This window comes from Lampetra fluviatilis, chromosome 13 (genome assembly GCF_964198595.1).
Source record: "Lampetra fluviatilis chromosome 13, kcLamFluv1.1, whole genome shotgun sequence".
Lineage (NCBI taxonomy): Eukaryota > Metazoa > Chordata > Hyperoartia > Petromyzontiformes > Petromyzontidae > Lampetra > Lampetra fluviatilis.
The window spans coordinates 10,490,155-10,764,346 of NC_136287.1; the positions used below are offsets into that span (position 1 = coordinate 10,490,155).

The window sequence follows — 274,192 nt, forward strand, 5'->3', positions numbered from 1 at the left end:
CCGTTATGTCTTCAAAGATTGATGCTGGGAATGTGGGCAGCCTCCCCTGAAGTTGAACGATATATCTTCTCAAGAGGGGCGGCTAAGGTTAGGCCTTTATCCATTTTCCCATTTTATGTTTGTGTAGCTAATTGAAGGTAAAGGAAACATTTTTTGGAGAACTTAACAATGTTGCAACTTCTCTTTTTCAGACCGTCTGTTTAGCTTTGCTTTGACTCAATCGTAAGACGGCGTTTAGTGAAAGATGCCTTTTTCAGAGTTGGGTTTTTCAATTGTTGCTCAATAACACTCATTTAAACTAGAATAGTGCACTCTTGGCAAAAAAAAAACATTCTACGCAATTGCCTATAAGCAGGAATTCGATCAGTCATGGAAATTGCTACTCCACTGAATAATGTTGTATTAAGTGTCGAGACCAAAAACGAGGCTTGGTGTCACATGCCTTGTCAGGTATGAGATACAATGTGCGGGAAAGCATGCAGCAAGAAAATGATAAATTCTTGATTTTAATGACAGTATTTAATTTGTTAATCATCTTTATAAGAGTTATGTTTTTATTCCTATTAAGAAAACAGATCACGGTCAAGCAGTTGTCACGACAAATCCGCTGGTACCTCTCCACCTCGCCGTCACGACTCTTTCTTCTGCTCGATCCCATCGTTGTTAGAACGTCAACACCCCCATCTCCAAGATCTGCTCTCTCAGTTTCCAACCATCTGGCCTTAGATCTTTCCCTTGGTTACTGACCTCTGGTGCTACTGCGATAAACGTCTCTGTAACCTGCCCTCCACCGTCCTTTGTGCACGTCTCATCCATCACAATCTCCTCTTCCTGATTACATCACAGACTTTCCATATTGTACTAAGCTGTTTACCCTGTCGGTCCTTGAAATCCCTAACATCCTCTCCATGTGTCTGTTCCAATGATCATATACTTATTTTGCGGCTGCTTTGTGAGGACCAGCTTTCTGGTCTGCATAGTAAAAACAGGCCTTACTCCTGCCCCAAAAAAGTGAACTCTTTTTAATTCTTGTTTTATCTGGTTTATAAGAAACTTCACTTATCCACTAATGAGTCAGTCTGTCAGTGACAGCAACCACTTGAGTGGTTGTCATCGTGCACGGTTTATTCTGACCAAAAGGAACCGTACACCTGTGGTGCTATGTATGTTATGTTACCTCTGACCTCGGTACAGAACACACACTCAGAAATGCTCAACATCCGGATTCAATGAGGTTTTAAGGCTAACGAGGCATCAGATCACTCATGCAATGCATTTTTTTTTACTATAGTTTAGAAAAAGAATCAACCCATCCGTAGAACGAGCTGGCAATAAGTGTGTAATTTCGCATCGACCCATGAATTGTCTGTACAGCATTCTAGCAAGCCAGGTAGTGGTCAAATGTTTCCATATCTGGATTGGTGTTGTGGGTAAAGTGCTCCGCTCATAATGAGGTTACTGGTTCAAATTCACGTTGGAGCTTGACTTAAGCAATTGGTGGGGTATTAACGAAATAAGTAACCGCTTGTTTGATGCCAATGGTGGTTGTTCTATATAGAAATTGACCATTGGCATAGGAATGTGGAATTTTCACAACATGGGCAACTTAAAAGAGCAACACCCCGACACTCACTTGATCAAGGAAACTTCTTCATATGGATTATTATTGTTGTGGTGGTTACGTTCAATCAACACCGCACGATTTATCTATAACGATGCAACGCTAAGGGTAGTGCGTTTCTAGCTCACGATTAGGCAGTGTGTCTTGACTAACTGTGTGCGTAGTTTGTTGTCATTTCCCCGCACAGTTGGTTATGTACGGTGCGAAAGGAGTTCAACAAACATGCATACAACTTCTAGATTTGAAGCTTTCGTGACTGCAAGGATTCATACTCTTAGTTCTTTCGGTAAAGTCACGTAGGTAAACAAATGAAATAAAAATTAATAAAAATAAAACAATAAAAAATAAAAAATCACGACGTTTCGGAGGCGGTCCTACCTGATGACGGAGACTTGTATTGCCTCCGAAACGTGATTTTTTTTTTATTTTTTATTGTTTATTTTTATTAATTTTAATTTCATTTTTTTACCTACGTGACTTTACCGAAAGAACTAAGAGTATACATACAACTGTATGGTAGCACAGCGTGCTTTGGACCTTCCACCAGAGTTCTATTCCCGGTCATGGCTAACATCACTGGCGTGTTGTATCGTACCTGAGCCTGTCCTACTCCTCGGTCCTCCACCTTCACCAAACCTGCCCTGACCAACCACGGCGATGTACGGTCAAAGAAGCCCCAATGACCGATGCGGTGTGTGGGGAGGCCCTCGCCCCAGCAGTGGCTTACAATGGGCTGTATAATCGTGAACTTAACAATCATTAGGATGGTGCAGTGGCAACCCCCGTGCCTCACAGCAAGACGGGAATCTTGACATGTCTCCCAACGGAGTGGCACTGCACCGCATCTCCGGTAGGGGGAGCCCGTATCCCGCAGTTGTTTGCGGCAGTGTGGAGGATGATGATGGTTCGTTTGCCCCTCCTCCGGTGTTCCACAAACAGTGTTCGCAAAGGCGCTTAGAACTTCACCACCCCTCTGGCTTTACGCGCGTCGTGCAGCAGCCCTGCGAGACAAAACAACGAGACGTTCGCATTTTTACAGCCCACGTGTATATATAGAGCCGCTAATGGCTGGACGGGCGCGGATGAAAAACAGACTTTCTTAAACAAAGCTGCGGATTGATGGCCTCATCTAGATGGGTGTACGGACTACCCCCTGTTTTTTATCCCCCCCTCCACGATTTCTTTCAGCTGAGTTTGAGCCGAGAAAACGAGGAGGCTGTGCCATAGCTGCGATGTTGCGGCGTGTGCTGCTGCGGGTGGATGCATAGCAATGTGAATTGTCTCCGAGAATACTCCGCTGTTCGCGAGCTGTAGGTCGTGCGGGGTTGCTTGATCATACTTTACCACGCTGGTCAACGGAGAGAGGGGCGCGGGGAGGGGTGATTCGTAGGACCGGTTTAAAACATCACACTTTTGGTACCTCATTTGCCAGTAAAAAATATGATAATTGTTTTTTTTGTTTGCATTATGACTGCAGGTATTGTGGTCTATGCAAACATGACTCCTCGTAAAAAAAAGGTGTCAGTTTTGTTGCCAGATAAGAGGGTAAAAAAATCAATTATCAACATCACACTTGTCTATGTTGTGAGCCTTGGTCGGGACTCGAACCTAGAAGCAGTCCCACTCACTCACCACTGCGCCGTGTGTTGCGTGCGTAGTATATGGTGTCCCTTAAAATACCACGCGTGCCGCCCTAATGGCAGTTCGCGTGTGAACCCGGGGTCAAGTTCACTCTGTGTCTCAATGCGTGGCGTGTGAGGGCGTGATACTGCGTCTCAGCAAGCATCCCACGGCGCTAGTCGCTTCACATAAACGTGGGTGAAAGATACAGTGGCACGATATCAACGTGAAACTGGCCTTTAATATTTTTCAGAATGTGAAGTTTGTTGCAATTAAATGTCACAACCTAAAGGACTGTCCTCCTCACATCCCCCGCTCTACCAAATGTCTGCACTCTACATGATTTTCTTCTCACGTGTGCATTCGCTGTGTTCATCCTTTACGCGATGATATCGTCGGTTTCATTGGGGGGGGGGCTACGGTTCGAATTACAATAAATACTAAGACTGTCGTCGCCTCCTTGTTACTAAGCACCTTGCTTTGAACACATGTTGGCTTGCCACCTGACGATTGTGGCCAGGTAAAATGGGAGTACACTGACGCACACACACCAATAACTCTTTGCCAATAGCGTCACGGACTCCGAAAACGTAAACATGCATTCTCGAGCAAGCGGCCCTTTGAACCGAGGCTGAGACTCGAACTAGTGGCTTGGGTTCTCGGAAGAGAAGGCGTTGCCCTCTGATCTGACTCTACGGTACGTTCGAGTGGCAAGCGGTTGCAAAGAAAGGATAACCCCGTGAAAATAAACAGGCATGGTTTAAAAACAAGTATTCGTAATTTCCAGCCACAGATCAGAGTTGTGAACTCTGCAATGTGAAACAACTGCTGCTGCTGGTCCCCTGCCCGCAATCGAAGCCTTTGACAGGGAGGAGGGGTGAATATATAAATACGAAAAAGAGGTCGCAGATTATAATCGGTTTGGTAGTGTGTCAGATATAAAATGTAGAAATAATAAAAAAAACAGGCATGGTCAAGAGCGTTAACAATGACGCCGCTTGCTGTACTCCAAAACATCAGGCTAAGTGTGCAATGAGCAGCTTGCGAACGGATGGAAATGTATACAGTGCAAACCTCAGCATTGTCATCTTTGTGAAGGCAAAACACGTTATGTAGTGGGCTGACGTTTTGGGTGTTGGGCGTTATTCATTTGATCTCTGTTTACAATGTAATTCTACCCGGCTGCTACCGGATTTATTAAAGTAGAACGGGGAACAGATACCGTGGAATACATGAACAATTTATGAATGAATGTTCTTTTACCTGAGTTGGGCCTTTGGACGAAGGATGGGTAGCGAACCGATCCGTTACAAGGTTCGAGGGGCAAAGCCTCCACCGTGATCGCTGAGTGACAATGATTTTTTCTCTTTCTCCCGAGACCCCATGCACATTTAGATCGCTTTGCCAATTCCTAAGTCGTTTAGCACACACAGGGAATTACGTGAGTCGTAGTCGCAAAAAAAACTAAATCCGACAGCTTTATTCGTGAAGGACAAAACCCACCGGGTTGTTGAAAAGTAAGAGGAGAGAGCAACAACAGAAAAACAAGCAGAGAGGTAGTTTAGCTGCACGAGAAAAAGAGAGGAAAAAACACCCAAACGTTCAAATATAAACACAAATGAGAGACAATGTTAAAGAGAGAAAGAGGATGGGGTGGAATGGAGGAGTGGGGGGGGGAGCATTACACCCCCGCCTTCCTCCCCGGTTCGCTACCCAACACCAGGAACCCCCCATCCCACCACCCCCCCCAATGTCCCCTCCCCTACACACACACATATATATATTTCACTTTCCTTTCCGGCTGATGAGAGTTCGTTGCGTGCCGCGCGAGGGTGGAACTCGGCACACGCGCGCACGCAGCGCCGCTGCTGCTTTGTGGTTTAGAAGCCGGCAGCGCGCGCGCGCACACTCACACACACTCACACACGTGCGCCTGTGTGTGTGTGAGTTCTGTGTCCAGTCTATAGACACACGCTCAACCGTGCCGCGTGCACACAGACACGCACGCGCGCACACGCGGAGCGCGCCCTCTTGCTGTGCTCGCAGCGTGCGTGTGCGTCGTGTGTGGGGGGGGGGTGAGGGAGGGGGGGAGGTTTGTTGTTGCTGCTATCGTGGTTGGGTACCGAGGCTGCTGTTACCTTGCCCGATCATCTCATCACTTTGCCTGGAGGCTGGATGCTGTTTGTACCGCCGCACCGAAGAGGTCTCCTCTTATCCAGCGCTTGAGTGACAGTTTGATTACTGCCTGCGCTGTCTGGGTTATCGGTGAGTAAAACTTTTATCTCATATAATGAATTGATATGATGATGATGATTATTATTATTGAAACTGAAGTCAATGATCCTCAGCTTGGTTTTGCTATCTTAGTCAAAGACAAATGTTTGCTTTAAGATTTGACGAGCATGCAGAGCGATGGCACGCTGGTTGGCACACTTGCACTCACCCGTTCACGGATAGCATCAGTGGTAGGTCCTTTCAACTATATTCTGGGCCCCCCCCCCCTGCATCGCCCCGCCCAACCTGCAGTGACCAACGTGGTGAAGTATGGTCAAAAGAAACAGCCCAGCACCAATAACGGAGCGGGGCAGACCTCCCATCCAGCAGTAGACTTAACCAAAGCGCTGCCAATTATTGTCGCTAACGGCAGCGGCAACGCGAACGCGCTCCGAGCGTCTGAAAACGTTTAGTTATAAAAGGCTAGAGTCAATAAAGATATGTTCGTAAATGCCAAGGCAAAATACAAAGGTTCTACTGTGCCGCGGCTGCGCGTCGCAAATAGCGTGTCCGCCTGCACGGCTACACGGTGGCAACAATCGCTGCCGTTCGTATCGTGATAAGTGAACTCCGGAGGGCTTATCCTGTATGACATGCACGCCTATTCCACCCCTCCCCCCCCCTTTAAAAAAAAGTGCCGTTTACCGTAAGGTTAACCAAGAGCGCAAGCAGCAAGCGCACCGCGGAAAAAAGCCATTCAATATATACTTCACTCAATTACGTGGGGGTTAGAACTTTAAGGCTTGTGCGTGTCCATGTGTTTTGAGTTTTGAGCGAGCGCCTATGAAATGGCATGCGCCAGCTTATGAGCAGAGAGACACACACGCAGCAGCAGCAGCAGAATTACCCGTGTGTCGGATTCTTTTTTTCCCCAAGAGTTAGGGCTATTACATTATCATTTTAACAACAGTTTACAAGCGCTCGTTAATTCACAGCTGAGCGAATACATTTTCCCCATGCTGTGTCGGTCGTCGGAGGTTGTTTGACCATACTTCATCACGTTGGTCAGTTGCGGATTTAAGGGGGGCAGACCAGGACCGGTTAAGCTCTTTGAGACGACGTCAACGTGACTGTCCTGGGGAGCTACAAAGTCCTCGTTTTTTGTTACTCTCTCCTGTATAAACTCAAGAAGAAAACATCTGCATGATCCAGGCCAGTGTTGGAAAGTACTCGTCTCAGTCGGCGGCTTTGATCACGTGACGAGGGCTGAGTAACTCCATACAAAACAATCACCACGGAGTGACGCAGCGTTACTTGCGCTGCGTGGGGCCGTTATCGACAAACCCGATAGTTGTGATCAAGAAATTCCTCTTTTCAATCAATCAAACCTCGGGACCAATCCTCCCTCCGTTTAAATCGGGGGTGGCTTCAATTCACGACCCGTCCGTAAAATCGGCGCGCGCACTCATCTCTCTGCAAGCCGCCACCCTGCCAGTTCGCGAGAGATGCGCCGCTATTAACGCGTCCCTGTAATTACAGAGCTCATTAGAGCGCCGTGGGTTTGGCAACTCCCCCCCCCCCAACTCTCCAACTCCCACGCCCCGTGCACCCCAAGCGCTTGCAGATGTGCGGTGTGGCTGCCGCTGCTGCCGCTGCTGTGTTTCGGAGTGGCTCCTCCACGAGAATTGACACTCGGAGAGCTCCGCTGCAAGTCCGCATTGCCCCCGTGTCTCGGCTGTCATGTGCCGTGCGCCCGCCTGTGAGATGTGGTCCCCTCGAGGCGCTCGAGAAATCTGCGGCAGCCTTCAGAGAGGGCGAGAGAAAGGCGTTGCGCTGCTGCGAGAGAGCGCCAACGCAAACTGCACGCCCTGTGTAACTTGCATCGGCGGGGGCGTGATATCGGGAGTGGTACCGTGATGCAAGTGATGCCGTGCTGAAGCGTGGACGGTGCAATGATACGTGTTGTGTCATGTGTAACGCACTATCGTGATCCTTGGATATCCGATATTAGCCATTCTTGTTCGCTGTCAAAACTTCACGAAGCGCATTTGAAACATGTCCAGTTTTACAATATTTCAACGGTGACACGCTTTATCGATGTGTTTCACCAATCGGAGGTGCGCGGTGGAAGGACAGCAAACTCGAAAACACACGGGGGAAAAATCAGTTCTAAAGAAATTATTTGTCAGTGTAAGAGTGCAGCCTACCCCGGTTGAAGTACGGAACATTGATTCACACGTTACCCATACTTAGTTGTACGTGCAAAGTTGAACGCAACTTTTGTTTGTACGCAACTTTGCACGTAACTTAGTGTTGTCTAAAGCCCACCCATGCCGCAAAGTTGCTTGTGCGTGTTGCATGCACAGCCCGTGTGTGTCAATCCACTGCATTGCTAACCATGTCGAGACATCTGGCCATACTTCACCACGCTGGTCAGTGTGGTTTCGATTTGGTGGCGATGGGGGGGGGGGTTGCAGAACGATGTGTGTTTGCTGCACTTCGCACTACCACCCCCACACTGCACCTGCGTCCCGTGCAAAGTAATCGCCAAATTCGAGCACGATCGCGGCACAGCGCCTGCTGAGCTTGAAGACATCTGACGAGATGGGGCACAATCCGGGCGATGTGCGCTTGGGCACAGTCAGTTTAAAAGGCTGTTTACGTACGAATTGTCAAGGCCTGCTAATGTCACGTGTTGCCAATGCGACGGGGACGTCCGGAGAGCAATCAGCCTCGCTTCGCTGGCAGGAGGGATGGCAGAGTGAGGACTGCGTTTTGACTGCCACCACCAGTTTCGCGCGTCTTCATTCGTCAACACTAATCCCAGAGACATGCCGGGGGGAGGGGAGGGGGTCATGAGGGCACATTTAATGGCCCGCGAGAGGACATCGCTTCTATGGGGAGTAGTCAACTAGCTCGCCCCGTGTAGCCTTGCCCGTGTCACCTGGGGTTAATGTGAATTGAGGAAACACAAGTTCGCTCTAAGAGGCTGTGTTTTTTGTTATTTGCAGGGTCAGGTACACGGTTGTATGCAGTGAGTGCATCCGTTACTGGTAGAGCACTTATGATGCAACCGCATCACACAAGGGATGTGCCAATTGTGTCTTCATGGAGTTGTTCCTATATATGGTACTGACTGCAATCATGAAGTCTGTGTAAAGTTGGTTACAACGGTCCATCTTGCTCCTGTACAAGAGCTGATTTCGTTCCCTCATCTCCACAGTGGACCGATCAAGACTGCATCATGGTGAAAGTAGGTTTAGGGGAGGAGTGGTGTACTTATTTAATTGTTGCACTGTGCGCCACAAACTTTGGCCGCCTCAGTAAAATTCCTGGCCGCGGATAATACCCGTGGTGAGTGATATCTAAGTCTCTCCTGGAGCCCATCCATTCACCAGACCCTCACTAACCAACGTGGTGAAGCATGGTCATCCGGCCCCCCATCCCCCCCCCCCACCACTGACTTTGCGTGGTGATGCCTTCATCCAGGATAGACTGACAGAAGACGAGGTACTGTTCACATTTTCGCGTGCTTCAGTCGTTTGGATGTTCAGCCTCAGGTCCTGCTACACACGCTCCAGCCATGCATGTCATCCAGTCAACAGGCTTTGGGCATACCCCAGCACTCTGGAGGTGGGGGTCGGTGGATCAATCAGGGATCTGCACGTGCGTCAGACACTCGTGTGCAGGGCTCATAAAGTGCCCAGTAGATGGCAGTACAGCAGGTAGGCGGCTGATCTCTCAATGCAGATTCGTTGGGTTACCTCCGAACATGTCGCATTGGGTTTCTTTGGGTGCACGGATTTTTCTCCTACGTGCATAAGACGCCTATCGAACGATCGGCCAATCTTCCCATCCAGGACTCACCTGAAGAAGAGTGCTGATACCCGGTGATTGAATCAATCAATTATATATATACACACGCGTGCACGACTCTGCTTGCCATAATTATTGAAACTACCAGCTAGCTGACCCAGAGATAACCGCCTGCGTCTAGCGTCGGTGAGGTTTTGTTGTTGTTGTTGTTGCTGTTGTTATCTCTCTCCCGTTGCGAGCGTTGCAGAACCACCCCCTCCACTCCCCCTCGTGGCGCGCAGCCTCCCCTGTCCCCCGGGTGCTTGCCGCAAACGAGGCGCTGCTAATGAATGATCGGTGGTCGTGCAAATCCGCAGGGCGAGCGAGGTGCACCAGCGAGCACGTGCTCGGGACTGGAATGGCTGCCCCTGTGCGGACGACATCGGCCCCGCAGCTCCGCTGCCTCCCCTGGCTGGCGCTCCTCTGCCTGGCTCCGCTGAAGGTGATTCTCGCCGACTCCCCCCCACCTCCCCCCACTCTCACCGCCCGCAAGCTTTTTCCCTCCCCCCGCCGTGGACCCCATCCACCCATCCACCCACAACAACCACCGCCACCTTGATAATTGGTTTTTTAACCTTCTAGCTGGCAACAAAACTGACACCTTTTTTTACAAGGAGTCATGTTTGCATTGACCACAATACCTGCAGTCGTAAGGCAAACAAAAACATAACTCTGATAATATATGCACTGTCCTTGAAGTTGATTGGTCCACACCCGAGACAGCTTTCCTTAGAGCCTAGTCTCACATGGTGTTGGACCAGATGACGCCAAAAGGCGCACCTTCTCTGGCTGGAGACACGTGACTCCGGCTAGAAGACACGTGACTCCGGCTGGGAGACACGTGACTCCGGCTGGAGACACGTGCTCGCTCAGTCCGCGTGGATTAATTTAGAAGTCCGTTCAGGAGTGCATTGGGGTGTCTTTTTGAAATTGTAATATGCAACGACAGTGGAGGCTGCCAAACAGCAAATGCATTGTGTGAAACGTTAAAATTAAGCACTGCCTTGACAGCGGTATGAAGCACACATGCTGGAACAAATTCCAACCACCTTTTTCATGAGCACTGCCTTATAACAGATAAACATCGTTTAAGTCGGCTGACGTTTAAAGCATTGGCCTGATCTGAAGAGAGGCAGGCGGTGGGCTTCTCGTTGTGAAGAAGGTCCCTCGCCTGATGCATTTGCCTTCCGTGCACGTGAAGTTACAATGGCAGTGGTAATAATGAAGGTGCGTAGATTTTGTTTTTTTGGTTTCCATCGAGAGAAGTCCAAAACTTGTGCAATGCGCCCCCCAAACCCCCCCCACCCCCAGCCACCCAGCCCCACCGCGTGCACCCAGTCACCCGATTCACGCACGTGGCATTGTAAATCTGAACGACGCCAGACATCGAGAGGAGAGAGGAGAGAGCGCTTCTCGAAACTCCTCTCTCTCTCTCTGCCTCGTGTTAGGTGCGCTTTTGTTACGTTGCCAAGGGACATTCCTCCCGTTGGCAAAATGCAATTGTGCTTCTTGTGGGTTTTTTTCGTCGCAACTTTCTGTCACGCTGGGTCAGACTCCCGTTGGTTTGCCACAGTGCAGCGTACCCCGTCTCGTTCCGTGTCACGGTAAGCAGGCAAGCGTGATTAATGTTCCCTCTTCGTTTTTTTTTCTCTCTCTCTCTCTCCGCATAGAATGTCTCCTCACAAAATTTGCACAATTTGCCGTGCGTTGCTGTTGGTTTCCAGAAAACAACCGCTTTCAAACTCCCCGAGTGCTATGTTTAAAATCTTCACAACTGACCATCTATAAACACATATGCTGGAAGGAATCGACATGTATACTTCACCTCCTGGTTAAATAAATGATACCGCTGATGGTACGACTTTCTTTATTTAGATAAGGACAATTCTGATGGCGGTGCAACTATGAAGTGTACTAATATTGCTCCACATGCACGACACACACACAGACACCTTCACAACCTACTGCTCTTGTCACAAGATCTTTGCCAAGATATATTGCTACACTTTGGCTCATGCCATACACAGTTGGCTTTACAATTTATGGCTACATATTTTTTTCTTAAGTTTTTATTTTTCCACACTGTACTTTCCATTGTAACCCTCCACCCCCTCCTCTTTGCACAGGACATGAAGAAATTATATTGCTTTACAAAACACTGAATTTCTTTTTTAGTATTTCTAGATCTTGGCATCAGCATACCAACTGTGCATCACAGCAGTGAATAAATGTAGGTGATTAGGCGTATTTATTTAAGCAGTAATTTCTTCTTCATATTTTTTTACTTGGAGTGTTTTCTTATTTGAATTGGATTATCTCAGCCATCCTGGATCATGAACTCACGTTGGCAAGAGTCTGGCTTCCTTAATTTGAGTGGAGACTTGGGGAGGGGAGGGATAATTTGCTGCATGGATGTGTTGATGGAATTGTATATATTTTTTGGGGGGGAGGGGGGGTATTTTTCACATCATCTTCATACACTTCCATGTTGCCCCTTAACCCCGGTGTCCAATCGTGAAATGTCACGCACGATATGTTTCATGGTGACGGTGACACAGGACAAGAACACTTGTCAGATTCGCTCGATTCAAATTTCTGCGCATTGTTTTGTTGTTGTTGTTGTTGCTAAATCCTTTTAACCCATAATACTGGGGGTGGGTGGGGTAGAACAAAATGATGTACTCCATTCTTCCCCATCCCCGAACCCTCCCAAACTGAAACCATCAGTCATGATTGCCTTATCCATGATTGCGACAATTTCCAGGGGTTGGGGGGGGGGTGGAAATGTTACCCTACAGGGAAAATTATAATTAGAACAAACAGACATGGAATGCACGTAATCGGTACAGCAGGCAACATTGCATTCAGTGCCCGAGATGCCAAAATCTATGAATTCCACGACTGATTTAAGTGCTGCAAAGAATTATACGCGCAATCTACAGGGCAGTTGTGCACTGAGCACAAGCTCGTAGCTTTTCAGCGGCTTGATTGCTATCATTTTTTTAAATAGACGTTTTAACATTCGTTCATGGAACATTTCAGCTTTTCCGCTGACACGTCTTCTTCATGCAGATAGCCGATTAATGTGTATGCAACACGGACACGTGTGCGTGCGTTATTTGAATTTGACATGTAGAATTTCCACACTTCAGAAGCCGTTTTCCACATCCAAAATAACGACCCGGTTCTCAAAACCTCTGAAACAATGGCCGCAGAGGAAGGTATACATCCAGGAATTCTGCCACGAATGTTTTTTCTAGGAAATGCCGCAATTTAATTGCTTTCCTTCCAAGATGTACATGGCAATGTATTTTTACAATGAGGCAAAGAACAATACCGACGTTATTACCTTCAACAAACACGCCCCGCCTTTGATTCCCTGACACGCTCTCGCGTTTTCAGAGAGCTAAAGCCGTGTGCGTACCTGAGTTTGAGAAAAAAAAAATCATTTTTCCTTCCTTGTGCCCGCGTCTGGTTTTTGTGCAACGGGCGGTGTGCGGTTCCGATTTGATTCCGCTGGGAGCAGCTGTCACGTGCGCGTGCTGTTCGTACTCACTCGTGTGGGCAGGGGTGGTGGGGAGTGACAGCGCACTTGATAGTTGCTGCCCAAGTCTGCTCGGCTTGCTAAGGGAGCCCGAGAGACGTTGGCGACAATTGCAAACTCACGCGAGGCCGGCAAAACTGCTGCGCTTTTAACCGGCGGAACATTTTTGTTGGTTGAGGGTGGTGCATGATTATGCTGTTTTACCGCTCGTTCTGATCGCCACGTCAATTCCTTGTTGAGTGTCATCGCCATCTCGTTCATCTTTTTTCGATTGGCGTCACCCTTTGACGTTGTCGGTGCCACCAACTTTGGCCACCTTGAGCGATCTGCATGCGTCGTCGTGTTATTTAAAGCGCAGAAGTGAACTCAGATACACATTTCATGGAATTGCCTTTTTGGTGTCGTGCAGGGCTTTCGTGTCGATAAACTCTTTCACTCTGTGTGCACTGCCATTGTTCACACACGTATACCCAAATCTCTGCGAGTGCAGCTCATGGTGCTGCAGGAATGAGAGATAGCTAAAGCTGAGATGGCCAAAGGTGGCTGAGGTCAGAGCGTTAAGCTGGCACAGCGGAGTTTGAATCTCAGCAGCTGCCCATGATTAAACAGGGTTCTTAACCCTTTCCCATTCCGATGACGTATGTGTACGTTATCAGTTTTTCTTTCTTCTTCCGAACTGGAAGAAAAACTAAAATAAAATATCTTCATCGGTACCAAGGCTCTTGCAAAGCCATGCGAGGGGGCGTGTGGCACAGTTTGGCGCCAGCTATCACAGAATGCGGTCGTGTCACTACAGTTGTCTGCGGTGAGTGCAATATCTTTAAAACAATGACGCTATGCTTCTCTAAATAAGATGCATGATTACTGCGTCCGCGATTCAGCGGTGAACGGGAACCACCCTGCAACTTGCAGACGTCTCGTAACGGGACAGGGTTAAGTGTCGTGCGTTGATGATCTCAGCCAAGTAACCGATGATTGCAGTAAAATATTAAATCTGCATTCACACCTAAATTGGCTAAATCCCATTAAAAAATATCAGTTGGCTCTGCAGTGAACATTGCAGCAGGGCAGGTGGGAACGTTCTGCCTGCTCGTGTGAATAAGAAGTCAATTGAAGTGCTCTCAGAAGTCATTCTGTGAGATGTCCCTAACAAGGGATGATGTAGAGCACGGAGAGTTCCGAATTGATTCTTAATCTCGTTAAGGAGCATAAACCATCACTGAACTCCGGTCATCCTTGCAGAAACTTTGGCTGGCCATCGAACAAACACGGTCACCACATCGCGGAGAGTTCCGAATGGATTCTTCATCTCGTTAAGGAGCATAAACCATCACTAAACTCCGGTCATCCTTGCAGAAACTTTGGCTGGCCATCGAACAAAAACGGTCACCACATCGCGTGCTTTCAGATTCGCTTCGGCGGTCGTCTGGAACGCTCTTCCTTCCAATATTAGGAAGCCACTGGAGCTATGCACTTTTAATTCTCGATTGAAAACTCATTTCTTTGGAACTGCTGGCTATGTACGGTGCGAAATAAGTTCACCATACATACATCTCATGGCAAGACACCGATAAGATAGTTGGACTAAAATCAAGGGGGGGAAAATACACATTTTAAAAGTGTTAGCCATAGATTCACTGTTTCACAATAAAACATTGCTCCTGGACGGCCCGTGCAGGTGACCGACAGAGCCCGGCTGATCGCGTGAGGCCAGATTCCCACTGCGCTAATAATATAGTTTCCAGGTCACGACCACCACACTGAGCATACTAGTTTACTTTTACGTGAGAAAGTGTTAAGCTACGTATAATATTAATACATTCGACCGAATAATTGACAAAAGAGTTACTGGTATTTTTACTTCAAGTTGGGAATGTTTAAAATTAGGCCAAAATGCTCAGCAGATGGAGTATGCATATCACAACATCTGGATTTTAAAACGGTATGTTTTGGCCTGCATATCAAGCATCCAGTGTTTGACATGACATGGCAATAAAATATTGCATGGCACTTTAACCGAATACAGTGCATTCGAAAGACCCAGTTACACATGCATCCTGAATGGGTTAGCAGGACTTTATAGTTTTGTGTAACAGTGTTCATGCAGTTCTGCTAATCGGTATTTCATAAAGTGAGACAAATCCAACAGGAAATATTTTGGAGGTTAGAAAAACAACTACAAATAAAACACTTCCTTTATAATAGTATTTCAGGGAAATCCTTATTTAAAGAAAACATAGCATTCTTTAGTTTTATATAATCTTTTGTTAGTATACAGTGGGCGTTGTGGGCTCAAACTATTTCATGGTCTAAGTATTTTCGGGTGGAGCAAAATAAAATGTGTGAAAGCCATATTTTACAGTTGTTTACTTCCTCAGAAGGGAGTTTCTTTTCGTATCACCGCGGTTATGCACGGCCATAAAACTTGGACGTAGATCTGATGTATTGCTTTTAAATGTTGGACTGCATGATCTTGTGCATTTATCCAGAGTCACAGACATCGATAATTCACAGAGACACCGTGAAGTATAAACAGCCGCGGTTTTTGCCACATTTTTTTAAAACGGGGGTTTCAGGAAATGAAGTTCCTTGCAATCTTGGGGCATTTCTAGCCTGCAGAAATGTCAACACATTGTAATACTGCTGCGTTGCTGCATGATTAGATGTGCAATTTGTAAAGGAAAGGCTAATTGCCTCCTCAAGCTGCCACTGGTAATTGAACAAACGGCCCCTCTTTTTTAACAACAAAAAATGGTTGATAGAGTTACAAATGATATACGTGAAATAGATACAGGCTTTTTTTACAGATGTGAACAAACCGGTGTGTTTTATACGTGTGCTCACTGCTGAAAGTTTTTTTTGTTGGAAAAAAAACCCAATTGGTGGCAAAGAGTAGGCTTGAGATAAAGCATATTTCAGTTGAGTGTGCTATGCGTGCTGTGTGTTAATGGTTTTTAAAGTGGTAGATTTTATTTCCACAAAGTGCAATCTTCATAATTATACATTAAGTGTTAAAGGCTTAGGTAACTTACAAACTGGCTCACGTGTAACTAATATAGCCACTGTTTTAACTTTTGTTATCAACTTAAAAATAGCGTAGCGAGCTCACGAGAGAAGAATTATTCATTGTTAACCTACACTCGCGATAGGCAAGTGTTACGAGTTTCCTTCATCAAGTGATTTGAAAATGAAGCTTTCCGGGTCTCATTTCAAGGCTCGCACACTGACTGACCTTACATTAGCTTGGCATTCAAATGTGCATGGAGTTTTCCATTAACGAGAGTGCTAGTGGGAAATCCAAAACTACGTTTGAGCCAAGCATCGGCATAGATAGCATGGTGCGTGGTTGGCATGTGCCCCTGATACAAAAGACTGAAATAGCGCCCTCTCTTTGCGCTCCCCCTTCCCTCCTCTCATAGCCCAGGACCCTTCCAGCCCTCGGGCCCCAGCACATTTGTACCGCCTGCACAACTCGATGGATAATCCACTTTGGAGTCAAATATACAGGAATGTAATATTACAGAATAACATTTATATCGCCTGTGGATATACTCATTTAGTCAACCGAGTTGTATATATTTATTGATAATGTACGTACTATCTTCTTGGTTCTTTCGGTAAAGTCACGTAGAAGGGAAGTAATAAATTAATAAAAATAAAACATAATAAAATAATTCTCACGACGTTTCGGCCACAACGCAAGCAGCCGTCCCCTTATGTTGTATTTTTATTATTTTATTACTTCCCTTCTACGTGACTTTACCGAAATAACCAAGAAGATGAATCCCTGCAGTCACGAAAGCTTTAAATCGAATTTTTTTGTACGTACTACTTGAATATGTACTCATTGTATGCACATTCACACGTGTGATTTTTTTTTGCATAGAATCATGCTGTAGCATTGTGGCTAAAGTGCTGGTTTTGGCTCAACTCGTGCCATTACATCTCTCGGGGTTAACCAACTGAGTTACACCACGTGGGAAGTCAGCAGCGACTGTCCAATGGGAGATATTGACATCTCCCACGGGAGTGGCAATTTTCACATTTGTATCAATGCCCATCAGTGGACGTCAATGGAAGTAATTCAGATTTGAAGCTTTCGTGACTGCAACAATTCATACTGTTAGGTTTTTTCGGTAAAGTCACGTAGGTAAAAAATGAAATTAAAATTAATAAAAGTAAAATAAAAATCACGACGTTTCGGAGGCAACACAAGCTTCCGTCTTCAAGTGGAACCATCACAGCACGATAGCTGTATAAAGTAAGTGATACAGCAGCAATCGTGCTGTGACGGTTCCACCTGAAGACGGAAGCTTGTGTTGCCTCCGAAACGTCGTGATTTTTATTTTACTTTTATTAATTGTATTTTTTACCTACGTGACTTTACCGAAAAAAACGTAAGAGTATCAATGTAAGTAACTGAGTGGGCAGCACTTTTAGTTTCGTGCGCTGCATGGGAGTTTTAAAATACATTAAGCATCAGATTCGGGAAAGTTTTTTGCATGTAATCGTTCAGATGATGTAATCGCTTTCAAAATGCGATGATCAGATTACTTAGCGTTTAAGTTTATTGGGTTGTACATTTTTATTTATATATTTATGTATCAATCTTGATTTGAAGCTTTCGTGACTGCAGGAATCCATACTCTTTGGTTCTTTCGGTAAAGTCACGTGGGTAGAAAATAAAATCAATCACGACGTTTCGGGCGCAACACAAGCGTCCGTCATCAGGTGGGAAAGCGCATGGTCTGCTGCTGAGGCAGACTGTTTTAAAAGGTTTGAAATGGGTGTAGCTCAAGGGTTATATATCGGCCCATGGGATGTATGAAATGTATTGCAGAAGCAATTTTGTGTTTGTGTATTTAAAATTTGAGAGGGGGGGGGGCTATGCGTCTGAGGGAAAGTATAGATTCTGTCAACTTGAGCCAGACATGTGGAGATTGCCTAACAGTTCAACTTACCAAGCTAGATTTTTTTTAAACGTTTGTTTATCAGTAAAAACAGGAATATTATCACTGCCCACACCTTATTCTTAGGTTTTTTCGGTAAAGTTTCCGGAAGCTTGTGTTGCTTCCGAAACGTCGTGATTTTTATTTTATTTTTTATTTTACTTTTATTAATTTTCATTTTTTTACCTACGTGACTTTACCGAAAAAAAACTAAGAATATGAATCCTTGCAGTCACGAATGCTTCAAATCTAGAATGCCCAGACCTTGTTTAAGACCTTTTTCAGGTGGGTCCGTCAGTGGGATGTATAGATAGTTTCTTTTTAACTTGGTATTTAGTTGGGACCGTCACCGCTAAAATTACTGCATCAAGTGGTATTTAGCTCATGGGAAAATGGTCCGACCCAGAGACAGCCCACGCATACGAGGAGGAAACAACAAAGAAGACTCCAGATGCCTCGTGCCACAATCTTCTAGCCCAAATAAACCTCCTCCTCCTGCCCAGCGTTTGATATCACTGTACTTAACAGTGACCTAATTTCCTGCACAAATACGGAGAGTGTGGAAATATGGTAAAAAAAACAAAACCTATTAAACCTGGCACCCGTTGCGAATAAGGTCATCGACGGCAGCGCAATATAAGTCCCAGGTGAATGCGGCCTCGGAATCTGGAAGGCATCAGGATGGCCGGGCAGTGTCAGCCCCTGACAATTTGCGGGACGCCCAGTAAAGGAGGGTTGTGCGTGCACATGAAAGTGGAGCTGACCTTTTGGGAATTGGGAGTATTGGGGGGGCGGGGGAAGCATGTGGCTGGAGGGTTATAAACTGTGTCTGTGAGCAAGATGGATGCTCACTCCTGCAACTGCACTTTTACATTGTGTCACATGCTGTCGGCTTTCCAAGAATATGCGCACAAATACGCTGTTTTGTACTTCTTCACTTTGAAATGCTACAAACAAAACTCCACATTAGAACCGAGTGAATAACCAAATCCTGGAACTTCGTCATCAACAAACATTCATATTTTCCTGCTCATGTTAAAGTTAAGCTCGGGGAATCATCTCCACTTGTTCAGGAGTGGACATTCCACATTACTCTGACAGGTCCATGTTATCCTTAGTGCAACAACTGTTGATTTTCAACAAAGTGATAATATTCATTTGTAGCATCTCCATGAGACGTCACAGATGAATTCGACACCTTAATTGGATCAGAATATAATATCACATGTAGACAGGTTGATCCATTGACAGATAGCCAACGAAAATAATAGAAATAAATTAAAGTATAGAGCAAACAACATTATTGTTTAGCGTCTTTACGTCTCCCACCAATCTCAACACACCTATGCAATATTTGACCATCCTCCTCTGTAAGACGTAGAGCTATCACTTTCACAAGATTCAATCACCTGTTGAGGTGAATGCAAGAGGGTCAACAAAAAATACAATCTATATCTGGGGTGTCTGTAAATGGATCGCCCTGTAGTAGCACGTTAATGTAAAAAGAAAGTCATTCGTCTGAAGGCTGGTTAAGGTTTGTTATCACGACAAAAAAAAACCTGCGAAAATAACTCTTACGCGCAGACTTTGGGACCCATATCTGCCCCTCCCTTGGAGGCGACATCGGCGCAGACATGGACGACGGAGGCGATGCAAGACGTGCTTTGCCCCAGAACAAAATAACACCCGCCAGCCGTGATAATATTGATGGCAGTGACAGACACACGTGTCTGCAGTGAGCGTTTGCGTCAAGCGCGCACAAAGCGATGCGTGCGCATGCTCCTGCGCGTGTGCGTGTTGGGGTATTTTTTTCTGTGTCTCTCTCTCTTCGTGGCTGCAAATGAACATTTTTTTTAATGTTCTTGCAAGTCTTGAAATGTGGTGTATCGCAATTTTCAATGCAGTAGCTTCAATGAGCAGGCCAGAGGCAAAGCATTACAGCTGTTTAAACATTCTCGTTTTGGCGTTTTCATGGTGAACATTTTGCTTAAGAAGTTTCCTTTTTTGCAAAACTTGTGCTCGTTAGGTGAGCGCACGGTGAGTGAGTCAGGCTCACCAAAGCGTCGTCACATTGACCATTGCAAAGCAGCGCCTTTGCGATTTGTCGAGTCGAGTTTGCAATCTTGTATTTCCACTTCGATGACGTTCATGCATCCATCAATCAACTTGTCTCCGTCATCCATCGATTCATTGTCACGGTGATGAGCATTTTGTGATTCTTAAACGGACCGAAAGAAAGATTAAGTGTGATTGCTGATGTGCTCATTTAATTGTCTGTCAAGCCTCACTTTTAATATTCATAGCACAGAAACAGAAGGAAAATTTCATGCTGAGCATTATTACTCATTCCAATCTTATTTAACAAAGCTGCTCAACATTATTCGTATATTTTGGTTGGCTAAGTAGCTCAGCTGCAATTGTAGCATTCATAGTCATAAACAACAACAACACGCTTCACAGATATGCAAGCTTCGGTTATGATTTGTGCATAACCTGAAAATACCCAATGCATTTTAATGTAATCACAGTCGTACGCTTTACACAAAGCATTGCTTGCATTTATCCGGCGTAAAAGCTACTTCTCGTTGCGAATGTTGTGTTTGTTATCGATGTGAGCGACGCAAAAGGAGAAAATTGCGTGCCAGCCGTTAGTAGCAGGCAACCGCAAACACCGTTCGAGAGGGCGGAAAGGCGAGTGTGAGCATGCTGAGAGACGCTGTAGTCACCGGATGCTTATCGCACATCTATCAAGCCGTGGGGTCACTCGCTCGCTTGCCCGTGACCCCCCCCACCCCCCAACGTCTCCCCACCGGGACTGTCCGCTCGTCGCGTGACAGAAAATCCAGTTCGTGCGGTGACCGAGTCGCTGACAGCCCCCCACCTGCACACCCACCTCTCTCACCTTCCTCTCCTCCCTCGCACCGAGCCCCGATCTCAGATCGCAAACAAGCTTTTTACTTTTATCCCTGTCGGTATTTCGCGTTTAAATGCTCATCCGTATCACCGGCACTTTCAGTTGGGCAAACGTGTGAATATTTTACGCATTGCGGAACACACGCACGCACACGCGCGCATTAAAAAACGTTGGTTCTTTTTCAAGTTTCTCTGGTATGGGTTGTGCTTACCATTCATCCCGCAACTGTTTGAATCTGATTTAAAGCTTTCGTGACTGCAGGGATTCATCTTCTTGGTTCTTTCGGTAAAGTCACGTAGAAGGGAAGTAATAAAATAATAAAAATAAAACATAATAAAATAATTCTCACGACGTTTCGGCCACAACGCAAGCAGCCGTCCTCAGGTGAGGACGGCTGCTTGCGTTATGTTTTATTTTTATTATTTTATTACTTTCCTTCTACGTGACTTTACCGAAATAACCAAGAAGATGTTTGAATCTGACATCAGTTTTAATTTAGCATGGCTTTTTTAAAGTTAGCGAGGCTAGTAAAGAGTGGCTAATGTCAATATCATTTGCGAGCTTACTTTTTCCAGATTGACGCATGCCCACCAGTATTCCCACACGCCGCTCGGCCGTAACAATCAAATTGCATAAATCTCACCGGTTTCCCGTTCAAATGAGCGTAGGGTGGCATTCGTCTCCCGCTTACAGCCCTGCGCCAGTAGTGGAAATAACTCACTGCTATGGCGATAGTGGGGGGGGAGGTGGTGGGAGGGGGGTGGGTGGGGGGGGCGGTCTTCCCAGAGGACAATCACTGTCGACTTTCCCACAAAGTGGCACTCATTTTATCCACCCCCGGAGGGATGAAGAGTCAACCCCCAGCTGAGATTTGATCACAACCTCCCGATTGCAAGCTGTGCAACCCCGCTGTTGCTGTGCCCACCCGGCCAGTGCTGTGGCTCGGGTTTTCTCCGGCTGGCAAGTTAAATTAAGATCAAACTGAAACTTGCCCTTTTCAGTTGACGGGCGCCAAAGTTGTATTTAATAGTTTACTGATCACCAGTGGAAATACTTGATCGTATGATCGCATCCAATAAAATGTCTTTTATTTACAAATTGCTAATGTGTGCGCATGAAAAAAGGGTCACTTGGATGAGTTATCATTCCTGTGTTTGGCTTAACACCACTTAAGATTTATGCAAAAAAACCCAATGCCAAATATTTCAAGATGCTCAGATAATATTTAAATAATGTAGTTGTATTTGCCGCACGTCTTCTTATTCAACTGTTGCACTGGTTCATAATGAATAACATGGTAGTTTCCATGAATCAGGATAGTTGGAAATGTTTTTTTCAAGAACATTAATGATGTTTATGCCATAATAATAATTACAATGTGTAATGGTATATAACAAATATGTTAAATGAAGGGAGCTTTATTTACTAGTAGAGAGCCCATTAAGGTATTTAATAATCTCAATAAAAAGTGATTCATTTTCACTTTTCATATCTGACTTTTGTGCTCCAATATTAGAAAACAAAGACCTCACTGTCGTGGATGATGTCAAAGCATCCTTAGCATTACATGTGCGTTCGTAATACCACACAGAAAATACTGAACGACGAACTCCACAGAAAATGCCACATGCCTAGACGACTGGACCGGTCTACTTGTTTTTTTTTCACAATCTACCTAAATCGTGAGAATGTTAACCATCCAGCCACTTAAAATCTATATATTAGTTTTACCAAAATAAATCTAATGTAAGACTATATTACTGCCAAATCCCCCATGTGCATCCCACCAGGGTATATTTAAACATTTTCAATACCGCTGTTAAAATGGAAACTTGATGAGAATATTTTTTGCGTCCTCACTTTTTTTCTTTCCCCGCTTTCCCACATGCCTACAGATGACTGCTGTTTTACCAAGCATGCGATCCTAATATACGCCGAGCAGCCTGTACATGTGCTTAGAAAAGAGCTGTCATTGATCATACAGCATTGGCTTGGGCTTGCGCACAGGTGCGTTAGAGAAGCAACACAATAGCGAAAAGAAAGGGAATCCTAAAGTAAATCATGTGTGGAGTGAAGTGCATTGAGGCCCCATTTTGTCTAATCCTCATGCCAAACATTCTTGGCTTCTGTGATGAGGGTGGGAGGGCAGTGGGACAGTGGGAGGTGGGAGGTTACAGGATGGAGGGACTCAACCAAACTCCCCTGGCCAGATGTCGTGCCAGTAGTAAGACAAAAAGTTAATGTGAAAAGGCCAGTTGCTTTATGAACCATACATTATTAAACCTGGGGTATTATGTACAGCTGGGAAGCGCGCCTAATTTTTTATTTGACGAAGTTCCAGGACTTTTACCAGGCGTGCGTTGCTCAGCGGCTTTTGGCGGAGGGAGCCCTGTTCTTGCGATTTTGTTGGTGCCCCTGGGTGCTTTATCAGATTCATTTTTGTGTCGTGGAATAACTGTATACGGAGGTTTTATTGGTGGATATGTTCATTGATTTGATGTTTAATGGACATTTAATGCACACGTTTACAAAATTAGAAGATGAAATTGCTGCAATTGGGAAAGCAAACAGACGCACTGACAATATATATGCTGGGAGAATGTGTTACTTTTACATTATTCAGTCTATGATGTAGAATTACTAGACCCATTTCTCATAGCAACTGATAGATGCTTACAACAGTGGCTTGTTTATGTTCTATGCCATTCATTTCAAAGTTCATTTGATGTTTGTGCTGCTGGGTTAAAAAAGAGCCTTGTTTTGCTAAACCAAATTTTAGTGATACATCATGATCGTAAGGGTTTATTTTTGCTAAAATCCGTGGCATATAGATGGCTGGCTGAAGAAAAAATATATATATATTTTGAAAAACAATACTGTCCCAGGAGCTGACCAGTTTATTTCTCTAATGGCTCAGACTGGAGCTTAAAATGTGTCAAAAAAACAAACCAGGCCGGCGCACGTGACGTGACATGCACATGTATCCAACATCAAAAATGGTCGAGGGAGCTAAACAAATGAACCCTGCAGATGGAACTTGACTTTACACCGCAAATCTCCGCGGACGCGTTTTCAACGGGGGTGTTCTATCATTGCGCACGACAGATTTGATACCTCACCTTTTTTTTTCTCGAACGTTTTTCACAGTCTGCGCACGCAGGCATTCCGCCAGGGCCACGGCTGCGATAACGTTTTAGTCTCGTCTTATCCCACGTGCGCACACCATGCCGAGGTGCGGGCGGGTTTGCCGCGGCGCCACCTGTTCACGATCGGACGTCGGTCACTTTTTAATTCCCTGCCGGTGCTGTAAGGAAATGTCCCCCTTTCGATGGCACCCTGGTTGTATTCCGCCCGTTCGGCCTCCTCGGCGCAAAGTGTTGTTGCACAAGACAGGATGCCATTAATAATGGTGCTGCTCCTTGTGCAGGTGCTTCCTCAAGTGACCCCCAAAGCTGGCGATTAGACCCCATGAGCAGCACTCGCCTAGATTTGAAGCTTTCGTGACTGCAAGGATACATATTCTTAGGTTTTTTCGGTAAAGTCACGTAGGTAAAAAAATTAAAATTAATAAAAGTAAAATAAAAAATAAAATAAAAATCACGACGTTTCGGAGGCAACACAAGCTTCCGTCTTCAGGTGGAACCGTCACAGCACGATAGCTGTATCAAGTGATACAGCTATCGTGAAACGTCGTGATTTTTATTTTATTTTTATTTTACTTTTATTAATTTTAATTTTTTTACCTACGTGACTTTACCGAAAAAACCTAAGAATACAGCACTCGCCTCCCATCAGGATCCATGGGCCCCAAGCAAACCTCAGCCACTCGCAGTGGCAGTGAATGGTGCTTATAGGATTTGTACTGCCGCCATTGACCTTTCCTCCCTAATGCATTTGACCCTGCTCACTTGACCCCCCCACCCACCCATCCACCCATTTCTCGATTGTGTAGTCTGTGCTCTGGTCGTCGATACGCATACACAGTCGAGAAAGGATGTGGCCCCATGTCCCGGTGGAGAGCCAACATATTGCTATCGGTGTATGTTCGTGAAATATGAAAATGTTTTGGGGCCATTGACATGCGGGGATTGTGAGAAACTAGGGGAACGGTGGAGTGTCTGCATGGCGAACTCTACATTTTCTCAGCTGAGTTTTCATTCACAGCACACACACGTTTCCCAGTTGCATATAAATGTTTTGCAAGATGTTGTTAAATGTAGGAATTGCAATTCCATCAACAGTCACACAGTCAAAGATATCAGAGTATGTCTCTTGGATACTCCGAGATACATTTGAACCCTAAAACATGTGCTTAATGGATATACTTTTACCGTTGTCTTCCAAACTCCCATAAATACTTAAAACCATTGAAAGAATCCAATTTACAGGACAAATTAAACACAGTAGTCTATTCAAGGAAAGTATCTGAGTACCCGGAATGTTTTGCTTGACAAGCAAAGTTTCTTTGAATTGAAAATTAAATGTCCTAGCCAAACGGTCTCCAATAAAATTAGACCATTCGTGCCAGCAAGTGGTACATTTGCACATCAGCAGCTTTGTCTTAAATTATACTCAGTTTGACATTTAAGGGCCCTCGTGAAGCCCATAATTTTCCTCTATAAATGTTTTCTCAAAGCATTCCAAAGAAACACGTCAACAAATCAACATCACATGGATTACGCGTGTATAAGTTAATTCATTTTACAATTGAATCGCCTAAAAGGATAGAAATAAAATAGATTTTTATTTTCTTGGGTGCTAGCTCATATTTCGAACCTACAAATATGAGTCAGCATGCATGAGTGATTTTGCAATGACTTGGGTAAATGTATTCATTATTTTTTAAAAATCCATCATTACCAGTGTATACTAACTGACAAATGTTTGTTGGGTATAATACTATGTACGGTGCGAAAAAAGTTCAACATACATAGACGCTGTAGTTCTTATTAGCTTCATTATATTAATTAAACTCTGACATCTTGGATATGTTTCTGATCACAAGAGGTTATGTTTTTGTTTATTTGTTAACATTATATGAAGCTAATACTTAGTACAATTACAGTTTTACATAAGCGCACAGTTTCTTCCAAGATACACTGGTCAAATCCCACCCCCACTCCCACGACTGACATGGGGTGGCTTTCATCCAGCAGTGGATTGCCAATGGGCTTAACGTTATTAAAATTGTTTATACAGTTACATAATGCATACGCAGTTCATAATTCATCGTTTTTATTAAGTCGTGGTTGATCCCAGTCTGCCACATTGATTCACTCTTCAAGTCTGTGATGGTAGAAAACTGCCTCACATTAAAGGCAATAGATGTTCTGACCCAGGGCAGATATGGGGGGTGTGTTTACACAGGAACTTCCTGATATGATGGTATTGAGTTTGGTCACGTGATCAGGAAGTTACGAGTTAAGGGTCTCAAAGCCACGAGGCAAGGCAGGGGTGTCAGCCATTACAAAGAGTACAAAATGGAGGCACAATTAGTGTCTCAGTGAAGACGGGTGCGTCTGTTCATTGTGGGACTTTAAGAAGCATTGACTGTAAGTTGGCTGATATTGGTCGCGAAAGCCTATGTGTTAATACTGGGAATGCCTTTATAATGCTGTTAAATTGTTATGATAAATATGAGGCCTAGTTAACAACGAAGCCTGCCACTTGCATTATTGTAAATGTTATTTGTAATTGGATTAGTCAAGCCAGACTTGTGCCCACGTAACTTTAATGCATTCTTGAGAGCAAGGATGAAGAAGTATCTCATCCACAGTTCAGTGTTATGTGCAGCGCTGTACATTTGGACTGCAGTATGGTGATTACACAAAGTGACCTTATTTAACACAGTAGCTTATTCTCTTGTTGTATAGCTATTCAGTGCTAATGTAGGTTCCTGGTCCATCCAGGACCTATTATTGAGATTCATGTTATCTAAGACAATGTTATGATGCTGCAGTGTTCATGAATTGTATTCATATTACAAGTTTTAACAGATGCTGTATTTTGTGCTGTGTTTTTCCATCAATTTTCCATCGTACTATTCATTAAATTCGTTGGAGTCGGATGTTCACCCTGACTCTGAAAGTTTATTGAACACGAGGTTAACTACTCGTATAGTGGTGACGCAGCGCACAGCGAGGCCGAGACAAGGATGATTGCATTTACACTTGGCAACAAACAATTGCAATGCTTTAGACACGCGAACGACTTCAGTTTGAATGTTTCATTTCAAAGACACGCCACGACATTTTGCGTGCACTTATTAACCCCGCTCGGCAGCACCGTCGGTTTTCGACTGAGCGCGATTTGTCAAGCGGCACTGCCACACACACACACATATATATAAACCGGTGACGTTTGTGTTCGAGTAACGAACCCGACTCTGCTACCTTTTCCCCTCTGTCCCACCGCGCCTGCCACTGGCCCTCCCATCTGCCGACTCAGGCCCAGAGTCCCTATGAGCAAGAGCTGGAGTATGTCCCCGAATTCAGCCTGACCCGCGGGGAGAGCATGCTGGAGGAGACCCCTGAGCAGCTACTCATCTACCGACAAGATGGCCAGGTCAGTCCTTTCTAAATGCAGAGCATGCTGTTTTTGTGTGTGTGTGTGTACCACTTACACCTGGTGGGGCAACGTTGTCCAGGTGTCCGTGTGTCTTCGGCTTCGACACAATGTGGTGAAGAAAGGTGTCGAAAGCCAGATCTGACCTCAGGCACCCTGTTTCGTGCGTCGATGTGGGGCCACTGATGACATGGCCTGTATGGTAGTGGTACTTGCATGTAAATCCACAAACCATTTTTGGGTTGCTGCCCACTTTCTCCATTCGAGCTCTACACGCTGAGAGAAATATTCATGAATGTTGACAGTGTTTTGAGTGGGGATGCCATTGCTATGAATTCATCCGTATATTTGTTGGACGTGGTTTTTTTTTCTTCTGTTCGAGAGAAAATGCAAGCGATTTGAATGAAATCCATACCTAAATTACCTGCTTTGCAGCAATTACTTTAATAACAGCCTTAGTCCTTCTCAATTATTACCACTAACAAAAACTCCACCCTGCAGCCACAACCATTGACATTAACCTACTGTAAGGGGGGGGGGGGGATAACTCTGTACGTGTTGTTGGTATGCATGCAATTGTGTGTGTGGGCCTGTCGCATAGTGGGGAGCGGTAGTGTAACGGTTAGCGCTACGCTGCGCTACGAACCCAGCGAACCGAGTTCGATTCCCGCTCACGGCCAACACCAGTGACGATTATCTGAATCGGTCCTGGACCTCCCCTAGGTCGACTCAGCCTCAAATGAGTACCTGCTGCGATGTGTAGCTCGTGATGCTGACCACTCACCCTTCTCGTGTGCGGTGCCAGCCTTCGTAGGTGCTCGCTAACAGCACTTGTCCCGACTTGCCGTGAAGGCTATACGGGGGTTCTTTGTTTTCATACAACTGCGGTGCCCCCAAGAGATCCATGCTCTCATTCCGGCCCCCTTGCCAGTATTAAAACAACGTCGGCACAAAGCAAAGAAAAACATAACGCAGCATGCGAAATCCGGCAGGTGAGAAACCACCCACAGACTAATGAAAGCACTCGAGGGCAAGTGAGTTTGCGCACATCATTCTGAAGCGCAGTTTTTGCTTGTTGTTTGGAATTCCGAGCGACACATACCAAACGCATTTTTGCATTCCTCTGTAAGGCTGGAGGGATTGCCTAGCCTAGGAGGCTTTAAAAAGTGCAACTGTGACGTACTTGGAGGTCGTGGTCGAATTTTCGAATGTGCGTACATGTACATTGTTTACCTTTGCTCAGCCAAGCCGAGTTAGTTAGCTTTCACGTACTCGGCGGTGCGACTGTGGTCATCCGGAATAGACCATAACAACACGTTACGATGCAATGGCCGATCCATGGATATACAAATGAGACGTCACAGCGATGACACTCTGCTGCTCCCGGCTTGACCACCTGAATGTGAAATTGTAGTTGATGCTCTGCACCGACGACATCAGCTGCACGAAAAAAGAAGTTGACTCGAAACGGTCGATACATTTCTCTTGGTTCTTTCGGTAAAGTCACGTAGAATGGAAATAATAAAATAATAAAAATAAAACATAATAAAATAATTCTCACGACGTTTCGGCCACAACGCAAGCAGCCGTCCTGAGAATTATTTTATTATGTTTTATTTGTATTATTTTATTATTACCATTCTACATAACTTTACCGAAAGAACCAAGAAGATGAATCCCTGCAGTCACGAAAGCTTTAAATCGAAATTTAAGTCGTTACATTTCCTCGGTGGTGTACTTTGGTATTATGGAGTAAGGAGGCAGCCCTGCTTTTTCTCTCTCACGCTGCTGATGACGGAAAGCCCTATACTAGACGAGCTCTTGAAAGCCCCACTCTAGAGATTCCTTCTAGAGGGTATTTGGCCTACTCTTTCAATGCTGGCCAAATGTCTTGTAAGAGGCTACAGTACCCACGCTCTTCCCCTACGCACGAAATCTGCCGAACGACTGACTGTGTTGTATCCTCTTGAATTGTATCGTACGTTCCATATTTATATTTCATAACTTAGATTTAATATCCAAACTTTAACTTTGTTGGTGAATCAGTTTTTTTTCATATATAGATTATCCATAACAGTGTCTACAGGCTGGGGTGCAACAGCTGACTAAAATGTATTCTCTCCTCGTAAAAAATCACACGTCTATTATATCAGTGAAAACAAATTCTGCGTACAACATTTGAAGTAGCAACAGTTTATAAAATGTCAGGGATTTTGAGGGATAAATAAATCCCATTTTTATTGAGCAGCATGTGACTCTTTAAAGTGTGTGTGTGTATAACATATGTATGTGATGTTTATTTACGTGAGAGTCTATATGTCTAGGGCATTTGCTTAAAGCAAATTGGGTCATGAAGTAGTAACTATTTGGCGTTTTGTTTACGTGACAAATCTTTTACTGATTGGCCGTGTCGGGTGGTGGAGGGTTTCGACACATCTATACTTACGCGATCTAACCCAAAAAACCTTTATTATGATGAATATCGGTAGCGAAAGCATACGTGTTAAACTGGATCATGGTGATTTAAAGCTTTCGTGACTGCAGGGATTCATCTTCTTGGTTCTTTCGGTAAAGTCACGTAGAATGGAAATAATAAAATAATAAATATAAAACATAATAAGATAATTCTCACGACGTTTCGGCCACAAAGCAAGTAGCCGTCCTCAGGTGGAGAGCAGGTCTGTCAAGACAGAGTCTGACCTGTTCTCCACCTTAGGACGGCTACTTGCGTTGTGGCCGAAACGTCGTGAGAATTATCTCATTATGTTTAATATTCATTATTTTATTATTTCCATTCTACGTGACTTTACCGAAAGAACCAAGAAGATGGATCATGGTGTTGAAATGAAAATGCGTGGGTGTGGTAAATGTCCTAAAAAAAAAACTTTTAATCCATCGACTTTCTTAGTCAGGTTACACGGCACCAAATGTCACGATTTTTTTCGAAGTTCACTCACGAACACGCGGTCAGGGCCTCTGATCGGCGTCACGCCACGCACGAGTCCGCGCAGGCGACGCGCGTTAACAACATTCCGTGTCGAGCGACACAATAGCGACACGCGCGTTTATTTATTTATTTAACATCATTTCACCGCTGTCATTATTTTGTTCGCTTTACCACCGATTTCCAAGGCGTATGCACGCGCTAGGGTGGCATGTACGTGGTGCGTTATTCACGGCCTATTAACGTCCATCCGCGTTTCGTATCAGAAGTAAGCGCGATATGTTACTTGCCATCAGTTTAGCAAGCAAAGTTCCTGCATAGACAGCCAACATGTTATTCCGATGCTAAAGAATGTGCCGACCTCCAGGCGAATATGCCATTCATATCCCATGACAGGGCTTGGCTGGCTGTCTGTACATGACGTTAATGACAAGTGAAGCTGCTGTTACCACCTCGATTCAGTTTCTCCCCTTACGCAATTACTCATGGCACGAGTTCTGCAAATTCTGATGTTAAACGCCCTGATTTTTGTTGTTGTTGTTGTTTTAGCAAGTCGCTGAACAGAGGGCGAAAATGCATATAGTGCAAAGTGGACAGCACTATAGATCACCCAATAATAATAATATACGAGATGAGAACAATGATTTTTCTTGCGATTACCAAGGTTAAAGGAATTTAATGGGGGCGGGGGGGATAAATGATGGACAGACGTTTCAAAGTCGATCACTAAAAAGCAATGGCAGGCAAAGAGAAATATCTTGTTCTGCAACTAACCAAACTGTCGATGGGAATACAGTCAGTCGAGGAGGATGATACCTTGATATTGTTGAAGGGGTATCGAACAACCACGATGTCCAATACAACGAATAGAGTGGACTACGCACGAGTGATGCATGCCGCAAACCACTCTCGTTTCATGCGCAACAACAGCGTGTGCAAGTCTGGTATTCTCTTTGGTTTATTTTAATTTATTTTATTTTTTACCCACGTGACTTTACCGAAAAAAAACCAAAGAGTATGGATCCTTGCAGTCAAGAAAACTTCAAATCTAGAATTAAGTCTTGTATTATCTAAGGGGCTTCAGGAATGTTTAGCTCCGTTGGTTCTTTTTTGTTCGACCCGCATCTTTTCGTATGATTCGGATGACAGCCACACGTCATCAAGCATCAACAACAGAGCCTCGTTCTGTCGAGTCGACTGACTGACACGTGACCTCCACAGCTGTAGTGATCGTATTGAGTTGTTTTGTGTATTAAGGGAATGCTGGCTGGTATGATTTACTGGCCTTTTAACTGCAGAATGGATAATTATATATATATTCATATTTTTGGTTCTTTCGGTAAAGTCACGTAGAAGGAAAATAATAAAATAATATGAATATAAAACAATAAAAATGCTCACGACGTTTCGACTGCAATCGTCATCAGGTGTGAAATCCATTATTATTTCTCTTATACGTGACTTTACCGAAAGAACCAAGAATATGAATGCCTGCAGTCACGAAAGCTTTAAATACAAATGTATTTATATTCAGTTATAATTATATATATACATGTATATAGTCACGGTATATAAGCGTATACATTGCATGCAGCTGCAATGAATGTGGACTCTTTGTCTTGTCTGGTTGGACAAATTTAGTAATTGTGGGTAATTTTGCAGAATGGCAGTAACATTGACAAATGATGGCTCACCCTGTCTTGGATAATGTCACAGGGTCATTTTACGTCCGTAAGTTCGCTGATGGCTTGTCCCCGTCGCAACATGGGCACGTTAACTTGCAAATATTTCTAGATTATTGTCGGCTGAGAAATGGGTTCAAAATCAGGTCAGCACCCCATTTCTAATTCGCACATCCAGATATAATTTTGAACTGCAAACTGCTGTAATATTCACCATATGTTCTATGTGAGAATGTTAAATGTCAAAATTTAACAGATACTTTTTACTTCAAGTTACTTACCAAAACAGATCGTTTGTATGCCTGCATGAAACAACATTCACAGTGTCCCTCAATGCTCAGGCAAGCATTTGGCAATGCTTATCTGTGTTACGAGTGGTGGAAATTCCACATTCCTATGGTGTAGGAGGGGGGGGGGACCTCAACTGCTGACTTCTCAAAAAGAGGTACACTGTTTAATTATGCCCTTCGTTCGACCTTCAGCATGCCTATCATATAATGTATATGTAATTGTCCAATAATGTAGGGTTACATATTCTTGGTTCTTTCGGTAAAGTCACGTAGACGGGAAATAATAAAATAATAAAAAATAAAACATAACAAAATTCTCACGACGTTTCGATCGCAACACAAGCAATCGTCATCAGGTGTGAAAACCACAGCAAGAATTTTTTTAAAAAAGTGGCGATTTTCAAATGTTCTTGCTGTGGTTTCACACATGATGATGATTGCTTGTGTTGCGATCGAAACGTCGTGAGAATTGTATTGTTTTTTTAGTATTTTATTATTTCCTTTCTACGTGACTTTACCGAAAGAACCAAGAATATGAATCCCTGCAGTCACGAAAGCTTTTAAATCGAAATTTAATGTAGGGTTAATTCTGATATCGAATGCTTGGCATCCAACGTAGTCCGCCGTGGCACTTTTCGATGATTGATTAATCATGGCCACGGGCTAAGACATTGGATAGAGTGTACGGCTCAGTGTAGACAACCAGGCCACACTTAAGCAGCAGCAGCAGTAAATCACTATACTTGTTCGTGGTGAGGCTAGTATGCACCATAGCTCATCATAGTTCGTAAATCAGAAGAATTATCATTTGTGCTGTAACATTGTACCATACATATACGTCACTTTAAACCCGGTTGTACTAATACATTATTCAGATCTGTTTAAATGATTGTAGACACATACATACACAATTATCCATGTTAATTATATTTCGAATTTGTTTTCCTGCAGCATATTCCAAGACTTTTAGAAAACTTCTTTGGCCATGGCAGATGGAATTGATTGGCTGTTGTAACAAGAGCATTTGTTCATGTGTTGAGCAGCGTTGGTAGAGTACAACGGTCTAACGCACTCCTCGGAGAACACAGCAACCTGGGGTTGATTCAAAGCCAATTGCAAGCAGTACATTAAACTGTCACGGACCTCCACCTGGGTCAGTTCGGCCTAAAAATCAGTATCTAGCATTCATCAGCACTGGAAAGACAAAGACACTGAGCGTGCCTGCTGGCCACACCACTTGCTCCAAGCATGCTCTATATGGCTGTGTTTATTTTATTTTACTTTTATTAATTTTAATTTTAATTTTTTACCTACGTGACTTTACCGAAAAAACCTAAGAATATGGCTGTGTGGGTTTATTCTGAGAGGCGTTACAACCATCAACTGTAACGTGAATGTGTGTAATAATACAACCGCGAAGAATGATCATTACGGCTCATCGTGTGTGTGTTGGAGAGCTCTTCTTCACACTGTGTTGCAATCGAACATCGGGCGAGTGCTATGGCTTGGCTATGCAGGGCTGTCATGCCTCCTGAATGTTACGTCAAACCGACCGTTTCACATGAGAGAGCCCCTCTGCATAGCTCCTGAGAAAGACTCTGCGTTCCCTTCGCGGGGGGTGGGGGGTGTTAACCCACTGCTATTGATGAGTGTGCATGAAAGCACGTGGTGGCAGTGTGCTCACTGTGCGTTAGTCTGAATTCTGGTGGCTCCCTAGTGACTCCATATGCTCAGCTCAGGCCCCCAGTCTGACTCCCCCCACCCCTCCTCCTCCCGAATCCCCAGTATGATCTCACTTGTCAAATCTCGCTTCTGCCTATGTTTTATTGTACCCACTGACTGCCAGATGTGGGAAGGGCTCTATGAGACGATCGGTGTGTAACTATGTTACGTACGTTAAGCCCTTCTGTGGTGCAGTGGTTACCGCCATGCACTGTGAGCCTTGTCATCGGGGTGCTATCCACTGATCAGGATAATACCAGGGGCACGAACTAAAACACATTCCTGCGGAGGGAGCTGGTAGGAACGTTGGGTTGCTCGGTCAATGGCCAGGGTCAACGGCGGCGTGGTGTATTCCGCAAATATGCCCGACTGTGAGGGCGGGCACAAACCGGCGTGAGTAGGTTAAACGTTGAGTTTTATAAGGGCACCACGGGGTGACCAGCCTCTCCCCACCCAGCCCCACCCCTCCCACCCCCCACCCAGCCCCACCCTCCCCACCCTCCCCACCCAGCCCCTCCCTATCCTCCCCACCCAACCCCTCCCTACCCTCCCCTCCCCACCCAGCCCCTCCCCACCCTCCCCTCTCCACCCAGCCCCTCCCTCCCTCCCCACCCAGCCCCTCCCCACCCTCCCCTCTCCACCCAGCCCCACCCCTCCCATTTTTGGATGCACGACGGACGGACACAATAATCCCCTGTCGGCTGGTGTAACCAAGAGGTTCCTACCAGTATAAACCTGTCCTGGGTCTCCCTGAGTTGACTTACCCCTAACTGAGCACATGGTGTGCTGTGTAACCAACAGCACTAGAAAACAATCAGTAGCCAGATGGGTGTTGGCCCCTACGCTTTCGTGTGATGTCCTGGCCTTAATAGGTGCATGCTAACAGCACTTCTTCCAGCAGCCTATAATGATAAACAGGGCATCTTTATCTTTTATGTGTGTTTATATATATGCAAGAGAATTTAGATGCTGATATGCTGTGTGCCATATAACGCAGATAATTTTAGGTCACATTGATGGCAGGGAAGTTATATTTCTGCCAAGTAATGTGAACACATTCGGATGAATATTATGCTTTAACATTGTGTAATAAAATAAACACTGTCTGACTTTATATTACACAACAGTTTAGTGTATCCTCTTGAGGCATTCATTGATATGACCATTTTCATGTTCATAATATTTTGATAAGTGTCCAGACCCAACTGAATTTATATCAGTGCCAGAGATATTACATTTTTTTTTCATTTAGCGGATTTGTATTAAATGCATGTGTTTCAGCTGATTGCTAATTTTAAAACAACCCCCTAATTAATTTGCCGTAATATTTTTCCAAGTCCGGCTCAGGGCTTGAATTCGATCCATACCGGACATCCAATTCACCGAGGCACAGTCACGCTTCAGGTGGGTGGCTGAGGAGCTCCGGAGTGAGCGACTCTTTATCTGCGAGCCCGTTTGTGAGGATTCTATGGATTAGTCGCCAAACAATCGTCGATGTCATCTAAGCCACTGTGCCCTGACGCACAGAGTTCATCGTCTGTATGAGACACCCGAGTACAAGACAACGTGGTACCTGCTGTAGGCGAACATAGCAAGTAGGCTACTCAAGAGTTGTAAATATATTTTAATTATTATTATCGCCTTTTTTGTAAAAAAAACACTCTAACATGAATTGGCCGCATAATTCAAAGTGGGACTCACTTAAGTCTTGACACTGCTGAAGTTTCCTGGATGTGTATTAAATGATGGTAATGATGATGACGATGATCCGGCAATTATACTTGAAAGTCCTTGTGGCAGCGTGTGTAAGACATTGCCTTTCTTTGAGGAATCCATCGCAACAATGTGACATTATTGAAACGTGCATAGAAGAGTCATGCCAATCTTCATGGTTATTAAGGTCTTGTTTCCACAGGGAATGGTGAATATCAGCACAGATGTTTGGTCTCTTACGCTTCTGTTGGCTGTCACACATGTTGTCCTTTTAAATAAAGTTAATTGATTCTTGTGGTTTGTGATTCTAGTTTCCATTGGCAAATTCTCTTTCTTGTCTGTGTGTGATGTTTCAGTCAAACTCTACTCACAGGATTTCCCATGCCCTAGTTTATACACATGCCTTGAAGAACCGTGGGCTAAACCAGTGGTATCTAGGGTAAATGAAAAAAAAGTAATTTTTTCTACAAAAACAGAGCCACATTGTCAAAGAAAGAGTAAAAACAGCAAACATAATTTTTGAGCTTTGATTTTTGTATGTGTTTAAACATTACCATTAGCTTTTGTTATTTCTAACATTTTTCTTTAAAATAAATTTCAAACTGATGCAATTTGAAGGCCTGACATTCAGAGTCTCGGCCTGGTTTTTCATTTTATGTTTTTCTTATTGTGTTTAGGTTAGTCAGAAGCACTCATTTTTATACGGTTGACTGAAAACTGCCTACAGAGCAAAGGTTAATTGGGCTCTATAGCATAAAACCCTGCGTTTTCCATTTGCAAGGGAGTGTCCTCTGGTTTTTTTGGAGCAATTCAACCATGCAACGTTTTTCTACTGAACCTTGTGGTGAATGCCCACAGTTTGCGGCAACCCAGGAGACACAAAATCCAAGTGCAATGTCATTAAATGCGCCGCTGTTATCCGTGTTCTGGGTTTACATGGACCCACCAAAAAAAAAGATGTGATTTTTCCACACATTACACGATTTAGAAAAAAAATGTATGCTCGCACAAAGACCTCATTCAGACGTTAATGGTGACACTGACCTGCTGGGCACCACTTTCATAAATGTGTCGAGTTAGAGCCACAGCAAATCAGAAGTGAGCATTACTCGCGTGTAATTTAGTTAAATAAATATGAGTGTGCGTGCACGTGCTGGCCAAAGACTGAGAATTAGTATTGTTGTTCTGACAGAATTGTTCCTTCATTACAAACGCTATTATTCCGCTCACAGTTCAGCGGCACCGTGTGTGTGTGTGTGCGCCTGCCCTAGTGGGTGCTCGCTTACAGCGCTTGCGCATATTGCACAACAAGAACTACATGCTGAGTTTTTCTCTCTCTGCATATAAATCGTCAGCCAAGATGTAGCCACTGATTGATAAAGTCCAGCCCCAGCTGGCACCATCTCTTATGGCGCCGTGATGCAACAATGTAATTTCCTACTTGCGCACAACCCGTGAATGGCTTTCTTGTCTCGGGACAAAATTCACCGACGTTGAAATGGCTTTTGTGTTTGAAATTGATTGTGTTGACCTTATCTCTTGAGGTTTTGCGAATCGTAGCCAGAGTGCACTAATTCTGGGTGGCACCCAAGCCTGAACATTACCTGTGTGTAAATCGCTATTTGTTGAAATGTGCGTGTTTTTGTGATTGCATCGCAAATAAAAAAAACCAGTGAGTCCCATTGCATTCGCTTGTCCTGTCACTTACGTCTATGCTCTGTCCACTGTCGTATATGAAAAAAGTCGCTAACAAAGTTTCTGCACAACTCTAACGCATTATCCAGATGCACATAATAGCTCACATTTATCAGTCATTGTTATTTCAAGAAATTTCAGCCAAGAAAACACCCACTTATTCTCTATGCCGGGGTATCTGTCTGTTATCAATGGTCTCCTCATGTGATTAAGACAATAGCCAGGCAGGTGGTTTGCCATGTTCTATTGTTAATGATGCTAACGTCACTGATGTTAATTTCGCAGTACCGGGCATGTGGGTATAAATACAGGAGGACATTTCTGTAAGCCCAGAGGCATCATGGAGGGATGTGACAGTGTGTGTGTGTGCCTTCTCCAGTATCCACACTCGATTTGGAACAACAGCAGGGTGTGTGCAGTGCTTAAATCAGCATTTCTTTGCCTTTACTCTTCATAATATTTATCGTGGGACCCCTCAATGGTGTGAGTTTCCTCAGGCTGCCACAGATACTATCAGGCAGTTGTTGGAAGCTACTATTTGTGTTGGCTTCAACCCCACATTGTAATGACAGTTAGTGAAAAATATAGCAGCAGCTCAGAAAAAATATTCCATTTGCTGCAGCAGTGATCCACATTTTGCTTAAAACTTGGCTTAAAACTCACAGATAGCATTCACAAAGTCAAGCTATAAATAAAAGAACTAATAATTCAGTTTTTTTTTTACGCGGAAAATCCTCACTCAGTTTATAGACTGCTTTTCATTAGAGTCCTAAATTGAGATTTTAGGGATGTTTGGCCGATCCTGTTATCACCACAACTTCCACCGCCACCATCAGCGCCATTCTATTCTTTGGAGGTGTGGTGCATTTCACACGTCCTTACACTGGCGCAGGAATCACATACGACACCAGCAGTGGAGGTGAGCGAGCGATTGCAGGGCTGCTCCTTTACCATTTGCTAGGAAACATGCATACGTTAAATTAAGAGGGCCTTCCTCCAGCAGCTGATCACAAAGGCTGCAATAGGATACATTGCTTAGCTATCACACGAGATCGTAGCTTTTCCACAAACGTGAACTTCTTTCGCACCGCGCGTAGCCGACCGTGCTCATCGGTGGTGACAGCACATCGACTAAAAGCGATCAACTAAAAGCCCAAATCTTTTAAAACAATTTCCCCCGCTTCTTCAAAACGAGAGCGGCGGCCTAAACGTGCTGTGGGTGCCGCAATTCTACAAAGCCCTCCCAGGGGCGGTAGCCGAGCCGGGTACCTCCTGTCCTCCCTGCCTGCTCTGGCACGGGGCTGCTCGAGGTACGGCTCCCCCTGCACCAGTACAGCGCCGAGTTCCTGGTGGAAGCACTTGAGCCACCGTGGCAGGAGGTGGGGGGGGCAAGTGTTTGGCTTGGAGCGGTGCACTTCACTTATCGGCCAACCAGGAAGGGCGTGCAGTTCCCCAGCTGCCCTCCTTCCCGTCTCACTGCTGCCCTTTGCGGCCGCACCCTCGGGGCACACTCTTCAACCCCCTTCCCAGGATCGCGTCAGTAGGGGATCGGCTTCCAACCGCGTCCCGCTGTCGTCGGTGCCGCTCGTGTGGAAATGAACGAGAGAAAAAAAAGCCGAGAAAAAACACACACAATTGCGAACTTGCGGTGTCTTCTATAATAATATATGGGTTTTGTTTTCAATCTTTCAATAGTGTTGTGTTCAGTAGTGTTTGCGTTTATTCCTCAAAGAGGATGCAATGCAGCAAATCCCAAGAGCCATATTCTTGATTCATGAATCTTTAGAGAGGGAACTGTGAACCTTCCGCAGCAGCCAAAGCCATCATCTTAGAGAACATTCCTCCCACAATAGTGCAACCTCTTGGCCTTTCAACGTTAGCAAGTGGAGGAGAAACCCTGGAACGATAGTCTTCGGATGGTATTAAAACCAGCTGTGGCCATTTGACAGTGATGAGCACGACACAACCGGGTCATTCTATCTTCCTAACGCTGAACTCAATTTGCTCATGAAAGATTTATATAACACTCTCTCCCGCACACGCCACTTATAAAACTAGCACCATCTGTACATCTTCATTGCCCTCAAGATAGATCTCCTCATTACCCTATTTTCAGTCAAAAATAATAAACGGTCCTAATTCAAGGGCCCCTGCAACTGCTTACAGTTATGGCCAGTGTGTGTTTTTGTAGGTCTGAGGCATGAGCAGTTTGTGACTCAAGGCTGCAACTTCAAGCAACTGACTCGTGTCACACAGGCATTTGTGGTTCGTTTGAACACATGTTTTATATGTGGATATAACGCAATTAACCGAGCTATTTTCGCATACAATCCTAGCCCTTGTGATTGATTTGTCTGCTGCCAAGTCTGGACACGTGGAAATTTACGGCCTACTTGCCGCCTACGGAAGTGGCGAAATTGACCATATTTGGTCACGTCCGAGAACACCCAAGAATGCAGCGCGCAAAATAAAACAACTCGGTAATAATGACAGGCGCTGCTCTTCTCCTGTAAATCTGGCCTCCTTGAAAGGAAGGGCCTATACGTGCTGCCGTGTGGGCGTGAGAGTAACTTGACTAAACTAACCTATGAGTCGAGTGAACGGACAGCCTATATTGGGCGGCTCGTGTTGCCCCCACCCCACCGGCCCCTGCAATTGCAAACACTTTGTCCTGGGAACTGGAGCACTTTGGTTTCCCACTGAATGAGCTGCCCGTCACTTTCAAAACCGGGCATCCGCTCCACTCCTGATGGCACGCCTACCCCGTGCCGCACCTCTCCGAGCAGCAGATGGAGGTGAGACCGGGAAGGGGGCCTGCGCCCTCCGTGAACCATTCCAGGCCAGGAGCACTCCACCCATGGGACGCTAAGCCCGATGCCCCCCCCCCCCGCCGCCCCCCCCCCCCGCCGCCCCCGGACAGGATGCCACTTTAGTCACTCCCCGGGTTCATGAATGCCACCTTCTGGCTCTCTCCCTCCCATCCGCGTCGTAGCCACCGCTGCACCCCGATGATTTACCCTGGGAAATCTCTGCTCGCAAGTCGAGGGCCAAAGTGACACCCATCCTCTATTGGGCAGCGGGAGCTTTGCACAAACCCTGCTGCTTGTGGAGACGTGAGAATGAACGGTCCTGGTAAGAGACATCTGTTCGGCTGACTGTAGGGCTCGGAAAGGTAAGGTAAAAGGTAAAAACAACGAGGCTACCTTTACCCTACCTTTTACCTTACCGCAATACAATCACTGTACCCTTACCTTTTACCATTTAGCAAGGTAAGGTAAAAGGTCAAAAGCAACGAGCCTACCTTTACCCTACCTTTTACCCTGACCCCATACAAATTACCCGATTACAGGGTAATTACTGGGGTACTACACATGAACAAGGTTTATAACAGGTAAATGCTAGGTAGAGCGCTTTATTCATGTAGAATACTCTTGATGATTCCAATTTAAAAGGGAGGCGAGCGGTAAGCAAGGTATTTACCGGGTAATTCTTCCACGCTACCTTTACCCTACCCTTTACCTTATCCCTTGGCATGGTCGACACCTTTACCCTTTACCCTGACGGACGTGATGTAAGAACACGGTTGCGTTTTCTGCATCAAGAATCGTCAGGCGTATTGTCTTTCTGCTAAAACGCGTTCATTGGCATTGGCAGTTCCGAGGCAACACTTTTACGTGGCAGAAGGTCCGTTTGCTTATAATAATAATAAAACTACTAATAATTTAAATGGCAAAGCGCCCTCAAACAAACGTTGTCAGGGCGCTCCACACAACATTCTGCTTTTTTTTTATTTACCAAAGCCGTGGATGTTTTTAATTAGTGCCGTATATGACATTTTGTATTTTTTGTAGTGGGTTCCACTGAGGCGCGCACTCTAACTTGGAGGCAACACGTTTTTTCCGGACCCAATGGGGTAACTACATAACCATTCAACAGGGTAACGACATAGGGTGGTGACCACCACGGTTAACTACATAACCCCTCACGGAATACTATATAGCCGGCCAGTTTAGCAAACACGCTGCCTGGTCCCCAATGTCTTGCGCGATGCCCGAAGATCCAAGACGTGGCCAGCAGATTCCATTCCCCAGGGACAGCCCCGACCGGGACTCGGAACTCGGCCGTTATGGGCCGCGGCGTGGCCGGGCTCCGCCCTTTGCCACGCCCCCCTGGCCACGCCCCTTGGCCACGCCCCCCTTCCAGATCCTTCCCGAAGACTCTGGCCCCTACATCACGTGTCCCTCTAACGCCGTTTTGGGGGCCCCCCTTGCCACCTTGTCCGGTCACGTGCCCTCTCGGGTTCACCCAGAGTGTCCTGTCCTCACCCGACCTCTCTCTCTCTCACTGTCACCAGGACGATTCCCCCTAGGGAGCCCTTCTGTGCCGTACTCAGGTGCGAGCGAGAGGCTCCACACGTTCAGTGACTTTCTTCTGTCGGTGCTGGCGCCAAACAAATCACAGTGCCCGTTCCAGCGCATCATGAGATACGTAAGACCCGATGGTGACAATTGCGTGGGATCCATCCACTGGAGCTGTACAAACCGACAGGTGTGGGTTGAGGGGGGGGGGTAGCCTGTAGGTAAAAGGGGGGGGGGGTCGCAGTTACGTTGAGTAGGGAGCTTCGAGAAGGGGAGAAGTCGTGTATCGAGCATGGGAGGGGAGGGGGGAAAGGAGTGTGGTGGGGGGGGGGGACATTTTGTCATTTAAATGTATATTTTTTTACGTATAATGCAATTATTTTAAGTGGACGTAATATGATTAAAAACACACACACACAAATGTAACAGAAGCAAAGATTCAACTTTAGTGAGAGATATATGAATTGCCAGATTGTGTGGCAGACACAAACACGTGTGAAGTACGGTAAGTCGAATGCTCTTCCACATACAGAGGAGAATGAGATGGAGCCACTTTACAATGTACAGGTGTTGATACGAGGTTGAAAGCTTTACACTTTAGCCGTGCCCAATATTTGAATAGCATTCAACACAAGAGCGCACAGATGGAGCTGTGTTCCATAAGTAGCACTCTTTGCTTTACACACTGTCAACACCTTTCGAGTCAGTGCAAATATACACACTGGTTGCCTATAGCCTGTAGTGAATGAGCGTTGATAATGCTTTAGCAGGGAGAGTGATGCTTTAATCGGTCCATTATTCCTGTCCGGCAACTGGTGCCACTCACAGCCATAGCTCATTCACGTGGCTGATGGGTGTAAGTGGTAGAGACAGCTTAATTATTGGGTTCAATGGAGAGTGTGTATTTCATCATCACCATCACCAGCCATGATTGATGCACTGCTGGATGAAGGCCTCCCCAAGCCGTCACTATCTCTCTGTCTCATGATGCAGAAATCTATCTTTTTATCAATAATTGTTACGGGTGCATTTGTGGACAATAGCCATATCAGACATGAGCACATCTAATCGAACTAATCATTGTTGGTTCACTGCAGCTCAAAGACTCACCCCTAGCAAGGCTTGTGGTAAAGTTAGATGTCCATGTGAAGGCCTGGAGATCAGACTCGTTGATTTCGTCGACTGTGTTCAGGGAGGCAGCTCCACATCCGGACAGCAGAGTGACGTGAGCTTCTGTCCAGGGAGCATGTTCCAGCATCTGCACATGAGCTGATTTTCATGGTTCCATCTCCGCGGTTGACGCTCTCTTAGACGTGTACCTCGCAGGAATGTGAAGGTTGCGTTCCCTTGATTCGGCGTGTGTTTAAATGTTTGCAAAGTAGCTCTGTTTATGTTAAAGGGAGTCAAGAAGAATACCTATTGCTGCGCCCAGGAAATATGTCTGTTCAAGGTGTTCCACTGAGGATGCTTCGCGTGTTTTCACGGAACATTTTTTTACACAACTCTCACGATCAATCCCGATCAATCCTACCACACAGCTTACTTGCGGTGTATTTGTTGAGATTGTATCACTACCAACGATATTCACGTGACGTGGTGGACACCACGTGACACGGATAATCAGGCAGAAAAAAAACAAGCCCCTCTGATTGGGACTTAATTGGTCTGAAAGGGGATTTATTAGACGCAGGGTAATTGAAGGAATTGAAGGAGAAATATAAAATGGAAAGGGCAGGAAACGGAGGATGATTGACAGGGAGGTCGTTTGGGATGCATTAGAGATAGCGGGAAGGTGATTGGTTAGAGGGAAGGTGGGTCAAGGAGCCTTCGACAAAGGAGCTTCAGGGATTTATAAGGAGGGGGGAACGCGAGAGCTCGAGACGCTTGGAGTGAAGGGAATCCTTCAATATCGTGTCTTGTGCTGGAGAACTACTCTGTGGGGTGTCACTACATATTGATGCATCAATTAATCAATTAAAATAGGGGTTTTTGACGATCAAGATAAATCCATAAAATTGTGACTTAATAGAATTGGTTTAACACGTAGGCTTTCACGACCAATATCGTTCATAATCAACGATTTTTGGGTTTAGATCGCGTTATTTATAAATGTGTCGTAACCCTCCACCACCCGACACGGCCAATCAGTAAAAAAAGTGTCACGTTGACAAAAGACAAATAGTTCACTGCTTTAGCCCACCGGTGTGTTGAAGCGTGAAACCACAACATTTACAATTTGAGTACGACGTTTCGCTGGTAATTGCATCCAGCATCATCGGGCAATTCTGGCGAAAGTACTCAAATTGTAAATGTTGTGGTTTCACGCTTCAACACACCGGTGGGCTAAAGCAGTGAACTATTTGTCTTTTGTCAACGTGACACTTTTTTTACTGATTGGCCGTGTCGGGTGGTGGAGGGTTACGACACATTTATAAATAACGCGATCTAAACCCAAAAATCGTTGATTATGAACAATATTGGTCGCGAAAGCCTACGTGTTAAACTGACGACCAATATCATCAATAATAGAGGTTTTTTGGGGTTAGATCGCGTACATATATAAATTCCTCCAATTCCAACACACCAGTGTGCTGTACTAGTGACGAATTGGCACGTTCTGTTTACATGACAAGCCTTACTAGTTGGCTGTGTGGGTGGTGGTTTTAACGACATATTTACGTGATCTAACCCAAAAAAACTTCTACTATGGATGAATAGAATTGTTTGCCTTGTATGTAATGGGTGGACACGAATCCTTGCAGTTACAAAAAATGACTCTTGAATTAAATTTCAACCACAAATTGTAACGATTCGTTGGATCGCGAGGAAGGCATATTGTGACGAACCCACAGCTTACGAACACCACATCTGTCTAGTCTTTGGCCAAGACTGCCAATTAAATACTTTCAGGAAATATTTTTTATAAATAAATAATGCTAATAATAAGAATGTTACGCTGTATTCTAGTGTGATTATCATGCGTGGATTGGAACGTGAGTCTGTGGGTGTAAGTTCACCTTGTCTAAGAGAGGAGTCCCTTCGTATACACATTCCACCTCTTCCCTTGCCTACATTGCTCAGTGCAGTAAAACTTTCAACAAAATGTAGACTCTCCTGAAGGACTGTCTTGCCAGCTTCTTATTTATTGTGAGCTGTATGTATCTGTCTTTAATTCCAGTGTTAGCACCTTTATAACTTGTGTCGAATGTAGAAATTCGTCTCTCTAAAGGGGGATAAAAGTGTTAAATGAAATATCATCATGATTCTTGAAGGATTTGTGGCTTTCAATCGTTGGCACATGCACATTCTGAGCCATCATTGTAGAGAGATGCACACAATCCAAGCCAGTTAAATCCAGGTAATATCACCCCCCGAGAAAATAGCACACACACTGCACCAAAATAATAAAAATGCTGAATGTGTATTGAGCCAATCCTGCCTAATCCTGCACTCGTAAACGTGTATGACATTTGCTGTGGCACATACCACGTTCTGCAGGGATCCTAGTGGAATTCATAATACTGATCTTGGTCATACGCCTGATGTTCTCAGTGATGCCATTGCTTGAAGCCTTATCAAAACATTGTCTCAATGTGCGGTGTGCCGTAACCTTATCGCACTGTTTCTCCTCGAGCATTTAGCCTCGACTTGTTGTTGCGAGTGCCCCATAGTGAGCGATAGAAATGTGCCCTGTTAGTTCTGGTTGCCAGCCAGTGGTATGGGCCAGCCTACAAATGAGCAGTATGTATGTTGGGGCCAAGGCAAATGGAAATGGTTCTCAAAATTTTTGCACCTGGAGGCTGAATCCAACCCATCTACCTTGCCAGAGCTATCTCTTTGCTTTTCAGCTTAAATCACTTGATACGCATTAAATACAACAATGCTTGGTAGTCTGTGAAAGCGGAAAGCTGCACTGGATTTGATTCTCAATGCATGGGGATGTTAGGTACTGGCACAAAGTAAGCACCATCGCAAATACTGTGTTAGGCCAGTGGATCTGCCAGTGATTTTTGTTTATTAAACTCCGTAAACCAGCAATGATCTAATGCAGACAAACTTGGCATGCAACGAGTGCCCATTGCAGGAAAAACATTGGAGAAGAAATATACACTCCCAGGCGTGGTGCTGGCCGCACTTCTCCCCCTTGTGTGCCAGTCCAGGAAACAAGAATTTTTGAACGTCTCCACCTCACCTCCATGGGCTCTTTGCAGCTTAACTTACAGGACCTTTTTACCATTTTTGTTAGAATAGATTACTTAAAGGGACTTCATTCCCGACGTAAAAGTCGAAGGATGTCTCTGCACAAATAAGAATTGGGCAGTGGCTCATCTCTCTAACGCGTAGGTTTTCCCGATCAATATTGTTCATCATAGAGGTAGTTTTTTTGGGGGGTTAGATCGTGTAAATATAAATGTGTCGTTAAACCCACCACCACCAGACACAGCCAATTAGCATCATCTGGCTGTGGCCTGATGATGCTGGTCATAATTACCGGCGAAACGTCGTTCACTCGAAGTGTAAATGTTGTGGGTTTACTCTTCAACACACCGGTGTGCTGAACTAGTAACGAATTGTCGTGTTTTGTTTACGTGACAAACCCTACTGATTGTGTCGTGTGGTGGTGGGTTTAACGACACGTGTATATTTACGTGATCTAACCCCCCCAAAAAAACTATATTATGGCTCATCTCTGTTGGTGGCCCTGAATCAACGGTGGACATTCCTCATTGCTGGGGCAGTAGTCTATCCATATGCCAACCACTGTATATCTCATTCAGTTGTGCTCGTTTTTTTATGCTCGATGGATGATGGGCTTAGTCAATACCTGGCAAACGAGAGCACAGTTCTTTAACGACAGCACAATTTGGCCACATTCCAGATCATCAGTAGCCAACTGATGGGGCGGGGGGGGGAATCTGGGCATGACATGCACACCTGGGGTGCAGCCAAACAGCTTACCAAGTGTAACCACTGCACAATTCTGTCGTAGGATTTAATATCCGAGGCTTCCGAATAATGTTCAGTAGAATTGTTGTTCTTTCCGTGGAAGATCATTATCCTATCACTATGTCGTTTAGTGAATGTTTTTGGTGGCTTAAGTGAACGTTCTCAGTCGAACAATTGTATGTTTCTTTGTTCTCAGTAAAAAAAGGGGAGGGCCATTGTGATAGTTGTTCCAGAGTTCAGCTCCTTTAGAAACTCTGAGTAATACAATTCAGGAAGCTGAGCTCTCATAAAGCACAGGAATGATGAGCTTGAGTCCATGTTGTTTTTATCGTGTACTCGGCCCTCTCTGCCACCCTCCATTAAATACAGCTCCTCTGATTGAAGAAGTTTTCAAGATTAATAATTTATTTTCCACGTTGGTTGCGGCGGTACGGTTTACTGAGCGATTGGTGCGCCCAACTTTGTTTCATTCAGGCCATGAAAATATTACTTTAAAAGAGCTGGCAGCCAGAGCACAAGTTCTGACCTGTGTGCATTATCGTACAACTGCAGCTTGTTATCTTTTTATAACTCACAGTTCACAATGTAGCATGTGTTGCGTGGCATGTTGCTGTTACATAAGACGGAGCTCGCAACACTGCACTGCACGGCCGACTCTGGCAAGGGCTCAGGGCATCACGTGCAAAGCTACACGAGAATTGTTGAAATTTCACGAGCGTGGTTAGTAGCCGTTCCAAATTTAACCGTGGTTTCTGCTGCTGATCCCACACTATGCGTGGTTACATCTGATACTTCATTGACTCACTTGTCTTTCAGATCTCGTGTTCGTTAATCATGGTTTTATCAGCTTTGACTGCTGTGTTGGAAGGCCAAGTTCCTATGAGTGCTGTGCTCACGTTTTGACAGTGACAAACCATAGTGCTCACCTCGCTAGGGATAATCACGCCACATCGCATCCCATCAGCGGTGACGTGTGTGCGTGTGCAAGTGCACATATTTTTTTCCGTCATGGGATTTGTCTAGTTTGTGCAAATTAAAATCTGTAAATTTGAATCATTTTCAAAATTACACACTCCGCTTTTTGTGTCATTATTCTCAGCCTAATCACTGCTTCATGGCAAAATCGTTTATTTTGTTTGCAATATATAAGACCAATTCAATAATCAAATGCTTTCGGCTCCATGTCCAATGAACAATCTGCTCCTCGCCATAGCAAAGCGGGATTGCTACCACTGGTTCATGAGTTCCGACACAAATAAGCCCCACCCCAATGGTCATTTGGGGTGTTGGGATACACTTTTATTTGACACGATTAGCGAACATCAGTGTGCAGAGAAGACGTTGAACGTTTGTTGGCTTCTATTGTTTTCACTCAAACTCATTCATGGGTACGTGTGTGTGTTTAACTTGTCTCACCATTCCTAGCCAACCGTACTAATCAGAGGTGCTGAGTAAGGACAACAAATGGAGCACAAAACGCAGTTATAGAGAAATTCGTTTTCATTCAGGCAGACTTTACGTGCGAAACAGAAACAGCACCCTCCTTAAAGCAATGCCCTGCACGCCGCTGCTGTGAGGGTGCAATGATTGCTACCTGATGGTCGAAATTAACACACACAAAAAAACACGGTGGACGAATGCCAGACACACATCGCGACTTTAGCGCAATGTAAACATGCGCATCTTAAGGCTGCCTAAAGCCGTAAGGTCAGAACTTAAACCTCAGAGATGTGAGACAGGAAAGACAAGAAGCGCATACTTGCTTGGAGGAACTTCAAATATTCGCACGTGAAGGACTGTTGGTCCCTCACAGCCGTCACACATATCCACATTTTGTGGCTACATCAAAATAATTGCCGGTTAATCCGTGAATAAATGTGCGTCACTCAGAGACAACTTGACGAGAGGGCCTCTGGAGCAGAAGCAGCAGATTTTTCTGATGGGGGGGGGGGGGGGGTCCCACGCCCCCCGCCGCCCCCCGCCGCCCCTGCCTTTGTGTGCTCAGTTGTGGCTCCAACCTCGCAGCGCGCTTCAATCCTCCGTCGCGATCACCGGTCTCTGTGTGCCCGATAACCTGTAAATGAACCGCTTCATTGTTCACATAGCGCCATCATTCCACGTGTGCAGCTGCGGCATCACGCGATCGCATGAGCGGCTGTTAATCTTCGCAGGACACAAGCGTCTTGTGGGCGATGGCTGCTATGCGTGGTGGAGCGTTCCCATATTTCGGTGCGGGTTGTAGTAGCTACCTCCCGACAGTGGTGTCAACATATCAGAACTGCCTGCTTTTGCTCGACCAGATACAACTCTGCGGAGTTGTGTGCGCTGTTGATGGCTCTATTAGTATGCGAGGGAGTGCGTTCACGTGTATCATATTGATCAATGTGGGTGGCCCACACTTGCGGTAATGTGAGAGCAAAACACTGCTTACATAATCCATCTACCATCCTATCATTGTGGTTTTAGCATTTGCGGAGTAGCGCGAGCTTCGGCAGTGAGTTATGAACCTTTCGTTTCACCGGCAAGGATTTCATTTTTGGCTTTTATGTCTGTTAAAGAGAGATGATAATGTGACTGGTAGATGGAGGGGGTCCATGGGTCTATGTAATTCTATCTGCGCAGTGGAACATGCGTTTAATTTCGACTACAGATCATAATAAACCCAAGGGAATGTAAAGTTATCAATCAAGGAAACCAGCTTTTAAAACAATAGAAGCAATGTCTCTGAAATTATTCTCTGACCTCCAATGTTGTGACAAGTCATTCACAGCTTCAAAGAATCCTTAAAACACCAACAAGCGGCCAACATACAGGGCCAGAGTGTGGCCACGGCTATTGTTCAGTTCTTGTTGGATCGGGGGCTTAGTTTCCTCGAGGGCGTGGTTTAAGCTGACACCAATTGATCAATTCGCGGTTTTCACGGAAAACACACTCGGGCTTGCGGTACGTCCGTGCTGCTGTGGTGTACGTACATCTCGCTCCAGACTGAAGTCATTTCAAGACACCGGTGACCTGCAGTCATGCCAATTAGCAACTGATTTGAAGTTATAATTACAGGATTGGGAGAACTGTGCCGCTCTTGCTCTCACCTCCTCGTTAAATGTGTAATGCACACATTTTTGGACAATAATAGACGTGCAGCTAATTAACAGAGGAGGCACAGTGGGGGCCACTGTGCCTCCTTCCCAGCTTGCAGGCATGGACCCACCACTGTCTACTGCAACAACCAGTGAAGAATTTCCGTTCTCGAAGAAAAATCTGTATTGCGTAAGCAACTGCCGGAGTTGTGGGGCCAATTCAGTGCAATTTGGGGGAAGTCTGGCATGCATCCATGGAGGGAGGCCCCCAATAAGCTTCCTCCTGTTTCCCCTTACCTTTGTTTTTACTATCGACGCATCGTCGTTGACTTACTAGGTGGCAGTGGGCTGAACACAGTGTTCGACATTCATAATTACAAATGCAACGGCTGACGTAGAAGCTAACGTGTAAAGCTACAGCCCTGCAATTGGTGAATCACGCAACTGCTGCTGGTGGCAGGGGTGTCCATTTTATAGGGTGTTGAGTCTACTCTTCCATGCTAAAGTAAAGTCACGTAGAAGGGAAGTAATAAAATAATAAAAATAAAACATAATAAAATAATTCTCACGACGTTTCGGCCACAACGCAAGCAGCCGTCCTCAGGCCGAAACGTCGTGAGAATTATTTTATTATGTTTTATTTTTATTATTTTATTACTTCCCTTCTACGTGACTTTACCGAAAGAACCAAGAAGATGAATCCCTGCAGTCACAAAAGCTTTAAATCCAAATTTAAGTGATGAGTGGTTATGTAAGGGACTATTCAATGTGTACATAAATGTTCTTGATCAAGATAATACTGAACACCCTTTCACCTATCAACTCTTAAACCATAATTGTGGCCTATTATGGTGATGCATTGTTTTTGTTGTTATTGATAAGTTTAATACCAGGATCCTGATTTGTTTTCAAATGACCAGCGCCCAAATTATTTGAGTGGGCTGGTATTCCTGAGTGGGAAAATATTAATCAATGGTTAGGTTATCACCAATTTTAGATCAGAAAAAAATGTCTAAGTAAAAATGTGGCCATATCCCCCCCCTCCCCCCCAAATGATGGTGGACAATTTAATTCCACCTTACGTGAATTTAAATTAAAGTAGAATAACTAATTGCAACGTCGCCTTCCTATTTAAATGAGTAAAAGCGACGTTACATTCCAGCGGCATTAGAAATATATTAATAAAAGCCGCATTACATAAAGAGATCACTGCCCTTTGCGTCCGTGCACGCCCATCCAAGAGAGCTGTACCAAATTACATCTCAAATAAAATACAAGCTTGCACACTTGGTGCTGTACGACTAATGGCACTTTGTTTTGAGCCTTTTCCCTCGTGGCAACGTTTGCGCTCGAAGCTGAGGCACAGAGCGGGGGGGGGGGGGTGTGGGGTGTGTGGGGTGTTTCCAGCAAATTATTAGTTTTTTCTTTCTCCGAACTGAAATTTGGAATCTTTCCCCGGGGAGTTTTTTTCTTGTGCTTAAGACCTAAGTTGCTCCGGTTCAGTGGTAACTGAGTTAGCATCGCCAATTTATTTCTACTTGAATTCACCAACACGGCTGGAGGTCATTCAGGGAAGAAGTACATAAAGGGTGTAATTGTCAAGTTGTGCTTGATTTGTCCACGCCCGGCCCTCTTTGTCAATCCGCTGCTGCTGGATGAGGGCCTCCCGACGATGTGCAGGTTGTGAGGATTATGTGATCACATTCCACCAAGCTGCTCAGTGCGGCTTGCTAAACGCATGGAGTAGACATGTGGAAGCAGAGAAGTATGTTGCACTGCCCTTTGCTGCTAATCACACGGCCCCGCAAGGCCTATGCCACCTGTTTTATTCATGGTGGTCATCCATCTAAGCGGTATTCAAGCAGAATTATGCTCATCTTCCAAGATCTGATGAGCTTCATCACATGGGGAGGGACTGGTGCCCGAGGACGCACTTTTTGTTGCCATTATAATTTTTGATTAAACAAAAAAAAACGGTCAAGGAACATTCCCTGTGTGCTATAATCCCAGCTGTTCGGCTGAGATTAGTGGGTTTCCATGATCTGCTCTTCTGCCAGACACACCACCTCACATGCTGAAGCAATTTCCTCCAATAAGTTCTAATATTTTTAAGCATAACTGTGTCACTGAAAAAAATATAGTTTTTGACAACATTTTGATCCTGTAATTAAAATTTTGTATTTCTCTTTTGTTGGCTCTCCTGCCGCTGTGCTCAATCCATCCTGAGGAGAGAGAGAGAGTGAACAAAAAATCGTATTTTTGTACGTATGCGAGTTAATCATTTGGCACATACTTAGGAAACATAACTTGCTTGATCTGATACGAGAACATCCTGCGTTTCCTATCACAAAGTGCTCTGTTCATTGGCCTAGAACAGGGGTCGGCAACCTACGGCTCCGGAGCCGCATGCGGCTCTTTACGGGCTGCTTCTTGACGATATGTACGTATGTACAGTATGTACTCAGATGCATTGCGGCTCTTGAAATACTGAATTTTGTACCGAATTGTAAAGAAATGGCTCTTCTTGTTATTTTGGTTGCCGACCCCTGGCCTAGAACATACAAAGTGTCCTTGATTATTTACCGCAAACGGCGCATCATCTCACATTACCATTAGCCTCTGAAATATTATTGTAAGCAATAAAAGCGTCATTGAGTACTTTCCACACAATTCCGGAATTTATTTCTGGAAACAGTTCGTACTCTACAGCTAAACATAACAACATTTCAGTATGTATTTCATTCAGTTATTTTCTACACGTTGGCCTACTGTCAAAGGGAACTGAAAGAGAAACACACGGATGAGTGCGTCAACAGAGATTAGAGACATCGCGTTGACTGTTAAAGTATCTGGGCTGGGACAGGACGCATGGCTAGAAGCGGTGATGGCTAATGGACAAGAGAGGTGATGAGATTGTAGCCCAAGCAGACCGTGTCCCCGAGAGGACGACGACCCCATAGATGGAGCATGGCATTGAAGTACTTGGCGGGACAGTGATGGTATTGCGAGGCCTTCATCCAGCAGTGGGTAGACAATTATTACTGGTGATGAGGATAATCACGTCATTTGTTGTCCTTCCCCCGCACCACCGATTAGCACGGTTGACTACGTACGGCACTTACGTAGCCACCGTCTCTACCGCTATAGTTAAAGCCACGTGTGAGAGGGGGCATCTCATCCTTAGCACGGGGCGCCAGCTCCGAGCGCGGCTGGGCTGCGGTTTGGGAGACTTAACATTTTTTCCACGCTCGGCATTTAAGGTACAACAGCCGACCCAAACATGGCAAACCCCAGCGCCAAGGATGCAATGGAAACACGGCGTTAGCACCAAAAGTCTATATTTTTGGTAAAGTAAGCGGTCAAAACGACTGTCACACAATCAGACCATTGTGATGATGATGAACGTGGAGGTAGGCAGTATGTGTTCTCGCAATGAACGCTTGTGTCGCACCAGATTTACAGAGAAGACCACACGGATGCCCCTTGGCTCACCCGGCGTTCTTGCTTTGAGGGAAATGACGGGGACACCTCTGCTGTTTAAAATGTGCGGCCCCTGTGTCGATCCATTGCTGGGTGAAGGCCCTCCCCACGTGGTGCTTGACCGTACTTTCCCATGCTGGTCAGTGTTGGTTTGTGAAGGGGGTTAACGGGATCAGTTCAGATGCCACTCGCCGATGTTAGCCGTGGCCAGGAATTTAATTCACATCTCTGGTGGGTTAGGAGCGCAAAGGCACTCACTGTCACTCCAGCCCTTCTGTTTATATTTTTTCATTACACGCGGTTATCTTTACATGGAAGTCAGCCTCTATTGCACGGTGCTGTGCAGTGTTATTCTGACATCTGAGTGCTTATAAAATGAGTTTATTGCTGGTGCTCTTCTTACCATTTTGGCCCAAATTGTAAAGTGTACAGTCAAGGGGGGAGGTTGTTTTATAGCCGAGGTGACTAAATGCAAGAATTATCGGTTTATTTTTAAAACCCTAAGAGAAGAAGACATGAGCAGGAAAGCATATTTCCTACGTTTGCTCACAGTCTCCCATCCTGGGCGACGTGAATCCATGATTTGCTGCTTCTTCGATAAATTTAAAGACAAATTAAACGGGAATGTGCCAGTTTAACATGCAGGCTTTCGCGACCAATATCATCCATAAGAGTTGTTTGGGTTAGATCGCGTAAATATATAAATATATAAACGTGTCGTTAAAACCCTCCTCCACCCGACACAGCCAACTAGTAAGGGTTGTCACATAAACAGACCTTGGAAATTCGTTGCGACACATTTATATTTACACAATCTAACCCAAAAAATCCTCAATTATGGATAATGTTGGTCGCGAAAGCTTACTTGTTAAAATAAAACCTGTAATTAAAAAACACTATTTTTTTACTGAGCAGAAAGATCATTGTTGCATTTTGCAGCCAAGTAAAGCGTCAACTTTCTCTCACTGTAGATTAACAACAACAAAAAACTAGATCCTATGTACAGTAGATCCTTTTATTACATGGAACAAATTGTATTCTTAATGTGTGTCTGTCAAGATTCTTCATGAAAGAATGACCCTTATTGTTAAAACTCTTTAATATATGATCAGATTATGTGGGGCACAAATAAATAAATAAAAACCTGACCATCTTTGTATACCTCGTATGAAACCATACGTAATTATAATGAAATAAAGAAACAGATATTACATTCGTAGCGTCTAAATACAGCGGTATCTCAAGAGAAAGTAAATAGCAGCCACACACACTCATCGACTTGGTTCTTTCGGTAAAGTCACGTAGAATGGAAATAATAAAATAATAAAAATAATAAAACATTATTATTTATTATGTTTTATTTGTTTTTATTTTATTATTTCCATTCTACGTGAGATGAATCCCTGCAGTCACGAAAGTTTTAAATCGAAATTTAGCCACACACACTGTTGAGAAAAACACGGACTTAAACCAAAGTATATGCAACCAAGTAATAATAATAATGTGATGAGTTTCCATCATCAAGTTGGGTGCCATTCTTTGGTCGATCTAACCAGTCTTTAATGGGGCGCGTTCCTGCCCCACCCCCCCGTGCCCACCGCAAGTCAAATGCCATTCCAGGGTCGTTAATTAGTGTAATCCTCATGCATACTGAATCTTTATATACAGGATGCTTAAAAAAATGTTGACAATTATATGTGACCATCGTTTTTAATGGAAAAAGAACGGATAATACACTGTAACATGAAAACAAAAGTAACGTTGATAGCTTCAAAAAGTCAAAGAGTCTCCACTTGTTCGCCATCGTTGTCAACACGTTGCCTGGAATCTTCTCCAGGTGGTCTCCAGAGCCTGGAGGCACATTTCTTGTGGTTTTGATGCAAATTCTCGGAAGTGTTAACAATTTTTTGAAGCACCCTGTATTATATATGGTGATTACATTTTGAACAAAATTCCAAGGAATGGCATGACACACTCTTGAAGCTTCCCAGATGGACTTTTCAAAGTAGTTTATCTTGCACTGTAATGGCAAAGTGCTTTTAATTAGTTTTTTAAAAAGTTATACATTTCTCACGACTTGCCTTCTGAGCGTTTGATATATTCAATTGTGTTGTGAACACTGAGACCACCAAAAAACGTAACTCTATGACGCGTCACATTTGTCTGTGCACTAGAAGTGTTATTATTCATCGATTCGTCTCGATTCTTGAGCTCACTCTACACCCATCGCATCGCGTTCGTAAGAACCGATGCTTTTCGGTTTGTCAATGTTGTCGCGCAATGGCATTGTGTGACCCCTCTAGCCACTGGAGACCCTCACATTCAACGCATTGTTACAAATAAAATCAATTCTGAACTGAAATTTCGACCCATTGACTGGAAAAGGGAAGGGAGTATAGTTGCACCCCGAGTGTACGCAATGTATCATCCTCGTCAATGCAGTCGGTATTAGAACTGTGTGACAGTTTTGTCTGTTAGGGCGCCGTTTCCGTTGAGCAGAGGAGGCTTCTTACGTTGGTAAAGTTTACAAGAGAGAGAGAGAGACACGCGGGCTGTAAGCAAACACGTTTGAAATGTTAATTGTCGCGGGTGATTCTCCAATTTGGCAAGCACAGCCTGCGACTGCCAGCACAGTGCTCCTATTCTAGAGAACGTCATCGCAGGATACTTCGCCATCATCCACTTTTACGGCAGATGTCAAAGTCTGATAACGAACCACCTGTTTTGCCGAGTGAGAAGGACTGGATTTGACTCCTCAAAATTCCATCCGGAAGGAAAGGTGTGATCGTCACCAAAGAATGTTTCTCCTTGTGCAATGTTCCCACAGCTGCTACTTTGAGCCAGGCTCAGTGGCCCAATGCATGGCCCTCAGCAATTTCAGGATCAGCCGGCAGAGCTCGAGGCCATGAGTTTCCATATTGCGTGTGCTATGGCAGGTCCCATGGGTTTGGCCTCTGACACTCTGCTCCACGAACTCCCTCCCCCTCATTTCCACGCCCTCCTTACTCTCAGAAACCCATCCGCAAACAATCTTGAGAAAGGAACTTCTTTCAAATAATGTTTCACAGAGGATAGGGTTAGATTAGGAATTTCCCAAGATATCCGTGAATATTTGTTGGAATTGTGTGTCATGTTTTTTTTGTACAAAAACACATTTCGGAAGTTGATAAAAGCGAGGGATGCCATCAACCACCCACCATCTGCTCTCACCCTTTGATGTCACGACCGATTCTGATGGAGTCCTGAGCGAAAGTGTGCAGCGTGATATGAAAAGCGAGCTCGATTGGCCACTCAATGTTGGCCGTCTTGTTGGTGCTAGAATGGCCAGGGTATGGCTACCCTGGAAACTCAAACTGGGCCTGGAAGTCCGGTTCAAACACAGAACTGGCTTGCTTCCCTTTGGTCGTGGAAAAGAACGTCAAGAAACCAAGATCTTCATGCAACCCCACACACTATTGAGACCAGCGCTCTCATTTAGCGCCTTGTGAAGCAGTCACAGAACACGAGGGAATGGGAAAGCCAGCACTACAAAACAAAGACAAAGATCCCCCGTATAGCCTTAATAGACTTTTGAAGCAAGTACTGTTAGCGAGCACTATATGAAGGCCAGCACAGCACCAGCACCACGCCCGGCAAGCGTTGTCTCGCAAGTGGAGATGCTTGCACACTGCACCAGGTACTCATTTGAGGCTAAGTCATCCCAGGGGAGGCCCAGGACCGTTGTAGATAATCATTAGTGGTGTTGGCCATGAGTGGGAATCGAACTCGGGTTCCCAGGTGCGCTCGCCGCTACACCGCCGCTCCCCCTCAACTACAGCCACCCTAAATTTCGATTTAAAGCTTTCGTGACTGCAGGGATTCATCTTCTTGGTTCTATCGGTAAAGTCACGTAGAAGGGAAGTAATAAAATAATAAAAATAAAACACAATAAAATAATTCTCACGACGTTTCGGCCACAACGCAAGCAGCCGTCCTCAGGTGAAAACCAGGTCCGTCGAGGCGACAGAGTCTGAATAGACGTCGTGAGAATTTATTTTATTGTGTTTTATTTTTATTATTTTATTACTTCCCTTCTACGTGACTTTACCGAAATAACCAAGAAGATACAGCCACCCTGCCCCACACACACAGACACACGCTGCTGCCTAGTGTGGATGTTTACACACTAAAATATAAAGGGGACACTCGGGATACACTTGCATCATCGCTTACCGTTGATGCGGTGTATGGCACAGGAATTAAACTTGGGCCACTGAGTTCGTAAAGCAATATGCTAACTTATTCTTAGGTTTTTTTCGGTAAAGTCACGTAGGTAAAAAATTAAAATTAATAAAAGTAAAAATCAAATTTTAAAAATCACGACGTTTCGGAGGCAACACAAGCTTCCGTTTTGTGTTGCCTCCGAAACGTCGTGATTTTTATTTTATTTTACTTTTATTAATTTTAATTTTTTACCTACGTGACTTTACCGAAAAAACCTAAGAATATGAATCCTTGCCGTCACAAAAGCTTCAAATCTAGAAACAATATGCTAACTGCAACAGAACTCTGCAATACAGTTACGCATATGTATGCTTAGGGTGTGTATCCTACACAGCAGTGTACACCTCAACCCCAATTGCTTTAATGCCCCCCCCCCCCCAAAAAAGGGCTCTGGTTTTCACTAGTGCAGCCCGTTGCATGTATCTTAATTCCGCAGGACCCAGTGCAGGTGCTTCGTGAGAAATGCGGCCTGCCAATGTCCATCCTCCAGAGAGCTCTGGATCTTAGGAAGGACCAAGCTCCATTTCATAATCATCACAAAGCTTTCATCACAGCGCCTAATGAGGTATAACGCAGCGTGGAGTTGGTCGCTGGGATTATGTCTTGTAAAAATGCATGACAAATAAGAGGCTTTTGGGGATTAAGCGTGCCGTGCCTTGCTGCAACAGTGGGGTGAAGGGTTAATGCAACTCCTGAAAAGAGCGTCGTGCCGTACACTTTAGAGTTGCCATGTGCCCTCTGCAGCCGGCTTTACTGGGCTTTGCTGCTTATTGCGAACAAGATAACCATTGGGACATTTTAACACAAAGCAGTGATCCAAGGGAGGGTTTGGTAATGTGTATGGCTGACCTTTCACAAAACCTAGGGATCTGCCCTGTAAATCATTTCACTGTTATAATAATGATTTATATGCAGTCATTTTACCTGCTGACCCAGTGTTCAAGTCCCAACCATGGCAAGCATCAATGCCAACGATATTTGATCTGGTCCCGGGAAATTCTATCACCTGCCTGCACTTGCCAGCGTGGTTAGATACGGTTTAACAACCACTATGAACGGAGAGTGTGTTGAGGCCTTCGTCCATATATTAACTGACAAAGTACTATACATTTAAATTTATATATTTAAAAAAAAAACTCCTGCTACCATGGACTTGTTTATAGGTGTGCACCATCCTCAGATAAATGTTGTTTATGCTACAGTTTTGCAGTGCTGTTCCAAAGAGCCTACTATGTGTGATCAGCGCACGTTCCCATGTGAGTGCACGACAATAAACGTTCATAATTACTTACTTAATTAGATTTCACAAGATCTAGAGATCACCACGATCAATACTGTCAATGCTAGCGTGGGTTTCTGTCGCTTCCTGCATTCTACCCAGATTCCACAACTGTTGTGCAATCAACACCCAACACCTAACTTTAAAGCATTATTCCACCATTGAATGGATTATGGCAACACTCTATATCAGTGTTAAAATAACAATCAGTAAAATTACATGTTAAACATTCTAAGGTATGCAAATGTTAACTGCAAAAAATATGCAAATTATACTCTTGATCTATTGAAAATTGTTTGTTCATCCATCATTTTATTTATACTGCAACTACCAACTCATGTAGTACACGGATGAGCAATACAACTAAACTAAATCAAGCTAATCCCCCTTTCCAAAGTTTGTGCGTTTTTTTGCGAGAGGTTGACCTGACCTGGAGAGCAGAGAAAAAACGTGCTTAACGGAGAAAAGCAGCAGTACGGCGTACGGAAACCACTGCCATTTTTTGTTGGTTCATAAAGCAGATATTTCGAAAATGCCAGTAAGTGCGCAAACAGTGCATGTTCGGACAAGGCTAAGAGAGAGAGAGAGTGTAGATTCATAATACAGATTTTTGGGTTAGATCGCATAAATATAAAATGTGTCATTAAACCCGCCACCACGATCTAACCCAAAAGAAACAGTATTATGGATGACATTGGTCGCCTAAGCCTACGTGTTAAACAGAGTGTGGATTGCACACCATTTGCCATCCATCCACAACGAGACCAGACACTGCCACTGAAGTGGAAGTGGCCGTCAGTTCAGGGCCACAAAGTCCAACGAGGCATTGAAATATGGGTGGCTTGTGTCCTGAGTTCCTAAAGAACCTGCGACTGTTTGGGCAACATTGGCTTGCAAATCTCTTCACCTTCGTATGCACAGGAGAGGCAACATCTGAAAACAATTGAAGCTTGCCAACGTCCATTGCCATTCTGAAATATGGAAAGCGGCAAGGCTTGTCCACCAGCTACAGGCCAACTAACCCTCTTGTCCTCCACCTCCAAGCTTATGGAACGTCCCACGCTTGCCAAACTTTCCTCCATTATCGACCAACTGGCTGCCGAAAATTAGCAGAAAATTAGCAAGGCATTGGTTAAACCCTCTGCTGCCTATGGCAGTGTTTGGCATCATCGCCTGCTGCTGAAGTTGGCCAAAATCATCAGATGCCGTTCTACTGTTCGTATAATCAACGCGATGCTCAGCAAATTTATTTGCAGGGTACACCTTGCTGATGAACACAGCTGAAAACACCGCACCTCCTGGCTCTGAATTCCTCAAAGACATTGGTGTAACCATCAATCGCATCAGAGCATCGACAATACGATGCGTACATCCTCCTTCATTAGTGGAAAATTAAAGACAAGCCACAGTAGTGTGATTGTGGCCATGCTACCCGAACTAACGGACTACGTAGTAAACAACTGTAGTTTGCTCTCCTTTAATGGAGGAATAGCAAAACTACTCAAACTCTCGCCTGAAACCCTCTCATGGTTATCAAACCTCGACATTGCTATATTGCTCCTGGACATATTGCTGCCATAATGCAAGAACAGAATAGTGGTCGGATTGCAACCATGTTAACAAGGTGGTGTAGAAGGTGCCAAAGAAGCTAGTTTATTCTCTTAGGCTATTGCAACAATATAAGAAACATAATTTTTTTACATTTCGAGTTGTGGCTCGAAAATTCTGATGGATTACCTACGTAAATGCTGGCTTCCTTATTACTGTGTATGCAGCAATAAAGTAACATCATTGGAAATGTTACACTAACATTATAATGTCATAAATCTACAGTTTAGTTGAGGTCACTGCTTAGGCAATGACCACACTGTGGACGAAACAAAAATCCATCTCCAAATGTGGGCATTTGGCAGATGTAAAATTTGAATTATATGGTAGGATTTACAGTAATTTAGCCTTAATCCTAGCATCAAGGTTCAGTGCAATCTCAACAATTCACGAGAGAAAATGTGTCTTTTTTTTTACTTGTTCCAACTGGGATAGTTCCATACATTAAATCCCGTTGTTGTCTGGAAATAGGCAATGTTCATATTTCTTGTAATTTCTCGCCTTGAAGACTCGCCAAAATCTTTTTTTTTTGGCAACCATTCAGACCAGGTCAGTTCAGGCAAAATCCAAATAGGCGTTGCTCATTTTTTTGTTCCACATTTTAATGCTCAGGGATTAGCCATCGATACACGATGTCTTTACTCCTTGGTCCCTCTCCTGGTGTGAGAGAATGGTGGCTAAGGAACCTGTAGATCATCATGGGTTGTGTCTCTGCGTGTTGATGTGGGTGGGTGGCCTTGCAATGGAGTTCCCGAGTTAACAGTCACGGAGGCTGTCTGCCTCATATTAAACAGAATTCATGTTTAACAAGCTTGGTGCGTGTTAGGTTCCTCCTTAGCTCTGTGGTATTACTGGAATTCGTGGTACGTGCCGCTCGATTTTCAAGAGCCCTGCAGAACCAAGTAGGAAACAGTCACACGTCTTAATAGCAGCGTGAGGCCGGAATTTTTTAATGCTCCTTTATGTCAGGCAGGTTAAACACATCTATCGTTACCCTTGTCGTGATACCATGTAACATTGTACTATTATTAATTTATGGAAATATAAACTTCAATGATGTCAATTACAACTTTTTTTTCCGCGGAACAACATCCTTTTTAATGTATCTCATCAAATGGATTTCCTGTGTGCGATGTCTCTCTTTTAAATGTAGATTTTAATTCGCCCTTTTTATAATTAAGACCACGAGTTTTCGGAACTCTCTTGGGAATTGCACTGAGTGCGAGCTCTTTGATGATGGTGACTATAATAAATTATCCACCATATGGCGAATGTCATTTCAAGCCTGTCTGACAAAATGCAGGACGTGTGCGAGAGAGGGGAAAAAATGGAACGTGGGCACCTGTTGTGCTTTAAACCCAAACAATCAGCGTGCGCCCATGCATGTGAATGTGTACTTAAGCACGTTTTCAAGTGAGCGCTCCAGATAGTTTAAAATAATAATATTGAATGCTGCGTTACATTTTTCAGGAGTTAAATGTGTTTCTGGTTTCTCGACTAAGACATGAAACAGGAATGCCTGTGATGTCATCTCTTCGATTGTTTACAGTTCCTCCATATACCAGCGACGTTAATAAAGTCCAGTACACTGCAATCAAGAGGTGACATTTGTATTATTTGTATATTTTTTTGCATTGCACAATTTATACCCTGTGGAATTTAAGACTGGTGCTTTCCATTGTTATTGTTGTTACGTATATATGACTGGGATTTATATGCTGGAATTATCAGCGTTCGTCTGGCGATAGAGCAGGATGTGTTTGTGTTGGACCTGTTCCTGTCACTTCATAGACCACCGCCATATCTGCTTCTACTGAAGAGTAAACTTTCCAAGAATGGTTTATTTAGATTGTTCTATGTGGTGCTAGGCCGACACTAGCAGTGCCATGCTGGCCATGAGTTTGACCAGTGCCAAGGGCAGACCTATGCATTTACGAGTACATATATATACCACATTGTGCTTTGGGTGGACTGGCCCTCACCATGTGAATTAGAAATGTCCACCGCTGACTTTGGGCTACGTACAGCGATGAGCAGAGCACAGTGTTTCTGCAGAGCATACGTTGACTGGACTTGACATATGGTTCTGTCTTAACTAGCTTGACAAGCCATCATATAAACAATTGAATAGTGCACACAAACAGTAGCTGCTTTGTTTACGCAGTCACAGTCTGACCAAAACGTCTGGCCAAGCAAAGCCTCATCCTGCGTGCTCCTGGCCATCACCGGGTTAATGCATCTGTTCTGTGTGGCAAGAAGGATTCGCTTACCACCTCATCTTCGTCTACATGACATTAGCAAATTCTTTCAACAGTTTATGGGTTTCAATTAAGAAGCAAGAGAAATACGTCGGCTTATTCAAACCAAATTCCAAAACGTACCATTATCCAAAACAGAGTCGTTTCTTTTGCAAATGCCACTGGTGTTGTGTATTGTAATTTACAATTTAGCTTTTTCAGTAGCCTCCCGATTATATATGTCTGTTCTTCTATGTAATCTGTCACTTAGCATCTAATTGCTCCATCCTAAATGCATTTATTTAGCAAAATAGAAAGAGCATACAAATCATTATTCTGTTGGAGAATATAATGTTTTTTTCTTGGAAATAGTATTTACATTTTTAACCATGCTTCCATTTTCCAAAGAACTGTTATTCAAATGAATGTTGCTTATTTGAATAAATAGGTACATTGTTTACTCATAAATTGCAAGAGTTTATAAGATTATTACAATGGTGTCTGTGGGGCTTCAATGGCTCTGCGAGATGATTTCGAGGCTGGAAATAATTTAGTTCAAGGCTTCCAAAACAATGTTTTTTTACTTCTGTCAGTATATGAAAAAAAAATGGCCTTCAGCATATGCAAATTCAAGTGAGAGTATCTGCATGCTCAAATGAACATTGGACATTGTTCATCTATGGTGGTATGAAGTTCACATTCCTCTGGTAGGGCTCCACGATAGCCAAGGAACAATCTGTCGACTTCCCACTAATTGCCATTTATCTTCCACGCCCAGAGAAGTTTTGGGCTGAGTCACCCCCGACCAGGACTTTAAGTCGTCACTGAGTTGAGCAGTGTGCCACAGGGCCGCTTTTGCTGGACCACTTTTCGCAATATATTATTCCCTTCGTAACTTAATTAAAAATAGATACATTAATTGATGCCTTATTGACTTACACGATGGTGCCATTAAAAAGGATTTATCCATCTAGTATTAAAAAAAAAGTTAAACGCTACTTCGTTCTTTTATTTTTTTTGCACTGTCAGGTTTTCCTTTATACCGATGCCAACATGAATTCCTTTGCATCTGCTTTTCTCGAAGTGCCGATGTGATGACAATTATGTTGATAAAGGCATCAGACTTCTTGATGTCTACCTACAGTATCCGTTTCTGTTTGGAGTGAAGAGCTCTGGCCAGGAATGCGGCCAATAACACTGCCAGCAAAGGATATTGCCTGTTGGACCTGATTATAACTGCTACAACAAAACCAGGGATATCATTGATTTTTTTTTTCCTGTCTTCAAGCACATCACTTAGCAAGTCTACTCAAGATACCACCCAGGTGTTTTGGCATAAGCGGGCAAAGAGGAAATTGAGGAGGATGCGTATCAGAGGATAATTTGAAGAAAACTAAATGTCATCAATGCCCGCTATCTGTCATTGCCTATAAAGCCTTTTTTTTATTCCGTGAGCAGGTGTTGGACATTAGCTTGGGAACGCCAACTCCCTCTACAACATTTCTGCAGGGTAGTGGTTTTTTTTTTGCATTCATCATCAAACCCAGATTTTCTACCAATGGGCCCCATGCTCAATTTTTTTGCTACTGCTGAAAGAGAGTTGCACATTAACCCGGAAATTGTGTCGTGCAAATCAAGCAAAAGAAAATCCATCAAAACTATTGCTGCCCCTGCAGCATACTTTGCACGCTCGCCATTGGTACGCTTAAAGCAACACCACCGGCCCCGCACGTGTCACCTAAGACCATGGCAGGATTTAAGTGGGAATCCTGATTATTTGGCCACAAATCAAGAACGTATGTTTCACGTGAAAACACTCTCCTCGTAGCACAAGATAACAAGCCATTGTGTGAAACCATGCTTTGCAAAAAAAGTCTGGGCACTTCCTTCAACTTTCCACCCATCTCTTTCCCCTCTGCACCGTGACCTCTCTCTCTCTCTGCCGGTCCCCTGCAGATGCATCCCTGAGGCCATCGCAGCCTGAAAAAGCTCTTTTATCTTGATTGCACTTGAGTTTCGTGTCCCCAAGGTAATTTTGTTGATATTGCACAAGTTTCATTTGTATCGCTGTGGTATATGGGCACCATACAGGAAACAGTGTTGTGTTAGATGTCTCATGCAAGCATCTTTCCATTGCACGTGTACAGCCATTTGTTAATCCACGGCTGTGTCAGTCACGGAGGTTTATTTGACCACAATTCAAAACGATGGTCAGTGTGCGTTGATGAAGGCACGAAGGCAGGGGGCATAGACGTGGGAGCTTAGAAGTACAGTACCGTGATGGATTTTGCTGCAATGACGTCTACTGCCCGCCACATATGATTGCAATTTTACAATTTGGTATTTTTTACATCACATGCACCCCTTTTTTGTAATTTTACAATCATAACTATTCTTATGTACAGCCCTTTGTCAACCCTCTACTGGATGAAGGCCTCCCCGTGTCATGCCGGTTATGAGGTTGCTTTGGTCTTGCCTCACTGCAGTGTTCACTGTGGGGTTGATGCGCCTCTTCAGATATCACTCGCCACCGATGTTGGCCAGGAATCAATGTCACGTGATCGTGTGCAAAGCGTAGTGAGTGAACCACTATGCCCACCCTTCCACCCAAATTACATGAGTAACAGGTTGAGTATACTGGGGTCATCGTATGTGCACAAGTTTGACATTAGAAGATTATGTTTCATGTGTAGCCAACACTGCACCCTTTATAACCACTCCCTTACTCCACTGTTATAATTTTCATATTCATGAGGATCACAAAGAGGTGTAATTTTTGTCCGGCTTCGGTACATTTTTATTTAAATAAACGTGGCATTAAGTGCTTGACGTAGTTACCACTGTGGGTAGTACTGCTGTTGATTGATAGAGTAACACAAGCCTGTCTGAGGTATTAAAGTTAAACAAAAAAACAAACTCACAGCATTAAACTCTGGTCACAAGCTCACTCGGTGTAAAAAGTTAAATCATTCATGTGGCAACTGTTTATTTTCGTAGTTTAACTCGTACCATTTTAAAAACACGTTTTGTGCCAATTCCGCGCTCGGTCAAAGACCCTGCTCTACAATATTCTGCACCAAAGAAATAAAAAGTATGCACTCTTTTTATATTTAATATCATTAGCCATGGTAATATATGAATGTAACAGAAATTTGGTAATGTTTACATCACATACACCCCTTTCATGGGCATAACCATGGCACCACATGGCAACAATTTACGATTATTTTAAAAATGTTTTAGACTAATGTGCATTTAAATGGAAGCTGCTTTTCATTTCTTCGCGTGCAAACTGTACATCATTTTTCAAAGGAGGTATTTATTCTCTCTCTCTCTCTTCCTCGAATCTGGCCTGCCCACTAAGAATAATAGATTTGTGTTCATTGGCGACTGTACATAGGTAAATTCGAGATGAAAACCCAAAATAATGGGGTCATTATTTCAGATATTATATATTATTAATAAATGTTCAATGGCCCCCAACTATATGTTTGCTACAGCCATATACAGGGTGGCTGAAAAGTCAGGACACATGGGTTATTTCATTTACTTTAACACTGACATTAACATATTTATAATAGCTTCTTCTTTTAGTTAATATTTTTTATAATTATGAATGCCTATTTTGTTTTGTGCGCCGCGTTTTTTTTTTCCAATTGTTTACATCTGCACACGACATTTGGCACAGACACATACATACTATCTTCAAGGCTGCAGAGATGGTCTTAACCTTGTGCTACAAACGTGTTTGTGATGTTGGGACCTGAAATTTCAGATGTCAGGTATTTGGTTTACTGTTTAACATTAATTAATTTCAGCAACTACTGTAATTGAGTACATATACACTAAATTACTGATTTTTTAAAATAACAATCAATCAATTTGTCAATGGGTTTTGCATGGCGTTTTCAAGAGCCTTTGGTGGCTGCATGGATGAAATATATTTTTTTTATGCCCATTGTTTGGAGAGAAAAAAAAACTTTCAGATAAATGTTTGCCACTGACCGCTTAGAAGCCCCATGTATAAAAATAGCCAAAGTTGGCTGATGTTGGGCACAAACTCCCAGCAGCTGTACCCCACCACACCGTGCCAAAGCCACACGGCACTCACGCGAAATGTGCACTGCCATAACCCTGCGTGCGGAATGACTTCACCGCTTGCCAAAGTGACCAGAATATTTGGAATGTGGCATACCAGCTGGATCGCTGAGATCTGATATTATTAATTTCAGCTTGTCGGACCTTGCTATATGAAAGCGGCCATCTAACCATACGTAGGCTTTGAAACCTAGTGAAGAGTTTTGACCTTGTGTTTTTAAATTTGTATTATTTAATGGAGATTGGTTTTCACGATGGAAAAAAAAACCCTAAATAAATTGGCTCAGGGTGATTGATTCCAGCAGTTGACCTGGCTTGTAAATGACCAGGTTTGGCCATTACTGGCAAGAGACCACTTGAAACAAATTAAAGTTTAGTAATAATAACAGCGTGGCAGGGGATTCGCTGCCAGGTCAAAGCGCCAAAATGAATGTACGGACCTGCAAGTACTTCCCATCCTGCATCCAGCCCGCTTCACCGATTAGGCACTTGGGAACGCTGTAACAGGATGAGAAGGTAAAAGTACCACAGCAGCCAGAGTAAGCACAGCGCCGTGGTGAGGAACAGAAAATACCCCAGGCTGGACCTTTCAAAAGCGTTTGAACAATGGCAAGGAAGGAACAACCATCGTGCCCAGGGTGTCCGAGAAAAAAGGAAGGTCGATCTTGGGTCGTTGAGAATGGATTTGTCATGTCACAGAGACACCCGATTGCTCATTAATGTGAAACAGAGCCGTGCCTTTTGTTTTGTTTTACAAAATTTGTAGAAAGGTTTTTTGTAGCACTCGGGGAGCCGTGAAACAAAAGGATGTATTTATTTGGTAAGGTTCACCACTATTGCCAAGGAAACATATACATCTAAAATCAGATGGTTGAATGGATTAGACAAATGTTACGGTTTTATAATTTTTGCCATGCAAAAAAGTGATGTTTCAAAAATTAAATTGGGAAAATTACAAAAGGGCTTAGTTACGTTCTTATATAGCTCTTATGTGGCTTATGCCAAACATTGCCTACGAAAAAATATTTGTGATAAATAAATCAAATCAATTTCTTAACCAGCCACGGGACTGAGACATTGTATGTTTATGATACTACTGTGACCTCTCTTACACAACAATAACATAGTTAAATTATTGCAAACATGTCAGAACGTCTACAGCAAAAAGATTAAATTTCCATGTTGTACGAACTTTAATGAAAACGCTTTGTGTTATGCGTGCGCTCATTCGTGAATGTTGAACGTTTTGTAACACCTATTGGCAGGACAAAAATCTTGGCATTTTGTATTTGCACTGCCATTGTTCATTCCATCATTCACATGTAGCTCCTCGGGTTTATGCGTTGGGGTAATTCAGGCAAAATTAACCTACTCGGTTCAACACAGGGAACCCAGTAAGCAACGCTCAGAAGTCAAAGTCGAGAGTGTGTGAATGTTCACATGGGTGGTGGAGGGAGGCGCTCAACTGTTTCGGCGGCTCTGAGCTATTGATGTAAATATTTAACCTGCTCTCCACCTGAGGACGGCTGCTTGCGTTGTGGCCGAAACGTCGTGAGAATTATTTTATTACGTTTTATTTTTATTATTTTATTATTTCCCTTCTACGTGACTTTACCGAAGGAACCAAGAAGATGAATCCCTGCAGTCACGAAAGCTTTACATCGAAATATATAGCCTGCTATGGTGATAGTGACGCTATTGACCCGAGAGGGAAGATAGACACTGGCATTTAAAATCAAATATTTTTTCATTGTTTTGCGACTCATGCCGCCATTCACGTATCTCAAGGATATCACGAACAGACACTGGCATTTAAAATCAAATATTTTTTCATTGTTTTGCGACTCATGCCGCCATTCACGTATCTCAAGGATATCACGAACAGACACTGGCATTTAAAATCAAATATTTTTTCATTGTTTTGCGACTCATGCCGCCATTCACGTATCTCAAGGATATCACGAACAGACACTGGCATTTAAAATCAAATATTTTTTCATTGTTTTGCGACTCATGCCGCCATTCACGTATCTCAAGGATATCACGAACAGACACTGGCATTTAAAATCAAATATTTTTTCATTGTTTTGCGACTCATGCCGCCATTCACGTATCTCAAGGATATCACGAACAGACACTGGCATTTAAAATCAAATATTTTTTCATTGTTTTGCGACTCATGCCGCCATTCACGTATCTCAAGGATATCACGAAGGGACTACTCTGTTTCACACACGACTACACGTCTCTGGTAGTTTCACAGTAGAGGGCGATATTGTTGTTGCGGTTATACCGATTATGTAATTTGGGGTGTAATTTTAAGGAATTTGAGCCGTGACGCCGGCACGCAGGGCCTCCGCTTTTTTTTCCAGTCACGCCGCCATGCGATGTTTGACGTTGGTTAATGCGCCCGTAGCAGCAGTGAGACCGGGGAGACCACAGTCACCAAAACAATCCACAGCAACAAGCGACACAACGCGCCGAGAATAATGCATACTTCATACAGCAATCGTGCTCTGACGGTTCCACCTGAAGACGGATGCTTGTGTTGCCTCCGAAACGTCGTGATTTTTATTTTTATTTTATTTTACTTTTATTAATTAACATTTTTTTACCTACGTGACTTTACCGAAAAAACCTAAGAATATGAATCCTTGCAGTCACGAAAGCTTCAAATCTAGAATGCATACTTCGTTGTTGTCCAATGGACATCGTAAAGACCTGGCAGTTAAACGTTTTTATTATTTGAATGTCTTCCATGGGGGGGATGGTGGGAGCAAAGTTATGTTCGTGCATTTTACACCGGTGACGAAACTAGCGACAACAAAAACATGACCTGCTAATTTCTCAATTGGGATTTGTCTTGAAAAAGTATATTGGGACTCACTGAGGCTTTCCTGGGTAGAGAAACATAATAATACACGTTGGTGGAAACATTGCTAAATATTCCATAATGTATAATTTCTGTCAGGTTGTAAACATATGCCAGAATTTCCTTGAAACAACAACATTGAGTTAAATGCTTGTCCCAGTTTGAGTTTTTTGGATGATAAAGAAAAAATGTAGATTATTTTGGTTTCTACTGTTCAAGCTATATCATTAAATAAATAAGAAGCCACGCGGTCCAAAAAGTGACATCATATACTCGGTATCTGTTAGATGCCTCAGTGTGTGTGCAACTTCTACAAATTATTTATTGCGAGGTGGCTCTGTCACTCTATAGACTGAGGCCAACATCATGCTATGCTTCACATAGGTTTTTTACTTTGGATACCATAACTTAGATAATACAATGGGAGAATAATCTACAGTGTGGTGTAAATAATATTTTTTAAAAATCATATTCCTGTTCATTCTCATCAACCGCAAAAATGTTCTATCCACTGCTGAATGAAGGCTTCCAAACATCCTCTTGAGGTTTTCAGCCATGAGCATGTTCCTTTGTTTGGCTGTCAATCGTTATGACCATACGCAGTTTGTATTAAAGCCACATTTGCCACACAATCAAATCTTCACAGGGCAGTGGTCATCTTTATTGGTAGTCCTGGGCCTATGGTGTCAACTCCATATTCATTCGACATAGACCATTCTCTTAAAAAAATAAACCGCTGTCAGCTTCCGCCGGAATGATGATAGGCAGGAATTCATAGAGTCAATCAAGGGTGCATTATACCATTTCAGAAAACCAAATTTAACGTGGAAAAAAAAAAACCCAGAGAACGCAAATAAACACACGCAAGCACCAAATCAAGAACAAGACAAGGACAGTGATTTTTGTCTGCAGGGAACCAGGAAATGTAGCTTCTGAGCAGAGGCTGCCTACATTTTACAGGTTCGCGTGCTGACTGCCGGCCAGCAGAAAACGCATGCGCTCATTCAAAACAGGAAACGGGGAACAAGAGGGGCCAGAGCCGCGAGCCGGGAGGGTACGGCGGCCGTGCGCCTAGCAGATCGTGGCCAACTTTTCACCGCACGCTTACAGCTCTCGGTGAGCACGTAGGGCAGAGGTCGCAAACGGGTTTTGATTCCTTACCCGTACCCATACCCGGCCGCACCAGGGTCGTACCCGGCCGGGTACGGGTACCCGTACGCTACCCGTACCCTACCCGAAATGAGTGACAAACGGTTACTCACCAGTGACTCACGGCCTACCCGTACCCGTACCCGGCCGCACCAGGGTCACAAACGGGTACCCGTACCCGGCCGGGTACGGGTAGGGTACGGGTATCGGGTACCCGGTTGCGACCTCTGACGTAGGGACAGACGACACCGGTATCTGATGACTCCCTCCCTCCACCTCCTAAAGCTGCAAGTCCAATAATAGGCCTTGTATATATTTGAAAGCCCCCCCCTCCCCCTCCGTTCATTACTTCAGATGCTTGTAGCCGGCGCCAGTGTTAATTGCAATATTTTGGTTGTTGTCTCCAAGAGCCTATTTGCGTGATGTTTTGCACCGCAGCACAATGTTACGAGCTCTGACCCGCGTCATGAGCAAGTGCATTATTGAATGTGAGCTTGAAGGTGCTGGAGTGTGTGTGGTTTGCAATTGGAAGGTGTGGATTTGAATCTCGGTTGGGAGGTGACTCAGCCTATTATCCCACTGGGGCTGATAAAAATAGGTACCACTTTTGTGGGAAGTCAAAAGTGAAGCCACCCTTATACCCAACATCGGATTGTGGAACTTCCATCACTGGATTTCGATTTAAAGTTTTCGTGACTGCAGGGATTCATCTTCTTGGTTCTTTCGGTAAAGTCACGTAGAAGGGAAGTAATAAAATAATAAAAATAAAAATAAAACATAATAAAATATTACGTTTTATTTTTATTATTTTATTTTTTATTATTTTATTACTTCCCTTCTACGTGACTTTACCGAAAGAACCAAGAAGGTTCCACCACTGGCTCATGGCATACGAGCAACGATGAACAGCACGCATTTTGTTGAACGTTTAGTATTTATGTATAGAAAGGTTTGGGCTGCATTTGTCACGTGCCTTGAATTTGTTTTATTCACTTGTGTAAAAGTCAGGGATTGAATGAACTATGGAACTATAAAAAAGATTAGCATATAGTTAGCCTTGTGGGGGGTGGGGGGTGGGTCAGACTGTGTGTATCTTGGCATGGCAACAAGCCAAGAAGGGAGGAGTCGTGGGGCCTGGCGTAGCCCAAGCTTAGCTCAGTTAAGATTCTCAATGGAATCCCATTCTGTTGAAAACGTCTTCCGAGGCAGAATCCCTGTTTGCATCCCATTCAAATACATGGAGATGTTAGCATGGGGAATCTCCCATAGAAGAATTGTGGTTCCCACAGGAATTGTCCAGGATGGAATCGCAGGAATTAAGTACGGTTCCTATCGGAAATAGCCGCGACAATTTGCACAAGCACGTGCGTGCATGCCTGTTTGTTAAACGTGAGTCAAACCAACTATAATTGATCAACTAACAAGTATAACCCGTAAAAACAAAGTTTTTCACTATAAATCCTTTATATGCGTGGCGGCTAGAGTCCTCTCGTCCTCTGGCTTGAGATGGCTGCCACCTATGGGTCAGATGATTGCATGGCAGCATTAAGCAATTGGCAATGAAATATAATATTTTTGTCCTAAAAAGTGTAAAATTTAGGAAAAAAATTTTTCACGAACATTAATTGTTACGCACAACGAGTCTGTGTGGAAAATGTCAGCTCGATTGGATCACGGGAAGTGGGTTAAAAAACGACCGAAAGATTTGCACGGTCCTAAGCAAGCAAGCAAGTGAACTTAATATAAAGGATTTAAAAAGGCAAGACTGAAGAAGTGAGCGTTCTGGTATAACAATGGTATGACTGGCTGTGGCTCATTGTCATGATGTTTGGAAAAAAAACACAATTGCCAAGCGACTCACGACATTCCTCAATTAAAAAATAATAAATCTGTGCTTGTGATTTTCTCGAGAGTCTAGATATATAAAAGTAAGGAGGAAGTAGGTGCTCTTCGCAACATGGACAAATGGACATAGAACAAACAGGAACATTATGATAATTGGGTTTTTACCCTTCTATCTGGCAACAAAACTGACACCTTTTTACAAGGAGTCATGTTTGCATAGACCGCAATACCTGCAGTCATAATACAAACAAAAGACATAACTCTGATAATGTGCACTGCCCTTGAAGTTGGTTGGTCCACACCCGAGACAGCTTTCCACATTATCAGAGTTATGTCTTTTGTTTGTATTATGACTGCAGGTATTGCAGTCTATGCAAACATGACTCCGTGTAAAAAGGTGTCAGTTTTGTTGCCAGATAGAAGGGTAAAAAACCAATTATCATATTTTTACTGGCAAATGAGGTTCCCATAAAGCAGGAACATTCTTGCAGTTAGACTACAATTATCCATGATAGCTATTGTCCGTGGAAGATATTTGGTTTTGTTGGATGGCGATATACATTTTATGCCAAAATTGTATATTACTTAGCAGTGTGTGGCTTGTAATTATATAAAGCCTCTTGATTTCATGCTTTGGCCTTTGTGCAGTTTGTAATTTAAGCTGCTCGGTTTTTTTTCCTTCTGACAAATTAATGAAGCTTCACTCTAACTTGAGATCTGCCCATTAGTCTGACTATCCAGTCATACATCATGTAATTTAGCGTCCACAAAAAAACTATCGCCGAATGTTTTGACTTGTCAAGAGTTTTTTTGTGTGCACACATGCAATTGCATTTATAAATATTTATAAGTTATAATACCGGATCACTTTGTGAGCATTGGTTTAATTACACTTGTACAGTTTAAATTGTGCTTTGCCTCTTTGACAACGACTGATTTATGTTTAATATTTAGGTGATATCAATCTGTGTCAGCTCTCATTGTTTGAAACAATGGATAAGTTAGTTAAACTCCCACCTGTGTCCAACCAGCAATATAAATGGGGACACCACGATCAACCAGTGGTGGAGATACTCCCACATCTTACAATGTGGCTGGCCAGTGGGGAAGAGTAGGCCAAACACCCTCTAGAGGGGTTTTTCTAGAGCTCCCTCTAGTGGAGACCTTCTGCTTTCTCATCCTAGCAGTAGCTTAAAAAATTGCTGGGCCGCACCGTTGAACATTTGATTTTGTTCATTTAAAATGTCTTCGCACACTAAGCAAGCACTTGCTGGTGTCATTCTACACCAATGTACCTGGGGGCTAGTGGTGGGAATTCTACACTCTCATGTCAAGGACCGGTTCTGGCTACAGGACACTGACTATCCCAAAAGGTTCATCTTCTTGGTTCTTTCGGTAAAGTCACGTAGAATTTAAATAATAAAATAATAAAAATAAAACATAATAAAATAATTCTCACGACGTTTCGGCCACAACGCAAGTAGCCGTCCTCAGGTGGAGAACAGGTCTGTCGAGGAGACAGAGTCTGAAAGAACCAAGAAGATGAATCCCTGCAGTCACGAAAGCTTTAAATCGAAATATCCCAAAAGGTGTTTCTCAATGTTTCGCCCCTAAAGGGAAGAAGAGTTGAGTTGACCCCTGAGAATTGTGTGACGTTGAATCTAAGGCTCTGCAGAATTAAAGGAAGGACATCGAATTCTTAATTTTTCACTCAATAGTTATTATAAATAGTTTTTACGTTTCTATTAGTTTGGTCCTTCATACTTCTGCAAGCAAGCATCTTAAAATAACGTTGCTTGTTAGGTTATTTACTTATTTTTTTTTACCCTTTGCTTCCCCTGATTTTTGCCACTTTGGGTAGCTTGCTGTTATTCAAAAATTTTTATGATTTTTTCCAGGCAATAAAATACTAACTAAAAAGACATTTGTTTTCCCACTTGGGCAGGTGCCCAGCTTGAAAGTTTACGAGTCTTTGCTTTGCGGAAACACTGAAGCCCTGCGTTTATTGCTTGTAAAAAGCGGCAGCTGTAGGCATAGTTCCTACTTGATCCCTGTTCAGTTTGTCCAATTGGGTGAAAAAAATCCCGCACACACCCCTTATTAGCTTTTAATTCAATGTTTGGTTTTCCACGCTTTAAATGCAACATGAGCTAAGGCTCGCGGTGTGTGTGTGTGGTTTTTACTTCCAAAAACTTGGGGCAACCTAGACAGAGGAAGAAAACACCTGGTCGTGGTCTTGTTTCACAGAGCTCGTAATATTACTACAGCCTACACTCTGTACATCCCGATGGCGGTGCAAGTGGCCAGTCCGCTTGCTATAACTAAAATCGGAGGTTGCGGCACCAACCTTTTTACCTTCACCTTACTGAATAAATATACGTGCAAATATGTGCATGTGCAGCCTAAATAGTGCACTTACAATTCATATGTACTGCGGGCTGCAACAATAAAAAAAATTCCGATTTAAAGCTTTCGTGACTGCAGGGATTCATCTTCTTGGTTGTTTCAGAAAAGTGGCGTAGAAGGGAAATAATAAAATAATACAAATAAAACATAATAAAATACATATTATGTTTTATTTTGATTATTTTATAAAAATCAAATACATATTATGTTTTATTTTTATTATTTTATTATTTCCCTTCTACGTGACTTTACCGAAAAAACCAAGAAGAATAATAAATTCGCATTTCAAATTGATCATTCTAACGTTTCAGCCAAACCGATTAAACGGTGTGGCCTTTCACTGCTGCTATCGCTCGTTCATCAGACACATTCACACGCTTCCCGCGGTCCCAGGCAATCTCAGAGAAGAGGACCGCGCGGCAGAGTTCCATCGCGAGCGAGCCACCCCGTGCGGACGTAAGGTTTAAACGGGCACCGTGCGCTTCACTGCAGAGGCGCGGCCGCACTCGTTCCCACGCGTGGGAAGGAAGCCTGATTTGTATAAATATTTGCACCAGGTGTCGTGGCTACATGTGCCACTTGACTTGGAAATATCCGGCAAAAAGTCATCCCAAGTGGTCACACCCGTGAAAAACGCTGCCGGTGCCATGCGACCGTCATCAGATCTGGGAATTGTTCTTGCTGCGCTGGCATGTGTCAATGTTTAAATGTGCGAATGTTCACATGTGAAGAGTCTTGATTGTTTCTCTGCAAGTCTATTCCCGTTTTGAGAAAAGTTACACCTCAATAATTTTTATCTTTTTTTTCCAGAATTCTTGCAGTGAACAGCAAATCGCTTTGTGTCAGGGAATAGCCTCAGAAGATAACGCTACTGAACTACTCAGTGAAACCTATTTATCCACAACAGAGGCAACACCTCTTATATTAGGGTGGTGACATTGCCTAGCAGTAGTGCGTTCCCCACTTGTTGCAGAGGTTCAAGGTTCGTACGCAGCAGTCTGCTTGATTAATACTTACGGCGTGTTGAGCGTTAAAGGTATACACCATCTACTTGACAAGGGCACATTAAAGATGTATTATGGATTAAAGATCCTGTGATGTCATTGTCAAGAGTAGGCCATTGTGTGCTGGCATCCTTGTCCAAATTTGTCAAATTTGAAAAAATACCCAATAAATGACTCAATTGGAAATATGCACAGCGATCATTCCTCCCTACTGCAAAAACAAACTTGGCAGGACTCTCCTGAAAATTGCGTTGTGAAACTCAGTGAGGTTTTCCTGGACGAACAAGCACATTCAAACCTAAATAAGTACCAATAGATGTACCGTGCAAAGAGTGTCTGGTATAAGTCAATCAAATTACGTGTAAGTGTGAGCGTGTATGTGCGGCATTTTTGTATATTATGCCCATGTGTATATGTATTTATGCATGTGTGTATTTGGCATAGCAGTTCCCCAGTCTAAAAGCTTATCATTAATGGAAACAACTTGTTTCCTGAATAGGGGGGGGGGTGATTGAATGCAGTACCAGCCCTTGCATCATCAAGAATTTCATGTACATATGTCAGAACCAGCTGTGAAGCGGTTGAACAAGAAACCATAGCAATTCCGATTGCACATCTCTCCCTAATCCCACAAAAATGTTTCACCAAAACGTATTTACCTCTACTATACATTACTGCGTAGATGCAATGCGTGATTGTGGCCCACGTATATAGCAACGGGAAGAGTTCCCACTGCTGAAATCGTGTTTCAGTCAATCATTGTGCTCGCCAAGTCGATGATCCTCGCTGTTGTGTTATTAACTCACGAAGCTGTGCCATTCTTCACCAGCTGTGTGCGCCAGCGGCACACCTGACCGCCTTTGTCTTTCCTACTTGCGACATTGACCGGACCATAGCATGGTCGCAAGTCCTAAGATGAGTCTTAATTTTAGAACTTTCGTGACTGCAGGAATTATTATTTGGTTCTTTCGGTTAAGTCACGTCTAAAGATAAAATAATAAATTAAATTAAATAATAGAATACTAAGATGAGGCCCAGTCTAACCGGGGCTCGGGTTCAGTTCAGATAACAATCGACAGTGGTGTTGCGTGTGACCAAGTATCAAGTCTGGGTTTGTAAGGATGCCGTTGCAGTGCTCAAATCACAACGCCACACCTCCCTCCCTAATAGACATACGTACAGAGACAAAGGTCCACAGTAAATCCTTTATAGACTATCGGAACAGCGATGTTAGTAAACTCCCTGTTAAGACTTGCACGACAGCAACCCACACGTGGCTTGCATTTCTCTCTCCAGTGCTAATGTTTACACACAAAAGCGGGTACTCATTTAAGGCTGAGTCGACCTAAGGGAGTTCCAGACTGGTTCAGATATCATTCAAACACTGTTAGCCATGGCCAACAATAAAACTCAGGTCATCGGGCTTTGAGTGCATTGTGTGAAACACTCCACTACCACTCCCTCAAACGTCATAATCTACAAAGACAAATATCCCCCATATAGCGTTTACAGACTTGGGGCAAGTACCTATTAAAGCCGGCACGGCACACCAGGAGGGGGTGGGTGGCCAACACCACGCCCGATCACCTCTGGTTGCCCATAGCTGACGTTTTTACACACCAAAACAGGTACTAATTTAAGGCTAAGTTGACCTAGGCGAGGCTGAGGACCAGTTCAAATATTCGCCGCTGTTATTGGTCGTGAGCGGGAATCTAACTCGGGGTCGCCGTATTAATAGCGCAGTGCTCTAACCACTGTGCCACCGTTCCCCATATATATACACACACACACAAAGACAAAGATCCCCCGTATAGTCTTAACACACCGTTGAGGCAAGTGCTGTTTGCGAGCACCTCACCCGCATACATACGTTCACATACATTCATGTTCACTCACATTTATATAAATACGCACGCTTACGGCACACACTCGCACGTCTTGATCATTCCTCTGGACAACTAGAACATTTTTGTTCACAATAAGCAGTTTTTTTCCCATAGTTGTCCTGAGCAACTGGTCAACAAAATAGTGCTTTAGGCTTAGCTGCGTGTAAGCAATCATTCTTTTGGATTCATTGGTCAACATAGGTCATCCCTATAGGCCTACTGAACCCATACTACCTGGCACCTGTGGAATTTATTGTTATTTGGAGTGGCCAATTTTTTTTCCTTTGTGGACAATCCTGATATTGTGTACAAACTGTCCATCTGCTCTCGGCTCAGAACAAAGCAAGCAGTGTTTGTTCTGAGGGCTGCCTGGCCCACAAAGCCAGGCAATTTATCACTGGCAAAGCAGTTAAGTGTGAATGCAATGGCCACTACACTTTTGGCGGATCAAAGTAGAGATTTTGGACAAAAGGATTAGATTAAAACCAGTGTAAAATACAACTCGAGAAATAAAAAGGCGTTAAATACACAATCTTGGCTAATACGTTTGTGGGAGAGCTCGTTTTTATTGTGCTGAGCAGATGAACCAAATGAATTCGATTCATTCAAATAACACCAACATCACATATCTGTCCCTTGTTTGTGTGGGAATATTTGTTCTCTGCACACTGTGTGCAATGGCTTGTTGCTGCGAATAATAAAACACCTTCCGGCGGGACATGTTTTATAAAGCGTGATTGAGCGGTTATTCTTACCGTTTAAATAGTTGTACAGCGTAAAATACATTCGACCATGTTCTCAGGAACATTTTTATTAAATGTTAAATAAATACGTCTATTTAGAAGTATTTTCATGGGACTAGAAATACCCTATCTGCAAATAATTGGCCACAATTAAGTCTTTTCCCTTTGTATAAAACAACAAGTGATGTCACGCGGTGAGGTAATTTTGCGTAATATAAAATTAAACTTTTCACGTGTCTGACATTAGCCCACACACAGGCCACAACACTTAAAAAAGCACGAAACACGCATTGCAGCATCCCATCAACATTTCCCACCAATTATGTATTTCATTTCGAATGGTCATTACTTTCCAAAACGATGTCTAAGAGCACGCTTAGCCTCACAGTTACACGCACTGCAGATGGTGTCCACACAGGCGGATCATTGCCACCACCAATGCCTGCCCATAGGTATTGTCCATCAGCCTTGTTTGTCTGGGGCCTGCTACTGGAACCGGAATGCCTTTTGCACGTAGGCCCGCAGGCTATTTGTGCTCGCCCGGTTGACGTTCGTCCTGTGGTATGTTTGTAGATGTTAGCCTTTGTTCATTAAGTGTCTGGACGGCGCTGCTTCAAACCTTGTATTCAATGCGATGCACTAAATATTGGAATTTGGTTTTGTTGTTTAAAAAAAAAAGTAGAATTCTGACCTCTCCGTCTGTCGTATATTTGTGCTGCTGCTGCTGCTTGAGTATTGGTTACCTGTCGGTCTCACGTGAAGGAGTTGGGCGCCGTTAACGCTCCGAGCGAGGCTGTAACGCAAGCCCCGCTTTCAATCCCACGTGCGGAATTGTCAGAAGGTGGGTGGGTGGCTGGGTGACTCCGTTGCAGAAGCCTTCCGCTGCCGCTGTATCCTGTTACGTCCAAAATAGGTCATTTTCACGGCCCCACATGACGGCGTGGGATTAAGCGTCGTGGGTTTCCTCGGCTGACGCGCGCAAACGTGAATTTTTTTCGGCCACGGCGAATGGACGTTCAAATATTCGCAGATCACATCGGCAAATAACGACGAATCGGTATTTGTTATCGCGATACGTGTGGAAAGAACGCGCGGCATTAAAATCATTTCAGCTGCTCGTTCTATATTGTCAATGCATACGAAGAAATTCCATACAAATACATTGACATCCCTTTGTAAATCCGCTGCTGGATGAAGGCCTCCCCACACTGTGTGTAAGGCGTGGGGCGTTGTTGGACCACACATCACCACATACTGGTCTGTGTAGTTAGCTTGTAAAGTTATGAAAAAAATACCATTTAAATTTATTCTATTTTCAGGCAGCCGACCCCATAAAAACGTGGGAATTTTGTCTGAGAAAAAGAATACGAATTGATTAGCAAACTGAGCAAGCTAATCAATATTAGCCTCCAAGTTATACGACCACACTTTGTTAGATAAGCTCCTTTTTCCGACAACACCGATTGGGCGGATGACTTCACGTTTGCTATCGGTGGCTTTGGCCATGGCAGGTGTATTTGAGTGGGACACTGGACGTGCCACAATTGAAAGAGCGTAATCTGATGCCGCGTTCCCACGAAGACTTGAAACCAGGCTAGCCCTATCCGTGACCCAGGCAAGTGGGCCTGACCTGGGTTCCCATGACAGCCTAATCCAGCTAGCAGGCTGCAATAAGGCCCCACAGCTTGATAAGTAAACACATTGTGCATAATCAGAACTCTGTGGTGTAACCCCACGTGCAAATGCAATATTTCTTAGTCCAGCAGCTTTTCGGACAAATGTCGTCCAACAGCATTTGTTTCAGAAAGAAACTCTGGACTTTCTTTCTGGGTCTCATCAGCCAGATGTTATTTGCAAGAGCACTCCATATACACTATGAGGCCATGTTCAGCACAAATAAAAATGTTTTACACTAACTTATTCAGCGTTGCTGTGGGGCATTGCGCATAAAAGCATAAAAAGCTAAACTTCTCCATTCTGTATCTGCACATGATGAATACAAATATGTTTCAGTCCACCAGTCGATTTGCTTTCCAGACTGAATTTCACAGCTGATGATAAAACAGCACCGCTGAACAGAGGGAGCCACACACACTTACAAGAGATGCGAGCGGTCATCGGCATATCTCGCAGAGGTCAACTTCAGAGCTGTTCCTTTTAATAAATAAAGACATGGACGAAAATTATTTTTGTTATATATATATCTCAAATATTAAAGGGTGGGGGTGGGGGGAATACGGGGGGGGGGGGGGGGGGCAAGCCCAAAGAGCTGTAGTGTTGGGACGCTACCCAGAGCATTGCCCAGCCGATTGTAGAATGACCCAAATGGGGATTCGGTCAAATTTCTCATTGTTGTGGGAATGTATTATTAAGGGGACATTAATGCTGGCCCTCACTTTCATCGCATCCCAGAGTTTAATTGACTCATGGCGCTGACTGGTGAGTCATTTCCATCAGCTTAAAAGCACAGCATTCTTTCGTACCAAAAAAGGTTTGCTTTAATGAGCGTTTTTCAGTTAATAATTTTACGAAAAACATATTATTCAGTTGTTTTTCTAACTTGATTAAGATAATCAAAATATTTTGGTCTGAAAGAATGTAATGTTAAATACTTTTCTTTAAATACTTTACCACATATTAGCTGAACACATAATCGTAAAATTATTTATTTTTGTAAAGCATTAATAGTAATTGAGCAACTGCAATTACATTAATATTAAATTTGCTGCATTTTTGTATTTTAAAAAAATAACCCACAACTAAATAATGTGCCACTGAAAGTCAACAATTGTTAGAACCACATCTCCTAATCTGCTATAAATCTCAATAATTTAATATATTCCTTGAGAAACCTTGTTATGCACTCATTAGCAAAGCTGATGGTGAGCACCACTTGTTGTGATAAAGCACAGTTCACCACGTTTTGGATGCTTGTCACTGTCTTGCTTAAGATTAAGCACGTGTGGATTTTCCAAGCCAGCGTGTGTTGCCGGTAAAGCGAGTGGGAGCATGCTGACATTGGTTATTGCCACATTTTTATCTCTGGCTGATCAGCCAGGCATAATAATAGTCCTGCTAATAGCCCTGAGAAATGTAACTCCCCATTTTAAACCGGCCCTCCCAAAGGCATGGTTAGCGTCACAGTGATTAATGCCCAACATAAAGGTTTCTGAAACAGGGGCCGATAGTTTTTGGAGGGCTTTGTGCCCATGACCTTCTTACCTGGGAGATATGACATGACCGGGAAAGGCTTGTTATTATTAATGGGAGAGGTTCTTCTGCCAGTAAATAACAGCAAATAACATACTGACCTTTGCATTGACGTTGGCTGTGAACCCTCCCAAACCCCTGGCAAGGCAGTGTATTCGATGCGCACAATTAACATTCGGCGCTTGCTAAAGTGAACGTGAACACATGAGCCGTAGCTTCACATTATTCAAGGTTCTTTAAAGCGCTTGCACTCGTGTGCGTGTGTGAGGGCGCACATTCAGCCTCCGTGCTGTGAAATCATTAGTGGATAAACTTGTAAGCTTGCTCTATAATTTATCTGTAGAGTTTGGCCCTTGACCCGATGTAATTGAATCGTTCTTTATCGCGGTGTGCAGATGGTAATGTGAAGTGATTGCGATAATTTGGCGCGATTGCCAGCCTGAATTAGGTGCATCTATCATTACGCAAGTGTCGACTGATTTTAAGAAAACATCACCAACATCCGCACATGGCCTTGTCCATGAAAACTACAATATTGTTTCAGTTTATGACTTTTACTCAGAGCTGAGCTGTTCCTGAAAAAGTACCATTGCACAGGGTGATGATAATGCGAGTTATGACGCATTTTCAGTTAGCGATTATGAAAGCCGTTAACCCATTCTCATTATCGCGGCGTAATTTTTCACAAAATCTTTTTCAGATTTCCCCTACGCCCAATACCCCCAACCCACTGGACCCCTCTGGGAAAAGGGGGGGGGGGAGGCAGGAAATAGTTTCTGGGGCTCAACCCCAGACAGCTACGTTTTAAATGAAGCCATGCTCATCGTAGTCCAATGTCACACTGGAAGCGAACGTCTCAATACTGTTGCCGTTCCAGACTTTTAAACGATCCACTGCCCACCAGCACAAAAGAGAGCTCTGTTATCGACGGCACCGTCGCACACGGTGCAAAACAGCAGGTGCGGCTGGGTAACCGGCGGCGCGTCGCCCCGGCACGCAGTGCGTGGCCTGGCCTGTGAAAGGGGCCCACTCTGCCAAGAACTGCCGCGTTAGCCTGATTGAGAGGCAGCCGCGGTCCGGCGTACGAGACCGCTGATCAAAGCAACGCGCGAGCTGGCGGCGTTGTTTAGAGCGGCCGGACGGGCCCGGCTGTGAAAGAACGTTTGGGAGCGTGACTCGGATTTGGAGTCGCCAAATTCAGACATGAAAGCTTTGGCTCTTGCCACCCTGACCCTGTCCTCTACGCTCCACGCGTTTGATCACGGGCACCGCAGTTTGCAATTCATCACCCAACCAAAAAGCTGCGTACATATATATATCACTCCGCTTTATGAGCTGTGTCCATGTGCTCATGTGTGTATATTGTTACAAAAAATATCTTCATGCCATGATTGAAATGTCTCCTCTGCAATTCCCATCACATACAAAAAAACCCAGGCTGGTTCGTTTAACCATTCAGAGTGAAGTTTGTATAAATCCGAGACGACCATTAATATCTTCTTTGTAAATAAACCATAAAATCATGCAGGAAACAACATAGTTTCAGGTTTTGGCAACACTGGAAGGGTTTTCTGTTGCAATCGTTTTTGCTCACACTCTACCAGCCAATTGGAAGGAACATTTGAAAAGGGAATGACATCACCACCGAGGGCAACATTATATCCCTTACCGACGTGCAACATCGCGAATATGGATCAATATTGATCGTGCTAAATAACACCAACAACAATAATAACAACACAAACCAGCCCTTTGAATGAAGGCCTCCCTCCTCCCCATCTTTTGTCGACATGGCAAATGTTTGACACCCTGGTCAGTGTGCAAGAAGAGGTTAGGACCCAATTCAGTTATCACTCGCCACTGCACGGTGTTTTTTTCTGCAATATTTTGCCGTCTTTTCTTGGATTTTTTTTTGTTTGCACTCAGTCACATATTCACTTTAAGATGTTTTTTTGTTCATGTTTTTGTTTTTTTGTTTGTTGCGGTTGCACCCGATTCAAGAGCCGAATGGCTCACAGGGCTAAACCTAATAAATGAACTTGAATTTGAACTGACGTTAGCCATGTTGAACAGTTGAACTCACGTCAGCATGTTGTCAGGGCGTTGTGCTCATCACGAGGCCACCGCACCCCTGTGAGTATTGTCAACGCGTGTTAGTTAAACGTAATCAGGTCGACGGTGCAGTAACAATTATTTGCTGTTCCCAGTACAAAATCATAGCCGTACGTATGATCGTACTTTATTGTGATGTGTTTTCAATTGCATTGGTATTTGTTTGCACGCTTGGTTTATTGTCCGCAATGCAGCCGAAGTCCGAGGATGTCGTTGCAGTAAAAAACAAGTGGAAATAGTCGACACAAGTTGGGGCAAAGTGGTGGGAAGTCTGCAACAGCCAGCTGATAACCCCCCTGTAGCTGGTGATTGTCCGCGTGAACTGTAAATCACGCAGCAAAATGCACGTAAAAAAATAGTGCAGTTCTTGTTTTACCAACATTTCTTCCCATTAAGTTTATGGGTTTATGACAGGGTGTTAGTGTTAGCCTATAAATGCCACTGCTCACTGACTAAGAGGGGCATTTTCTGCCCTCGTACATGGGGATGGAACCAAGATCTGGCTTTACAAATCTTCTTAATGCCAGGATTTAGCAGGAGCTTAGCCAAAGAACATAATTAATGTACAACAGCAGAATTCAAAATTGTGCAGATGCACTTAACGAAACGCATCAATGCCAGAAAATAATGGCTAAAAACCAATGCGGTCATTACAAGCCTTATTATGTAATTTGGTAAACATAGGGGGCTATTGTAACATAATTTCATAACAGAAGGCTTGTCTGTCACATGCTCAATCAATTTATGTCCCGGTGTCGAATGTTTTCTTTAGTGTAAAGTGCACCGTTTAAAATTCAATCGGACATATAATTGAGCTCCTGTCTGAGAGGTTATGTTATTGTGACCGCTGAGCAGAAGCACCTGTGGTATATTAGCCCGCATTACACCTAATTAAATTCATATTACATGGCTCATGGCACGCTGGGTCTGAGAACATCATGCACTGCAAACAAAGTGCCAATAATTGATTTCCTGCCTCTTGTCTGCTTGTCTCATGCTAAATAATTGGGGGGGGGGGGGGGCGGCAAAGAGGCAGACATTGTCATCACGAATTGTGTTGACGATATTCCCGAAGAGTTGGCAGGCTGGGGACGAACAAGACTGAGTGGAGGCATGCACGTCTGTTCACGAACATGTTTTGATATAATTTTTTCCTCCACTAATAAATGGTTTCGTGCAAAGGCTTTTATTCCAGTTGAGGTGCACATTTTTGCGTGTGTTGCCTAATTTCTGCAATTACGCGTGTAGTAGTAAAAAAACGCTCGACATTTTGCAACAAAAAATTTATTCAGTCTTCTGCAGATGTTCCTTGGCTCCGGTCACCGAGGCTAACACTTGATTGAGCCGTGTTATCGTTTCGTTTAATATTGGGCCTCATAAAATGCAAAATGAAAACACGTGGCATTTAACGGACAAGGCTGAGCTGTGCGTGTCTATGGGATGGTTTTTGGTCACGGTTGTGCAACTGGGTGGTAGTTTGAGTTTGCACCTTATTTTGAGCTACGTGAAGTGTAGAGGTTTCTGTTTTGACGTGTATTGACAAACACCATTGCGCACTCTGACTGAAACATCTCTGTGGCCAATAGCAAGGTTGAGAAAACCTGCAATAAATGGTACTGCACTGAAGACTGGTTCCTAGTGAGTTACGAACTGATCTCTTAGAATAAGCCTGCCAATATTTGCTGGATAAGCAAAACGAATTGGACTTACAAAAGCGGTAGGAACGAGTACGTGGTTACTAAATAAGACGGTTGGGTAAGACATTAATGGTGGGAAAACGTGGCAATGCCATGAGAACCTCCAAGAGTGAATGAGAAGGCGTCGGTGCATATTAGAATGAGCCAGATGGGCTTAATGGTCTCCTTCTCATTCCAAATTGTAGCCACTTGCAACCCTCGCAAGTGGCCACAAGCTAAGCGAAAACAGTGGGCACTTGATTTGGGCACCGCAGGAAAAAAGTACGCATGTTCTACAAAACAGCGGCTGCAAGCAGGTGTTCCGTAACTGCACGTGCGTGTGTGTACGTGCAGTGGCACCGTGACGCGCGCAAGAGCGTTGGATCCCCGCTTGTAATGGAACACTCGGCAGAACACATCTCTTGCTTGTTTCACCGCACCACCACTTGCATTGCTCCAGGGGCAAACCCAGCAGGGAACTTGAAGAAGCTGGGGGGGGGGGGTGGAGGTGGAAAGGAGGAGATTTATACAAAAAAGAAAACCTAAAATGTCCCTTTCCCTCCCCTCCCATCGAAACGAGCCGACAAAAAAGCAGTGGGGCGTTCCTCGGTTAATCACCAGCACGTGCGCACCCCCTAAGAGCCACCAAGAGCCACACAGGTGTGGGCAAGTGGTGGCGGAACGTTTACGTTTTTCACGGGGAAATTTTGATCTTCAAAATTCTTGTTGCGCATATGTGGGACAGAAGCGTCGATTAGAATTGTTTTATTTTGTCCGGGGGTGGGGGGGATCGTGTGCGAGAGTTGAAGTGATAGAGGAGATAAAATTTCCATCAAATTTCTCCTGCCTAGGGCCTCTTTGCCTGCGAGTAAAGTTGATGGCGCTGCTCGCGATGTCGCTTGCCGGAGTGCGGCTCCCGACACAAAAAACAAAGATCCCCCGTATATCCTTAACAGACCTGTTGGGGAAAGTGCTGTTAGCGCCGATGAAGGCCGGAACGGCACACGAGGGGGTGGGTGAGTGGCCATCACCACGCCCGGCCACCTTTATTTCCCGAGTGGTGACATTTACACACCGCGCCAGGTATTTATTTGAGGCCGAGTCGACCTAGAGGAGGCCCAGGACCGGTTCAGATAATCATCACTGGAGTTGACTGCGAGCGAGAATCGAACCCAGGTCGCCGGGTTCAAAGCGCAGCCCCCCCAACACAAACACGCGCACGCAAACGTGACCATGCCTTGCTCCCTTCTCACCCCTGCCTCCTTCCCGTCCATTGTCCTCTTGTGTCCTCCTCGCAGGTCCTGCCTGGGAGCCAGCAGGAAGAGGAGAGGGACCCCACCTGGGACGCCTGGGGCCCGTGGAGCGAGTGCTCGCGCACGTGCGGAGGTGGGGCCTCGTACTCCATCCGACGGTGCCTGGCGGGCAGGTGAGTTCGTTGCTGCGGGACGTGGGAGTGAGTTTTTGAGCCGCTGCTTCGAGTGTGACGGTGCGCATCCGTGACATAGCAACTTCAGAGGTGGCATCCGATGGTTTGACTCTTTCAGAAATGTCACCATTGCATCGGCGATTGGTCTCCTAGCGATTGAGAGCTCGGGTCGAGGGAGGCGGCCGTCACTTTTTGGACACGTCGCCTCTCTTGATGCGCAAACTCCTTCAGCAAATTGCGCAACTTCAGTTGGCGGTTGAGGTTCGAAAGTGGACCCCTTAATCCGTTGATCAAACAAATCACTCGAGACGGCGGTGTGTGGCAGCAAGAGCAGTTCGTGCGAACGCTGTCGCAAGAGGTCACAGGTTTGGCGCAACGGTCCTTCGCTGACTATGTGTGATTAATGAATGAATGAGGTGAGTTTGGTGGAAAATGCACTATCATGCATGGTGGAGCACCCAGCCACAGGGTTAGTAGAAGGTAAGAGGATGGGAAGGTAGGCGCCACGGTGGCGAGATGTTAACTATCTCGCCTGGTATGCAGGAGGTCGTGGGTTTGATCCCGACCCTGTGGTCGCGTGGATTTTTCTCCAGGTCCTCTAGTTTTTCCCTCCACATTTAGAAACGTGCGATTACAGTATTTGGCTGCAATACATTTCCATACGATAAGCCACTTTGTTGAGCTTTCATTTGTGGCCAGGTCGCTTCTGTGGGCCTTACCTGGTAAGATAAACAATAGTTTATCGCTTAAGTAGTTTTATATTTTTATGTATATATGCATGTTGGATTTATTTCGCACTCTACGTAGCCAACCGTACTCATCGGTGGCGAGGTAGTACAGCAAGTAGGTTTTTGACCGATGCGTATGGGCGTTCATTACTCATATACGTTTGCTCCCACGTGCTAATATACTCGATATGAAATTGGCCAAACATCCAAAGCAGGATAATTCCAAAAACGAGTCATTAGCCTCAGTGAGGCTTTCCAGAGTAAATCAACGGCAGAATACTATATAAACGACCGCTTGCCTCCGTGCAGGCAAATAGACTGCATCCGTTTTGCATCACTGAGGCAATATTCATTGAGGCAACATGTGTGACCAACCAGCATCATCAGCTCCTCGGATTACTCATCGTGGTCGGTGAATCCCACGAGGATGGCAGCGCAGCAAGTTGCTTCGGTCTCGCACTCAACAATGAGCGAGCAATCAACGCCCACCACGTGTGCGATGGACAAACCCACACCTATGTCTGTCTGCAATGAGGCAGTTAACATAGCTAGGCCTCGGTGGTGGTCGTCTCGTTTATGTTCACGTGTTTTGTACTTCCCAACGACAAGCTGCTTTAAAATGTTACGGTAAATACTATAAATTGTTGAGGGCTGTTATACAGGATGGACACCCACGGTTAGGTCTGTATGTTATGGTAGTGAACTGAATTCACTAATTTGGGGGGAAACTACAGGTCATAACATCTTGTTTATTGTGTTGAGTACAAATGGATTTCTGCTCTGTTTCAACATTTTAAAAGCGGCCAATAAATGCTTTGGATTATTTGCTTTATATCTTAATGAATTTGTGCTTTAAACAAGCTAGCATGCCTGCGTGTTGTAGCCACAGGCACATTTTTACCCGTTTGTTTCTCAGTGCTACTTGGCCGTTCGGTGGTTCACATTAACGCCTCTCATATGTACAGTTTTGTTCCGCAGTCAAATCAGAGCAATTAGCCTGGTGTAATACTTTGTATAATGTCCCCAAAATTGTGTTCGGCCAATGGAGGTAGTTGGGCAGAACTACATCCGCCGTCCTGTTTTGGGCCTGTTTTTATTTCACCAATGTGGTATATCAGTGAGCGCATCCCAGTTCACATTTTTGAACAAGTCATCATTGATGAAGTGGTCTGCATGCTTGTGGGCAGGTTAGAGCGGCACCTGGAGTTCCTGAGCCATTGGTGGGCATTCCACATTATCATGGTGGCAGCAAGTCTCTCCATAGGATGACCATTTTTATTTGCTTGGAAAGAGATACATTTGGATATCTATACATTGAATTTAGAACCTCAGAAGGGAATGGGCACACTGCACTTAAAATGTGTGTAGTAATCTGATTTCAGTATTTGCAGAACATTTGCTAAATATGTACATGTGTTGTCTACAGAGCACACACATGCAAGAAAAAGGGGGGTATACGTGGGTTCCCACACAGTCTGGCTTCTAAATACCGCAATACAGCTGTATAGCCTCCGGAAATTATAGAAATCAGGCCCACAAATGCTGCCAGCATGGCATCTATTAAGAGAGGCCTGCAGTGCGATGCCACACCCACCAGCGTGCAAACACACAATCCCAGTGGCAATTTACATAATTCCATAACCACGTTGTGAATAAATTGGGGGAAACATCGCACTGTGCTGGTCGTAATTGATACTCGTTTAAGTGTCATCTAGAAACGTAGCCCAAGCCAGGGAAATGAACAACTTTGTTTACATCCGAGTGGAGAACAATGCCTTTCCTCCTTCCACCTCCCCCGTGACGACGATGTTGTTGTTGTTTTGGCGGGGCGGTCCTGAGCTCTATCTAAACAAATTCGGCATTCGTGGCCTAGCGTCCAAATTGGACTGAGCAAATCGTGCAGATATTGCCGCGGTGGAGGGGTGGGGGGGGGGATTGCTTTTCACGCATCGTAGCGGCTTGTAGACATTTGAGATTGCGCCGATGTGGGGGTGGTGGGGGGTGCGAGCGTGCGTGGGTCAGCAGGCGTGACATTCACTCAGCTAGAGGCCCATTATTTCCAGCGTCGTGGCCCCATTAGCTGAGGCGCGCTTGCCCCGGTGGTCGCCGTTGCTGGAGTAACCGCCGCTCGGATTCCCTGGACTCCTGTCCGTGGCAGGGAGGCCCGGGCGAGCCAAAATTTAGCAAAACTCCGCAAAACTCGGGCTTTTAACGGACGATAGCGGCAATAATGAAGGCCACTGTGTTTTTTTGCCCCCCCCCCCCCCTCAGCGCTCATGAATTCATTAATTCACGTGGTCGCAGTGCATGCAGGGTCCACGTTGGCTCGAATGCTGCCTTTTACGCGGAGAAAAAGAACCCTATCCCAGTGTGCTCACATATTAAGCAGCCTGCTTTGCAAATATGGCCATACGTGACCCTGATTTTGCCTTGTAATTCAGCCATTATTTACGTACACTTTAGCCCAGGGTTGTATTTCAGTGACATGAGGTAAATGATTCCTAACAATTTCATGACCACACCAGCCTCACAGTATAAAGCAATTTTCATAAGATATTTTTTTTCGCTATACAGAACTCAGCTTTGTTTCCACACCAATCCTCAGTTTAAATTTGCAAAACTTGCAATAAACATATCACTTTTAAGTCGCCACATTGTTGGATGTTTGATTGACCAAATATTTGATTGGGATGCATTAAATATTCTGCAAAGCATGTAAACAAACATGTCTTGCATGTAACCACTCTCTGCTCATCCCCGTTAAGCATTCACAGGTTAAAGCAGACTGCCGGTTCAGCTTTTTAGCAAAGAAGCCGGCTTCTTTGCATTCTGCTCTGTTTCAAAGCAGACAAGTGCAGGACCTGCCGTTGTCAGATAGAGATAATGCGCCGGCCACATGCATATCATGGGGTGGGTTTTTTCGAGGAGCGATGGATGGGAGTGCTGAAAGAATTGCTTTTGATAAAGAGGCTGGTGAAGATTGCAAACGGAAACGCTTTATCATTTGTCTCCATTTGTAAAGACGACCGGCACGCAATCCCCACAAAACCATGGTGCTCTTCAGTATATCCCATGGAAATTTCCCTACCTTCCTTGCTAAAATGAATGTACTCTTAGTTCATGGCGCTTTCTGCTCGTGACTACCGTATTCTGGGAGTCGGTGTCAAGAAGAGTGAACATGAAACTGCTGGTGATGCTGGTGACTTCATTATAACTTAAATTCCTATTTGCTCCCTGTATAAACATTGCTTTAATCCTTCAATTCTGACTGCTTAAGACGTATACATATGTCTCCATGCTCACGAAAAGCATATGGTTATGCTGATTTCAGTTATTTAAAAAAATCGCATACCGAGGGTTGGGGCAGCCTGACTGTACGGTGATCACATTTGTTAGTATGCCATCGTACATTTCTATAGGTTGAGTGGTGGTGCAATGGTTCACACACTACGTGATGAACCTCATGACTTACGTTCAATCCCGGCCATGGCTAACATCAACCCACACTAGTTACAGTAAGTATGGTCAAACAACCATCATGTCCAACACGGTGTCAAGAGATCTTCTTCTAGGCGTGGATTGCCAAAGGGCTGTAAAGAATTATCAATGTTTTGTGTATGTTACCCTTATAACTTATTATGGGAATGTGTAATTGCTTTTTATTACCCTACTTAAAATGAATAGGTGATGCAAATCGTTTTAAATGTCCATAAAAATAATCATCTGCAGCATAAATTTGCTTGCCTTGACGTCCACATTGCCTTGAATTGTTTATCCTGTTAAGGCGCAGATGAGCGCCCAGTGTCAGCCTCCATCCTAACCTTGCACATTTGCCTCTGCAGAAGCTGCGTGGGACAGACCATCCGATACAAATCGTGCAGCACTGAGGTGAGAGAGAGAGAGAGCGATGGGGGAGGCTCAGGACGAGCCACCGCAGAGCTGCGTGACAATGCTCACGCGTTTCCCCGCTGTTTCCCCGCTGTTTCCCTCTGTCTGACGCACGCTTGGCGAGTGTGAGAACTTTTGTTCGGTGACAATTTTCATTTTTCGCAGTGAAATGGCTCAGGGGGGGGGGGGGGGGCAGCCCGTGGTCTTTCATGTTGAATTGCATGTGCGTGCACGTATCCACGTGTTTGCAACTATTTTGTAACTGCGCCCGTTTTGAAAATGGTTTCGAATATCAAAGGGGTTGGGGGGGGCGGAGGATGAGAAACGTGCTATATTATTATACAACGGAAACATCAACAACATTTTTACACAAGGAGCGTGTTCATTTCGATTTTACACAGAATTTTTAAGCAAATTTTTTTTCTGGCTTCTGTATATATTGGCATCACGTTTTTGTTGCCGTCGTTGTTGAAGATTTAGCAACTGAAATGGTATTTAAAGTGAATGAAAACCTGATGGGGATAGTGTGTGTTTTCAATAAGGTGCATTCACACTTCGGTTATCATTGGGCAGCACTGGTGGTGGATTCCCACATTCCTGAGATGGAACCAGACCTTCCCCGGCACAGCCATCATTGACTTCTCACAAAGTAGTACTTATTTTATTGATTACTAATGAAGCATTGGCTGAGTCGACCCCCCCCCCCCCCCCCAAGCAAGATTTAGGATTGACACTCTCCAGCTGTTATTGCCATAAACCAAATTGAAGGGATGAATTAATGCACCTCGATGCATGGGTTGTGGCCGGAGTGTAACGGTTAGCTCACTGGACTTGCAATCCAAAGACCGCCAGGTCGTATGTGTGTAGTGTATGTTGAACTTCTTTTGCACCGTACGTAGCCAACCGTGCAAATCGAAGGTGTGGGGGAATGACAACGTACTAAACACAAAAATCAGTTTTAAAGATACGATTTCTCAATCTAGGTGATGTAAAAGTGCATAGCTCCAGCGGCATCCTAATATCGGAAGAGTATTCCATGCGGCCGCAGAAACGCATCTTAAAGCGCGCGATGCAGTGAGTGTCTTTGTTCGATTGGCTAGCCAAAAGCTGCTGCTGCTGCTGCTGCGAGGATGACCAGAGTTCGCGTGGATGGTTTATGCTCCTTGACGCGATGAGAACTCCAGGCGCGGCGGTTGATACAACGGTGCAAGTTTCTTAAATTCGCCTTTAACCCACTGCAGGTGTCGTGCAGCGGGTTAAAGTGTGAGTGTTCCCACCTTCTCCAAGATGTCAGCAGAGAAGAGTCGGCGCAAATACCCTCGAGAGGGGCTTTGTGGAACTCCCTCCAGTGGAAGCCCAAATAAGTATTTGCAGGGCTTCACCTTCGCCTGAAGCATTTCGTGAAATGTGTTCAGGAAATTTAAAGTTAACCCAGTGGAACGTGAATTTACTTTGCGAGGGAAATGTCCACACTGGCGTGATTTAGTTATTCTCTCTCCGTCTTATCCAAATGCAGACGTAATGTCTGAACCCTGCCACCTCACCAAGTGCTATTGCTGTGCTGCAAGTTCAAGTCAGGCCAGCTGTGCGGTCTATCATATCTTTTCGCACCTCCTAATCCAGGTCAGGCCTTTGGGGTTTACCGCATTACAGGGCCGTACCATAGTAAATGTTCACCTGCCCGCTATTAGCCACACCTGTCGATTATAATGATGAAAACACATAGTGGACAACATCGTAAGCTTAAACCGAGCCCGCGGCATGCAACTGCTCCACGGTGAGCTATAGGGGCATCTCTTTTTAAGTCTCTAAAATGACCATAAATCAGCATTAGCCTCGATACGGCTTTCTCTAGATGGACTATCACCGCTGTCAATCATTCCTTTATGGACTTCCATCCGGTGTTCATTTTCCACATGTATTTTACTTTATTACACCACCTTTCTATGATGCGTTACACGAATCTACGAGACCAAACTGTAAGTTATTGTAGTTAAAATTTGTGTCGCGTGGAGTATACTTGCCAAAATTAACATGAAGCATTTTTTCACATTACCCTTGTTGTATTATTTTACATTGATCTTCTAGCTTCTGGCGTTAGAGCACGGAATGTTCTATGCCTTTACAAGGATCATTTACAGCGAATCTAATTCCTTAAGAAAAAAATAAAATACAACTTTTCAAACGGAGTGATGGCATGCACATCCGTAACGCAATGGTCAAATGCCAGCCGCTCACTTCTGCGAGCTGCTACATGCAATAAATCACACCAGCAGAAAACAGCACCTTGCCTTATGCATGACATCTATCCACTTCGTAGTTGTTTTTTTATTGGGTGGCACTTTAAAAGCAAAGCAAAACGAAACACGAATACAAATCGGAGGAATGCTGCTCACGGACAAATCATACACAGATTTTTCCTCCATTCCCTTAAGTTGACTTGATTTTACCACCACCTAGTGGATAAGTAAAGCTCACTTTTTGTTTGGACCTGTGCCAAAAACATCACACAGGTGCTCAGCCTAACTGGAGGGCACCCAGCAGCATGTAATGCAATAGCTTAAAATGCCTCTAAAAGCAAAGTGGGTCATTGGGATGTCAGAGACACAAAGCCCTGGTCGCACGCGACTATACCTTCCTGTCACTCAGTGCCTGTGTTGCTGCACGAACGGAGAGGTACGCCTTAGCGCTCGCATTAGGCGCGTTTCAGTCACCGGTTTCGCCCGAACGCGAGATACATATCTAAAGCAAACAACGGAGAGAATATGGCAATTCAACAAAACAATCAAATACATGTTACCGCTGCGTGGGCTTTCGCACGGGCCGTGCTGTAGAATTCTGCGCGGTGTTTTGTGCTGAAAGTCGTGCCAAACAACGGCAGGTATGACAGCCCAAATAATACATCGCAAGAAAATAAAGTGTTACCGTGTTGTGTAATGCGTCGATGTATTCCACGGGAAATTGTCGCGGTTTTTTTAGGTTAAACACGACACGTTTTATATTAATAACTAACAAGTGACAACGGAGTGAAATGAATGTAGAAAAATGTATATTTTAAAATAGCGAAAATCTAAATTCCACTAAATATTCATTTAATTGTATCCATATGCATCAAATGAACCGTTTCTGGTTGATATTTGATCAAAGATGCATTTAACACGGTTTAAATATTACACTGATGATGAAATTAAACAAAAGCTTCACTTATATGTGTGTTCATATAAATAAATAAACAAAACCATTTTGAAGTTTTACATTCCAAAAATAGTACTCATTGAACCGTGTGTCAGTTTTAATTTGACATGGGTCAAGTTCAGGCATTCTGATTTATTTCCCCTGTTGTTGCTGCCCTTTGGATTCCCTTGGCAGGCTTAGAATGTACAGCACACAGCCTGTTGCTTGTCACTCCATAACATTCCTTCATTTTGCTTGAGGCATCTGCGCTAGAGAGCCCAGGTCACTTCTGTGCACATAGCGCAGTCTGCCCATCACGATATGACTTGGCACAATTAAGATACTGAATTCGACTGAAGTGTCGTCTTTCAAGAGCCTTGCTGCTTGGCTCTATGCACAATTGGAAGTATACGTGTGTGTGTGTGCACACAGGCATATGGGAAATGATGGTCCGGTCGTTAGGGTACTGCCCTACAATCCTGTTGGCCTAGGTTTGCTTTCCTGCTGTACACACTATCAGTGGCAAGTGGTATCTGGACCTGTCCTGGACCTCTCCTAGGTCAATGAAGCCTTAAATGAGTACTTACTCTGATGTACATGCATCACTAACTAGGAGAAAGATGGCCTGGTGTGGTGTTGACCACAACAGCCCACCGCGTGCTGTCCTTAATAGGCGCTCACAAGAGCAACGTTGCCCCTACGGTCTCTAATGCTAAATGGGGGATCTTTGTCTCTGCGCGTGTGAATGTGTGCACACCCGTCTGTGTGCATTGGGCGTGTGCGCGCGCGCGCGCGCGTGGTTTATGCGCCGTGTGCGCGAGCATAGTTCCACTAATTTTTTGGAGTGGCTATTTTTACCATTCGCAAAAAAATTGGCTGCGATTTCACAGAGCGGCGGCGGGCCGCTCTCTGATTTGCCCGCGTGCCTTAAGATCAGACGGGCGGAATGCGGAGCGCTGCTGCCATTGGATGTTTCAAAGGGCTCACAGTCAAGCGTCTTCGCAAACGGGGGGGGGGGGGGTGATGCTTTTGTCAAATTTATGAGTGGGGTTGGGAGGGGGTGGGGAGGCGTGCGAGCAAATTAATCGCGACAGAGAGATGATACACGCTATCCCATTTCTTCTTCGTGGCCATTGTTAAGGTCGACGGGTGCGCGCACGTGCGCGCGCGTGCACGCGCGTGCTCCCTCCCGACGCGCGTGCGTGTCTTCCCCTTGACGTCACGCCCTGCGCGCGAGCAGCCTCCGAGGCGCGTTGACGCGGGGGGGTGGAGTGGGGGGGGTGATCAGGTCCGAGGCGTTGTGACTGACACCCCGAGGGGAGCGAGCCCGGGAAATGTTGACGGCGTTCGACGGTGAAATTAACGCGTCACTCGTCGGCGGCGACGGCAACGAGTGACCCGCTCGACGTCACGCGAAGTCGAGATTCTCCCCCCCACCACCCCCAGCGAGCCGCCTTGGCGTCACGAGAGATAAGGGGCCTTCCATAAATGACGTCACGCACCTGGGGGGGGTCGGGGTCAGACATTTGTGACGATGTGTGACGGAGAGGGGTGGGGTTTGAGAAATGTGACGTCACATCAAAATGCGCAACTTTAAATAAATATAGACAACACGTTCTACTTAATTAAATAGACTTTTTAATAAATGTTTTCTCCTACAACATCAGAGTGCAGCGCCTCATTAAATACGCACTACAATGACAATAGTTTAAAGCGATTTGAAGCATGTTTTATTTTGGGGGGGTGGGGCAGACCTGACTTTTTGTGACGCCGCGTGACGAGAGGGTGGGGTCAAAAATCGTCCGAAATCGCGTGACGTCATTTATGGACGGCCCCTAAAGGCTATGGGGCTTTTATTTGCGCGGGCCGCAATGACGACCGTCGCCACCCTCGTCGTTTGCCAACTTTGGGACGTCATGGCAACCCAATGTAAAGGTTGCAAGAATTGGAGGATAAATAAAAAGTCATGCTTCGGTCAATATATGTAGACGTGTGTGTGTGTTGTTGTTGTTCAAGGAAATTGAGCGGAGCACCAGGCAGCTAAAACGCAGTAGAGAGCGCAGGTGGTGCATCTGCCATTCATCTCAGTCAATCGATCCATTGCACTTGTATCTGTACTGTGTGACCTCCCGTCAGTGAGCCTTCGACACTTCACGTGGCCTCAAAGTACACCTAGCCTGGCACAACCGTAGCGGCGACGACATCGCCACTGCGTGGTCAATTGTGGCTGTTGTTATTGGTCAACTGAATTGCAGCACAAATAACCTGATAAGCACGCATTTTAACCGTGTCGTTTGTCTAAAAACTAAATTTTCGGTACGTATTTGATTGTGCTCGTGACGGAATTGTAACGGAGACACCTGCCACCAACAAAACTGAGATGGCTCTTACAGCTCGCTGAGATAGGGTTTCATTTTCCAATATTTTTTCAGCCACACATTTGTTTTCATGCGTTCCATCAGGTTATGAAACTGCGTCCAATGTGCAACACCGTTGAAAACATTTCAGAGCTTAAGTTGCCAGAAAGAATATAAGCTAAGTGTATAAATACTTTATCAGTGTCATCTTGACAAATTGCTACCTTACAACTGGAAAAAAAAATTGCCTTACACTTTCGGTAATGTCCCTCATTTAGTTTCACTCGCACACCGAATTGATGACGTCAATTACACGGTGCCCCTGATAATGATGACCGCCCGTCACTCAACTGCCCCACGGGAGGCGGGAAACCCCCTACAAGCCACGCCCAGCGTGACGTGGCTGATGATGCCAATGGTGTCACCACACCCTGTCCATCACCTATGCAGTGGCACACGAAGCAGGGTTGCGACTTCATTAAAAATGTGTTTGTGTGTTCTTATTCGTTGCGTAAACAAACCGTTAAGTCGGTAAAAAATGGATCGATTACTTGCAATAATTTGTTAGCATACCCATGATATTTTTTCAGAAGACGACGTTTATATCCCTTCATTCATAATTGTGAGAATTTCAGTTAAAATCCTCATGAGGTACAAACTTAGCCCACCAGCTCTCTGAGGTCAATAAAAATGAGCACCACTTAATAGATGATCAACACTTTGGAGAAACTGGCCCCCCGCAATGGGAATGTAGAAATTCCACCTCTGGTGTAGGTCCACTAAGGGAAGATGAGAAGGACCTACACCTTAATTGAGCTTGGAGACACGTTTACTATAATCAGTCCATCAATCAGGGGCGCGTGATAAACATCCAGCAAATCTCCGGTCTTCTTTCCGTCGCTTGTGCTTCGTGTACAAGCCCAACCTTCTCTGCTAACCCCTCACCGACCGTTGATCCACACTGCCCCAGGTTCCAATGATCTTGCTAACCAATTCATGAAATGTATGAACTCTTACAGAGTGAGGAGCTCGCAATTGGGAGGTTGTGGGTTCAAATCCTGGTTGGGGGTAGACTCAGCCCATTATCCCTCCGGGGTTGATATCATGAATATCGCTTTGTGGGGACATCAACAGCGGTTGTCTTATGCCCCCCGCCATCGGAATGCGGACATTCCTACCACTGGCACAGTGCTGTAAATGGGAGATGATCACAGCCTCGATATTCCTTTGAGCAGAAAACCACATTGTGACTTTGGCCTTCAAATAGTCCCCTTTTGTTGATGACCCATTTTGCACGTTTGGGCCTTTGGTGCCAGTGCTTAGTAACTTCTTTGGCACCATATAAACTAAAACTTGTTTACGTGATCAGATAAGGCCCACTGAGCTACTGTATACTCTAAACGCGTGTTTCTAAATGCGGTGGGACCGAGAGGAAAATCCACGCGACCACTGGGAGAACACGCAAACTCCAAATACACAACAGGCGTCAGGGTCGGGGTCTAAACCCACGACCTCCTGCATTCCAGGTGAGCCAGTTAACATCTCGCCACTGCGGTGCCCCCCGTACGCGGCCAACCGTCGTAACTGCGATGGAGAAAACAACACGGACTGACTGACCCCCGTAATTTCGTGGGTGTGCGGCAGGACTGCCCGGCAGAGGCGGGCGATTTTCGAGCGCAGCAGTGCTCGGCCCACAACGACGTGAAGTTCCGCGGGCAGTACCGCGAGTGGCAGCCCGTGTACGAGGGCGCCGAGAAGCCCTGCGCGCTGTACTGCGTGGCGCGGGGCACCTCCCTCGTGGAGGAGCTCTCGCCGAAGGTGCTGGACGGCACGCGCTGCGCCCCGGGATCGTTCGACATGTGCATCAGCGGCATCTGCCAGGTAACCAGCGTGGCGCGCCTTAACACAGTGGGCTTTGTACGGCGCGAAAGAAGTTCGACGTAGAAATACACACACGCGTGCGCGCGCGTCCACGTCAGCATTGCCTACCCCCTTACGTGGTGACGTTGATCCCTGCACCCGCTGGATCGGGAGTAACCCCGCGGTATGAAGATCTGTGGTTGGTGGTGGGAGATGAGGACGCATGGTCCGAGATGCGATGACATGTGATGGGTGGCTGGAAATGAGGTGACAGGGATGAGGGGAGGGGAAGGTAATGAGAGAGGGGACCGTGGAGATAAGAGGGCACGTCGGAGGAGGGACGAGGAGAGAGAGAGAGCTGTGGGTGAAGGAGGGATCTGTGTGTGACGGAAGTTGAATTAACGGACTGAACCCCTTAGCCCTCTTGGAGTCGTGGTGAGGAGAGGGCCAAACGGACATCTTTTGGCGATAATAACTTTCATAGGGGGGAGCTGGGGGGGGGGGGTTAGCTCCCTCCTGCCCCCCCCTCACCTTCCCTTCCAATGCTAAGGGGCAGGGGGTTGTGTGTATAGGGGTTTATGGTGTGATCTGCTGAATCGGAATTTCCGAACTAGAAACTGCGCTTGATGCCGAGGCCTCCCATAGATGTCCTATTGGGTTTTAATTTACAGTGGGCAGTAAGCGTGAAAGTATGATGTATGACTTAAAGCCCGCTATTTCCCCAATCTTCAAAACTAGCGATGCTCCTGATTTGGTGTGTTCCGGTTGGACCAGGTCACGTGGCTTCATAATGATCTATTGCAGAAGCGTTTTCTTCCCACTAACATTCCTGACACCGTGTGTGGTCAACACGGCCAACGGATTGAGAACAGAATACTTGCATAACGTAGCACTGGTGAAATAACAGATTATCGTGTTATCCTTACGAGTAAAAAAAAAACGTAAAGAAAAGTGAATGAAACCTTCATGTACAACTTGATGAGAACCATTTTTATACAACATGAGAAACATTACAGCGCGGGAGGAGTTGAGTCTGAGCTTAATTTTACGATAAATGAGCTCCAACAATGACAGACCAGAGTTCACTAGGTTATTATTATTTTATTAAATACAAAAAGTTTTAAAAAAACCTTTCCTTCTTAATTACGAGGCGAATGGATTATATGTTGAACACAGTCAGTGAAGGTTTTTCATTATTGAATTAAAGCAAGGACTGCTGTTTTGATTACGTTAATGTGTGCATCAGCATGAAATCCAATAACCTCCTCCTGCAAATTCCTTCTGTAAAAACACCCTGTACATAAGTCACGGCGACGGATGTTTCTACAAAGGTTCACAGATTTTCGGAATGAATGTGAATTATGGCTACGTGACATTTAATACGAATCTGTTGTCCACCCAGGGTTTGTGGTGTAGTTTCGCTCAAAATGTTGCTCTTCATCGAACAAACATCCAAAAGCTTCCTTCAGTCTGCCATGAATCCCCGCGGCATGGATGCAACCAAAAGAAGGACATACCGCTGGGGCAGCCACTTTTATAAAACAGACAGCTAGAGTTCATTCATCAAGCAGCAATTAAGTAAGTTAGATACAGGATTGAGCTTAAAATTTACAATTTAGTGAATATGGCTGCGCATATAACAGCTGACTTGTGAATTGCGAAATTTATAATTTTAACACAATCGTGGTGAGGATGCACGTGCTGTCAATAAATGGGCCCAGATTTGTGTTTGCGTTTGTTTGGCCACATCTCCGTGTGATCATTTAACGTGCGTCACAAACTTAATTCTGCACAATCCTTGACTCGGTCCACAAAGCACTCGGCCAGAATTGTTAATTCGGAAATATTAGCACAGCTAATATCCGTAAAATATTTAAATATCTACTCAGTATTTAATTACTTATCATACTAAATGAAACTTAGTTGTGTTATGCACTCATTTAGAATTCATTGATGGCCAAATGTTATCACCAACTTGCTCAATCTCCACTGACCATGACTTATTAGAAAGAGTAGTCTCAATAACAAATACACTGCAAAGCCTCGATGGAAACTAATATTTAAATGCCACAAATTATATTTAAATGGACGAATTTTTCTGCCAAAAACCTGGCTACATGGCATCAAACATGCTATGTTTAATTGAGGCTTACATTTTTAAAAAACTGCTGTTAAATCTGGATGTTTGCTGGGGTTATGTAGTTCCAGTTTTTGAATGCTGAATCAGAATGCGAGTATTGTCTGTGATCTGAATCGCAAGCAGGCTCTCGATGCCATATGGCAGAAGCTGCTTTGACCTTGTGTGCCCTTGACAAGAATTTGATCTCTCCCTCCAGTGAGGCTACCTTGAGTGCAACACTTGAACAAAGATCTCAATGTCAGTCATCTAAAAGACCATTAATGATTTTTTTTCTACTTGCATTCACAAAAAATCGGTGAATCGGCACAACAGGAATGTGAGGAAGAGTAAGAATGTGAAGCGTGTGTGTGCTGGCTCGGTGCGTACCATGCGTTGGCATGGTGAGTCCTCCTTCCGTGTCGAGGAATTTCAAATGTCTGCCTCCTCTTCTATATGTTCTCTGACCCTTGTGTCAACCTATGCCCGCCGGCACATTAAGCGCAATGTGAACGAAAGATGGCCCATTTTTTGTGACTATGGTCATCGTATCAAGCCTCCCAAAGTGGTGCTGACATGAGCGCGCATTGCATCTTGAGTGAACACCTCGCCACTCAGAATGGCACATTGCGTAATTTCCTTGCCGGGCCTGCGAATGAGGTCAAACGTTTGAAGAAGCGGCGGTTATGATCCAATTTGACGGACCTTTTCAAATCGCGCCAATGAACTGCACGTGGTAGAAAAATCGCCTCCCAAACTTCCGCAAGCTCGCGCGCCCACCCATCTCACCAGCGCAGCATCCCCCTATGCCAGCACGCTCCGTTCAGATGTCATGTACGCAACGCCTTGATGTAACACCATGCAGCACGAGATCTTGATGAGTATTTTTTGTTAAGTTTGCTTCTTTTTTGTTCACCCGTTGAGCTTAAATTCTACTTTTCAGGGGGGGGGACCCCAAGCAGGTTGATTGGAGGAAAACAGAAAAATCAATCATTGAAAATCAAAAATATAACGGCGAACAATTTGAAAGGAAAAATCGACCACAACAGCGATAGCGCCTCAATCCTTAGGCACAGCCATGCAGATAGTGAGGATCGGTGAATCAAAATACACGACGGCCAACATGCAGGCAGCTATAAAAACATCGTATGTATAAGTTAAAATGGAATAATTTTTTCATGAAGTAATTAGCACAAGTGGTTTGTGTTTTCTGGGAGATGCAACAATAAGTTATTGGCTCGATTGGGTGTAACACGGGATCCAATCGATACACAGACATTCAGCAGAGTGTGTCGATATTTTTACTGATGCTATTAGTAGGGATGTAACTACAGCAAGCACCTATCCGCTAATCAGCTGAATCGTCAGATGGTTCATGGACACAGTTTGATTCAAGAATCAATGATCATGTTTGACTTTGCGGTATATGGTAGCACCTCCAGTTGCTGCCGCGGTCGCGTTAAGCCATTACATACAACCGACACAAATTGTAAAAACATAAATTATTTCAAGCAATTAATCGCATGCGCCGTGAGCTTACGGATGCATATGAACCAATGAACCGTTTGTCGCTTGGCCGTGGACCTGGTTCTTGGCTTCTCCCTGCAAAATAATACGATCGCACAAGGGCTCACAAGTGACGTCATCACATCTATCCCTGTATTTACAGAACCAAACAGGAGGATTTCTCCACAAATCTGGCTGTCCGCCTGATGACGATGCTAGTTGTAATTACTGACGAAACGTCGTACTCAAATTTAAAATCTTGTGGATTTGCTCTCCAACACACCGGTGTGCTGTACTAGTGACGAATTGGCCACGTTCTGTTTACGCGACAACCCTTACTGATTGGCTGTGTCGGGTGGTGGCGGGTTTAACGACACTTTTACATTCACGTGATCTGACCCAAAAAACCCTGCATCATGGAAAATTATACATCTCGACAGTGGGATGTGCCAAGAAGCATTGCCATTGGCAGGTGAAAGGGTTGAGACTTGCGAAGAGGGTAAGCTGGGGGATGTTTTACTTTGCCCTTTTATCCAACCCAGGCGAGGTGCACAGATGTTGTAGACAAGTGTCCGCTCGCAGTGTCAACATCTGCCTGTCGTGTTCGCCCGCATCGAAAAGCGCATCTGTGTTGTTGTTGTTTTTGTTTTACCGGCTGCACGTTAACAAACTGATTGCGTTTCTCTGCTGTTTGGTTTCTTTCTGTGCTTGCTGTATTTGTAGCCATGGGTGTTTCCGTTGATTGTAAAGCCAACAGCATTCCGTTCTTTCTGTCTGGTCTCGATTATAGCGATCAGTTTTTATATTTTTTAATGGAGGCCTTAAAACTATCTTGAATGTTAGTGCACACAAAGACAAAGATCCACCGTATAGCCTTAACCTCAACACTGTTGGGGCAAGTGCTGCTAGCGAACAACTATGAAGGCTGGCGCAGCAACAGGGCGAGGTGGATGGCCAGCACCACGCCCGTCCGCCTTTGTCTCCCTCGTGGCGATCTTTACACACCGCAACAAGTACTCATTTGTTGCTGAGTGGACCTAGAGCAGGCCCAGGACTAGTTCGGATATTCATCACCGGTGTTGGCCGTAATATGGAATGGAACTCGGGTCGTCGGGTTTGTAGTGCAGCCCGCTAACCGCTACGCTATCGAATACACACACACAGAGACACACACACACAGAGACACACACAGAGACACACACACACACAGAGACACACACACACTGACACACACAGACACACACACAGACACACACACACAGAGACACACACACAGAGACACACACACACAGAGACACACACACACAGAGACACACACACACAGAGACACACACAGACACACACACACAGAGACACACACAGAGACACACACACACAGTGACACACACAGAGACACACACACAGAGACACACACACACAGAGACACACACAGAGACACACACAGAGACACACACACACAGAGACACACACAGAGACACACACACAGAGACACACACACAGAGACACACACACACACTGACACACACACACAGAGACACACACAGACACACACACACAGAGACACACAGACACACACACACAGAGACACACGCAGACACACACACAGACACACACACACAGAGGCACACACAAAGAGGCACACACAGACACACACACAGAGACACACACACAGAGACACACACAGACACACACACACAGAGACACACACACTGACACACACACACAGAAGACACACACACACAGACACACACAGACACACGTGTTTGTCCAGACATAGGAGCCGGCTGCCGATTAAATTGCGGCGGACGCGCATCAAGCACGTTTAGTTTCATTCGACGTGCAATCATGTTTACAGTGCTTTGTAACAGATAGTTAATCTGGCTATTTTATCAAGTTTTATTAAAATATGTATGTCCATATACGAGTATTGAATCAAATACGTGTATATAGAGGTGGGGAGGAGCAGTGGCATCGTCGTGAGTGCACTGCCCTACGAACCTGGTCCACCTGAGCTGAATTCCTGACTATGCCAATATGAGTGGTGAGTGATATCCGAACCAGGCCCGGCTCTCCTCCCTTCGCCAACCCACAATGACCAGCGTGGAGAAGTATGGTATAATAAAGCCCTCAATCAACGTGGTGTGGGAAGACCTTCATGTAGCAGTAGAGTAACAAAGGGCTGTAACACAAAAAAACACATACAGGGTACTCCAACCGTAATCCACACCATTTGGTAAGTGTAGAAACCTTTTTACATGCACTGAACATCTCTATTAACCATTAGAATACAATGAACAAAAACAAGAAAAGAAAATCCATTTACTCATAACCCCGCTTTGGCATCTGTTATTTTGGCGCTCAGCATTGTAAAAGGCCCGAGTTGCGGAGTGTTGATGGCACACCTGCCTCCCTGGCCATCAATAGAATGAGCTTTTATCTAAAAGCCATGCAAATAACCAACACACGCTGCCGTCTGGGGGATTTTTCTTTTTATGGGAAGTTAAAAACACGCCCAGAGAGCCGTGGCAGTTAAGCGACGTAAAAATGCTCGGTGCGTCAGCGGTGCTGCGCACCGTGCGTGAATTGTATTCAGCCACAAACTACCAGCGGTTATGAGAATGCACAGAACAAGTCGGGAAAGAAATGCCTTCTGTAAGTAAAAAAAAACTAAAACCCATGCATCTAATGGAGCGGCACGCGTGCGCGCGCGTCTGAGGAAGAGAAGGAGGAAGAAGGAAAAAAACGCACGTGTGAGAAAGCGTGAAAAAAAATTAAATAAGAATCCCCAAAGTAAAGTGGCCCCCATTTTTTCATAACCTTCTCACACATTCCGGCGACGACTGCGAAAGCCGCAAAAATGCCACGTTCGTGGTGGAGGTGAGAGCCCGGGACAGGCTTGTGGGAACTGATTGCGGCCGGTACCTGACACCGCCTCAAACACTGGCGAGTTCTGTTTCATCGCTTGATTTAAAATTCTTTGCAACGCGTGCCAAGCAGAGGGGTGGGTGTTTTATTTAGTTATTTCGTCGGCCGCTTATTTACTTATCTGACTGGCGAAAATACCCCGTGTCTTTGGGGGATGACTTTACGACGCGTTGCTGTGGATTTCTGTCCTGACCCTCTGCATGACGTGGATGGCGTTGTAGCTTAACGCCCAGAGAGACGGAACGCCTCGGACAACTCCGGGGCTCACCGGAGTGTGTGTGTCTGCATGTCGTCGGAAATGGTGCCATCTGTCAGCTTTAGGAAACACGGATCAAGGCACATTGATATTTTTTTTTACATTTTAGCGTCTCATCTGCTGGGCAAACTGCAATGCAGTCGCAGGGAACGCGTTTCAATTTGCCCGCATAAAGTTGAGAAAATATTTTTCCCAGCGGATGTGGTTTGTTTAACTTAGCGTGGACAGTAAAAGTCACGATTTTGTTTCCCGTGTCATAAACAAGTGGTATGCTTTAAGTTAGTTTCCTAAACACTGTGTCTTGAACAGTTTCACAGTCGTCATCATGGCATGAACGTCCCATGCTGGGACAGATAACCATGCCTGTCACCTTTAGACAAAGAGGAGCGCTGTTCAGCATATATTAATTCCATACCCTGTGCTTGCATTACCAGCCATTCTGCATCATCCATGACATAACCTTTTCCGTACACGCACGACAATTGTGTAGGGTAAAGCCTTTTATTATCATTCAATATCTTGATATGAGCGAAAGGGTCCCATATTCTCAATTATGTCCGTACAAAATGCTATTTTAACCCAAAGCGGAGCACTTTTCGACAGATATCAGCAAATGTAGAAATGTACCACCGTGTCACATCAACGCACAGCAAATGCCTCTTCCACACGAGGCTGAGAATTGTTGTCCGATGCATTCTCCAAAACGGCGCTTGTTACCTCCCACACCCCAAGGAAAATGCCTCGATGCTGCATGCCATGCCATCTGTCAGAGCATCAGGAATCTGTCAGCGCTGGCTATACTTAGCTGGCGGGCTGCACCGCAGGACGTTCGTGCACGATATCATCCCCACGTCCGCGTAACCGTAATGCCCAGGTGTCAACCGCACCAGCTGACAAAATGCTGCCCCCCCCCCACCATAGTGAGTGGTGGGTTAATTTCATTGTGTGGTGCAGCTTGTGAATGTTTCTTTTGAGAGGAGGAGACACATCGAGGAACAGAGAGAGAGAGAGAGTGATATCTTGTCTTGTCGATATAATAATAATAGTTCAATTTGTAACGCGTGCAAATTTGCAGACGTAGTGGCCGCAACTCAGAGGCGCGGAAATGTAGCAAGGTGACTTGTCCCACCAGGTCGCTTGAGTGAAAACTTTTTAAAGCTTTACTTGATGAGAAAATAGACTTTTAAATCGCCGTTAGACTTGCTTTGCTAACACTCTGGCAATGTGTCACTGCAATGGTGTTGTATTCAAATTCTCTGGCAGTGAAGTCAGCGTCTGACGTCACTGCAGCCACACTTGATGGAATTTCCTGGGCGTGATTTTAAGTTCTGTTTTCTGATGAACGAGAGAGGCTTTAAAATCTGAGCGGGGTGGCCTCTGGTGCATCTGGTGCAGTGGCACATTGCCTCTGGGACACACAGCCACCAGTTACGTATCGACAAGATAATAATAGTTTGGCTTTTTTCTAGATGCAGTTACCTTTAAGTCAAAGGGAAGCTCGACTAAAAAAAATGAACACGTCAAATTTGTCATCATTTATTTATTTTGCATATGCGCTTGAGACCGGGTTTCACTTTGTTTTACCATAGATCTCGTCAAGTAAAATCATATCTTACAACTTCCCTCGTGACCAACTTACAATCCAGTGCAGAACAAAAAATGCGAAGAAACGTTTCCTGTGCTCGTGAGTGATCTGCATAAGCCCCAGTTCTACCTCACGCTATGTTTCTGTGTTGGTTGACATTGCTGCTGCACAATAACAAAAAATGACTCTTTTTTAATGTGGTATTAATGAATTTCACTTCACTTGACGGCCCCTAAGTGGCTAAACAGTGAAACGGGAACAAATGGCATATTCCCAGCCCTGTCAAGAGAGACCTTTAGATTACCCAACATAAATAATTCCATAATGCGTATTACTCACTGGCTGGGCAAGGAAAAGCGCCCTTCTTTGTTTTCCACAGCTTAATTTTCAAATGTACTTTGGTTAACATGCAATCATTTTACACGTAGGTTTTCACGACAAATGTTACGATTCATTCAGTGGTTGTTTTGGGTTAGATTGTCGCATGAGTATAATGCCAATTTTCAGCTATACCCTCCTGGACCTGAAAAGAGCCAATGGAATCAAGTTTCCACGTGGGCAAACGTGCCAATTTGATTGGGGTTTTCCAAAAACCGGAGGAGGAGTATTGAAAATCAAAGCAACATTTTGACAGTTGTGCCCGACGTTTCATTGGATATTACATCCAGCATCATCGGGTGTTAACAGAAGCTCACCTCTCGCGTGGATTCAGAGCTGAGCTCCTGTTAACACCTAAAAAACAAATCCATTGGCCTGTTTGCCCACGTGACAACTTGGTTTGACTGGCTCTTTCGGGTGTCGGAGGGTATAGCTCGAAATTGGCATCATACCTAAGCGACGATCTAACGCAGGATGAACTATTGATAAAACACAATAGTTTCACTGGCCGAAAAACATCAAAAAATTATCATTCCACGAAATAAAAGGGCCAATTCAACAACTGTAATTAAAAAATGGCAATTTTAGTTGCAGTGTATTTTATTACGTTCAAGTGAGCCACACCGGAACTGTGCACAATCCGCCCGCCCTTGGCTTGGTGAAAATGTAAGGAGGCTGCCCATCCTTTTAACTGAGCCCCCCGAGGCACGAGCTCTGCCCATTGCCAGTTGGCTACAGCCCCGGTGCCTGCTATGTAACGGGAGATGGGCTGATTTCTCTCTCTCTCTCTCTCCCGTGGTCACACCTTGTTGTCAAGGACAAGCACACCGTGTGCTCAGCTCAAGTGGGTTTCCTCTGGCAGGTGGCACCTCTGAAGGGTCACCACCGTGGCTTTGGCCTTGGCCAGCGATGATGGCCTGCCATTGCCGTTGTCGAGGCATATCCGTGATGTAGGCTGACCAGAGGAATTGGTGCTCATTGTATTGACACGGAGCAATGGTGGGCTGAGTCAACGTACAACTTGAATGTTAATGATAACAATATGAATTCCTTCTCCCAAGGAAACGTCTTATCAAGCCCTGTGACTATTTTCAGCAGAGTTCTGCATGAGGATGTTTATACAATTGCAGTAATGGGCCTTTAATGCGTGGTTGGCATGTGGGAGGAAACCAGACTATCCAGAGAAAACCCAAGGATATGAGAGAATGACATGCAAAGGTCTGCTCTGAGTCACCTCACAGCCCACGCCTACAATATATAGTATTGCCAAATAGCCTCCCATCCTCGGATTAACGAGGCCCCAACCTGCTTGGTTTACGAGACTCTAATTAGACCACGATAATTGGTTTAAGGCAATGTTTCAGTTGTGAGTCAAAAAAACCCTACCCACAGTGGAGGTCCCTCCGATTGGAATGCGGCACTTGGATGACTGGCTCAAGGCTGATGATTGGTTTCCCCAATGTTCGTTTTGACTTAGCAGACGCTCTGGACTTTAACGAGATCAACCTTGTACTTCAGTACAGCTGAGGATGTATAAATGGCTGTGTTATTTTCTTATATGATACATTTCCAGGAAGGAAAAAGAAACAACCTTCACAGGGTTGAACTTTAAAGGTTTTTGTCTGTGCTTATTTTGAGTGTCTTCATGTTCAAACAAACAATTTGGCTAACCTTCCATGGCGGTGCTGACTCAGTTGTGAATATTCCACATTCCTATGGTGCTGATCCTGGTTCTTCTTATAAAGACCGCTGTTGAATTCCTTTCAGGGTAGTGCTGCCTAACCAAGTGCTGTTCATTTTATTCACCCAGCAGGAGGGACGATGAGCTGAGTCAACCCTTGCCTGGAATTTAGCTCGCAATCTCACAATCGAGAACACTTTTGTATGGAGGGGACCTTTTCGTCCGTATTCAAAATAACGAAAAATAAGAGCATTTTTTTACCGTTTATGACAATAAAACAGCTGTTGGGATGGTCAAACACCAAATAGATATCTTTCACAAGGCATCGACTCTGGATTAACCACACATGCTTGCGGAAAAAAGCGCAGATAAACATACCCTGTTGCTCTGCTTAACCGAGCTGCATCCTTGGCCATCAGCGGTGATGGCTTGAATCGACGTAAATTATATTTCCCGACAATGCATCGCTCTCCCATTTGCGCAGTGGCACTCCGCATGGCACGCCACGGCATGGTGCTGGCGGCATGCGGCAGTTGTCCGTTACGGAGAAATAGCCAGGAAGTCACAGATGCTTTTCAGCAATTACTGCGTTGAATTTTAGAACTCGAGCCTGCTCTCTTATTATGAACTGGCAACTCAAGATCAACGTTATTTTGTTCCAGCCCTGCATCATTCGGGGAGGCCTACAGGGGGCCTGTGCACTCCCCCCGCCCCCCCTACTCTTTAAATTATTATAGTCAAATTAAGCGACAAACATTGCAGCCTTTGCTCATTAATGTTCATGGGGGGGGGGGGGGGGGTGAGAGCCATCGCAGAACACTTGATGGACTCAATCAGATCGTACCCTCACTCGTTCTGTTTGGCGTTTAACATGTGTTCACAGGATGTCTAGCATTAACTGTGTCTTGCCCCCCCCCCCCACTACTGACTTTTTGTAATGACCCCGCCCCGACTTTAAACATGGTCACCCCTTCAGCATCCCCTTTCCTCGTAACCGCACCAGCCTCGCACCTGCGCCTGCGTAGGATTGCGAATGCTCCGCTGCACTCTGGTCGTGTAGGACGACACCTGGACCTTCACGGGCGCGTACGTGCGAGGTATTGGAAGTATCGATGGCAAGGGGCCGTCGTGAGATGGGGAGAAAGTACAGAGGGAGTACACCCTTATCGCACGGCGCAGGGCTGGATGTGTTACAGCCGACGCTTGCCTGTGCCACATCTGGCGCAGCACAGATGCAGGGTAATTTAAGGGCAGAGAACTTATTTTCATCATCATCAGCCCACTGCTGGATATGAAGCCCTCTCCAATCTGTCGCCATTCTCTCGCGGTCTCTGCAGAGTAACAATCCACTTAGCTCCATCTCCTCGATAGGCATCCCCTCAGATGCCTTCTATCTTCTAGGCTGCCACTCAGTTGTTATTTTTGACCGTCGGACATCATCGCTTCTCCCACCCGTGGGATCCCATTACTGCATCGGTGTAGGCGCACAAAGCCTCTGGAAGGAAAAACAAGTGCGATGTTAAGAGGGGGCAGCCATTGATTAATATGAACGACCTGGAAAGGCCATTGCACAATAGGAGAAAATACCTTTGGAAACTCTGCAGGGAACTTGTAAGTGTATGAAAAATATTGTTGTGACACTCAATCACGTGTAATTGCAGGAACACTGCAAGTGCTCAGTCACCGTTTGCCATGGGGTGTTTGGTCTGGAGGGAATTAATTAAGTCTCTCCACATGGCTCCTCGCTGGGTGGTTGTTCGCCGATGCGGCGCTCTAAGCGCGCACGCGTCCGAGCACGTGGTGTGCGCGCCTCCTGAAGCCTGAGAACGATTGTAGCATTTTTTTCTAGATTTGAAGCTTTCGTGACTGCAAGGATTCATGCTCTTAGTTTTTTCGGTAAAGTCACGTAGGTAAAAATTTAAATGTAAATTTATAAAAATAAAATACTAATAAAATTCACGACGTTTCACTTGATACTTGATACAGCAAATCTGGCTGTGACGGTCCCACCTGATGACGGAGACTTGTGTTGCCTCCGAAACGTCGTGATTTTTATTATTATTTTATTTTCATTAATTTTAATTTCATTTTTTACCTACGTGACTTTACCGAAAAAACTAAGAGGAACAATTGTAGCAGTCAAAATACGTCCCAATTCACGCCACTGCATTGCACCGTGGCAAAATTAAAGAATCTGCAGCGGAGACATCCGCAGGTGTCATCGGACGTTTAGAGCTAATCGACAAGTGACTTTAGCCCCCCTGAGTGTATCCGCTCTAAAATACATTTGTTGCTTTCGAAGTTATTCATTCGTTGGTTTTATTGTCCTTTAGCCAAAAGTATTCGGTGGGTGGGTGTGGAAATCATTAAATACCAACCTTTACTTCATGCTCCAGCACTGCAGGCTCATTATTTTTACGGAGGGAGTGCAACCTCTGCCTCTATTTGCCGGACATCTCGTAAATTGGCTCTAACGCCCAGACGAAGCGTCATTTAGCATCGCCCATTGCGGTTATACAGTCGGCCACGGTTGGCTTCGTATCAGGTCACCATTACACGCGATTGTTAGAGCAAAAAAAAAATCTCCTTTTTTTGGCACACTGCGTTGGAACATTATCCAAAACAGCTTAGTGTAATAAGTGCGCGCCGCAGTTAGTACAGCTGCAACCAGCAAGACTGACCTCTTCCCCAGGCAGCCGTCCGCACAAGAGGTGGCCTCCTGTATCTGAGTTCTCCCTCTCATTCTGTGTCTCACCCCCTCCTCCCTCTCCGGCTTCCGTGGGCCGCCAAGCCACCGCTGCCAGTGCTGCTACACTCAACTTCCCTGGTGCATCTGCACGTGTCAGCTGCTCTGTTTGCGTGATGCCGAGGGGGTGGGGAGGTCTGCTTATTCTTGAAACAGGGGAGTGGTCCGCGGAGACACATTTAAATGTTATTATTTTCTGACCGAGCTCAAATAGGGAAGATCATTTTTTTCCTGCGTAGCATCCGCCTTGGCTGTGTGTGTTTTTTGTTCCTTGTTGTTTTAAGGAGGGATTTTTTTTTTTACCACAGATGGCGAACTTTGGGTCTGTAGGGCCAAATAAATAATGCATGCTTTTTTTTTCTCGCACCAATTGGAGTGTACTTCGTCTATTTCAGGACGGCCAATCATTCCATTTAACCCTAATTCTAACCCTACATTTTAACAGGTTCTAAACATATCGCCGTAATAGAATAAGTGAAACATAGAGAGATGTATGGCCCTATTCAGGTCGGGTTTGTTTTCATGCTTTTCTGGAATTTTGGAATTAACTGTAAATTCCAATTAAGACCGATGATCAACTTCCATAATCATCAACGTCATCGTTATCAAAGTTATCACCTCCACAACCTTAAAATGACATCGTTACGATATTATGAACATCTTCTTTGTCTTTGTCATCACCGTCATTTTCCTCGTCTGGATGTATGCCTCCATTCTGACGCTTGTGCAAAGTTCAGAGCGGCCAACGGAGCGCTTACCATGCAGGCCAAGCCGCCCCAACGCGCGATTGGCGTGGATTTCCCCACAACGACGGAACTTTTTCACCTGTTTGTGGAAAACTTTCCACCATCGTTGGTTCGATGCACCCTTGACCCCGGGACTACGTTTGGCCATTTTTTGCGATCGCAGAATTAGTTGTGGCAGAACGGGCGCTCTGTTATGCCTGTGTGGAATCAGTCGCTCGTGAATTGCACAACGTAGAATAGGGCTGGTTTTCGATTAAATGAAAAAGGGCCATCAATTCTGCGAAAAAGTGACAAAATGACAGATAAAATTTCTACGATAATTTGGCCCATAGAGTCAAAGTCAAGTCACAAAGTCTTAGTGCTCGAATGACGATTATGTTTGTGTTCATTTCACTTGGCTCCCCAAACTAATGCTGAAATGTTCTTATTCCCTTGGCCAGGTCAGTCTCTCTATGGTACAATGCTGTTAATTTTCCAACAAAAACACTTAATTTGAAATACCTCATTCATGTGCGCAAAGGCGCTTCTCTCCAACATTGGGTTAAAAACCATCACGTCAACTTGTCTTCATTTGTGCCGACTTCTCTATGTTTGAGTGCAGCAAAAAAAATCCCAAAAAAAATGTTCCACTCACACACCAATCAGGCCCAGTCTCGTGTGTTTCCCTTTCGCCTCTCCCCGTCTCAACCCTGTCCATCTCTTCTGCCCATTCCATCCCTTCACCATCGTCCCACACTGTCAGCATCTCTCCACACCTCATCATTGTTCCCCACCCCACTCACCTGCCCCCCCCCCCGTCTCCGTGCGACCCCCGCCCCCCCCCCTTTGTCGTGACAGTCAGTGGGCTGCGACCGCCAGCTTGGGAGTGGAGCCAAGGAAGACAACTGCGGCACGTGCAAGGGAGACGGCTCGACGTGCCGGCTCGTGCGCGGCCAGTACAAGCCGCAGACCTCCGCTGACAAGCGTGAGACCATTACCTGACCCCCTTTAATTCCTCGACATCTCAGTCACAAGAACGCGGCCATTGTCGCTCCCCCCCCCCCGCGCGCGCGCCCGCACGACCGCAGAGCCAAAATTACGGCATTAAAGGGCTCAGTTGTGGGAATTATCTTTGACAAACACATGGCGCAGTGTTACCGATAATGACACGTTGAACGTTATTAAAATGTCCAGCTATGCTATCGCGTGATAAGTCAGTCATGTCTCAAAGTTGACAGCCCGCTCTGGCGGAAGCCCCTTTTAACATGTGAAATGAAACAGTTTGTGGGCCCCGGAGCTGGTGACACATGAGCTCAGAGTTGACATTTACTCTTTAGCAATTGACGGACAGATCTTTTCTTTTTCTATATTTCTCGTTGTTTTTCAACCCAGTCGGTTACGTACCTTGCCGTCATTTGTCACCGGATGACGTGAAACCTCCTGAATTCGATACGGGGACAAAAAAAGCCATGGGTGGCCGACGGACAGGAAAGTGGACATCGGTGAGGAGTGGCGTGATGTGCAGACGGGAAGGGGGTGGGGGCGGGGGGGGGGGGACGTGAGGGGGGGGGTGTGGATGGGTGTGTGGCAGGACAGGACAGGGAGCGGTGACGAGGTTTTCGCAGAATTGCCGGGATGGCCTCCCCCATTGTGCAGCGCCGCCCGTCCGGCGATCGGCACCGCCGGTGCAAAACGCTCAGAGGGGGTCGCTTTGATGGGGTGGCGACGTCCCACCCCCACCCCACCTCCCTGCCCGCCTCTCGGTCCTGAGCGCCGCAATGGAGCCAAGTGTCGTGACTGTGCAGTGGTCCGATGGTATCGTGTTCTTCCGGCCGTTGTGTTGCCGCACCGTATCGTGCTCTCATTTGTTTGTGTAATGCGCAAGTTGATATTATTTGAATTACTTTGATACAATAACAGTGCGTGGCACAGCGAGCGCCATTTCTCAAGTAACAGGGGCCGATCATTTGATGCTTTTGGCATCGGGTGAAGTTGACTCAGAGGCAAATTCCCAGAAGCACCACTCGGCTATCTCTTGAAGGCCCTGCTTATTTTCCTTCCATTTAATCGTTCGCATATTACTGCTTATATAATACAGGGTGCTTAAAAAAAATGTTAACACTTCTGAGAATTTGCAAGAAAACCGCAAGACATGTGCCTCTCTGGAGACCACCTGGAGAAGATTCCAGGCACGTTTTGACAATTATGGCGAACAAGTGGCAGACTCTTCTTCTTTGGGTCTTTCGGTAAAGTCACGTAGATAGGTTCAAATAAACTAACCAAAAACTACGACGTTTCGATCGCAACACAAGCGGTCGTCATCAGTTTTCCTGATGACGATTGCTTGTGTTGCGATCGAAACGTCGTAGTTTTTGGTTAGTTTATTTGAACCTATCTACGTGACTTTACCGAAAGACCCAAAGAATATGAGTTCCTGCAGTCACGAAAGCTTCAAGTCAAGACTTAAGTGGAGACTGACTTTTAGAGGCTATTAACATACATTTGTTATCATGTTAAAGTGTATTATCTGTTCTTTTTCCATTAAAAACGATAGTTCCTATAAGTTTTAACATTTTTTTAAGCACCCTGTACATGAAACTTCCATTTCTAACTACGTAACTTTTCATGTTGCACTTAATAAGGTTCACTTGTAAGCCAGAGTCTATTAAATGTGTCATTCTGCAGTTAGCATGCATGGTCCCACCTTGTTGACAGACGTGGTTATTAGAGTTATGGCAGTATTTATTGTTTAAAAATCAATCCGCATTAATTATATTTGAGATTTGATGAGGCAGAACATCTACATATACACCTTTGTGTTTTTTGTTTTATAATTAAGTTGAGATTTAAATTGAGATTTAATTATAACACATTCAAGCACACTTAAGTGTAAATATTAATAATATTGTTTTATATAAGTTATTTAATTTTGCACCCAAATTTAAGATATTTTTTTTCGTTTTTTAATAATAACGTATACTTAAATCACACGAATATCAATTAATGCAGGCCTGTGCGTTCAGTCCCTAAGAGTCAGGGGACATGAAAAAAAGAATTGCTCCTTCTTTCAAGACATATCCTGCATTCATTTTCACAGAATCAAACTGGCGAATAAACACAAATCCACAGCTCTACCATCGAGGGATGTGTTTGCATCATTGCACGTGACCCTGTGTCTGAGCGCGAACTATGAGTCCACAAGAACCCACACATTTCAAGTAGACAACAATTCCATCATCCCCTTTTTCGATGGCAAAAAAAACCATCACAATCGGTCGTTTCATAAAAAAACGCTGGCAAGTGTTGAGATTCCATTAGAACTAAGTCTCATATTTCCACGTGTTTTTTATGTTTTGTTTAATTCTTGCTCACACTGTGGCCCCATTCTTACCAAGCGGTGATCTGATCGCCGTGTCTTGTGCGACAGCGGAAGACACGGTGATCGCCATCCCGTTCGGGAGCCGCCAAATCAAGATCACGGTAAAGGGACCAGATCAGCTCTGTGAGTAAACGCATTCCCGATCAACGGCGTGTATATGTTTGCTGTCGACGTGGTCCTTTCTTGCAGCCGTGACCTGAAGTAAATGTGCACCATTTACAAGTTTACCACTCGTGAGTCAACTGACCATCTCTCAATGTCCGACTGGTATCAATCATTCAGCAGAGGAACACTAATAATCATTATAATTACAAAGTAAGGGTGCTGACAAGAGGATCTGCTCTGCTCTCGAGGGAGCTGCAGAGAGGCCCTCTGTAGGGTATTTGGCCTACTCTTCCATGCTGGCCGCACGTCTTGGAAGAGATGGGAGCACCCTCACTTTACCCCAACAAAGACAACCTGCTCATCCACTAGTCGTGTTGTCACATTAATATCGGTCGTAATAAATGAACGAGTTGATCTTCGATTACTCCCAAGACTCTTCTGCAGAAGGGTATTGCTTGGCGTATTTGGCCCATTCCTTATCGAGTATTTTTCTTGTTTATGTAATTCAATATGAAATGCCCTGAAAACGCCTTGTATGCAATAAAATACAAATTAAAATGTATAGTTTGGATGCCTACTTGCTGTACTGTGATCACACTTTGCAGGTGGGTGTCGCACTCACAGGTAGTGTACATGACCAATGCATCATCTCCCAACCATGGTTCCAAAGTGCTGGACCAGCCATGAACCATCACACCCAGCAAGTTGCTATCATCATCACCAGCAGCATCCATGAGCAATCTGCTGCTGAATGAAGACCTCCCCAAGCCACCTCCTTCCCTCGCAATGTTGTGATGCAAGCCATCCACTTGGCTCCTGCACACACGTTGATTAGCATCACTTCATCTCCGGCGGCAGACGTACTCACGACCCTCTCCGCCCTCTTGGCTCCCAACTGCTTGTCGAGTGTAATTATTCGTCTGTAGCCCCACGTGCTCAACAGCAAACAATTTGGATCGCTTTTCTTTTTGCAATTTGTCACGGTGCTGCAACGACGCGTAATGGAGCAACGGCACCTCCATTGTGGACCGCCAGAGATCCCCCTCCGTCCTCATCGTCACCGCTCGGCGTCTCGCTTTTAACCCCTTGTCCTCGTGATGTCCACCTCAGTGGTGGAGACCAAGACCCTTCAGGGCCGGCGGGGAGAGATCAGCCTCACCTCCGCCGGGACGTTCAGCCTGGAGAACAGCTCGCTCGAGTTCCAGAGGCACCCGGGCAAGAGGGTGCTGCACATCGCAGGCCCCATTCAAGCGGATTTCACCATCAAGGTGCCGCGCGAGCGATGCGTTACACGTCGGTTTGGGTGCTTTGCTTGCTCAGATATAGGCACGATTCAACAGCAATAAAACAACTTACTCCATTTCTAATGTAACAAACGTCTCAGAGTACAGACGTGCAAAGGAGGAAATGGGAGGGAATGGGAGGGACCAGGCAAGGAAAGCGGAGAAAATGAACAATTTGAGTCTGAACACTGCGCTCAGTGGAATTGGCCCATTCACCAATTCAATATTTGAATCGTGCCAGATTTGATTTTGCCGTAGGTGTTTGCGGTCCGCCACAACTATTCCTTCTCGCGAGATTCGTTCTCCCGAGCTCTGCGTTCGTGTACACCCCCGAAAAGTAAAGTGCGATGCCAGTTGAATTTTGCAAAAGCCCTACATATGGCCATACCTCAAGGCGCCGTGCAAAGAGGGGGGCGTGTGTTTACCGAGTGTCTTCGGCGAGGGCGCTCAGCTTTGAATTCGTGGCACCGTCCCGCAGTTTAGCGCACACGTGGCAACACTTTCTGTCAAGTCCATGTGACCCACCCAAATTTGGCCTGCTGATAGGTCAACGAGAACACCGTAAGGCAAGGGGACAGATGCTGCTGCGTGACGTCCGTCGCTCTCACCTTTATGCGATGCCTCTCTCTCTCTCCCTCTAGGCGATTTCTAAGTATGTCCCTCATTTACAAGACTGGATAATGGATCATTGTTGATTCCTCACCAGTGGAACTGACTTCAATTTTGTGTGTGCCCATTACAAACCCCTTCCATTATTTACCTTCCGTAGTTCGATTACGTCTGACAATAGCAATGAATAAACATCTTGAATTTGCATATTAAGAACCCAAACAGTTTTAAAATAAATTCTTGTCTCTGGAAGTCGGTTACAAAAACACGTGGCAGCCATTCTAGATTTGAAGTTTTCGTGACTGCAAGGATCCATACTCTTTGTTTTTTTCCTACGTGACTTTACCGAAAAAACCAAAGAGTACGTTGCAGCCAGTCAAGGCATTAAGAAGCACATGCTGTAAGGGTACTATTATTATAATGCGCGTTCGCAGAGCTTGTGTGTGTTGTTGTTGTCATCTTAATCAAACTTAAATAGTTTTTTTCTGGCACATCGCTGAACACACGTGCATAGGAGCACCTGTTTTAGCTTGACAGTCATCAGATAAATCCTTCACGCAAGGGGAGTTTAACCACTCGTTCTCAATCTGCCCAGGATTATCAACAGTACTAATCTACAATTTCACATTTTTGGACGCATAAATACATTTTCATTGGTGATTTTTTGGCACAATTGCCATCACAGCTTCCAATTCGCCTACGGCTATGAAGCTGAATTAGACTAAGAGTAAGGGTTTTCAAATTTGCCATGACGTTTTGAATCTAAGTTTGCCTAATTAGTTCATGTGACCTTCTCTAGAGCGTATGATTGCCCTTCTTCATAAAAAAGCGTTGTCTATGATGCAAATTAATGACCGTTTGATCGTTGACATGAGTACGCTGTGTATGAGTGTAGAGCTTTCTAAATTGAGTGCACATAGTTGAAAGGAAATGTGAGCGCATTAATATAATAATTTATATTTGATATGACATTTTGTGATAATTGTGACTTTTTAAGGTTCAATATGATGGCAAAATCAAGTGATTTTAACAGTCACATTCATAATGCAGGTTCTAAAACTTTTGTTAGCACATTTAAAAGCCAATGATGTAAAATGCATAGGAGCCATATTAAACTCATTGCCTGCAAAACACGTTAAACTGAAAATAAACGCGTATATCTTGTAAAGGCACATCTGTTACTGTTTAGAACAACTTGCCACAAATTCACGGAAGTTAACGGTGCCTTTAACTTTGAATGAAACTGAATATTGAGGGCCAGGCCATTGTAAAAGTATTGCAACAATAACACGTAAATTAATGGATAATTTGCTAAATAAATAACCCCTGACTCCAATATACACAGACAACAAGTCTGAGCATATATTAAGTTGTAAACTATTAACGCACAAATACGTTGTTGACAATGAAATTATTTAATCAAAACCCAGTTAACTGTTGATTACATTTAGTAAAATTAGCAATTGGTGGTGGCAATTTCAACATTTAACCCCATAAGGTACAGTATTATGCAACGGCTTAATGTATTTTTCGCTTTGAGGGCATTTTACAAGCTGAATTACATTGGATATATATTTAATATAAGTATCACTGGTGTACGATAATTGTTTGTCACGGAAAGAGAGATGCGTTAGACTTGGACCAGACAGACGTCGCAAAGACCCCTGCATGTGACCGGCATTTTAAAAGTGCCTCCTCTTTGCTGTCAGCATGGCTCTCATCGTGACTCACGGCCACAACTCGCTTTTATATTTTAAACATCTTTAGTTAACATATTTTTTTCTCACTTTATAGAATTTCTCTATTTGTTATGTTTGAGTATTAATGTGCCGGTGCTTTGAGTGTCAGATTTGTGCCACCAAGGCGCCACGCGTGTGTGAGCAAAAAATAAATTGACTTGACTATGCCGTAGAGCACGTGACTGCGGCTAGAGTGGTCTTCACCAATAACGTGTAAACTAAATTATAAACAATTTGTATTTTACCAGGTAAGGCCCACTGAGCTATATAGCTCTTTTTCAGAAGCGACCTGGCTTTCGCAAATTATAGCCCAACGAAGCGGCTTATCGCGTGGACATTGATTATAAATGTGGAGGAAAAACCCAGAAGACCCGGAGAAAAGTCCACACGACCACGGGGAGAACATTCCAAACTCCAAATTTACAGGCGTTGCCAGGGTCGGGATCAAACCCACAACCTCCTATATACCAGGCGAGGCAGTTAACATCTCGCCGCCGTGACTGTGTACTCGTGCGTTCTTCTTCTCTCGCCCAGGCGAGGCACGTGTCCTCAGCCGAGACGGTGGTGCTCTTCCTCTTCTACCAGCCCATCCCGCACCAGTGGAGGGAGACCGATTTCTTTCCTTGCTCCAGCTCCTGCGGCGGAGGTAAAAAAAAAAACGCCGCCGCCAAGAATCGCTCCTCCCACCTCTTTCACCACCGCGTGAATGAGTTGGAGCCCCGCGGCTGATGCGCGAATGAGCGGCTTTTTGGCTAACCGTCGAAGAAAGACGGTGGTCACCGCTATCGCTCGCTTTCAGATGCCCTTCTGTGGCCGCCTCGAACGCTATTCCTTCCGATATTAGGAAGCCACTGGAGCTATGCACTTTTGAATCTAAATTGAAAATGTATTTCTTGAGAATAACTTTTGTATTTAGTTTGTTGTCCTTCCCCCGCACCTCCGATTTGCATGGTTGGCGACGTACGGTGTGAAAGAAGTTCAGCATAATACATACCTCCCAGAAAAGTAACACGCTTGAAAACGGTTTTCAATTGAGATGAATAGTGCGATGAAAGTGACGGGGCCTCATTGGCGTCAGCGGTACTGCTGCAAGCCACGTGGTGGGCATGAAACCATTCGTGCTAAGCGGTAACGATGGGAAAGTGTAAGTGCAGTTCTGGAAATCATTGAGCTGGTTTGCCATATTGATGTAAAACCGACGCTTTTAATTCAATGTGACTTCTTCCTTTGTCTAGTGATGTACCCTGAACGAGTCTTATGGTTGGAGCAGCATGCGGTCGAATGCGTTCATGTGTGTTCATGAATACCATCGTGTTTTATGAGCAAACAGACACGTTGACATTTTGGCATCATGCGGACAGACCCGTTTAATGTGTTTGTGTATCTGCGCTTTTTGTAATATGTCGTGGTGGTCTAGTCGCCCCATGAGCCTGCCTCTGTTTGTGTGCATGTGTGGGTGGTCTTCTGATGTGCAACAAAGTATTAATAATGGCATTAGTGACTTCATTGAATTAGCGCCCGAGGTTATTGGGCATGCCTTTAGTACCAGCATGTTCAGCGGCAACAGAAACATTAGCCTAATCACCCAGTATCTGGAAATTTAACGGGGTTTCTCAATGCCTTTCTGCCTTAAGGTTCACGAAACCAATGCAGTTGCTTTCCTTATCCTCCAGTGAAGGCTATCCAAACAACTGCCCCGAGGTTCTGAGCATTTAACCACCGCCTCGCTCATTACGCACTCGCCCCAGTGTTTCCCCTTCGCACCTTCCGCGCAGTTACCGTCCCGCGATTTTCACAGAGTGCACACGCCAAGGGTGAAACAATAATAGCGCTGTCACCGAAAACCGAATTTCAGCCCTAAGTGGGACTGACTGCTCGTGTGCAATGTTATTGCAGCAACATTGCAAAGACCGCGGTGCCAAAACTGTTATTGCTAACAAATGGGCCACATCATTATTCTCTTCTCTGTTAACGTGGCCTCTGCCTCCAATTTGTTGCATACCAGATTAATTTCTGACGTGTCCGGGTGTCATGGAGAAGCGGGGCTGTTGGTGTCAAAAAAAAAAAAATCCTCGCTGCCCCGTGCAGTATTTTGGAACGTGCAGGCAGCCCGATACCGCCGCCGTTTCTTTTGCCCCGTCCAGCTACCGTCACTCAAAGGACACGACGCGTCCCGTCAAGACGGATTAGCGTGCTCGGCGCTGGCAGCTACCACAGAGGGCGACGTTGCGAGTGGCAAAGTCGAGCGATCCCCCTTTTTAAATGATCGCTCGCGAGGCGCTCGTGTTGGCAATCTTTTACATTTTAGTGAGTTTGGCCACGACCTTTTTACGGAACTACAAGCGGCGGTGGGGGAACATTACGTCCCTTGTTGGGGGGTATTACGCGAGCGGTACGGCATGGGTGATATCCATGGGGTACTTTGCATTTGCAAGCACTCTCTTGCCTTTTGATGTTCTGCTCTTTTGACTGTGGAACAGTCATTAAAGTAGGAATCTTCATGAACAATGACATGCCTCCCTCTGAAAGTGATTAGACTTTGTCACAGCAAGAACTGGAATTCTGCCCCTTGTTCTAAGTTTGGTGTTTTGGTCTGAAAAACTCCAGACACGATCGCAGATTGCGATGAGGTCAGGATGTTTACTGGTACCCGTTTTAATTTCATAGGCCTTACATATGAGTTAAGTTGACCTTCATTTTAATAACCTCACGAATTCAGGGAATTCAGAAAAAATAAGACGCGTTTCACATTTTGCATCTTTTCATGTGGTGTTAGTCACGTGGTGTTAGTCATTTTTATTAAAGATCTTAATGGGCAACATTTCTGCGAGACGAAGCTCAACACATTCCTTTCCTCTTCATCAAGTTTCAATTTACAAAGTTCGTACATACAACACGAATTGTGTGTTTTTCACGTATCAATTCTAAACAGTGTATTGAAAATGTTTAAATGCATTTCAAAAACTTCATACTTGTTAAAAAAAAAGCTACAATGTCAATGATAATAATTATGTTTTATGGTCCTTTGCCAAGCCACTGTTGGTCATGGCCGTTGTTTGACCATACTTCACCACATTGGCCAGTATGAGTTGGTGGAGGGGGAATGACACCCAGAACTGGTTTAGATAACGCTCACCACTGATATCAGCTGCGGCCAGCAATCAAACTCAAGATTGCCGGGTTCATAGCGCACATCGCTCACCACTGCACTGCACTTCCACTCCCCAGGTTCACCAACGTAGCACGTGTTAGTACGTATCGACTGCCTCCACTGGATTCACTTACCCCTGCCATAGGATTGTGGGAATTTCTACCCATCGGTTTAGGCCTCCCAATTAAGGCAAACAGTTTGACTTGTGTACGTCATTGTAACATTACACAAAGCAAGTGTCTCGTTTTCATTAAGCACACTTTGACGTGCATATTATTAAAACGTACATTTTCGTCATCTGCCGTGTCCAAAATTAAACACTTCACGGGCCGTTGATCGCGCATTGCCGTTGACGGGAGCAGCAGTGGAATGCGTGAGATACGAGACGAGCGATGGCGTGGACTATGGGACCTAGACCATATCTGAGACATCAACAAGCGCGCATCTGCAATGGCACGTCGACGTTGGAAAATCAGAGCCAGTGACAGAGCGGCGAAGCTGTGGAGGATAGCGTGTGACTTCTCGCTGCGCAAAATTCGCGGCGGTTTGTCGAATCGGAGTGACCTAAAGCACCGGAGTCGGTGCTGAGCTGGTGGGAGACTGCCAGTTGGTGCCTCCAGTTCGAGCGGTCCAGGCAGATGGTGTTTTGTTGCCTCCAACAGGTGTTTGTATGAATCGTGGAGTGCCGTGTGATTTATAGTGGAATTGATGGTAATATACTCCCTGCAGGACGCACCGCCCATGTGAATACAGGCACAGATGTCCCTGGCTGCTTAGAGCAGAAATATTCGCCCTATATTTAAAACACATATAAATAAACTCTTTGAGTCCACGTTTGAATATTGCACAAATCTAATTCATCATTATAATGTATTAACACTTTAAAACTTTTAATTAGGGTATACGATTTCGAAACAACAACAAAAATATTGTAGCATCGATATCTTTCAATCTGGAGTGAAACATTTTTTCAAATTAAACACACCTTGGAATGTAATGTTGAAAATGTAAGTGCTGTGAAAACTAACATTGTCCGCTTATAAGTGTTATGTAAACTAATCGGTGTAAAATTCAGCGGCAGAACCATGTGGAATAAATATACACATTAGACGCGTATAGTTTGGCATGTAAATTTTTATGTCATTCATTTTGTCTGGAATGTTCAGAGCAGAATTTAAACAACTTGGAAGGGGTGTGTGCGGAGACCGTTAAAATATGGAGAAAATGTATTTCCCCCCGAATGTAAAATGTATTGTTTTGTAATTATTGCTGCATTACCTAATACGGAAAAAATAGCTTGTGGGAATGCCCTAAGTATGTATGAAAAAGCAAGCAACACTTGGTTGACAACACCATTGCCTTTCTTTACGTTGAAACTGCAACAACTTACAGACCCAAAGTGTTTGGCTCATGTATTGCTGGCCTGGCTATGATTTCATATCCATCATCAGGGGAGACTCAAAAATCCTAGCCACCCTTCTAAATTGTAGAGCACTCCCAACTACATACACTACACCTGCACAGGCAATACCACACATTGTTCAAGACCTAGGAGCCAATTGGTAAATTATTCGAGGCTGTTCTAATATGTGGTATGGACATATTTGCGGATACATTAAAAGCGGAGATATTGCTGTGGTGTAATTATTAGCACACTAGACTTGCAATGCAGCAGTTTAAATAGACACGCCACAGTTGGTCGGCAGGCAGGTCACGTGTGGTGGTGGGGTAAAGTGTGGGTACTCCCACCTCTGCAAAGATATTTGGCCAGTGTGCAAGAGTAGGCCAAAATTCCCTCCAGAGAAGGGCTCTCTAAAGCTCCCGCTAGTGGAGGCCCTTCTGTCAGCAGTGGCGTGGGCAAGCCAGTTGAGGGCTGAACCTTTACATTTCACATGGACATATATTATTATACTCATGGTGCATGCATTGAACTATGTATGTAAGATGCAACAATTAATATTTATACATATATTCTAACATCGCAATGAATTACTATAGAGTTTTATAGATTCGTAACTGTTCTAGCTTTTACATATAGTACAAGGACAGCATTTTGTGATTTTTTTAAATGAAACTTTGGCCTCACATGGTGAGAGGTCATCAAATCGTTGAGGGAGTGAATCATCACGCTCCTAATAGCACGCATGTGTAGAGGAGAATTTGTTATTTGGGTAGAGAATGTGACTCCACCTGGATGAACCTTATCCACGGAATGTCCCAGGATAATAAAACACTGAATCAGAATCAGGATCTTTATTTATACTGGAGGAAGTATCACAGTACATGGGAACGCAGGCGGAAGGCATTTGCACTTGCGTTGAACTTTCAAGGTGGGTGATAGAACTCGTAAAATCACGTAATGATGCAATCATGCCCAGAAAACAGAATATCTCACGGAGTCATAAATACCGCTTGGGAACAGGAAAAACACTAATGCGATTCAGCTGCAAATTCTCTAACTTGTGTCTGTAATCCACACAAGGGCAGTGGAGGTGGCAGCGTCATGGGGTGAATTCCAACACGGGGGCTGTAAAATTGCTGTGTGCCCAGCATCACGATGATTTCACACAAAGCAGAGCCTCTGTTCTTCAAGGAAATGTCTGAGATTTCAGGGCAGCGAGGGCCCGGCCAAGTAAATTCCAGCATCACTTCCTGATGCCAGACGTTCATGATGGCATCTGGAATTGTCGTAATTTTCAGCTCCATGACTCCGTCGTCAACCATGTTTTTGTAAACTGCTGGATGAAAGCCTTCCCACGCCATCGTATCCCTCATGGTCCGACAATTTCACAATCCGTCTCACTCCCACAGATGAGCTGAGCTCCATCTCTGGGGCAATCACACTTTTGGGTGGGGTTCCCTCATTTGCCTACGAATCCATCGCTAGCCTTGTCAAATCAGCCATCATCTCTTGCAGTGATATGTCCTGCCAAGTTCACTTACTTTCAGTGATGTATCTAATTTGCGTTCTCTGTTTCATGTAACCTATTTCTGTCTGTCAGTGTAATTCCCACCATGTATTTCTACAAGTTTTTTTGTGGACCTCTCAGTATTTGTTCCATTTAGTTTGTATCCGTGTCCATGTCAATTATACATATGCCATGGCAGGTAACATGTATTGTTTGTAAACTATCGTTAATCACATTAAAAGGTTTGCATTCTCAAATGTCACTTTCTAGAAACTCACCATCTTTCACTCTTCTGTTTATTTATTTGAACGGTTGGCTATGTACGGTGCAAAAGAAGTCAAACATACATACGTGCATTTAATTTCCCTGATCCCGGTTCACCTTCAACAAAAAGCCACAAAAAGGAATTTAAAAAAATTCTTAAATCCAAAATGTTATAAATTCAAAACTCATACCTATGCCCGAGGTATTCAATACTCTGGTGTGTTTTCCAGTTGTGCCCCTCTGGCATGCGTATCTTCAAATGTTTGACAACGTTGTTGTCCAGAGACACAGCGGACAAAGGAGGTATTCTCAGTGTGCTGCCCCCATGTCTTGGTTTCTCCGTCTCTGTATAGGCCTCTTCCTCTTCTCCATGTTCTTGATTTTTTTTTATGCCGGCACCGTTGCAGAAAAAACCGAGCGTGCATTGGTGACATTTATAGAGAGAACAAACATGACCTGCTCACCTTGACTTCCCTGCAGTTAGATGCACCCCGCCTCCACATAACCTAGGAACATTCAGAAAATACGCCGACAAAAATTGCGATTGCTTCAAATGCAAAACGTAAAACTGCGCTGGAAGAGTGCGGTGAAGCATTCCAGAGAAGTGTTCTGCAATGCTGTTTTTATTTGAACAGAGTGTCTTTCATGTTGATGGGTCCGTGATCAGTTTAAATGTGATCTCGGTAGTTGTGTTTGAAACTGAAATGTGTCGACTGAGTCAGTGGGGTTCAGCTCACAACTACAAAGTACTCCAAAGCGCCACCCATAACCACTATCTATAAATCTAACCTCTTACCCTAATATTCACCCAACCCGCATTTTAAATCTATTGGACTTGACTTGAGTCAAATCTCATACAACCTCATCGCACGACACTTAGATCAATCAGAATGCTTACAAACACCGCACCATTCACATAGCACCACATGTTTTAAGTACACCACAACTTACAACTGCGAGGTATATGAAAGGGTGTTATAAAGACAGGTGAAGTTAATAAATTAAACAAAGCTGCCATTGGTAGGATCACACCTGATGTTAAGTGTATATGTAAGGGAGATTAAATCAGAAGGTCAACACTCTCTTGAGATCTCTTTGCTATGTACCATCTGTCAATCACTCAACATGGCCTCTTCCTAAACTAAACGATTTTTTTTATTTTACCGGGCGAGGCCCACTCAGCTACATGGCTTTTTTTCAGAAGCGACCTGGCCACAACTGATAGCAGAGCGAAGTGGCTCATCACGTGGGAATGTATAGTAGCCAAATACTCGAATCGCACATTTCTAAACGTGGAGGGAAAAGCTGGGGGAACCGGAGAAAAATCCACACAACCGTAGGGAAAGCATGCACATTCCAAATATAAAGACGCCAGGGTTGGGATCGAACCCACGCACTTATATATACCAGGCCAGGTAGTTAACATCTCACCACCATGGCACCTCTGCTCAACTCATGCCCAAAGAAACACATGTGCTCGTACAGTACCACACTGCACCCTATTGGCTGTGGGCCATCAAGGTAACACATTCCTGCGGAGGGAGCTGGTAGGAACGTTGGGTTGCTCGGTCAATGGCCAGGGTCAACGGCGGCGTGGTGTATTCCGCAAATATGGCCGACTGTGAGGGTGGGCACAAGCCGGCGTGAGTAGGTTAAACGTTGAGTTTTATAAGGGCACCACGGGGTGACCAGCCCCTCCCCACTCAGCCCCACCCCTCCCACCCCCCACCCAGCCCCACCCTCCCCACTCAGCGCCTCCCCATCCTCCCCTCCCCACCCAGCCCCTCCCCACCCTCCCCATCCAGCTCCTCCCCACCCTCCCCTCTCCACCCAGCCCCACCCCTCCCATTTTTGGATACAGGACGGATGGACAGACACAATAATCCCCTGTGGGCTGGTGTAACCAGGAGGTTCCTACCTGTATAAATTTGATTTCAGGTTGAGTTGAGTTCTTTTACGTGGAGAGCCAGAGCAAGTGCTATGTTGTCGTTTATAATGTCTTGTGCATCATTCTTTCCGTGTTCATTACATTATGATGAATGTCGTGCTAATGTATTACCAGAAATTGGAAATTGAGTATTCAAAGAAAAAATGCCATCTATAGAATCATGGTAATTGATTGAACAATCTCGGAGTCTACAGAATCTGGTTGACCCTTGCAGCCAATAAAATCCTGGTTTTTGTAGACAGTAGGACATGATGTCATCGTTAAAAAATCAATAATACTATTTCAAATAAAATCAAGTATTTGGTAATTCTGCATTGGTAGTGGTGCACAAACACGAAACACATTCATCAATAATGCTGTGGCCTGAAAATGAAAAAATCTAATATAAAAGGTGACGTTTCAAGCAATGGCCCTTCTTCGTAGCAAATAAATGAATAAATATCGGACGAATGTCAGAACTCGGTAGGAAATATTAATGAGTATTGAAAACCCAATATCCGCCATGCTGATGTAGGTAGTTTTTTGTAAGTTGTTGTGGCACTCGCAAGAACGTTTTAAGCCCCAAAAACTCCGAGTTAAAAATCAAATATATTTGCTGTTCACTTTACAAAATTATGGGAATTGATTAAATGAAGAACATAGAAAAAATGTATAAAAACTTAAGGACCTCACGGTTGGGCACATTGCAATGACACGCAGCGGTGGTACCAGCAGCCCATTAGGGCCCTACGCAGATATTATTTTTGGGTGTGTCACTTGGCTGCACACAATTTATGCTGGACAAGTCCCACGGCAGTTATATATCACAGTCGTGTAGAATAATAATTTGACTCATTACGTTCTAGATTTGAAGCTTTCGTGACTGCAATGATTCATATTCTCAGGTTTTTTCGGTAAAGTCACGTAGGTAAAAACATTAAAATTAATTAAAGTAAAATAAAACAAAACAAAAATAAAATTCACGACGTTTCGGAGGCAACACAAGTCTCCGTCATCAGGTGGGACCGTCACAGCCGAATTAGCTGCATCAAGTGAAGCAATGATTCAAGATGTAATCCCTTATAAGCAAGTTGAAGGGAGGTGGAGAGGGGGAGGGGAGAGCTTATCAGGCTGTGGTAGCCAATGAATGGAAACGTATCGGGAGGGAGGAGGAGCGGTGATCAAAGACTGCACGCAGTGCTCAACACAATGAATGGAGACGTGTCGGGACGGAGGGCGAGCGGCGATCAAAGACTGCACGCAGTGCTCAACACAATGAATGGAGACGCGCCGGGACGGAGGGCGAGCGGTGATCAAAGACATCACGTAGTGCTCAACACAATGAATGGAAACGTGGCGAGCGGTGATCAAAGAACAATGAAGAGATTACTGTTAAACACTGTGGATGTTAACACTCGGTGAAGTAAATTAAAATAGTGCCTGTCAGATAAGATGGTCCAAAAAGTGTAATTAAGTCTTTTTTGCGTGGTTAATAACATATTTCCAGTGATTACTGAGTTTGTACCCATCATCACGGTTGAAATTATGTCTGTGTTTGTATATTTGTATGGCTTCGTGTACAAACCTTTGATGGTAGCCCGGAGGTTTGCAGAGAACCTTGGTCTCGGAAAAGACAATTTCATGAGAGCCCGCCGAGTTGTAGCAATGATCGGCAACGGCCGAAGAATCAGTTCTGCCGTGTTTCAGATCTGACTTGTGCTCGCGGACACGATCAGCAACATGACGTTTTGTTTCTCCAATGTAGCAATCACCACAAATGCAACTCAATTTGTAGACTCCAGGATACTGTAAGTCAGGAACGACATCCTTCACAGATGGAATCAGATCACGGATTTTATGCACTGTACTGAATCGGACTTGGATCTTATGTTTGTTTAGAATTTTGGAGATCTTTTTGGTCACGCCTGCTATGTATGGTAACGTGATAGTTTTGGTCGGAGTTTCATGTGGTTGTTTCTGTGTGGTGGGAGAGACAGCTTGGCGGATAGTGCGGTCAGAGTATCCGTTCATCCTGAGGGCCCGATGTACATGTCTTAATTCATCAGTCAGGTGGTGTTGGTCAGAAATGCCATGAGCTCTGTGGTATAGCGTTTTGATGAGAGAATTCTTTTGAGATGGGTGGTGGTGGGAATCCGGTTTCAAGTAGGAATTTGTGTGGGTGGCTTTCCTGTAGACAGAATGTCCCAAGGATCCGTCAAGCCGCCTCTTAAACAGAATATCCAAGAATGGTAGTTTACCGTCTTTCTCCACTTCCATGGTGAATCTGATAGATGGGTGTCTAGAATTGATGTGGTCCAAGAAGTGGTTCAATTCTGGGAGGCCATGTGGCCAGATGACGAAAGTGTCATCCACATATCTCTTCCACAGGGAAGGACGCAGGGTGGATGTCTGGATGGCGTCTGATTCAAACTTTCGTCATCTGGCCACATGGCCTCCCAGAATTGAACCACTTCTTGGACCACATCAATTCTAGACACCCATCTATCAGATTCACCATGGAAGTGGAGAAAGACGGTAAACTACCATTCTTGGATATTCTGTTTAAGAGGCGGCTTGACGGATCCTTGGGACATTCTGTCTACAGGAAAGCCACCCACACAAATTCCTACTTGAAACCGGATTCCCACCACCACCCATCTCAAAAGAATTCTCTCATCAAAACGCTATACCACAGAGCTCATGGCATTTCTGACCAACACCACCTGACTGATGAATTAAGACATGTACATCGGGCCCTCAGGATGAACGGATACTCTGACCGCACTATCCGCCAAGCTGTCTCTCCCACCACACAGAAACAACCACATGAAACTCCGACCAAAACTATCACGTTACCATACATAGCAGGCGTGACCAAAAAGATCTCCAAAATTCTAAACAAACATAAGATCCAAGTCCGATTCAGTACAGTGCATAAAATCCGTGATCTGATTCCATCTGTGAAGGATGTCGTTCCTGACTTACAGTATCCTGGAGTCTACAAATTGAGTTGCATTTGTGGTGATTGCTACATTGGAGAAACAAAACGTCATGTTGCTGATCGTGTCCGCGAGCACAAGTCAGATCTGAAACACGGCAGAACTGATTCTTCGGCCGTTGCCGATCATTGCTACAACTCGGCGGGCTCTCATGAAATTGTCTTTTCCGAGACCAAGGTTCTCTGCAAACCTCCGGGCTACCATCAAAGGTTTGTACACGAAGCCATACAAATATACAAACACAGACATAATTTCAACCGTGATGATGGGTACAAACTCAGTAATCACTGGAAATATGTTATTAACCACGCAAAAAAGACTTAATTACACTTTTTGGACCATCTTATCTGACAGGCACTATTTTAATTTACTTCACCGAGTGTTAACATCCACAGTGTTTAACAGTAATCTCTTCATTGTTCTTTGATCACCGCTCGCCACGTTTCCATTCATTGTGTTGAGCACTACGTGATGTCTTTGATCACCGCTCGCCCTCCGTCCCGGCGCGTCTCCATTCATTGTGTTGAGCACTGCGTGCAGTCTTTGATCGCCGCTCGCCCTCCGTCCCGACACGTCTCCATTCATTGTGTTGAGCACTGCGTGCAGTCTTTGATCACCGCTCCTCCTCCCTCCCGATACGTTTCCATTCATTGGCTACCACAGCCTGATAAGCTCTCCCCTCCCCCTCTCCACCTCCCTTCAACTTGCTTATAAGGGATTACATCTTGAATCATTGCTTCACTTGATGCAGCTAATTCGGCTGTGACGGTCCCACCTGATGACGGAGACTTGTGTTGCCTCCGAAACGTCGTGAATTTTATTTTTGTTTTGTTTTATTTTACTTTAATTAATTTTAATGTTTTTACCTACGTGACTTTACGGAAAAAACCTGAGAATATGACTCATTACGCTTAGAATAGTTTAATATTGTTGTGAAAATTATGAGCTTTCTTTTACTTAAAAAAAACTATCTTAGGTTATATATTCTATGGGTCTTTCGGTAAAGTCACGTAGATAGGTTCAAATTAATAAAAAATAAAATAAACAAAAACTACGACGTTTAGATCGCAACACAAGCGTTCGTCATCAGGCGGAGAGAAAAGGGTGGTAAGCCTCTAAATGCAACTGTTTATAAAGGTTTAATTCGGCGTAACCATAATTTGTATTGTGAATCCGGTGCCTCTTGACACGCATGGGGCTCTGAAGCTTGTGCTTAGTTTGCCTTTGTCTTGTGCCGCCACCGAAGAATCTTCGTGCTTCTCAAGCGGACACATGGAACGTCCGGGTCCGTGCAGCGCGATCAGCTGACCATTGAGTTTCCCCGTCTGTGGCTCAGGCTACCAGCTGACGTCGGCCGAGTGTGTGGACATGCGGAACGCCCGTATCGCCTCCGACCACTTCTGCAACTATTACCCCGAGAACAAGAAGCCGAAGCCCAGGCTACGGGAATGCAGCATGGAGCCCTGTCCATCCAGGTAAGGCGGAGCACCTGGCAAGGTGGGGCGCGGTCACAGTGACTCAAGCAGCCCGTGGTGCCCGTGCTTTGGGCTTTAAGTGAAAGTCACGTGGCTGGGCAACTCCAGGTTTTGTCGATGCTGCTGCTGTTGCTACTGTCTCGTTGCTAATTGTGTGGCCCGATTATCTTCTCGATGGGTAAAAGATATTCACCAAAGCAAAACTAACTTCCAGTCAGTCTAACACGTAGTAGGCTTTCGCGACCAATGTTATCCATAATAGACGTGTTTTTGGGGTTAATCGCGTAAGTATTAATGTGTCGTTAAACCCACCACCACCCGACACAGCCAATTATTAGCATTGGTTTGCTCTCCAACACACCGGCGTGCTGAACTAGTAACTAATTGGCATGTTTCTTTTACGTGACAAACCTTATAATTGGGTGTGTTGGGTGGTTGTAGGTTTAACGACACATTTATATATTTACGTGATCTAATACAAAACAACCTCTGTTTTGGATAACTTAAAGCCCTGTATCACTCCACCACTGGGTGGAGGTCTCCAATGCCGTATCAGTCACGTGAGTTCTTTGGCCATACATCACCACGCTGGGCAGTGTAGGGTTTGGTGAACGGGGGCAATGGTCCGGGTTCAAATGTCATTCGCCAACTGATGTTAGCTGTGATCGGGAATGGAACTCGAGTGATTGTGGGTTGATAGCTGCGGTGCGTGACGCAGCGCCACCACTCCGCCCTCGGGAAACGCGCTGTGTGGCACATGTACTCTATCGCGTTTGCATATACAGGGACTCCTCTACTTACGAACGAGTTAGGTTCCAGAGGTCTGTTCGTGAGTCCAACTTTACTCATGTCGATTCCAAACATGTTGTACGGCATGTACGCTAAACACGGGGAATGGCTTTCAAAGTTATAGATGCCACTGGTTCTTCATGTTCTACAGGTGTAGATGCCACCACCGCCATCTATTGCACGGGGCGGTCGAACTTACGACTCTCGGTACGAACAAGCAACTGGGACATACGGACCAAGTTTGTTCGTATCTCTGAAAGTTCGTAAGTCGAATGTTCGTAAGTAGAAGAGTCTCTGTTTACTGTGTGGCGTTTGCTGGTCAGCTTCCTCTTTGAGTCCACACATGCTGTATGGACGGCGGGCTTGTTCTCGAGTGTATGGACACTCTGAGACTCAATTTGAGTTCATATGCAGGGTGGTGTGTAAGTTTTCTCGACCCACCCCAGCAACGGTGTTTTTATGATAATAAAAGACCCCCTTGCTGCCGTCACTGGGGTAAGCAACCTACGCCGCTCACGATCCCCCGCCACCAACCCTGCACATTTGCTTCGGCTTCGTGAGTGACATTAGTGCGTACTCTTAGTTCTCTCGGTAAAGTCACGTAGGTAAAAAATGAAATTAAAATTAATAAAAAATAAAATAATAAAATCACGACGTTTCGGAGGCAACACAAGTCTCCGTCATCAGGTGGGACCGTCACAGCCACTTTGCTGCATAGTCTGCAGCTGCGAAGGCATCGCCGATAAACGCAGTCCCGCATTGTTAATGTCTAATCGCATCGACCACCCCGTGGGCTGACGGAATGCGAACGGCAGTCCGCAGTGTCCCCGGGTGTTAAAAGTAATCACAGCGGGGAGAGATTAGTAACGGAGGTGACCGGATTTAAGTGCACCGTGAAATGCCTGTTCAATGCAAGAAGCATCTCTTTTTTAAGAGTCTATAAGTCGACTCGGAAAGAATGTTTTCCAAACCGCAGGTGGGGGCATGGGGGGGGAGGACCAACCCTCCCAGACCCGGGTTGCGTAAACGTTCAAGCAAGGCTGAGTCAAACAACGGCCGGTGCACCGGGGGGGGGGCTTTTCGTGTACGGAGGGCACAAAGGTCCCCCCTACATATAACGTATTCCACCAGGAACGCACGTGCCGTGCGACGTTGCCTGCGCAGGTGCACATGCGAAAGGGTCAAAGGTGAATACGGCAGAGGGGTGGTGCCACCGCGGCCACTTCTCTTGGCTGCTCGTCGCAGTGCAGCAAAAGTGCGGGGTCATCCTTCCTCCCATGTAGGCCACCTTTCGCCTTTTAAAAAAATAATTCTCCCCTAGGAGAATGGCACTTGCTTGCAATCTCGCATGTTTCGAAGCCGAGCCCTGTAAATCGCACGTGGGGGTTTACTCCGTACGAGTGCGGCTCGAATTTGTAAAGGAACTCGGGCGAGCGAGACAAAAAAGTGGTTAGAGAATCTCTTCCCCGTGACATCAGCGCTTGGACATGGTGCGCAGCGGTGTCAGCGCGCGTCTGCCAGAGACGGCGTTTGCTTTTTTTCTGCTCGGGAACAGCGCCTGGGAACTCGTTACCTCTCTTCACGAGCGCATGCCAAAGCTCGCCTGATAATTATAATTGAGCTGCCGAAGCAATATCAGGCTTGGGGCACAATGCCAACGGGGTTTGTTCTCGTGTAATTGTAACTGATGCAGACGGTCTTTTGGCAATGAGGCCAAACGCACTGCACTGCGTGGCTACACCTGCAATGCACGCATTGAGCAATGCGATTCTGTGCCGATCTACCCCGAGCCCCGTGAATGCCATTTATAGGAAGCTTGCTAAGGGAAAATGTGGTTTTGATTTGAATGGAGCTGCGGACTCATTTGCGCTAATAAGTAAAATGTAAAAAAACAAATGTAAAATCTACATCTGTCATTTGAAAGACTTAGTGTGTCGTGTTTCACGAATATAGGGCTGCGTGGTGGTTATGTTTTAAATAAGACATAGACTTTCCCCCATAATTATTTTATATATATTATTTTGCTCCTATAGTGCATATGTGGCACTATTGTATTTGTCCAAAAAAAACATTTTATTCACAAAGATGTTTGGTTCATCTCAGCTTTGGAGCAATTTCACAAGTGAGCATTGTGGGTCCAGTAGTCATGTGACTCTGCAATAGCCAATCGTACGAGTCACTCGACACGTTTTGGAATTGTTTTTCTTCCACAAACCAAAAAGAAAAACCTCGCGTAAAAGATTGCATAGATTGGGAGAACTGCAATGAGCCACAGTTTTGTGGCCGTGTACTGCAGTGAACTTTAGTAATTTATCGGGAGCAAATGCCCTTTTTTCTTCCTGCTTATCGTGGTGTCACATTGCATCTGCCTCGTGACCGGGTTCGCACGCTCGTTCAGCTGCCAAATCCACATGTGCAGCTCAAATATTTACTCTCTTTTTTAACACGAGGAATCGCAAACAATGGCGACAGATGCATGAAACCTTCTACAAACTCGGAGCTATTATTGCCATTAACGTGCTGACGTCAAAAATGGTGAACTTTAAACGTGGCGTGGTTATTTGTAATAACGAAATGAATGAATAACAGTCTTGTGTCAATCTACTGCATTTTGAAGGTCTCCGATGCCATGTCATGAATCAAACTCAGATGGCCTCGTTGCAATTGCATATGACATAAATCCTTCTCTGTCCACACATTAGTCCTAAAGTCACCCTATATCTGTTTAAACGTTTAATCTTTTTGTCAATTAATTTTGTAATTGTACTATGATCAGTCTAAAAATAATCCGGCTGAGTCAACATGCACTGCAGGAAATTGTCTATTTAACTTTGAATTCGCAAGTATTTATGTTTGTGCAATATTTTTTTATTCTCACGTGATACAGTTTGTTTTTGAGGCTTGTGTTTTTGGTCTCATTTCTATTTGCTTCAATGCGATTCTTCATTTCATTCGTTTTCCTTTTTTGCCAGTGTTCGTGACCCCGTCAATCTTGCAAATGATAATTTTCCGGGTCTCTCACCTGGCAAACATACAAACAAAATAAACAAAATCAACTTTAAACTTGAACTTGGTTCATAGCGTAGTGCGCTATATACCGCGTCAGCACACCGCCCACATTTCGTAAAAAAAAGAAATTCTCCTAAATATATTCAAGGAGTTTGTAGATATCTTTAAAGCAGATTCACTCTGCATTCTTATTCATATTTTTGTTCCTCAAAGATCTAATTTCAACTAAACAATGTGTCCTATCTAGCACCTTGCCAATGCTGTTGGTTCCTTTGAGACGACATTTTTTTCTGCGGGAATATAAGCTTGCACACAGAGGCACACACATGCATAGGTACTTTACTTTACGCGAACCGATGTGCGGTAATGCTTTAACGCATTTAAAAACAAAGTGAGCGTGTGATGTTGTGTACTCTCTGCCGTTGTTTTTGCAGCGATGGATTCAAACAGATTATGTCTTACGACCACTACCAGCCCCTCCCACGGTGAGTGATGACGGCATGCGGGAACACTTAGCGCGCGGCACGCTCTGACCCCCGACCCCTCACTTTCTCCACGCTCGCCGATCGCGATGAAGCTGCTTCAAGAAAAATAAATGTGCGAAAGAAAAATGTATAAAATTGGGAACACGTGAATGAATAGTTTTTTTTTTAAAAAAGCCAAGACAAACGCGAAATTGTCAGCTTGATGCGTTGCACACGTCACTTTTTTTCTTACCGCTGAAAGAACGCTGCTGATTTCTGACGCGCTTTGAGAGTGGATGTTATTTTTCTCTTGGCATTAATTCGTATTATTACAGTTAAAGCAACGCGCTGCTCGATAACCGTACGAGGGTCTAATAATTCAAGTGCCAGAGCTGGCTGACTCGTTGTTACTCAATGAAATGCATGTGAAGTGTCCCGTTTTGCTGAACTGTAAATTGGCAACATGTGGAAAATATTGCAAGCAGGATTGTGTCAGGGAAAGAGCGATAATCGTTTTAAAGTACATTCAGGGCATCTGTATTTATAATGGCAATATTCCTTGCTTTTTATTGCTTTCTTACTAACTCTTCATTCCAATGATAGGCATATGTATGAGATAGCGTTATTTTCTCCTTATGTAATAATTTTTTGGTATTTTATAACACTGGCAGACCTTTATTAACAATTCGTTATTTCAGAATTGTATTTGAACATCAGCATGTTGATGAATGTATTTCAGTCATTGATGTCCTTCGGGTGAAAATCCATTCAGAGTCAACATCACTTGTTTTAAACATAGCCCTGTGTCAGTTCAGTTATATGGAGACACTTGTTCATATATTTAATATTCTTAGGTTTTTTCGGTAAAGTCACGTAGGTAAAACATCAAAATTAATAAAAATAAAATTAAACAAAAATCACGACGTTTCGGAGGCAACACAAGTCTCCGTCATCAGGTGGGACCGTCACAGCCAGATTAGCTGCATCAAGTGAGGCAATGATTCAAGATGTAATCCCTTAAAAGCAAGTTGAGGGGGGAGGAGAGGGGGTTGAGCTCATCAGAATGTGGTAGCCAATGAATGGAACGTATCGGGAGGGAGGGGGGCGGGGCTCAAAGACGGCACGACGTGTCACGTAGAACGCCTCGGGAGGGGGAGGGGGGGCGGGGCCAAAAGAATGAACGACGTGGTACACTTTTTGATTTTAAGCTTTCGTGACTGCAGGGATTCATCTTCTTGGTTCTTTCGGTAAAGTCACGTAGAAGGGAAGTAATAAAATAATAAAAATAAAACATAATAAAACAATTCTCACGACGTTTCGGCCACAACGCCTGAGGATGGCTGCTTGCGTTGTGGCCGAAACGTCGTGAGAATTGTTTTATTATGTTTTATTTTTATTATTTTATTACTTCCCTTCTACGTGACTTTACCGAAAGAACCAAGAAGACGTGGTACATGTCGACGGCGTGGACGCGGTTGTGCGCAAGCAACTACTGCTGCACACGCCAACGCATTGGACAGAGAGGGGGAGGGGAGGCCTGACACACATGATAGAAAATAACGAAAATGCCCATGTTTATACCAATGCTGGCTGAACAATGAAGAGAGTACTGTTAAACACTGGGGATGTTAACACTCGGTAAAGTAAAATAGTGCCTGTCAGATAAGATGGTCCAAAAAAGTGTAATTAAGTCTTTTTTGCGTGGTTGATAACATCTTTCCAATGATTACTAAGTTTGTACCCATCATCACGGTTGAAATTATGTCTGTGTTTGTATATTTGTATGGCTTCGTGTACAAACCTTTGATGGTAGCCAGGAGGTTTGCAGAGAACCTTGGTCTCGGAAAAGACAATTTCATGAGAGCCCACCGAGTTGTAGCAATGATCGGCCACGGCAGAAGAATCAGTTCTGCCGTGTTTCAGATCTGACTTGTGCTCGCGGACACGATCAGAAACATGACGTTTCGTTTCTCCAATGTAGCAATCACCACAAATGCAACTCAATTTGTAGACTCCAGGATACTGTAAGTCAGGAACGACATCCTTCACAGATGGAATCAGATCACGGATTTTGTGCACTGTACTGAATCGGACTTGGATCTTATGTTTGTTTAGAATTTTGGAGATCGTTATGGTCACGCCTGCTATGTATGGTAACGTGATAGTTTTGGTCGGAGTTTCATGTGGCTGTTTCTGTGTGGTGGGAGAGACAGCTTGGCGGATAGTACGGTCAGAGTATCCGTTCATCCTGAGGGCCCGATGTACATGTCTTAATTCACCGGTCAGGTGGTGTTGGTCAGAAATGCCATGGGCTCTGTGGTATAGCACTCCGTGCCGTCTTTGAGCCCCGCCCCCCTCCCTCCCGATACGTTCCATTCATTGGCTACCACATTCTGATGAGCTCCCCCCCCTCTCCTCCCCCCTCAACTTGCTTTTAAGGGATTACATCTTGAATCATTGCCTCACTTGATGCAGCTAATCTGGCTGTGACGGTCCCACCTGATGACGGAGACTTGTGTTGCCTCCGAAACGTCGTGATTTTTATTTTATTTTATTTTTATTAATTTTGATGTTTTACCTACGTGACTTAACCGAAAAAACCTAAGAATATGAATCCTTGCAGTCACGAAAGCTTCAAATCTAAAACATATATTTAATGATAATAATAACAAGAATCGTGTTATTTTATTATGCAATGAGATGTTTGGCCAATTAAATGTTTTCGATATTTCCAAGTGCGAGGAAATTGGAGTACCTATAGAAAATCACCAACATTTGAGATGATAACACGCAGAGCTGCGCACAGATGGATTCCATCCACTCAGTGTGCTTCTGTCTCCCAGCCACCGTGCATCCCGGTAGATTTGGGTAGTTTGATCTACCAACGCTCGCCTCCTAATTGCACCACTGCGTCCAGCTCAAAGCCAATTCAATAGCATGGAAATATTACATTGGCATTACAAGAAATACATGTCAGTTGAGTAATTTTTGCCAGCGCAATAGTTATTAACGATAGGGATAGGAAATCTCCAAATGTTCGAGTAATCCGTTAGCTTGTAAATAGCATAATAGGCGCCATATGGAATCTCTCATTTAACAACAATGAACAATGGCCTGTGTCTGGCCTATAAGAAGTTCAACATACATAGATACATAGTTCCCCAATGCTGGCAGACAAGTCAAAGTGTTTCTCTGCTAAAATCAGCATGGGGCAGTAACCCACCTCTCTTGCTATACCTGAGCCAGTTTTGGATATCCCACATTCTTCTGGCAAGAGCCATTCCCTCCATGAGACTTTCACTGTCCCGCAATGTGGCACTCAAAAAAGATGGTGAACGCGTTGTAGTGCATGAAGGTGTTTCGTGGTATTACACATGATTATGAAGCTGTATTTAATCATGTGTAATACCACGAAGCACCTTCATGCACTACAACGCGTTCACCATCTTTTTTGAGTGCCACATTGCGGGACAGTGAAAGTCTCACGGAGGGAATGGCTCTTGCCAGAAGAATGTGGGATATCCAAAACTGGCTCAGGTATAGCAAGAGAGGTGGGTTACTGCCCCATGCTGAAATCCAGCTTGTACGCACTGCAATGGAACCCGAGTGAGGAACTTAGATCAGGATTAATTGGGTGGGAAAATATTGGTCATGAAGCCGACTCGTCAAGGTTAGGTTCGGGTTAGGCAACATTAGCCGAAGGCGAGTTGGCAATTTTTCACACGAGCACAGCTGACTGAGTTTGATGACACAAATTGGAGTGGTACAGAAAAAAAACCCTGCAGAAAACAAGGTGCATTCTCTAGTTAATCCCTCACACGTGCATGGCCCCAGTAAGGGCTTCTGTATTGTGTAGAGGTGTAAGTTAGGGCGGTTGGTGGGTGCCAGGTTTGTTTTCCTGAGAGTCGATTTTTTTTTACAAAATCCACACCAGCGCCCCACCTTCTTAACAGCCTTGTGGAATGATAGATGTGGAAGTGTGCAAGCGTGTAATTGTATCTGCGCACGTGTGCGTTTGAGCATGGCTGCGTACGTGCGACAGGTCCTTGCACCGATCTACGATACTAATCTAGCGATCTGGGTTCGGCCCCGTGAATGGTCGTGTCGCCCTTCTCAATGAGCGTTGGGCAGCAGTCCGCCCTATTGGTGGTCCAGAGCCAGCGGTGAAAATGCCATACTCCATGGCAGGGTCCGGTTTCACCATGAGGATAACTACTTTTTGACTCCTCAAAAAAGTGTTACTCATTTTATCAGCTCCTTTGATATGACGGTGCCACGCGGCTGGGTGATGGAAATAAGAATAACAAGAATGCCCTCGATTTCTTTATTTTTACACAAATGCCTCACAACATTTGTTCATGAAAGCCCTGTTAAGGATGTTTGTCCCCTTCCTTCTCAAGTATCTGACAGGTAACCGGAGAACACCCCACACATACGAGGAGATAACGCTCAAAATAATGCAATTTAATGCAAACAGCCTACTTGCTGCACTGCAAAATCTATTGAGAATCTCGAGAGTTCTGCAAGGTTTGGTGTATCACGCACACGAGGACCTCTGCAAGATCCAGCGACCATGGGGGAAGAGGGCTAATGACGTCTGCATTTCAATTGATATTGAAATGCAAGCACACGGCATCATCGTGGCCATCTACAATGCGGCGATGCTGTTCGTTACTTGTGCTATCAGAGCCACAGCTCGGCTTCCGCAGTGGAAAACAACTGGGCACCTGCTGAGCCACGCTGGGCTGGCTCTGCTCATTTGTACAGTGGAAAAAGAGGGATAAGGGGGGGGGGGGCATATGGCTATTGTCTGCCCAGCGGCCTGCCTGTGAAAGATCAGGACATCTATTCACTCTTTAATTGTCTTCACTCCTTTAAAAGAGGAATGGACGAGATACACTCTGCTTCTGAACAGACAATTGAGTGGATGGCGAATCTAAGATTACATCTTTAATCTGCTGCTATTGATCCATACGAAAGAATAAGACAATTTTTATTTGACCAGGTAAGGCCCAATGACCGACACAGCTCTTTTTTCTGAATCGCACCTGGGAATCGCAAATGACAGCTCAACGAAACGGCCCATGACGTGCAAATGTGTAGCAGCCGAATACTCTGAACGCACGTCGATTCTAAATGCGGAGGGGGGAAAGAACCGGAGGACCCCGGAGGAAAATCCACGCGACCACGGGATGAGAGAGAGAGAGGCACGCAAACTCAGTGTGGTGTGGACGTGGACCGTGCAGGTGGGAGGGAAGCCCATGGACGGCGTGCTCCAGCTCGTGCGGCGGCGGCGTGCAGTCGCGCTCCGTGTCGTGCGTGGAGGAGGACCAGCAGGGCCACCTGGAGCCCGTCGAGGAGTGGAAGTGCATGTACGTGCTGCGGCCGGCGGTCACGCAGCCCTGCAACCTCTACGACTGCCCCAAGTGGATGGCGCAGGAGTGGTCTTCGGTAGGGAGGAGTGGTGCCTGGAGAGGCAGTCCACGACGATCACGACCCTAACACGTGGCAAATAATAATCACGTTTCGCCAATTCAATTTATCCAATTTCGATTTTTTTTTGCAAAATATCTCTGTTGTTGCTGTGAATAGCCACGGTGAGATTGTATCTCCTTGTCTTTTTTATGAATCTGGTTAATAGTCTATTCATGGTCAATTGCAAAAAAAACTTTCTAAAACCAGCTTGGTCTCACGGTTGGTTGGTCTCTAAATTGACCATAATTTTTTTTTGTATGGTATTCGTGAAGAGTTTACACAAAGTGTGATGATGATCACAGACAGCACTGCTGTCAATTACTGCAACAACACAAATAGACGTCAAAGTAAAAGTTTCTCTTCTCTATTGACAGTACTGAGCAGGTGGTGTAAATTCCACATTCCCATGCCTGAGGCCAGTTTCTCCATGAAAACTTTGATAATTTCTCACAGAGTGGTATTCATTTTATCGAACCCATTGGGACAGGAGTCTGAGTCGACCCCTGACCATAACTTGAACGCACCATCTTCAAGTGTTTATAACAGCATTGAACAAAGAGACAATGCTATATTTGTGTTCTATGGTCGGGCTCTTGGTCATCCTCCCAAAGTAATACAAACAATAGCCAAGTTTGTTTATTTTATTCGACTGAATTTGACAAATTATTCTTGAAATGTGGTATTGTTAAATGCATCATAAATCGCTGATTGTGGCTGGCAATGAGAGACTGGAAACAGCAGATGGTGTGGAATGAATTTATCTCAGTTACATTTATTGTGATTCCCATCAAGGGCAACATTCATGGTGCAACAGGCAGACACATGCTTAGTAATCGCTCAGCATGCCTCCTCCCCCGAGCAAACAAACTATTAAGAGGCCAGAAAAAACTTGTGGAGCCAGCAAAGGGGTCATCGTTGTGGGATATCAAAGGCAGTTTGAGGGGCATTTGCCACATCAGATTCACCACGTTGCTCACTTTGCACAGGTCAGTCAGTGTACGATGTAGCTTCGTGCCAAAAGCTGTCATAATTAACTCAACTGTGCTTATTCTATGGTTCTTTCGGTATAGTCACGTAGATAGAAAAAATAATAACAATAAAATTATAAAAATGCAAATATCACGACTTTTTTATGACGATTGCTTGTGTTGCGATCGAAACGTCGTGATATTTTTATTATTTTTTATTCACTTTATTTTTATTATTTTAGTGTTATTATTTTTTCTATCTACGTGACTTTACCGAAATAACCATAGAATATGAATTCCTGCAGTCACGAAAGTTGTATGTCAACATTCAACTGTGCTTTTCCAACGGGAATACTATTGGGCCATTACACAAAAAAACCTCGTGTTTATATTCTTGGTTCTTTCGGTAAAGTCACATAGAAGGGAAACAATAAAATAATAAAAATATAAAACAATAACATTTTATTGTTTTACATTTTTATATGAATCCCTGCAGTCACGAAAGCTTTCAATAAAAACCTCGTGTTTGTTTTTTGAAACGGCAACATTTGAAATCCATATAATGTTGCCTTTGTTTAGTTTAATGTGTAACGACTCCGACGACGATGTAGTTAGAGCCACTTTATTTGGGCACAGCAACAATAAGGGACCCTAGGCTTCGTGCTTTGTCTTCAGATTGTAACCTCCTCCGAATGTCTCCACTCCTCATGCTCCCCCCTTTCTGGAACCTTCATGTCCTTGTTATTTTGCCTTAGCCAATCCCTGTCCTTCCCCTCGAACGGGTACTCTCTGTTTTCTGCTTAATCCTGTTCAAACCTTATTCCTCCAATCCCTTTAAAAGTCTGCCTCCCGACCAATCACCATGGAAGCCTCTTTCTACCAATCGGAGACCTTTGTTCATTTTTAAATTGTCGTTAGGCTACACATTGGCTTCATTTTTCGGTCATTACACATGTAAAAAAATGTTAGCAAACTACCAAAATAATGAAACTCCCCGTTATTCAATTCCACTAAATCAATTAATAATTGGTTATTCATTTCTGTAACTTTATTAAAAGCATTTTATCAACAAACCATACGTACAATTACAAAAGAAACATAACGCACAGGAGTTGTCATAATTGCGTGGGCTCTCATCGACATTTGGTGGCTCTGAGCTCAAGTCAAAATTGCACATTCCCATGGTGGGGCCCACTTTATCCGTAAGATGGTCACCTTTGACCTACAAAAACGTTACGAATTTTGTCGACCCCCCCCCCCCCCCGAGATACGATGGGCCGGTCGACAAAATTCTCCACGATTTAAACTCACAGCCTTTTTGATGACCAGCCGAGCACACTAACCGCAGCACGAAAAACGCGGTTGAAACGTCTGCCGTGGTGAAGATCGATCGATTCTTGTCCGCGTTGACCCCGAGCCCACGGTCACTGCCTGTTTCTATGATCACTGTTTCATTGCTTTTATGGCTTTATTTTGGTGATTTTTGAAAAGTTTTTCGGTTTGGTCTTGTTTGTTTGTTGTAGTACAAAGTTAGACTGATGGCCTTAATCTAAGTTGTCTTGTGGTTGTTGTTGTTGTTTGACTTGCATCCCACTGGGATTTTTGCACACAGCGTTGGTGTACGGTGCTTTTTCTGCAATATTTTGCTGTCTTTTCTTGGATTTTCTGTTTGCTAACAGTCACTTTGAGATGTTTTCTTGCTCATGTTTTTGTTTTTTTGTTTGTTGCGGTTGCACCCGATTCAAGAGCCGAATGGCTCACAGGGCTACACCTAATAAATTAAACTTGAAACCTGTTGCTCTCCCGCAGTGCACGGTGACGTGTGGCCGTGGGCTCAAGTACCGCGTGGTGCTCTGCATCGACCACCGCGGGCAGCACACGGGCGGCTGCAACACCAAGATCAAGCCGCACGTCAAGGAGGAATGCCTGGTGACCACGCCGTGCTACAAGCCCCGCGGTACCCGCTCAGGCCCTCCGCCACCCACCTTGAGCACGGGGGCGTGGGGTGGGGGGGGGGCGTGGAATGAATGCGTAGATAATGGACCGACGGGAGCACATGTCCCGATGGATTGATGGGCACGCAGATGGGCTTTTAATGCTCGGATGTGAGCGCGGATGGGTGGGTGGGCGAGCATGCGGGCAGACGAATCCAATGTCTTCGGGGGTGGCCAGGCTGATGGATGCAAAATGCATTGGATCGTGCGCGCTTCGTGTGAACGGACAGCCGGCTTGATGGATGCACAGGTGCGATGATGGGTGATGGAGGGACAATGAGTCTACACACAACGTGCACGCGAGGCAGAGGATGGGGCTCATGGGCAACTCCCATCAATCACGTGACTTTACTCACGTGCTCGCCCTGTACAATGTGGCGCGATGAATAGTACGTCGATGAGCAGGTGTTGTTGGAAAGTTTAGGAAACGAAATCTTGGGGGTTTTTTTTCTATTTATGTGACTTTACCGAAAGAATTAAAATTAATAAAAGTAAAATAAAATAAAAATCACGACGTTTCGGAGGCAACACAAGCTTCCGTCTTCAGGTGGAACCGTCACAGCACGATAGCTGTATCAAGTGAGATAAATTCCAAGAACAAATACTGTGTTCTTTGTTCTTGGAATTTCTCTCACTTGATACAGCTATCATGCTGTGACGGTTCCACCTGAAGACGGAAGCTTGTGTTGCCTCCGAAACGTCGTGATTTTTATTTTATTTTATTTAACTTTTATTAATTTTAATTTTTTACCTACGTAACTTTACCGAAAAAAACCTAAGAATATGAATCCTTGCAGTCACGAAAGCTTCAAATCTAGAATTTACCGAAAGAACCAAGAATATGAATTCCTGCAGTCACGGAAGTTTTAAGTCAATTGTTTTATATTCGTTGTCATGACAGTGACTTGCACTTTCGTTTCAAGATCATGTTGAATTGTACAGAGGGAGACAATTCAACACATGGTAAATACAGATGAGATACATTCCCTATGTTTATTTATCTTTCAGGAGTTCATTGGCATAGACGTTATAAGTATAGTCACGCATTTGCGACACAACAAGAACTTGTGATTCCTAAATTCAACACTAACATACCTGAAGTGTTATCTTCATACGCACCAATAACGTTGATCTATTTTGGATATTATGGGACGCGAGATACGTTCACATTCACCGCTACAAAAGAGCAAATCTTAAAACAACGTGACAGCATAACAATCTTGCTGTACAGTTGGGTGGCATTGTGGGTAGAGCGAGTGAATGACAGTTGGAAGATCACGAGTTCATATTCTGGTGAGTTTAGCTCTGCCCTTCATCCCTCTGGAGATCAATAAAATTAGGACCACCTTGTGGGAAATCAACAGGGGCCATCCTATGGAAAGAATCGCTCCTGCCATTGGGAGGAGCTATTTAGATCGTTTAGAGTGTTTGGCTGCTATAAATGTGCACGTGATAAGCCATTTCGTTGAGCTGTCGTTGGGGCCAAGTCGCTTCTGAAGGAGACCTCTGTAGCTCAGAGGGGCCTTACCGGGTAAAATAAAAATAGTTTAGTTGAACATTATTTATTTATAGTGCTTTGCTTACCTTTCCTATACTTTGCACTCCTATCGTGTTTGTTGTATCGTTTGTTGTTGTAACGTACTGATCCGCCCCTTACTGGACATTTGTGAAAAAGAGCTTCATAGCTTGTCAGATTTCTCCAAGATAAATACAGATTCCGATTCTGGACGTGAAAGTTTCACCACTGACTGGCTTCAGGGCCGCGAGCGGAGATGAGAAGAGGCCCATGCTCACTTTAACACGCAGACACTTTGACCTTTTTTCTCTCCTTTGTACTAAAGAGGCCCGTGATTTATATAGGCTGCACGCATATACAGATGAAGGCAGTGTTTGCACTTGTCAGGGAGAGTGAGCGAGACCCAAACGGCGGGCAGACCTCGCAAAAACCGGGCCTGCTCGTGATGCGGAGTTATTTTGCCCTCAACGGACGACATAACAACAGTGAATGAGCCACACTCAGATCCTTCATGGAGCAATTAATAATGCCTGTCCTGTCCGAAAGCAACTCTTTACCACTGAGTAAACACAATTGGGCTCCTTCTCAGTGATTTGTGAGTTACCGTGCAATGTAGAGAGGTGAGACGGTGTGGGGTGGGGGGGGTCAAACTAGGGTATATATTATACATCTTATAGTGTCTTCAGTGACTGGATTTTACTTTTGAGTTGTGTCTACACAGTTTTGTAAACAGTTTTGTAAACTGCGTGGAGTACCCTGGCCGTAATATTCCATTTGCAATAGACTTTCACACACAACCGTTCTATGTCGTTGCTATACATTAATTGAATGCTAAGTGAAAAGCAACATAATTGCAAACTAGCGCTACACCACGTGTGTGCGGATGGTAGTCAAGTTTTGATAGGCAATGTTGGGTTGATGTCTTTGCACTGATACCACGATTTCAACGTGTCCTTTTGCGAAAAAAACAAGTTACGACTTTTGTTTTTTTTATTCATGTCGATCTTAAGATGGTTAATTCATAAAGCGCGGGGGAAAAAAATCGACAGACAACATTTAATTTAAGAATAAAGTAAAGCCCATTGCCACTCTTCAGTTGGACAAAGGCATCCCTATGCTATGTCAGTAAACTGTGGGCCATGTCATTGCAGGGTGGGTTATCATACTTTGCCACACTGCTCAATGTGAATGTATTAAGTCGGCGGATTGAGAAGGGGGCATCACCGATTCACATATATGACTCGCCGCTGATGTAAACCATGGCCAGGAATTGAACTTTCGCAGTCGAGATATAGTCGAGTCTAAATGTCGCCGCGTTCAAATATCTATAATCAAACAGTTCTCTTCCCTGTTGACAGCCATGGACTGACGGTGGTAATTCCACATTCCTCTCGTAGTGACCATCAAAGAAAACAACTGCGTCTTATTTTTGTCTCAAAGCACCACTTTATTCTTCTTACCCGACGCGGGGCGCTGAGAGTGATTTCATTTGTCTGCTGTTGTTTTTAGAGAAACTTCCTGTGGAGGCGAAAGTTCCCTGGTTCAAGCAAGCGCAGGAGCTCATAGAGGGCCCGGCGGTATCAGAAGAGGCAGCGTAAGTCTCTGTCCATCTCTTACGCTTCGCTCTGCCTCCCCGCACATCCCCCGCTCCACTCGCTCCACTCCCCCCCCGCCCTGAGCAGCGCGAGTTGGGATTTAGTGTAAAAGCTCAGCCAAGGCAAAGGCGGCCAGGAAAAACACAAGAAAGCCCGGTCGTCTTTTTTTTTACTTTTATAATTTTATTTCCTCCAGCAGCAATTGCGCTGGAGTATTTTCAATGCATCGGTATACCAGCCTTTATGGCCACACAATGCACCAGCCTTTATGGAAACAAAAGAAACAAGCACCGGCCCACGCACCGCACCACATTAAATTTTACAATCGTGTCCCTTTTCGGAGCCCCGCCTTACGCATTTCCCCACCACATCGCCACCGCCGCCACACAGCCAGCGTCCGTCTCCGTCCCCGTCGCTTGTTTGTCTTCTCGCGCCGCACCGAGCCGTCGAGTTTCCGGAGCGCACGGCACATCGCGCTCGCACACGGAACGGGCGCGGGGGCCCCCCACGCGACCTCGCGCAACAACAGGATGCGGCGGGCAAAAACAGTGCGGGGGGGACTTTGAAGACGGATTAAGTTGGCTTTTGTAAATACTGGGTCAGAGCTGAAAAATATGCCTCGTAAGCCTGCTCAGATTGTTTTCGCTTCGCCTCCATGGGGATTGCCCCTCGTGTGCGCTGGTCCTCTGCTGCCATCAAGTGCTCGAATCGAGAGGCCGTGAAAGTCTGATTTGTGATGGACGTTTTAGTGCCAGGAATCTGCAAAGCCTCCGCTCAGTTGGCTGACATCGCAGTGGTCCGCATCTGATTCTCAAATATCATCACAGGCTGATGGCAAGCCTACTTGCCGTATTGCCACGTCTTGGGCACCTTAAGGCCCAACATCGCAGCCAATGGCAATGATGCCAGCATTGGTGACTTCTGTTCGATCCTTCAGCTGTTGCACAATCAACACCCGACCACGAGGATCTACTCGTACAGTCTCATCCCACGTAGCCTTCGGGTGCCAAACTCCAGTGGTCTTACAGCAAACATCATAAAACCTGTGTGATCCGGGAACCTATACAGCTGGGTTACCCATGCGTGCCTCCGTGCCTGGCAAATACAGCTTAGCAGGTAAACACTCATCATTACGTACAAAGCTTGGCAATAAGCGCATGTTGACATGCTTTAATGAAATTCAATTGAATTCGATTTAATCAAATTTAATCAAATGTAATTTTATAAAAAGCAGTGTGGTTGTGCGAGCTGGCTTAGAATGGATCCTCTCCTTGCTGCTGTTCACATGCTTGCCATCAGACTGGTTTTGAGTCAGTGTCATCAGCTTCACTCCTTTTTTTCAATACCATAAAAGTTACATCTCCAAAGATAGGCTTGTTTAAAGCACTCCGAGTGGCAAGTGTTCAAAAGTGGATTCGTATGTGCGCACGTATGTTGAACTTTTTTCGCACCGTACGTTAGCCAACCGTGCTAATCAGATGCAGGCTCGCTCGAGCCGGTGCTTGACACATCTTTGTGGGTAACAATTAGAGATCATTGCACGCTTCTGGAGAAACTCAACTCGAGTCAGAGAGTTCACGCCACCCGAAGAGAACCAAAGAGATGAGGCTGAGAGCCAGGCAGCACGAGGCTGGGACACGGCACAGTTCTGCATTCATTATGGGCGCGCAATCTCCGTTAACCCCCACTAAAGAGTTAAGGTGAAGTTGCAGCCCCCACCCCCCCCCCCCCCCCACATGTCTTGCTCACATCACTGCTGGTGGAAGTGCCTCCTCCACTTTTGGGTCATTTCACCTCCTCGTCCACACTCACCAGACATATGGGAAGAGGTGAGATTACCCGCCCTTTGCCCCGTTGGCAGAGGTCGCAAACGGGTTTTGATTCCTTACCCGTACCCTACCCCCGTACCCTATTCAGGTACGGGTAGGGTACGGGTATCGGGTACCTGATTGCGACCTCTGGGATGAAGCCATGTTGCAGGCGCGGGTGGGTTGATTCTAGGAACTTGAATTGTGAGAAGAGACAAGACGTTGGGAAATTAGTGACAAACAGTTACTCACCAGTGACTCACGGCCTACCCGTACCCGTACCCGGCCACACCAGGGTCGTAAACGGGTACCTGGCCGGGTACGGGTAGCCGGGTATCGGGTAGGGTACGGGTATTGGGTACCCGGTTGCGACCTCTGCCCGTTGGCGGACAGAAGCGGGGTGGGTGGGGGAGGTGTGTGGAATTAAAGAGACGGGACTGACAACCTCCGGATTGCGATCCCAGCGTGCTCCTACACCACCACCACCGCCATCACCGCAGCAGCAGCACACGGCGAGCGATCGATCCGAAAAGCGTCGCTAACCCGGCGGCGTCTCGGCGGCACGCAGCTTCGCTCCGGACGCGTGGTCCCCGTGCAGCCGCTCGTGCGGGCCGGGCGTGCGGACGCGCGCCGTGCGCTGCCGCGTGCTGCTGCCGTTCTCGCGCTCCGTGGTGGAGCTGCCGGACGGCGAGTGCGAGGGCGAGCGGCCAGCGAGCGAACGTCCCTGCGCTCTGGGGCCCTGCGTCGAGGCGGCCGACGGCCTCCTGACGGACGAGGAGGCGCAGGCGTTGGAGGAGCGGGGCCAGGGCGGCGACGAGGCGCTCGCCTTCGACTGGGAGTACGGCGGATTCTCGCACTGCTCCGTCTCCTGCGCCGGAGGTGATCCTGCGCCCACGTGATCGGTGTTGCCACTTGCCGTGTGCTGCAAGGGCCATCTTTGTAACGTCATTATCATCATGATCGTCATGATGATGATTATGTTAAAAGGCCTAAATTTGTATTGGTTCTTTCGGTAAAGTCACCTAGATAGAAGAAGAATAATAAAACATTATAATACTAAATAATAATAAAAATAAAGTGATTAATCACTTTATATTTATTATTTTTTTCTATCCACGTGGCTTTACCGAAAGAACCATAGAATATGAATTCCTGCAGTCACGAAAGTTTTAAGTCAAAATGTAGGCCTCCTCAAGTTGCCGTCATCATCAGTAGTCCGACAATATAACAATCCATCCAGCACCTGCGCATGAGAGGATGTCACCGCTCCATCTCCACGGCGGTTACACTCCTTGGCTGCCACTCACTAGTTACCAGACATCATCCCTTCTAACAACGAGTCCCACGCAAACCCACTTTTCTTGCATTTCCCGCATGGTAGTGCCCCATTTTATCATGTGATTTGACTCAAATTTTGCGAGATTAAAATTATTTAGTTTTCTAATGAATAACATTCATAATTAAGACCTTTTCTTATCCAGGAAAGCTTCACTACACGTAAGAATCCTTGTCAGGAGGGTCCTGCTTTTGAATATTTGGTCAATTCTGTTTTGTGTTATAAAAAAAAAATATGAAAAGAAACTCACGTAAAATGAATGCACGTAAGAGGATGCCATGCAACAATCCATACCGAAAAATCAGCAACCTACTTTGTGTACTGATAGTTGTCTCATGTACATGATGAACGTTGTATGATCCATCAACCACCTCCAACTACCCCTCAATCCTTTCCAAAGCGTCTACCACCGTACTTAGTAAGAGGTGAATGAATAATACCATAGTATTCCACGTTAACTCATATCTTTCATTAAGTTAAAAGGTATTACTATTATAAACCCCTTCTTTAGCTGACCCCAAGCGGTTTTTATTTTTATTTTACTTCACCAGTATGTCTACAAAATTAGCCATGGTCCTCCGAGCTGCACAAAATAATAGCAGTGAATTTAATCGGACACCGAATTTACTTATCGTGTCATCGCAAAGCAATTAGAAAGTCACACACATTCACCCAGTGATTCCCTGCAAAAAAACAGACACCCCATTGGAGATGCAACTGAAAACAGCAGGCAATCCGCCAATCACATTTGTAGAGACACAATTAACCTCACGCTGAATTAAAATAAAACAGATTTTTGCGTTGAGTTTGTTGTTCTTCGATTGGCACGGTTGGCTACGTACGGCGCAAAATAAGTTCAATGTACATAGGTACAAAAGCCGAGAGTGTAATCGTCTGCGACTGCAAAGTTTGACCTGTGTTTTGATTTAGTGTGCTGATCTTAAAGGTGCTTTGAAAAATTATAATACTCCGATTGATGCTCCTGCTGTTGTGGAGTGACTCATGCAGCCAGCTATGGCTGTAGGGTTTTGGTAGTACATGTTGTTTGTCGTTTATTGTGAAAATTCCGTCACAGTTCCTATGATCACTGTTTCATTGCTTTATTTTGGTGATTTCGAAAAGTTTACTGGTTTGGCCATGTTTGTTTGTTGTAGTACGGAGTAAGACTGATGGCCTTAATTTAAGTTGTCTTGTGGTTGTTGTTGTTGTTTGACTTGCATCCCACTGGGATTTTTGCACACAACGTTGGTGTACGGTGTTTTTTCTGCAATATTTTGCTGTCTTTTCTTGGATGTTCTGTTTGCACTCAGTCACATATTCACTTTAAGATGTTTTCTTGTTCATGTTTTTGTTTTTTGTTTGTTGCGGTTGCACCCGATTCAAGAGCCGAATGGCTCAGAGGGCTATACCTAATAAATGAACTTGAAATTGAACGTGTCTGTTTCACTCTGCCCACTGCGCACAGGGAACCGAGAGGCGATCGTGATCTGCGTGAACAAGGAGACGGGCGAGGCAGCGGACGAATCGCTGTGCGACGCGGACGCACGCCCGCCCCAGATTCAGCGGCCCTGCCACACGCTGCCCTGCCCTTCCCGGTAATGCGCACACCCTGAGGTGGGGGAGAGGGGGCGGTGGGCATATAGGGGAACCAGGTCATCGATAGTGGTCTTATAAGCAGGCTTGGTGATGATGAGGCACTGAATATCAAAACCGATCCAGAGTTGGCAAGTAGTGAACCAGTGCTGCTGATAAGATGCCCTCCCAGAATGCCGTCGTGGCCAATGAGTTGTGGGGGGATATACGCAATTTTATGTGAAGAGGACAATAATATGGGAGGGAGGCATTCGAATCAGAATATTAATTTAGACAGGAAGAATCCGATGAGCTATGAAGCTCTTTTTGACAGATGTCCATTATATTCTTGGGTCTTTCGGTAAAGTCACGTAGATAGGTTCAAAGAATTTTTTTTTAAAAATAACAGAAAACTACGACGTAAGCATTGCGATCGAAAAGCAAAGTTTGTGGGGAATAATAGCCATTTTCTATACTTTTCAGGCATAAGCAATCAAAAAATAACACTTAGTACCCAGGAACAAAAATTGTGTTACATAGTGAATTGGTCGAGTACATTTGCATTAATTCCAGGGTTTCACAGGGATATTGTATTAATAGTAAGTAAAACTCAGTTTTATATGAATCAAATCAAAACCCCTTGGGTGATCTGCACTACTGTATTTAGCATAGCTTAAAATATCGTTGAGAGGTAAAAGCAATCTACTTGGAAATAAGCACAATTATTATTTAATTGGGTGGCGCTGATTTCCCCGAACGTGGAATATCTCCACGCTTCAACAAAACAAAATTAGGCCGAAGAAATGTTCAGCGCTTTTATCGTGGGGGATTGTGGGGGATTGCATTTCCTACCACGGAGAATTCTGTGCAGCTTGGGAGCCAAAGTAACCAACTACTGTTTTTCTTGGACGCGTGCTAAATAGGACGTGTTTTGGAAAGTGCTTGGTGCGATATTATCTCATTCGTAACAAGGTAAAAATCAATGTATTGCTTTAACCGTAGCATTTTAAAGCATCACTTGCTGACACCCATGTGTTGTGGTAAATAAATTGGCTGCATTTCAAAATAATTTAGTAATTCACTGTGATTTAATTTCACTTGGCCATCACACGCTTGATTTGTTATAGCCTTGCTCCAAATGAAATGTTTATAATGTAGTTTACCCGATTAAACATTTTTCCCGTCTAAACTTGCACATCAGTATGGGAATGGCCATGTATTTCTCGAGAAAAATTCAAATACACATTAACGAAGGCAAATAAATTATGTTTACAATTCAAGCATGGTATGCTCAGCACTTTCCTTAATAATAAACAGTCTCTCATTGAAATGCACAACATCATTATATTGGTGCCGAACTACTGTGGTATTTACGTCAATAGCAGCAGCCGATAAGAAATCAACACGACCTCCACACAGCTTGGCAAAAAGTGCTTGCTTGAGTTTTTTCACAATTCAGCTGTCAGATGCAAACGTGAGATAGACCGTAAGTTGCACTCAAACTGCCAGTCATTGTATTCAGAGCAATGGCTTAACACAACTGAATTTATGGAGACTCAAGCTGTAATGGTTAATTCAATAAAACATTTGAAAATAATTTACAGCGCTTGGTCAATCCACTGCTGCTTGAAATCCTCCCCATGACGTGCGAGCCATTAAGGTCCTTTGACGAATACTTCACCACGTTGGTCAGTACGTGTTGATGAGCGCGGAAACCCAGAACCGGTTGATATATTGCTCATTCACTGATGTTAGCCGTAGCCACGAATATAAATTAGGACACTGTTTAACACGTAGGCTTTCGCGACCAATATTATCCATAATAGATGTTTTTTTTTTAGTTAGATTGCGTAATTATAAATGTGTCGTCAAACCCGCCACCACCCGACACAGCCAATTAGTAAGGTTTGTCGCGTAAGTAAAATAAGACAATTAGTTACGAGCTCAGCACAGCGGTGTGTTGGAGAGGAAACCCACAACATTTACAATTCGAGTACCTATTTAAATATTCTGGTTCAATAAGCACCCTATTAAATTGTAAACGATGTGGGTTTACTCTCCAACACACACCGGTGTGCTTGCTGAACTGGTAACTCATTGACACATTTTGTTTACTTGACAAACTTTACTACTTGGCTGTGTGGATGGTGGCGGGTTTAACGACACATTCACATTTACACAATCTAACCCAAAAACGCCTCTATGACAGGTCACTGTTCAGAGCGCGGTGTACGAGCCACTGCGCCACCGCTCCCCTTGGCTCGTTGGAGCGGTACAAATCCATTTCTGTCCGTAAAAATGCCGCCTTTCTTTGCATGAGTGATTGTGCTTCTAGTGCGCTACTTCACATCGTTGTTTCTCCTCTCGTAGCCGTAATTGCCAGGAAACGTGGTGCCATTACCTTAATTATCCACTATATTACGTGGGAAATTAATGCTATTTTTTAAATACCCCTTTGCATTTATAACCCCAGGCTATGGTTGAAATATTCACACCGTATCAGGCTTATTTTGTTGCACGAAATTAAGTACCGGTTTCCACCTTAATTCAAACATTTTTCTTTGCTTCTCTGGTTTGGGAATGTTTGGGGCTTGTTGTACGTATGTGTGTGCTTACCCCAGAATAGAAAATTAAGCAGGATTTGAAGTGAATGTCCAGGATTAGTTTCGTAGTAATATTTCCCTTTGGTATCCGTTGAGCTGGAAAAAATGTTGTTGCGAATTATTTGAGCTGCTTTTTAAATATTCTGGTTCAATATGCACGTTATTCATCCGCTCATTTTGGCAGAAATGCTTTATTCATATTATTTTTCCCAATTTTACTCCAGTTGTGCTTAGCCAGGATGGATTGTCTTGTAAGATCACTGATCCTAGACATGGCCCCATCAGTGAGCTCCTCCAGCAGGTTCTAGGTTTGAAGCTTTCGTGACTGCAAGGATTCATACATACTCTTAGGTTTTTTCGGTAAAGTCACGTAGGTAAAAAAAAACATGAAAATAACTTAATTAAATCACGACGTTTCGGAGGCAACACAAGTCTCCGTCTTCAGGTGGGACCGTCACAGCCAAATGTACTGCTCTGTTTCATTGGTTGAGCCATGCAGGCCACGTGACAAGTGACTGCATGCTCGAGCGCCTTCTCTTTTGGCTGGATTGAGGGAACTGCAAGGGTGTGGCACTGGCTTGAGAAGAGATGAGGCTGTACAGATTTAAGTGGAGATGCCAACGACTGGTAACCAGCGACGTCAAGATCGGCCTCTGTGGACGAGGCCTCTGTGAAAGAAGCTAATGGGCATTCGGAGGGGCAGCTGCACTCCAGGGGCAGGAGCAGCAGCAGGAGTGGGGCGATGCTCACGGCACTGAGCATAGAGCCAGCGGCTAAAACATTGCAAGATAACACAGTGGAAGTGTAGGTATTGCACTTGCCTTTATTGTCTGAGACCTGCCAACAATCCATTGACGCTTCACATAGACTCCTGGTACAAGCTCTGTGGTGGTGACATCACCACCACCTATTGGTGAATCGTGGGTAGTTGTTGCTTGGTCAATGTCGTGGTTATCGTGTTGCGACTATAATCCTAACAAGATGGGTTCAATTCACAGCCACGAACAAAGTCGCTGGCAATTAGTATCTGAACCTTTTGTGGGACTCCTCTGGGTCGACTCAGACGTAAATCTGTACCCTGTGTGGAGCACGTAAACATCAGGACTGGGGAAACAAAGTTGGATCACAACGCACGCCAACTTCTCGTATATAGCATGCTGGCCTTGGCAGGTGTTCACAAGCAAACACCTATGCCTCGGCAGTCGATGAGTCGATGAGCACTGGACAGATGGCACTTCACTTCATATGTATGCGTGTGCACGTATGCGTTATACATTTAACATATTGAGGTACAATTGTGGCAAATGTTCACGTGCGTCGTTGTGTTGATGAGAAGACCATATCGACGTGAATGTGGTCCGTTACTCACAGGTGTTCAACCCATTACAGAGCCCATCAGCGATATATGAATACGACTTGTGACTTACATTTGTGTTTTTCCAGTTTGCCCTTTGACATTAGCCAACTGCGCTAATATTCATCTCTTATGATCCCTCACAGTGCTGTAATTGGATTATTTCATCATCAGTTGTTAAAGTGCATATAGTTGTATGTTGTTCAATAACACACATCTCCATTTACATTAATGTTTCGTTTTAACCATGGTTCGCATTTTTCTTGGCCATACTACTAAAAAAAAACCCGACAGGACGTCTTATTTAAAGACAATTCTATTGGGTCCTATTATGAGTTGAATGAGTTCGTATGGCTGAAAGAAGTGCTTTAAAACTCTTGCAGAATCCTCTTGGAATTGCGAACCTTTTTTTAAAGCACTTGTGAGCGGAGCGCATGTTGCATTGTTGATTGGGTTAATGCAGCAGAGAACACACTCGGCTAATTGCATTCTGTCATAAAAGCACAACAAGCGGTCGTTTAAGATGGAGTGGAGTCGGGTATTTGTGCAGGTGCGCTTCATAACACTGTCTTGGCACGGCCTGCAGGAAGGGAGCCCAAAATGATGATGGCCTGGGACCTCCCAAACTGGGAAACGGCATTGCAGTCGCTCCAGTAGCCAGAGGCCCAATATGGAAATGTTGTGCACTTCCAAGCCATTAGTCTAATAACCGGAATGTTGTACATTTTTCATCCGAGGCTTCAAATCACCTAGACTATGATGGGAAGGGTGAGCTTATCCAATGGTTGGCTGGACTTTCCTTGACTTCGATCATAGCAGGGCCTTGCCCTAGTTAACTCTTGTTGCCTATAATGGAAGTATTCTGTTTTTCCAATTACCACGGTGACTTTTCTTGGCCCTAATTGCAAGGCCCTGCGTTTCCTGCGAGGGCACGACCACCTGGTAGTGACTGCCGTCGAGCGGGCTCAGGATTTGCTCACGTTTCACTTTAATCTGCTGGTGGGCCATACCCTCTTGGCTATGGGTCGCTTGGGGTCAGATAGTAATGGAAATAGTGCAGTGTGACCCCACACTCAGACGCTGCTCAAGAGTTGCCCTGTCCATCAGTCACTTGGGAAATGGGACACTCTCTGAGCCCCTCGTCTGTGGGTTTTCTGCCTTTTTTTGAAGCCAGAGGTCAAACCTGGGAACATGAACCCTGTGTGGGTCGGAACTAGGAAGGAAAGTGTCAGCATAGGCTGAGCATTTATGAATGATCCACTCTTTAGGAAATTGTACAAATTTCTTGTCCGTATTCATATATGTAATCACGTAAGTATTTGTACCATTATTCTTTCCAATAATCTGTCTAAAATCTACCTTCTACATTTTACGATTTAAAAAAAGAAAATCATAGTTGATGCACATTTGGCCCAGGTTAGACTTCCTTACAAAAATACTTGGCGGAGACATTTTAACATTTAATATTCTGCAGCGGCGTGGAACCAAATTCTTACATGTATAAAGCCAAATCACCAACAACCATTGTATTACCAATGTGACAACACATTTTCATAACGAAATATAAACATTGATTGTTGACAACACCTCATACACGCACACACACAGGTTCTGATTCAGCTGCTATTGATAGGTTCTTAAATACTGTACAGATTTGTTTTCCTTGTTTGATCCACGAGTAGATGCTGCGTTTCATGTATTATAGAAGACATAAGTTGTATTGAATATTATTTTAATAATAGCCCTTTATTAGCTTCACTGAATTTTTCTACTTTTTCAAGAGGGTCTTGTCCCAGGATATTGAGCCAATTACTTTAGTACTGTTATTTTCTTGGGGAATTTGTTTTTATGTATTTTGAACTTATTTTGCAACCGACTGAACAAATACACCAGTTCTCAAGAAATTAGTGTTCAGTCTAGATGTCAAGTGCCTAGCTCCAGTGGCTTCCTAACGTCGGACGGAAGAGCGTTCCAGACGGCCACAGAAGCGAATCTGAAAGCGCGTGATGCGGTGACCGTCTTTGTTCGAATCTGGAGCTTCAAGAAAAAACCTGCACAGACAAGAAACCACATAAAATCCACTCAAACAGGTCATGAACCGAGAGGCCGTTCTACCATCTAGTGGCCACCGTACAGCACTGATAGTTTGGCAACTCGTGCATGGCTGTCTCTGCCTTCGTGATCATCCAGGCCTGGCTGCGAAGCACTAGCACTATGTTACTAAGCATGGGCCGCCACCGCACCGGAGTTAAACCCCAGGGTCTTGCCTACAGTTAGGTGCAGTGTTGCACTGCCGTATCGGGCCAGCAATATTAAGGAATGGAGGTGGGGGGGGGGGTTTGGGGGATTGGCTCTTGCTGTCTGCGCACGTCGCAACTTGAAGCGTGCTTGACTACACACTCTTGGCCTTTCCAACAGTAATTGTGCGCTCCTGTCGCGTTGGCAAGTAGCTCGGACGCGCTGTCACGGTAGCGAGGATTGCTCACTGACAAAGTGCAGTGCGTCCATCTGCCGAATGCTTTTTTCTTGTCGCAGTCAACCGTGTCATCGGTCTCCACGCAGCCTTCCTGGACTCACACCAATCAGCATTAACACTGACAATGGGAAGGAATCAGTACAACTGCCTTTTTCTACCCTCCTCAAAAGCATCCGCTTTCTCACACGTGTTTTCTTTTGCAAACATAAGACAGCGCCATTTGTCAGTGGCTACACTTTACCTCTAAACGCTGCTGATCATTTCCAGCTTGTTTTGGTTGGCCCCTTGCTGAAGTGATGTCTCCTGCAGGGCCATTATACTGTGATGGGGCAGACCGACAAATAACGACCATAACAACGTGCAACGGGAGCCTCCGTTTAGCACGGTTGGATACGTACGGCGCTAAAAAAGTTCAACGTTCATACGTACGTAGATTCTTGAAGTTGAAGAAATGTATTTCATCGGTAAAATGCATCCGCAGGATATATTGTGCATTAGCGGTTGCTCGTGTCATATGATATGAAATTATATTGAATATTAACATGATGTTTGTGTATTCATGTATACATGTGCATATAGATTCATTGATACAAGATATAAAGATTCGTGTTTTTTTCATTCATTGCAGGATATTGATTTGGCTTAGCCATCTTTCTTTACGACGACTAGCCTATTCCACAGTATTCATTGAATAATTGTATGCTGTGTTTATTTCCCATGAATTCTTATATTCGGTGATCAAAATACCTCTTTGTTCGCATGAGCATTGGACATCTCTATTGTTGGCTCTGCTCCAGTGGTGGAAATTCCACATTTCTATGGTGGGGCCATTGGTTCTCAACAGTGGAAGATCACTGTCGATGGCCGATTAAGTTGTTCTCACCTTATCCGTACCAGAGGGATGGTGGAAATTGTCAGTAGCATTACAAGCGTTCATATATCGGTGTAAACACCTGTAGATTGTGTACAGATTATGCTGCGCCAGCATCATCCCTCAACTTTGTTGAAAATTAGCAGCGATTCTCCTGGGGAAAGACTAAACTCCACCAAGAGAACGTGGAAATTCCACCGCTGGCTCAAGAGATATGGGCACACCGCCCCAACGAAGAAATGTTCACTTTGCTGGAATTTATTTCAGTGACATAGCAAGGTTGGCATTGCCCTGGTCCAAATAATTATTTGGGCCCCCCTGTATAATTCCCTACCCCCCCCCCCATGTCCCTGCAAAGCCCAGTGCCTGGACTGCTGCGGCCTGTGTCATCAGTTGCGCCACTGCTCTAGAAATGTGATGTCAGGTTGTAGCAAGTGTTGGTCATACTGTTTGATGTCCACACTGTTTCACTCCTTGTGCTGGCAGCTTCTGCAGGAACTTCTTCAGTTCAGGTCGTGTCCGGCATAGTTCTTCGATGGGTTTTTTTTGGGTTGCACCACGGCGTTTTTGCCCGGCACGCTGTCTGACGTTCCACTCCACGTGCTGGCGAGGCAAACTTTGCACCGTCAAACATCGCGCCGACCGAACAACGCGGCACGACCCGAAAACCCATCGGAGAGCCGCGGGCAACCGCAACGACGTTGCGCGGAAACTTTTCAACCTTGCCGCGCCAACGCTTCGCGCGTGTTTTCTCGCGTTCGCTCCGTGACCTAACCCCCCCCCCCCCCCCCTTGGCGCATCTCCCCTTGGCCGCAGGTGGGAGACGAGCGAGTGGGGCGCGTGCTCGGCGAGCTGCGGTGCCGGGCTGCGCGCGCGGAGCGTGGGCTGCGCTCGCACCGTGTCTCGCGAGGCCGACGGCTCGGAGGAGCGCCAGCGAGCCGCCGACTGCACCGGGCCGCGACCGCCGGACGTGGAGCCGTGTGCGCGCAGCGACTGCCCGCCGGCGTGGCACGCTCGCGACTGGCAGCCCGTGAGTGACGCGGCGACGCGGCTTGCGCCGTGCCCGCTTGTCCGCGCGACCGGCGGTTCTGTGTTGGTTGGAGATAGCGTCCCTGGGAAAAGTCTTTGAGTGTTCCCGGGACATTATAAGTTGCAGTTTTCGTTCGTTGTCAGTATCTTAATGGCGATGCATTTGTATGTGCTTCTACCCCCTTCCCACTCTACGTCCCGCTTGTAAGGGACGCGTTGGGACTGTGATTGCTTAACGTCAACAAAGTGAAAGTGTCTCGGTGTTCACATGATGTGGTGGTCATCTCCCATTGGTTACCTTGAGCCACAGGTAAAAGTTCTACCATTCCTGTGGATGATGCCAGTGTCTCCAGAGGACAACCGCTGCTAAAGTCCTACAAAGTAGTACATATTTTACTTCTATAATGGACTGAGTCTAATTCCTGACCAGCATGCGGCCACATCGCCACCCAGCTAGATATACCAAGTAACCAGGGCCCCCTGTTTCCTTAATTTAGCCCTGCTGCGTATCTATTACACTCCACAAATGTAAGGGGTTTGGTATAAACACAACAAGGTGGCTTTGTTGTGTTTTTTCTTACACACTCTTTTTTCTTCTTCTCTAAGTTATCCCCAAAGGTGTTCTGTAACCTGCGGCTATGAAAGAATGTGTTGTACTTCGTTGCTCTTAGGAAATTGGCTTGAAATCTTGTTTTTGTGAAGCTGGCCCCAGTGTTTGTTTTTATTTGTTTCACGGTGCTTTATTACTTTTTTTTGCACGTGAGTTTTGTTCACAATTTCAAAATGCTCGCGTTTGTTGAGTGGCATTAATATCCTTTTGGTAAAGTCACGTAGATAGAAAAAAAAATTGATCACGACGTTTCGATCGCAACACAGGCAATCGTCATCAGGTGAGACACACAACAGGAGAACTGCTGAACCTCAGCAGTTTTCTTGCTGTGTTTGTGATCGAAATGTCGGGATCAATTTTTTTTTCTATCTACATCACTTTTCTGAAAGAACCAAAGAGTATGGATTCCTGCAGTCACGAAAGCTTCAAATCTAGATTGGCATTAATCTCGTTGCTAATGTGCCGGTTCGCACATTGGATAGCGAATTAGCTACCGCGCAGAAAGAGTTTGACCATTTTGAAGCGGGATTGATTTGCAACAATTTGTTTGATGTGTCAAGCGTATTAATTCACGTGTTCATTTCTCTTATATTTAATTGCTACGTCTCGAAATCAGAATTAGGCTGTGTGAGCAGCTAGTCATTAGAAAGGTCACATACACTAACGTAAATTGCATGACATGGCAATTAAATCAGTGCAATACACATCGGTTCACAACCTGTGCTGCAATCCCCAGGAATCTCGGTTCAATGCTCAGCCACGGATAACACCGGTGGGCAGCTTGCATCGGAACCTGTCCTGACTATCCCCTAGGTCACGTCAGCCCTAAACGAGTGACGTGACAAAGTATCTCAACCTCGGCAGTGGAGAGGCAAAGGCTGGCCACGTGAGCCCCCTCGCGCCAGACCCCCACGTGTTGCTCGCTAACTGAACTTGCCGTTGTGATCGGCAAGGCTGTCAACGAGAGATAATTCATCTTTTTCATTTTGCGAGTGGGAGCAAATCCGTTTTTGCTTTTTTGTACCCCCCACCCCGCCCCCCCCCCCCCCCCGAGCAAAGTAGCGAGTGAATACTTCGGCGGACATTGACACAAATTCGCGTGGGGCTCCCCTCTAATGCAAAGCCTTTCCCAAAGCGAGCGCGAGCGAGAGGCGTGGCGCGTGCCCTTTATTACGCGTGGTCATTCCGCTTGAGAGAGTAAACCGCGCGGACCCTGGGGATGTGCGTAGGGGGGGGGAGGGCCCGGGCTGTGAAGCTGGACGGGCCCAGGTGTTTCCTGCCCCCTGGGGCCGGGGGTTAATGCCCCTTCAGTCGACACTCTGAAGCTGCCAGTCATGATGCACGAGTCTGCGCCAGATGTTACGTTTCATGGGAACTGGTATCTGTTCCGATCGGCGCGCGCGCGCACGGCTCGACGGCTCGCTGTGGGAGGGCACGTTGGACGGAGGAGTTGGAAAATGAAACTTGTATTTGTGGTTGCGCGCAGATTGTGACAGCCGTTAATGTGGCAATAGCGGATGTGTTTTATGAAGTGTGTCCATCCGTGTCGTGCTGTGCGTGGCACGGTAGTGCACGGCTGCAATGCAGTACTTCGGAGATGGCACAAGACACCCAACTTGCAGGGCTAAGAAGTGGCAATTATGAGGAAGTACAGCAAGTGATGATATTCCAGCACCACTTGCAACATACTAGATACTCCAGTTGGTGATTTTCTTCTGTACAATCAAAACATACAACAAACTCATTGGCAAGATGTTCTTTAAAAAAACACAACCTTGTACTTAATTGAGGTTTATATAAGTAATGGAACATCGTTATTTATTGATAGTTTTCACGATCCACTGCTTGATAAAAGTCCTATACTGTGATGAACTCGAGGCTGCTCCCCACTCTATGGGAACCAGTAGATATATCCCGCTGACTCAGGGCAGCTAATGGTGATACGCGGCATGGCCAGGTTAACGCAGGATCTTTAGAGGTCACAGCCGGGGGCCTAGAATGTCGAGGGGCCCCAATAACACATATCCTGATTGCTGTACTGTAGCCCTATGAATATCCTGTTCGTAATTTGATCATTGAAGGAATAGCATCGTGTTGCGTATCACTACCAGTTATGTGCCGGAATTAAAATAGTTCTTTTCGATGTAACTGTCGTCTAATATGAACAATCTGCGTATCACGTTTAAAACTGGAACTGAAATGACCATGGTGTTTGGCATCGGGCATGTAAGTAAAGGGAAGGAATTTTATCGGCAAATAGGGACCCCCAGACCTAAAACCGCTCTGAGCCCCCCCATCAAACTTAATCCAGCCTTGTTGCACGAATCACCAAGACACACTGAATGCTGTTATTTTCTTAATGCAGTGAATTAACAAACAAACAAACACATTTCCAATTACAATTCTCGACGATCGCTGAAAGCACTCGGATTCCGGCTTCTGTTTGATGCACGTGACAGCACCACGTATTTCACACACACACAGAGACATCATCATAATTAGTGCCAGATGCCGTCTGTGTCAGGGTCAAACTCCCGACACCCAAGTGGCGGCAGTTACTGTCAGCGGTGGGGTGGGGAAGCCTCCGCACCTTTCCCACCGATGAAAAGTCCCCAGGAGCCCCGGTGTGTGTCCACGGCGCGCACGTAGCCCTGCGCTTTCGTTCAACACCGGCCGCGCTCGCAACCGCCTCGGTATGCGGCTGCACCACGGCGTTGCCACGGCCGCGTGCACACCACGGCGGCGCGCGCCCTGCCCCATGTTTTTAGGGGAACCGACAACGTTTGGCGAGCAAAGCTTCTTCCTCTTGGCGCGCTTGCGTTGGGTGCCAGGCCCTGTTTTGAATGTGTCATCATTAACGTCTCAGCGGCGCCGCGATGGCGGGATGTTAATTCCCTCGCCGGGTATGCAGGAGGTTGCGGGTTTGATTCCGACCCTGGCGCCTGTTGTATATTTGGTGTTTGCGTGTCTCTTTTTCCCGTGTTCGCGTGGATTTTACACCGGGTCCTCCGGGTTTAGAATCAACATCATGCGTTCAGAGTATTTGACTGGTGTAAATTTGCACATGATAAGCCACTTCGTTTCACTATCATTTGTGGCCAGGTCGCTTCTGAAAAAAGCTATGTAGCTCAGTGGGCCTTGCCTGCTAAAATGAAAAAAAATCTAAATAGTTTATCATCGTTTTCTGCGGTCATTAGTGGAGCACTGTTTAGCGCGTCGCGCTATGAAACCAGCAACCTAGGTTTGATTCCCGGCCAAGGAAAGTGGGCCAGACTCTAGCTTCATTGCTGTTCCTCTGATGCTGGTGGAAGTTTCAGGCACAGGCCACCCTGCTCGGTCAGAAGCGGTGCCTAAGTCATCAGCTGTGCATGGCTCCTCTAGCAGACGATACTTGAGCAGATGAGTGAAGCGTCGTCTGGTCTCCAGCACAGACGCAGTTCCTGAAGACACACCATAACAGAGATCGGCCGGATGATAAGCTGATCAAATTCGCAGTGATGAAGCATTTTAACAATAGGGCCTTACTGCAAAGGGCTGACCTCTGCCGATGTGGCCCGAGTCAAGTTTATTTTGTTTAACCGGGTGAAAGTTGAAGAAGCCAGGATAGTGTCATCCCCAAGAGTGCCCCTGGGGCATCAGTCTGTAAGTTGTGGGTGCTGATTGCAATGCGCAATCCCAATTGAGCAATTTGCGGAGTAATGTTTTAAGTTTGGAAAATGTGGACCCTGACACCGACACACAACGGCCTCCTCTTGCGAATGACGTCAGGGCATCTTGAACGTCTGCTGTGAAGCAGATGGCCCGCCTCGGCCATTATTACAGTTTTGAAGTCTGTGTTAACTGCGCATACTTGTGGCAAAAAATGCAAACATAGAGGGTAAAACTCATTTCTTATTTTTCCATAATTTTTGATCCTGGCAAAAAGGTCCCATGGACGTTACGGTTATGACGACCGCAGTGAGAAGCAATGGGCGGCTGTTGTTCTTTCGGTGGTGGAAATTGTTTTCACTTCAGTGTTGCCGTCATTGCACAGAGAAAAACAAATGTGGCCGCATATGAGACATTGAGTCCAGACCCGGGTGTTAAAATTCACCTTTTTTTTCGTTTTTATTCCAGCAGGTTTGTGGATTCGTTTTAGGAATTTTTTTTTTTATCGAAAACCAAGATCGTTTTAATATGTGCAAGGGTTTACACGTGGTGAAATATGTTTCGAAAAGATTTCCTTGATCGCCAAGGAAGCTGTAAAGGCAGGAAAATAAATAACATGCTCATATGTGTATATTATCGATTTTAGACGACCATGCAATAGTCTGTAGGTAATGTCATTATTACTTTTCGTAGACTTATGAATCATATTATTCATAAACCCTAATTTTAACATAATGTGTGCACGAATTTCTTTGTGGGGAGTGGTAGTCTAGCGGGTTTGTCTGCTGCACTATGAACCCGGCGACACGAGTTCGATTCCCGCTCAACATCCAACGCCAGTGATGATTATTTCTCACCAATCTTGGGCCTCTCCTAGGTCGACTCAGCCTCAAATTAGTACCTGGTGCGGTGTGTAAACATGGGAGACAAAAGCGGCCGGGCGTGGTGCTGTCCACCCACCCGCTCAGAATCAGAATATTTATCCTGGAGAAATCCGATGAGCTATGAAGTTCTTTTTCACAAATTTTCAGTCAGGGTGGGTCAGAAAGTTACAACAGCAAACAATAAAACAAAAACGATTAGAGTGCAAAGTATAGGAAAGGTATATAAATGACTCAAAATAAATATGTTAAATAGACATAGGTAATTTTCGATTTAAAGCTTTCATGACTGCAGGGATTCATCTTCTTGGTTCTTTCGGTAAAGTCACGTAGAATGGAAATAAGAAAATAAGAAAAATTAAACATAATAATTATTATGTTTTAAACATAATAATTATTATGTTTTATTTTTATTATTTTATTATAAAAATAAAACATAATAATTATTATGTTTTATTAAAACATAATAATTATTATGTTTTATTTTTATTAATTTATTATTTCTATTCTACGTGACTTTACCGAAAGAACCAAGAAGATAGACAAAGGTATATAAGTTCAAATTCCATACGTTCAAATTGCTGTCGTCTCGTGCGCTAATAGCACATTTTCCGCCCAACTGTCTGTTCAAGGCGCGCACGGTGGATGTTTGTTTTTGTCTTTTGTGTGCCGCGCTGGCGCTGGCGCGTGGCGCGTGCCCCAGTGCTCGCGCACGTGCGGCAGCAGCGGTGTGCAGTCCCGGAGCCTGCGCTGCCGCCAGCTGCTGGCCGATGGCAGCTCGAGGGACGTGGACGAGCAGCTGTGTCCCGACAGCAGGCCGCTCGCTCAGCAGGCGTGCGGCGGCCAGAGCGAGTGCCCTGCCGAATGGGTGGCCTCCGAGTGGGGCCAGGTACGCGAGCACACGTGTGCGAACGCGCACTCGAGCACACACTCGAGCACACGTGTGCGAACGCGCACTGCTCGCCGCCGTCATCACAGCGCACATTTGGCCAGAGTTTGAAAAACTATCGGCATATCTGGGATAGCGTTGCCGTAGTTCCTTACCTCCCTGCTGCACTTGATGGAATTCGGCGTAAAGCAGTTGGGGCGACTGACGACCTGTCGCTCACCGGTTCAGAATCATCATCAGGATATATAGTTACACGAGAGGAATCCGATGAGCTATGAAGCTCTTTTTCACAGATGGCCTGTAAAGGGTGGGTCAGAACGGTACAACAACAACAAACAATACAAAAAACACAAAGAGGAGTGCAAATTATAAGAAAGGTAAACAAATCGCCCCGTCACTCACTCACGTTCAGTCACCCCCTCACACCTGTAACCCAGGTCACCGTTCCCGTGAACTCCACTCGATGATTTTGTTTTGGCCATGCTGAGGTTTAGGTCTACTGCCACGCTCACCGATACCGAGTTAAGCCGCCCACCACCACACAGTGGGTGGGCGCACCAAAGCCTCTCTGCTACTTCCCTTGCACCGTCCCTTTTGTAACGAATCCCTTCCAATCTTCTCTTTCCCGTGTTATTTATTTAACCATTACTCGATTCAAGATACGTGTTCGTTCTTATCCATTACACGTTCAACAACCACCGTCACTTTCTGCTTCGGCCTTCGGGCAGCTTTTTTGCAACGTTCACTTTTAAAATAAACACACATCAGGGAAACTGTGTTGGCACTTAGCCTTAAAGCAAGCGTGTACCTAATGTGGTGTGTAAACATCCTCGCTGGGGTCGGGGAGACAAAGGTGGGCAGGCCGGAGGTGTTCTGGCCACACCGCCCCTCGTGCATCAGGTCAGGCCGGCCTTCGTATGTGGGTGCTCGAACAACATTTGCCCCCCCACCCCACGATCATTCTGTTCAATGCTCTATGTGTGGGGGGGGGGGTGGAATCTCTGTCTTGTGTGTGTGTGTGTCTTATCTTGCAGTGTTTGGGAAGCTGTGGCACTGGCACACAGCACAGGGATGTGAGCTGCCAGTTCTCCACAGCAGCAGCGGAGGTCACGTCCGTGGCCAACGCCTCTCAGTGCTCGTCACTTCCTAAGCTACTGGCCAGCCGTGCGTGTACCCTGCCACCCTGCAACAGTGCGTACTTCGCTCGGGACATCCATCAACGCTCGGGACATCCAGTTCTTTTTGCAATGTATACAAAAAGAGACCTTCCCTCGCCTTTCGTACAAGTCTCTGCCGCTGTTATCACAAAGCGCGGGTCCGCTGGTATCATAGGATACAAACAACTTCGACTGTTCAACAATACAGGAGGCTGTCGGTATCTTAAAGTGCGACTTGCAATTTATAAAAATGTAAGGGACTGCTGGTATCTTGCGGGTGACTTTAAAACTAATATTACAAGGCAATGCATTTCTAAGCGACCGTGGAGATTCTTTGTTGCTTCTTCTCCTGTAACACAGATGGTGTTTGTGACAGTTCGTATCTTGGCATGGCTCACTGATGAGCCCTTATGAGAACGAAATGCGTTTGCGTCATCCATGCTATGAGTCTCCAACTATGACAACCCTGAGGGCCCGTTGGCCAACAGATTAATCATAGTTTGTAAAGTAGATCAGACGTATACATTCTTGTTTTCCTTGATGGAAATATGAAATTCCTTTGGGAAAGGCCAGTCTCCGTATCGGACAACCACTACTCCATGTATCGCAAAGTGTTCCTTGCTTGATCAACCCTGCAAAGACGACGGACTGAATCGATGCAAACTGACATTTGGAGACCTTGCGTATTCCGACTTTGATTCGGGCAGTTTAACCACGCCATCACAATGCCGCCATGTGTCACGTCCCTCCCGCAGAGATGAACCTGAAGGACGGCAAGACCAAACCCATTTGGAAAGGTGGATCGTCCGCAAACGGGGGGCCGCAGATCCTGGGGGTGCGTCGGATCTACATCCCGTCGCCCTGGGAGAACCTGCTGGCGTTTCCCGTGGGGGGCACGGCGTACCTCTTCCCCAAGAGCATGGTGGTGCTCAAGTGCCCCGTTGCGCGGTTCCAACACTCGCGCGTCCGCTGGGAGAAGGACGGCCGCTCGCTCGCCGAGTCCGACCGCCACAGCGTCACGCGCTGGGGCTGCCTCAAGATCCGCTGCCTGCAGCCCGACGACATCGGCGTGTACACGTGCGTGGCCGGGCAGGCGCGCGAAAGCTTCACCATCAAGCTCATCGGCGAGAACAGCCGCGTCCTGGAGGCGCCCGGGCACAAGGAGCGCAACGGCGACGGGAAGGCAAAGCTCAACGAGGCGACGGGACCCGAGGGCGGCGCGCTCGGCAAGCAGCCGCAGAAAGGAGGGGACAAGCGCGACGTGGAGAAGAGCCGGCAGCACATCGTGTCCCTGCTGCTGGAGAGCAAGCTCCTGACGCGCGAGAGGATGGAGAGCCGTGACTCGCGCGAATCCCTCGAGAGGGACTCGAACCTCTCCTCCTCCGAGGAGGCGGAGGAGCTCCACCTGGGCAGGGAGCCCTCCGTTCCCTGGGCCTACGTCACCGACCAGGAGAAGCTGCAGCAGATCATGCGCAACCTGACGCAGCACTTCGAGCTGCCGGAGCTGAGCGACGTGCACGCCGCGCAGATCATCGCCCAGTTGGCCGCGGAGCCGCGGGCGAAGCAGAAGCAGTGGGCGGACGCGGACGAGAACGAGTCGAGCATGCGCTCCGAGGACAAGAGCCTCGACTCGGAGCCGCAGGAGGGGCTGAAGGAGAACACGCACGCACGGAAGGCCAAGCCGCCGGGCCACGGGGCCAGGCCTCCCTCGTCGTGGCCGTCGCTGAGGCCGGCGCCGGCGGGGTCGAGGCAGCAGCCCGGCCGCCGCCCACCCGGCGCCCACGAGGGCAAGCGCGGCGGGTCGGCGCGCGTCATCCGGCGGCAGGCGCGCTCGGCGCTCACGGAGCTGAGCAAGGACGTGACGGTGCACGTGGGCGGCCTTGCCGTGGTGGGGCTCGGCACGCGCAGCCTCGCGCTGCTGTGCCCCGTGGAGGGGCCTCTCGTGAAGACGCACGTCGCGTGGAGCAGGGACGGGAGCCCCGTGGCCACCAGCAGGAGGTACGCGAGCTCTCCGGCGTTTCCTCCGTCCGTGAGCTGCTTCTCGAGGCTCGTAATCATCTTTCAGCAGGATGGCAGCTGTGTTATGTTGTTAAGGCGTCATTAAGAATGTGTTCCAGAGAAAAAAAATTTTTTTACATCACTTCGCAGCTCTCGGATGATGTTTCGTATTAAGATATTTATCTGGTTAAGGATTATACAAATACAAAGAATGTCACAGGATTGGATTGTGTACCTTGTCCAGATGATGTAAACATTTGGATTGATTCACATATTCAATGGATAATTATCTAACCAGGTGCCACTGTGTATTAAAACACAATTTTTTTACATTTCTATATTTTTTCATGATTATAAAACAGTTCTATCCCCACCATCCCTCGGGTGCCAAGCCCACCTTAATCGGTCTAAACTGAGTTATTAAAATGAATCATCATTATCATTTACGCACCTTTGCCTATTCACTGCTGGGTAAAGGCCTGCGCACTCTGTAAGAGTCATAGGGGTTGTCTTTACTATACTTCACCACGCTGGCCAGTGCACATTCCTGACGGAGGGGCCCAGGACTGGCTCAGACATCACTTGCCACCGACGGCTGAGACTTGAACTCAGGTCGCCGGCTCCATCGCGCGGTGAAATTAAACCACTATGCCTCCGCTCCTCCTGCGGGTGGTCTCCACGACTGAAGGAGGTTTGCCATCTCCGCCGTGGTAATTGACGACGCCTTCTGTCATCCACTGAGCAATTGCGGCTCAAGCCGGCGGCATCGGAGGAACGGCAATGCTGCTAGGGTCTGGCCCACTCTCTCCGTCCGCGCGCGCGTTCGTGTGTGCGTGCGCGCGTGTGTGCGTGTGCGTGCGTGTGCGTGCGTGCGTGTGCGTGCGTGTGCGTGCGTGTGTGTGTGCGTGCGTGTGTGTGCGTGTGTGTGTGCGTGTGTGTGTGTGCGTGTGTGTGTGTGTGCGTGTGCGTGTGTGTGTGCGTGCGTGCGTGTGTGTGTGCGTGCGTGCGTGTGTGTGTGCGTGCGTGCGTGTGCGCGTGTGTGTGCGTGTGTGTGCGTGTGTGCGTGTGCGCGCGTGCGTGTGTGTGTGCGTGTGTGTGACTTGGCGAGGGCGATTGCTTTGATAGCTGCTCGGCGGATCGGCACGGAGCCGATTCCGAGCCTCGGCAAAGACTCGTGCGAGTCATGTGGCTCGCACGCTCGTGCCCGGCGCACGAACAATGCTCGCTCTATGTCGACGAAGGGGCTGTTTGACGGCATAAGCTGCTATCTGATCCAAAAGGAAGAAAAAAAATATTAAAAACACCCAACCTTCTTTTAAAAGTGCTATTCATTCTGCGGTGTATATTTTTAATACCAGCTTGCTATATTTAAATGCCACGCGCTGCTTTCACCGAGTGAATTAATTTACTCTACCTAGTCCTGCTCTGTATTGCGAGAGGTGGTTCGTTTTCGGTTAGGAGGGTGCGCATGGCGATTAAGTGAACCTGTGTCCGGCCACCAACGTTGTAACAATGTAAATGTGTCCACATTCATCGAGGAGATAAGCATGCGTTTGCGTGTGTCTGATTGTAACCTACTCTAATCGGCCTCATGGTATCAATTGTATTAAGTACTTTTCATGTAATGTTTTAACTCTCATGGACGTTCGTTTTTTTTACCAATATTTATATTCATCGCTGCGCCATGCGGGGCGAGTCAGTCCGACGTGCAGGCCACATCGCAACCAATGAGCCTCATTATCACCGACAAACTGGAGCATACGTGACTTTACCGAAAGAACCAAGAAGATGAATCCCTGCAGTCACGAAAGCTTTAAATCGAAATTTGGAGCATAAGAGTTTCCCGAAAACACGTGGGTTCTAAAACTCTACTAGTGAGCCTTTCTCCTTTCTTGGCGTTAAAATGAAATTTCGGCTGCTGCATGCGGTGAGCGCTGAGTGCGGGCCGCGTGCAAGCGCCGGCCAGGCTGGTCGTCGCATTGCAGAGATGGTGACTGCTTTGGGTGGTGGGGGGGGAGTCTCATGCGGCAGTGAGACAGATCGTGGCTGATGAGGACCATATCCGATAGGTGCTACGTGTCGTTCTTGCCCCATTTTGGACAAATTAGACGTGCCGTTGCCTCACTTGCTACGCTTAATGGCACAGGCCATCACTAAACTAAACTATTTATATTTTATGAGGTAAGGCCCACTGGGCTTTATAGCTCTGACTGTCACAATTGATAGCTCAATGCAGTGTCTCATCACGTGAACATTTATAGCAGCCAAATACTCTAAACGCACGTTGATATGCAAACTCCAAATATATATCGGCGTCGGGATCAGGATCGAGCCCACAACCTACTGTATACCAGGCGAGGTAATTAACACCTCGCCACCGTGATGCCCTCATCTGCATGAGGGTAGCGGTGACAGGCACAAGGTGTGGGCAACGCCGTTGCCAAATCTGCCCATGTGTTTGTTTTGACTTCATTTTGTTATTCGGTTCTTTGTTACTTGCTTTGTCTGAGCGTGCTGTTTGTTTACGGTTGTATGCTTGTCATGGGAAGTGTGTTGCACTCGGACGTGATATGAATTCGCAATAGTGTTATGATTATTCAACAATAATTCAAGGTGGCTACATACTGAAGCTCACATTGGGTCAGTAAATCGTTTCGGTTGGCAGCCCTGAGCCAGTGCAGGGATTCTGTATATGTCACATTCCTATGGTTAGGACGAGTGGAGTATGTCCATTGGATTTCCACTGTTGACTTCTCCGAAATTGTTACCCATCTTATCAATCCTGGACGGATGATCAGTGATGAGTCAACATCCGAATTTCAAAAATAAGGCGAGCACTCCGCTGGAGCATCAGCTGGCTGGACGCACACCTTATCCACGTCCGGTATACTTCATGAACATAGCAGATATTCAGTAAAATGTATTGTTGTACCGTACTTATATGCTCTCGTGTCTATGCCTCCTGCCTTCACCAACCCACACCGACCCGCGTGGTGAAGTTGTGTCAAATAACCGCCACGGCCTGTGCAGCACGGGGAGGCCCTCATCCGGCAGTTGGGTTGACATTAAATATACTGCACGTATTAGACACTGCACATATGGTGTACTATTAAATGTGCCCCTACACTCATGCGCATTCAATAAACCCGCGTCTAATTGATGTGCAATTCTTACGCGTTGCATAAGAACAACGATCTTTTTAATTTCTCTCCTTTGACAGCATATTGGCCGGCACCGCCGCCACCTCTCACTCCCGTGTCGTTCTTTGAGAGCAAATTTGTATTCTCCCGAGGCTTTGAGCCCTGGCGAGCGGCGCCGATGCATATCTCTTGTGACGTGCGCCCTCCATCTCGTAGAGTGCTCCTGCTGCCAGACAAGTCTCTGAAGATCCTGAACCCGGGCGTGAACGACGCCGGGCTCTACACCTGCAGCGCCACTGGCGAGGCTGGCACAGACCACGAGTCCACGCTCATCACATTCGCAGGTGGGGGGTTTGCTGGCTCGCATATGGCGGCATTTTTTTTTGACGCGGTCGTTCATTTTTTTTTCGGTTGCTTGTTTTTCCCAATTTTACAACCGATCGTGGTGACGGCATCATGCCACAATGCCAAGTATCCATCGTGGTCTCTCGCAACATCGACCGAGGGAAGCAGATGTCACAGAACTAGATCTAAGCTCCCTTACGGTGACGCCTGGAAATTTGGAGTTTGCATGTTCTCCCGGTGGTCATGTGGATTTTTCTCTGGGTCCTCCGGTTTTTCCCTCCACATTTAGAATCAACGTGCGTTTCGAGTATTTGGCTGCTGTCAAAAACAATCCGCATGGTAACCCACTTCGTTGAGCTATCATTTGTGGCCAGGTTGCTTTTGAAAAAGAGCTGCATAGCTCAGTGAGTGCAGGCTCGCAAAGGGTTGCCCTGGACCAGTTCAGATATCACTCACCACTGATATAGGCCATTGCTGGGAATCCAACTCAGTTTCCCAGGTTCATAGTGCAGTGTACTAACCACTGCGCCACCGGTCCACCTCGTACGTGGATGCTCCTGCAAGCGAGTGTTTCCCGTAGTGACGTCGGTGTGATCTGCACGCACGGCTTCCAAGAGTCAAACTTGCAGACATGCACTGACGCTCTTGCCGTGAGCGTCGAATGGCGCATGCCATGGCTTTTCAGGAGCAGGCGGTAGAGCAAGCGTGGACTGGTTTTCCATCTGTTCCTTTGTATGGGATAGCATTGCTCCCCTCGCGCGCATGAGCTTACTCCAGGTGCTCCGTTTTCCTCCCGCAATGTGTACACACTCATTACGTGACTGAAAACATCCTCATGTATATACAGTAGAACCCATGTTAACGACCACCTCTGTTTAACGACTAATTGCTTAACAATGAACCTCCATAGAGCCCAATGTGTAGTGTATAGTGTAGTGTATAGTAGTGTATTATATAGTAGTGTAGAGTAGAACCCCTCTTAACGACCATCCCTGTTTAACGACTAATCACTTAACGACGGGCCTCAATAGAACTCAATGTGTAGTGTATAGTGTATAGTAGTGTAGTGTTTAGTAGTGTAGTGTATAGTGTAGTCTATAGTAGTGTAGTGTATAGTGTAGTGTATAGTAGTGTAGTGTATAGTGTGTATAGTAGTGTATAGTGTGTATAGTAGTGTAGTGTTTAATAGTGTATATAGTAGTGTATAGTGTAGTGTATAGTAGTGTAGTGTTTAATAGTGTAGTGTATAGTAGTGTAGTGCCTCCATATTGCTCAATATTTTCGATTACCGACCATTCCCCTGTTCACGACCGGCTGTTGTAGGTACAGTAAACATTACTTAATGCATTGATTAACCATGTTTATTTTAATATGATGTGTTTATAATCCTTGTATTATCTTTAAGTAATAATATCAATTGTTTCAATATTATAAGGTATGTTTTTTGGGTGAAAAATGGGTAACTTTAGATGCTATAGGAACGAATTAAGCCTTTAACGTGTATTTCCTATACTCGCTTAATGACCACATCACTTAACGACCTGTTTCGTGGAACCAATTGCCGCTGTTAAGAGGCGTTATAGTTTACATATATATGTTATATATAGGACCACAGCTTATGGGAGACTCTTGGTGCCGGCTCACCGCCTGACTGCCCTTCCACTTGTTTGTGGTTCCTGGCGCTTCCGAGTAATTCGCAGTCTTCGAGAGCGAGCAAAATAATGGTTACCGTTGTGAATATTACAAATTATACTGGGGGAAATAGGCTGAACAGCGGTGGAGGAGATTCGTGAATAATCTGCCGTTCATTGCTCTGTGTTCATACGGCAACCGGAGAGCCCCTCGTGTTATTGAATGTATGATTGCCCGCGTGCGTGTGTTCGTGTGTGTGTATGTTCACCCCATCGACGAGCTGTGAAACTTTACATGCGTCTGAGCTGTAATGAGAATTCAGCCTGTGTTGGACCAGATCGAGAACGCATAAATTAATGTGCACCCTGGAGTGAAATCAGTCAAAGGTTTTTTTATTTGTATAAAACCAAACGGGAGCCCATGGCGAGAAGCATATATATATGTTTGTCATGTGAGAGCTCTGTGTTTAAATGGTGCATTTGGACACTCCGATGTAAAATTATCCAGTTTAATGGAGGTATTACCAATGAATAAGTGTACAGTTACTGGCAATGTAGTTGGCACAGAGTATTAAAAAAACAAAGATCCCCCATATAGTCTGAACAGACTGTTGGGACAAGTGCTGTTAGCGAGCTCCTTTGAAAACCGGCATGGCACACGAGGGGGTGGGTGGCCAACACCATGCCTGGCCGCCTTTGTCTCCCCATTGGTGATGTTTACAAACCCCACCAAGTACTTATTTGAGGCTGAGTCGACTTAGGGGAGGCCCATGACCGATTCAGATAATCGTCACTGATGTTGGCCATGAGCGGGAATTTAACCCAGGTCGCCGGGTTCGTAGCGCAGCGCAATAACCACTACACTACCGCTCCCCGCATATTGAAAAAAACACACAAATCAAAATGTGATTGTCAACAAATATTTTCTTGCATTTTCGAATGAGACCATCAACTCAATGTTCTTTAGGACGCTGTTTAATGCCAGGTGACTGAAACCCGGACACCGCCCAGGAATTCACACTCAGCATTGCTGGCTCAGCTTTTTGACCTCAGCCACTCTGCCTACTCGATCACCCCGATTGTCACACTCGCAGTCCTCCAATTGCACGTTGCGTATTCCGTGCACAGAACAGCAATTAATCCCGAGACAATCAACCGACGCGAACACGTGACTGACTTAACGTTTGTCGTTTTTTTTGTTTACTGGCCGTTGCTGCTGATGGGACCCAACAGCGATGGGAGACCTGGAGAAAGCTATTAAAGCGAACAAAGCTGTGAACAGTCGGACGAGATGTCACATTGAAGGTAATGAATAGACTTTGAAAGGTGTGCCTTCTGGAAGCGGAAACAGCGCATGCTAGAAGAGTTGAACTTTGTTCTTTTTTGGTAAATTGTGCTTCAGTAATTAATTTCAAAATATGATGTAGCAGTGCTTTCTTTTTAAAGACATCTCCTATAATAAATGCACAATCAGCATTAGCCTCTCTCCTTCCATTGCTGCTTAAATGATTATCCATGCTGATGCCTCCATGTTGATTTAAGAAGCTGTAATGTAAATGCTCCAGCTCTTTGTCTGATTTAATTATTCCTGAATGCATGGCCTTTCTGTTAAAATTCCGTTTCAGCTGGGAAATTGAACGATTGGGTGTGTTTGTTTCTTTATAAGTTAACTCCACCTATTTGTGTTTTTACCAAAATACACGTCTATGCATGGGCTGTGGCAGACATTAATTAAATATTTCTACATGTACAAACTTGTAATGATTAGGGTGTTATTTAATTCTTCACAATCAGAAGACGGGAAATTGCCGAAACCATTCGTATTGTTTTCATATTGTTATTTTGGCTATTAATAATATTTTGATTATTACAGTAATATATATAATATAAACTACATCTTCCAGTACATTATTATTATTTTAAGGGACCACCTACGAGCGTTGCCAATCGTCGAGTCACGATCTTTTCACAGAGCTGCCAAGCCTGCTGCCAAGAGAATGGAATTCTGGGAAGCGGCTAGCGATGGCATCGAGGCGGGGAGCGAACGTCCGCACCGCCCCTGGAGAATTCCTCATCGTCGGTAAATGAACACCGTGCACTCTCGGATAACCGCACAGACACACGCACACGTGGTCCGCATTGATGGGTGTGAAGGTTTCCGGTAAAATGTGCATTTTTGTGTATAGTGTGTACGTTACAAGCAACCTCTCTATGTGTCGTATAAAAGTTAAATGGTTTTTAGGCGCAGCCCTGCACTTGCTTGCTCATGCCTCCGTTGGCGGAATGGCCTCCACTCGAGGGTGCTCTAGGGGGCCCCTGTCGAGGCTATTTTTTACCTGATGGCTTGGAAGAGGTGGCAATACCCACACTCGAACGCACCACCTACGCCCTGCAGATCAACTAACTGTGGTGTACACATTCATACTGATGGGGGGACAGAGGCAGTGGAGAAAATCCTGGCTTTGGTAGAAATTCCGCAGCTTGACCAGGCGCACAGAGTTCTAGGCAAGGAGCATCAGCTGAGGATAAGGTTCAACCTCCCATTGAGCTTGTAAACTAGGGGATCCAACAGGAGCCTTTGGCTGCTGGCTTGGCATGCATGGGAGGGTTCCTCTGCTACTGCTTCTTCTTTCGCGCGGCTGCTGATGTAGATGCAGAGCAACGACTACACTTGCACGTGCACGTGGTCAAGCCAGACAACCGCGTCAGGAGCAGTGGAATGTGCATCGCTTTGATGTCTCCTTCGTATGTTTGTGGACCGGGCGTTGCGTCGTCGTTACACCTCGCACGGTCTGTTCTGGATGGGCACAGTCGGCGGACCGGAGAGTTTTACATTTTCCATTTGTGCATCAGTCAGCAGCATCTGCCACGGCTTGTGCGGATGCGGTTTAGCGTGGATCATGAGCTTCGCGGAAGATCAAAACCAGGGATATGGGGAGGTTGATAGAGTGACATAAGACCGGAGTGCACGTGTGAGAAGGATGTTAAAATGGTGGAAGTCATGTTGTGGAATCAGATTGGAAGGCAGATAAGGAAGCGATGTGAAGATTAGAGTGATGGGGTCTCATTTGCAAGTGTGAGTGACACGTCCGACAGTGGAATTGCATGGCACTGCATAGCACAGTGGCAATCGTGTGTTTCTGAAGTGGACAAATTACTTGGTTCTTTCGGTAAAGTCACGTAGAAGGGAAATAATAGAATAAGAAAAATAAAACATGCTAAGATACAATTCTCACGACGTTTCGGCCACGACGCAAGCAGCCGTCCTCGGGTGAAGAACAGGTCTGTCGGGAAGACAGCGTCATAATGGACACTGCTTAGCATTTAAAGCTTTCGTGACAGCATGGATTCATATTCTTGGTTCTTTCTAGCAATCTAACGATCCATTTGACTGATGTAACAATCTTAATTTAATAGAATAATTATTAAAATAATAATCTCTATTTTAAAAACCCTTTATTGAAATATCTCAAAGCCCAATACTTAAAAAAACTAAACTTGGACATAACGATATAATCTAATTGGAATAATACAGTAAAAACCAATAATAGCAATGACAAATTAAGAATGACTATACTCACAATATAGATAAGGTTGGAAACTAAAGTAAAAGCCAATAATAATGACACGAGCTGTATAGGTAAAATAGCGTCTGAATGAACACTGCTTAGCATTTAAAGCTTTCGTGACTGCATGGATTCATATTCTTGGTTCTTTCTAGCAGTGTTCATTAGGACGCTGTTTTCCCGACAGCCCTGTTCTTCACCTGAGGACAGCTGCTTGCGTCGTGGCAGATTTTATTATTTCCTTTCTACGTGACTTTACCGAAAGAACCAAGAATATGAATCCATGCGGTCACGAAAGCTTTAAATCGAAATTGGACAAATTACCTTTGAACCCCTTTCAAAGCTGTGCACTGCCTGCTGCGGAAAGAATCAAACCCTCATTGGCAGAGCAGCTGAATCCTGAAGCTCCCAAAGTCAAACGTTTTTGTCGCAATTGTTTAGTTCATAATGTGTCCCTTGACACCACTGTGAAACAATATGGCTCATTCAAGTATGGAAATAGAAATACGTGCACGTGTCCCGATTGCTGTAACTCTGTGCTTGTGTTACATTGGGGCACACTATTATTGCAACCTCCACGTTACGGTAGTGCTTACTTCCAGATGTGTTTGAACAAAGTTGTATTGCGGAGAGAACTTTATAATGAAATCGCCATTTAGGTGGAGACGTAAATGCTATTTACACACTGTATTTGTTCCGCTATTAATCTCACTCAAGTAGGAACAGACCCAAAGGGAATGGCTGGCCTCAATAACTTCCTTTACTGCTTGTTTTCTAGCAACAGATTTAACATGGCAAAGATTAATATATGGCTCTTTAAGAAAGGACACGTTTGTAGACATTCTAACTTACATACGCGTTACATTGCTGCAACAAATACATGATCAATATTCTGACTGAACACAGTCAATAGCCTTCTGCATCTGTCTGCCATCCCTTCGCATGATTAGCCATGGAATTGCACTTTGCCTTTCGGCCTTTGATAAGAAAGTGAACTTTAACGCTTACTTTTGCAGCATTGATTCTGAGTGATCAATCTCACTAAGAGTATTGCCACAAATAAGCACGTGTTTGTTCATATGGTGATGTTTGAAAATGTATCACGTAGGAGGCTTTCGCGACCAATATCATCTATAATACAGGTTTTTTTGGGGGGTTAGTTCGCGTAAATAGATAAATGTGTCGTTAAATCCGCCACCACCCGACACAGCCAACTAGTAAGGGTTGTCACGTAAACAGAACGTGGCCAATTCGTCACTAGTACAGCACACCGGTGTGTTGGAGAGCCAAGCCACAACATTTACAATCTGAAAGTCAGTGGTGGTTGTCCTCTGGATTTAGCTCACCTCTGTCATCGGAATGTGGAATATTCACTGCTGGCTCAAGGTTGTCAAGAGGGAACGAGCTCTACCCTATGCTCACCAGAGCACAAAATCATTAATACGTTTTGTCGCAGTGCCGAATTTTATTCGTGAATAGAGGTCTTGCCAGTAATATCAATTAAAATAAATCAAATCAAAGATCACTGTGTATGAAATGTCCTTAATCGTTTGGAAATAACACAGGTCAGTGCATGTTTAAACAAAGAACAAATATCGTGCATATGCATGGCTTTTGTAAATCTATCTAACACGTGTTTGTCCTCGGAAGTATTTAATTAGGAATAATGATGTTACAACAGCGCATAATGTGTGACATCATCTGTTGATGCCACACATTGTGTTTGTTACCGCCGAAGCAAGCAAGGCGAATACTCTTATCGCTGACTTTTGTCGCCAAGATTTGAGCAAACGTATTTATAATTTTGGCCAGTTTTCTATAGAGTAAGCCCATAAAAGCAATACCAATTTATATATGTATATATTTGTAAGTATTTATACTGGATTATCATAACAAGAGCTATCGTGGACCCCCATTACAAACAGGCAGACGGACAGAGCTTGAACATAAACACTTTCAAGATTAGTTGAACTGTGTAAACAATGCTGTGTTTGGTAGCAATACAAGCATATAATTAATTAATGACCGAATGCCCGACACGTAAGTAAATGCAAATGCACATTAATAAAACAAAATATACGATTGAAGATTTGTTTTTTTTTACTAAAGAATAAATTATGAAAATATATTCAATAACAGTCACATTATTTTTTTTTCCTGCACAATGTAGTCACACGGTCTCGCAATAACGGACGAAGAGAGTCGATGCGTATTTAGCAAACACACCACGAAACGTGATTGAGTCACAACCGACATTAGATTAATGACCTGACCAATAAGGTTTACGTTTTGCATGGGTTCTTGTTCCTGCAAAAACAAACCAAATCCAGCCGTGTATGTCGTGCAAATGAATGCAGCGTGAGTAAACCCTTTCATAATTTGAGGTGGTGATGGCTACAATGTGAAATGGATTATGAACATTCAATAGCATTCAAATATCACACGGAGCTCTGATAACGCATTCAATGTGTACATCGGTGCCGTCTTGCATTATTAATGCTATGCAGAATACATTTGTATCCCTTGAAATGAAATCAAGATTCTCTTATAATGAAAATATTTTCACGTTTTTTTCCCCCAACTTTGTCGTTGTTCTGAGCAAGCCATTATTAGTCTGCTAAGGCTTCAAACGAGGGCCGCGTTACTTCAAATAAAGAAGCGTTTCCGTTAACGTTCTCTGGCAGCATGAGCGGACCATGTGAAGATCAAATATGTTTCAAATGTGCTTATAAATATGAAAATATCAAAATATATCCTTGCTCGTGGTGGAAAAACATATTCAGCGCCTTTTCTTTTTGTTTTACTTCAAGAGGTCGTGGAATTGTGCTCGCTATATACAAAGATAAAGTTCCGCCCCCGTATTTACTTAACAAACTGTTGGGGCAAGTGCTATTTAGTGAGCACCTATGAAGACCGGCACGGCACACGAGGGGGTGGGTGGCCAACACCACGCCCGGTCGCATTCGTCTCCCCAATGCCGATGTTTTTTTGCACAACGCACCAGGTACTCATTTGAGGCTGAGTCGACCTAGGGGAGGTACAGGACCGGTTCAGATAATCGTCACTGGTGTTGGCCACGAGCGGGAGTCGAACTCATGTCGCCGAGTATCGTAGAGCAGCGCGCTAACCGCTTGTTTCAATGTCTGGCGAGTTCTTACAAACCCCGAGTTCACAGATTGCACATTTGCGGTTGTGGTCTTTGCCGCCCGCAAGTGGGCAACCAACTGTGAGATGTTATCCGAACTGAGCCACTTATAACGCAAGGCATTCATGAAGTACCGGGGCAGCAGGGTACCTCCAAAGGAAAGTGCCTCCCAGTCCAAGTTTCAGCAAATGGAAACTTAATCCTGTTCCTTCGTGCTGCTTGGCAGATCCAGCAGTGAAAATGTTGTCATTCTTTGCCGAGTGTTAAAGCAAATGTGCTGCCTGCGCGCAGATGTTTAACATCATACGGGGACCGTCTTTGGTGGATTATTCCACTGTGTGCCAACATGTGGATTAATGACCAAATTAACCCGCTGGTTATATACAAAACATCCCTGTTTAAAAGCAGAGCTTCCCTTTGAGACCACTGAGTGAGTGTGAGTGCATTTATCAAGGCCAATTAAAAAGGCATGAATAACGTAATTTTGCTGACGAGTAAGGAAAGAGTTCGGGAAGGGGAGATGAACAAAGATTTGGATGACAAAGGAATATGTCAGCTATTAATTACTCTCAGAATCTACATGTAAATTGGGCTAAGTGACCCTTGCCTTGGCTAGTTCCAGGTAAATTTAAAGTTTTTTAAACAGGCTGATTTGACTGCATTATACTGATTTAATTGAATAGTTACCAAGTGAGGATATTTGTTTTATTACATCAAAATGTATTTAATAAAATGGGAGAAAAAAATAACACCTGATACATTTCGTTTTAGCTGCCAGGCCTTAGTTTCATCCTTCCAAGAGGTCATTGATATAAACAGATTCAATTGTCAGTTTAACACGTAGGCTTCCGCGACCAATATCATCCATAATACAGGTTTCTTTTGACGCGATCTAACCCAAAAAACCCGTATTATGGAGATTAAACTGCAAATTCTAAAACTGCCTTTGGAAATTCCATAGTGTTGCAATATTTCAGTTGCCAATGGATTATTCATGTTTTTCTTTGAGGGGTGCTTGTGACTGATTTTAAAGAGATTCAGCTGCCACAAATGTTTTGTTGATGTAAGGCCAGGAACAGCAGAGGTGCACACAGTAATCCTACACGCTGCAGAAGGGGTTTATGGGTCAGACAGCGGTCGTTATGTGCCTATGACACCCACCTGCAGTACTATAAGGTGACCATGCAGCGCAGCAAGTCGGTTTTCGAGCTCTCTGCGGATGTTTGGGTCTACGTGTGTTTCCCATCATCTGTGTGGGGAGTGGTAGTGCAGCGGTTAACGTGATCGGAGTTCGATTCCCGCTCACGGCCAACATTGGTGACAACTATCTGAACCGGTTGTGGACCTAACCAAGGTCGATTCAGCGGCAAATTAGTACCTGGCGCAGTGTGTAAACATCACCACTGGGGTGAAAGAGGCGGTCGGGCGTGGTGCTGGCTACTCACCAACTCATGTGCCGTGCCGGCCTTCATAGGTGCTCGCTAACATCACTTGTCCCAACAGTCGGTCAAGGTTATACAGGGGGATCTTTGTCTTTGTTTTCCCCTCGTATGCCTGTAATCCAGTTTTGCCTCGACATATAAACATGCTCAGTAATGAATTAGCTAAATTCCCAAAGAGGACCTCAAAGAGTATTGAGAATCAACCAGGTTCCATGGATACGTTAAGAACGTTAACAATACCTATCATAAGGTTGTGATCATTGTTTTTGATAAAATATATCTGTCGGTTCCTTTGTTTTATAACAGGCATATTACATGACACATTGCAATGTAAACACTCCGTGCTCATGACACACACTAATCGTATGTTTATTGCTTTGGAATCGCGGCCATGAGGAACTTACGTAACTCCGCTGGAAAAAAATCTGCCGCTATTCTTCTTCTGTAATAATCTAGGTTTCCCTTTTAAGTTTTTGCCAGCAAGACATCATCGCACATTGGCTCGCGTGGGCGAAAGCAAACGTGGCTGACACTTTCATTGTGATCTTGATCGTAAACAAGCTTTGCGTTGAGCACGTTCGTGCTACGCTGCTGCTGCTGCTGCAACTCCTTTCAGGTATCTAACTTTTGGCCCTCGCTCTATTAGCTTTCATGAATTTAATAAGAAACTTTGTCAACGTGATGAGTGTTCTTGTGAAGGTGTAGTGACATAAAATTGGTCACTACGTAGCATAGCGCTGGCTGCTGGCAGGGAAGGTGATCTGCAGCTTGTAGCAACCCTGACTGACAGCAGGCCACGTGATAGACCCCAGAGGATTTAGGGGAAAGGTTGGGAAAGGTTACGAAAGGGACACGTCGAGAGCCCGCTAGTAGGTTCCAGAACGGGGGCGTGGCCAGGGGCGGAGCCAGGCCACGCTGACAGTATAAGAGGGGCCCCGGGAGGGGAGCTCGGGGCTGTCGTTTGGAGTGGGATCCCCGTTGTTGTCGTCGTTGTTGTTGCTGTTGAAGATCGTTGCCATCATCGCTGTCGTCTCCACTTGATAATTGCGCTGCTAGACGTAGCTGGCTGTCTCGGTTCAGCGCCGTCAGTGTCAGACGGCTAGCGTTGTGTGTAGGCTAGCAACCAGTGTAGAGTTGTGTGTAAGACAGAGGGTGTGTAACAGTGTAGGGTGTGTATTGTATAAAGTGTACAAAGTGTGCTCGGTTAAATTAAATAATTGTCTCCAAGAAGTTACGTCTCCAAGTCAGTCACTACAAAGGTATAAATGCAGCCATTTGTTTTTTCTTCCCTCGAAATAAGTAGTTGAAACAAATAATTAATATATTTTTTTAAAATTCTACCACAATGAGAATCTATACTCAAACATAGACTTTTGTTTTCATTGCAAATTTGGATTTTTAAAAGAAAGCGTTTTAAGATAAAAAAAATTTACCTGTTTCTACTTTAATAAATTGGGTAATTTGCTGCTTCCCAAATGTAATTCCCTTCAACTGTCACAGCTCATTTAATGTACAAGTAGCATCCTGGGTGAAATCCAACACTTGTGAATTGTTTTTCACAAAAATGCTGCTACTTGCATTATTAATTATTGTGTTTAGTGTGATTGAACAGCACTTATTTGATTAGTAAAGTGATTGGGGAAACCCGATGTTAGTATTTATAACAGCAATATAACTTACATATATAACAAAGGCTTATCAGTGCATGCACCAGGATTCATGCACTGTCGGCAAATGACGTATTCTTCACAGGATGTGCGTTGCTGGAATAAACTCCACTGCTACAATACAACAGTGAAAACGTAGCACCGGACATAAATGCTCTTTTAGCTTTGATGCAGCCACATTTCAACCTGTGGGGGGTGAGTAGAGGGAACAGCTTGCGCAATGATACAAGTCCAGTGGAGAGCAAGGCTTAGTCGTAACCCCATTTCCACGACGACCCAAGACAATAAATCATCGTGAAGCAAGGAAAGACTGGAGGGGTGGTCAGGACCATTCGTAAGTCAGCTGTCAAAATCAGTCAGAAAATAGTCAACCTGACCACATCCTGAAGTGCAGATGTTACATATTCTCTGTTACTATTTACAGAATTGGGCTATTGTGTGCCAGGGCCATAGCCAAAACTCCAGGTTTAGAAATGTATCGCGATTAAATTACTCAAAATTCAGCTGGGTTAGGTGTGAATTCATTCAATCATCATTGACGGTTCAATAAAATGACTGCCACAGAGTGGGAAGTCAATTATGATTGTAGAAGGGAAACTACTGGTGCTGCCATTGCTATATGGAATTATTATTCACTAATAATAGCTGCGCTGTTATTGAGAATAGGTTTTCCCCTTTTTTCTGGCAACAAAACAGGTGTTAAGATGTTAAAACACCAAACTGAAACCTTTTACAAGGAATCATGTCTGCATTAACCAAGAATACTTGTGGTCAGAATGCAAACAAAAAACATACTATTAGAATATATGCATTGTCTTTGAAACTGATTGGTCCACACCATTACATAACACAACCCATTACTGATTTAGGCATGGAGCAACATTAACTTTGAAATTCACAAAAGCGTTCCGTTCACATGTGTAAACGATATCCGCATCTGAGTTTGTTCTCACCGAGCCACAAACAAAGGAAACGTAATTTTACATTGATGTTCCAGGACTTCCAGTCAACATTAATGCATTTATATGATTTGTCTTCTGGCATAACCACATCTTCAAGATCGCATCTGCAGGATCTTAAACTGAGCGCATCGCTTGTTGAATCTGCAAGCGCAGCTTGGCTTGCTGCAGTGGTACATGCAGATAAAATATACAATCTAATTGTTTTGAACCCTCGAGTACCTTCAATTTCACTTGTTGAAGTTACAAGTTGGAAAATTTCCAGTGTTCAACAACAAAGAAGGTTCTGCTGATCAGCAAATACTTCAATAACATCTGCACTTCTGGATAAATGACTTTGAAACCCTTTGTGTGCCATTTATTATAAAGAACATAAAGGATCAAATTTGCCGTATCGTTACTTAAAAAAAAATCACATTTTATTCAGACTTAGCATGCCTTTTAAGTGTCGGCCCTCTGTCAATGATGAATGTTAAGTTACCGCTTTAAATCAGATCTCTCAAACTGCTCTAACCGACCGCTGCCCACGCTTACACACGGGCTTTACGAACGCTGTGCATCGAGGAACTCCTGGTCAAGCGTCAAATGAATGACCAAAGTCAACATCCAGTTCTCACGTTTAGTCAGTTGCTTTTCAATTGCCATACAGAAAAGAGAGAGAGAGATTGAGAATTCGACGACATTATGTTTAATCCATGTCGCAAACCAGACTCGTTGTTGGGTGCACAACGATCAGCCCAGAGACCACACTAAGCACTGGTTTGTGGTCATTGCAGTTGAATATTCGGTTATACTTTAAAGAACATTTTTTTTCTAACAATCACTCAAGTCAAATAGTTTTCATACTCAAGTGGTGAGCGAGCACTTGCTGTGTCTGCGCCCGCGGTTGTCGAATTCCCGACCGTTGGAAATTCGTTTATCTGTTAATGTGGTTACTTTTAAGTCTCGTCTTAAAACACATTTTAAGTCAATTTATTCTATGTAGCTCTCCTTCTCTCTTGGCCTTTCATTATCCTTATTCCTACAAGGTGCCTTGAGACATTAGTGGAAGGCGCCGTACAAATAAATGTAAATCATTATTGTTGTTTACTCTACTGACAGCTCCTAGTCTAGTGATGGACTTTCCCCACAATTCAACGGTGGAGGTCGTCCTCTCCGTAGGATGGGACACTGTCGACTTCTCTCCAAGTGGCACTCATTTTGTCAACCCCAGGGAGACGATAAACCAAGTCAACCCCCAATCAGGCTTTGCAAATTGTGATTCGAATTGCTCTGAACACAGTGCCACTTGTCCAGATTTGTGTGCATGTATTAAATTCTATAGGAATATAGACACAGGCTGCCTATAGAGGAAAAAGAAACGTAAAACATATAGCAGAGACTAAGACATCTGGCCAGCATAGAGGAGTAGGCCAAGATACCATGTAGAGCGGCTCTCTGAAGTTCTCTCTCGTGGAGGTTCTGCTGACACCAGAGACATAAGTGGGAAATTATTTGGGCTGCATGTTTACTTATTTCTCGTGGGAACTAGAAGAAGACGATGGAGATTGTAACTGCAATAATGAGCTCACGCCGGAGGTGTTTCCTAATGAGCCAGCTCAGGGCTGCGCCACGCATGCTCGAGGGCGTCATCGTTCGCGGACGCGCGCCAGGGCCTGCCGAGACGAGAGGAGGCGCACGAGTTTCTGCATCTCGAGAGCCACGGAACGGCTGACTGAAAATATGCACGGCACATTCTGCAGGCCTCCGCCTATGGCATCTCTCCAAGGCTAACGCGAAATCAAACAGAAGAAACCACGGCCAGCCTAATCCAGGGGATGTGGCAGCGTTACGAGGGGGTAATCCAAAGGGTCTTGTGCTGATTGAGAATGACAAGGCGATGTTTTGCAAGCGCAGATGGCTCGTGCAGTCGTGGCTGGAGGGCTGGGCAAGCCTCAACACACACACACACTCCTTGCAAATTCCGCAGCAGGTCACGCGAGAAACTTTTTGCCATTTGGCAGCAATAGAGTGGTGGTCTCTGAGCACCTACATGGGATGATGGGTGTTGTTTCTGCTCAGCCATGCTTTAAAGTAGAGCTACTTTTTTTCGGTGAACTTTGGCTAACTTGAAATGCGTGCGATAGGCCTGCCTGCGATACGTGATTGCGGCAATGCCCTGCTTTCAAAAGGAGCTCCGAATCTTGAACACGGCACCGATCCCATTCCGTGGAGAGCAGACCGCGGACCGGAGCATCCGCGGAGTGGCATGCGATGAGCGTCGTCGTTTCTCTCTCGCACTTCTCCCCCCCCCCGCCCCCCAAAAGGCTGCCCGGTGGTGTGCCACCCGTTCCTCCCGGTCACTTGGCTGCTCGGCGGGCAGGCGGTCGCGGCGGCGGAGAGGGACGCCGACGGCCCCGAGTTTGCGGGGGGCGGCCGTCTGCTGGTGCTGCCGCCCGCGAGCGCCGGCCCACCGGGGCACTACTCCTGCTCGCCGTCGCACGCCCACGGCAACGCCCACGGCAACGCCTCGACCTCCTCCTTCGCCTCTGGCGGACGCCTCAGCGCGAACGTCACCGTGCAGCCCGCAGGTCTGTGAACGCCGCGCCCGGAAGCGTCGACCCGTTATAAAAGTCAACGCTGGGAAGGAACAAAACGATAGGCCAACGCGTTTGGACTTTTCATTCTGGAGCACATCACATCCCTCCTAAATGGACATCGGCTCTCTTGTGCCCTCACCGTGACAGGCGGTGCTAAAGATGACCCGAAGCATTACCACCCTCTCCCAATCCTTTCCCCTCTCATCAAGATCTTTGAGATCTTAAAATGACAACAACAACATCTACACTGGAGAGTGCTCATCTCCATTATTGGTGGCCCTGTTGCAAGGTTAGGGGCCTCACTTTGAGTAGGGCACCCACTGTTTTGCTGCACTCGTTTTATGAAACTCCGATTAGCACGGTTGACTACATATGGTGCAAAAGAGGTTCAACATAGATACGTACACCGCCTCTCTACTCTTCCACACTGACCAGTTGACTTGGAAGAGATGGGAGTATTCACACTTTCGTCCCACCACATACGAACTACCGATGGGCAACCTGTGGTGCTCTCACTTATGCTGCAAGGTGGACAGGGGTGAGGAGTATTTAAGAATATTGCCCCATTGTTTCAACTGCCTTGCCAAGAGATCAAACTTGCGAACTCTAGACGTATACCTTTCTATTCTTATACATTTAAAAGCAATAATCGTAGCCTAAAAGTGGGCCATTGACTATGTAGAAAACTCAACATTTTTTAAGTGGATTTGGTATTGTACCACTGGCTATTTTAAAACCCCAGAAAATCCAATTATTAGAGAAGAGTTTAACTTGGCTGGGAATGGGTATTGGTGTTGGCTTGCAGTTGACAAACCTGCCTTTTCCCCGTGGCTTGCATAATCAGAAATAAAACTGCATAGGAACATTAACGAGAGGCAGCCAATTCATCATCATCTCCTGAGCATGTGTGTAAAATATTAAAATCAATAATGACCGCACCATGTCTATTTAGGCATCGCGTGATTGCGATGACAATTTACAAGTGAAGATTTAATTATCCGTGAAGCCAATCGACTCGAATTGAGGCGACCTGTGTAACGCTGTTTCAGCACAGAGCACATGCAAGCAGTTTTAAAAAGTTGAAGTTCTCTAAGAACTCCCGCATTGAATACGTTCACGATGCATATGCGTGTTGATATGTGTTCACTTACACATCAACACCAGGCTCTTGTGCCATGTACTCTGGAGAATGCAGTGAAGCTTTGCCATTTAAATATGCGGAGGCTGCATGTATGCTCAGACTTTCCACTACCATCATCATCATCACATCGACCAATATTTCACATGTTCCTAACAAGTGACTCAGAGCGAGACACAGCAGCAGCAGGCCCGACTTGGGTGGATGCACGGGGTCTCAGCGGCGCTGGTTCAGTCAACGTGCTGTTTTTAACATGTGCGAAGGGAGTGTACAGTATTAATTTTCGTTATGCTTTGAGGCAGATGTAAAGCATGTCTTGTAACTAGGGGTTGAATGATTCAACTGCTCTGCCGTTTGGGGGAATTTTCACGATTCAGGATCACAATGCGATCCAAGAATCGATACTTTTTGTTTTTACATTACAGGGAAAGGTAGTACTTCACCTCCAATACCTGCGGGGGTGATGTGAACCTATTACTTACAGCACATGCGAATCTGAAAGCGTTGATTCCTGCGCACTCTGCTATGCGATCAACGTTAAGCGAAGACTCAATGAATTGTTCCTCTCCTGATTATAATCAATCATAGCAGATAGTGTAATGATTCATACTCGGGAGTTATTAGTAATCACTGATTGTCTAGGCAACACAATCGCGAGAAGCATTCCATAAATAATAGCAAAAAAAATTACTCGCCAACAGAAAGTGGTGTGAATCTGTACAAGTGCTGTCTTTATATTTAACTATCAAGTTCAATACGTCTGCCAAATCTGTAGACTTTAACAGAACCGTGGTTTACGGCACACGGTGTTGTGAATCAATTCAGATTTCGTCGCACCAAATTGAAAGCAGCTGAGTGGTCGCCATATTGGATAAAAGTGCCCGTTGTGCAACATCGGCGCTCTCGATTTGAAATCGAATAAATACGGCGGTTCAAATTAAGCTGAAGATGCTCAACGTGCCGTCAAGTGATGCCTCATTGAACACAGGACCAGCCTCTCCCAGCCAATGTTTGAGTCACAGGAAACTGGAAATTGTCTGTCCATGAGGTCTTTGAAAAGCTTTTGTTCTTTTTTTGTAATGCCCCATGTGGTTTTCTGAAATAATAGTCTATGATACCAATAAAATATATATGTACATGCGTTTGGCAGTTTTTCGGAATTGTAAAGCAACATTGATTTTTAACTGTGCAATGTGAAAAAACGATTGTTAAATATATAACAGATGAATTAAAAACAACATGCTTTTTGTTACCGTCACTGAGCGGTAACACACAATTTAACGTTTTGGCCGACTGACCTGTGCAAGGGAAAAAAACGATGCAATATTTAAAATAGTTAGAATATTACTAATTTGGTAAAACAGTAGGGCTGTCATTTCAGAAGCTCTGCGTTCAAATCCTAGCCACCATCATCATGATCAAGATGTTGATGTCATCACCACCATCATCAGGATGGTGATGATGATGACATCATCATGATCAAGATGTTGGGTGGTGCAGTGGTAATGATTCCCGACTCGTGCCTTTTGTGAACGTATAATGTAACTAGTATTGGCCAAAACACCCCAATGCTGAAAATTTGCCGGCAAATAATAATGATTCAATAGAAATCACATATAGCAACAGCATCGCCCCCTACTGCGTAAATAAACACTCGGAAGCCTCCTTAAAAGGAGTCTTGAGACGCAGTGAGGGTCTCCTGGGCAAACAGGCATCATCGTAAAAATGAGGAGAATGAGGCGGCGCGTTTGGTGGGAGGTCAGGAGCGTTTGTCGGATGGAGAGACTTGCGCCTGTCAGAGACAAAACTGGAAATCGTTCACAGGCTCAGAGCTCGTTTTTGCAAGAGGACACTTTGATGTTGGTGCGCTGAATCACTATGAAACAAACAACAATTCAAAAGTGAATATTATATTCATCGACATGGTGTTATCATTATATCCATCTGGGTGTCTTTGTGGCAGTGTGTTTTCATCACAAGAGGAAGGTGATGAGTTTAAGTCTCTGCCAAGGCTTGACCCAGACCAACATCCCTCTGGAATCAATAAAACGCGTACTTTTTTGGGAAAAAACAAGAGTGGTTTTCCTTTGGCACAACGGTCCCTTTCCATAGGAGTGTGGCATTTTAACCGCTCGCCTGAGGGCCGCCAACTGCGACGTTGCTCGTTTTCACAAGAGAGCACCCCCTTGACGACGCAAACGACGCGACACACGACGAAACGGCGAGGTGCGTTGGCCGCTGACGTCGTCGCCGCCGTCACCGACGGCAAACGTTTTTTTTTTGTTACGCAGAGCACCGGTGGTTCGTGAACGACACGGCCAGCTGCCCCGCGAGCTGCGGGAACGCGAGCGCGCGCGTCGCACCCGTGCCGCGGTGCGTGCGCGACAATGTCACGGTCGTGAGCGACACCTTCTGCAGCCTCCTGCCCAGGCCGCACCCGCCGACCAACTCCCTGTGCCCGGCCGTCGGCTGTCAGCCATGGTGAGCTCCTTCTTGACCGCCCATGGGAAGGAAGGAAAAAAAAAGGGAGTAACATGCGCAGCCCCCGTTGGCGAACCCGCGTCCAAGCGAGCCGTCGTAGCCGTCTGGCAAAATGCGCTGTGGTGCTTTCATTTTGTGTTGACGTTGTGTTTATAATCTGTGGATGGATGATGTTATGGGATATTGCCAGTGCTATTGGGCAAGGTGGGATTGTGGCAGTGTTTGATTCATATGCAGAAGGTCACAAGTTAAATTTGGAGTAAGAAGTCAACTCGGTCGAATTCCCACTGCTGACTCAGGGCCCCTAGCAGAGGCAAGCACTTGAGATCGGTGACTTGACAATTATGCGAGTTCCAGGGCTACGATGTGGTAAGCAGTGCTCCATCACCTTTGTGGTGAGTAGGCTCTTCACTAAGACTCCCATAGCCACCCACTTCTCTTCTCTCATTACGGATGCCAACAGAAGGCAAGCTTAAACATAATCACGTTTTCCCTTTTGAGAGCAAATAGTTTGGCAACCTACTTTATTAAATGAGGTGCCATACTATATCACACAAGTGTAAGTTATTGAACCATCTTCTGTGCGTTAGAGATCATAAAATGCCGTTAACAAGCACGATCTGATCCTTTTCTGTCAACGCGGAACGATCAGCTGCAAGTGCTGCATAATCAAAACCAAACGCACAACAGCGTTGGCCCCGCCATGAATTCCCAGCAGTGCAATACTGTGTCATCATAAAGTCATCCAGAGTGGTTTGATTAAACCATTGAGTGTTGCTTTAGAACCGGCCGAGTGGCGCTCAAGATGAATATCTCGGTCTTGCGGGGGGGGGGCGGCGGGGACTGTGAAATAATAAGAGGCAAACTTCACAACAAATGTTTGAGTGCACAAACCGAAAAGCATTTGTTTCAAAGGCTGATTAATTGCTCACGCGGGTGCAGTAAATTCAACGTGGTGTAAAGGCCACACGTTAAAAAAGCGCGAGTATAAAACGTGCCAAACAATAAGAATCACAATCAAATGTAACAGGCCAACGTTTGCGCAATAGCATTTTCAAATCAAGCATGTTTTAATGGCTAAATTGATATATTTTTTATGTTGTATAGCAGTCAGGTGCGGCACAATCTTAGTTTCTCATCACTTTTATCCGTAATGTCCTATTCGCGAGATTCACCGTGAAATTAAATGTGATTTTCCTTTATGGGCAAGTCGACGATACGCCGTAGGCAAATTTCCAGCATCGTAACCTCTGCCTTGTTAAAGTGTCCAGGAACAACAACAAAATTACCATATTTTCCATGAATACTGCATTATGGCAAGAAAAATATCTAAGAATCGTATGCGTTGGGTAACGGCCCTTCTTTGGAGGAGAAAGAGAGAGTTCGTAGAGATTAACTTACAGCTAAAGATCCCACTCTCCACTGTGGGGCCCCTGAGAAAAACAACCTGAGCTCAGTGTGTGCTTTGTATCGTAAGAACAATCGCTCATAGTCGGAAGGCTTTGACATGGAAAAGAAAACCAAACTTATTTGATGGCTCTTTAGCCAGATTAGTAATATCAATACCATCTCCATCGTTGTCTTCATGTTCACCGTGACGATAGTTATCATTTTTCGATTTAAAGCTTTTGTGACTGCAGGGATTCATGTTCTTGGTTCGTTCGGTAAAGTCACGTAGAAGGGAAATAATAAAAATTAAATATAATAAAATAATTCTCACGACGTTTCGGCCACAACGCAAAAAAACCGAACTTAAAAGCACCCCACTTAAGAATAATTAACAAGACGATAATGCCTAAAACGCCTCAAATATGTTAAATTCAATTGTCTTGCGATAAACAAGGGAACATTATAGTAGGTTTTTATTTTTAAGCTGCAGCTACAGAATCACTCAGGATTACCGGGTAAATCAACAAGAAAATCGAAGCGGTTTAAATAGAACCACGGTCAGACAGTCTCGAGACAGAGAGAGAGAGATTTAGACGACTCCTGAACACGGCCACGGTCCCCTGCGCGTACAGGTGGTTGACGGGGCCCTGGTCTGCCTGCTCCGAGGCGTGCGGCGCAGGCGTGCGGGTGCGCAGCGTCGTTTGCCGGTCGCCGGCTGGAGCCACCGCCCTGCCCGACTCCAGCTGCAGAGGGGCGGAGCGCCCGGCACGAGCCGAGCCCTGCAAGCGCCACGGATGCCCCGAGTGGGCCGTCGGAGCCTGGGCAGAGGTGGGGATGGTGGGGGGTGGTGGTGGTGGGAAACAACCGGGCGTGGTGCTGCTGCCCCCCCCCCCTCCTCCTACCTCCCTCCCCCCAGTGCCGGATGAAGTTCGTGCGGGACCTGTAGCATTATGTTATAAAGGGGGCCTTAAGTAATAAAAAAAAAACACACAAATATTAAAACACATTTTTTTTAACTTGCATAGTAAAGTAATTGTATTTTTTCATTTGTTACACAGCCAAATAATGCGACAAATCGCTCATCTTAAACACCCAGTCGTTCATAAAAGTTGAAGGCGGTATAGTACCATAGTAATAGAGCAAGTGTAGAATCACTGAACCGGAATTGATAGCTTGAAAGCATTGTGCGGGGACCTTGAAAGTGTGGGGCCCTTACCTCCATGTGTAGCCACTTTTACTATGAGGATCATTCATTTGCTACACAGCCAAATAATATTACAAATCGCTCATCTTAAACACCCAGTCGTTCATAAAAGTTGAAGGCGGTATAGTACTATAGTAATAGAGCAAGTGTATACTCACTGAACCGGAATTGATAGCTTGAAAGCATTTAGTGCGGGGACATTGATAGTGCGGGGCCCGTAGCTACATGTGTAGCCACTTTTGCTATGAGGATCATCTGTCACTGCCCCCTCATCTCTCTCTCTCTGTTCGCTCACCGCTCCAGTGCACGAGGAATTGGCATCGTCATTGTTTGTAATCGTAATTTTCGTGATCGTCATTCATCATAATTATTGTTGTTGTTATTGGAACATTCATCACTACGATGGCTCAATTGCATCGTCATCTTTATGATGATGGTGATGTTATTATGAATGTCATGATACATTTCATCATCAGTGTTGTCTTTATGTTCATCATAACAATCATTATTTTTACTCGCAGCCTGATACACCACCATCACGCGTCGGGCAGGCCACTGCACACGTGCGCAAGCTCCCCCCCCCCCCCCCCCTGACATCACCAAAGAATACAGATGGTTATCTATCGGCTTAACTCATGCTAATCCCGTGCACGACCGTCCACACTGCTTGCCACAGCCCCCCCCCCCGACCCCTTGACTCCCCCCCTTAACACTCGATACAAACACGGTGTCTCGTAATAACTCTCTTCACACGGCTCAGTAATTTTGCTGGAGCAGTAAACACCTGATGACGGTTGCTTGTGTTGCTTCTGAAACGTCGTGATTTAATTTATTTGTTTTCATTTTTTTACCTAGTGACTTTACCGAAAAAACCAAAGCGTATGGATCCTTGCAGTCACGAAAACTTCAAATCTAGAATTAGAATGATCATCCAGGCAGGGGGGAGTGTTGGCAGTGGTTTACCGTACTGCGCTCGGAGCTCGGAATCTAACTGCGTTAGATTCCCATCAGAGGCCAACATGAATGGCGAGTGGTCGATGAACCACTCCCGTTCCCCCCTTCACCAAGCTGCACTCAGCAGTGTCGTGAACTCTGGACAAACATTCTCCACGACTGGCAGAGGTGGCGAAACCTTCCCCCTGTGGTGGATTGACAAAGAATGTAAAAATGTACGCGACATTAAATGTTTAATATTATTGTTGGGATCATGGTAATTGATTTCATGATCACTGACATATTACTTATCATGATCTTTACTATATATATTATCATCTGTAACAACACAACAAAATTGTATCCATGAGATTTTCGCTGACGTCTGTCTGGTCAATGTGGGTGTGTGTGCAGTAAGCGGTAGTGTAGAGGTTAGCGTGCTGCACTACGAAACTGGCGACCCGGGTTCGATTCCCGCTCATGGCCAACACCAGTGACGATTATTTGAACCGGTCCTGGGCCTCCCCTAGGTCGACTCAGCCTCAAATGAGTACCTGGCGTGGTGTGTAAACATTAGCAATGGGGAGACAAAGGTGGCCGGGCATGGTGCTGGCCACCTACCACCTTGCGTGCTGCGTTGGCCTTAATAGGTGCTCGCTAACACAACCTGTCCCAACAGTCTGTTAAAGGCTTTACGGGGGGGTATGTTATTTTCTTTGTGCATTCAGTGTACAGGCCGGTGCGTTGGACTTGGCATCGGAACTCAGCATCGGAGAGTCCTCTGCTTCCTGCACAATGGCACGGCTGCTCCTGAGAGCGACTGTGCCGGCAAGGCAAGGTGAGACAGCTTTCTGTGATTTCGTAAACCTTGGAGCGTGACTTATGACTCCAGTTTAAAAGCGCTCCATATATCGCAACAGGTTTCCCATCGTAACTTTCAATATAAAGGTTGGCCATGATGTGCCTTAAAGTTTTCCCTATTTTCTCGTATTTTTTTAACGTGTTCATAACTTTTTGATGTTCCCAGCACGGCAGTACAATCAATGGTCAAGTGTTTTTTTTTTTATCCCCTTGCCTTTGTCTACCAGCAGCATAAATAGGCAAACCACAGTCGATCTGCAGGTTGCCGGTGGTAGAATAAAAGTATGGGTACTCCACAAGACGCGCTGACCAGCGTGGAAGAGTAGCCCAAATACTCTCTCGAGATGCTCTCTATGGCCCTCTCAAGTGGGGGCCCTACCGCCAGCAGTGGACGTGAGCCATGTGCTGCCAGGTCGCACCCTCACCCGCACGTGCGCGTCAATCTCTGCCACACGCAGGCCCGGCTCGGTGCAGAACTGCAGCGTGGAGGCGTGCGCCGTGCAGTGGCGGACGGGCCCCTGGGCCGTGTGCACGGCGAGCTGCGGCACGCACGGCTTCCAGGCGCGGCGCGTGGAGTGCGCCCATGTGCGCACGGCGCGCGTCGCCCCCGACGCGCACTGCGCGTGGCAGCACAAGCCCGCGACGTGGCAGCGCTGCAACATCACGCCCTGCGCCACGAGTGAGCGGCGAACGAGCACGCTCGCACCCGCGTGCGTGCGCGAGCTTTGCTAGGCAGATAACATCTCGCCATGGTGGTGAGATGTTAACTACCTCGCCTTGTATACAGGAGATCGTGGGTTCGATCCCGACCCTGACTCCTGTATATTTGGAGTTTGCGTGTCTCTCTCCGTGCGGTCACGTGGACTTTTCTCCGGATCCTCCGGTTTTTCCCTCCACATTTAGAAACATGCCTTTAGAGTATTTAGCTGCTATACATTTCCACGTGATAAGCCACTTTGTTGAGCTATCATTTGTGGCCAGGTCGCTTCTGAAAAAAATAGTTTATAGTTTAGTTGAGAGTGCTCAATCTTTCTTGGGTCACCTTGTTGTCGTGGGCTGTTAAATGTTCTTGTAGTTGTCCGCCTGCCGTATTTGTGAATTGAGGGCCCTCTCTCATGCACTGCTCTACGGGTATGTCGACAGTCATCGTACCGTGGATGTACTGGCTCCTGCGACAAGGATGTGGAATTTCGGCAACCTAATTCAGAGCCGCCACTGCAGCCCTTTTAAGCAGCGGCAGAGTGCAGCTTTACCCTTGTGAATGTTTTCTGCCATGAGTGGAACTACACCATTAGCGACTAATGTGTGGATTTGTTGACTTTGAACGTAAGTCAGAGATGGAGGTTTATTTTTATTTTTTTATTTCATATTTCAGAAGAAGTTTTCTGTCAACGGGATGATGGGTTTCAGAAGAGGAATTTGCAAAGGAAGCTTGCTATGTCTCCCTCCTGTCTGAGCAGACCGTGCAATAATTTATGCAATAGTCGTCTCTTAGCCTTTACGTAACATTTTGGTGCACTTGTCATGTCACAGTGTCCATCAGTCTTGCACTTATTGTAACTCACTGCGTTTTCTCGCGACGCGATTGAGTGCTCCTGATAGAGTACTTGTGTTGTCTCATCATCGGACGACGGGACATGGTTGGTTATTGGTAATAGTGCTCGACTCGCTATCAGAAGGCCACGCATTCAAGTGCCGGTCATTGGTCAATACAATGAACAGTGGCTGGCATATTTATAGTAAAACTTCCACCGCTTGCTTAGGGCCACAAATGGAGGTAAACTCCATCATTCCTCAAAAGGATCATAATCTATTGCTATCGCTCACCTCATCTCCCTGAACGGGGAATTAAAGACTCGCCTGCTTTACTCAATAAACATAATCATCACAATAATATGATAATTGTTGTTTGTGTTTTTAGCCTCGGAGTGCCGGGACAGCAGCCGGTACTGTGAGATGGTGCAAAAGCTGAACCTCTGCCAACTGCCCACCTACCGCCTGCGTTGCTGCCAGGCTTGCAGAGAATCCTAGGCCTGCGCACCTCCTGCGGATGGCCTGCTCGTTCAAACGGCTCTGCTTGCCCCTGTGCGCCCTACCATTCAGCCAGCGTTCTTAAGAAGTCCATGCACAAGTTGGGGCAACCACTGAAAATAATCGAACTTTTTTTGATGAAAATACCTTTATTTTTTCCTCTCTCTCCAAAAACTATTCTTTTTTTACTGACCACTGTACATGTCTTCAAAGTTTTTTTTTTTATATTTAAAGATACAGAAGGAAATTGGAGTTGCGGAAGATGTGTCAGAATATGGAAACCTTTCAAGAAATGGTTTCCAAGAAACTGCCAAGCAAATGTAAATCTTTTACATGACTAAAAAAAACTTACCAAGAACCATAGCCATTTTTCTTTTGCAAGGAAAAGATGAATGAGTGGATGTTTTAAAACAACGTAATGCTATTCTGCTCATGGCTTCATATCCTCAAAACATCACAGTCTTCTAAGCAGCGGAAAAGCAAGGAAACATCCAGCTTCCTCTAACTGCAGATGAACCCAAAATCGTTCTCTTAATCACAGGAATGTACTCATTTACTCAAGATCCTTCCAACACTCTTGTGATGTGTGAGTCTTTTTCTGGCTCATGAGATCTGTCAACACAAAACCTAATAAGAGCAAAACAATAAAAGCATGACTACCTTTGAGACTTGCCAGGGTAGTCTGACTGCCAATAACGTGTATCATGCCTTGATCTTATGAAACGAGTTTTTTTGGGTGAACTTTCTGGCAACCTTGGGAGTAAAAACACACAGACACAAGTGGCCAAAGCAATATTAACAAAAATCCAACCAAAAATTTGTAACGTTCATCACCGAATTTGATTAATACAAGCAATGAATGCTAAGGCACTTAAACCCTCCCTAACAGTTCAAGAGCATAGTCATTACCACCAGTTATCATAAAGTACAATATAGAAATGTACCATAAAAAAATGTAACGTGTGTTTTTATTTCTAGATTTGAAGCTTTCGTGACTGCAATGATTCATATTCTTAGGTTTTTTCGGTAAAGTCACGTTACCGAAAAAACCTAAGAATGTGTGTTTTTATGTCAGCACTTATACAGCATCACACTTTTAACATGTTTTTGTATGAAGATTGATACTTGCCTAATATGCATTCATGAATTGTAGAATTTCGCCAATGCGCTTTGGAACTTAGCAAGTAACTTCTATTTTATTGGGTGTCTATCTATCACAGTGGTAATTGGTACAAGACAACAGCTAATTAAGAGCTGGCAACATTAATTATGTGAGCTCCTATCAATAGCTTTGGAATATTTCACAATTCCTAATTGCAAATGGCCTTTAACCATTTTCCTTAAGGATTGCAATTTTCTGGCCTAAATTTCTCGACAACTTTAAAAGTAAACTACTTTTTTACGAAGCACATTTTGTATATTGAGCAGATACAGACGTTCACTAGTTTTATTAAATTAGTGTTAATCAAACACGACAACTATTGTTATTTTAAAATGTATGAGCTATTTTGGTGTCATCATTAACTTCTGCTTCCTACCTCCATAAAACACATTGCTTAACAAGATGGTTGAAGTCTACACAATGTGGTGATTTCTTTTCTTTTTTAATGTATGACCAAGTGAGACTACGCCTGCTATGTGACATTTAATATTCTGTTTACCACGAATGATACAGCACTCATATTTTGGACATTTCAATGGGGGTGTCTCCAACTTTGTTTAAGGTGCGTCCACACCTGAGTGATCAATCGCGCAACCAAATCCTTCTCTAGCAAAATGGCACAACCTAATTGCCCGCAACAGCTTTGTCCGCATCTGAGCAAAAAGGTGATAGAGTGCCAAGGATGTTTGCCCGAGCGTGCCTCGTGCGCGTCTGATCACGCTCCCTCCTACGTCACTACTCGCACATTGTTCTGGTCAGCTCCACCCCTCCACGTCATGAGTGTAACGACCATCAGAGTGACCGAACATAGTTCGCAAATGTAACCTGGTGAACTCTCGCCACTACTTAAAACAATATAACTCAACGGCCCCGCGGCCTTCTGGAAGTGCATAAGTGTCAGCAGTGTCGGTTCGATTGCAAGGCACACTCTGCAAATTAAATCAGCGTTGTTGAAATTACGTACTCCCAGGATGCTATTTTGTTACTTATATCCTCCACAATGATGCTGATGATTATGTCACGATAAATCACTGAGCCGATCGCTTGGAAGTAGCGTCTACTCTACTGTAAGCAACTTATGATGCAACTGCTTGCAACTGACAACAGAGATGTCCACACGTAAATCTCTTCCGTTGCAAGCAACCAAGGTGCACGACAGATCCCGAAGGTGTGGACACAGCTTTAGACCTGCTTGTAGGATGGCTGTAACATTTTCAATAGTGCCCGTTGCCTTGTTTCAGCACGATGTGTTTACGCAGCGGCGGTGAACGCTGATTATCTCGTTGGATGAATGTGGTTATTGAGTGGGGATTGGACGGTTTGTTTCACCTGTGGTTATTTTTTTTTCCATCGTCGATGCAGCCGTACACTGGTAGCTATTCATAGCTACTCGCGATTCCCGTCAGGGCACCTGCCTTCCCCCAGCCTGCTACCCATAATCCTCACTGGGTTTTTTTCATGTGCATCTGGAAAAGGTACAAAGGAGAGAGCCATCCAATGGAGAATTTAAGTAAGAAAAAGTTGTTACTAAATACAGGTAGAGCCAAGGGAAGTTGTGAAGCTCTATGTGCATCCTTTATTCCTTTTTCTATCGGTACTGTCTTTTAGTTTTTGCTTATTTCCAAGTAAAAATCTCACATTAACACGTTAAAATGTATAACTCATTCTACACGCATGGCGCCCAATTGCTCCCATTGGCCTTGCAAATGCAATGTGCAGTGATCATCCGCAATTCCCAAACGTAGTTTTTACAAGTTTCAGAGCCAATGGTAATTGATCATCTTGTCCAATTGCAAAAATATCGTCGGCTTTGATCGGCACGAGAGAGAGCGCCGGCTTTCAACTTGGCGTGGTCTCCCATCCATCCATCCCCTCGACAGACTACGAGTCATAATCTGTTAGGAGAGTTTTGTCAAGGATTTCGTCGCACGATAATCAGGGGAGATAGACGCGTTTGTTCTGGCATTTCACGCTCTAAAATTGTTTCGCTGTTAATTACACTTTACCTTTCAAGGGGAGCTGCACTGTTATAATCAGTTTCCTATTTCTCTCTTCCCTTCCTCTCTCCACGGGGTTCTTCTCGTGTTAATAAAGAGCGGGTTATAGTTCCTGTGATGATGAGTAATGAGGCGTATGGGTAGCGGGCGGGGAAAGTGCGGTGCCTAAACGGAGTGCGTAGAACTCGCTCTCTCCGCATCGCATTCCGTGGCACTGAGGAAATTGCGGACTGCCTCGTCTACTGTCAAAGTGCGTTTTGATTACCCATGGTGCTTCATAGTTGCACAGTAATTCTGGATAATTAAAGTTACATAGGTTTAGTTTCTAATGTGATAGGTCAACTCCGTGTGTGTCTATTATTTAAGTTAACAATTTACGTTAAAAACAATTAATAATTAAAATGTTATTGTTTTAATGCTATTAATCTCTGAAATGTAAAGTGCAGTATTAGACGAGGGGTTTAAATAAATCCTACTATCAAAATAAGAGGCGAGATTTCTACCTTCACCCACTTGACTTGTTCTGGCCAGGTTTTGCATGGCTTTCTGTTTGTGTCGTGTTATGCATGCACTTAACAGCTTAGGAGGTGGCTGGCTGGTTCCAAGATAGATCCCCGTTTCAAAAGTTGAGTTTTAGCAACAAATGTATCAAGCATAGCAAGTTGATCATCTCATCCTGTACGTCTGTGAGTTGCAAGAGGAAAGCTGCTTTGTCTCACGCTACGAAGCCGTGGTAAAATTGGAATTGTACTTTAACTGGCGATTTAAAGAAAGCATTTAGATGCTGAGAATATGTCTGCATCAAACATGCATTCGTATGTCGGTTTGATGTACAATATCAGTAGATACATCTCTAAATCTGACTGTGAATCGCAGAGGCAATTCATGCAGATAGATCTGGAGGTAACGTTGAGCCCTCTGTGTATGGTGATGAAAATGGAAATTGGTGTGCCGTATATCTCATTCACCAACCACTCAAAAAATGGTTATTTTGAGCTAACAGCGGATTGAATGTAAAATTACAATTCTAACCTGAACCGTGCCCATGAATCACTGTTATTTTGGCATCTGCAAAAATAACGTTGACCAGATGAGGCTGCAGTGTCACGATGCTTACTTCTGTTAGACCTTACTGCACATTTTGTTGCAGGACATTTACTTTTACACACTGTCATTACTTTATCATAGATTGCCTCCACCATATTTGTTCTGCATTTCAAAACAAAATGCGTGTACATTTGCTTTGACATGGAAAAAATTATTTCCTTGCAATGGGTCATAATTATGGAGTTTATATATTAATTTATAGGATGACTTGTAAAATATATTGTATTCCTGTAAATATTTATAAGGAACTTTTATAAAGTGCAATATGGTGTAATTCTACGTTGTTTTTGTAAAGGATTGATTTTTTTTTGTTGTTGGAGGGAAGGGGAGGGAAATGGGATTTATTTTATTAATATTTTTTTAATCAAAGTATCACAATAGTGCCTAAAGTATGGTATTTCTTAACATGCAAAATGTATGAATTATTGCTTTGGAAACTAGTTAGCACAGAATTGCTTTTGTAAGGATTGTAATAAACGATGGAATGGCAAAATAATAAACATTCCGGATCAAACATTTTGTTGATTCTCATTGTACTTTGGATAAAAACGTGTTTTTCATTCTCAAGGAAGTTAATGTCATTGAGATGAACTGTTAATTTTATCAAAAACATCTGGACTTCCATTACTATGTTTCAATAATTCATATCCTTTACTTAACCAATAAAGTGCCCATTGCGATGCAATGCCATTTACCAGAAGATGTGAATATCCACATTTAAATAAAGACGGTTATTATCACTGTAATGTACCAATCTGTAGCCAAAATAAAGTTACAGTCCCATCTTTATATAATTTTTCTCTAACACATTGTAGTGGTTAACTATTAAAACACTGGAATAAGTGCAATGCATGTCAATCTTTTTTGACTGACACTCAGATGTACGGGCTCTCTAATGCTTCCCTATAGCGGAGGCCCTGCCTCTAGCAATGGCACATGCAGCAATTTTACATTTACTTACTGATGTTCTCATCATCACCAATAGCAGAGTTTACTGTAATGACCACACTAGACAAACACAATAATCATGTATGTTTTATTGACAACACGTATTTTTTACAGAAAACCCATTACAGCATGAACTCTGGCTTAATAATTGCATTTTATATTTTGAGCCTGACTTTCAGATTTCCACTGCATTTTCCATCAGCATCTTATCAGCTGTGTTGTCACAATTTCTGCATATACTTACACACATCACCACTGGATAATTACAAGTTAAAACATCTCTGTAGCAAAACCACACATGAATTAATAATCTGGATCCCCTAGGCACTAAATTACTCCTTTAGAACATCCCTGGAATAATATCCAAAAATAGTTATTTGTTGACTAAATATAAATTCGTACCAGAGTAAATTGGCAACATAAAACATATTCTGGCAAAAAATTGTCTGCAAGCCAGTTAGGCAAGAGACATCAGCTCTTTGGGCTGAGTTTCCAGCAGCCCATTGGTGAATGGCTTCTCTATGCCGTTTAGCTTAGGCACCGCAGCAATCTGCATCTTGTGCGCGTCGGAGAGACGGCGGAAGTAGAGGTGGCCTCGCGTATCCTTCTCCTGGAAGGCATACCCAAGCGGCTGTGGATAAGATGCCGGGCAGACAGCCACCTTCTTGGGCGTGTACTCGGAGCGGTACATCGTGCCGCTCTCAAATGGCGCACTGCTTATAACAGCCCCACCCTTCGGCTTGTAGCTGTGCATGGGGATCAGCGGTAGCGGCACGTAGTGCTCCCTGAAGGTGGTCATGTCTTCGAACTTGCCCAGCGACCGCTGCATCTGCTCGACGTGCTTGATCATGGGCTCGCGTTGGGCGGCCCAGGGCTTGTATGCCTCGCGCATGGTCGTGTGGCCGTCGAACGGCAGAGAGAGGCGGCGTTCGCGCGAGATTGGCCGCGCCAGGAGTATGCGCTCCTGTCTGTGCTGCACGTAGTCATCGTGCGACGTGGTCGTCGTGTCCATGGTACCCGTGGGCGGGTGATACACGGCCTGTTGGCGCACCGGAGGTGGCGACAGGGGCCACACCTTAAACTTGTCCTTAAACTCGGTGCTGTCGTTGAACTTGTCATCGGAGCCCACCCTCACGTGCTCCGGCTTGAAGCTCTTCATGAGCTCCTGAGGCCCGAGCGACTGAAAGTCGCGGCGGAAGGTGGTGAGACTGTCGAATTGCTGCATACTGGGCTTGTAGCGCTCGGGCTCGCGTACGAAGCGAGCCTCCAGCTGGTGAGGCACGTAGGCGGAGCGGTGCGTCGTCCTGTCTTCAAAGGCGCCTTCTGACGGCTTCACAACATTGGCTGGCTTGAAGCTGGTGCTGGGGCCGCCCTGCTTGGCATGGTAGTCGTCCTGGAAGGTGGTCATGTAGCCGTACTTGTTTGTTGATGGGACGTACGTGTAGTTGGGCTTGGCATTTTCACGCTTCAGAATCTCCCACTGCCTGTAGTCATCTATATAAGGCAAAATGCAAGTGCATTGTGTTTGTAATGCTTTTTGTTACAGAAACTTAGAATTTAATTAAATATCAGTTTCATGCATGATGGTAGTTTAAGCACTAATTATAATAATAAAGAATGTTTTACATTGCAATATTGAACCATTACTTTCAAGTATATTAATTCACTTACAATACAATTTGACAAATGGTACCAAAACAAATGGTTCATTCCATGCCAAATATATACAGTTTTCAGTGAAAATCTTATTTCTATCGATTTGTAAATTAAATCATTGATCATTAAAATTGACACAGCATGCTGTCACCACAGACGTTGATTTATTTTGCTGACGCTTGATAAATACGATGTTGCAATGTGCTCATGCTCCCAAAGTACAGAAGGGGAGATTGTACTTTGGTAAGTTGGGATGGTGTCCATCTTGCCGTGCGCCTGGTGCTGGTTCTCCATGGGCCGGGCTGGCAGCACCAGGTGGATAGGCATCTCGTTAAAGTCTGTCTTGTAGGTCGTGTCCATGCTCATTGTGCCAGGCACAGGCTTGTAGGCCTCAACGGGGCGCACGGGACGTTTCCCGGCTTCGTAGGGAATGTAGTCAGCCCTGTCGTCGTCACAGCGATACATTTGTCACATTGCGAACAGCCTCACACACCATCCTTATCATCATCATCGTCGTAGTTACTATCATTACAGATCTGCGCAAACACCATAAGCATTATCTATCAGCAGAATAATCAACAACGTGCTTAATCTTTGATCAGAAGCAGCATGATCCTCAATATTATCATTATCATTCCAACATTAATATACCATGCTAAATGTCACATACAAGCATGACTTTGTCGACAACAATCTTTGCGTTTCTGCATCCACATCAGCTATGTACAGCTAAGAGTACATGAAGGTAGCATTGGTATTTAAGTGGTGGGAAAAACATACAGCAGTGCTACTGCTATGCTACCATATTATTGCACATGATTCATTTCTATAATTTAATATCTTACATCGTGACGTACTAACTTTGGTCGATAGTTGTTGTTTTTCATATATAACCTGCATAATACTAGGACTACAAATTAAACATACTAGCATTAACAGCTACCTGAACCTGTAATGAAAACAGATGTGCACAGAGGGGTGGGCACAATTGCGTCCTACCGAAAGGTGGTGATGCCATCCATCTTGCCTTGCGGTCCCTGATACATGTGCTGTGGGCGGAAGGACTCACGTGGTCCCCCAAGCCCATAATCGTGGTAGCGGTCCACATACTCTGTGATGAGGCATGGCTTCTCCGTTTGTGTGTAGATCCCCGTGGGCTGGTGTGGGCAGCGGTGTCGCCTGTGCCGATGATGCAGTTCATTAATTCACTCACTCAGTCCAGTGTGTGCTCATTCAAGTCAAAAGTCCAATGAAAGAGCTAATCCACAATTTTGGACATATGATCCTTATGGCAGTACCACGGGGTACCAAATATTACAAAATGGCCGAGGCAATTAAATATTTTATTTCTGGGACACTATTTTTTCCAGGGGTGTATTTCACTCCGCGACTGGGGTACCAATCAATCCGAAATCAGTGCCACACTCCGCGATGTCGAAACGCAGCGAGGAGGATTGTGCTGAAACCCTGAACGCTCGCACGCACCATAGTGCATCGTGTACAGCTCGTCGAGATGAGTCGATTGCCGCATCACCGACCATCAACAGACTAAAAAATACTGCATAACGGACATTATGCGAGAGCCGGGGTACTGTGGTACCCCGGGGTACTGCCATAAGGTTCATATATTTACAAACCAGTTATCATCAGCAGAAACGAAGAAAAAATCCCTAGGAATACTATGTCAATTACTTTCTTGATAAGAGAGAAATGCTCAATAAATATAATGGTGTCAGTTGTACTCACTCGAACTGACTTCTTAATATTGACTGCTAGTTTGGTTAATTTGTAAAACTACCTAAAAGTCAATGATTCCGCATTCCACATTTACATGGCAGTGAATGGTAGATTGTCTATAGAACAACCACTCCATACCAGTCATCGTACAGTTTTGGTCCAAGGACAGCAACTTATAATTCAGTCACAACACAACTATGTAACTACAGTACACTATTAATAACAACACTCGTTTATTTACACAAGAAACATTAACTTTAGTGTGAAGAATGATTCCGGTGGGTCCTGCTTTGGTTATTATTGATAGAGCATTTTTGCGTGTGGAAGGAAGCCGAACTGCCCAGAGAAAATGTAGGAATGTAAGGGCAAAACACCAACAATAAGTCAACAACCTACTTGCTGTACTCCTTCCACAGGCCACCTAGTAGCCCTTCAGCTGGGTGTCTCACACAAGATGATCCCCATATGATAGACAACACCTTTTGCTTCTAAGTCGATCCCGACCCTGACACCTGTATTTTTTGAGTTAGCGTGTTCTCCCCGTGGTCAGGTGAATTTCTGTCCTGGTCCTCCAGTTTTTTCCTCCACGTTTAGAATCAACATGTGTGGAGAGTATATGGCCACGAGAAATTGCCACGTGATGATAAGCCACTTCGTTGAGCTATCATTTGCGGCCAGGTCTCTTCTGAAAATAAAGCTATACAGCTCAGTGGGCCTTAGTTGGTAAAACTAAAATAATTTAGTTTTAATTTAGTTTAAATCACTGGGTTACAGGTGTGCACCACCACGTATGCAATTTCAAATCAATTTCGTAGGGAGTCGTTCAATACTATATTACCAAAACTGGCAAATATTTTAAACAGAAATGCACCGTTAAAAGTGTTATGAATTTATATCAGTTCCTACGAGTGAAGATGGGATACAGCTCTGACCTACGCATGAAATATAAGTTGTGAATATTCTTTGGGTCTTTCGGTAAAGTCACGTAGATAGGTTCAAAGAAAATAACAAACCTATCTACGTGACTTTACCGAAAGACCCAAAGAATATTAATTCCTGCAGGCACGAAAGCTTCAAGTCATGATTTATAAGTTGTGAACAAGAAAATGTATACTGGAGGAAATGTGTACACAAAAAAACAACATGCATGTTTGTGAGCAGTTATTTGTCAAAAAAATCTGCATTACCTTTTGGAAAATATCAAAGTCAATTATAACCTTCCGATACATTTGCTTGAATTTATAGTATACTAGCGGGAAGTACCCGGCGTTGCCCCGGGGAAAAAATATATTTCAAAACTTCTCTTAAAAGCATAACATATACATACACAAATACTAAGCTATTGTGAAAGCCCGGCATGCCGTTTGTCTGTCCATTTGTCCGTCAACAAAATAAACTACGAGCTATTTTTTTCGACCATGCATCAAACTAAAGCTTTCCATGACTATTTCCAACAGTTTTATAATAACCCTTTCATGTGGATCCTGCAATAAAAACCAATGTTACACACACACACAGGAAAATCACACAGGTTGGCGGGGGGTAAAGTCATTTCGATTTCAGCTGTAAAACACATGCCTGCTAAATACATGCCCACAGCGGCATGTCAATACTTGCCTGTCTTTATATCTGAACACTGCTGGTTACTGCCGTATCCACAACAGAACGTTCTCTTCCTGCAAAACGCCTTTCCTGCCTGCGTGCCTGCCCACGCAGCCCCACAATGTTATAGCTAATTGCCCCCTTGTTTATAACCTGTGGGCCCATTGTAACCACAGCATGGATAAGTGTTGTTCAACTTTCATCTTGTGTGTTCATCCCAAGTCGTATTTCATTTGGCCAGTCATTTGTTTTTAGCGCGTGCCTTTGCAGTGACCTGATATTTGCCTGTGCATATAACCCCCATGTTTAATCAGCAAACTAATCAATTACTTTCCTTAAAGGAATAGAGAGCTGAGACTTGTCTTGATTGAGCCAGGTGTAGACAATGAAAGGTTCAATACCAGTGGGTATAAACACTTGTAATAGCAAAACGCACATTTTGTCCACGTGTATAAACAAGTTAACTTTGCATAAATCCCTATGAACTGTTTAAGCAAACATATATGTAGTAAAATCTCAAGAGGCCACTGTCAATCCCATTTACAAACCATTTTTATTAATGAAGCAAAAACATTTCCATGTCAGGGTTAAGTGTTGAGACCACATCTCCAGCAATCACTATATAATTTAATATATTTTCCTTTTTTTACCTACGTGACTTTACCGAAAAACCAAAGAGTATAATCACTATATAATTGGTTTTATTAACCCAACTGAAATTGTAGATGATTAATTTTCTTCATTCAAAATTGTCGTACAAACTAGAACTGTCAGCTTAAACTGTTGCAAAAACACATCGTCATATTAGCTTAATGCTGGTGTCTTACATTACTAATTTGTCTACAATGTCAAAGTGGATATCTCAAATTCCATTTGAAGGGCAGTATGTGCAAAACCTTTATGGGGCTGTCAGGCCCACAGCCAATAATCCCTTAGCTACCATCAGCTTGTGTGTATGCAACTTGTTACCCCGCATAAACAGTGCGATAGTACGTAGCTATGGCACAGAGGCACACACACACACAAACACTGTCTACATGGCACCAGTAGCTTCTTCGGTGTTATTGTGGCGTCCCGTTGTTTGTCGTCACACAGGGCCCCTCGTGCCCATCAAGTGTGAAATTTTGACTTGGAATAAACAAACTGTAATTTACAATAATGCCTGTTGTTGCTTCTTAATGTGTGTGCGGTGGTATATGCAGCTGCAACGTTGTCGAAGTCAATGCACAATTGCACAATAATATTGGGTTTGTAAAATATATGAATGACGACATTTTCTAAAAAGTACAGCTTAATGCAACAGTAGACTCAGTTGGGGCTTTCCTCCGTCGAGTACTATCATTATTACTGCGAGACAAAAGTACTATCCACACCATGATAGTCATGGGGAATATTTGACTGTCCAGTACATCATGCTCGTAAGTATAGGATTGGTGTAGGGAGGGGGGGAATTGAACCTAGGTCGCTGGATTCATGCACCAAAATGAATGCTCCCCCATTACTCGTAGCGCATGGGAAACGTTCCTGATGACACATTGCAGCTGGGGGACGTGTCATTCAGACTCTGTCGATAAGACAGAGTCTGAATGACACGTCCTGGGCTTGGAGCATCTATTTAAGCTTAGACGCTCCAAGCCCAGGACGTGTCATTCAGACTCTGTCTTATCGACAGACCTGTTCTTCACCTGAGGACGGCTGCTTGCGTTGTGGCCGAAACGTCGTGAAAATTATTTAATTATGTTTTATTTTTTTTATTTTATTATTTCCATTCTACATGACTTTACCAAAAGAACCAAGAAGATGAATCCCTGCAGTCACGAAAGCTTTAAATCGAAATGGGTTTTCTTATTTTACACATGCTTACAAGGAGATAACTCTCATTTCCACTAATACATCACCAGCCTACTTTCTGTACTGCCTCTACTGTCTTTAACAAGGTAGGTGATGATCAATGCACGATCAACCAACCTCGGCTCGAAAGTCCTGGATAATAGCCTTTAATCACCAACCCAGCACTTAATTTTACCACATTACAGACATTTGTCCCTTGTTGTAAGTTTTCCAAAAATGGCACTGCACTAAGTTTTGCATCTGAAAAAGTTATAATCCTGTTTTAGAAATAAATCGACTCTTTTTGTATAATACAGCATTAATATACGCACAGGGCTGAAGCTGTGGCGTGTGGTTAGCACATCGCACTCTGAACGCAGTAAAAGCTACCATCAGTGGAGTGTTAAATCTGAACCGGTTCTGGGCCCCCTCTTCACAAACCCACACTGATCAGCGTGGTGAAGTATGATCAACCTCCATGACGAACACGTTGTGGGGAGGCATTCTTCCAGCATTGGATCGACAAAGGACCGTTAAATTGTCTATCCATCTTGATATAGCCTAATTCGTGTAAGAGTGAGAAGAAAATAATAAGAAGACGTGATTGTGCTGTATATCATGGGAGGAAACTAATCTAATCTGTGCTAGAATGAGGCCAGGAGCCTGTCCACCAGTTGACCCTGCTAAAAACAGGTCAGTCTGAAGCGATGGTTAGGATTAGCACACAATGAGGATAATCTGCCTCACGCTGCTCAAAACAAGGTTATTCTCATCACCAGAGTTAACATTGAAGGTTTTCAGTAAAAAAAATCTGTCACCGAGAAAGTTTTTAAGGACAAGGTTCGATTTCACAAGTGTGACCATGTCGGTAAGACCAAGCACATCACGTATTTATTTACAAACATTGGGCATATATATTTTATAGATGCAGTCAGTCATATGTGGATCATTATTAGGTCATACGTGGATTATCACCTGTCCTGAGCCTCGATTGAAACATGGGCAGCAAGTCAACAGCATGGAAGGCGAAGGAAAGGAGTGTTCTAGACTTGGAGGGCAACAGAGTATGAGCAACATCCCACTGAGCAAATGTTTACTGGGGTCTTCGATAGAAATGCTAGGTTGACAGAAAAGAAAATGTGGAGGGGACAGATGAAATGATAGCATTCGACAGGGTCGAGACCATGGAGGCTCTGTACAAGGTGGTGAGTGTGATCTTGAAATTGATCTGGGCTTAGATTGGGAGCCAGTGGAGGGATTGGATGATTGATGTGATGTGTTCTCGTTTACAGGAGGGGGTGAGAAGTCTGGCAGCAGTATCTAGGATCACCTGGAGTATAGAGATGAGAGAGTTGCAATAGTCAAGTGGGGGTATGATGAAGGCATAGATGAGTCCGTGCACCTCATGCATTTTGCTAACAGTATTTTTGGATGATCTGAAATTTAGGGTCCGTTTTGATGAGGATAATTGATTCTTGCTTTGGTGACTCCTTCCACATAAAGGCCCTGAACTGCCGCCCATTCTGGTTTTACATTTTCTTAGATTTCCTCAGTCAAATATATGTAATGACACCCCTTTTCCAAGCTATAAATAATAAAGTAGTGCCAAATGTGTGAACACTGCTGTTACAAAATAAACTTGAGAAATTAAGACTTGGTGATAAATAGAAGTTCACATGTGTATTTATATTTTTTTATCTTGCTCAACACATATTTTGTGGTCTCAGACAAATGTTCACTCCCAATAGTATTTTGAAAGTTATTCTCTGTAGAGTACTGTACGTCATCCTCAGCCATGATCTATCCACAGGTGGATGAAGGTCTCAAGCCATAAATATCTCTCAGTCTCATAATGCAACAATCCTTCAAGCTCCAGCACATAACCTGGTCTCATCACTCCATCTCCATCGTGGATACTGGCTCTGGTGTGTATTCCCCAGTTTGGCTGTCACTCCATCATCAGTCTCCACCAAGGATAATTATACCTTCGAGCGATGTACCCAGCCTAAGCCAATCTATATTTCCTAAGACGCAATATATCGTTTCAAACTTGACCCATGTGTTCCAGTGTAATTCCTTCTTTGCACACTTTTTAGATTGTATTGCATTTTGTTTGTCTACGTCTTTGTTTCTGATACGTATGTCAAAGCAAACTATATTCACTGATTAAAAACTTAATAATTTAGGCACATTGGTATTTAGCTTTTTATTATTAACATAAAGCCTCCAAAAACACTTCAATTTGCTCTTGCCCTATAAGTTGGTAAACAAGTTATGATATCCCTTCGATGTTAACAATTTGAAAATACATCAGATTATGGACACCTCTGTGGTTATCACCGATGGACTGGGATCAATATGACTGTAGCATACATCGCTCCAGAAAACAGAATAAATTAAAGCGTAGATTGCCCACGAGCAATGTACATGTTGCAATTATAATCCAGTCTCAGCAGGCACAACAGAACATTTCTTGGTGTTTGCTAGGAATAAAATATTTCCCATGCAAACGAATGCACCGTGAACAATAGCAGCATGAGGAGATTAAGTATAGTAGAGATGTTATGTGCAGCAGAGTCGAGTCAAAATAAAATGTTATAAGATTGGGTGCAGTATTTGGCTTCACAAACTCACAAAGCACTGTCAATGTATTATCTCTAAGCCAGAGTAGATCCTGCTTAGAGCCCCAGTGGATTAAGCACCATAGTGTCGTGTAGCCATGGCGCTGCAGCCTCGTCTGCCACCCCCGGGGCATATGTGTGATGCTGATTGTGGAACGAGGGACGTTTTTAGAGTCGGGGAAACAGAACAGATTGAACACCCATGGAGTGGGGTAGGTGACTCATCTCAATGTTCCATTGTTGGTGGCGGTGATGGAGGGTGTGTGGGAGGCAATGTGAAGGGATACAATGGATAAGATTGATGCTCCTATTTAGTTTATTCTTTATTCTAGACTATTTCATATTTTAAGGTTCAGTAGAGAGTTACAGTATGGTGTAGAAAATCACACACATTAAAACATGCTATTTGTCATTCATGAAAAATACCACATTTATTCAAGATCAATGAGCATATGTACGTGTAAAAGTTTAAGTTTCTTCCTGCCCATATGAGCAACATGAGGTATTGCTCATCTTCGCTGGCAGCACTGAGCAAACCGTGGAAATTACACACTTCCATGTCAGGGGCCAAAGAAAACAACTGTCTTGATGACCCACGTCCCCCGAAAATGTGTATATTTATATCACCATTCTTTCTATGTTAGCATACCTGGCATGTGTGTACGCATAACTAAAATCAACAAGGGGAGATGAGCCATATCGATACAAGGCAGAGTCAAGAGGAGAGGCAAGTGTGGTAGAACAAGGTTGACCGATACTCATCGCTGTGGATGTGTCGACCACTGCAGGCACAGCACATAATTGTGGCACATGGAAAACTTGCCGTGTGCTATATATTGTAATTCCACTCCCACCGGTAAATTTGCACATTGCTGCGCGTGATACAGATTAGCAATAGTGCTCGTTGTAGATTTTTTTTTATAACCAGAAAAGAGCCCATTGAAGTTGCATAAAAATATATGTAAGTAAATATTCACCTCAGGTTACATTGATCTAGATGGCAAATAAATATATATTGTTTTACTTAAGATTGTTTATGCAACTTTCCACAGAGAACCTGGGTTTAAAACATGACATTAAAACACAAAATTGCAAATGTATAAACAAACCAAACAGAAAAACACCAATCTTGATTTGAAGCTTTCGTGACTGCAGCAATCTATACTCTTTGGTTCTTTCGGTAAAGTCACGTAGGTAGAAAATTAATAGATCACGACGTTTCGATCGCAACACAAGCAATCGTCATCAGGTGAGACAAACACAGCAGGAGAACTGCTGAGTGATCTATACATTTTCTATCTACGTGACTTTACCGAAAGAACCAAAGAGTAACATTTTAGAGAGTGTGAAACATAAACACTTATCAGGTAATGAATAATACACACCCGTGCATAAACGCGGTGTGTGAATCAATTCATAAGGGCCATCTGTGAATACTTGTTACACTAGATTTGAAGTTTTCGTGACTGCAAGGATCCATCCTCTTTGGTTTTTTCGCTAGTCACGTAGGTAACAAAGAAAACAAATACATTCAATCACGACGTTTCGGGCGCAACAACCTTCTTCCTCAAGAGATGCCGCGATAACAAAGACACACTTAAGCGTTTGTGCTTTCGCTACGTTGTCCCCACCTGAAGAAGGACGCTTGTGTTGCGCCCGAAACGTCGTGATTTAATCTATTTGTTTTCTTTTTTTACCTTACGTGACTTTACCGAAAAAACCAAAGAATACTTGTTACACGCTTAAGCATGAAATATATTGTTTTTGATCATATTACATTTTACCCACGGAGAATGCCTGAAGATGACACATATTGTAGCCCAAGTGTCCTTTCGCGCTACAGGAATGAACAACGAATGTGTTTCTACGTTCGTGATTCTTAAACGGTGCCGTGGTGATAGAAGTAAAAAATTGTTACACGAGGTGGATCCCAGTCTTGATTTAAAGCTTTCGTGAATGCAGGAATCCATACTCTCTGCTTCTTTCGGTAAAGTCACGTAGATCCATAAATTTTCTATCTACGTGACTTCACCGAAAGAAGCAGAGGATAAGGTGGAACCCAATTACATTCCTGTACTGCATCGAGTTTGGAGACAAATTGGCTGTGCTTTCAAATGCGTTTTGCGTAACAAAGTGTTACATGATTACAATAGTACCCAAGGCCATTGAAACATCCAATTTCACCCTACCATAAGTAAACTTTGCCTTAATACATAATAATGTTGTATAATTAATGGTAAAGTAAACAACTATACTGTGAATACTGTAAATGGTTTGCTGGTTATATAATATGCATACTAATTATAGTGTAATTTATATATCCAAAAAACTCCCCCTGAGTGTATGAGCAAATAATTTTTCAGGAGAGTTTCTGCATTGTGTGTTTGGCCAATTCCATTTGAAAGGGTGTTATGTTGCGCACGTAGGAAGAAACCGAAGTAACCACACAAAACATAACACAATACTAGATTATAACAATAAATAATGTAACGTGGCAGTGGTTGAAAAGCAGATGAAAAAGCCTGCTAGAAATATGCTCAATCCAGCATTTTTTTGGGCAACTTCTGGCCAAAACAAACAGTTTGGCAATAGAGTACAGTACAAAAACATATAGCATTGGTCCTGATGGTATTGTTGTGTTTTGAAAACAACTAAAAGGTGACTATCCATACTTGTAAACAAATAATGATGGTACTTTTCGGCATTTACAATGGTGTGCAAACACAGATTGTCAGAAACAAAATCCACCACGTCATTTAAATTGCCTCATCAGAAACGTAGATTGTAGGCTGATGTGTAAGGCAACGTTCCGTCTTCGGAGCAGAGAGAGGGATTAAGAGTCACTGACTTGCAGATGAAGACGACACTTTCAACGTTAAGTTGGCAAACGAACAGTTTTTGTTTTAAGTCACCGAAGAGCACACGCTCTAGCACGATACTCCCAGAGTAGGGGTACATATGGAATATATTCCATGGGTGTCTGAAACCCAATTCGGGTCGCCACTGACCTCATCCATTCGTAGCTCGAGCAACGCACCAACAATCGCCACACGCGCTGAGCTTCACAATTGATCGGGGAGTTCAGTTCGCGCACTCGAGTGCGGTCGATGTGCTACGTACCCCTGTGCATTGCGTCTGAATTGCGCGCTCATCCGTCTTACCCGCAGGTGCAGATCTCGCAGATGCACTTGCGCTGTTTCATTGCTCCGTCTGCCGCTCTACTCTGTTAATCCTTGCTGTTGATCTCTTAATCCGTGCTGCTGTTGCTGCGGCTAAGAACAAATGGAAATGTAACGACAAGCCTTCGTTAATAATAGGTGAAATGGGTGGGTTTTTGTTATTTGGCGAATTATTTTACACAACTTTCACACACTTCAGAGCACCAGATAGATACACAATAACAATGAATAATGAAATCGCCCGATGATGCTGGATGTGATTACCAGCGAAACGTCGTACTCAGATTGTAAATGTTGTGGATTCACTCTCCAACACACCGGTGGGCTGAAGTAGTGAACTATTCGGCGTTTTGTTGACGTGACAAATCCCTTACTGATTGGCCGTGTCGGGTGGTGGAGGGTTTCGACACATTTATACTTACGCGAGCCGTATGACATCCTCCTTCCTCCACCACGTAATAATCGGTAAAAGAGTTATATGTAATCGTCGATTAAATGAGTAAACATTTAATAGTAACACAGTTTACAATACAACTGTGGTCCCCTTACCACGCAAACACCACCCACTCATATACTCGCCATCACCATGTTTATCTTTAGGAAAAGACAACCCACAGTACAATTGTATCCATGAAACCCAAAGTATTAAGTAAACCGATGTAGTCTGCACTCCTTAAACGGACCAATAGCAAAAGTAGCAGCTCCTGGACATATTGCTGCCATACACAACCATGTCAAAGAATGCTCATATTTATAATTAATTATTATAACAATTGGTTGTTAGTAACACTTGCGAGGATTTATGAAGACGGTTGGATTCAGTTCTCGAATCAACTTTAATTGTTGCTCTTCATTTGCCATGCGAAATCATATCATCACAATTATAATGCTCTTACTACTGAATACGAACGATGCTTACGGTTATGATTAGAATTATTCTACCGTATTTAACAATGAGTGATGTGCGATTATAAACATGAAATTCCGATGTTCTACCTCTATGTAGGGAAATCAAATGACAATCTACGAATCCTCCGAACACAGCTCCATAAAAGCACAATCCACCAGACGAACAGACTGAAGGAACAGCTTGGTAAAAACCTAGACTTTCGCCAAAAACAGTCGTAAAAATAGTATGTTTTATATATATATAGTAGGCGACGTTTCGGGAAATGACCCTTCTTCATAACAGAGATATCGATGAATTCTGATGAGGTTTTTTGTAATACGCGCTTGTCGCGCACCACAATATCACAAAGATACGAGTATTAGCACCAATTGAAACATCACAAACCAATATACGATTCAGAGCCGGCCAATGGCTATGCAAGAGAGGTAGACAACAACAAGAACAACAATAACAACAACAATAACAACAACAATAACGCGTCAGCCTCACCAGTGTCCATCAAGGACACTCGAACCTTTACCAACGACGGAATCGTTTTCGCTCCAACGACGTTAACGTAACGTCCTGTAACGTCTTTATATACTTACACAACATGTAACAACGCCTTTATATACTTACACAACACGCTAACCGCTACACCACCGCTCCCCCATACACACAAAACCACACAGCACAAAACATAATAACACATTAATAAACACACACAACATAACAAACACATTAACAAACACACACAGCACACAACATAACAACACATTAACAAACACACACACACAACATAACAACACATTAACAAACACACACACACAACATAACAACACATTAACAAACACACACACACAACATAACAACACATTAACAAACACACACAAAACCACACAGCATACAACATAACAACACATTAACAAATACACACACAGCACACAGCATAACAACACATTAACAAACACACACAGCACACAACATAACAACACATTAACAAACACACACACAGCACACAACATAACAACGCATTAACAAACACACACACACAACATAACAACACATTAACAAACACACACACACAGCATAACAACACATTAACAAACACACACACACAACATAACAACACATTAACAAACACACACACAGCACACAACATAACAACGCATTAAAAAACACACACACACAGCATAACAACACATTAACAAACACACACAGCACAACATAACAACACATTAACAAACACACACAGCACACACCATAACAACACATTAACAAACACACATACAGCACACACCATAACAATACATTAACAAACACAACACGTGAGTCTAACACGAGTATCTCGTTGACGAACGAGCGATCCACCACCACCACCATCACCACCACCATCACCACCACCGCCTCCGCTACCTTCGCCGTGTGAGTGAAGCCGTCTCCGCACGGCGCTGATGGAGCAGGCGGACACTCGAGTGAGCCCCGGGGTGGTGGTGACGGTGGTGAGGGTGGAGATGTTGGTGGTGGTGGTGTTGGTGACGACGGTGGTGGTGTTTGGTGGTGACGACGACGATGGTGGTGGTGATGACGGTGGTGGTGACGGTGGTGGTGGTGGTGACGACGACGGTGGTGGTGGTGGTGATGACGGTGGTGGTGATGGTGATGATGGTGAGGACGACGATGATGGTGGTGATGATGACGATGTTGTGGTGGTGGTGGTGACGATGATGACTATGTTGTGGTGGTGATGATGGTGTTGTGAGGACGATGATGGTGGTGGTGATGACGACTATGACGACAACGGTGGTGGTGGTGATGATGATGGTGTTGTGGTGACGATGACGACTATGGTGTTGTGGTGGTGATGGTGATGATATTGGTGACGATGATGATGATGGTGGTGATGGAGGTGATGATGATGATGACGATGACGACGATGGTTGTTTGTTGCTATGGACTTCAACCCCCCTCGCCGCGCGTCCGTTGTAACCAGGGAAGCCGTTGCTAGGCTGCGCGTGACGTCACCTACGCGCGTGACGTCACCTGCGCGTGGTGAGGTCACGTGCGGGTCGTGCGCTTGCACGTGCGCGGGGTGGTGGCTCGACACAGCAAGTCAGGATCTTTATTATTTTAAACAATCGGTAGAAATCGGATCATCCGTAAAGCTGCTTTTTTTTCACAGACGTCCAGTCGGGGCGGGTAAGAACTTTGCAACAATAAGCAGGGCAAAGTACTAAAATGGAAAGAAAAATCGCCCAAAGGCATTCAACTAAACCATTCCCCATTCTACGGGACAAAGCCCACTGGGGTATCAACTTATAGTTCAAAAGCCACCTGGCCAAAAATGGAGGAGTAATCCGATGAGCTATAAAGCTCTTTTTCACAGATGTCCAGTAAGATCACGGGGTCAAAACGTGAGAACACAAACAGTACAACAAAACTAAGGATAGGAAAGGTAAACAAATCGCTTAAAATATATACAAACAAAGCTTTATTTTTTTTCAAGTAAAGCCCACTGAACTATGAGCTTCTTTTTCAGAAGCGACTTGGCCACAAATGATAGCTCAGCGAAGTGGCTTATCGCGTGGAAATTTCTAGCAGTCAAATACTCATAAATAATTTGTACCCGAGATTCGGGTGGAACGTGACTCTATGGCGCAGCGTGACTGAGTCCGCCACGCTGCGTATTCTAAGCATGCATCTCCACGGTGTTTTTGCAAACAATCCGGGTTTTTGGCTCCGTATTTTTGTTGGTTGTTCGATTTAAACTCGCACTGCCCACGGCTGGGTTGCAGGGTGGGGGGGGGAGGCGTGACGTCACGCAGATGTGCGCGGTGACGTCACCTCCGCACACGTGTCCGCCCGTTCGCCCGTTCGCCAGCCAGCAAAACTTTTTTTTTTATGTACAGTCCTGTATAAAATTACGTGTGATAAATGTAACTGAATCTGGAACCCCTAATTCAATTGCACAGTGGATTACCCATTGCAAAATTATGAAGCTAGAGAGGAGTGCAAATAATTCCACCCCTGGTCAATAACAAACCGCATTGCAGGTTTCATTTGCACCACCCTGGTTACCGAGACGACGCCACCGCCCCATCAAACTTTGATCCACCAACTTGCCACTGATGAATCCTAAACATTGTCTGGTGTGACTTAGGCAAATTGCGGCGAACACCAGTTTTTTTTGTAAGGACACCGCTTGGATAGGTATTTTATTCATTTCTGAATTATTATTATTAGTCGCGCGCCACCATTATCTAGCTGGCAGGCTCACATTTGTATTTATTTATCGTAAAATAGGAATGTTTATTCGCGGTAGAAAATTAGTTTTTCCAGTCATTGACTATCCACAAATTCCAACTAGAAGTCAGGAAAATAGTTTTTTTAATCTAATATACACATGACATTTGTATATTTGTATATGTATGTTGAAGAATACGAGGTCATATACTCGCATATGATCTGACCAAATGTGTCAGTATCACCCTGTGGAAGAAACCACAAAACATGAATTTATCCAACATTTTTTTCCTTCATGGCAGAAAGATGGATGACCTTGAAAATTAAATGTCGAACAGTTATTATTATAGTGTTTTAAATTTAGCATTTTGGCATGAGTTGTATTTGATGGACAATGGCATCTCAGTTTGGCTTAAATTCCCATGGTGTATCGACTGTGAATGACCGCCGCACGCAACACCTTCGCAGAGCCGAGCCAAGTGGCACTCCGTGCAACAACACAACTGAGGCCAGATGCCAATTTTTGGCTTTTGGCTGAAAGGAAAAAGCATTATATTAATTACTGGTAGTTCAAGGAATAATCATACCTCACATTGAAACGTTTCTGTAGTCTGAATTGCAATATATTTTTGTGCCGCAAGAATTTCCTTTTTGGTTTCTTTTTTGGAAGCGTTAGGCATTCCACGTGCGCTGCGGTGTTTATCACTGGGCCCTTACGGTTGGCAGTGTGCTGTAAATTCCACACGAACATCCTTCTTATCACGAAACATTTCACCCCTTCGATAGGTAGTACAGAACGTTGATTGACGGTAAATTGAACCAAATATACCTTTTCACCATCTCAGCGTACTTTAAGGCACTGGGTCACAAATTGGCCGCTGATAGTTTTGTAATGGGTATACGCTTTTTATTTTTTAAGCTTTGGGTGAACTTGCCAACATGGTGTAGTACTTTAACGTGCCCAATTGTGAATTGAATTATAAAAAAAAAACAAGAGTCCTGTTTGTTGAATAATAGGGAAACGATTTCAAGGAGTAATTTTAGAAAAAAACAAAAGTAGGTACATCTATGATATTACGCTTTGCTTTATACCTATGTAGTGAGCGACTCCCGAGACACGTCGAGTAGAAGGCTTCTTATTTATTAAGAGCACACTGGGCGATACATTGTGTAACGCAGCTACACATAGACGATCCTAACACATAGCCTCATCTCCGGCTTCGCTACGCGAGCTGTTCGACCAGCGCAGCGACGGAGAGAGTCTTCCAGAAGATCAGCCACGTGGTCGGAGATGAAGAGATGACAAGCGGCGACGCAGCCAGGACCCGCAACAACCACGAACCTCTGGTTCGGTCCCCCTTATATCTGTCCCGGCGCAGCCAAGCTCCACCTCTGGCCACGCCCCCTTTCCAGAACCTTCGAGCTGGTTCCCGGAGCTTCTCGACTGACTCCGCCTTTCACCTTTACCCCAGATATGGCCCCCTTATAATAAGGCTTTATGTAATGCAGCCGTGACCGTAATTACCACTCCCAGCCGACAGGTGTCCCGCTGTCATTACACCTATATGGATTCCAGCCAAAGGTGTGAATCTATCAGAAGTGTAGATGTTCAAGCAAAGGGCCACTAGGGTAGGGAGGGTAGTGGCAGTTGCTCCCCACCCTTTAAAGTCTTTTAGAGGTCATTGTATGCAAAATACTATTTTTGATATTTTTCATGAATGTCACATTGTAAACATAATAATGAAATACTTTTGCTGGAACAACAGCATGCGGAGCTTGTTGCACCACTGTGTGCAAGCACTCATTAATTCAACCACACTGAATATCAAAGCACTTCCACGTTGCTGCATGTGGGATCCGAAAAATATTGATTCCAGTGTGGGAGTGATGAAATATAGCAGTACTGGCTTAGCAGTGTCGGCCCTGTGCCTGGTCGTCCCTTTGACCATGCCTCTCTATGTTTACAAGATGATTTGGCAAACCATTTGAGGTTGGATTCAGAGCAGGACACGGGTGATGTTGGCGATGAGTAACGGATGTGGATTCCCATGGTGAGGACTGTTGGAGACGTGAGTGTGCTGCTTCGGCAGGGCTTGCCATCGACAGCAGATCCACAGATGTGTCTGAGCAAAGTCCTATGGGGAGCAGGGTGGAGTATTGGCCGTGGGCTACTAATTGTTCGTGGTAACAATGGAATTATACACTCCTGGGAGAAAAAAAGTGTGATGGAAGTTAAATAAAGAATTATACAATATTGGCTTGTTCATCAAATTCAGAAAAAAGTTGTACGTTGTAAATACTGTTGTGTGGAGTTTATTGTGGCCTGAAAACCCTACAGACAGCGGCCTCAGAACTACTCTTCACCAAACCACAATTTCATGTCCATGTGGGTCTACACAACAATGGATTTCACCAGCCACGATCAATGCTTTCCACCATTTGTGCACATCAATATGTCCCACTGCATCAATTTGATGTTTTGCCCACGGTGTATGGCAAATTGGTGAATTCAACGTCTATTCTTACCTAAACAGTGAATTTGGCAAACACTGCCAGACCAAAACAACCTTGGGTGTAGTTGTAGGAAATGATAAATGATCTTAATATATTGTTTTTTAATGTCTAGTGACCCGTGAAACGTGGTCCCGCCCTGCTGACTATGGCCATCATCCAAGAATTGCAAATACAAAGCAACTAATGTTTTAACGTGTACCGCTAAAATATGTAACGTCGCATTCTTTACGCTTGCACGACACTAGCCACACAAAATACCACCACTTGCACATTTTGATGGAATGCAATCGCTGTGTGCATTCGTAAAGATAAGGTACATACGGTTTATGTTAAACACCATTTCAAAAGCACAATATGTCCAGCCGCTTGCTTCATTTTCACTGAGCGATGTTACGTGTGTCAGTGTGGACAGGCCATATCAACTTTCTCCCCCCTCCTGGCATTGACTAGTGTAGCGAGTGACTTCAGCAACGGGTTTAAATTGCACTATTATGATGAGCTTTGGATGCACATTGCACCTTCCCAGATACTGATCACCACAGCTCTTCCTATCGAGCTCAAGCTGGGCTGTGCAGGGCTCATTCTCCAGCGTGAGCAAGAAGCAGCATAGGGCTACCAGCTCCGACTTCCACCTTACATTGGCCAGGCTCTCTGGAGAGATCTGTACAATGCTGTGTTTCCATAGGCCATGGAACTCGAGTACTTATACCAGCACAACGAGAATGACAAGTTGTAGACTTAGAAGACCAAAGACCTTAATTATCTTTCAGATGTGTATGAGAATGCATGATTTGGCAATAAAAATAAAACACATTTTTAAGTAACCTGTATTTAATAAACTACTTTGCTTAAATTAATACTCATTCTGGAATGGGATACTTACTAACAGAGTACAGTATATACTATATATTTTTGCCAAGAAAGAATTTCCATGAGCCGCGACACACATTCGTGTGTTTTCAAAGAAACAGTTGTACAAGCTGAGCAGTGTGCATCGGTGCTTTGGAACAAGCCACTGTAAAAAAATACTGCCAATTAACTTGTAATCGTTAAAAGGATAGTGTGTTGCCCTCGGTAATGTAATACCCCAGGCTGCATGGGCTATAACCAACCAGCTGCGTTCTCAGCTTCACAGGTTTCTCGACCTCTGACTCTGGGCCTTGACCCCCAATTGCAGCGTAAGTGGGGGGGGGGTATACAATTTTCAAAAAGGTTTCTCACCCCCCCATCCCCCCCGAGTCACCCGCTTATAAAAGAGTCCTCCCCGCGGCACTTGCCGTGATAGATGAAGCAGAATCCAGTGACGCACATGATGTACGAGTTCGAACTAAATTGGGCAATGCTTTTCCGACGTGGGCACATAGTGTGTGCGTGCGCGCGCGCAAGGGCTTTCAAGAGCAGCGGCAATGTGTCAGGGCGGTCACGCAGGGGGCTATTCATCATGCAGGGAACATCACAATTCGGTGAACCAGGCTGAACCCGAGATGCACCTTTGACGCGTGCTTAAATCCCCTTTCAGGAAACAACCTTCGTTTCAAGATACTCGCCCACCCCGTTGTAAACATTTTGTGTCCCAGGGCACGGGCCCTGGATTAGCACCCTGCTTGTCAACTTTCGTACACGAACTGGCTCCGAGGCCTCGTGGTAGGAAACGAAACTTCGTGCATCGGTGCGGCTGATCGCCGAGGCAACGTTGTCGTTGCACTCACGAAGCAGCGACGCATTTTGCGCAGACTGGCGTATGACAAGTGATTTACTGCGAATGTCCAAACGAACAGCCAAGAAGATCGTCTCAGAAAGTCGAGAGTACGGTTGGAACGTCTATGGAAATTCAGGAAATGAGTTTGGATAAAGTGTAAAACGTCACCCTCCCGTGGTGAACGTGTGATCCCGCATTGGGTGAAGTTACATCAGTGCACGCAGCCTCTTTGGCAGTGCCCGTAAGGCTGCACATTTAAACAAGGTTGACTACAGTCTTCTAAAGGTTAAACATCATCTTCTTGGTTCTTTCGGTAAAGTCACGTAGAAGGGAAATAATAAAAATAAGACATAATAAAATACAATTCTCACGACGTTTCGGCCACAACGCAAGCAGCCGTCCTCAGGTGAAGAACAGGGCTGTCGGAAAGACACCTACAGACGTGGTGTTCATTCAGACGCTGTCTTTCCGACAGCACTGTTCTTCACCTGAGGACGGCTGCTTGCGTTGTGGCCGAAACGTCGTGAGAATTGTATTTTATTATGTTTTATTTTTATTCTGATATTATTTCCCTTCTACGTGACTTTACCAAAAGAACCAAGAAGATGAATCCCTGCAGTCACGAAAGCTTTAAATCGAAAGTTAAATATTATCCTCACGAATCTTCATTAACAGGGCTATGAATAAAATAAAAGTCACACAAAGTCATACATCACACGGCTGTCAATGTTCTCAAAACTAAATGTCTCACTTTTTAAACACCGTAAAACGTCGCAAGCACAGCGTTGTGAATGTTGAAAAACGGTTGCCATTAAAAAGCAGTCGGACATTCTACCTGATATGTGCCTGTCACTTGTCGAGAGCTAGAATATTGATGCGGAACCCTGACCGTGTGGGTCCCCTGTGCAACAGTGTACGGGCACGGCACCCTCTGCAGAGTAATTATAAAAACACAAACAGGACGGTGCTGTGGCTTGCTTGAAAGCTTGAAAAAAACGGGAGGCCAATAAATAATTTACCAGTGGCTATATTGCGTTGTGTGCTTAGCCTGGCATTTCATCGTTTACATTCTCTTACGTACAGGAACACCGTAGGGTAATTGCTGACATGTAGCACGTGCCAATTTACGGGAAATTGTGAAATGTAACATTTTCAAGTGACCTCAGGTTCAAACGCGTAAGAAAGAGCGGCGTTCGCGTGGCCATCGGCGTTAAATGCGGTTGACAATAAAGACAGCAATAACGGTGTGTAAACCATAGCAAAACAACATTCCACCGTTATACCTACCACAACAATCGCCTCTCCGATTCTTAGAACATGTTCTGACATCAGACACTGGGCTGTAGATGCCAGCCATGGCACAGTGCACTCCGCAGTTTTCCTGCCCAGAGGCTAGGATTGGTGGACCGCTTGCAGAGAGAAGCTAATGCTTTTTCAAATTTTTCTTTCACCGACTATTTGAGAGTGAACCCTGAGAACAGAGACCTTTATGTTAACCCACAAGCAATACCATTCTCTAGTAGGTACTGTCATAGTAAAGGCACTCCATCTGGAGACTCACAATGTATTGGCAAAAAAAACGATAAGTGGAACCGACTGTAGACCCAATAATCATCACATCGCCCTTGCTATCTCTGTGCATCACTATTTAGCATGGATCCTGCATGGTCAAGCTCGAGCCATAGCTTACACTGCATCCGATGAGCACGAGAATCGAGTGAGGATCTGAGTACAGATCATTCGGCGAGCCTGCAAGTCACACTGAGGGTGGGAACATAACCATCCACCCTAAGATGAACATTTAAATTTATTCACGTACACATTCGAAATTATAAGGCTGACAATTGATACAATGGTAGTTAGCTGACATCTGGACATTACATAATTACATAATTTAAATAAAACACACACACACGTGCTCGCACGCCAACACAAACACATACAGGGATACGACGAAGTGCATGACCCTAATTTATCTCTCGTTGCAATAGCTGCACATTCTTGCAAAAACGCCGCGAATGCAACCTATGTTTTTCTTTCCCCAGGGTTCATAAGTCATGGAATATCAGGCATGGGAGTCAGGCGACTTGAAAGGCGAAAGTCTTCAGAGTTCGGGAACTAGGTGGCATTTTAACCACATGGGTATTGAGTGCATATATTTAACCAACACCTGTTCATTCATGAATTTGCTATTGTGTTTCCAAAATATTATTTTTATTATAATCAACCGAGCATTGAATGAATGAGCAAAGTTTACATCGTGTAGATGACACTATCAAGTGTTGCTGGTGCTGCTTTCTCTAGATGCATGATGGCCGGATGTGTTATTGTTAATTATTATTATATTAATAACTTTGTGTGTATATATATATAACGATCAAGTGTGCCCACGGATAATACAGAAGCAAAGAATTCTGGCCTCGGGCTCGTCTCGAACACCACGAAGAAATTGGTGAGGTGCGTCAGCTGGCCGCCAACCATTCTGGATGAGCAAGCGCGAGGCCGTCATCGTTGCGCTACCCCAGCGCCGAGTAGCGCGCTTAAATCACCGTATCTCGACGCCGCGCCTACATCCGTTGTCAAACACACAAACACGCGAGTTCATCGTCACGAAAGCTGCGGAGGCGGCGGAGGCAGCGGCGGCGTTTCACACGGCTAGCTGTGCGAGCGAGTTGCGAAGGTCGGCGAGCTCGGAGATCTTCCCGTCGAGCGAGCGCAGCGACGCCTGCAGCTGGGCCCTGCGCGTGGCGTCGCGAGCGCGACCGTCTGCCAGGCGCCGCTCCAACTCGCGCAGCTGGCTCTCCATCTGATGGGCGCGCTCCTCGGCAGCCTGCTCACACCCAGGTGTGACGGCGGGTGTGGGGGAGATACCGGGAATGAAATGATTTGCCGTCAGACTCGACAAATTGTTGGACGATGTCGCTTTGGCAGAGTTGCACGAAAACATACAGCGACAAATGCTCAACACGTTCGGCTATAACACTGCCCTTAGGATTCTATAATCGGTGATGTTTCGCACACGTGCGGTGTGCTATGAAGAAGCACCCATTGCCCAAAATGTCGCCTATTATATATTTTCACGACTGACTAAAGTGCAATTCTTCTCAGCCTGCTCACCAATGACTGCGCAAATGAAAGCGTCAAAGAAAAAAAATTGCTTCTGAACAAATTCCAGGTCTAAAGATGTGATATTGATTTGACTCACATGCGACAAAGATTCCTCTTATACGTAGAGCAGGTCACGAAAGTGCTTCCCTCGACTGTGTGGACCGGAATCTCAGAGGTAGCCCTGTGATATTTACTTCCACGGCTCATTTTCTAACACAAAGGGACGTAATGCTGCGTCTCGCCGTGATGGCAACATCACAATCGGGATTAAATCTGGGACAAAATAAATGAAATAAGAAAAACAAGAAAAGTTTACACTCACCATACATGGCACCGAATTGTGTGTATCATGAATCAATCATTTTTTGGGTGATGCAATTATTTTGTGACGTTGCCTTTAGACGAATGAATAAGATGGAACAAACAGAAGATAGGACAAGATAGACAGAACAAATGAGGTACGTAATGGAGACAAAGGAGATATTACAGGTGAGGCCGTATACATGAGACCGACAATGTAGACTGTGCACACTGGACACAGAGTACAAACAAAATACTATAAACAAGACAAAAAAGAATAAATTCCTGCAATGAATCATGGAGGGCATGTCAAGGAGGCTTTCAGATGTGACAGGCCTGCTCGGAGAGCTCACGGTGGCCTTGGCTGACTGCTAAGCCAGTATTGATGAGATCTTTGCTTCTTCCAGAGAGCCATCCATTATGATACCAACTTCTCGAGAGTGGAGTGTTATTGATCTCAGCGTGGAGACCAATTTTGGCACGAAATATCTCCTACAATGCGTCATTGTTTTTTCCACATTTGAGCGCATGGAAAATAATGAGACCCACGTTTTAGGTTCGTGACAATTAATTCATCACGTAGTTAATAAACGCAAAGAAGCACATTGCCATACGATATTTAAAAAAAACATTATAATCGCGAATATGATCTGTATTGGAATAACGGAGCCACAAGGAAAATAACTATCACTCAGATGTAATTGTAACTTAAGCAGCTGCATGGCCAAACGCTATCCCAAAAAACTTTGCAACGAGCGAGCGCTGAGGATGGGAAGAAAAACAAACAGTCAGAGAACCCTAAAGATGGCGAAAAATGCAGTGTAACTCCAGGAAGACGGCCCACGTGGCTTGAGAAGCGCCACGCTGAGACACGCCAAATCACCCACGTGTGCATTGTTGGCCACACATCCCGCTCCCAGTCTTTATTGCGGCAAAAACACCCGTGGGGGCCAAAATGTGGGAATGCTCTGAGGTCTGGATCAGGGACGGGAATCAGATATGCAGTTTCTAAATACTCAGGGGAGTTTTTTTATGTTGTTGTTTCCCTAAACATAATAAGGGCCCACTGTGGTAAAACACGTGAGCTTCGTCCATCGAAGACCAAAACAAATATATAAATAACCCTGACATGCAAATAAACAATGCAGAGTAAATGCCATTGCTGTAAATGATGAATAATGTGGTCCTCTCCTGCCAACGCTTTACCCTCCCATCAAGAGTGGCTATAAAAATGCATTGGGCAATTTTGTTTGGCGCCTGACAAAGCCACAATTCACGGGAAGATTCGGCACGATGCGGTGGAGACACGTTGATACCGCCGGAGCCACGCTGTGGCTCATGGGATTTACTGTCTTGGAAAGCAATGTTTGTCGATGTCTCCTTCGATGCTGCACTTTACAAAAAATAACAGGTTACAAAAAATAACGGGCCAGGAGTAGAATCCTCTACTCTTTCAGTAGGATCCTGGCTGGGTTTGTTTTTTCAATTCCTTATTAATATATTCAGTAACAATCAAATTATTGTCATTCTGTAAATGTGCTATTGCAGGTTTTGCGAGAACTACCTTTAGCTTTTGAACGACATCCTCTTTCTGTCTGTGCACCTGATTAGAATCCTCTGACATCATCTTCAGCGTCCCCAGCTCCTGCCACGAACACAAAATTACACGCTCACGTGAGGCATGTCGCGTAAGAAAAAAAAACACCACATTTCTGGGAGGCTCAACGAGTATAAAAGGTGAGCAGGCAGCACCTCTCTCCGTAAGCCCCACCAACTTTACATAGCCACCCCAACTCAATCACGAGCCTTGCGTCCACACGGAGTGGCCTCCTCCTCGCTCTCCCTGAGCTTGGCCCTGCCATCCTCAGATGGGTCATGCTCTTGGCCGGTATGAAACCAGCAAATTTTGAACCGCAATGAAATCACGATTTTTTCCAAAAGTGTTTCTGGACATCGGGACAGGCTTCCGGGAAACCGGGACTGCACTGGCCAAACCAGGGCATTCGGTAGCTTCACTCTCATGTGAACAGTCCCCGGCCAAACTCAGACATTTCAAAGCTTCCTGCTTCCTCAGTGAACGGACACTTGACGCGGAGGTTTACGAACTAAAACATCGAGCGGACAGCGCTGCGTCTCTGCACACTCATTGTGTGTACAGCGGCGAGGGGGAGAGCGGGCGAGGACGTGCAGGTGGCTCGCACGCAAGCGGGGGCACCGCGAGCGGCCGCCCTCGTTAATGTCGACGCACGTGCACCCACCTGCTCCCGCTCCGCGAGGCGAGCCTCCAGCGCGGCCACGCGCCCGCTCAGCTCCGCGTTCCGCACCGCCAGCGCGTCAGCCTCGGCCTTCCGGCCCTCCAGCTCGGCCACCTGGAGGGGGCAGCGTGGAGGGGTCACGGGGGGGGGTCACGAAAGTACGTGCGCGCGCGCCGCGAAAACAGCACGAGCAGCGCACACCTGCTCAGCGGGCACGCAGTGTGCGTCCAGCAAGGAAGGGGGCCTGGTGGTTCAAGCCTCCTTGGGGTGTGGGGATGATGCACTGGGATGCCAAGCTTGTGATTCTTTGACGACATCACTTGCAATTGCATTTGACGAATACCCTTGTCAGTTTACGCATTAGTACGATAGTCACCCCATATCTGTTTCATGTTTCTGTAAATTCTGTAATTTAATTATAATTGCACTATAATTGGTCTGAAAATTACGAATTATTTAACACTGATTATTGTTTGTTAAATATGTTTGATTACTCGTGACGCAGTTGTTTTTGCTCTCATTTCTATTTGATTCATTGCTATAATCTTGCTTGTCATTTTGGTGATACAGCACAAGAGCCCTCCTGAAGTGCAGTCTGTAATCCAGCACGTTTGAGATGGGATTGATAGGTGGATTGCACAAAATTCACCACGCAGTGTTATGATGATGATAATAAGACATTCTTGGTTCTTTCAGTAAAGTCACGTAGAAGGGAAATAATAAAATAATACAATTTTCACAATTTTTCTTATTTCCTTTCTACGTGACTTTACCGAAAGAACCAAGACGAAAGCTTTAAATCGATAATAACACAATTTATATCTCCTGGAAGGCCCCACAAAGCCTCAAGCATTTTTCTGCATCTGTCCCACATTTGGATGTTCAGCCAATTCCTTTTTAAATAACGCTTTGCAAATGAAACGAAAGTCAAATGCCCAAGAAAAAAAAAGACTACAGGGGGATAACCCAAAAGGCCGCACAGATGGGATCATGAACATAACAGCCAATTCCCGGACTCCTCGCAACTCGGTGGGTTAGGAAGGGTTTATAAATTGTCTTTGAGCCATGCATCAAAAGTGTTGGATTACAGGTGTACACCACCACACCTGGCTGATGCGGCCAGCAGATGGCAGTAGAGCAAGTGGCTTGTTGACATACCTCAAGGCACGTCGTGTTTTGTGTTATCCGTCGGGGGCATTGTCCTGGTGTTCTCGTTTCACGCGAAATAACCAGCCGCGGTTTCGCCCAATAACCTCCCCTGCCCGGGAATCCTCTTGGAAACCAAACGTTATCCTCAAGTGAATCTTCTCCGGGTAAATATTTAAAAAATAAAAAAAACATTGCCACTGTGCTTGCCCTCTAAACAGCATTTGCTGGCTATTGTTGAGGTATACGAGGTACGTGAAGGTGAAATCTTGCAGAAACCTTCATTTATGTATGTACATTGAACTTCTTTCGCACCGTACGTAGCCGACCGTGCTGGTCGGAAGATTAACGTTCATCAAGGGTGCACGAAGGAAGAGCGGAAGGAAGAGGCAGATAGAACCTCACGTGGTAGAAGCTGGCTAGGCCAGGTGTGCATGTATCAGAAGTAGTGTGCATGTATCAGAAGTTGCCCTTTGCCCCCGCCCCCCCAGTGTAATATGAGGTGTGTTCCTTATATTGTAACGGTGCTTATATTAGGAGAGCTTTTATCTGTCCACATCTGTTGTAAACAAAATTTCGAAGTAAAATGTGCTCTTTCTCAAGGGGAGCAGCAGATGGAAATAGCGTGCACCTCGGGTGCAGTTTGATGGCGTTGACGATGTTTAACGATGCCGAGCGATGGGAGATTTGGAGCCCCCTGCCCGGTTTGCGTATTCGTGCGCGCTGGCTCCGGCAATCGTTATTCACCGAGATCAATTCACAAGGTGCCAAAGCAATCGCCGTCAAACTTTAAGTTGCGCAGTGGCGCTCTATTCTCTATCCACGGTGATCCACGCACGGATATCCCATTTATTTCAAAATAGCACTCTTTCTTCTGAACAGGTGATTGGATATTCGGGAAGCAATTGCCCATATCTTTCAAAGGCGAGTAATAAAAGATGTAATACGTTCGTTGAAAATGGAGGAAGACATGTAGGAGGCTCAGAAATGAAATGTAATTTTCCCTATATTTCATCCCCATTAGTTTAACACCACCCTGAATTTCTCAATGCAGGTGAAAAGAACTCAAGGACGATGAAATGCAGCGACGTCCTGTAGCCGCTGCGCTGAGAACGAACGCACTTCTTCTTCTTGCCGTTGGCCGCACCTTGTGCTGAAGTTGCTCGCACTCGTGCCGGCACGCTGCCATCTCCGCTGCCCACGTTTCCGTGCGGCCCGGGGCCTGCATGCCAGCCACAGGGCCCATCGAGAGGGGGCGGACCCCTTTGCCGTTCTGCGGGGGCCCATCCCGGCGCAGCACCGCCGCCTCGGTTGGCCTGCGCACGAACGCACGAGCACATTCAGTCGACCCCTTGATTCGATGACGAGTATGGTACGCAAGTACGTTCAACTTTATTTCGCACCATACGTAGCCGACCGTGCTCATCGGTGGTGCGGAGAGTAACGTGGCTCCGGCGCCGGGGAGACAAGTAGCAAGGTCGAGTGGCGAGGCCTTGGGGAAACGGTGTGCCCGATCGCCGTTATCAAGTTGTCATCGCGGCTCCTCCTACTTGGCGGCCCACGTGGCCACGAACGCGATCAATTTAATTTTATCCGAGGCCACAGACGCCGCTGAGAACCCGTTCACGAAAAAATACGTGCCTCTGCCAACAACTGCCAACGATGCACATCCGTCTCATTTTGGAAAGTTGGGAAAAAATTGGTCACTCTTCTCGATGTGCTAAATTGTGAAGGGGATCCAATATGCAGAACTTGTTTGAAAGCAACTCCATGAATTAAATAACAAGAAAGATTAATTTCCTACAATGTGGGGATGTATTACAAATGCAACCATGCACACAGCTGCGCGCACTACCTCTGGGAAACAAACGTTCGCATATTGTTGTGCAAGTCAGTCCTACTTCACTTCAACTCAGTGGGTCATGAAAACCTAGAGATGCAGCCCTTTAGCTGTGTGCTTGATTGTGGAAAGGCATTCGGAATCTGTATTCGGCATACGGGCGGCAGGCTTAGAATGCCCTGGTTTATTACACACCAGGCGCACACTTCACTTGCAAGTGGGGTTAGTGCACACGTGCGCACGTGTGTACGTCATCACAACAGGACCGGGTTAAGCGGATCTCCCAAGCCACACGTACTTCTCCGACACCGGAGGGCGCGGCCTCTCGTTCAGCTTGTTGAGCCTCTCCAGCGGGCCCAGAGGTCTCGGTGGGAGCTTGCCAGTGTCCGTGGTGGAGGACGGCCCCGTGCCGGACCCCTGCACGAACAGAAAGCCAACAATTTGTCTGTAACCGGTGACCCCCCACGTGAAATGGGACAGGTTGCCTTGAAGTCACAACGTTGCTGCCCATCTCCCACAAACACAGGGGCTGGAAGGGCGATTCGTGTCTCAGAATGAAGCAGACACAAAATGGGACATCGGTCATGATGACATGACATGGTTAATCAGCTCCACATTGAGATATTAACCAGGCATTCTCTTTGTGTGGTGCCTCGAAAAAAAATTACAAATTTTGTGTCATCATGACATAATTCCACTAAAACGAGTATGGGAAATAAACAGAGGTCGGGAGCAAAGAGCCAAGGTATGTCTGCAACTGACAGCTGGGATATAGGAGTCAGCTGACCCGACTGCTCCTTGCGCACTTCACATGAATTGCTGTAGAACAACGGACGGTATATACGTGTGACAGCAGGCTAATGGGTCTGTAATTCCTCAAATGAGTTGTGTATCCTTTTTTTTTTTCAAAGAAAAATAATTCAGCATTCAATCCATGATGAGGTATTTCATTTAAGCTGTAAACATTTCGTAAACAGGTCCACTAATTTTGTTTAAACAACTGGACCCCGCTACGTTATTGATGTCCACAATTATTGCATCGAGTCTGGAAGCTTTTTTTGCTTAACAGTGCAAAGGACAGAGATTACTTCCTTCTTCAGGTGCGAGATCTGGAATCTACTTTTCCTCTTCCTGCAGGACACACCACGAGAAGAGACGACGGCCGACGGACGAAACAGAGGACGGGACGGCAGCCAAAAGAGAGAAGCACTCAGGATTGAAAACCGCCGCTGGCACGGAGTGATGAGATTGGCTCGTGTGCAGGAACCGTGAAGGATGGCATCGGGATGGAGAGTCTTTCATCCAGTATGGAATGTCAGTGATGGTGGTGGTGGTGGTGAACTACCACCACCATGCTTCAAAGTTCATCGGATTTCTACAGGATAAACATTCTGTTTTTAACTAGAAATTCCGCACAAATGTACGTAACGCATATACTCTCAATGGAACTGTCTTGTCTTGCTGTTGCGTGCTCCACTGACATTCCGGCTTTACAGAATGCCTTAACATTTGAATGCAAAATTTTGTATGGACAATGAGTGCATGGCACCTGAAAGCAAGGCCTTGCAGGGGGGATGATGTTTGCCTCTATCCCGTGTACAATCAATTTCAGATGAACCCCACAGACTACGTCTTTTCTCACTGCCAGTTAAATAACAGAACACTCAATACACATCTGCCAGTTATTTTGGTAAGATGTAATATATATATGTTTATACAGGAATATAGAAACGCATCGGGATATATTATCCCTTCGCGGTCCTCTCAATGTGCTTGTATTTTGCGAAATTGGCATGACCGAAGGTGTATGTATAACTTTAGAAAAACTTCTACGCTGTTTATTTTGCTGTTTTTATGGCCAAGTCCCACAGGAAAAAAATGCATCTAAGTTTTATGCATTCTATATTTGGTGCCTGGCGTTTAGACCAAACACACGATGGATTAAATGAAGAAAAAATATGTTTATACAAAATAGCATTTGTTATTTTTATTGCTATTTTTTAAATACGTTAATTTGTAAAATGTTCTTCTCCGGCTTAACGTTAATATTTTTGGCTATTTCATTATTAATTTACTTCCCTCGTTTAACAAGAGTGTGCGGGGTTCATGCAAGCTGGCTTGGTGAGCGCCGCTGGCAAAACTCCAAAGCAAATCATTCTTGGTTTGGTTGCGTGATTTGTGTGTTTAAACAATGTGCTTCTATCAGCTGTGCTAACAAAACAACAACCGAGGCTCAAAACACTCACACCGTACCTTGAGCCACGCCACCAGTGCTTCCAGTACTCAGGCCAAAGTTGAGGGCATCAGAGAAACGCGTTCAGAATTTGTCCCGGCAGTGTTGGATTCGTCAACACATTCGCGGACGACCTCGGTTTAATTCCCGGCAGAGGTCGCAACCGGGTACCCGATACCCGTACCCTACCCGATACCCGACCACCCGTACCCGGCCGGGTACGGGTACCCGTTTGCGACCCTGGTGCGGCCGGGTACGGGTAGGTCGTGAGTCACTGGTGAGTAACCGTTTGTCACTCATTCCCCAACGTCTTGTCTCTTCTCACAATTCAAGTTCCTAGAATCAACCCACCCGCGCCTGCAACATGGCTTCATCCCAGAGGTAGGGTACGGGTACAGGTAGGGTACGGCCGGGTATGGGTACGGGTATCCATTTGCGACCCTGGTGCGGCCGGGTACGGGTAAGGAATCAAAACCCGTTAGCGACCTCCGATTCCTGGCCAAGGCTAACATCAGTGGCGAGTGTGATGCTACGCGGGCCAGGGTGCTCACCTGATGTCCACCAACCCAGACTCGCCAGTGTGATCGTGTAAAGTTAATCGACCCCCAGGGCTTCATCCAGAAGTGGACTGCCAAAGGGGGCCAAATATTCAATCTTGACTTAAACAATTCGTGACTGCAGGAATTCATAATACTCTTTGGGTCTTTCGGTGAAGTCACGTAGATAGAAAAATGAGAAAATAAGAAAAAAAATCAACAAAGATTGTGTGTCTTAGTGTGTCTTTCTCCTGATTTTCAGGCTTGCTTGCTGTGCCATCGTACTCGCAGCACCACGTTTTCTTTTGGACCACTCATTGATATGCTAATTTTTTCTAACCCCCCTCCCTCTCTCTGCCTCCGCCCCCCCTCTGTCTATTTAAGGCCACCCCACAGAGACGATCACCCCTCTCTGTCACCTGTGTTGCTCTCGCTATGTATGTATCTTGTGATATCTGTCTGCTAATATGTCTGTCTATAGTTTTCTGGTTAGATATTATGTCGCTATTTCATTATACCTGATGATGATTGCTTGTGTTGCAATCGAAACGTCGTATTCTATTATTTAATTTAATTTATTATTTTATCTTTAGACGTGACTTAACCGAAAGAACCAAATAATAATTCCTGCAGTCACGAAAGTTCTAAAATTAAGAAAGATTTGTTCATGAAGGCATCCAGATATATAAACACAGACACAATTTCAACCGAGAGGATGGGTACAAACTGAGCAATCATTGGAAGGACGTTATTAACCAGATAAAGTCGCAACTGGCTGTGATGATTCCATCCTACCTGCCTATGTTAGCAGTTATTTCCGACTCTCTGAGTTACATTACCTTGTTAAATGTCTCTACATTAACAGGCTAAATGTCTCACTAACATAGCTGCTGCTCCCTTTTCATCAATACGGCAGTGGCGCTCGTTGTTTAATCGGCTGAATGTCTCTCATCAACACAGCCGCTGCTGCGGGAGCCGTCTCACATTGACACGCTAATCTCTAATCTCGACCAATGCAATGGCTTCTTCAGCACCGTAGTCGTGGGGTTACATTAACAGATTGAGATGCTAATATCTAACAATACAATGGCCGAGGTATACCGACCTCTGCGATCTTACATTTACTTGCAAATTCCATCTCTAGCCCCGCCCACTTACCCTTGGTTTGTGCCCTTCTCAAACCTTTATAACCTTTGACTGCAGCAGCTCTCTCGCTGCATTTCTTCCTGCCTCAGCAGTCCACCTGCTGTATTTTTTCACCTGAAGACGATTGCTTGTGTTGCGATCGAAACGTCGTGATTTTTATTATTATTTTTCTATCTATGTGACTTTACCGAAAGACCCAAAGAGGCCAAATATTAATTACGTATATATTGTTTATGTTTACATTGACACGAATGCATCCAGCACGCACGAATGCGGTACAGCAAAGCGAGTTAATTTGGATTTTCTTTTGTAAATTGTGGGTACCCCATCTAATAAAATCCATCTTGCTAGCACGGAAAAACACACTTTTACAACAGCTCCAAATGCCTTGTTTCACAGGACTTGTATAAATATTCAGACTTTCATCCCCGATGCCCTGCCAACAACTGCTATGGCCTTAGTTCAGAATATTTTGTGCGGCCAATGATGGAGTCTTGCACACCCCTGGCAGCCACTGGTGCAGGTTCTGGCAGAGGAGCGAGTTCATCTTGATTCGCATGACACGGCTGCCAAAGCTGCCCTTTGCCCACATTTTTCCTTGAGGACTGCATGTGAAGGAACACGATTTAGCGGCTTAATGGTCAGCACGCTCACCTCCAGGTTCATGGCTTGTCAGATCGAATGCATGCAACGACTAGCTTAAGGAAACCACCTTTTTTGCATGTGTCTTGGCCCCTGGTAAAAGAGCAGGCTAAATCCTTTGGGAGCAAGGAGGACCCCTAACACCTGACAGCAGTATCATCTCAAGTAAAATTGCCTCCCTGAAATGGAGCAGTGGTCATCTCCATTAGTGGCCCCGAGGTCAAGTGGTAGAAATTCCACATTGCTATGGTTGGTGGCCAGCCCTACCATGGGATAACCACTATTAAAAAATAAAAAATATATTTAAAAAATGAAAATAACTAAATTAAATTAAATCACGACGTTTCGGAGGCAACACAAGCTTCCGTCATCAGGTGGAACAGCCACAGCAAAATTACATGACTTTACCGAAAGAACCAAAGAGTATGGATCCTTGCAGTCATGAAAACTTTAAATCTAGAATTAACCACTTTTCACTTCTGACAAAGCAGTACTTATGTTATCCATCCTAGAGGGATGATGGGCTGAGTCAACCTCCGATCGCTCGTGAGTGGAGAGCTATAACCGCCCGGTCAGCTTCTTTTCGCTCATGATGATAGTGAGGATAGTGGAGTTTTTTGGCTAGATGTATATAATAATAATAAGCATTCTGCGAAAGGCTATTCTTGTTCCTCTTTGTGTGCAAGTCGAGTGGTGTCCATGCCCATACCGTGGCAGCGCCATTCACCCCGTCCTGCGTCGGCTGCTGTTTGCCCGCAGAAGCCTCCTTCATCTGCTCGAACTTCTGGGAAAACTGTAAAAGAGGTTGGAGGCAAAACATGATAGGCTCACCGGCTAATTATACAGGAACATCACCACGGTCATTACACATTGCACAAACATTTCAGTAGACATGTCAGAGCAGCTGTACATTTCAGAATAGCCAAGTTTGCATGCATTTGCAGAATTATAAATTGACTTGTGACCACTGCTATAATTCATTCTATAGCCAGAGCATGGTGAATATTTAATGGGATCAGCCAGATGTTCTTTTTGAAGAACTCCCTGTCAGGAAAAGTAACTAAGTGTGATGCGAATTTGCACAGCCATCTATAGAAGGTTGCTCTTTAGAAAACGCAGTCTCCTGGAATATGTTCTGGATCGTTTACATGCCTTGTCTGCTCTTCCCCCCTCTTCTCACCTCATCGCACGGTATTTCGTATCGAAACCGGCACAACTGCATGATATTTCAACCTGACGAAAAGACGAAGACTACGATCCTCCTTACTGTAGTCGACACAACTCGTTTGTCCGTGTAGAGTTTCGTGCATATTTCCGCATTAGTGCCACCGGCAGTGAACTAGAAATAACAAGACGCACAGATGTGCTCGCCAACAGCAGGAAGGCACGACTCCCATCATGCCCTGCCTGCATGCCAGGTGACCACCACGGTGCTTATACAACGCTCTCAGCCTTGTCTAGACCACCAACTCAAGAGATCTGAAATTGTGGCCACATTATTGTTAAGTTCAGCAACAACAAAAAAAGTTAATTGAAAGTGCAAGCACTGTTCCTGATTTCATGGGGCTTGTTCATTATTTACGGGGTGCCATGGATGTGATTTGTCGGCAAACTCCTGCACCAACCTCCATGAGCAGCTTCTCGGAGTTGAAGCCCAGCCCGAACACCGTGTTGGCCTTGCTGTCAGCCCACTGGCCAAACTTCTGCGATGTCTTGGTGAACTTCATGTTTGGCAGGATAGTGCTGTTGATGATGACCTGCCAGGCATGTGTACACAGCCTCGTTTAGACAGCAGTTTATATCTTAATTGCCCTCCACCTTGGTGAATAACTCAAAGTGCACACAATTCGCAGCATCTGGTTTAAAAAACTAAAAAACTTTTCATACCAAAAATAAAAAAAAGTTGCCCGAACACAGCGTCAAAAATATATTTGTTCACTATTTTTCTTTGAAATTAAAAAAATATTTTCCACAAAAGGCAGAAAATAGTATGTGTAATGTACACCCCAACAATCTAGTGTTGCTTTAGCCTTTATTCAAAATACTGAGGTGCAGGTAGGTATACAAAGTAAACACAGATTTGGAGCGTACAGGAATAACACAAAGAATAACTTGCGCCAGCAGCATGAACCACACTGGCGCAATTTTTTTTCCTGATCCAGCGTACGGCCTGATGCTGCACGCGTTACCGAACGGGGGGGGGGGGGGGGAAACGCAGGAGTTCAAAACTCACACGCATAGCCCCGATCTACACCTGAAGTATCCAAGCAACATTGAAGGCAGCATGTGCTTTTAATTGCAATGTATGAATGAATAACAGCATTGTCTTTGTGGTCAGGTGTGGTTTTTTTGTTATCATCAAGGAAGAAAAACCACGCATATGTATGGTTGCTGTACCCACGGGCACCGTTTGTGCTGGGAAGTATATTATTTGAGATAAAGTTTTTGTTTGAAGCCGCATAAGGAGATGATGTCACGTGGCGTGCGACATCGCGAGATGGCGTCACACGTAATGACATCATCAAGACATGCCGTTACACACAATCACGTCGTCATCACGACCGACAAGGCTTATATTTTTTAGTGCTGGTTATTTATCCCCATCTTTTTGATCACATTGGCTGGTGTTCTACAGAATAAGTGGGGCTAACAGTAAAATAACTTTAGACTGCAATTGTGGAATGCTTTGACGTTGTCCGCAGACTGAGTTTCCCTGAAAGATAGTTTCTTAGCTCAATGGACTTCACTCGGGAAATATACCATCTCCATTCCTGTCAACCCCTTATCAGTGCCGCTACCTCATTACAGACCAATTCAGACCTTATTGGTCACCACGTGCCCTTATAGATCTCAACGTTCGTCCTACAAAGTCCCATCACAAGGGAGAAACACAAACAAAGACTTTTTTTGCCCGTATTTAAATGGCTGTACGCTGTATAGACCTGAAAACTCAATTTCCCTTCACAAGAATATGGGTAAACCGTATGGGTTGAGAGGTATGCATTTTCATGATATCTCATAACGCGCTGTCACAGACAGACAAAGAGGACAGATTTACGCCTTTGGCCTTAGTTAAATTTGGCCAAGGAACTCAAGCAGCACACTTCTGAAAACGTTTTGATGCTAATTTGAGGCTTAAACTGGGATAGAATGCAACTGTTGTTAGCGCTTACCGAAGAGCACTCACGAGTAAGAGTCTAGCGAGGATTGGGAAGTTACTCGTGCATGGTTTCTGTATCCCCTTTGCACAAATGGACAACAGAATTCCATTGGAAAGAATGTCATTTTTGCAGCTTTTATTTTTACTCTAATTCCTTCAATCAACACGCGCCGACATCTGCGATGTCCGTATTGGATGTGCGGTCAAAGACAACGGCACGAGCGCTGAAACGCACACGAAGGGGCGTTGAAAGAAGCGCATTTCAGCTCAAGTAATCACGAAGCGATGCAGCACCTGATGATCGTGAACACTAATACTAATGCTTCATTGTATATAGCGGCATTCATGCTAATAGCATCCCGTAACTCTGTACACGAATTATATTGGAGGACCAAATCCCATGTACAGCCACTCCCCAAGTAAATGAAGACCCAACTACCAAGCGAAATCTGAACTGAATAAACAAAATTAAGCAATGGCACCAAAACAAAAAGCGCACACAATAAAAAACACAACAAATAAATTCGTCCATGAGGTCGCATCGCAGACCACAATCCCAACTTACCAACCAAGTCAGGATAACCTACGCAGGAGCAGCAGTGGTGGAGAACCAAAAAAGAGCTGTGACTTATTTACATCAATCTCGCCCAATGTCCAAAAAGCGATGACCTTTTATTCAGCGAATGCCTGGATGACGGATATCGCGCTCAACGCCGTGTCAAGGAGAGCAAGGGAACCTGAAGAAGACGCAACGCATCGCTACCGGAAAAGACCACAGCAAGACGGAACATTAACGGAGGGACGGCAGCTGACGCACACCATACTACGGACAAAGTGAGGCGCCATGGAAGAGGGGTCCGTGCCGAGAGGTGAGATGACAGCCCAAAGTACAGCCACTATGCAAAAGATAAACACGGAGGGGATTTTCCGCTCAGTTGTGGATTTGTGCTGGACGACGTGTGGCAAAGTACTTTTCCTAGCCCACAGAAAAATACGGCTCAAAGCACTGCCTCTTAATGTACAGGGTTAACAGAAGCATGTTCATCTTCTTGGTTCTTTCGGTAAAGTCACGTAGAAGGGAAATAATAAAATAATAAAAATAAAACATTATTAAATAATTTTCACGACGTTTCGGCCACAACGCAAGCAGCCGTCCTCAGGTGAAGAACAGGTCTGTCGAGTAGACAGACTGTCTATCGTCGTGAGAATTATTTATTATGTTTTATTTTTATTATTTTATTATTTCCATTCTACGTGACTTTACCGAAAGAACCAAGAAGAAGCTTCGGGTAGGTGAAGAAAGGACCCAGGAGTGGATCGGGTATCATTACGAACTGCTCATGCTGGCCGTGGCTATGAATTAAACTCAGCTCACCAAGTTCATAGCTAAAGCGAGCTAACCACTGCACCACTGCTCTCCCACGTGTTATTTTAGAATATATATTCAAATGTATACAATACAAACCAGATTTTCCCTCCGTATGGCAGTACAACTCAACTCATTATTGCAAGATTACAAGTTCAAATTCCGGAGAGGGACTGACTCAGACTATGATCCTTAATGGCTGGCTCAGTTAAATGAGTCGAACACTCGGGGAAGTGTTACGAATTTTATTGACGCCACAAAGTATTACCAACGTCATGAAAATCTCTCATCGTTTATTATCTGCGGAGCGAAATATGGCGGAAAATGTTTCCACCTTTCTACACAGCCCCACCCCTCCCCTATTTCATGGCTCAACGTCCCCATTGTCGATGATAAGGCACGTGTCAGCTGCCATTCCTAAGTTAATCACGTGTTGCTCTTTAGCCTTTTCCCATGACAGATGAAGGTCCGTTCTCATACGAGAGACTGGCATCCGCAACCACTGGCTCAGGAACACCCACGAATATTACTATCACTTCTCGTGTGAGCAAGCAGACACTAATTGCTCTATTGTGAATGACGAGATAAAACCATGTAAACTGTGAGATTATGCTTAAAGTAACACAATTAACTGCTCGTGGTGTTAACGGCACGAGCCTTTGACTTTGGAATTCTCCACAGCCGGACAAATTATTAGGCCGCTGGAGCCCTCCCACGCGTGTGTGTCCGCGCGTGTGTGCGTACGTGCATGTGCGCGTACGTGCGTGTGTGCGTACGTGCCTACGTGCGTGCATGCAAACCGTGCACCTTGGTGCCATCGATGCTGATGATGCGGTGGATGTTGCGCACGGCATCGTGGTAGAAGGAGACCCGGACCACCTGCTGGCTCACGGGCAGCCAGGAGCGCTGCGTCGTTGGGTCGATCTGGAACACCTGCGCCTCGGACGAGAATACGGGCTGCTCCCTGAAACAGAGCGCGCACACGACGGGCAAGCGTTGGTGCGCGGACAGTGCCAACGTGTCTCCTGGGCCCAGACGAGAGCTGTGACTACACTTATAAATCTTCTTGGTTCTTTCGGTAAAGTCACGTAGAATGGAAATAATAAAATAATAAAATAAAACATTATAAAATAATTCTCACAACGTTTCGGCCACACTGCTGGCAGCCGTCCTCTGGTGGAGAACAGGTCTGTCGAGAAGACAGAGTCATTCAGAAGACAGAGTCATTCAGACTGTCTCCTCGACAGACCTGTTCTCCACCTGATGATGGCTGCTTGCGTTGCGGCCGAAACGTCGTGAGAATTATTTTATTATGTTTATTTTATTATTTTATTATTTCCATTCTACGTGACTTTACCGAAAGAACCAAGAAGATGAATCCCTGCAGTCACGAAAGCTTTAAATCGAAATACACTTATAAATACAAATAAATGTTTCATTCATCGGCTTATTGTCTTTTTGGACTAATATCATCTGGCTGGATTTCTTTAAGCAGGCAATCAAACTCTGGACCAGTTTCGAACTTCTGGGTCTCGTGAGCAGAGTCAGGATTGTTAAATCTTTGCTGCTGGGTAACCAGATGTCACTGGCAACAGCACTCCAACTAAACGATGGCCACCTGCTCAACACAAAGAGCAATATTCAACACAAACTCATTATGCGTTATCGTGGAGCATTATGGGTAAAACACATGATGACAGAACTCTGTTCTCGGCCTCCACATAATAATAAAATAAATTGACAAAAATAGACAAAACATTGTTATATTTGATTTATCTGTAGATGCACAGAATGGGGTTCTCCTTATATATTTTTGACCCATAATGATTTTTTTTTAAATGTACTTGTGGATTCTCTCATCGGTGGCTCTGAGGTGGCAGGTAGCTCCGAAAATCAGATAACTTGACAGTAAAAAAATAAGTCATCATCATCATCATACAACCATAAATATGGGGTGTGATTGTGGGAAAATGTGGCTTCTATATGGAATCAATCAATCAAGGGTTTTTACACAGACAGCACATGAAATTTAAGGCAACATCGCAGCGTGGATAAAATGGTCAGTTCACCGGGGAACGCCGGACACCAAGCTGTCTGCCGTGTCGTGAGATTCTGCTGCGTGTCGTGTTCAAGTTGCAAGCTTCCTCCCCGTGAAGGCGATTCACAGGTGAGCAATACTACAGTACAGGCTTTCATGATTGTGCTGTATATCTCTCTGCATTTTATGAGCATTTTCTCACCCATTTAGAAAGGTTGATAAACGATTACAATCTGAATGAGACGCATAATTGGTCGATATGCTACTCCCACGTAAAAAAAAGCCTCTTCAGGATTACACTCATGATAACGTATGTCCAAAATCGTTGAGCTGTCCACTTCAACATTCCCAACTGCGGGAGCCAGTTTCTCCGTAGGACAACCATTATATACTTCCCACAAAGTGCCACGTATCATAAAACAACCCTGGAGGGACGATTGCCTGAGTTGACCCCTGACTGAGATTCTGTACCGGAGACCTTCCAATTGTGAGCCAAGCGCTTTCACCACTTAACGGCAGCCCAACCCAACCGGATATTCACAACCCAGCCAAATATTTACCGTAAAAAAAATGCAAGTGCCTCTGCTAATATTGCCAGTAAAGTGGCACTGCTTTCTATGCGTAACATTAAGTCAGTGGTCAGGGACTCTATATTTCTAATGCAGAGGTCAGTTGACCCATAATAAGACCACAACTGACGTCTCACAAAGTGGTGCAGTCCCAGAAGGTTGTGCTGATTTGACTGACCCAAGATGAGTGTTGATGGTGTTGAGGTGGCCTTGTCTGGGATTTGAACTTTGCAATTATGACGGAAAGCCTTGCTGCTCAACCAAATGTGCTACTGCATTTCTACGACGACGACGACACCTGCAGGCCTGTGGTGTAAGAAGCCTCTAGGAAAATCGGTGTTTCTCCAGTCTAAATAATGTTACTCAGATCCTGTTAGTGTTGATAAATTATGTTGAGCTATGTATGTAAACGTAGAAATGGGAACTCTCGTTGAGATGGCATACCTTCTCGTAGAGACCTAGTAATGCCAAACTCCCAGCGACTTAAATATATCAAACTTGATTTGGAGCTTGACTCAAATATATGTTACAACTGACGGTCGTGGTTAGGTTCAAGATTCAATCATTTTAGGTCCCATTTTCACCGTCACATTTGAGTTGTTTTAATTTTCTTTTCTGCAGTTCTGTTCAAGAATACAGCAATTTCCGTACCATTTACATACAACTGGCATAATTAAATGGACGGTCGATTCTCACACACCCGAATCTACGAACGCATCGTAAGCTTACGAATCGATATTAAATTGATTAATAAATGCACCGTGACCTTGCCCAACACCTACATTTCATGTAAAGCAAAAGTTATTTTGGCGATATTTCTTCGGCAGTGTTGCAGAAGCACAAATCATAAAAAAACTCAAAACATTCCGTCAATAACGCTGCGGCCTTCAAAGGAAAAATATATAAAAGGTGACATTTCGGGCAATTGAACCTTATGGCGGGACCCTGGGGTCCCATAAGCCCCCGGCTCTCGCATAAACTTTGTTGCGACGTCAATTTATGTCTGTTGAAGGCGAACGACACGGCAATCTATTCCTCTCGACGAGTTCTGCATGATGCACTAATCAAAGTTGTGTTCATGACTACGGCAATTTTGACAACGACGGGTGCTTGGTGAAGAACGAGAGGACTGATTTCTGGTGGGTCGCGGCGTTTATGTGTGCGGTGGGACGGAGTTGCCAAAAATAAATTAATTAATTGCGATTTTGACTTCTGTTTATTTGGGACCCGGGGTCCCGCCATAAAGTTAAAATGCCCTTCTACGTAAATAGAGCAGCCAGGGAGACAGTGGCAGCTAGTAATAATAGCAATCAAAGTTGGAGACTGCACTGTCCACCATGGGGCCTGCCGACAGTAGCATTTAAAATATATTTCCTGATGAATCGTTTAAAATTGGAATATGAATATTAACCTATAATCGGAAATTGTTTATCGTTTAACTCTTATTATTAGTAATAAAACATGTTTTAATACCCTATGAACGAATTTCTGTCAAAAATAAACCCACAAAATGTTGCTGGCAACGTAATGTAGATTGTCGAGAATGCTCAACTGGTGTGATGGTCGTGCACGTGTGCGACTCGTGAGACAATGTACGCTGTATCTGTTTACGCGAGGGGTCGGGAAAAACTTTAGAGAATTCGATACTAAATTAGGTCATACCGAACTAATGGGTTTGCTTATTCTAAAGCCCCCACCCCGTGTGTACTAATTATAGGATAATGGCGCTGACGTTAACAGATACTGTAAACACTGCATAATACGTTTGATCCTTCGCCTATTTTTAGGGTCCCATTTGCTAAATTTTGTTTTGCAAATGTTTACCCGGGCAATATGGCACGCGCCTGCAACGCAGCGTTTTTGTGGAGTTAAGGGTTGGTGGGTCACATAGCAACCATCGTGTGATGATAATCACAATACGACGACATTTATTTACCCAGCAAAGCCTAACTGCGTCTCTCAAGACTATTTCAGGAGGTTCCTGAGGCAATGGGATTCTTGCTCGAGCCCATGAGTGGGCAGCACGTGGCAAGAGACTGGACTAACTTTGCGAAAACTCGCACAGACGATGGGGTAACGCTCAATATTCCGCACACTTAGATACAAAATCAAATTGTTCTGCTGTCACCCCCTGGCCGCCCCCCCCTCATCCCAAGCCTACAACACCTGCTATTCCCGCTCACCAGGTTCAATACCCCGAGCTTATGAGATACGATGAGATCGGATATTTGGGTGTAGGTGACTTGTAAACCAGACAGCCATTGCCAATCTCTCTCCGTGTGTGTGTTGGAGGTTCTGAGTGGTGTCCCTCATATGCATTAGGTCCCTACGGGTAGTGCGATTCCCTCCAGCAGGTGAAAATATACAAATGCTGAGTCTCCATTCTAGATTTTACCGAGTTAATTGCATCCTCAGCGTTTAGCAGTGCGGCTATTTGGTTTGTTTTGAGCGCCATCATCTGTTTTGACCGCAACCGTTGTTGGCGGTTTGCTCTCCCCCCCCCCGCTCACCTCCAGGCTCCGTATCCACTTAGTCCTAGCCCCGCCCCCCTGCCCAGTCCCACGTCCCAGTCCCTAGCGCACATGCAACGCTCCCCCCTCCCCTTATTACCCCCCCCACCGCCCTATCTGACTCGTAAAAACCCGATAATTGGTTCTTTACCCTTCTATCTGGCAACAAAACTGACACCTTTTTACAAGGAGTCATGTTTGAATAGACCGCAATACCTGCAGTCATAATACAAACAAAAGAACATAACTCTGATAATGTGCACTGTCCTTGAAGTTGATTGGTCCACACCATGAGGTTCCCATAGTGTAGATGCTTGCCCCGAGCTCTCATACTCTGATGGTGCATTGTCGTTGAGTTGTGCGCCTTTTGGCGTCATCTGGTCCAACCCATGTGAGACTAGGCTCTAAGGAAAGCTGTCTCGGGTGTGGACCAATCAACTTCAAGGACAGTGCACATTATCAGAGTTATGTCTTTTGTTTGTATTATGACTGCAGGTATTGCGGTCTATTCAAACATGACTCCTTGTAAAAAAGGTGTCAGTTTTGTTGCCAGATAGAAGGGTAAAGAACCAATTATCATATTTTTACTGGCAAATGAGGTGCTCATATAAACCCCTTAACTCCGGCAGCTCTCCCACTTCAGTAAAAACAAATTCTTGCTGTAGTTGTCACACCTGATGATGATTGCTTGTGTTGCAATCGAAACGTCGTGATTTAATTTTTTTAATTTTATTATTGTATTATTTTTATTTTATTATTTTTATTCACCTACGTGACTTCACCGAAAGAACCAAAGAGTATGAATCCTAAGACTCTCCAAGAAACATGATTTGAGGCTTTTCTAGCTAAAGCAATGTAATGAAGCACTGTGTTAATAAATTACCAGGTACATAAAGGACACCACTCACACACAGAGACTGCACTGCATATAAGGGCACAGCACAGTGCTGTGGTAATGTACTGCAACATTCAAATGTACTAAAATACAAGCACGTGAGTGTAGAACTTCACACTCACTCAGGCGTATCTAGAATTGAAATCTGCCACGGACATCGTAACTCCGTCTCATTTGTTCTCACTCACACGAGAGTCATCTTGACCAAACAACCCTCGTGTGACGTTAATTCTCATTTATCATTCGTGTTTTCTGCGCACTGCAGCTGAACTCACGACCTGATCAAAAACAATGTTGAGGAGCTCAAATCTTCTTCCCTTCCCGGAGCCCAGGAGCACGGGGCTCGGAATTCAGTCCGCGGAATTTCTGTGCCCCCCACTCCCCCTCCCCTACAACGCCCTTCACCGGGTTCTTGTCAAATTAAATAAAAAAAACTATTTTTTAAAAAGTTGGAATCGCGATTTGATCGCTTGGTTATCGGTTAAACGGCGGATTGTGTATTTTTTTTTGCCGAGCAAAAAACGCAGCATGGGAAAAACAAGTTTCTGATTAATGGCCGTGCGGGGTGGGCAAATGTGACCAGATGATATGAAATGTCGCACTGTCTTGCGGCGATAACTTTGTGCTCGTTACGTGCGTAGAAGCGTGTCACCCTGACAGGCAGCGATGTGACAAATCTGCAAACGGCCCTCTCGCGCACTTCCTCTTCAAGAGACAGCATTTCAACAATGTGTCAAATAAGCCATCTGTGAGTCGCATCTATCTTTCCTTCAACAAGCTCCGATTAAGATACAGTGCAATACCATTTGTATTCATATAGCGTCTTAATATAGCCACATCTCAAGATGCTGGACAGAACATTGGGACAGGGGAATTCTGGGGAAAGAAAGTCCGCTTCTGTATTCATTTTACATCGAGAGAGGCAGTCGGTCACAGTCAGGGGAAGTAAGAAGACCTTCAGCCCGTGTTTGAACATTGGCAGGAAGTCATCAGCATAGATGTCTGTGTGAAGGGAGTTCCAGATTATTATCACGGCAAAGGAAAAAGAGCAACTTCCCACTGACTCAAGGATGACCGGAGTCTTTGACAGAAAGCTCTGGTTTCTGGTGCAAAGAATGAGTGGCGGGGGTAGAGTGAGATAAGAGGGGACAAAGCAGGCAGCGGAGGTGAGTCAATGGAGGACCTTGGGGATATGAAGCACGATTTCGATATTTTATCCATGACTGGATTGGGAGCCGGCATAGGGACTGGGAGTCTTGGGGTAATGCGGTCTCGTTTTACAGGTGGCAGGGAGAAATGCGTCGACCGAGTCGAGAGACGGCACTCACTGTGAAGGAACGTGGCTGGACCCTGCGAGTGTGCAGCTGCAGGGTTTATGGAGAGGAACAAACAAAGTGAAGCGGTAGCGATGCTATCAAGGCAGCGAATTGGGAGCATTAAGAGACACATGCTACACCGGCATGAACGCAGAGAAGCACTTGTCCAGCGGTGGAATGGGAATGGCAAGTCATGGAACCATGTTACGTAATAAATTAACCCGTAAAAACAAAGTTTTTCACTCTAAATCCTTTATATGCGTGGCGGCCAGAGTCCTCTCGTCCTATGGCTTGAGATGGCTGCCACCTATTGGTCAGATGATTGTCTGCCAGCATTAAGCAATTGGTAATTAAATATTTATTTATTTTTCCCTAAACAGTGTAAAATTTTGGGAAAATTTTTTCACGAAAATTAATTGTCACGCACAACGAGTCTGTGTGGAAAATGTCAGCTCGATTGGATCACGGGAAGTGGGTTAAAAACGACCGAAAGGTTTGCACAGTCGTAAGCAAGCAAGCACGCAAGCACGCAAGCAAGCGAACTTAATATAAAGGATTTAAAAAGAACTCGGTCCTTTGTCAATCTACTGCTGGATGAAGGCCTCCCCATGCTGTGTCAGTCACACGCGTTGTCTTACAGTGAAATTTCGTCAACACGCTCATTCATGATTAGCACGGTTGGCTCCGTACGAAGCTCATACACACACACATACATTCCTCAACATTCACAACTGTGAACATAACCCCAGCCTTTTTTTTTAAAGCTGCCAATAATGTTACAGCCCTGCTAGCCAGACGACAGCCACAGCATTCTGCGGCGTGCGCCTGACACCTGCACCCATTCATCATCGCGAGTGCGTCGTTGTTGCTTTACGTCGCATCGCCGGTGCGATCCTTTTAAACAGGCAGCGCTGTTACGATCCCATCCCAGGCTGCCGGTTAGGCGTTGCCTGTGTAATCCATCCGTACTTTAAAGGTGGGGGGTGGGGGAGGTTGGTGGATCGTGCGAAGATCATGTGCAATCTGGCTGGGCTGTCAAGTAGTGGGGCAGGCTAACGGCGGTGCAGGAAGCAGGTATCCTGAGCTGTCTGGACAGCTTCCATTGGGATTTTTTCCCCCTATTGTGCGCATATGGGATATTTTTTTTCATCTCTCCAGACACTCTGGTTTCCTCCTATAAGCAGAAACTTTCTTTGAAAGCAGGATTTGCCAAACACACCAAGCACAGGACCTTGCTCTTAACAGAATGAATGTAGAGCGACTGTGAGCCGTCCTCGGTTAAATAAATAACCACTGGTATATCATTTTAACAAATTTAGATTGACCCCTTAAACCTACCCACAAATGCGGGTGATGAGCGCATTACGCTGCCACGCACACAAGCCAGGATATGACTAATGAGCGTTTTTCCTGCTTATAATTAGGGTAAACAAAATGCACTCACAACGTGCAAACATTGACTGATAAGACTCCTGAAAATACGCAAGCATCATTTTTTTTTTAAATCTTCCAACGTGATTATTTAACGTACCACACGCCCACGATCCTTCATACGCATTCCACGCAAATCAGACGACGTACCGCGTTCAACAATTCACGAGATGTCCCACGAACGCAACGGCACGACAGCGCTCGACGCTCGAACGCACGACGCTCGCAAGAAAAACATCACGAGCACCATGACCGTTGTTGCCCCGCAAAGACGCACCGCTGCGCATTCGACTCGCGCAAACCGAATAGCGCAGCGTTGCATTCGCCTCGACGTGAATATCCCACCCCGCGTAACGAACGTCCCTGATTACATGCACAACCCACCGCACATCGACTGGAACGCTCGTCCCCAGCCTGTCGTAGCCGTCAACATTCGCGCCGCACGCACCACGCGGAACCGACAGTCGAAACGAGCAAAATGGTCAATATTACCTCGCCGTACCTTGCGAATACATTGCTAGCAGAGAGCCGACGGGCGAGTGCACACGCTGCCTGTGGGGCTACGACGCAGCCCCTTTGTCGAAACAGCCGCTGCGACCTAACGGGACGCGTCCACACCCCCCCAAAAAAAAAAACACCGAATCAATGGCATGGGATGGTGAAGAAGTAAAAAATAATATCGACTCACCATAACATGATGCATCCGTTCATAGCCAACTAAATAGCACTCACTCCTCAACTCTGGCAATTCTGGCACGGCCAATAAGAGAGTGCCGTCAAGCGGCATATATTCCCGGAGGAAGTCTCGAGCCGGCCAAGCCCAGATGACATCTCCACTTGTCCCCAATGGCGGCTAAATTTAGGCGGTGACTGTCGATGTGGCCATGCGCCGTCTGTGCGCGCCACGCCACCACGCATAGCTGCTGCATGACAGCGCACTCGCCACCACCACCACCCCCCCCCCCCGGATCGCGGTGGATCACTGTACGTGAACGCGCCGTGCGCTCTCTGGCCTCTCCGTCTTTTATTTTATTTTGCTTTTTATTGCCACCGGAACGAGCGCGTGCCCAGCGTCGCAGCGAGGGTTGCAAATGTTAGCATCGAAGGGAACGTTTCTCGCTCTCGAGATGTTTAGCGAGCGGGGCTCTGGCGCAACATCAATGCAATGCTGACAAAAGCGCCTTAATGCAGCTGCTGCTCCTCCGAGAATAAAAGCGACATTGACAGCGAGAGGTCATCCACGCACGCGGCGTCCCTCTGCTGGGCGCGTGCGACGCGTGCCTCCATGGGTGACGGTGCTCGTGTGCCTGGTGCACTACGGAGAAATGTAATAATGGTGGGTCCCTGCCATGCGAATGAGGAATTTCCACCAATCGCTTTAGAACTGCCAGTCGGGATGAGCAGCGGCCGGCCAATGCTCATTTGAGCATGGGGGAGACTTTGGCTTTTTTTTTTTGGCGGATATTTCAAAATAATTTCGAAAAGAAAGTATCAGCAACAAACGTTCTGCACTATCATTTTGTCCTCGGTAGATGACCCAAAGGTGAGAGAGAGGGCAAGAATCTCTCACGCTGAGAACAATGCCCACTTGCGACAGAATGTTCCACTGTAAAATGAACTGACCACCTGTTAAACCCAAAAATCGTTGATTATGAACAATATTGGTCGCGAAAGCCTACGTGTTAAACTCACCTGTCAAACCTTAGAATCTGTTATATAAAAAAACATCGTCATGCCCAGTGATAGAGCTTGACTCCAGCAATAACAGATGTGACATGCTGATCTCCAATTGATTTTATGAATCCCAAACACCAGCTGTAGCCAATGGAGACCGATGAAGAGTGGCCCTTTGCCATCACAAGCACAATGCCCCGACGGTCATGCACTCCTGGCGTTATGAAATTTTGGAAAAACAATTCACCACAATGTGGGGGATGCACTCTGGACTTGCAATGCAGCGGTCGCTTCTTTGACCTCTAGGTGTGGCAGTTGAAACGCTGGGCATGTTCCTCAAGTCCCAACCACCTTTGTCCACCCAGCAGTATAAATGGCTACAAGACAATCCGTCAATTGGCAGATAGCATGCGGTGGGGTAAAGTGAGGTTGGCTCCCACCTCTTCTTCGACGTCTGGCCAGGGAGGAAGAGTAGGCCAATTACCCTCTAGAACTCCCCCTCAAAGGGAGGTCCTTCCTGCACCAGTGGCATGAGCAACGACACCTTTTACTCAAAATGCCGGCAAACCAATTCAGTCGAGAAACTGCCGCTGACGCCCGGGTGTAAACACGATGAACGTGTTGCTACGTAAACAACGATGAACGTGTTGCTACGTAAACACGATGAACGTGTTGCTACGTAAACACGATGAACGTGTTGCTACGTAAACAACGATGAACGTGTTGCTACGTCAATAGAAACAAAAGAACACCTCGTGGATCAATATTGCCCCATCTTCTTGGTTCTTTCGGTAAAGTCACGTAGAAGGGAAGTAATAAAATAATAAAAATAAAACATAATAAAGAATTATTTGATTTTATTATGTTTTATTTTTATTATTGTATTACTTCCCTTCTACGTGACTTTACCGAAAGAACCAAGAAGATGAATCCCTGCAGTCACGAAAGCTTTAAATCGAAATATTGCCCCAGTCTAAACGGTGTATGGAACTCTAAAGTACCGCAATTGCATTCTGTATTATCATTCGGCTTTGTGTGGATGGAGCGGTAGCACATTGGCTAGGGCACTGCGCTATGAACCCCGCGACCCAAATTTGATTCTCAGCCGTGGACCAACATCGGTGATGAACGAGATGTGAACCGGTACTGGGCCGCCCCCCGCAACTCCACCAAACCCGCACCGCCCAAAACACGGTGATGTATGGTTCAACAACCCCCGTGACTGAAAGGTGTGGGCAGGCCTTCATCCAGCAGCAGATGGACAAAGGATTGCACACGTCAGTGTTGTAACTAGGTCAATGATGCTTATCTGTAGTCCTCAGGGGCACAACATGGCACAGCTTTCCATGTCAGCCACCGCATGTTGTTCATGTGCAAATTAGATTACGGTATTATTATGCAAGCCACACGCGCTCTCTAAATTGGGCGACAGTGGCCGGGCAGAATTCACGACATGGCCAGGAAGGTTTGCTCCGTTCACCACTCGTTATGGGATGCCCAAGCCACGATGCGCCCACATCCTCAACATCCACAGACTTTTACGACATCGCGGGGGTTGACATCGACGTCTCCCGTACCTGCCCGATGGGTCACCCTTGGTTTGGCAGAGTTCCGACGGCGGCCGTAGTTCAGCAGCTGCAGCGGGTGGGGGGATGCATTAATTTATGTTGTGCCACACCCGACACCGCCACTCTGAGAAATCCAGTTTGGCCCGAGAGGCAGGTAAGCCTCAGGTTTAATTTATTCCACTGTACCCCACTTTTAAGCGTGCTCGGTTGTCTGTCTGTATGCGTGTATGTTGAATCTCTTTCGCACCGTACGTAACCAACCATATGAGGTGCAGGCGGGGAGACAACAAACTAAACACACAATAAGCAGTTCTAAAGAAAAGGTTTTCAACCTATATCCAAAGGTGCATAGCACCAGTGGCTTCCTAATATCGGAAGGAAGTATCTAAGAGGCAAGAGCACACGACTCACAATTTGACCGTTACAAATTCAAATCCTGGTCAAGGATCAAGTCAATCCACCAACATTGCAGTGCTCTGTTCGTGGAGATGGTAGATCGAGATCACATTGTGATCATGAAAGAGGTAGCGAGATATGTGTAAGAAGCAGCATAGCAAGTAGTTTTCTTTTTACCTATTTGCATGCGTGTTTTTTTTTTACAGGCACGCCAGTTTCCTCCCATCCACAAAAAAATACTTCCCAAGGAACCGGCCAAACATCCCAAGCCGGACATGCATTGAAGAAGTTAGCCATCTGACTCCATGAGGCTTTACTGCGAAAATAAAGCATTACTATAATTACTCTTGCTTTAAGCGTCAAGAATATCCACACTCGAGTCGGGCAGAGCGGCCAGCTTGCCTTGGCTACGTAAACACCGGCTTGGATCCCACGAACATCACGCATGCTTTGGCCTCGTGATGTACCGTTTCTGCATTGCACTCGAGCAGTTTGAGAGAGCCTCTGCTGCTCCGAGCCATCGTTACGTTGCTACACCATCCTGGATACAAATGGTGAACATAAACAACCCAGCTCCGCTGGCGAGCATTTATATAACCGTCGGTGCGTTTAACGGACAAACTTGACCCCTGTTAAAATAGCTCTTTACATTTTCTGCATTCATCTCACTGACTGGGCCTTTTTTTTACTTGAGCATTTTTGGATGCCTTTCAACATTTTAAAACAATGGAAAATAAAACATGAAAAAAATAAAATCTGGCAGATATTTTTTTGGTTCTAATTGGTTTGTTTATTTGAAACAGCTGATCTATTTTAAAACTGCCCATATGGCATATTCAGCGATGAGCATCAAAGAGGCACGGTTTCAATTATGCTGCACAGGCCAGCCTAGTCTAATTACAATATTGAAGCTTGCAACTAAATATGAAATATGGATGTGCTCTGTTGTGACAGAGCACACAAATCACAATCAGAAGGTTAGGAGTTCAAAATCCCAGTCGGGCATCAACTTGGCCCATCAAATTAAGAACCACTCTCTGGGAAGTCAACAAGGGATGTCTCAGGGAGAGACTGACCTCTGCCACGGGAATATGGAATTCCCACCACTTCTCAAATGCCCCGAATGGATATGTATGTATGTTATGTATGTTACGTATGTTTAACTTATTTTGCACCGTATGTGGCCAACTGTGCTAATCGGGGGTTCAGGGGGAAGGGCAACAATTTCATCACAAAAAATCAGTTCAATGCTGTCGAATTGAACTATTGAGACTAAATGTGGAATAGACTTTAATTTTGTATATTTCATTCGGTGTTTCTTTCCCATTATATCCCCAATTATGTCACCGCGTGAGATGAGATAGTGCAATGCCACGAGGTGAAAAATCCCATCATGAATCTCGCAGCAGAGCGGTATGCTGGGTGTGTCAGAGAAGGGCTGTGGACGAACCTTCACACAGCAGGGGTCACACCTTTACACAAAACTCTGATATTATATTTCCACATGATGGTCAGATTAATGTTTTAAAACTCAGAAGCAGAATTTCGCCAAAAAGCAAACACACGTATTTAATATGTATTTTTTTTATACAGTGATCAGTGACTGGGCTGAGACCATGAACTCATTTCATTATTCCCTCGTTATTCACGAAATGTCTCTCCGCAAGTTTGGCGATCCGCAAATTGCATCTGGAACTCTACACGACACGCGTCGAGAGAGAGAGAAAGAAAGTGATGAGATAAAGTGATGACAGAGAATGTGATGGGAGAGAGCGACAAGAGAGAATGTGATGGGAGAGAGTGATGAGAGAGAATGTGATGGGAGAGAGTGATGAGAGAGAATGTGATGAGAGAGAGTGATGAGAGAGAATGTGATGGGAGAGAGCGATGAGAGAGAATGTGATGGGAGAGAGTGATGAGAGAGAATGTGATGAGAGAGAGTGATGAGAGAGAATGTGATGGGAGAGAGTGAAGAGAAAGAATGTGATGGGAGAGAGTGATGAGAGAGAATGTGATGGGAGAGAGCGATGAGAGAGAGTGATGAGAGAGAATGTGATGGGAGAGAGAGTGATGAGAGAGAATGTGATGGGAGAGAATGATGAGGTAAGGGAGATGAGAGAGATAGATAGAAACTTCTCGCAACTTTAGAAGCATCTGCAGAAGTTGTGAGTGCCATATTCGCGGGCCAATATCATCACCCGCGAAATTTGTAATTCACGAGCATCTCCGGAATGTATCCCTTGTGAATAACGAGGGAGCACTGGACACTCAAGAACCCAGCTTGATCACGGGAGGCTGAACACCCCTCAGACTTGAACTGACACTTTCAAAGTCACCAAGCCACCTCGTACGAATCGAATTTTAACTTCCACTGGGGTTGCTGCACCTGAAGTTCGGGCCAATTGAAGGCCTGCACTGCCCTGACGAAGCTGGGCAATCCAGGCCTTAGCCACGCCCGTCACACCGTTGCATTGTCAGCTCTGGCCAAACAAACCGGTTTGAAACCTAACCCTCCAGCGCAGGTTTAAACAGCACAAGCGTGGCTTTTAAATACATCCTTAAACGCGGCCCCTTCGAAAGGGAACGCGAAGTCAGCTCTCACACCCATGCACAGGTATTAAATGTGTCGTAAAGCTCCTGCGAGCATGCGCCGTCGCCCGATTTAACAGCTGCAAAAAAATTACTCGTCTAAGAAATGGGGAATTTCCAATACTGGATCGGGGCTTTAAATCGGAAACAAACATCACCCCATGTCAGTTTGAGTGGGGAAACCACTTTTAGTTTGGACCTGCAAAAGGGCATTTAAGCTAGGACGCCCCACTGGGGAACCCATAGATCTCACACCTACCGGGTAAATTCACCGAGTGCACGCGAATGTAAGCAACACTGTAAGCCTGTGCACGTGTTAATGAATGCCTTTTTATTTAAAATCGGACGTTCCCAATCTGAATGTAAAAAATAAAGTGTTTATCTTACCGAGAGAAAAGCTTCACAACATGTTTACGTCTAGCATCAGGCCACTTTCTGACAATACATTCCGTTTGATTGCAAATCTCCCTTGACGTGCACTTTCAAGAAAAACACATTCAGCTCGCAACATCTGGGCACTCGGCAGAGGCTGCGCGATGCATTTGGCGGAGCCTAAACAGTGACCGGAACACGCCAATGCTGGGAAGCCATCGCCTAGAAAAAAAACACATTTCCCGAAAATCTAAATTAATTCTTCGAAGGACAATGAATAAATAAAACGAGCACATCTGCCGCATCGATTTGACCGTGAGGTAATAAACCCCCCCGCTCCCCACCAACCAAATTAATAAATCGGTACCTGACGGATTACCCAACACTGGCGCTCGGCCGCACGGTGTGACCTTTAAACACAGGTCAGCCACGGTGTCCTCAACGCGCAGTCCTCGTGGGAAACTTCGGTCCGAGTTTCCCATGTCCGCGAATCATCGGACGTGCGCCACGTGTGATGACTTAATATTAACGAGAAGACGCGTCTGAATGGAGGAGTGGTAAACATTGGAGAGATGAGCGATGGTGCAGTGCGAGGAATGTGAGTTTAAGGAGCTCCTCCACAGCATTGCCAAGGCAGGGCCGTTGTTTTTCATTGAGGGCTTTCAATTCAACACAACTAATTTCCACGTCATTATCGGCATTTAAAGTTTAATATGGTACCTTTGCCCTCGTGGGGCCTCAAAGTGCCTTAACATAGGTTATATAACTTTTTTGTTTTTCATAACTAGCGCACAAATCCTTGCAATAAAACGCGTGGGCGAACGTAAAGCCCTTGCATTTTTTCCCAAATCCCAGCAAAGTTGGAACGACACCCATTTCAACCAGTAGGGAGTTGCAGAGTCTTAGGCCTTCCTCTGGAATGGCATGGGCCCCAGCCCCTTTGAATCGATGTCTTGGGACCAACATAAGTACCAATACGGAGAATATCAGAGTCTTTATCGGAACATAGTGTACAGTCGATGTACCAGGGCAATGTTTATGGCTTTACGAAGTATACACAGGGAGGGGGCGGGGGTCGGAGGAGTGGTGTCACAGTGGTTAGCTCACTGCACCGTATGTGAAACCGACCACCTGTGATCGGCTACCAACCATCGTTAACATTAGCGATGTCGGAACCGGTTCTGGTCCCCACACCCACCTCATTCACCAAACCGTACGGACCAGCGTGATGAAGTATGGTCCGACAACCCCCGCGGCTGACACTGTTTTGGAAAGGTCGTCATCCAGTAGCGGATTGACCAAGGTGCTGGAAAACGATTTAAGTGTCCAGAATGTGAGCGTGCATAAGAGCCCACATGTGATTTCGGTCGGCCAACGGCAACCAACGCAGCTCAAGGGGAACCGGCGCGATTCACCCTCAAGAGATCGACACTCCAAGAACAAGAGACACGGATAGTTCTGCAAGAGCGCCGCGTGTTTTCAAAAGGCGAATTGGATAGAACGCGACGGATGTGTTCGGAAACACATTTTTTTCATAACGCGATTGAGTGAACGGAGCTATGTCTATAATATAGTTGTTTTTGGGGTTAGATCGCGTAAATGTATAAATGTTTCGTTAAACCCGCCACCACCCGACACAGCCAATTAGTAAGGGTTGTCACGTAAACAAAACGTGGCCAATTCGTTACTAGTGCAGCAACACCGCTGTGTCGGAGAGCAAATCCAAGCAGCGGTTGTTACGGCTGCATTGGCGCAGCATCGCACAATGCGCTGGGATGCTGCTGGATGCTTCTAGATGCTACCCACGCACCTCAGTAGTCTTCGTTCAGCCTGCGTGCACATCTCACGCGTTATCGTGACCTGTACTTTACCCTATCTTATATATTACTTATTATAACGCGTTTTTTCCATAACGCGGTGTTCATCAAGAACAGCCTGTAATGGCAGTCCTAGGTGGAGTGAGTTAGGGCTGAGGCTAAGTCTCCAGGGGAATACATTCCCACCACTCGCATGAAACCCAGCAGCCAAATGTCTTTGACCGGTGTCAAGTATGAATATTCAAGTCAGACGGTGTCCATGTTCGAACAATCATTGTTTTTATTGAATCAATGTTATGACGGTGCTCATCTCTTTTGGCAGTCCTGAGCTAAAGTCCCCACCCCCGAACCCGGTTGTTCCATGCTCCTTACGGTCGTGAGACACCAAAATCCATCTCCTACAACAACGCTTATTTAATATTCCCCGGGGAAACAGATCATTGTTTTAGATAAAGTGGAAAATGGTCCTGATGTAACATAATTTCTCCTAGCCAATATGAAAACAGGAAGAGCTCCTGGACGAGATAAACTTCATTGTGGACATCAACAAAGGGGGACCAGCTTTTGGATCAAAATGAGCAGACCTCAATCGTGAAATGACTCCTCAATCACCCTTCCAGGTATAAAGGGAGAATAATATTTCAAGAAACTGATGTTTAGTTTTTAAACAATCCCGGAGAGGTGATGGGCTCAGTCAATTCCTTGACTGCAATTGGAACTCGCGACCCTCTTGTTTGTGAAGTGAGCGCACTGGCAATGCCCGCTGCACTGACTAAAAGTACAAGGAAAATGCCTTATTTCCATCACCGTCTGCTGCTGTTGCTAAGAACAACAATAATACTACTACTCCCTACACAAGTAAACACTGTAGCGTCACAGCGGTTCACGACGCACGTGTTGCTTAATCATCAATCACATTCAAATTCAATACAACAGGATTTCACCCCCCCCACCCCCCAGTTTCCCCGCTGCCTTATCAACCTCCAGCATCTCATTAAGCTCGCAGCCCCGATAAACCTGGGTGACGCCAGGTGCTGTGACGCGTTCCGTGATTAGTTTTAACTGCGACGACGAATTGCCCTCTCACGCTGCACGACGTCGACAAATTGCTATCACTAGGGCGGTGACACGGCCCAGGGGTGGCCGCTTGTGGCAGAAATTCGCGGTTCGAATTCCGGCGGCCGCGCTGATTAATGCTGCGGTGTTGGGTGTATCGACCGTGCCCCCCGACTAACGCTGCTGAACACGGCGGACGTTGAAGAGTCGGTGGCCATTGTGTGTGCCACCTCCGCCACCGCCGTGGTGCGATTTCATTCCACGTTTGAAAAAAAAAAACGAAAAACAAGTTACCCGCAAATGTTCTTCACTGGGATCAACCGAGCAATCATCGCACGCCTCCCACCCACCCACCCACACGTGGCAGGACTGACTCGGCGAGGCGTCCTCAGTGTAGGCAAGCGCAACGCGGCCACGACAACGCGCGGCAGCCCAGGTGCCAGGCAGCGGTGTCCCGACTCACCCCATGACGGAGGACGACGGCAGCCGGCGGGTGGCGCCTGTCCCGCCTCCGCCGAGAGCTGCGGCCACGTGCAACTGCGTCGCGTGTCCACACGCAGGCACGACGGGGAGGTTGGAGGTGGTGGGGTGAGGAGGGGGGGGGGCCCTTCTCGGTCCCCTTACATTGAATCCGATCCGCCGCGGAGAATCGGCGGCGCTTGAGAGCCCCCGGCGTTTGAGTCGGGGTGGGGGGCGCTGGAGCGGGGGATGCGTTACGAGAGAATTCGCCGCACCCCCCCCCCCCCAGAGCAGCAGTGGCAGCGGCGGCCTCGGGCGCAAGGGCACACGCGAGATGGGAGGAAGAGGCAGGTGCGAGGCAGAGGGAAGAGTCAGAATAAAGAGGCAGGCGCCATCGCAGGCCGGACTGTTGGCGACACAATTTTTTGTTTGTTTGTAAGAAGAAGAAAAAAATAATAATCAACGAGCAGAAAAAAAAGCGAGAGAGAGAGATGAATGAATTTCCACCGAAAATGTGGAGAGCGACTTCAGAGGACGCAGTCTGCACGCTTCGGCACTCACCTGTGTGAGGAGCTCCGAGCAAAGCTTACCTACCTACCCATCCCAGCTCACCTGACAGCCCTCCCCTTCCCCACTACCTCGTGCGGCAGGAAACGGGCGTGGCACAGAGAGTCGGGTGAAGGGAGGCCATGCGCACAGATGACCACTTCGCTGACTTAGCTAACCCTTCGTCACTGGTGTAGCGCTTTCCAGTAGGTCGTGAGCAAACCCCTAAATAAACGAGACGCACAGAGGCGCGTTACGCGCGTCACGTTTATAAACCCAAGCAAATGAGGAATGGCACTGGAGCTGTATTTATATTTTTAAATAAAAGATTGTAATCTGAATGCGAATTACTTTTAATTATGCACGGATGTTTGAGTTGTGACCAGCGACAAATATGTTTTTACAATAATATTTACACAGTGACCACACAGACACACACACACGCGCACAGATAGAGATTATTATTTAGTCGTGCGAGACTGTTTGGAGCAAATGCCGGCATGCCACACGAATGCGTCGTGTGGCGAGCACCACGTTCATCATTGTCCACCTTTGTCTCCCCACTACTCCGTTCACACACTGCGGCGGTCACAGTAGGCTTTTTAAGGCTGACTCCGAACACACCCAGTAGGAATTTATAGATAAATAAAAGCCACTTTTCAGTTACTCATCGCATTGCCACGCGACAACTTTAACGTTTCGCACAACAGGTTTTACCAGAAACAGCTGAACGGAGGAACTTTCCCATGTCATAAAACCAGCACCGGTCAGCTGTTCCTTCAATTTCCAGGGGCATTGTAAGATGCCAGGGTGAATGAAACTTGGGGAACATGGGGGCCGCCCATAAATGACGTCACGCGATTTTGGACGATTTTTGACCCCCACCCCCTCGTCACACGGCGTCACAAAAAGCCAGACCCCCCCCCACCCCCTCAAAAATGACGTCACAAAGCTCTGCCCCCCCCCCCAAAAAAAACATGCTTCAAATCGCTTTAAGCTATTGCCATTGTAGTGCGTATTTAATGTGCCGCTGCACTCTGATGTTGTAGGAGAAAACATTTATCAAAAAGTCTATTTAATTAAGGAGAACGTGTTGTCTACATTTATTTAAAGTTGCGCATTTTGATGTGACGTCACATTTCTCACCGACCCTCCCTCGTCACACATCATCACAAATGTCTGACCCCCCCCCCCTAGGTGCGTGACGTCATTTATGGACGGCCCCATGGGCATTCAATTCAACTGTCCTCGGTCAGGTCCACCAGTACGATCAGCGATCCCAGCTAAAACAACAACAAAGACCCCCGTATAGCCTTGACAGACAGTTGGGGCAAGTGTCGTTCGCGAACACCTATGAAGGCCGGCACGGCACACAAGGTGGGGTGGCCAGCACCGCGCCCGACCGCCTTTGTCTCCCCAGTGGCGACGTTTAAACATCACACCAGGTACTCATTTGAGGCCGAGTCGACCTAGGGGAGGCCCAGGACCGAGTTCAGATAACCGTCAACGGTGTTGGTGGTCGTGAGCGGCAATCGAACTCGGGTCTTTGGGTTCGTAGGGCAGCGTCGCGCTCACCACCACACTACCGCACGCACACACACGACACTGCATACAGATTATCTCCCATGGTCATTGTACACTGTAATGTACACACACAACACACTGCCTTTGTCTGAACACCTGCACCTCTCCCCACTTGGCAAGCCTAATGTCGCTGCCTTTCACCGGCAGAGCGCCCCAGGGCAGGTTTTGTGTCGTGAACGACGCCAGCGACCATAACGAGGCCCTAACAGCGTTGCATAGGTCAAAGCGGCACCTGCCATCTACTACCGCAATCTACTACACACGCGTTTATTGGGGCCTCGTTGTAAATCAGTGACAGGTTTTAAATAGGGAGGAAGAAAAAAAACCCACCAGGTAGAAGCCGGTTGAGTTGATGTTAAAACATGTATTGCAGCGATGTTGTTGTTATGATTACCACAACGACTACATTATGTGTTACACTTGCAGCCAGGGCCAAGATTCACACTGTTCACTGGATATTGGACGACACACGATCCATTCACAAAATAAGGCCTCGAATGATACCAACTAGTGCTTGCAACACGGCCGTGCACGTTTTGAAAGTGTCAGTTTCGAAAGTGGCAACTTCGCTCAAAATTGGGTGCAGTCAACTGAACGAGTTGGGGCGATGATATCAGCTGATGTTGAGCTCGATGGGCTTGCGTCGCAAGACTGAGACATTCCGATGGCTTCAGGAGACCATCATCCAACAGTGGATTAATAATAGCCGATGATCAAGATGAATACCTTTGAACGTAAACTGCTGGTCGTGAAATTACTTTCGTGACCTGCAACTGTAACTGGTTGCCGGTTCGGGATCGTGTCAAAAGCTGATAATCCCCCCCCCCACCAGTAAAATAGTAACAGGTTGAGCAAGTTGAATGAGCAATGCCTTGCTTGTATTCGTGGGTGAATGTGACCGAGCTGCTAATGGGGAGCAGTGAACCAGTAAAATGCGGATCAAAAGCACCACTTACATTCACTGTTGCAACATTTTACAGCCACGGGTTGACTTGGCACACGAGGCACAAAGGAACAGCCTGTGAACGACGGCCTGGCTGGACACGTGGCAGAGCGAACGTGTACAGCCAAGTTGTCGAGTCGTCAGAATTCGGAGTCGTGATGCGATACAACAATATGTTATATTTCTTGACTCTTTGTTTTTTGTTTAGCCTGCATCGCGGTTTTGTTTTGTCACTTCATAAAAATGATGATCCGTACCTGCCATGTCACCGCCGTTAAGACACGCTTATGGAATTAACTTTAAATGTCCACAAACAGCCCGAAGAATTTGACGCACGCCAAATAATTACACTAAAAAGAGGTGAGCATACACCCACCGACTCTATACCCCTGCACGGCCTTTACCACAGCCCTGTTGCTGATGTTTGCCTCCTGCAGTGCTTCTTAACTCCGCATCACAACCCCAACAGTCCATCCTTTTCACCACTACCACGATTGACACGCAAATGAATCCACTGCACCCGATTGGTTTGGCCATGACGACCGCTGTACCTCGAGATTGCATCGGCTTCAGTCGAGAAACGCTGCCCTTGCCGTAAGCGTTATCAGCGGAGATAAACAAAGGCCACCGAGAAGGGGGCGTTGGAGGATGGACCATTTTCGCGAGGCACGTTGCTGGCTCTTCAATTTTCCATCGCCCCTTGCCAAGAAGGACAATTCTCCAAGTCGGGCGGAAGCAGCCCTTCCACCAGCATGTGTGCATAGGCCCCATCGGTAAACACTCCTGTACCAGATTGAAGGGTAAAAAACCAATTATCATATTTTTTACTAGCAAATGAGGTTCCAATGGTGTAAATTCTTACCCCGAGCTCTCATACTCTGATGGTGCATTGTCTTTGAGTTGTGCGCCTTTTGGCGTCATCTGGTCCAACCCATGTGAGACTAGGCTCTAATGAAAGCTGTCTCGGGTGTGGACCAACCAACTTCAAGGACAGTGCATACATTATCAGAGTTATGTTTTTTGTTTGCATTATGGCTGCAGGTATTGTGGTCTATGCAAACATGACTCCTTGTAAAAAAGGTGTCAGTTTTGTTGCCAGATAGAAGGGTAAAAAAACAATTATCACTCCTGTACCGTCGTTATTACCTGAGGTTGAAGTCAATGGGTCACGCCTGATGTGGAGAAGAATGAGTTGACATTTGGCCAAATCGCAACCACGCCTGGGCTCGCATTAATTTAAAGGGCGGTCCGTGCCACGTAAGCACTAAGGGCACACATAGTTAAATATATATATGTATATATGTCACAGTGAAATAACCTTTGGCAAAACATCTTTCCAAAACATGCAAGAGTGCCAATGACAACAGGCGCCTTCACATGAAAAAGGGGACTGTATATATAAATTATAACCACGATCATTCCACACTGCTCACACATAATAATAATAATATGCAGTACCGGAGTTATTTATTCGTCAATGTGTGACGAATAGGCAAAACAATTTTAAGTAAATATGTACCCAGCAAAAGCTATTCAAACCTCTTCGCATAATATAAATCAGATTACGCGTAACATTTCTCAAATGTTACTTTTTGTGTGAGAGGTGTACAGTATTTAATGAAATGCATTCGCACTTAGATGATCTGTCACGGTACTAGCGTCAAAACAGACTACTACCATTGATTACCAAATGAAAAATCATAGGTTAGCATCCAAATGGGCAATCCTAGAACATATTCTTGGTTCTTTCGGTAAAGTCACGTAGAAGGGAAATAAAAAAAAATATTTCAAAACATACGATTTATTACGTTTTATTTGTATTATTATGAAAAAAACATAAAATTAATTATGTTTTAAAAAATAATATGTATTAGGTATTATTTTATTTATTTTATTATTTCCCTTCTACGTGATTTTACCGAAAGAACCAAGAATATGAATCCCTGCAGTCACGAAAGCTTTGAATCGAAATCCTAGAACAGTATCGTGACACGAGTTGTCTATTTGTAAGATGAATGTGCAGCCTTTGCTGGCCAGTGGTTTTGAAAGAAGTGACAGTACCCACACGCGACCTGCCGGTTGATTGTGGCGTACCAATTTATAAACTGCTTGGCACACAGAGGTGGGGAGAATTTAGGAAACGTTCCAATTGTATGCAGTGCCATAGCCTCTCGAACCGAGGAGCTCTGGAATGCAAGCCCAGTGTGGCTTACGAATACACCATGGAAACATCCAGAAGTTGATGACAATTTGAATTGCAATGCAGTGCTACGCTGTAATTGTTTTGCAATATATTTCACATAAAAGCACTGTTTCAACATAAATTCAGCTTCCAAACCCTTGCAGGCAATCAAGCGAAAACATCTTGTTTCAATTATCCACGAACCTCCACCACTACAGAAATATGTAGCATATAAGGATTACATTTAGTGGTCGCTAAGCACCAAAACAAAGCTCCATCGACCCGCTTTTTATCAGCGCATTTCAGCGTTTTGTAATCCAGTGCTGAATGCCGAGTAAAAGACCAATTTGTCAATTTTAAAACCGCACCAATCACATTCATGGCCAATCCATGTATTGCATTTACATCTGCTGCTGTTGTGGACTGGCTCTCTGCCCCATCCGTCCCTGTTGTTAGACTCTCGGTTCATGACCTGCATCTTCTCCTCTGCCTATGGCCAAGGCTGGATTATGGACTGGGCCAGTGGGGCCAGTGCCCCGGGGCCTCGGACTGCCAGGGGGCCTCCAAGCCTCAGGCCGCGTGCGGTGCGTGGCCCAAGACTTCTAAAGGAAGTTGAATGCCAGGGCCCTCAGTGCGCACAGCGCAAGCTGACCACTAGGCCCCTGGGTGCTTATAGCGTGAGCTCACCACTAGGGCCCCCAGACCTCTCAGTGTTTACAATGTGAGCTCACCACTAGGGCCCCCAGACCTCTCAGTGTTTACGGTGTGAGGGCCCCAAGACCCCTTGGTGTTTAAAGAGTGATCTGACCACTAGGGCCCCCGGGCCCCGCAGCGCTTACAATGTGAGGCCCCTCGGTGTTTAAAGCGTGAGCTGACCACTACTGCCCCCAGACCCCTTGGTGTTTAAAGAGTGATCTGACCACTACTGCCCCCCAGACCCCGCGGCGCTTACAACGTGAGTTGACCACTAGGGCCCCCTGGCCTTTCGGTGCATACATCGAGCGTGACAGCTGGGGCCCCTTGGTACATGCAGTGCATGCTTAAAACGAGAGCCTCTCGGAGAGTACAGTGCTTCTGTAGAACTGAGCCACCGGTTGGCACGCTACAATGCGCTGTGACGTGATACAATATTCACCAACAAGTCAGTTCATTCTGCATAACAGGACAGTTTGAAGGACATCATATTATGGCAAGTCGTTCGTTATTTCACTTACCGTAACTAGCTATCTCTTTATTTTAGCTAGCTGCCCATTTCCCCTAGCTAGCTGTCCATATGATTCAGCTCGTTAACAGAAATTAGTTAGCTAGCTGCCATTTTTGCCATCTAGCTGCCCTTACAACCAAATTAGCTGCACTAAAAAGCCAGCTAGTGAGACCTAGGGCTCGTCGTTTGTTGAAAGCTTAGTTAGCCGTTGACAAATCAATTATCACAAATACACCGCGGTTTTGTGAAACATTAAAATAAATATGCCAAAAGCTATATTTTTTCATACACTAACGCATGAGACCCAATCCATACTTAAAGATTCAGGAAAACCCCATTATTTTTTCCCGTAGACCGTCTGTTTCTAGATTCATTGAAGTAGATAATGCTAACGTTGAAATGCAAATTGTCGACAGCCCTCCCGATTGATGGGGTGTGGCCTACGTGCATCGTCTCCACCAAGTAATTTCACTGACTCATCAGAAACCTTCGTTGTTTGTTCAGCCAACGAAAAAAAGTTATGTTTTGAATTTCATGCAACATAATTCTCTCTGTGTCAGGCAGGTATATAAGACATTTCTTGGTAGGAAAAGCCACAGACAGATGCCTGTTTTCTTGCTTGGTATGCCACAGTAATATATTCAGAGACTTTTTTCATCTTTTTCTAAAACAGCAGCCTTGTTAAAGGCTATTTTAACAATCCCTCCTACGGGATATTTTCTAACAGCCTTTTTAAAGGTTTAGGGTTATTTAATTGAACGTGCTTTTATATTTTCTTCTTTTATCTATTCAAAGCTGCCTTTAGGTACAAGTAGACTATAAAATACTACCACTTGATTATATTTTCCAACCACATTATTTAAAGGGTGTTGTCATTATTAATATACATTTATTAAATTATTATTTAATCAGTATTGAGATATGCTATAAATATATTCATATAAATAGCATTCTCGTTCTGAAACATGGACCACAAACGTTGGAATAGTGGTGCTTCCAAAAGGAAAGCCAAAAAAAAGGAGGCAAGAGAGGCAGTTTTGCTACAAAGTGTTCCACTCATTGCCAACTTCTTTCAAAAACCTCTGATAGTAACAATGACGACAGCAGCACTATTGTCAGCTGTGAGGAAGGAACTCGCACTAATTCAGTTTCCAGTAATGTTGTCACTCCCCCAGAGCCATCCTTTGAAGGCGAAACCTCAACAGCTGATGGTATACAAGAACCATCATTTCCACCTCAGGAGCAGTTGGGTAGTTCACAAGAATCAAATCAGCAACTAAGCCATTCCTGGTGCTATGACGTCACTGACCCTGCATTATTGCAAAGCACTTTCAGTGACATTGTTAAGTCTGCTTATTGAAAGTCCCCTTCCAAAAACGCAGTGAAAAATACCCAGCTTCAGTCCGAGATAGAGCGCTTGGTGGAAAGACTCGAAGTTTCAACATGAACTTCTGAACTGTATATTGCCAAGTGGGCAGGTTTATAGACAGTGGCTACTGTACTCAACCCCAACAGGTTGTGTGTACTGTTTTGCGTGCAAACTGTTCTCCAGCAAGCTCGGTGGCTTTAGTCAGAGGTTTAGTGACTAGAAGCACTCTGAAAGAATAGGGGAACACGAAAAGAGTGCAGAACACAGATCATGCATGCTTGCTTTGCCCCAGCAGACAAAGGGCGTTGCTATAGATGCATATCTCATACAGCAACTTGACGTGGAACGTAAATACTGGAGGGACATTTTGAAAAGAGTTGTAGCAGTGATCAAGTTCTTTGGTGAAAGAGGACTTGCGTTTAGGGGAGATGATGAACGGTCTGGGTCAACCCATCACGGTCATTTCCTTGGCATCCGAGAATTGCTATCACAATTTGACTCATTCTTAGCTGAACATATTAAAAAGTTTGGCGGAAACGGAAGAGGCACAGTGTCATATTTGTCATCGACAATAAGTGAAGAACTCATTGAGCTAATGGGTCAGAACACTTGCCAAACAATAGCAGATGAGATTCGGGATGCCAAATATTTTTCAAAAATTGTTGACTCCACCCCAGACCTGTCACATGTGGACCAACTGACGTTCATATTCCGGTTTGTTAACAGCAGCGGAAATGTGGTGGAGCGATTCCTGGGCTTTGAACAAATTGAGAGCCACACTGGTAAAAGTTTAGCAGGCTGTGTGACTTTGATGGTGGAGGGCCTTGGGTTGAACCTCTCAAACTGTAGAGGTCCGTCATATGACAATGCAAGCAACATGTCAGAAAAATACAATGGGCTACAGGCCCACCTGAAACAAAAACACCGTCTGACAGAGTATGTGCCTTGCGCAGCGCATTTTCTTAACCTTAGACGGCAGTGGTCCAGAGGCTGACGAGTTTTGTTTTATATGTTGCAGTCACTGTACACATTTGCTCTTCATCCATACACAGATGGAGGAAAGTTTTTCGGAAGACAGATGTCAGACTGGCATTAAAATCGCTGTCCAGTACTCGGAAAAGTGCTCGGGCAGAGTCAACCAAGGCACTGTGGAGAAATTACACCCACATTAGAGAGGCCTTCGGTGGTATGTGCAATGATGATAATGAGAAAAGAGATACTCGAATTGAGGCCGCTGGACTATGTGCTAAATAGGACACCTTAGAGATGGTGTTCATGGCACATTTCTGGGACGTCGTACTTGACCGGTTCCATGCTATACGTATGCACCTACAGAAAAGTGACATTGACATCTCTGTAGCAGCACAGCTTTTGTCTTCTTTGAGGGATTTTGTGGCGGGACAGCGAGACCAGTTTGAGGCTTTTGAAAGGGCAGCCTTAAATGTGACAGGTGTCTCTCAGTCATATAAGCACGATCTTCAGCGAAAGAGGAAACGCAAAACATTTGCAGATGAGAGCTCAGAGCCAGGTGTGACACTTGAGGGGAGGGAGAAGTTCAAAATAAAAACATTCTATGTGATAATTGAAAAGCTAGTGGCATGCCTTGAACATCGCTTGGACGCTTACAAACGTTTCACCAGTCTCTTTGGAGTTCTGTTTTTGTCAGATCAGGTGTCTAGCAGTGATGTCATAGTGGAAAAGGTAAATGCACTCTCCACTGCATATCCATCAGACCTGGACATTAATTTTGCCAACGAACTCATCCAATTCAAGTCTTTCATGTCTGACTCTGAGGGTGAGAAGTGCCCAACTAAATTGCTTGAAACGTTGCAGGCACTTAATCTGCAGTCAGTGTTCCCCAATGTTTTCGTGGCACTTCAGATTTTTCTAACTTTGCCAGTGACAAACTGCCAGGGTGAGTGGACATTTTCCCTATTAGGCAGAATAAAAAATGAGCTGCGGAGTAGCATGTGCCAAACACGTTTCAGCTCATTGTCACTTATGTAAATAGAGTCAGACCTTGTCAGACAGCTCGATTTTGACGATCTAGTGGATGATTTTGCGAGGAAGGCAAGATAGACACCAATATAGCAAAGCGGGGGGGGGGGGGCATCCAAAAGACATGTGCCCAATGGCCTCACGGGACCATGATCTGGCCCTGCCTATGGCTGTCTCTTTCACTTTATAAAAAAAATCCACCTTTTTTCCAGGATGCCCAAGTCCCAGTTTTGTACAGCGTTGTGAATTGTTGCATGTAGATGCAACAATATATTCGTCCAACTTGATATCGATGTTAGGGTCCATTGAGTACATTTCTCCTCTCTGCTTGTTCTTAGAGATGCCATTGCCAATGATGATTACTAAATGAAAAATACAATTGTCAACCACGTGAGTGTAGGCTATGGATAGACTATTTCAGGTTAGCTGTCCTTCCTAACTTACCTGTTTACAAAAAAAAACAGAGTTTGGTAGCCAAATACAACTAGACTAAGTGATGACCTACAATGGCTGGGCATTCTTCAATGTCTATACATTATTGGCCTGTAGCCATTCATTCTGTCAGCTGAGATAATGCAATTACAATAAGCATTGCCAAGTCATCTAAACACATTCACATGCAATATTTCACATGGCCGGTGCATACTGCAATTCCATTAAAATATACGAAAACATGCTTCTTACTAAATTTCATTATGTCACAGACACGTGTAAAGTTTTCATGTTCTTCTTGCATTTGCCTGGATGTTCTCCAGGGATTCTGCCTTCCTCCTCTCGTGAATACCAGCATATGTCTTAAATTGTCTCGGTGTAAAACAGTACATGACACAGGGCCGTTGAAGTACACTGAAATGACCTACACGCTCAGATTGAACGTGGCAGGAGATATCTCTATAAACAAGCGATGCCAGCTGACTGACATCATAACAGAGACCTTTACTGACGTGTCCAAGTGTGCTCTGGTAATGGGGTGACCACAAAGTAAATGTATGCCGAGACTGTAGCCACGTGACGTTGACACTGCAGATCAAGTCTTCGTAGCTGTGCAATACAGCCACCTGCAGGCAAATTGATGTATAACAAAGCCTTGTGGCCAGATAAGCATTGCATGCATTCATTCCGTATTCTCCCAATTGGCCCACTTAATTCTTACTGGCTTGTTTGCTCGTCCTAGGACGGAAGCTTAAATATTAAAGATGAAGATTTACGTTTTCTTGTGTGATTCACCCGCTCATGATTATTAATGACGGGGGAGGGGGGGGCCTTTTGTGCAGTGACGTCACGTACGGATGTAGCATTGTACTGCGTATATTTATTTTATACCTTCACTTTCTGTAACAAAACGCCTGCGTAGATTTTTTTTTTTCAATAAATCAACGTCAAACTTAAAGCGAATTTGGGTAAAATTATTTCATTCCGCTCGACCTTCTTCGACGGGAGTGTAAAAATCCACCCGCTCATGAATATTAATGAGGGGGGTGGGCCTCATGTGGAGTGACGTCAGGCGCTGGAGTGGGCCTCATGTGGAGTGACGTCACGAGCGAAACACATTCTTGGCTTAACACATCCCTGCGGAGGGAGCTGGTAGGAACGTTGGGTTGCTCGGTCAATGGCCAGGGTCAACGGCGGCGTGGTGTATTCCGCAAATATGCCCGACTGTGAGGGCGGGCACAAGCCGGCGTGAGTAGGTTAAACATTGAGTTTTATAAGGGCACCACGGGGTGATCAGCCCCTCCCCACCCAGCCCCACCCCTCCCCACCCAGCCCCTCCCTCCCCACCCTCCCCTCTCCACCCAGCCCATTTTTGGATGCACGACGGACGGACACAATAATCCCCTGTGGGCTGGTGGAACCAGGAGGTTCCTACCAGTATTATAGTAGTAATAATCTAGTAGGCGTGTGATCGAGTTTGTCATTTTATTGGCACGTTGGAGAGCGTTGTACTTTCATAAGCGTTTTATTATATGGAGAATACGGTGGTTGTTTTACACGAACATTCATGATTTAATATTTTTAAGCCGCCTTCCTAACGAATGGTTTCGGCCATGTGGCTTTCCCACCGCTAGTTGATAGCCCTTGATGAAGATGTGTGTTCCAGTGTTCGTATAAAACGTGTTTTTTTTCTACAATCGTTATCTTCCCCGGTCTCGATGAGCTCTCATCCGATACAAAAATTGACCTCAAGTCTCACTAAGACGTAAAGACGACTGCCTAAAATGACTGCCCAACAATTCACGATTGTTGCAGTAATTTATTTATTTTCTTTCTCCGTGACTTCACCGAAAGAACCAAAGAGTAGTTGTGTATTACACAGCATTGTCTGAGCCGGTTCGAATGCAGCTCGAGCTGCACACGTGGTCTGCACTCAAACCAAGATCCGCCACTGACGGCGCCTGTGCCAGGCTAGGTGCACTTTGAGGCCACGTGAAGTGTCAAAGG

General features: G+C 45.1%; 3 protein-coding genes across 5 annotated transcripts; 1 reads left to right on the forward strand and 2 right to left on the reverse strand.

Moving 5' to 3' along the window:
• The first annotated feature begins 5,330 nt into the window (after nucleotides 1-5,330).
• LOC144935533 (ADAMTS-like protein 1) lies at nucleotides 5,331-148,581 on the forward strand. The gene is made up of 15 exons (XM_078862286.1): nucleotides 5,331-5,506; nucleotides 9,628-9,752; nucleotides 27,165-27,281; nucleotides 86,876-87,003; nucleotides 91,574-91,619; nucleotides 98,795-99,031; nucleotides 113,787-113,913; nucleotides 116,356-116,430; nucleotides 117,523-117,680; nucleotides 120,578-120,689; nucleotides 132,630-132,768; nucleotides 137,001-137,051; nucleotides 142,277-142,481; nucleotides 145,283-145,430; nucleotides 148,493-148,581. The coding sequence occupies exons 2-15, from the start codon at nucleotides 9,669-9,671 to the stop codon at nucleotides 148,579-148,581; spliced, it is 1,716 nt and encodes a 571-aa protein (XP_078718412.1). The 5' UTR covers nucleotides 5,331-5,506; nucleotides 9,628-9,668.
• Nucleotides 148,582-204,626: 56,045 nt separating this feature from the next.
• Nucleotides 204,627-220,144, reverse strand: LOC144935534 (stabilizer of axonemal microtubules 1-like). 2 transcript variants are annotated; one of them, XM_078862288.1, is made up of 5 exons: nucleotides 219,466-220,144; nucleotides 217,143-217,241; nucleotides 207,191-207,370; nucleotides 206,431-206,633; nucleotides 204,627-206,029 (listed from the first exon to the last, which is right to left on the reverse strand). In XM_078862288.1, exons 2-5 carry the CDS (start codon nucleotides 217,181-217,183, stop codon nucleotides 204,993-204,995), a joined length of 1,461 nt encoding a protein of 486 aa, XP_078718414.1. In that variant the 5' UTR covers nucleotides 217,184-217,241; nucleotides 219,466-220,144; the 3' UTR covers nucleotides 204,627-204,992. The 2 variants fall into 2 exon arrangements, with proteins under 2 accessions (XP_078718414.1, XP_078718413.1); XM_078862287.1 differs by having other exon boundaries at nucleotides 217,143-217,253.
• Nucleotides 220,145-222,414: 2,270 nt separating this feature from the next.
• Nucleotides 222,415-253,209, reverse strand: LOC144935535 (homer protein homolog 1-like). 2 transcript variants are annotated; one of them, XM_078862289.1, is made up of 9 exons: nucleotides 252,685-253,209; nucleotides 244,045-244,201; nucleotides 240,337-240,468; nucleotides 239,421-239,504; nucleotides 234,453-234,571; nucleotides 233,462-233,630; nucleotides 231,172-231,282; nucleotides 230,478-230,558; nucleotides 222,415-228,335 (listed from the first exon to the last, which is right to left on the reverse strand). In XM_078862289.1, exons 1-9 carry the CDS (start codon nucleotides 252,705-252,707, stop codon nucleotides 228,153-228,155), a joined length of 1,059 nt encoding a protein of 352 aa, XP_078718415.1. In that variant the 5' UTR covers nucleotides 252,708-253,209; the 3' UTR covers nucleotides 222,415-228,152. The 2 variants fall into 2 exon arrangements, with proteins under 2 accessions (XP_078718415.1, XP_078718416.1); XM_078862290.1 differs by lacking the exon at nucleotides 252,685-253,209 and adding an exon at nucleotides 252,489-252,536.
• Nucleotides 253,210-274,192: the final 20,983 nt, after the last annotated feature.

What these genes read in the sequence shown, in the direction of transcription:
- LOC144935533 (XM_078862286.1), top strand. Translation starts at nt 9,669, where the DNA reads ATGGCTGCCCCTGTGCGGACGACATCGGCCCCGCAGCTCCGCTGCCTC. An exon ending in TCTACCGACAAGATGGCCAG is followed by an intron (nt 27,282 to 86,875) that starts GTCAGTCCTTTC and finishes TCCTCCTCGCAG; the next exon opens with GTCCTGCCTGGGAGCCAGCA. An exon ending in GCCGTGCTACAAGCCCCGCG is followed by an intron (nt 145,431 to 148,492) that starts GTACCCGCTCAG and finishes TGTTGTTTTTAG; the next exon opens with AGAAACTTCCTGTGGAGGCG.
- LOC144935534 (XM_078862288.1), bottom strand. Translation starts at nt 217,183, where the DNA reads ATGAAACAGCGCAAGTGCATCTGCGAGATCTGCACCTGCGG. An exon ending in GATGGCATCACCACCTTTCG is followed by an intron (nt 206,634 to 207,190) that starts GTAGGACGCAAT and finishes TGACGACGACAG; the next exon opens with GGCTGACTACATTCCCTACG. An exon ending in CACCATCCCAACTTACCAAA is followed by an intron (nt 206,030 to 206,430) that starts GTACAATCTCCC and finishes TGCCTTATATAG; the next exon opens with ATGACTACAGGCAGTGGGAG.
- LOC144935535 (XM_078862289.1), bottom strand. Translation starts at nt 252,707, where the DNA reads ATGAACGGATGCATCATGTTATG. An exon ending in GCGAGCAACTTCAGCACAAG is followed by an intron (nt 231,283 to 233,461) that starts GTGCGGCCAACG and finishes TGCCCCCTCCAG; the next exon opens with GTGGCCGAGCTGGAGGGCCG. An exon ending in GCCTCGCGGAGCGGGAGCAG is followed by an intron (nt 230,559 to 231,171) that starts GTGGGTGCACGT and finishes TGTTCGTGGCAG; the next exon opens with GAGCTGGGGACGCTGAAGAT.